Source organism: Doryrhamphus excisus, chromosome 1, assembly GCF_030265055.1.
Source record: "Doryrhamphus excisus isolate RoL2022-K1 chromosome 1, RoL_Dexc_1.0, whole genome shotgun sequence".
Taxonomy (NCBI): domain Eukaryota; kingdom Metazoa; phylum Chordata; class Actinopteri; order Syngnathiformes; family Syngnathidae; genus Doryrhamphus; species Doryrhamphus excisus.
The window spans coordinates 274,859-525,000 of record NC_080466.1 but is presented as its reverse complement, the minus strand read 5'-3'; the positions used below and the strand labels follow the sequence as shown (position 1 = coordinate 525,000).

At 43.2% G+C, this 250,142-nt stretch overlaps 19 protein-coding genes and 1 long non-coding RNA gene across 52 annotated transcripts in view; 10 read left to right on the top strand and 10 right to left on the bottom strand.

The window, feature by feature from the left end:
• LOC131126264 (nocturnin-like) overlaps window positions 1-2,274 on the top strand; it is an 8,964-nt gene extending 6,690 nt beyond the window's left edge. The window contains exons 4-5 of one of the 2 annotated variants that reach the window (XM_058068620.1): window positions 518-849; window positions 920-2,274. In XM_058068620.1, the coding sequence (XP_057924603.1) occupies window positions 518-849; window positions 920-1,426 (839 nt within the window). In that variant the 3' untranslated portion in view covers window positions 1,427-2,274. The remainder of the gene's footprint in view (window positions 1-517; window positions 850-919) is intronic. The other variant, XM_058068613.1, reaches the window with a different exon arrangement.
• Window positions 2,000-16,433, bottom strand: elf2b (E74-like factor 2b (ets domain transcription factor)). 8 transcript variants are annotated; one of them, XM_058068555.1, is made up of 10 exons: window positions 16,087-16,433; window positions 13,104-13,250; window positions 12,731-12,962; window positions 7,357-7,470; window positions 6,968-7,171; window positions 5,892-5,969; window positions 5,620-5,812; window positions 4,400-4,762; window positions 4,170-4,329; window positions 2,000-4,035 (listed from the first exon to the last, which is right to left on the bottom strand). In XM_058068555.1, the coding sequence occupies exons 2-10, from the start codon at window positions 13,176-13,178 to the stop codon at window positions 3,484-3,486; spliced, it is 1,971 nt and encodes a 656-aa protein (XP_057924538.1). In that variant the 5' UTR covers window positions 13,179-13,250; window positions 16,087-16,433; the 3' UTR covers window positions 2,000-3,483. The 8 variants fall into 8 exon arrangements, with proteins under 8 accessions (XP_057924538.1, XP_057924529.1, XP_057924521.1 ...); XM_058068546.1 differs by having other exon boundaries at window positions 12,731-12,965; window positions 16,087-16,431; XM_058068538.1 differs by having other exon boundaries at window positions 5,620-5,815; window positions 16,087-16,429.
• Window positions 16,434-16,723: 290 nt separating this feature from the next.
• Window positions 16,724-26,548, bottom strand: mgarpb (mitochondria localized glutamic acid rich protein b). The gene is made up of 6 exons (XM_058068594.1): window positions 26,438-26,548; window positions 25,787-26,025; window positions 22,970-23,067; window positions 22,770-22,842; window positions 22,040-22,342; window positions 16,724-19,590 (listed from the first exon to the last, which is right to left on the bottom strand). The coding sequence occupies exons 2-6, from the start codon at window positions 25,857-25,859 to the stop codon at window positions 18,503-18,505; spliced, it is 1,635 nt and encodes a 544-aa protein (XP_057924577.1). The 5' UTR covers window positions 25,860-26,025; window positions 26,438-26,548; the 3' UTR covers window positions 16,724-18,502.
• anapc11 (APC11 anaphase promoting complex subunit 11 homolog (yeast)) lies at window positions 26,509-27,952 on the top strand. 2 transcript variants are annotated; one of them, XM_058068645.1, is made up of 3 exons: window positions 26,509-26,612; window positions 26,980-27,098; window positions 27,309-27,952. In XM_058068645.1, exons 2-3 carry the CDS (start codon window positions 26,990-26,992, stop codon window positions 27,452-27,454), a joined length of 255 nt encoding a protein of 84 aa, XP_057924628.1. In that variant the 5' UTR covers window positions 26,509-26,612; window positions 26,980-26,989; the 3' UTR covers window positions 27,455-27,952. The 2 variants fall into 2 exon arrangements, with proteins under 2 accessions (XP_057924628.1, XP_057924636.1); XM_058068653.1 differs by lacking the exon at window positions 26,509-26,612 and adding an exon at window positions 26,619-26,685.
• On the bottom strand, window positions 27,908-30,126 carry LOC131126275 (protein phosphatase 1 regulatory subunit 27-like). Its single transcript, XM_058068633.1, has 3 exons — window positions 28,816-30,126; window positions 28,598-28,748; window positions 27,908-28,484 (listed from the first exon to the last, which is right to left on the bottom strand). The coding sequence occupies exons 1-3, from the start codon at window positions 29,027-29,029 to the stop codon at window positions 28,364-28,366; spliced, it is 486 nt and encodes a 161-aa protein (XP_057924616.1). The 5' UTR covers window positions 29,030-30,126; the 3' UTR covers window positions 27,908-28,363.
• Window positions 30,127-30,249: 123 nt separating this feature from the next.
• On the bottom strand, window positions 30,250-38,003 carry p4hb (prolyl 4-hydroxylase, beta polypeptide). Its single transcript, XM_058068603.1, has 11 exons — window positions 37,654-38,003; window positions 36,464-36,670; window positions 34,989-35,122; window positions 34,738-34,875; window positions 34,015-34,119; window positions 33,797-33,922; window positions 33,506-33,706; window positions 33,283-33,403; window positions 32,580-32,761; window positions 32,061-32,177; window positions 30,250-31,330 (listed from the first exon to the last, which is right to left on the bottom strand). Exons 1-11 carry the CDS (start codon window positions 37,790-37,792, stop codon window positions 31,265-31,267), a joined length of 1,536 nt encoding a protein of 511 aa, XP_057924586.1. The 5' UTR covers window positions 37,793-38,003; the 3' UTR covers window positions 30,250-31,264.
• A 4,922-nt stretch (window positions 38,004-42,925) lies between these two features.
• mtmr7b (myotubularin related protein 7b) lies at window positions 42,926-53,820 on the top strand. 2 transcript variants are annotated; one of them, XM_058091654.1, is made up of 14 exons: window positions 42,926-43,224; window positions 44,435-44,560; window positions 44,928-45,090; window positions 45,241-45,398; window positions 46,407-46,535; window positions 46,904-47,038; window positions 47,128-47,260; window positions 47,365-47,474; window positions 48,108-48,233; window positions 48,943-48,992; window positions 49,217-49,417; window positions 50,260-50,394; window positions 51,252-51,378; window positions 51,948-53,820. In XM_058091654.1, exons 1-14 carry the CDS (start codon window positions 43,201-43,203, stop codon window positions 52,311-52,313), a joined length of 1,983 nt encoding a protein of 660 aa, XP_057947637.1. In that variant the 5' UTR covers window positions 42,926-43,200; the 3' UTR covers window positions 52,314-53,820. The 2 variants fall into 2 exon arrangements, with proteins under 2 accessions (XP_057947637.1, XP_057947638.1); XM_058091655.1 differs by having other exon boundaries at window positions 51,252-51,424; window positions 51,948-52,159.
• Window positions 53,821-54,145: 325 nt separating this feature from the next.
• pmm2 (phosphomannomutase 2) lies at window positions 54,146-58,026 on the bottom strand. 2 transcript variants are annotated; one of them, XM_058091664.1, is made up of 9 exons: window positions 57,298-58,026; window positions 56,960-57,214; window positions 56,695-56,806; window positions 56,219-56,295; window positions 56,046-56,137; window positions 55,860-55,959; window positions 54,990-55,065; window positions 54,777-54,892; window positions 54,177-54,600 (listed from the first exon to the last, which is right to left on the bottom strand). In XM_058091664.1, exons 2-9 carry the CDS (start codon window positions 57,032-57,034, stop codon window positions 54,496-54,498), a joined length of 753 nt encoding a protein of 250 aa, XP_057947647.1. In that variant the 5' UTR covers window positions 57,035-57,214; window positions 57,298-58,026; the 3' UTR covers window positions 54,177-54,495. The 2 variants fall into 2 exon arrangements, with proteins under 2 accessions (XP_057947648.1, XP_057947647.1); XM_058091665.1 differs by lacking the exons at window positions 56,960-57,214; window positions 57,298-58,026 and adding an exon at window positions 56,476-56,590 and having other exon boundaries at window positions 54,146-54,600; window positions 56,695-56,788.
• Window positions 57,350-61,444, top strand: hmgb2a (high mobility group box 2a). Of its 2 annotated transcripts, none has more exons than XM_058091667.1 (5): window positions 57,350-57,505; window positions 59,611-59,770; window positions 60,328-60,476; window positions 60,557-60,731; window positions 60,814-61,444. In XM_058091667.1, the coding sequence occupies exons 2-5, from the start codon at window positions 59,624-59,626 to the stop codon at window positions 60,985-60,987; spliced, it is 645 nt and encodes a 214-aa protein (XP_057947650.1). In that variant the 5' UTR covers window positions 57,350-57,505; window positions 59,611-59,623; the 3' UTR covers window positions 60,988-61,444. The 2 variants fall into 2 exon arrangements, with proteins under 2 accessions (XP_057947650.1, XP_057947649.1); XM_058091666.1 differs by lacking the exon at window positions 57,350-57,505 and adding an exon at window positions 58,726-58,893.
• A 206-nt stretch (window positions 61,445-61,650) lies between these two features.
• wdr17 (WD repeat domain 17) lies at window positions 61,651-88,761 on the top strand. Of its 9 annotated transcripts, none has more exons than XM_058091646.1 (33): window positions 61,791-61,809; window positions 62,596-62,628; window positions 63,645-63,773; window positions 64,260-64,443; window positions 64,511-64,741; window positions 64,864-64,995; window positions 65,684-65,824; window positions 66,876-66,998; window positions 67,274-67,461; window positions 67,555-67,723; window positions 67,807-67,898; window positions 68,987-69,069; window positions 69,147-69,233; window positions 70,010-70,174; window positions 70,350-70,465; window positions 71,039-71,125; window positions 71,472-71,621; window positions 71,692-71,822; window positions 73,113-73,238; window positions 73,447-73,602; window positions 73,727-73,791; window positions 74,513-74,645; window positions 80,898-80,986; window positions 81,761-81,860; window positions 83,349-83,488; window positions 83,683-83,794; window positions 83,869-84,010; window positions 85,057-85,159; window positions 85,279-85,380; window positions 85,844-85,942; window positions 86,756-86,823; window positions 86,903-86,991; window positions 87,853-88,758. In XM_058091646.1, exons 3-33 carry the CDS (start codon window positions 63,651-63,653, stop codon window positions 87,970-87,972), a joined length of 3,846 nt encoding a protein of 1,281 aa, XP_057947629.1. In that variant the 5' UTR covers window positions 61,791-61,809; window positions 62,596-62,628; window positions 63,645-63,650; the 3' UTR covers window positions 87,973-88,758. The 9 variants fall into 9 exon arrangements, with proteins under 9 accessions (XP_057947631.1, XP_057947630.1, XP_057947633.1 ...); XM_058091645.1 differs by lacking the exon at window positions 61,791-61,809 and adding an exon at window positions 61,829-62,404; XM_058091648.1 differs by lacking the exon at window positions 62,596-62,628 and having other exon boundaries at window positions 61,651-61,809; window positions 86,930-86,991; window positions 87,853-88,760.
• A 918-nt stretch (window positions 88,762-89,679) lies between these two features.
• hpgd (15-hydroxyprostaglandin dehydrogenase) lies at window positions 89,680-99,558 on the bottom strand. Of its 2 annotated transcripts, none has more exons than XM_058091662.1 (7): window positions 99,262-99,558; window positions 98,821-98,944; window positions 97,074-97,180; window positions 96,639-96,735; window positions 93,081-93,157; window positions 92,885-92,987; window positions 89,680-90,122 (listed from the first exon to the last, which is right to left on the bottom strand). In XM_058091662.1, the coding sequence occupies exons 1-7, from the start codon at window positions 99,352-99,354 to the stop codon at window positions 90,109-90,111; spliced, it is 615 nt and encodes a 204-aa protein (XP_057947645.1). In that variant the 5' UTR covers window positions 99,355-99,558; the 3' UTR covers window positions 89,680-90,108. The 2 variants fall into 2 exon arrangements, with proteins under 2 accessions (XP_057947645.1, XP_057947644.1); XM_058091661.1 differs by having other exon boundaries at window positions 92,824-92,987; window positions 99,262-99,557.
• On the top strand, window positions 96,018-131,876 carry LOC131142212 (docking protein 3-like). The gene is made up of 10 exons (XM_058091656.1): window positions 96,018-96,090; window positions 97,704-97,765; window positions 97,864-97,971; window positions 126,548-126,670; window positions 128,242-128,320; window positions 128,802-128,938; window positions 129,016-129,126; window positions 129,379-129,439; window positions 129,667-129,839; window positions 130,051-131,876. Exons 2-10 carry the CDS (start codon window positions 97,763-97,765, stop codon window positions 130,981-130,983), a joined length of 1,728 nt encoding a protein of 575 aa, XP_057947639.1. The 5' UTR covers window positions 96,018-96,090; window positions 97,704-97,762; the 3' UTR covers window positions 130,984-131,876.
• Window positions 102,025-123,835, bottom strand: glra3 (glycine receptor, alpha 3). 4 transcript variants are annotated; one of them, XM_058091657.1, is made up of 10 exons: window positions 123,495-123,835; window positions 120,518-120,648; window positions 119,990-120,057; window positions 115,125-115,348; window positions 113,701-113,783; window positions 111,453-111,590; window positions 109,597-109,811; window positions 108,098-108,244; window positions 107,454-107,582; window positions 102,025-105,405 (listed from the first exon to the last, which is right to left on the bottom strand). In XM_058091657.1, exons 1-10 carry the CDS (start codon window positions 123,554-123,556, stop codon window positions 105,076-105,078), a joined length of 1,527 nt encoding a protein of 508 aa, XP_057947640.1. In that variant the 5' UTR covers window positions 123,557-123,835; the 3' UTR covers window positions 102,025-105,075. The 4 variants fall into 4 exon arrangements, with proteins under 4 accessions (XP_057947640.1, XP_057947642.1, XP_057947643.1 ...); XM_058091659.1 differs by having other exon boundaries at window positions 109,597-109,673; XM_058091658.1 differs by lacking the exon at window positions 107,454-107,582 and having other exon boundaries at window positions 102,026-105,405; window positions 123,495-123,834.
• Window positions 131,877-132,381: 505 nt separating the features above from the next.
• dgke (diacylglycerol kinase, epsilon) lies at window positions 132,382-143,464 on the top strand. The gene is made up of 11 exons (XM_058075176.1): window positions 132,382-133,191; window positions 134,479-134,638; window positions 134,715-134,834; window positions 134,920-135,063; window positions 135,888-136,045; window positions 136,495-136,543; window positions 137,510-137,623; window positions 137,696-137,767; window positions 138,678-138,805; window positions 139,932-140,043; window positions 140,764-143,464. The coding sequence occupies exons 1-11, from the start codon at window positions 132,752-132,754 to the stop codon at window positions 140,983-140,985; spliced, it is 1,719 nt and encodes a 572-aa protein (XP_057931159.1). The 5' UTR covers window positions 132,382-132,751; the 3' UTR covers window positions 140,986-143,464.
• Window positions 143,465-143,472: 8 nt separating this feature from the next.
• On the bottom strand, window positions 143,473-152,961 carry trim25 (tripartite motif containing 25). Of its 2 annotated transcripts, XM_058075152.1 has the most exons (8): window positions 152,199-152,961; window positions 151,282-151,377; window positions 149,730-149,963; window positions 148,927-149,095; window positions 148,280-148,372; window positions 148,077-148,211; window positions 147,945-148,004; window positions 143,473-147,861 (listed from the first exon to the last, which is right to left on the bottom strand). In XM_058075152.1, exons 1-8 carry the CDS (start codon window positions 152,787-152,789, stop codon window positions 147,320-147,322), a joined length of 1,920 nt encoding a protein of 639 aa, XP_057931135.1. In that variant the 5' UTR covers window positions 152,790-152,961; the 3' UTR covers window positions 143,473-147,319. The 2 variants fall into 2 exon arrangements, with proteins under 2 accessions (XP_057931135.1, XP_057931145.1); XM_058075162.1 differs by lacking the exon at window positions 148,280-148,372.
• Window positions 152,962-154,970: 2,009 nt separating this feature from the next.
• Window positions 154,971-168,615, bottom strand: rasal3 (RAS protein activator like 3). Of its 2 annotated transcripts, XM_058065403.1 has the most exons (19): window positions 167,978-168,615; window positions 166,120-166,250; window positions 165,944-166,022; window positions 165,414-165,469; window positions 165,237-165,322; window positions 163,511-163,640; window positions 160,342-160,440; window positions 159,607-160,269; window positions 159,356-159,500; window positions 159,143-159,287; window positions 158,845-159,081; window positions 158,552-158,753; window positions 157,975-158,066; window positions 157,800-157,913; window positions 157,302-157,455; window positions 156,663-156,770; window positions 156,393-156,583; window positions 155,804-155,888; window positions 154,971-155,199 (listed from the first exon to the last, which is right to left on the bottom strand). In XM_058065403.1, exons 1-19 carry the CDS (start codon window positions 168,498-168,500, stop codon window positions 155,107-155,109), a joined length of 3,333 nt encoding a protein of 1,110 aa, XP_057921386.1. In that variant the 5' UTR covers window positions 168,501-168,615; the 3' UTR covers window positions 154,971-155,106. The 2 variants fall into 2 exon arrangements, with proteins under 2 accessions (XP_057921386.1, XP_057921387.1); XM_058065404.1 differs by lacking the exons at window positions 165,944-166,022; window positions 166,120-166,250; window positions 167,978-168,615 and adding an exon at window positions 165,593-165,872.
• A 2,799-nt stretch (window positions 168,616-171,414) lies between these two features.
• Window positions 171,415-189,760, top strand: si:dkey-237i9.1 (SEC14-like protein 1). Of its 3 annotated transcripts, XM_058065405.1 has the most exons (18): window positions 171,415-171,795; window positions 172,184-172,209; window positions 174,155-174,244; window positions 177,177-177,326; window positions 177,468-177,599; window positions 178,335-178,463; window positions 178,711-178,981; window positions 179,056-179,165; window positions 179,472-179,661; window positions 180,306-180,394; window positions 180,632-180,702; window positions 181,157-181,328; window positions 181,968-182,102; window positions 182,189-182,323; window positions 183,175-183,426; window positions 183,515-183,693; window positions 183,946-183,972; window positions 185,944-189,760. In XM_058065405.1, the coding sequence occupies exons 2-18, from the start codon at window positions 172,204-172,206 to the stop codon at window positions 186,047-186,049; spliced, it is 2,244 nt and encodes a 747-aa protein (XP_057921388.1). In that variant the 5' UTR covers window positions 171,415-171,795; window positions 172,184-172,203; the 3' UTR covers window positions 186,050-189,760. The 3 variants fall into 3 exon arrangements, with proteins under 3 accessions (XP_057921388.1, XP_057921390.1, XP_057921389.1); XM_058065407.1 differs by lacking the exon at window positions 172,184-172,209; XM_058065406.1 differs by lacking the exon at window positions 183,946-183,972 and having other exon boundaries at window positions 171,416-171,795.
• A 393-nt stretch (window positions 189,761-190,153) lies between these two features.
• LOC131122743 (endonuclease V-like) lies at window positions 190,154-226,182 on the top strand. 4 transcript variants are annotated; one of them, XR_009128651.1, is made up of 10 exons: window positions 190,163-190,287; window positions 192,434-192,605; window positions 193,835-193,969; window positions 194,717-194,756; window positions 195,373-195,485; window positions 196,477-196,545; window positions 196,671-196,799; window positions 205,856-205,925; window positions 206,022-206,115; window positions 221,724-221,733. XR_009128651.1 is itself a non-coding variant. In XM_058065408.1 (9 exons), exons 1-9 carry the CDS (start codon window positions 190,223-190,225, stop codon window positions 221,732-221,734), a joined length of 804 nt encoding a protein of 267 aa, XP_057921391.1. In that variant the 5' UTR covers window positions 190,163-190,222; the 3' UTR covers window positions 221,735-226,182. The 4 variants fall into 4 exon arrangements, 2 of the variants coding, with proteins under 2 accessions (XP_057921391.1, XP_057921392.1); XR_009128653.1 differs by lacking the exon at window positions 195,373-195,485 and having other exon boundaries at window positions 190,154-190,287; window positions 221,724-226,182; XM_058065408.1 differs by lacking the exon at window positions 206,022-206,115 and having other exon boundaries at window positions 221,724-226,182.
• Window positions 226,183-226,321: 139 nt separating this feature from the next.
• On the top strand, window positions 226,322-241,776 carry LOC131135612 (uncharacterized). Of its 2 annotated transcripts, XR_009131635.1 has the most exons (4): window positions 226,322-230,026; window positions 230,578-230,653; window positions 231,116-231,243; window positions 231,692-241,776. It is a non-coding gene; the product is annotated as an uncharacterized LOC131135612 (long non-coding RNA). The 2 variants fall into 2 exon arrangements; XR_009131634.1 differs by having other exon boundaries at window positions 226,322-230,653.
• Window positions 240,234-247,571, bottom strand: LOC131135608 (neuronal pentraxin-1-like). The gene is made up of 5 exons (XM_058081710.1): window positions 246,988-247,571; window positions 246,005-246,212; window positions 243,483-243,721; window positions 241,479-241,658; window positions 240,234-241,378 (listed from the first exon to the last, which is right to left on the bottom strand). The coding sequence occupies exons 1-5, from the start codon at window positions 247,399-247,401 to the stop codon at window positions 241,157-241,159; spliced, it is 1,263 nt and encodes a 420-aa protein (XP_057937693.1). The 5' UTR covers window positions 247,402-247,571; the 3' UTR covers window positions 240,234-241,156.
• Window positions 247,572-250,142: the final 2,571 nt, after the last annotated feature.

Genomic DNA, 250,142 nt, shown 5'->3' with positions numbered 1-250,142 from the left:
CCCTGGACTGGTGGCCAGCCAATCCCAGGGCACATATAGACAAACAACCATTCACACTCACATTCATACCAATGGACAATTTGGAGTGGCTAATTAACCTAGCATGTTTTTGGAATGTGGGAGGAAACCGGAGTACCCGGAGAAAACCCACGCATGCACGGGGAGAACATGCAAACTCCACACAGAGATGGCCGAGGGTGGAATCGAACCCTGGTCTCCTAGCTGTGAGGTCTGCGTGCTAACCACTTGTCCACCGTGCTGCTGTGCGTGTAAAAGTAATTAAAAAACCATTTTAGCAGGTAGGTGCTAAAACAGGCTACCAAAAACTGCAATGTAAAAAATGGAGTACCAAACGGTCCGCAGATGTTTGTCTTCTGTTTTTTTTGTTCTGGAGGAATATGAGCACACAGGAATAATCATTCCCAGTCGTGACTATTCCAAACATGATCAAGCTAGGAACACTAGCACGTCCACTTCTAAGGATGCTAAACTGAGGAATTGATCTCTTTATCATCAGCGCTTGGTGAAGGACTTGACAGTTTTGTGCTGTGTCCCATGGAGGCCCTCAGCTGGTCCCGAAGGAAGCATCTCATCCTGGAGGAGATCCTCACCTACCGACCTCACATCCTGTGTTTACAGGAAGTGGACCACTACTTTGACACATTTCAGCCAGTTCTGGCCGGTTTGGGTTACAGAAGCAAGTTCTACCCTAAGCCCTGGTCTCCGTGTCTGAATGTCAAGGGCAACAACGGCCCCGATGGTTGTGCACTCTTCTTTGACGAGTCCCGCTTGGAGGTTTTGGACTGTGTGAGCTTCCAGCTCTCGGCCATGAAGATTCCGACCAATCAGGTGAGTAGAACCCTTCTGAGCCAGGATTCATGGATTGAAGCCTTGGTCTCATCCTGCCGTGTCTTCCCAGGTTGCTGTGGTGATGATGCTGCGTTGTCAAATCACAAAGAGGCGTCTGTGCGTCGCCGTCACTCACCTGAAGGCCCGCGCCGGCTGGGAGTGGCTTCGCAACGCCCAGGGTGCGGATCTCTTGCGTCAAGTCCAAAACGTGGTCCAGAAACATAGTCCCAGCTCCCCGGTCCCTCTCGTCATATGTGGGGACTTCAATGCTGTCCCGACTGAAGACGTGTACCACCACTTCCTCACATCTCCTCTTGGTTTGGACTCCGCCTATAAGAACCTCAGCAGAGACAATTTGACGGAGCCACGGTACACGACGTGGAAGATTCGCCCCACGGGGGAATGCTGCGCCACTCTGGACTACATTTGGTACACTCAGGACTCACTGAAGGTGGACGCCGTCTTGGACTTACCCTCAGAGGACGACATTGGTCCCAACAGGCTTCCATCCTTCAGCTACCCTTCAGACCACCTCTCACTGGTTTGTGACTTCAGTTTTAAGGAGACGAGGGGATGAATTGGATTCATATTTTTTCTTATGGAAAACCTGGGAAACACCTTACAGTAAGGAACACAAAAATACAGGAGTTCATGAGGAACGAAGCTACCAAACCCTAACCACTACTCATTAGTTCCTCAGTAAATGCTGTATTTTTGTGTACTTTACTGTAAAGTGAGACCAAAAATTGATTTGGTGAATTTCTTTTTTGGTTCCAATCTGACCTTCTGGAACGAACGAACGACGCTAACCAAGGTTCCATTGTATTTACTGACTGAAGTATTCGATTTTTGGTAGTATTTATTTTGCAGCAGATTATGTTTTTATGTATGCAGGTCATATTTGACTGAAACCAAATGCATTGTGGCTGCTGACTAATAAACATTCTGATTTGTATTTGTACTGTTGCTACTATTTTATTGGAGCCACCAGTAGAATATTAAACAGCTGCTACTTGGACGGGAAAACACAATTTACATTCAGCAGGAGAATATCAAGTTATATTAGAATATAAAAATAACAAATGTCTTACTTTGTTATAAAATGTTTTTGCTCCAACTAAACAAATATATTGAAGAAAAAAACAGTGTACAAGTTTCAAATGTTTTATGCTTGAGTAAAATCTACTTTAATACACTTTGAAACAAGAGTACAACAAAATATAATATACTTCAAATGTTGAATATACAAACAGTTCAGTCTGAACACAAACTTCTGTATTTTCCCTCTTTAGATTAAAAAAAATGAAATGTGGGGCGAGCGCCAACATGACAAAAAATGACCTTTTCAAATGACCAGAGACTAAGACTGACATTGCATTCAGTATTTTGATACATTTTGCCAAAAAATAAAATAAAATGATTAGGTTATATACATATTTGTTACATTAGAAAAGAAATCCTATCAACATTCTGCCAAGGACAGCTAACTCAATGAGGCCTGCAGGCTTCCCTACAGATAACATCTGTTAAAAATGTAATTTTGAGAAGTTGAAATTTGTATTCTTGATTATAAAAAAAAAAAAAAGACTTTTTATTCAGGAACTCAAACGCTACAACGCAATACGACTTAACTTTCCTCACAGGTGGCAGCGTAGCTTGTGCATACATGATGGTGGTCTCTGTGGTAGGCGTGCCAAGCCGAGGCAGCACAGAAAGCTCACGTCAATTAGCCCCCCCCACCCCCACCCCCCCATAATACTGTGCTTGGTAAAGTTAGGAAAACGACAAAGTCTAAACTTCAGCTCAGCTTACAGTTGAGACGCCACATGTAAGGCTGCTCTGTAAACCAGTAAATACATATATACACACATACATATTCAGTATATACATACAGTAATCTACACGCAGGCGTGCCTTTTGTAGGGATACACTTTGGAATCTTTCATTTGATCACATTTATTGCAAGTATTAATGATCAATAACACTTTTAAAGCACGTGTGACGAGATGCTGCTGCTGGATGCTGACCACTCGCTATGATACTTCTATTGCAGCGACTGACATTTTTTTTAAATACATGGAGGTTGCCTACAGCCACAGCTGTCAAGACCAATGTTTTTTTTTTTTAATTTGGCACAAATTAAAGAGACCCTGGTGGTTATTTGCTCGACCATGTAATTGTAATAAAATGAAACATTTTTTAAAGTGTATACCCACTTTTAGCACGTCTGTATACATATACATGTATAACATATACTGTATATGTATGTACATGTATGTGTTTGAAACACACCCCCACTCTTTCAGACCCCCATGTAGCACCACACGTTGGAACAGAGACTGAAGTAAAAAAAAAACTGCTGGTTGAACAATCGTCTTACGTGCGTTGGCTGGGTTAGCTTCCGCTGACTTTTCTAATTAGTTGTAGTGTGTCAGTGTTCATTAAAAAATGAGAGTATTGTTCGATCCGGGCAGATCGGTGGCGGATCTGGGCTGGTCCCATTCAAGTCTGTCTTCCTATGTTGAGGCTTCCAGGCTATGTGGAAGAAGTTTTAGACTACAAAAACCAAGTCTGCTGGTATCAAGAATAACAACATGATTTTATGACCCGCTTGATTGGAGAATGATTGGCAGATCAACACTCGGGATCTTCAGTCTTTATTGTGACGGGTGTTTCCAGTTTGCTTCGCGCATCAGGGTCCCTTTGGGGTGGGGCCAGGTTCTGTTGGACCGCCACCGCCATTTGAACAGCTTGTACCTGAACACCGGCGGCCTTGGCCTTGTCGCCTCCCACCACCAGCTCAGAGCCGTTGAAAACGCCCCCGATGATGCGAGGCTGTGATGCCGCGGCCCGATTGGCCGTCGACACGGTGACCGCCCCGCTGCTGGCGCTCCCAGACACCACCAGAGTCTGCGCTTGGGCCTGAGTCGGCACGGACAGTCTCATCACCTGCGCCCCCGAGGCCATGCTGACCGGAGTGAGGGTCTGGACCGTCAGGGGGCTTCCGAGGAGGCCGATTCCCGGTGTTGAACCCCCGACGCCGGACTTGGCGTCTGCGGGGGTCTGAAGCTGACACTGAGCCAACTGATGGGCGGGGATTGTGATGATCTTGGCCAGCTGGACCGTGATCTTCTCTCCGTTCTCTGCTGTGGCCGGGACCATGGTGGGGATGGTCTGGATGACAACCTAGAGCCAAATATGAGGTGAGAGGAATTCATGGCCCTGGCATGCTTACATTTGTTGGTCTGTGGTCCTCTCAAGTCTTAAAACCAATCAAGTGTCATAAAACCATCCTTTTAGGGGTTCTCTGGCAAACACACCTTCTGTTGGGAGTTGGTGCCTCCAGCAGCGGTGCTGGACAGAAGGGCGGCATGACCGGCTGCTCCTGATCTTACCGCTGGCTGCTGCAGAGCAACCGTAGAAATCTTTTGCCCTAACGAAGTCATGACGACCGGCACCTGCATGGCGACCCGCACCGTCCTGTAAACCAGACGACAAATCTCAATCCTCCAGTACCGATGACAAGGGTGACCTTTTCTGAAGTTCTCACCTGGGCCCCGAAGCGCTGGAAACGACCGCCGCCTGCTGATTCCTGCCGTCTCCCGATGCGGTCCGTGAGGCGCTGACCGGCGCCGTCTTGGTGCAGACGGCGGCAGACGACTGAACCAAGCTGCCTCGGTTCCCGCCTCGCAGGATGTTGGGCTTTCTGGGGGACAGGTCGGACGCCTTGAGCAGCACATCCGACGGCTGTGGGATGCGCTCGTAGGACGCGGCGGTCTCCATCGGGTCATCGGCGGTGGACATGTCTGCCTTGTCCTCGTCAATTATGACTATGTTTTTGGGCATTTCTTTGAACTGATAGACCAGCCGTTGGCCCTCAACTTTGGCCAGGATGCCACGTTGGTAGTAATATCTGAAACACACACAAGAAAAACACAAGAAGTATTAGGATAAAAGCAGAAACTCCAACTTCCAATGGCAATTCATTTAAAGTACTGCTCACCTTTGCATCATCATTAGAGGTACAAATGAACAAATGTTGTTAAAATGTCGTCGTCTTGTGTTAATGATGCCAAAGTTTCAGATATTGAGATTTGCGCATTCGGAAGTGAGTTCTAAATAAAGCTTTGTGACGTCAATACCATCCGGACTTCCTTATATGGGCATGCCCAGATACGCTGTATTCGGGTCAAACAAGCATCAGGCAGAAGTGATTGTACTCGCTGATTTCTGGCTAGCAAGAGAAAAATATCTTTCTTATCTGTTCTCTTAACAACAAAAGTGGTTGTCTGTGTAGCATTATAGAGTGTGCATACATGGAGCAGAGTGCGTGTTACTTGCATGCTCAGATATGTGGATTTCCACCTTATTTCAGCGTGTCTAATAGAGTTTTTTTAACACTGGTAGTTCCGCCAAAACGTGTAATGACCACATTCCCACCACATTTATTATCAACTCCTATACCAACAACAAAGAAAGTGGGGTTCGGGCGTCCTGTAGAGCCTATGAGAGTGTGACCAATCACAGCAATGTGGGCGGACTAAATTAAACCGTTTGGTAGGAATCAGGAAATCCAGCTGGAATTGTGGAAGAGCTAGAAAGCTTTCTCTGTGGGTTATTGTGTGTAGCGGCTCTATAGGAGTCCACTACTCAATACAAACTGCCCCATTTAATGTACCAAATGAATTAAGCGCCTCCCCCCAATCCAATTTGTTTGTTTCTCCAAAAGGTACAGAAAAACCTATCAGGGCAGGTATGTGGTCTCCTTACCTCAGAGCCCGTCCCATGGTCTCGTAGTTCATGTCTGGCTTGTTCTTGTGTTTTCCCCACAGCTTTGACACGGCCTTTGAGTCCACCAGCTTAAAGATGCCCTTCTCCCTCTGGGTCCACTTGATGTACCTAGGACAGGTGTTCTTGTCCTGCAGGAGGTCCAACAGGAACTCCCATAAGTAGATGGTGCTCCCTGCTGGAAATCACAAGACAAATATGAGTGTATGTGGTCTACTGTAGACTTGATTGCATGCTCATCAACAGGGGTCTACCTTTCCCCTCTCTGGTTTTCTTCCTGATGCCAATATCGGCTGAGTAAGAGGACTGGTTTGGTTTTAATTTCCGTCCAGCTGGAGAGAAAAAATACATATGAAAGAAGTCAATAATATGCCTTTATGATTCTGATATCTTGTTTCTAGCAGCGTTTTCCTGATTTCAGAGTTGCCACTGAGGATCTTTGATCCGCATATAGAATCTAAAATCATTCAATCCCTCAGTAAATGTTGACCAGCCAATTTTCAGTGTTTCATAATCACAGTAAAAAAGCCAGATCTAACAATCACACATGGTCAGACTTTAAAAAGATATATGCATATTAGGTGCACGCATCACCTCCACTGCCAGAATAAATGTGGAGGAGGTATTGAATTGGTGAAATTACACTCTTTTGACTTTGTGGATTATTTTTAAAATACAGTCGTCCTTCGTTTACAGTGGTTAATTGGTACCAGACCTGACCAGATTAAGTGAACAAAAGAGAATTACAATTTTCCCCCACTCGGGGACATATTATCTTGTGAATTTAATATAAGAATATTCATTGGCTATACCGCATTGCATCTCTTGAGACAGACACAAGTTGGCAAGCTAATCCTAATCGTATTTCTTCTGCTCCCCACCCCCTACCACCATGTCCGACATGCCATGGTTGACTTTGGTGTTAAGGTAAGATAATTAAAATAATGTCTCAATATGTTGTCATTGCTGCCACCTTGTGACCAGAATACACATTTCATTTCAATAAATATTGAGGAAACCATAGTCTACCATGAAACAGCAATCATTTAATGTCTTAAGGGAAATTATATATAAAAAAATGTAAAAATACATAGCAATAGAGCAATAATTTAATGGTGATATTGCGAGGCCGACTGCACTGTAATTGTTTTCTGAAGTAAAAATGTGTGACATGTAGCTATGGAGGTGTGCTTATAATACTGTTGACTAAGCCACGTGCATGCTTGTGTGCAGTGCCACTTGTTTGTGTCCCCCAAAGCTCCCCCCAAAGCTGTTAACACCGGGGTAACAAGAAGAACAAGAAGGGGTAAAAAGATCACTTTTCATCTACCTCTCCTCTTTTTGACAGGCTCATGGCTACGTTCTGGCTCCGGCTCCTCTAACAGGGTTCCTATGTCTTCATCCTCATCTTCGTCATCGTCATCGTCCCCGCAGCAGTCCTCTGTCGAGATCTCCACCTCAGTCTCTGCAATGTCAGGACGCATGGCGGCATGGAGAAAGTCTGGCGTTGCTACGTACGGTGGGACAAAAGCTTCTAGATAGTGGAGGGACAAAGGGATGGAGTTGAATTAGAATTATATCCTAATAAATGTTTGATTGATTTCTGATTTTTTTTGCTCATCTTGTTGCCTGCAAGTAAACTTGATGTAATAAGACATCAAAATCCAGGGTAGGATCCCTATCAAGTCAAAATAAAAGGAACTTTCACTGTAACTGTACCTGGGCTGCAGTCTTCTCTGACACTGGATGGTGAGTCCATGTGGAGGAGAGCCTCTGCAGCCTCAATGGTCTTGTCAGAGCAGTGCACATTGGCGCTTTGGACAGAAGCCTCCACTGCAGAACACAAACAGCAACAAAACTATTAGAAAAAGAAATTTATTCTGCACTATTGAGAAAGTAGGGTACTAAGGATGAATAGCAAAGATGGTTCGCATAGCAGTATTGATACTAGGAATGTGAAATTAACATTTCAGTTCTCCTCTAAATTAAATATTTTCATTTTCCTGTTTTGACACGGTAATGTTGAAATGTGGAGTCTTACAGTGCTATTTTGTACACACTAATAAAATGTCAAATATTACTCATATTTTATCATGATATCTCTGATATACAATGACAAAGCCTTTGCCTTTCTTCTGGTGGCTAATAATAAAATAATTTTGTGTAGAATCCAAGTTAATACTGCCAAGTTGAACAGCACTGAATAGAAAATCACTGTCTACGCAACATTACTACGACCAACAAAAATAACCTCTTTGGTTCTCAAATTTTAAGCGGAGGAAAGCAGCCAACCAGGTATATCAATGTCAACTGTATAAGACCAAAATTTGCAGTATTTCCCATCCTGTCTTGGAACAGCAAGACACTTGATGCAAGGTTTTTTTTAAATAAATGGCATCCTTAAGTGATTCCTACTTTTGGTTTTCTGCAGAAACGTGGTTGTTGGGATTGATGCTTTACCAACAAAGTTGCGGACAGGTGCATGTTTTGAGTTTCACCGCTCATATTAAATCTAGAGGATAAGCAGTATGGAAAATGAATAAACCATGTGTATTTAAAAGATATAAAATAACACTTATACCCTCCCTAACATCCGTAATTACAGCAACAAAATTCAGAAACGCAGTTATTGTTACTATCCATCGGTTAAGAAGGCATGGTGTTAAAAATAACCATTGTTTAAATAAATACAAGGGATTTCTGCAAGGAACATGCATGTTGTAGCTGGGCTCCTGAGAAAAAACTTCCAGCACCTGCTGTTGCCAATCAATGGTGGGAAACACGAGAGCATGTTACAGCCAGCGCTCTCCATGTTTGGGTATTTCAAGGAAGCAATAGGTACTGCATAGGGCTATCTTTAGATTGACACTCATTCGTCCAACTGAAAAACAAATAGGACACTGATAGTTGTGCGTGACATGGTCAAATGCAGTCTAACAACATGCTGCCACATCAAACCAAAGATTTTGAGCTTCCATGTGACCTACTAAATAATTAGTTGCTCTTTGTTTCATTACATGTGGCAAGGTTTGTAGTTTTTAAAAAACTCCCGATGTGTATCAAATGGCATAAAATGTACAAGTAATAGACAAAATAGTATTTTATGAGCAAAGACATAGTTTTAATAAACGTGATTGCTACGTCACGGCGCTCAAAATAGCAGCACTGTGACAAAAAGTAGTGCAGCCTGTGATAACTTCCGTGTTTACACTCCTAAACGTTTCCCTCCAGTTCTCTTCAAATGCGCAAAGAAGTCCCACTGATACCCAACACCCACCACACCCGCTATTGGCTAAAAATTCAGGGGCAGAGCCGCCCCCTAGTGACGTTTTTATTCCAGGCGAATGCCATTTGCCAAAAGGCGTGTCAATCAAATTGCACACTCCTCCCCTTAGACAACGCTTCCGCCATCAAAATAGGAATTAATAAGGTTGACAAATTCGACAAACGACGACGAATTTGACGCCATTCGCGCACACAATAAAACTTTGAACGTAAGTTTCGAGCAGTTTGAACAGCACCAAAACGTACAGTCGCACTTAACACCGAACTAAAAGAAGGAAGGCGACAAGGCCAACCCACGCTGAGACCACACGCTATTCAACACGATAACGGAAACAATAGAAACATTCAAACATCCGCCAAAATAAAAAAAATACATTTCCACCTCCTCGTCAACACAAAATAATGGTATGATTGAACAAATGCAACCACCGTACCACAAAAATGTTTGAAATGTTGGGAACCGATGAGCGCATTAGCGCCACAAACACACTCTTCAAAAGTCACATGTCGCAAAATAAAAAAAATAAACATTATAGAGTCTCGATGTTTCAAAATAAGCAAACATGTGTTCAAACATGCCACGTTTTAAGCATTAAGACTAAAACCACATGTCCTTGCAGTCAGACAGCGTGGCAAAGACGCAGGAAAGACAACACTTGTGCACTTCCTGGTTTTCCTGAGCCGACACCCGTTATTCTACCACACACAGTCACGCTAACCTACAAGTCTCACATGCAAAATCTCCGGCCTTCAGTTAAATGACTAATCGTGCAGATTGCTCTGAGCTGCGTGACGTTTTTCCCTCTAAAGTGCTTGGAGAAGTCGTTAGCAAAGCCGCGCAGGTTGCTAGCAAGGTGATCACTTCCTGATAGTCCTCCATTACTCCTCTGCGGAGTGAGCGACCGCGGTCTACGCGAACAACCCGAGCCTTGCGTTCACCGTAACTCGCGGAACGGGCTAAATGAGTACAAAACGATACATTACCGGCTTTAATGAGTAGATCGAGCTGATTTGCATGTGCCTCATGTTGCGAAGTCGCCATGTTTCCCCTTGCTGAAGATTTCACATTGACTTCTCACTCAATTGTATGGGAAGCAACTATCTCAAATCACTCCGCTGCTCAGAGGAAATTGTCAAATTCAAACGGGGACACGTTACGACGCCAGCGAGGTATTCATCCGCGGCAGACACAGGAAATCCTTCCGTTGCCCTCCCTTTACTTGAGTGGCCAAGACGTCAGCTGAAGCGGTAGTGACGTCATATTTAACCTCATCGTGCAAAAATGCAATTTGAACTTTGACATTACTTTTAAAACGCTGTTTTTTGTTGATAAAAAAATTAGTGCATTTGCAGCCTGTTCCAGGTATTTTTATTGGCCCTACAAATAAAATGAAACAAGAAAACCAAACAATATGCAACTGTTTTACTCTGCATGCTGTGCTGCTATTACCACTGCTTTTAGACTACATATGGTAGTCTAAACCTTCATTTCCCTGAAGGCACATGGCCAAGAGGTCAATAAAGTTCTATCTACTCTAATCTAATCTAAAAAGAAAACAACAACAGCAAAAGGCACAAAGTAATTAGAAAAAGTAGAAATGTTGATAATAATTCACTTTGTCGTTTGTATGTAACTTCTTAGCATCTTTACAGTACATTTGATTTGATTACAAAATATAAAAATGGCCACCAAATCCTTTGATTTGTCAGTATACACCCCTAATTTATAATTTATACATAGAAGCTGAAATACCATTTTACCAAACATATTTCAAGAATACCCGTTGTCCACTAACAAGAATGATGAATGACCAAGAAAGCACGCTGCAGTCCCTTTCAGATTTATGACACCTGCACATAACTTGCAGTCTCTTAAGAGTCATAATTGAATTTAAATAATGGAGTGAAGGTTTAGTTAAAAAAAGAAGCCATTATTGTGCACCTTGTCCACAAGATGGCAGTGCATATCTGCAGTAAATAACCGACTAAATGAATGACTTCAACGTTTCAGACCATCAAACGAATTTTAAAAATTGTCAATTACAGCACAACTGAACAGAAAATGCAGTTTTAAAACAAAACTTTTTATTATTAAGGGGGGAAAATGAAAGAAATTAATTGAGATCTATCAGTCTGGAAAAGGTGATAAAGCCATTTCTAAAGATTTCTGATTAACCACAAATGGTTAACCTTCCCAGGAGTGGGGGGCCAACCAAAATGACCCCAAGAGAGCAGCAACGACACATCCAAGACCCCACAACAACATCCAAAGAACTGCAGGCCTCACTTGCCTCAGTTCAGGTCAGTGTTCATGACTGGGACTAACACTGGGCAAAAATGACGTGAATGGCAGAGTTCCGAAGCAAAAACCACGGCTGAACAAAAAGAACATTAAATCTCATTCCAAATTTACCCCAAAACATCTTGCTGATCCTCAGGACCTTTGGGAAAATACTATTTGGAAGGTGTGTGTAATATTACATCTGACGTAAAAAGCAATGCTGCATTTCATAAAAAGAACATCATACCAACAATAAAATATGGGGGTGCTAGTGTGATGGTCTAGGGCTGTTTTGCTTCAGGACCTGGAAGACTTGCTGTGATAAATGGAACCATGATTTCTGCTCTCTACCAAACAATGCTGAAGGAGAATGTCCGGTCATGACCGTTCGTGACCTCAAGTCAAAGAACCAAGTTGGATTCTGCAGCAGGACAATGATCCAAAACACACCATGAAGTCCAAATCTGAGTGGCTGAAGAAAAACAAAATGAATGACTTGGAGTGGCCTAGTCAGAGTCCTGACTTGAATCCTATTGAGAAGACCAAAATTCCACTACAGCGCTGTAAGAGATTCACTGCAAGTTATCACAAACACTTGATTGCAGTTGTTCCTGCCAAGGGTGGCCAAACCAGTAATTAGGTTTCGGGGGAAATCTCTTTTTCACACTGGGCCATGTAGGTTTGAGTTTTTTTCCTCCCTTAATAAAAAGTCATTCAAACCTGCATTTTGTGTTCAGTTGTGTTGTAATTGACTCATATTTACATTTGTTCGATGATCTGAAACATAAAGTGGCGCCCAAAGACAACTGGGATAGGCTCCAGCACCCCCGCGACCCTCGTGAGGAAAAAATGAATGAAATGAAAATGAATGAATGAATGAATGAAAACATAAAGTGTGACAAACCTTCCAAATCTGGAAGGTGGCAAATTGTGCACCCACTAAAAGTCATTTTAGTCATCAAAATGAAAGGATGCTGGGGTCACTTTTATATTTGCCACCTTGGTGTTTATAAAACACGTTAAAATCAATCCCTTATAGGTCAAGATACGCAAAGCAGTTAAATACACATTGAATGGATAACAATATAGTATTTTTTGAATTTTGGAAAATATTTGAATTCATCAATATATTTTAATTATCCAAAAACTAAGCTAAACACAAATGTACATAAAATTGCATTTAAGTAAGGAAATTTGTGTTTAGTCTTGTTGGCAATAAACCTTATAACCTTATAGTTTATTAAGCTTTTAAAAACGTTGCCACACTTGTAAGAAACATTTGTAAGATATACCAGTTATTAATAGCCTGGGAGGAATTCTTGCTAATTAATAAGTCATTCATAAAACTTTTGCGCCCTCAGTTCAACCATGCAAATTTTTATGACCGTCCCTCTCTTTTAAACCGAGGCACGTACTGAAACGTGATTGTGACGAGGACGGACGCCCCAGTTCCTCTGTGAAGTACCATCACAGGTCACTTTGAACACAACTTGTGTCTAACGTGCTGTTTAAGAAGAAACGTCTCACCTGCCCCCTTTTCTGACTCCACATCCTGCTCATTTCCAACTTCCTGGATGGCGTTGGCTTCGTCATCGTACGACACCGCTTCAGCTAAGCCAGCACCAGGCACCTCCTCCACAATGATGGCTGGGAAGTTTTCATCCTCTCTTCCATGCTCCGCCTCTTCATAGGCGTCCTCAACTTCACCCTCGTCCTCCACTTGTCCCTCTTGTTCTAGGTCCGCATCACACTCACCCTCCTGCTGGGATATGGGATATGGGATATGGGATATGGATGTGAGCACATGGCTTGTGAGCAGAGCAAGAAGCCCCAGGAAGCGACTGAGAAAGTAGATTTGTTTGGCCTCATGTTGATGTTTATATTGTTCTGCACAACCAACCTGGTGGGGGTCTTCCACGGCTGTGACATACTCCACCACAGTCCCACCAGAGTCAACTAGAACCACTGAGGTCATGACTCATATTCCTCGGCGATGAGCAGTCATGTGACTCCCCACTGCTTCCACCGCTGTCGGGAAAGGCGGGCCCTGGAAAGGGAAGACGCAACAAATGACGGACAAACGATGACAAATGAATTGCTGTGTGTAAAACCTGCAATAACAGACAACACGCATCAGTGGTGGTTCAAAGCCAAAGTCTCCTTTTATTGCAGAAGGTGTCTCAGCCTCTGGAAGTTTTGAGTGACATATGTTGCCTTCAAAGAGTAAGTCAATTATGTTTTTAAGTTTGGTTTCTGCTTGTATAGTTGACACGCCATGTTTCATTGCCTGAAACACTTCTGTGAGGACCGCACGAGAAAAGAAAAAAAAAAAGGCTGTGAGGCCTTCCCATTATTTGCTTAGTGAGCTGAACTAACGAGTTGCTAACATCTTGTCTGACGCCACGCGTGACGGTGGGAACTCCAAATTTGTAACTGCCACTGCCGTTCTAAACATGACACTGCAAGCTTTTAGTGACTCGGTCATTTACTACACTCAGCCACTGTTGCAAGACTAACAGTTTGGGAGAAAAAGTACTGTTGATGGGTGCTTTAGTGTATGTACTTGCTTCTTTTCCTTTATATTGACAGCAGTAAATTGATCCATCAATGATACTGTGTTATGTCCTCACACCCCTACTATATAAAATATTCAACATGTACAGGGACACACAAAACAAACACATGGACAGATGGATAAGAGACCAGTCATTCTGGCTGGACTTGCAGGTTGCATTGATTCAAGTATTATAGAACCTGCTTGACAACTGCGAGCACGAGGCTGCTATAGACTGGGGGGGTTCAGTCCAAACAGAAGGAAGGCCATGTTTTCACCATTGGAATTGGACACAATTATTCATCTCCACACTGTATTCTTACTCACTGTTAGAAAAAATGACCGTATGAGTCCAGAAGTAGCCACACTACCCTCAGTTAACTTCTATGTACTTTGCTATATTGTTTGCTTTGTCAGCAAAAAAAAAAAAAAGACAGCTCACCAGTCCAGCCAAGGCATGCTGACACTCAATCAATCTTGATAACAAAAGAACAAAGCTGTACAGAAATTGAACGCAGGCCTTCATATCTACTTACAAACTAGATCAGGACATCCTGCGTATCGTTCTCGCTTGTGTCCTTCCCAGAATGTGTGTGAATCTCCCGACCTTCCTGTGTCTGCCACCCATCCTTCCATCTCCACACATTTCAAGTGCTGAGTCCAGGAGCTGCTCACTACTCCTGGCAGCCCTGTCCCTCGCTCCTCGCAGCCCTGCCCCGCATCACATGACAGGGGTGGAACCAGCACACACGGACACACACACACCGTCACATGATTTTTCAACAACAGTCTTTTTGTCGCAACTTGCTCCGCCATCTGGAAGAGACACAACGCCCTGCCTTGTGCCCTGCCTTGTGCCCTGCCTTGTGCCCTGCCTTGTGCCCCGCCGTGCCCTCGGCTGACGCTCACACAAAGATGACACAGCGAGCAAACACAAATAGTCCATCAAGTCAGGCCATTCGTTTTTGAAGACACTCACTTCATCATCACAAAATATATTGCACTATACTGACCTTCAACAGGGACTAATCCTATTCAACAGCACCCAACATTATGGGACTCAATCATGTCAGCTGAAAGGGATGGTGAAATAAAACCTGTTGGTTATATCAAAGTATTTCTTTAGCCTTGGACTTTAAACTCTAAACAAGTCAAACTTCGTTTTTTGTACACCTTAGTATTTGTGGAAAAATGTTGCCAAAATTCTGTCTTGGTTTTTGCACGCAACAAACTAGTTTGTTTGCCCTGTACTGTACAGTATAATTCCGCAAACTCCAGAGCTCGACCAAAGCACCCTGTACGTTCCACAGCATTTTTTTTATTGAGTGGAGCTGCTAAATAACCCACCATGGGGGCAAAGAAAGTCAGTAAACCGAAAGCAATAGACTGCTAAATAACCCACCATGGGGGCAAAGAAAGTAAGTAAACAAGCAGTAAACTGATAAATAACCCTCCATGGGGCCAAAGAAAGTCAGTAAACTGAAAGCAGTCAACTGCTAAATAACCAACCATGGGGGCAAAGAAAGTAAGTAAACTGAAAGCAGTCAACTGCTAAATAACCCACCATGGGGCCAAAGAAAGTCAGTAAACCGAAAGCAATAGACAGCTAAATAACCCACCACGGGGGCAAAGAAAGTAAGTAAACAAGCAGTAAACTGCTAAATAACCCACCATGGGGGCAAAGAAAGTAGGTAAACTGAAAGCAGTAAACTGATAAATAACCCACCATGGTGGCAAGAAAGTAGGTAAATGACAACAGACTCCGACAATGACAAGAGACAACCGGCATGTTTAAAGGCGAAACTGACACGAACACGGAGGAAGCACCGGGTGAGTTACAAACCATAAGTTGAATGGACTACCCAACGACGAAAGTAGGTAAATGAAAGTAGGTAAATGACAACAGACTCCAACAATAATGAGAGAGAATCGGCATGTTTGATGGCAAAATTCACATGAACATATACTGTAAAGTGCATCAATGAGATATGATATTAGTTGTACTAGTTTAGATTTATCATATGGTTAATTACAATGAAATAAACAATAAACAGCCCCAGCAAAACGCGGAATATGCAAGGAATATGTGAAATATGCAGGTAATATTCAAGTGGAATTTGAAATATGCAAGTAATATGTGAAATGTTCAGGTAATGTGTGCAATATCCAAGTAATATGCGAACTATTTCCAGTAACATATGAAATATGCAACTAATATGTGACATATGAAGAAGACACAGAAACACAATGTTGGCTGGCTAACGATAGCTTGTTCGCTAGCTTAGTGTCAACATCGAGCTGTCATAACTGAGTAATAAAGCTCACCTACCGTCAAATATGTCCACTCTTTGCTTCTCTTCTTGGGATAGTAAACTTTTACAGCAACAACTGGACGTTCACCTGGCAGCCATTAGGCGTTTGCTGAATTTGCGTGTGTAAGTCTATGTGTTTGTTGATGTTTGTGTAGCTAGTAGCTCCAGTCTGCTAACTCCTAGCTTGCCTTGCTAGCCGCGTCACCATCGGCTTCCGTAGCTGTGAAAGAGAACGGTGTGGAAAGTTGAACAGTAACAGGGTGAAAAAAAAACAGTCACCGTGGTGTTTTTCTACTAACGGACACTGTGTTATTGGTTTGATTGATTGAGTGATACACAACGACAAGCGCGTTTGCGTCGTTTGTTTTGATTCGTAGCAAATACTACAAATACGGTGGCCGACAGGAGCCAAATCGCAGTAACAGAAGCGATGCATTTGTTTTGAAACGCTCAAGAAAACATTGCAAACGTCAAACCAAGAATGTTAAATAAAAAATAAAACTGAAAGCCGCACTCTATTATAATAATATATTTGTATTAAGTCATGTTTAAGAACGTTTAAATTATTTAAAAAATAGTTACAGATGTATTATTTATTTTATAAAATGATTAAATTTTATAAAATTAAAATGTAAATTTTATTTTTTTGGATAAGCTATGTATATTATATATCCAGGCTTTAGGGACACAGTGTATGTAGAACTACAGTCGAACAAATATAAAACACATTGTTCATCTCTCACTCTGCCAATTCTTGAGCAATACCATCCAACCATTTTCCATTTTCTATGCGGCTTTATTCTCACAAGGGTATGCTGGAGCCTATCCCACTTGACTTCAGGCAAGAGGCGGGGTACAGCCTGGACTGGTCACGAGTCAATCATACAGCAATATTATTTATTCTTTATTTGAGTACATTTTCATACATCCATAGGGGTATCAAATTCCAAATGAGTCCATAACTAGCGCAGTGTATGCGTGTCCATCACGTGTTCTAGTTCAGTGCAACTTTATTTAGTAAAACAACTACCAGTTCACAGAAAACCACATGGTTTTAAAAACAACTGTTTATAATTACAATGAATTAATTCATCCACAACTCAAGTGGATTTCTGATATTTACATTTAAATTTACACCTAGGCTACACGCAACAATTTTACATTAAAGTACATCACTCTCACATTTAAACCAAGACAAAAACAAATATGTCGTTAAGTAATAGTGACAGTCACATGACTATCCGCGGATATGGCTTCTCCAAAGCATTGGCTGCGTCTCACAAGGGATCCTTCCATCGTGAACTTCAGTATACTGTGTATGTCGTGTACTCAGTTCATGAGTGTGTACATTTTGACAGTGTAGTAAGCCATTATCGGAAAACCAAGATCGCAGTATTTACCTGCATCTTCATCCATCTTTCCACCGCGATGAGTTCTTCCTCCCATTATTTCAAGCAACTGTTGAAGGTGCCAAGTGTCCATCACTGCGTACTCACCATTTTGTGCAAAATGCGGGTACTGACAGTTAACTGTATTCTGCCATATTGTGTGTAAACACACTTATGCACTGAAAAGACTATTAAAGGCGACCTATGATGCTTTTTCCACTTTTCTGACCTATAAATGTTGTTACAACGTTGTATTCCTGTGTTAAACCATGCCAAAGTGTTGGATAATGAGGTTTGCGCATTTGGAGGTGAGACCTGAAAGAAGTTTTGGATGGTTCTGCACACTCAGTTTACATTGACTTCTACTGACGTCAATGTGATCCGGACTTTCTTACATAGGCTGCAGATTGCCTGCACTCACTAAACGCGGACGTATGTGTCCAGAAGTCCTTGGGAGCGCTTGGGAGTGTGACCAATCATAGCGGAGTGGGTGTACCTGGAGAAGGGCTGGGCGTGGAGTAAATGAAGTCGGAGGCAGGAAGTCCATGGAAACACTGCGGAAAGAGGTCCAGAATCTACGTAGAACATCTAGAAAGCTTTCTGTACGGGTTATTGTTTGTAACTACTCTTTAGGAGTCCACAAGTCAATGTAGCATAATAGGTCATCTTTAAGTGCAGTAGTGCACCAACTGAGATACTGCTAAGGGTAAGTATTGGAAGCAGATGGATTAAGTAGAAATAATGACGGTTGAGGAGCAACTGTAGTGGTGGAATGAAGAGAGGTCAATACTGCACTAATAGGGATGGATTTGGGCCAGCATTACACTGTCTGAAGTAGTACACAGTGTACACAGTGTACACAGTTTACTGATGGGAAGTGTTCCGTTTGAGATACAGCCAATGTCTGTACTGCAAAACGTGGTAAGAACACATAAAGGTTGGTTATTTCATAACCAGTTTGATTTCATATACACTTTTTGTCAATATAGTAAAAAATACAAACTAGGATGAAGTACTTCAACACTGACTGTCCAATAGTATCTGCTTACTTTGTGATTCCACAGATTATTTCCTCCCCGCTTTCACTCATCTGATCTTCACCTTCCTCCTTGCTTTCATTGGTTTTTTCTTCAACTTCCTCCTTGCTTCCATTCCTCTGATCTTCACTGTCCTCCTTGCTTTCAATCCTCTGATCTTCACCGTCCTCCTTGCTTTCAATCCTCTCATCTTCACCATCCTCCTTGCTTCCATTCCTCTGATCTTCACTGTCCTCCTTGCTTTCAATCCTCTGATCTTCACCATCCTTCTTGCTTTCATTGTTTTTTTCTTCAACCTCCTCCGTTCTTTCATTCCTCTCATCTTCACCTTCCTCCTTGCTTTCATTGTTTTTTTCTTCAACTTCCTCCTTGCTTTCAATCCTCTGATCTTCACCGTCCTCCTTGCTTTCAATCCTCTCATCTTCACCTTCCTCCTTGCTTTCATTCCTCTCATCTTCACCATCCTCACTGATTTGTGACTGCTGACCAGCAGTGGGCGTCATCCCTTCCAGGGGATGGTGGTGGCAGGTGGACTCGGGAATGGATTCTGGTTCAGAAACCGAGAGCACCTCCATTTCCGACCCACAGTCAACTTCTGGAGATGTACATGTTTCTTGAGCTTCTTCCACAGGCCTTTCAGATTCAGCCACTGCGTCTGCAGGAGTGATAGTTTCCTCTTCATGGGGGAGGGTCTCAGATTCAGGACCTGGGGTCTGATCCCCAGCATGAACCTCTCCCATGTTATCCACTGCTTCCTCAGGAGGTACTTCCTCTTCTTCTTCAGCAGCTGGGGAGAAAGCTTCCTCTGTGGCTTCTTCAGCCACTCTTTCTTCTGTATCCACCTTCTCCTCAGTCAGCACTTCTGCAGGGACCAGCTCTTCTTCATTCATGGCAACAGCTAGCTCCTCAGGGTGTTCTTTAGCTACCGCAAGGGTTTCAGGTTCTACCACTTCCAACACGGAATCCAGGCCTTGTCCATCTTCGTCTATCTGCCGGACAGCTCTCACCAAACTGGACTCCCCGACAGAAGCTGCTGCAATTTCTACCGAAGAGCCAGTGAGAATTTTTACAGCTGTAAGAAGATCTGGCACAGCCTCTGAGGGACACAAAGTGGACAACTTCAAGTTCAAATGCAACTGGTGGTCACCACGAGGTTCTTTAAGACCCTTTTACAAATATATGAGCAGTCCATATGTTTGCGGGGGCAGCGGCCCCAGACACCCCATCTCTTGCCACCCCCTCAAGCTACAGCGGGGGGATACCGGGGTTTTCCCAGGCAAGACACAATCCCTCCAGCGTGTCCTAGGTCTACACTGAGGCCTCCTCCGGTTGTGAGGGTAGGAACATAGACTGACCTGTAAATGGAGAGCTTTGTCTTACGACTCAGCTCTCTGCTCGCCATGACCGCCCATCGGTGCAGCGACTTCCTCATCCATTATCCACCTCTTCAGTCGCGGCGCTCATTCTCCTTTTTGTGAACCTCTTCAAATCTGACCAACTTTTTTCTTCAAGCGGCACCTGGCCAGATGGTACGTTTCAGCTGCTTCACGAGTCCCACACGTCGTCCATGCTCGACTCCTTCTTCAGCTTGACCTTAACCCGTCCGTCACCGGTCTTGGTCTTGGTCTTGGTCTTGGTGGTGGAGAGTTTTGAATGGAAGAGATGGTTTCTGTGTCAGATGTCTTTTATCCACATACGGAGTTGACATCAGTAGGACCTTCTTTTTGTTGTGTTTCATGAAGAAATCATCGGTCTGTGGGGGTCAGCTAGCTTGCTGGTTGATACGTGTTTCCCTCAATCAAATATGTCTCCTGTTATAATAAATGTACATACAAATGGACTGCTCATATCTCCGTAAGGGGAAGAACTTACAAATTGTATTTAGGGGTCTCCAGCTTGTTTTAAGTTTTCACTGGCATGCAAGTAGGGCAGATAAATGGACTGTAATGAACTGCACGTACTATAATACATAGAGAAGTCGCTGAGAGACATAAAACGAGACTACACCACTACCAAAGGAAACACATCCACGCCCACTTTGTCTACTGGAACGACGTGAACCTCGGCACAAGCACAGACTGCTGGCACGGAAGAAAGTATCGTATTTATTGAGCAGAAGGAGATTCAAGTTTGTGGAAAAAAACACAAGAGCGATGGCCCAAATAATGTTCACTACGCTTAACTACGGTTACAAGTTGTTCAACCTACGTAGTACAGGGGTGTCCAAACTTTGTGTGTCAAGTCATGGTAAGCACGGGAGGCGTGGTGGAAGCTATAGAGGGCGGTCAAGGTCAGCATGCTGGTTAGAGCAAGCGTTTGGGGGAAAAAGGGTAGAATAAGAGATTGAGGAAGTGCTGGGGAGTATTCATGCCGTGACGACCATTACAATATCGTTGTGAACATGAACCCCACCCACACTTAACCCCCCACTAAACTCAAATGTACCAAATACCAGCCACAAGCGCATACAATTCTACACCAGTTCACAAGCCTTACTTATGTAACGGTTTAAAGCCAATGTGAACGTTACACTGTCAACAACCCTAACCCTAGCCTTAACCCTAACCCTAACCCTGACCCTGACCCTGACCCTAACCCTAGCCTTAACCCTAACCCTAACCCTAACCCTAGCCTTAACCCTAACCCTAACCCTAGCCTTAACCCTAACCCTAACCCTAACCCTAGCCTTAACCCTAACCCTAACCCTAGCCTTAACCCTAACCCTAACCCTAACCCTAGCCTTAACCCTAACCCTAACCCTGACCCTGACCCTGACCCTGACCCTGACCCTAACCCTAGCCTTAACCCTAACCCTAACCCTAGCCTTAACCCTAACCCTAACCCTAGCCTTAACCCTAACCCTAACCCTAGCCTTAACCCTAACCCTAACCCTAACCCTAACCCTAACCCTAACCCTAACATTTACATTATTGAACCTCCTCCTTAACTCGTGACGGGCAGGCAGAATTTACCAATAAAAATGGACAAATGAAGAAGAAGCGGATGAGTATTGTGATTGTCATTTCCAGTAGCGACAGTCATGGATTGTGGTCAGCACTATTTTATTCGTGGAATAAGCCGGGGCCAATAAAAATCTAACTCTAGTCTGCAAATGGCTCCCGGGCTGCATATTGGACACCCCTGGCATTGATAAGAAAACAGAAACACACTCGAGAAAATGTGGGTAACTACCCAGAAAGCAAACACTAAGCTAGCTATTGCTCTGGTGATGACCATTCCTAAAAAGGTGCTAATTGTAGGTTTAGAGTACGGATCGAAATGGATAGCTTGGAACGGCTGATGGGAAGGAAGCCTTTAAAGAACCAAACTGATGGACCCCAAACTGGTTTTCACAGAAAGACGAATGTTAAATCTTCCCTTTGTTTCCTTTGGGGTCCATGAGCCTTTTTGGGAATGAAGATGCGGAAGTGCGGACATCTAGCTTCTAACCAAGCAAACACCTAAGTTTCACGCAGACATCTCTGCAGGAGCACCAGTCTCAACATGGGGACCAGGGGCTAGGGACTCATCCGCTACTGATGTACCCGCATTCTCAGCTGAAGGGGCCTCTGTTGGGGTCTCGGCCCCGGCTGGGACAAGAGCATCTTCAACTACTTCCTCCAAAGCTACAGGCGGGGCTGCCTCTTCTGCTGCAGTGTCATCCTCGGTGGAGATGACCTCTGACGCCGCATCAGCGTCTGCTTCAGGCGCCGTGCTCTCAGCAAAAGGCTCGACGGCGCTCTCTGCAGGCGCGGCGACAGACTCCGCAACCACTTGGGCATCCAGTGCGGAAGGCTCTTCTACTGGGGTCACTTCAGGTGTAGCCTCGGCTTCATCGGTTGATGAGGCTGAAGGTGGAGTTGGAGAAGAGAATAGAATAGAATAGAATAGAATAGAATAGAATAGAAATGTTGAAGTGTACTGAGGGAAGTATTCCATCCTTGACGCAGCACTAATCTTCATTGACAGTTATTAGCCGTCTTCAAAGGTCTAAATGCTACGTATATGCCGTCGACATGTAGCATGAAGCGTGAAAGGGACAAAGCGTCATCATCTCAGCGTGTCCCCGTCGGATTAGAGAGTGATCACATGACTGAAGCTGCCGATTGCTGGATGTGTGTTTGCCTTGCAGAACACTTCGACACAAACCAGAACAGACACGCTATTGACCATGAGCATTCTAGCATGTTTGGAATGGGCTAGCCACCATCAACAGACTATTGTGTGTGTGTGTGTGTGTGTGTGTGTGTGTGTGTGTGTGTGTGTGTGTCTGACCCTCTGCTGTGGAGGCCATGTTGGCGAGTCTGTCCTCATAGCGCTCAATATCACCATTGACAGTCTTGTAGGCCTGATAAATATAAAGTTGTATTAAATGCAAAAGTGAAAATGTCTGGTATAAGTTATTATTATGATAAATATGATGCTTTGTAGTGCAAGATGTGGGCAAGTGTAGAGTGCAGATAGATCTTACTCACATAGACGACGGCAGCTGTGAGGCCTCCTCCACACAGAAGAAAATATGTCATGTTGGTGGAGCCACCAGGAACCCCTATGGCCATATGCCGCACTGGAGCTGAAGGGAAGACAAGTTATGATATTATAATACGCACTTTTTAAAATGATAATCCTGCACTAGAGAGTGATACACTAAAACATGACAAACGTTTGGGTCATAATTCCACCTGCAGTGATGGACCGAGCAATGATGCAGACCTGCATCACGTCCTGTCCTCCTACCTTGGTATCTATCATACGTATGTAGAGGTATCCATCCCTTCAAACATAATTTTCATGTGTTTTCATGTTGTTTTTGTCCTAGAATAGACAGGGTTAAAGGATTCTCATTTTCTCACAAGCTGCCTCTGCGTCTGTATCCGGGGTGCAACCCAAACCCAATACGTGACAGTCAGTGCATTCCTTAATCCTGTTACACAATGTGGCGCTGCTCGTTTGGAGCAAGGGGGAGCTAAACACCAAACCATCCCATAAATTAAATATCCGGCAGACCACACAAATACTGTGACTCCCTGATCCCTGATTTGTATCAAAGAACAACATTCTCAAGTGGGCTTCGTGTAAGGCTATCACGTAGTCCTGTGAGACATGGTGACCGGGACAGAGAGATACATGAAATATGCTATTGTTATGGCGAAGGGCTGCCGAGTATGGCTTTATGGAGCTTGTGAAGATCTGTTGTGTTTAGAGGATTGCCAGTGGTGCATGCAGAGGAGGCCAGAAAATCCAAACCACTGTAATCCCATCCAGAGCTCGCACACAACCGTCTTCTGCCAGCATATCAACGTGCATTCAGGAAGACATGGGGACTCCAGTCAGACTTGACTTAGACTCGTACCTTAAACGACATCAGACTTCAACATTAAGTTTTGGTACATTGCAATTTCGCTGTGAGCCCTGAAAGAAGTTTTGGATTGGCTCAAAACACTAGGTTTGAAAAGGCGTGGTAAAACCATTCCTTTGTGACATCACAGAGTGCCAGAGATGTGGCCATTCCCGGAGGCGGGCCATGAGTGGAATAAATTAAAACGGACCGTTTTGGCAGGAAGCACAAATCATAGAAAATACAGCTGGAATAGGTGTGAGGGTTATTGTGTGTAGCTGCTCTCTAGGAGACCACAACTCAATACAAAGGGTTGAAAAATGAAGATAACAGATCCCCTGTACTTCTTTTGGTATTTTACCCATCATTTACAATCCTTGTGTGAAACATGAACACATATTTTTTTCCCTTTTCTGTGCATTATAACACAAGAAAACAAGTTCATACGAGCTAGCTAAAATGCAATTCATTGGGACACACCTACTTTGATGCTAACAACTACTTTGTCCTCTCAAAAAAAGGCCAACATGATCCATTTCCTGCATATTAACCAAGCTTGAGTGATAGTTATAGTAGCAGCTAACGTGGAGTACTACATTTGTGGCAGTATCACAACATATCGCTGTAGGCGCTGGTTTATCGTTAACATTCGGGGGTGCAAAAAGTGGTCCCTAGCATCACATCAGTGGACATGCCCTAACCTTCCAAATCACTAGCGAAGGAAACCAAAACAAAGCTTGTCTGGTCCTGTCGAAGGAGTTCAGTCCTCCCCCCTCCAACGTTATCACACCGCAGCACCTTGCAGGGACAAGGCCAAGTACAAGTTATTTATAAAGGTAATCAGTTAATCTCACTTGCCAGGTTCAAGCCTGTTAAAACTGACATGCATGCCAAGATGGCAGAAGGCACGTGTGCGGATGAGCATGTCGGAAGACCACGGGCTCTCCTCGCACGTTGTGTCAGATGTAGCTTGACCTCCAGCAGGTGACCTGTGACCTTGCTGCCTTTGTCATGGCTGCATACTTTCACTACGTCTACGTCAGTACTTGCATGTTAAACTCAAAATGGTGAGTGTGGTGGAAGGGAGGCACGACCCAACACTACCCAACAAAATCAAAAAGGGGGGGGGATGCTGGCTGGCACCTATTTTATTGGGAGATCCAAATGTTGGTGATAATGCTCTGTTAGACTGTGGGGAAATACTGCGATTGCCATTTCCAAGTACACAAGGACTATCAAAATGCGCATACTCAGAAACCAGACGTACTTACTGAAGTGCACTTACAGAAGTATTGCATTTGACATAATATCTGAGTAGCAGTCCATGTCTGCCCCTTACGTGTACCAACTCACTCTCCCATCCACGTGTTTCTTATTTCAAATAATAAAACAAAGCTAAAAGATTCACTCTTCCCAAAGTCAGGATTTTATTCAGGAAATTGCCAATGAGGCGGGGGGGAGCGGTGGAAGCAGTTTTGTCCCTTCGGCTGAATTCCACATGCTCAAACCCCAGAGTAAATGATAATCCGGGCAAGGATGCGTGAAAAGAGAATGTACGAGACCCAAATGGCAAAATTCAGTACGGTAAGAATTTGATGACTGATGTTCATAAATAAACAACATCAACTATCCGAACAAAAGACATTGGCTTCATATTAGGTGACAAACAAATATCCAATATATCTCATTAATTAATAATGAATTGATTTTTATTTTGCATTAAAAAAACTGCTTTGGTACCACACTTAATGTGAACACCCTGGGCTAATTTATTGACATCCATAATTAGGACAAGAAATAGCAAACTTTTAATTATTACGTCACAAATGCTAGGAAGAACGTCTGTTTTCATAATGATCTGTGCAGGGGGGAAATGACAATTTTGACATATCTTAATCGATGTCAACAAAAAGTGACAAGTCAGACATAACATTGAGTAACAAATCAAACTCACCTTTTCTAAATGTTGGTCTGAAGACCCTCTGGGCCAGCGGACCGAGTCTCTGCCAAACCCTCCTGCAGAACATGTTGTTGTTGTTGTTGCAAGCAGCAGCGAGTAAATGCGTGCGTGTGAAATTGCTCCACGGCCTTTTGGAACTTTGAGCTTCTAGTCTTCCCTTAACGTGAATGGAAAAGACACACCATCACAGCCCGTTAGAGGTGGCGGCTCGCTGGTGCGCCCCCTAGTGGCCGCTGGACGAAAAGACACACTCTAATGACTACATGAACACGATTAGTTGATACAATATTAACCGTTAAAATAAGCACAGAAAAAGAGGTTTTGTTTGGATATGATAAAGACACTGAATACGATGCGAAATCTACTTTGAACTTGGTTATTAGCTGTGAAAAATATTGCGTCGGTAATTTCAACGAATTGAACTGATTGAATTGAATAGACTAGACACTAAGACAACTGTTAAACATCACAAATTGTATATATACTGTGCCCCATGAGTTTTATTGACTATTTACGTTTAGTAAGAATCATTTTTCAAAATAAAGCTAAAGAATTTGAAGTAAGTAAATATTTTTAAAGTACGACGCCTGAACTTCATTGTGTAGAAATGTGACTAATAACCGTATTTTAACACCAAAACTTCACCTTTTGTATCCACAATTGAAATGAAATGAAAATAGAGTGAAACTAATACTGTACGTCCAAAATGGTGTGCAATGTTTGCTACGTAGCGGAAGAGGCGGGGCTAACTTGAAGTATGGCGGCGATCAGCAACCCAGTAGCTGTGGAAAACTGATAAATATTGCGAACACAATTTCCGGTAAGTGCTAAACAACAGCCACAGACTTGGCACAACACTACGCTGTCAAAATGAGCTTACCTGGGAACTAAGTGTACGGTGTACTGAGTGTACTGACGGAAGCATTTTAGTTGAGACACAGCCTAGCATTAGCTATTGTGACTACACACAAGAAGTAGTACAGGCATCATATGGCTTTCCGCACCTGAGGAAAATACCGATAAAATGATCATTTCTAGGAAATAGCATACAATCTAGAGTGTGTTTGTATATGTAAAGACCGGTTTAAATGCCGACAGTTTGGTAAAGTAGCTCCTAGCTAGTACGCGCTATGAGCTAGCAAATGTCACTGCCTCCCGAGTGCGTAGGTTAACTATTTGTCTTTTAGGACGGACGGGATGAAGGTGAAGATCAAGAAATGGAACGGAGTGGCATCCTGGTTGTGGGTGGCTAATGACGAGAACTGTGGGATCTGCAGATTGGCCTTCAATGGTTGCTGTCCTGACTGTAAGTACTCGGCGTTTGCTTTCATCCGGCCTTTTTACTATGCAGCTTATCCTTATCCTCACTGGGGTCGAGGTAAGCCGGAGCCTATCCGGCGATAATGTACTATTAGTAAATAAAAATGTGCTAATTGTATTTCTTTTTGCCTAACGTAATCATGTCCAAGCATAAAAACCGCAAAATGAACTAAAATACAAACCATCTGTTTCCCAGGTAAAGTACCCGGAGATGACTGCCCACTGGTCTGGGGTCAGTGTTCCCACTGTTTCCACATGCACTGCATCTTGAAGTGGCTCAACTCCCAGCAGGTCCAGCAGCAGTGTCCTATGTGCAGACAAGAGTGGAAGTTTAAAGAGTGAACATGTGGATTTGTGCCATGATTGTACATGCGAAAAATGAAGCTGAAATTGTATGTACAGTTTATTTGAAAAAAAAAAAACCTGAAAAGTTTGTGAAATCCAACCTGTTTGCTGAATGCTAGAATCGAACCCGGGTCTTCTGTGTGGCCTCTGTTCCACCGTGCAGTCCGGTAACTGAGTCATATTAGTGTTATATATTATAAGGGTCAAATGGGTCGGGAGGTTGTGGTTCATGGGGTGGGAACATGCGTAATAAATATTTTATACTTCCACCTACTCATTTTTTTTAATTCATGCAGAATCAGAACTGGTTTAGACGGGTTCAGACTGTTTCAAACCGGTTCTGATTAGTTTTGACCAGTTCAAACAGGTTTACATTTTCCACCATGGCTCTGCCTCCTGATATTGAGGATGTGTGATGAGAAATGATGCTGAAATGTGAGCAATTGTATGTACAGTTTATTTGTAAAAGTACAAAAATAAATCATAAAAACAAAACTTTACACATCACGTCACATCTGTCCAGTTATTAGTTTGCTGAATGCTAGAATCTATTCAAAAGTTTCATTGAGCTTTTACTTGAATGCTTATGCAGATGCTAGGTGTTTCAACTGGCGCACTTCCATACTTGGTCTTTTTGAGTGCGTTCACGCTGACAAGTAGTACACAGTTTTCCATTTGAGGCCCAAGCTGTGTCTTGTCCTCCTGCCGGTCTCACGTCAAATACGGCCAGTGTTCATTGAAAGGCATCCTGGAGGTCCATGTGAGGAACCAGTCCGCTCTGGGGTCCTTCAGGGGTCCACCGTCACCTCCATAGTTGAGGCAGCTCTCCGCTTCAAGATGCCGAACTCATCCGGCCTTCCTCGTCCTTCTCAGCAGAACAGTCGAGCGATGGAAACCCAGAGGTTGTCAGTCGTCGACTGGGCCGAAGAGGTCCAGCAGTTCCTTGTTGTCTGGATCGATGAGGTCAGCTGGTTTCTCCCCGCTGTCATTTTCCAGATTTGGGTCGGCGCCAATGGAGAGGAGGTAGCTGGAGAAACAAACAGGTCACGTTGCTCCATGTCAGATTCCGGAAGTCAGTGAGGTACGGCAATGCCGGACATCCACATGGTCGAGACCTGTTTGGACTGTGAAGATGCTCACCGTGCAATGTGAGGGAATCCGTCGCTGCAAGCCATGTGAAGTGGCGTCCACCCTTCCTCGTCTCTCTGGTGGATGTCTGCTCCATAGTGGACCAGCAGCTCCACACACTCCAGGTTCCCAGAAAGCACTGCCTCATGGATGGCCGCCATACCTGCACACACCACGAGTGTTACCACCGAGAACGCACCGTCAGCATGTCAGACCAGGTCTAGTCCTACCAGAGTGGTAGATGGTGTCCAGGCTGACTCTTCTGGCGCGGATGAAGCGTCCGATCCGCTCCAACTCGCCGTGCCGTACAAAGTCTTGGAAGACGACGTCGTGGGGGAAGTGGACATTGCGGGGGGGCTTCTGCGATACCGAACTTCTGTACTTGTCCTGGGTGTAAGATCTGAGTCCCAGAGTCTGAGACACGGGGTAGCGGTAGTACTTCATCCTTGTATGTCAGTCCAAATGGAGAAGGTTTGTCACCCTTGATGGTTTCTTCCTCACGCGTTCTCTGTGTGACTCAAAGTGTGGAGCTGCTCCTTTGGAAGCCAGACCTGCCCTTACACCTCTTTATACTCTCAGTCAGGCTATTTTGGGACACCCCACACGAGTGGCCCCCTCATGTCAGGGTGCCTCCCTTCGGTGGTCACGAGCCATGACCGTTTCACCCCCACAAATCTTCACCTCCTCAGCAGGGGGAGGGAGGATCCTAGTGAAGGCAACTTAAGGAGACTCCTGGGTCACATACGTTCAGATGCATGATGTGGCTCTTCTCGCATGAAATCAACAACTCCTCCATGAATGTTGTCTTAGCATTCACAGTTATTGACTAATTAACCCATAAAAAATGGATGACTACCTTCTACTTGAGTAATAGTCTTGTAAAGCAGTGCTTCTGAATTAATGGGGCGGGACCACTACTCACCTTATTCAATCTAATTGACTGGGGTCTGTATGTAATCCTTTTAGAAGAGTTTTTACTGATTGCATTTAAATTGAGAACTAGTACACTGAAAGTACATGGTCTGTAGTATACGAAAGTATACTTTTTATAAACTTAAAATGTTCCAATTAATCCGAAGATGTATTACATTAGTATACTAAAAGTACATGGTCTGTCGTATATTTGTATACTTAGCCCCAAGTATACTTGATAAAAATGAACTTATACTTTACAAGAATATTCGGTGTCCCATCAACGCATTAATGGAATAAATAAGCTTTTGGAAATGAGTTTGCTGACCTGACACGCTGCCATTTTGGGGAAGCCAATCCTGGGACATGACGATCACTCCAAAATGTCTCCTGTATGTCACTTAGGGACTTGACGAGTTCGTCCAAAGCTGTACAGGACACAGTTTAACACACTTGAAGTGCGTTGTGTAGGGGTCAAGATGTCCATAGGTGTTAAAGCGAGTGAATAGTTTAGCTGTGGGCCAGTCAATGGTGGGAACCTCCATTCCTTTGACTGATTCGTTATACTTGATTTGGGGAATTCACTCAAACTGAATTGGGGTAATTAATTCACTGCGCATGCGCAACAAGACCGTACCGAAAACTTGCCATGCGCGAGAAGGTACCGCCTCCACTCGCACTACGGAAGTGAAATACGTTTCAACCAAGACATTACAACAGGATGCATCTTTTTTTTTTTAATCGTTTATTGGCCACCATTTCACATTTTCCCCCAATCTGGATATGATGGAATGCTTTAAGTATCCCTCACCGCTGTACAGATGTCAAATGTCATCTCTTATCTCTACACGGGCCACCACCTATCACAGCATAGCAATGCTCACACACCATGATCCCAACTATCCATTCCCCTTCAGTGGCAAGTGGTGTGGAGATGGAGCCAAGAGTGTACAACATGGGCGAGGAGCAATCAGATTAACAAACACTTCTCTCAAAGCAACATTACATCTGCACTGCTAGAGTAACCATAACAATCTCTTTACTGAGGCATGAACAGTTAGCAGAACCTGCTCAAAACCCCCCAAAACCAAACATCCATGGCCTGAGTGTGTAAGTGCCAACTCTGCCCCAACAAGGCCAACCGGCTACAACTGGGCACGATGGTCAAACATAAAAAACTACTTAGTTAAGCAATTAAATAAAACATGTTTTTTTTCCCCATCAAAAAAGAAAGTTAGCATTCGTTCTTTTAGAAAATGCATCTTACAAGAGTGAGGACAGTAACAAATGAAGATCTTGAGCTACACCGAGGGGGAAGAAAACGAGCAAGTTGCTACACAGCGAGGGAATCATACTGGTGAAAAATACAAACAGGATGGCCACTTGTTCTCTCCAGGTTGATCCTTACAAAAGCATCGGCACTAAACCACTTTAGTGCACGCGACCCTTGAATGGAAGCGTTAACAAAAACAAGGCAAATAACTGGCATGGAAGCCTTGCAGGAGGAGTCACCGTGCAGTTCCGTGTTGCCGCCCTCCCCACCTCAGAAGACCAGTCTGGGCAAAGAGTATGAGGTTGGGGGGGCCGCCTCGCCACTCGTGCTGCCTTGGTCAATTACTGGGCCGGGCTGGTGGACTCAGGCAGTTGAGTGACGTATTCATGTTCTCAGCTCAGAACTTGTGGGGTGTGGGGTTCAATAAAGAGTGAAGGTGGTGTAGTGACTGGAAAGAGGGAACAGGGCGGGACTCCTTTTCTCTCGACCGCCTCTTACAACTCGTCATGACCATCGTCGTCCTCGCCGTCAGAGTCCTCATCCTGACCCTCATCCAAATCCTGGAGATCGGGAACGAAATGACAAATCAAAAACTGACATTGGATCCAGAGTGATACATTTACATCAAGTCTAATTTCCTGCTTATAAAAAGATATGAACGCTGCATAATTTCTACGGTAGGGTAATAGCAACAGACAATGCAAAAACTAAAAAATAAAAACACATGGTTTATTTGCACGGGCATTCCTTCATGTCTAGTCTAGGTCTGAGGGAGATGAGCGTGTGCAGGCCGATGCTAATGTTAGCTCCAATGCTGCACGTGCGCCACTGCCGGCTCCAGGCAATGGCCAGTAAACAGTTAGGACAGCTGTGGAATATATGAGGACAGTAATAGGCTGCGCTAGAATTAGACTGCTGGGAAGGAGAGGAGATAAAAGTAGCATCAACGGTCTCGTTGTGCACGTCAAATTCTTAATTTAAAGCCTGCCAAGATCCTCTGTGGAGATCTGACAAGTTAACACCTTACGTCTCCTTTATAATGCCTAATTAAAAGCAACAGTAAAAGACATTTTATGCCAAATTTCACTTCAACGCTGAGAAAACTGTCCTAGTTGGAGCACAACCAGGGTGGGGCTAGGGATCGGGTGGGCGGGTGTCTGTGCTAATGTTAGAACCTCCAATCCTGACTGAATCCAGGATTTAAGATCTTCAATTACCTCCAAAATCATAAAAAAGATTCCAATAAGTTTCCAGTAAAAGCAGAGTTGATGCCAATAGTGAATTTCTTACATCAGCATCGTAATCCTCGTCATCGTCATCCCCGGCTGGAGCGCCTCCCTCCTTACCGCCACTCTCCAGGAACTTGGTGAAGCCTTCCAGTGTTCTCTCCCCATTGTAATCGATCACCTATGGATAAGATGCAGTTTCTTGCAAATTATTGATTATTATCTCCTGCCTAACTACACTTAAGCCACATGTGCTGTGCAATTTCACCACATTCATCCTGCTATCCTGCACACTGTGCTTTCCATCAGGTGGATCCAGTGTACAAAGTATTTACAGAAATATGAATACCTGTTTAAGCGTAAAGCAGGTGCAGGCTGGGCATACAAGAGTCATTGAGCAGGAATGCAGCAGAGTCGATCAACAACAACAACAACAACCTTATGGAGGTCAAGAGGCTCACATTTCCGTTTGGTTTGCTACATCGAGACACATTCATGACATTACTTTGGATGTGAGGCTCCACCTACATCTTTCATTTGTACGAGCAGCCTGTGGTCACCAAGACAAGAATGAGTGAAATACCGTGTGTTCGTCTCCTGCTGGGAAGAATTTAAGGGTAGGGAAGCTGTGGACTTTGACTGCCTCAATCTCATTGGCTGTAGAGTCCATCTTGGCCACGATGATGTCAGCGCTGTCCTTGTACTTCTCGCCCAGCTTTTCCCAGATGGGATTCAGCTGCTTACAGTGGCCACACCAGGGTGCATCTGCAACACAGCAATGGTATTTCAATCTCTATACAAGACGTCCCCTAAGCGCCGGTTTTTAAAAAAACAAAACCTGTTTGGACCAAAAGGCCAAAAAATGTGTCTTTTGAAAACAACCACGTTCATGTGGACATAGCTTAGGATGAGGTCGCCTGAAGCGGACAAGCCAACCCCTGCTGGTCACAAGTGATTAAAAAACCCTAAAATAGTGCACACCTCTATGTGAACCACCGCAGAATGATCCAGTCGCTATTTTTAAGTGGGTGTTTTTAGCTAAAGTGTCTGGTAACAACTCCCTTAGCAGAAGCCGCCATGAGAGCATACGTGTGAAGCCTGATCACCAACTCTTGGAAATGAAAACTGCTTAGCCGGGAGCGAGTACGAAAATCAAATTTGGGTTTAAGACAAACATGCTTGGAGGTGTTGCCTTTTTAATATGCATGTTGAAAAGAGGCCTTTGGTTAGCTCCATGCTATTTAAAATGCTAATTTTCCCAACTGTACAGTGAAAACAAATCTTACAGAATTCAACGAAGACGTTCTTCTTGGGATCGAAGGCCACCTCCTCAAAGTTCTTGCCGACCAGAACCTTGACTGGGTTTTTGTCCCAGTCTTCGGGGACGTCTTGGCTCATACGATGAGGCTGAGAAGGACGAGACGACGCATCGTTAATGTTTGTGTTGATTGGAATACTCGTTTATTTGAACCCAGGGTGCAATGACGCCGCTGTCAGCCATACTCCTACCTTCAGCTTGCCCTCGAGGAACTGCATGCAGAATTGGACGATGCTTTCGGCAGTGATGGCGTCATTCTCTGGCTTGTACTTTGTCATCTCATCCTCCAAGGTGATGAGACGAATGGCAGGGCACTCCTCTTTCTTCAGGCCAAAGAACTCCAGGATGCGCTGGTTGTCGTCCACGTCGCTGTCGATGAAAATGAACAGGATCTGGACAGAGATGTAATAAGTCAGTTAAAAATGTCTCCATCCTATCAGAAAACGATGGCGGCTAATACGATGACTGACATGCGACCTCACCTGACCCTTGAATGACTCTGCAGCTTTCTTAAACTGGTCCATTTTATCCTGGAAGTCTGAGGCTGCTTTTGGCAGAAACATGAGAATGTGGGACTTGATCTCTCCACCAAATATTTTCGGGGCGGTCTGTGGATGATAGAGACGTTACAGAAATTAAAAGAATCACTTGGAGCTGTTGCACTGCTCGTTACTTGGGAATGCAGGAGCCCACTAATTACCTGCTCTGTGAACTCGATGACCAGAGGCAGTTGGTTGGCCTTGACGAAGGACAGGATGTTGTCTTTGGTGAGATCACCGTCGAAGGTGTTGCGTCCCTCATCGAACTGAAAGCACACACACATTTGATTCCCATCAGTTGTCTTCCCCCCACAAAGTTTACATGTGTTGATCAGAGCCGTAAAAGTCTATCAATCAAAAGTGTTTGACCTGCATTTTAAAACCAAGTTACTACTTTTATTGCAGTCGATCAGAGTGTCACTATTGCAGATGTACCCAACAGGTTTCAAGCGCCAAGTCCCTTACGGTGTAGTCGGTTTTTGCACCTTTTGTTAAAGTGCATTAGCCCCGTCGGCGCAGACAGCTCCGGGGCTGAAATTCAACAACTACTCAATGTCAATTAGCCTTAGAGGGGATCATTTCATGTCATTAGCATCACGTGCGGCTGTCATTCCATGAGCTGGTCCCTCACGACTGGCAGGGACCTGGCAAACTTAGCAGCAGCGGATACCGTGGGGTCGACTGCATCGGATTACCGTGCAAACACGTAGACCAAAAAGCAGACTGATATGTGAGCTCCATTAAAAACTTGCGTGAGGGCACAATGACCCATTTAGCGATCATTAGATGACACATGTTAATTAAGTTAACGCTAATAACATACAATAGAATACATGTCATTTTAAATACCTTCGAGTGATTGTGACCACAGAAAATGCACTCACCTTCTTGAAGAGGACAACACTGTCCTGAGACACCTCAAACTTGGTAAACACTGCTTCTTCTGAAGTTGTGGCAAAGGGAATATCTTCCACGGCTTCAGCTGCTTTTTCAAAAGCCTTGGCACCAGCAGATGCAACATCCTATGGTACACAAAACACAAAATGCATTGGGTTGTTTTTCTTTTTAGTTGAAAGTCACATCTTACACATTTTGTGTTTTTCTTCGACACATCGTACTTGCAAAAGGCTCTCACCTTAAAGAATCCAACGACCACCACTTCATTGTCGGCAATCAGAGACTGTGTGGCAGTGACGTCCACCAGGGTGGTGACAGCAGGGCCTGTGCGCTTCTTCAGCCAGTTCACAATGTCATCTGCCTGCCTTCCAGCTGAAACACAGGCAACAAACATCTCACCTTAAGATTGTGAGCTTCTGAAAACACAAACCTACTTTAACCCCATCTTGTTTTTATTTTAATTAAGACAATGGCTTACTGAAGAAGCAGCAAAGTAGCCACCTCTAGTCTGAAGTTCTACAGTAATTATCTCAACTCCAAGTCCACAGAAATCATACTAGCAGAACCAAGAAACACGTAAGTGTTAGGTTCACGTACTGCTTACACTTAAGTGTTAAGTCCAAGTACAGACAAGCAGGTCTAAGAGTCTGTACACCACATGGCAAAACTTCCACTGGTGACAAAGGAAAATTTGGCAAAATTTGCGCGTATTGTGCAAGATTTGTGCAGATATTAAAGGCAGCGATATCCATATCTGAAATGAACACGTTGTATAAGGACACCCCTAAAATGCACCACGCAGAGATCATGCATACAAGGTTATAAACATGATGGGTAAAAAACCCCACATTTTATTTCATCAAGCCCCTGAAAAAGTTGCGTTCTCTCTCACAGAAGTTTGACAACCCCAAATTTGGTCATGGACTTCCGCCATATATCCAACTGATCATGATGAGAGGCCATTAACCCCAATGTTGGCACTTTGATCAATAATTTAGATTAGATGCTACAACATTTAGGAGGTACAGAGTCCATGGTGGAACTTTGATCAGCAATTACAACACTACAACATTTTGGTACAAGTCCAAAATGTGATCAGCATGTGTCCATAGCAGATGTTTGCCTTGAATCCTTCAATTAAAAGCAGCGCAGTGCTGTGCCCTTGAGTTTTTAGAAAGCTGCTTACAAGAAATTAAATGTAAAGTCTATGCATTTTTTTTACTACCAAATTGTATCATTTTGGCTTCAATAAGTCTTTATATTTTATATTATACAATTATAATTATATTTTTAATTTACTTCTATGCAAACATTTTAGCTTCCTTCACTCTAGCACAATGGTTACAAAAACTTCAAGTCACTGCAGTGGTGGTATACTGACATCTGCTGGCCAAACGTCAGGTTGCAGTCAAGTCAGCCATCAGCAGATTATTTTGCCTTTTTGACAAATGCAACAGCAATGTTAGATTTTTTATGATATGGGATTAGGCAAAACACAGGTTGGTTGTCCTGATGTTTGGGAAGGATTGTGAACACAAAATTGTTACAAAATCTAGCTGGAGGTGCTATTCTTGCAGATAGTCTAATCTTCGTTTAGAAAATATAACATTATCCGAACACAAACTCAAACACGACACACATGTTTACCACCAATCTTGCAACACTGCTTTAAAAAAACATCTGCAAATAAATCTGCTCAGATTAAAGGCTCACCTGAGTAGTCTCTGGCGGATTCCTTATCTCCTCCCTTAAAGAACTTGATGGTGGGATATCCTCGGACGCCAAACTCCTGGGCCAGGTCGCTCTCTTCTGTGGCGTCAACCTTACCCAGGCGGATCTCTGAACCCTCTTCCTTGAGCATGCCAGCGGCCCTGGCATACTCTGGCGCCAGTGCCTTGCAGTGACCACACCATGGAGCGTCTGAAGGATGGAGTACAAGCAAGAAATTACAGCACACACACAAAACCTGGGATAGAACAACAAAGGAAAGCATACTAAGGAAAAAACTTTTGCAAATAATTTTGGGCTGGACAAACACATTTTGCATTGCTGAAGATGACTTTCCTCATGGTTTCTATCATAGCCATCCCACTCAAAGCAGCAGATAATCCACAACTTCATACTACAATGTAGTGATGTTTGAAATGAAAATTAACTAGTTTTGTTTGTCTGCAATGTGATACAAATGACTCATCCAGGTATGACACCTCCAAGATAAATGCCAGTATTGCATAATTTTAATTACTTGGCCAAAAAATCCACCCTGCAGTAGTGTAAACACATTTCAGTGAAGTACACGTCAACTTAGCTCCACATCCACATTAAGGTCACGCCCATCCTTAGCTCATTGGCTTGCCTGACCCAGGATCGGGCTGTGACTGGCCCACCGATAGTCACGTGACTCGAGAGCAGGTCAACAATCTTGACTCTGCACCAGCGGGACAGGCCTGCGTGCTTTCAAGTAGTGACAATTAGTACTGGCTAATTGGTTTTCATTGTCAATGAAAATTACCTTAAGCCCACAAATAAAAACTTACAAGTACATTGAAGTCATCCGCTGAGTGGAACCATAATTGTTTACCCATTCATGTACCGAGTAAACTAAATCGCCTAATCACACTAAGCCTGTATCAAAATGGCAGTTTATACAGTTCATTTTATTGACATTTGTCCGTCCCTGTCGTTGTCATTTTTTTAAACACTACACTTAACAGGAAAATATACCAGCTGGGTGCAATGGGTAACATTGGTAACACTCCAACAATTAGCCACTAGCAGGAGTAACTTGTGGAAGGTGATAAAGTTTAGCCGCACAACAGACAAGTTAGCTAGCAAGCTAGCTGACCCGCCGACCAGCCTGAGAAATACCAAACAAACACTCGGCGAGATTCTTCCGTACTTACAGAATTCTACCAGGAGGTTTGGGTATGCTGTGAGAGCCTCGTCGAAGTTACTGCTTTTCAGCACCAGGACGTCTTCTTCCTCGGCGATCTCAGCCGGAATGGCTACGGCTAGCATGCACAGGAGAAATAACCGGAGCATTTTCGTCGACGAGGAGTCTTCCGCTGACAGATCGGAGAAGTGGAGACGCAGTTGACTCAAAGGTGTTCTTCCTTGCAGGGTTTTTTGAGGAGAGTATGTGCTATTTTGTGTCTGCCGCTACTAACGTGGCAGTGCGCGAAGAAAGCAGAAGGGCTCGCCTGCAGTGCGCATGCGTATTTATCTGGTCCTAAGCAGTTCGTGTTGCAATTTGACTGGACCGCAGCTGCCGGCACCTGGAAGTGAAACACGGCGCCCGTCGCTTGTGCACCACGTCACAGTCAAAGCTGCGGACGTCATAGACGTGGACTTCTTGCGTGTTTTCACTTTATGTGTCACAGTCTGTACTACGAGCTAACGCTAGGGGACAACTCTACACGCTAAAAGAGACAATACATAGAAATATATAGTATAAACGACATAACGTCGTCATTTTAAACTCTTTCTTTGATCTTACTGATTAAAAACACAAACTATAATAGTAATCTATGTTCATACCATCACCTATGGTCATGAGCTTTGGGTAACGTAAACAAAAGGACAAGATCCCTGGTACAAGCAGCCAACATGAGTTTCCTCCATTGAGTTGCCGCACATATAACACACACAAAAGAGAGGGGAGGGGCTTAAGGGGTCTGGTCCAATCAGCTTTAGGGGTTATAGAATAGTCCAAGTCATTCAAATGTGACACCGATAACACTTTAAACCGGGATGTCCAATAATTATCGGCACCAATATCGGACATCCCCACTTAAAACACAACTCAATAGTTCTTGGCTTGAGAACTCAGTCGATACCAAGTAAATACAAGGCAGGGGTATTTTCACTTGAAATTTCTCTGGATCATTGAATGGTTTTGTCCATGTGTTGATCATGATTATAAAACACAGGAGAAGAATGTATTTGTGAACAGTTACAATATATCAATTAGGGATGTCCGATATCATTTGATCATTGATGAAAACTGATATTGTCCAATTTTCAATTTCCGATATCGGTACAGCATTTTTTGAAATATCGTTTTTCATGATCAGGGAAAAAATCAGATGCCGATATAGCATATTTATGCTGATATCGGGCAAATAATTATCATAGCGATAATTGTCGGACATGCCTAATATGAATACAACGAATGAACAATAGTGCGCTACTGGCAACTACTTGATATTTGATCCATCCCTGGCTTTAATTTACCTTCAAAGCACATTCACGTCCAGAAGCGTCTTTTTAAGACGGGCACTCTGCATATTGTTAAAATACCGCTAAGATGTTTTGTTCTTTGAGCTTGCACCGTATTGGTTTTGGCGTCGTCTCCATTGTTAAATGTGACTGATTGATGTGCTGAACTTCTGCCCTTCCAGGCGTCGACACTCTACAAAGATGTACACTGCGCTTGACCCCATCAGGGTCACATGACGGCACAGGAAGGAACAAGCCAGGATGGAACTTTTGGACAAGACATGAACACTGCCTCCGCTTGTTGTCACATGACTTTAGGCCCTCCCTTCATCCAACCATGCCAAGTGATGCAATACAAGGAACATACATGACACTAAGTTGACTTGAACAAAAGTGGTTTCAGTCTGCCTTTTTTTGTCTGGTCAACAAAAGAGTCCATAGTGTAAGCTATGCAGGTAGTTGGGGGGGGTTGGGGCTGTGTTTAAAATGGGCAGAATGCGCCATGCGCCATGCGCCACCTGCGTCTTATACCAATGACTTCACCCTCATTGAGTTCATCGAGGCACGAGGACAGCATCTGAATTCCTGCTTTGACGTCACGTCATTAAAGCTTCATGAGATTTAAGAGCCGGAGTAAGGACGACCACTTTGAATGTTCAGTACTGTTGCCATGCCGACGCTCGCAGTCCTGGCCCCAGCGGTCCTTGGACTTATCGGACAAAGCGCATTCATTTGCAGCGCTGTCTGTGACGCGGGTTTCTAATGTGGACGCTGGTGCTTTTACATGACGCTAATTGCCCTGTGCGTGTTTTCTTCATCATGTTCAGTCCGGAAAAAGGCAGCAAAAACTTAGCAAACACAAAACAACATTCCCAGAAATGTCAACAGACTTACTACACTACAAAATATAGTATCATCATAAGAAATTAACATTAGTATTACAGATTTTACTTATTTTTTGCCTCAACTCCAAATTGTCCATAGGTATGAATGTGAGTGTGAATGGTTGTTTGGGTATATGTGCCCTGTGATTGGCTGGCCACCAGTCCAGGGTGGACCCCGCCTCTCACCCCAAGACAGCTGGGATAGGCTCCAGCACCCCCGTGACCTTCGTGAGGATATGTATTTTCAAGCAAAAACAATGGTTTAATGAACTAAAATGTAAATATAATGCATTCAGAAGTCCTTCAAAGACATTGTGATGATGTGTAGTATTTCACATTGGTCACTAGGTGTCATCAATGTGACGATAATGTTTGGTGCTACACGGGCACCAGGCTGGGGGAAGAAAATGGGCTTTTATTGTAGGTTGAAATTATTTTGCAAAAGGCACAATAATCCTGACCCATTATACTAATTTTTGGGCCTTTGTATTGAGTGGTGGACTCCTATAGAGCAGCTACACACAATAGCATAATACAGTAAACCTCGGATATATCGGATTCAATTGTTCCCACTGGTTTTGTCCGATATAAGCGAAATCCGTTATATGCGTATACCGGAAAATGTCAGTTTTACACATATATCGGATTTATATCCGGTATATGCGTAAATGGGATTTTATCCGTTATAAAAAGGCACTTCCTTGACTATGTTTCCAATGTACCTGGACGCACAGGCAACGCTGCAAACGCTGCAAATGACGTCGTATAGCGGCCTGTCACGATTCGGCGAATCGGAGCGCCACGATGCGGCCATCCGATATATGCCAGGGAAATTTCATGGAAATGCATTGGAACGGGACTGGAGATTTTGTCCGAAATAGGCGAAATCCGTTATAAAAAATCCGATATATGCAATGAATTTTTATTGGAAATGCATTACAGAAAAATTGGTTCTTTTTTATCTGTCCGTTGTGAGCGAATTTCCGATATATCCGAGTCCGATATATCCGAGGTTTACTGTAATAACAGAAAGCTTTCTTGAGCTTTCAGATTCTGCACCTGCACCTTTCCCAGCAGTGTTTCCATGGATTTCATAGCAGCCACCTAAATGTTCTGTGTGATTTACTCCACCCACTCTGCTGTGATTGGTCACACTCCTAAGCGCTCCAGGGGACTCGACATCACGTCACATTGACTCAGCATGCAGGCCCATCCAGAACTGCTTTCAGGGTCACTTCCAAATGCCAAACCTCAGCATTGGCATCGTTTAACATGAGAATAGGTAGTTTCGTTCCTCGTTAACTACTGTCATTTTGCGTACCTTATTAATTTAAAGTTAATAATATATAAAATATAACCACCTTAAAGACAAATCAATGTGTCGGTTGTGCCTCTGGTGCTCCTGTCCTGTGAATGTGGCGCCATCTGGTGGAAGTACAAGGTACAAACAAAAGTGCTCCGCCATTCAAACTTATTATACTGTACTTTCTGGACATAAACATCTTCTTTTAGCTCTGAATTATGTCAAGTCAACTATTGTTGATCTCTGAGGGACTGGATAAAAAAGCAGGATATTTGTTGTTGCCTCTGCTCCGTATATTAAATATTTACTTCAAGAAATGGCCACACTTAATAAGACAAGGGATAGTTAGCAGGCCTTTTAAAGGCATGGTGTTCCTTCACGTTTGTTGTCCACACGGTGGCAGTGTTTACTTAGTTTGCAAGCGGATTCCTCTCATTTAGTCTGATTTTTTAGTCAGACTTGACACTAAGACAAAACCATGGCACATTTTGTTGATGGTACGCCTGGTTTGTGGTATTCAGTTTCAAGTCAAAACCAAGAGTCTTCCTCCATACTTTAATCACAAATATTATTTTCTGGCTGCCTGGTTGAGGAAATTGCCCTTCAGAGGAATATTCATTCATTCATTTTCTACCGCTTATCCTCACGAGGTTAGCGGGGGTGCTGGAGCCTATCCCAGCTGTCTTGGGGCAAGAGGCGGGGTCCACCCTGGACTGGTGGCCAGCCAATCCCAGGGCACATATAGACAAACAACCATTCACACTCACATTCATACCTATGCACAATTTGGAGTGGCTAATTAACCTAGCATGTTTTTGGAATGTGGGAGGAAACCGGAGTACCCGGAGAAAACCCACGCATGCACGGGGAGAACATGCAAACTCCACACAGAGATGGCCGAGGGTGGAATTGAACCCTGGTCTATGTTTAGAGTTAGGTTAGAGTTGAACCTGCTGGAACAGATTAATGATATGAACCAAGGTTCCATTGTATTTGAATTGGCTTGGAAACCAGATCCCCTTTTATGGATAAACATCCATCAGTTTATCAAAGTTATGTCTGAAATGTGCCTACTGTCACTGTATTTAAGTGCACAATATATGTACTTAACATACTTTATGTGTATTTACAGCTCCCAATGAACTAAACATTCAAATGAAGCTAAAAAAAACTACACACCTTCATATAATTTGTCTCTTGTATGTCTCTTTGTTGTTCCTAAAAAAGAAGTCCTATAAAATAAGGGAAGTGTTTCGGAAAAATAAGGCAAAATGAGCGAGAACGAGGGAAATTCTGAAAATCCTAGCTTGCTTCTTTTATTTTGAAGGCCTGACTTTACCGTCTGCGGGATGTGTTGATGCTCATTGTGGCCAAGAGGACCGGAAGCTGTCCTGCTCCGGTAATTGTAAAATTCCGTTATTATACTGGCGTATAACCTTTATTTTGAAGCCGAACTTTACCATCTCAGGATGTGTTGAGTCCCGGTGTTGCCGAGTGGACCGGAAGCTGTCCTGCTCCGGTATCAGGGGCTTTTTTCATTCAAGTTAAAATACTGTAAAAACCTCGAGACTATTAAAACGGTGGTTCACCGTAAATAATGAAAAATACCACACTTTGCCCGTGAAAACGGGAGGGTTGACGAGTATGTCTTGTTGTTGGCGCCACTGCAGAGAATGTCTGTGCTTAGAGTTACATCTTCACCTCGAGAAGAAGACATTTATTTTGAAAGCCATGACCGGATTTGAGTTAAAAGCTGTGGCAGAAATCTAGCGGAGTCATGTTCTGAGTGTTATCATTGCAGCTGCCCATTCAGACAAGTGATAGTGGTTAATGGTTAGCTTGAGTATCGCGAATGCGTGTGCAAGGGCAGGGTTGCTCTTCATTTCGGCATAACCAATCAAATTATTGAAACGAAAGCCATAAAATACATCTCAGGACATTGTCCGAGCAGCAGCCAATGAGAATACACGGCACTTGACCACCGACTGTAAAAGAAGACGCGTTTGGCCACCATTTCTCCATCTCCACCATTTTGGCTGTCAGTGATGGAGCACATCCGGACGCCAAAGGTATTGTTATCTTTACATTTTAACACCCAACAACGTCTTGTCTTAGATACTGGTATGCACGTTATACCATTTGTTTCCCTTGTTTGTTTGTATTTCACCGTCCCAGAACAGACTTGTGACTCATATCTCATACTGCCATGTAAGCTGCCTGTAAAAAAAAGCACAAGCGTCCGACCTCCATCCTTTCGACACCACAGTGCGGACGCTTCTCTGCGCGACGCAAGTGGCTGCCACTAGGGGGCCCCCCAAACACTGACACAATCGCCATTAAAGGCATCGTATCATGCTCATTTCATTTTTATACTGATATTGGATTCAACTGGAGTACCCCAGTACGTTTCTTTGAATAAAACACTCCTAAAACTCCTAAATGTCTTACAGGCAAATCTGAAAAGTTCAGATTCCGCAGCCTTCCCTCTCCGCCTACGCCTACTCTGTTGCGATTGGTCAGGGGTCGTGGGTCGACTCCAGTCTCCCACTCCCAGCCATACCTCAGACCTGCATAGACAGGCAGGCCCTCAACTGTGGTGGTTATTAAGAAACAGAAGAAGAAGTGATATTGCAGATACACTGCTACCTTGGTTTTGGCCTGCCTTTTTAATTCATTCATATACAGTCAATTCATCCATGCCAGGCAACCACAAATATGACATTTTTTATAGAGAATAATGACAGTTTTACATGTAGAAAACATTGTGAAATAATAATGAGGAATAAAATGAATACATGAATATTTACCTTTTATTGATGACTTGTTGAGAAGATGATGAGGAGCATATAGGGAAGAGGGGAGGTGAGAGAGAGGAGGATATCCACACCACAAGCAACTTCTCAACATCTTCCATTATCTGTGATCTCGCTTTTGTTAACACCTTTACCCCTTTCACATCAGCTTCCTTTGTTTCTTATTTCGTGGCCAGGATGGAACTTACTGTTTAACAGAATAGTTTGTGTAACATTCTGATTCGAGTTGCCGAAATAAATGTGCCTTGCAGGATATTGTAGCATTGTGTAGATTAGATTTGGTGATGGGTGTGTGATCCAAGATGGATGAATAACCAAGCAATGCTGAGGGCTTTAGTGATACATGATTCAAACTACGAAAGAGTGAACTATAATATGCAATATTTTGATGATTTTGGAGAAGTGATTAAGGTTTGTGACACTTGACATATGACAATAATACTAATCATTGACTGTGTACTGTAAGGTGGAAAATGTGCATCTCTTGGACCGGTCGATGGGCCAGAGGAAAGCCAGCATTGGGACTCTCTACCTTTCTGCTACACACACCATGTTTATGGAGAAGCACCCTGAGACATGCAAGGAAATCTGGGTAAATGTCTTTTATTTGAATGAGTGTTTTTGCCATGAGCTGCTAGGACTAATCCGTGACCTATTCAAGGTGTAGTGGTTGCTTTGTTGCCAAGCCTATCTTACTCTTAACAGGTTGGACTCCAAAAATGTCCCTCCATCCAAACACAAGTCATGATAGTTGAAAAAAACACTCCAAGACAATTTCAATTTGCATCATAGTAGATATCATCAAAATTAGGAACCACTCCAGCTACTGAGCCATGTCACCCTGTAGAATAAGTGGAATAATAAGCAATGAAAATGACAGAAAATATGAACTGGTGAAGCATTCACACACATAAAATGATGATATTAATAAACAAAACAAATGTGTGTGCATGTTTCAGATATTGCACAGCATGGTGAGTAGTGTGGAGAGGTTGCCCACCACCCCTGCAGGTAGCCACCTTATCCTGCATTGCAAAGACTTCAGGATCTTTCAGCTTCTCATCCCGCAGGAGAAAGACTGTTTCGATATTCATACCTCGTTGTTGAGGTTGTCACGACCAGGTTTGTGCCTATGTGTTGCTTTTACAGAATGTCTTTTACTTACCATATTATTTTATTCAGAATTAAAAGGATGAAATGTTTCTTTGTCATTCACACATGAGACACGTGGAACAAAACAGGAGCAAAATAGGGAATGTGCTCTCGTTTCAGAAAAGTACAGTGAGCTATACTGTCTGTCCTTCAATCCCAATGTGAACAAGGAAGAGAGAGAAGAGTCATGGAACTTCATAGACCTCATGGCCGACTACAAAAGAATGGGTGTTCCAAATAACCTCTGGGTCGCTACAGCAGCCAACAGAGAATACAGGGTTAGTTGCTCTGTGTCTTGGCATTTACACCAACATCTCCGAGAATGTCTAAAGTTATACGCTTAGCCCATTTTCTCAAATGAGCAGCTACAACCAATACCCCCAAAAATAAGCAATTAGCTAAAAATGTCATCCAATACTTCTCTACAAGAGAGGAGAAATATGATCTCAGGGAAGAAGTACATTTGAAACACTTCTATGCTAGGACTACGTTATGCTAGCCATAGCATTTCAGTATGTGGAATCAAACTATGGAATGGATTGAGTAAGGAAATCAAACAATGCACAACGATGAGCCAATTCAAGAAACAATACAAGCAGTTGATGTTTGCTAAATACAAGGATGAAGAGTCTTGAACCAGTCATGATGTGCTATATATATCACTATATTGACACGCACTATGGTACACATTATGGCATTGGATGCTCATATCACCTAGTACTTTGGTACGAGGTGCATTATTAAAAAAAACAAAAAAAAACCTTAAACTGTATTATGGAAAGCAGGAAGTGAACAAATGTAACAGTTACTGATTGTAAAAGTACCAGATGGAGGGGTAGGATTTAATAAGCTTTGCTTCTTCCTACTCCTTTTGGACATGTGGAACTGGGAACTGATTATGGGATGCACTCAATTGGAATCTGATGCACGTTGAAATGAAATAAAACCATTACCATTACCATTACAACTGCCTTGTCTCATGAGCTGAGTGATGCCTCTAGCTGTTGGGATACAGGTGGCACATTCTCTTGTCTGTAATGCTAACAGTGTTATAATGTTTGAAATATTCATTCATTAGATTACCGTAACGGCATTACGCCTTTACTCTCAACACTGAACCAAAATACTTGAAACACAACTCCGTCTGCAGTATTCTATTTATTCTGACCAACCAATTTCCCATTTTGCAAATGCATTATAGTAACATCACAATGAGATCATAAATACTGTACATTTAGTTTTGCATTGTTTATGCCAATACGTGTATACTGTATGTCTCTTCCCAGATATGTGAAACATACCCGTCAGAGCTGTTTGTTCCAAAGTCTGCCACACCGGCCGTCATTGTGGGCAGCTCACGGTTCAGGAGCCGAGGACGATTTCCTGCTCTGACATACTTTCACCAGGACACACTGGTCAGTATTTCACACACACATGGTATGCTTTGTTTGTTTGTTTGTTTCAGACATTATCAGTAAGTTACGTTATATGTTACATGCTTCATTTCGGTCAAAGATATGTAGCATTTGCTTAAATGTGTAAAATTTTTTTTACGATTATTGACGATGAGCGATGATCTCTTCCATAATGGCGTAGATGGCGCATGTTCAATATTTGTCCAGCTCCTTGTTGCCTTTTATAAGGGCTTTGGCTTGCCCCAGTCCTGCATTGAACTTGATGTAGCGCATCGCCTTGAATTTTTCCCTGCTTTCTTAAGTTGTGTGCTTTCTTGCCGATGTCGACGACATATATGGTATTGATGTGAAGTTTTGTTGCCCTTTAGGCAGCGGTGTGCAGGTGTAGTCAGCCGCTGTCAGGCTTCAGTGGACGCTGTCAGGAGGATGAGAGGATGCTGCAGGCTGTGATGAAATCCAATCCTGGATGTGACTACATTTATGTGGTGGATACAAGGCCCAAAGTAACACACCCGTCACTCACACAAGCACTGTTTCAGAGAGGAAGCGCTACACCAATGCAACTGCAATGCAAATCTATAAATGTGTCCAGATAAATGCCATGGCCAATAGAGCTGCTGGTAAAGGATATGAGAACGAGGACCACTACACCAACATCAAGCTGCACTTCATTGGCATAGAAAACATTCATGTGATGAGAAACAGCCAGCAGAAAATTATTGATGGTAAATATGACTATGTGTCCATTTCAATGACAAAGAGGAACTACTGTATTTGCTAATATGTTGCTGTGCTTGTCTGTGTGTACATTTTCCTCTACCTTAATCAGTGACTGAAAAGCGATCTCCATCAATGACTGACTTCCTTTGGGGTCTGGAAAACTCTGGTTGGCTGAAACACATTAAAGCTGTTCTGGATGCAGGCGTCTTCATCGCTAGGGTATATTCAGTCGCTCGAACACATACATACGGTATAGTATATATACAAGGGATGGTACGGTATACAGTACTGTTCGGACCACCCTGCACAGGACAGTCCACCCTGACGGAATGCGTTTTTTGATTTGATGAAAAATCATCACCCTGTTCAAACTCTTGTTGTTGCACTTGCACCCTCCTAAAGAGAAACATTGTAAATAGTTCATAGTACAATACACTGACTTACATTGGGTTGTTTGTACAATATGTAATGTACACATCAAAGTGGCCCCCACGTCCTGCTATGTCGATATTTTTATTTATTTATTGGAGAATGTGAGTATTTATTGGAGAATTCATTTATTGGAGAGAGAGGCCAAAAATGGAGGTACTGACTGTACAATGGGTTACCTGTACCGTTAGACCAGGGGTCGGCAACCTTTCCTTTCAAAAGAGCCATTTTCCCCTCTCGCTCACTAAAATAGACTGGAGCCGCAAAACATAATTCAAAAACAGTATCTTATAAACTTTCAAAAGAGTGAAAATGACAGCATATCATATATGACACTTCCAACCTAAATTAAGGTAGTGCGTCCTATATTGTTACGTGAAGTGCTACTTTGGACATGCTTTTACGACGTCTGTCTGTTTGCAGGCAGTTGCTGATGAAGGGGTCAGTGTGTTGGTGCACTGCTCAGATGGCTGGGACCGCACAGCCCAGGCCTGCTCTGTAGCCAGTCTCCTGCTGGACCCGTTCTACCGTACCATCAAAGGACTGATGGTAACACACCTTGTCACTTCTCTCTTTAGACCTTGGTACTCCCAGGGGTTTAGAGCTAAGGGGTGGCTACTTGCTACCCAGGATGTTTTCCAGGTAGCAGCAAGCTAATGTGCATACAAAAAATGTCCTATCAATATTTACATAGAATATTGTAGAATAATTATGATTATGGTGTTTAAAATTCTACTGGTTATAAATTCACAGTGTAATGTCTAGAACAGTATGTAGTCAAATGCTATTGGGTGTAAATAGCAGTGTAGATAAATATTGAAGTAGTACATATACGTATGTATGTACATACATAAAGGTCAGCCTGTGGGGGCGAGGGTGTGTGTTGAAACTACTTTTGTGTGTTTTGGCGAACACTGCTCTGTACTCTGTATCGCCTCCCCAGTTTGGGGGTGAGTTGTGAGCAGTCCGCAGAGATGTTGCCTACCCTCTTCTTGGCTTTGGACCGTTCCTCTATGGAATGCAGGCTGGTCCTGATGGTTTTCTCTGTGGACCAGTTTGGTAGCTGAGCCAAACCAAGTCAGTTTATGTATAATTGTTTTTGATCCCTTTCTGCAACCCTCCTCCTTCCATTACTGGTGGGACTGTTAGTGGAGCTGGTAACAATGAACTTTGTTCAGTCCCGCCTGCATGATGTACCACATGTGTGCATGATGTATTTTTATATTAACACAATGTATTTTTCTCTCGTGTACTGTAGGTACTAATAGAAAGAGACTGGATTTCCTTTGGTCACAAGTTCTCCCACAGGTCTGTAATTGTTACAAGCTCGAACTGAGTACAAAACGTTGCTGCATTGACGTCAGTATTATAAACGCCAAAGAAGGCAATCTTGACTTTTGCATAATGAATGATGGTATCATGTGCCTTGGAATTGCCTTGAAGTCTTGTTCAGGCTCTGTCTGGATCTATCCTTTCTTTTACTGGGTATACAGAATGTACTTTCTGATTATTGAATCCTTTTGTCTGTGTAGGTATGCCCACCTGGACGGTGATCCTAAAGAGGTGTCCCCGGTCATTGATCAGTTCTTGGAGTGTGTGTGGCAGCTGTCTGAGCAGTTCCCATGTGCCTTTGAGTTTAACGAGTGCTTCCTTATTGCCGTACACACCCACGTCTACTCCTGCCAGTACGGGACCTTCCTCGGCAACTGTCAGAAGGAACGTAAGGATATGAGGTAGAAATACACTGCACACACAGTACCGTGACACTTCTTGAGTAGCTACGATTCAACCTGTAGTTTTACGTGCCTAAGAAGGTCTCTGCTCGTGAGATAGCCCTGTCCAAAAATGCTGGTATTGCTTTGTAAAGGTTTCGGTTGGTTACAACTCATCTGTATGTGATTCTTTTCAAAATGTAGTCTAAGGGAAAACAGCAGTATGGACACTGGGAAGTACGGTAATCCCTCGTTTATGGCAGATCATTGGTTCCAGGCCCGACCGTGATGAGTGAATTTCCACAAAGTAGATTCTTTATACTTACCGTATACTTAAGTATTAATATTTAATACTTAATGTAGGCAAATATACATACAATTTGCTTAAGTATGGATATTTTCTGACTAATAATAGATTGTGTTCAACCACAAAACAGCTGATTTATTCATATATTTCCGAAAAAACGCAATAGAGGGGAAATACCAAATTCAAACCGTAATGGTAGAAATGGACAGCCATGTAATCATCCAATTTCACAGTTATCAGACTTCACGAATGGCTTCACGAATCCTTTGGCTCTCTGAAGGTTTGGTTGTAGTTAAGGCGTGGCACTAGCTTTGATGGGAACTGTAGTAGAAGCACGTAGGATTGTCATTGTTTTACAGTCTCAGAGGATTCATTTTGTGCGATTTTGTGGATTAGTCTTGCTAGTTTAAGTCAAATGGAAGCATATTTTATATGGATAAAACATTTCAACACGAGGAATTCATTTCACACGTCTGTCTCCAATGCAGTCAAATAAATACAGCATCTTTAGATATTACTGTCATTTGCTTAATGATCTGTTTTGTGTTGGAAACAGGCTTGAAGAACGGAGTCACTGTGTGTGGCCTCAGCTGTGGAAGGACAGAGCAGACTTCATGAATCCTTTGTACAAGGCTGACCTCAGTCAATGTCAAGGCGTCTTGAGACCCAACACCACCCCCTACTGCTTCAAGTTAGTCACTGCAGCATCACTCACTGCTGTTGTCTCATTCATTCATTTTCTACCGCTTATCCTCACAAGGGTCGCGGGGTGCTGGAGCCTATCCCAGCTGTCTTCGGGCCAGAGGCGGGGTACACCCTGGACTGGTGGCCAGCCAATCACGGGGCACATATAGACAAACAACCATTCACACTCACATTCATACCTATGGACAATTTGGAGTCATAAATTAACCTAGCATGTGTTTGGAATGTGGGAGTAAGCCGGAGTACCCGGAGAAAACCCACACATGAACATGAACATGCAAACTCCACACAGAGATGGCCGAGGGTGGAATCGAACTACGGTCTCCTAGCTGTGTGATCTGCGCGCTAACAACTCGGCCGCCGAGCAGCCCGCTGTTCTCTCAATGAGAATCATTCTGTCCTCATGGACCTATATTCATTCACATGTATTCATATTTGCCTATATTCATTCACATGTATTCATATTTGCCTATATTCATTCACATGTATTCATATTTGCCTATATTCATTCACATGTATTCATATTTGCCTATATTCATTCACATGTATTCATATTTGCCTATATTCATTCACATGTATTCATATTTGCCAGTGCAGTGGAACCTTAGCATCATTAATGCTTTGCACTTTAACCGAAACGTACGTACGTCTTTTTATGCAATAAGAAATCATGGATAATCATGTTATGAATACGCTGCGTGTTATTAACACACAGTCTATTCATAACATGACATGATGTGTGCCATATTGTATGCTAACCGAAAAATGTACTCAAACCAAGGCAAAATTTAACCGCGGCGCATGCTAACCAAGGTTCCACATTTTTCCTCTACTTTTGTCAAGAATGTGGAAGGAACTCTACAACCATGTGGAGCGGTCCACATCCCCTCGCCAGTCACCTGCTGACTTCCTGACTGCTGTGAGGGCGGAGTCCCAGCAGCTGGAGGAGGAACTGACCAATCACCAGGAGGTACCACCAGGAGGAACCGCTCACCACCACCCGGGCTCCAGACAAGGCATACAAAAACACTTACGGCACCACTATAAAGCTTTCTTTTCATCTTTGGCTTACATCTTCTTTCAACTGAAGGTCCATGGTATGTTTTACGGTTGGTGACCAAATGTCCTGCCATCCCAGGTTTCTTTACTTCTTTAGAAAGTGATGAAAATGTCTCGGTTTTCATCCTTTGTCATGAAATTGTCTGGCCTTAAGGCACTCTTCTGCATGTGATGTAATCCCTGTGAGGCTGCCACTGAGCGGCTTTTTGAATTAGTGTTGCCAAGAAAAAGCAAAATTTACACACCGAGTTCATCCTCTGATTCCTGGGAATGATAAGGCGTCGTAAACCTCCAGTATCATTGGAGTACTGTACCCTGGACCCGAGTGTCCTGGTTTTTGCTCATCAAAATATGGTCACCCTATTTTATGCAGATACTCCTTTCCAAATACACATTGTATGTGATTAGGACGTACTGTTAGATGATCCCAACCACATTGGACCAAATGAAAAGTGAATGTAGGTGTGCTCCCTCTTGCAGAGGATAGCTGCGCTGACAGGGAAGCCAATCATGTGGGTGAAAACCGAGGTTAAAAGGAGGATCCTGCCCGTGCAGCAGAGACACTGTGGGCCGGACCCCCCCACAGCATACAAAGTCCCAGTCCCTACCCCCGCACAGGACCACGGCACCCTTGAAGCAGTAAGTGGGAAAACTAAGAAGAAGTACCCAACTCTGCCTCTAGGTCAGCCCCTCAGCGGCGATGACCTCTCCCACTGGAGCGACACAGAATCGGGTGTGGCTGATCTCAGCTCATCGAGTGCTGGGGATGAATGCCAGGAGACCCAGGTAGACTTCACCGCCACTGGCATAAACCTCTTCAAACACCTCCATCAAAGAAGCTTATGAAATAGTTTCCCCCGAAGAAAAAAAAGATTTTTTATTTACTTCAAACCTTGACTTGACTCACCTGGCAGCTTGGTGGTCCTGGGCTAAGGTCATCAGGGTCTCATCCCTTCAGCCTGGTTGGTCTAGGACAGTCTGGGGTGAGCGACACCAGCCCTGGGGGGGCGGACAAGCACTGGTGAAGAGGACCTCTGTCTCCTGAGGACCACAGGGACTTGGGAGCCTACCTTCATATTTCACACCACAAAGGCTTTTATAAAGTGTTTTTGTGGTGCTCGTCTTTACTGTGGGCCACTACATGTGTCGTGTAAGCTGACAAATAGGGTCAAATACAAACCTTGATTTTTCAAAGATATTTGAAGTGACGGCTGGGATAGGCTCCAGCATCGTCGTGAGGATAAGCGGTACAGAAAATGGATGGAAAACCTAACCTACAAAAAGATCCCCAGTAGCTTCTGTCTTCATGGTGTCATCACAGAGTCGAGTTCATACAAAGCCTGCTTTAGTGGATAAATACATTTCTTACCTAAAAAGTGAAACGTCCAATATCCATGTAGAGTTGACTTTTCTTACCATCCCTGCTGTCATAATGCTATTTGGCCGAGTGGAATCATGCCACTGTACTCTCTTGAATAATGTAAGGCAGGGCCTTACATTATGTTTACGTCAAAGACTTGTTGTGCAATATAATTGACTATTTATTCATTGTGTTCCAAGGAACACTTGACTTTTTGATGCTTTTCAGGCTGGTGGGAAGATTAGTTAGAAGTTTATGCTGCTTCACTGCAGGGGGGGCAGGCGGTAAAAAAACCAAACACTGCAACAAATGAATGGTATTTCCAAGATGCTAGAATCAGCTTTCCAGCATTGTTGTCATGTTTGGAGCAGACAGAAGATTTCATACATCTATTGCTAAACATACACTTGACATTTGAAGTTAGGTAGGACTGAGAGATGAGAGGAACAGCTGATAGCATTTTGTTATAGTTTACACGTCTGTGATGTGAAGTGGTGTGTATTCTGTATCCGTATCTGTTGATGTTAAAATGCTGAATCAATAAATGCCATCATTGAGGTTACAATAAGAGTAAACATTCTTACTTTCACTTTACATTGATGAGTGAAAGCGCCATTATGGGCTTCAATGGATGCTGCTGGTTTGCTCTCAAAACTAAAATACTACTAGAAACTGTAAAAAGCCTTCTTCAGCTGTAAAACTGTTGCTGTGGAGTTTCCCTATTTATGTCCCGAGTGGGTGTGGGTTTCAAATTCATAATGAATGTGATGTACAATCCATTTCACATCTGTACTACTGGCAAAAAATAAATGAAAAAAGGACATGAAGGAAAATGGGAGGCCTGTGGCGCACGCACAGCACACTAGCTAGCTGCTTGTGCTCAATTGGAACACTAACATGAATACATTTTTAACACATTTCAAAATTCTAATTGACATTTTAAGATCATTTAAAGACATTTTAAGGCCTTAAATTCAAAAGATTGTATTTTAGACCCCACAGATACCCTGATTATGTCTTCCAAGCAGCAGTGCGCCAAAGAATCAACATAAAAGCTCAGAAAGGACCAATATTGGTAGGCTGGACTGTGGCGACCATCATTAAGGATAAAAATAATTGAATGTGAGAAGGGCTCCTCGGCGGACGAGTGGTTAGCGCGCAGGCCTCACAGATAGGAGACCCGAGTTCTCCCCGTGCATGCGTGGATTTTCTCCCTCCCACATTCCAAAAATTTGGAGCCGTTAACTGTGCCCTAGGATTGGCTGGCGGCCAGTCTGGGGTGTGCCCCGCCGCTTGCCCGAAGGCAGCTGGGATGGGCTCCAGCACCCCCGCAAACTTCGTGAGGATAAGCAGAAAATGAATGAATGTGAGAGGGGGTCATGTATTCGGTGCGCTGTCACAATGAGATCTGGGGTGGAGAAGAGGAGGTTACCCTTCCAGACTAGCCTGGGACATTATTTCAATATGGTAGAAAGGCCTGCAAGACAGCCACAAGGATAAAAGTAAGGACTTTTTATTTTTTTCCATTCAACTCGTTGATGACCCAAGGACTGCCTGTACTTCAAACGGTGGAATATTTTCATAATCACGTTTTAGGGCATCTTTTCATCAATAACCCTAACCTCAAAGATATAGCCGCCATACATGCCATACGTCACAGCTTCTCCTTTATGAAAGGAAAAGCTGCTGGCAAAGCTGTTGTGTTTCCTCTGGACTGGAGACTGCATGTCCGACGGTGCGAGGGTCACTGTAGATCTCATGGTCATTTCCTCCCTAAGGAGATGATGTGAATGGAAGCACAAGTTAGGAGCTCAGTGTCTTCCTCCTTTAGCAATGTAGTGCCATCACTTGTACACCTCATTTATCTGTGGCGTCTTTGTCAAACCCCTCCCACCCAAAAATAAAGAATCGATGTCTGAAGTAATCCGAAAAAGAGCAAGCGTACTCACGGGTTTAGTCTTGTCACCAAAGAAGTGAATGGTTGAATAGTTGTCACCCTCAAAGAACCCCAGGCAGTATCTTTTATCCCAACCATCAGGGAAGACGTCAAAGCTGATCTGCCCTCCTGTCGAGTCAGCAAAAACATGGCATTGACCTCATTTTAAATTACACAAAAACGGAGCCAGATCTGGAACTTATGGCATCGACCTGTTATGACTCACCGATTGAAAAGGACAATCCTTTTCCTTTGAACTGTTCCTTTAAAGCACACACAAACTTCTCCCGGATTTTTTCTTTCTGATGGCACCACAAAAACACAAAAGATGTACGTTTTGGAGGGTGTTTGGATGTGGGTACTAACATGACTTGAATGTTGCTCACAGAAAAAGTAAGTGCAGTGGAACCTTGGTTAGCATCATGAATCCCTTTCAGAAGGTCCGACACTAACCAAAACCTACTCTAACCAGAAAGAGAAAGTTTCGGTGTATCCTTTACTGCTCTTTGGTAATTATGTGTGTGTGCATGCACAAAAATGTCCTTACAATGCATAACCTTCTGCACGCAACCCTCCTCCATGCTCTCTGCTTTGTCCTTCCTCTGCCAAGCTCTTTTCAAATGCACTTTTGCCACCTTGTGGCCGTTTTTAATGGCTTAGAAATTGCTATGAGGTCAAATACATTAGTGAAGAGTTGAGTCGTCACTTCTTTTTGCCTCACGCACAAAAAACAAATCAATATTAAAGACACAAATATGTTGGGATCGGCCGTTCGAGTTTATAAAAATGTATAACCACGGCTTCCATATTGAATGAGTTAACGTGACAAGACTATATCGTACACTGACCAAAAATGGATGCAAACCAAGGCAGATGTTTTCAATTTGAGTCATTCACTCTGAAATTCCCCACCACCGTCATGTTACCATGAAATACCGGAAGCTACAACTCCATTTTATTCTCCTGGCACTGAAAGTGTCAACTGCTTCTTCTAAACTAGAATCTAGAAAGTCCAAAGGCCAGACACCCGCTTTGCCAATGACGTTTGTGTGGTGTCTTGACAAACTCCTGTGTTTGAGTGCAGGCGGTGCGCTACCTGGTCTAGCTCATAGAACTCTTTTCTTTCTTCCAGGCTGCAACTGCGCCCAACCGGGGAAACGTTCAACATGCCGTTACGAAATTCAATAAATGTGCCCCTGTAAGAATTACACAAGAGAATTCATCTCAAGCAACTCTTTAAGACATCAAGGAACCACACCAAGTGGAGGAGTGAAATACCCACCTCTTTTTGGGCAGTTTAATGTTGGCCATGTATTTGAGACAGAAGTTGATGAAATCTTGTAGCAGTTCTTCTCCCATGTGGGCCTGGATGGACTGGAAACAACACACAAACATGAAGGACCTGTCAGGAAACTTGTAGTGAACATCTGAATGGTGGTGGAGACCATGTCTTACCTGCACGGAAAGCAACTTCCCATCCTTATAGGCTACCAGACCGTTCTCTGCAAACACGTAGTCCACCTTGTGGATGACTGCATGTACACAAAGCAAAGAGTCACCAACTCGTGTACAGCAATGGCCAGTGTAAAATGGCTGGGTTAGCTTAGCTTAGCTTAGCTTAGCAGACTAGCAGGGCTGTATGAGTTGTGTTTCAGGTCATGGAACAACTGACTTTGTGCAAGTTGCGTGTGAAATAAGCAAAATGACATTACTGCTAGATGGATCATATTTCTCCGCAGGTGGTATCGGCAAATTCCGACACATGAATTCCACCCGTATCAGCACTGGCTGTTCATCCTGGATCCGACGGCAGCCATCCCCATTGCACTGCAAGCCGTGAAGCAATGGCTGACTAGTGGACTACTAAAAGACCCTTAGCACCTCCTGCTGACCAAGCAAAGTAGTGAAAATAAAACAAATGCATGTCTTACTATCGTCACCGAGTTGCTCTTTGATTTTACAGAGGTCGGACCCTCCGACCACTCCAACACGAACCCGAGTCTTCAACGTCTCAATAAACGCAGCCATCCCGGCAGTTATAGGCTGGAAAAGTGATAAAGGTCAATAATAAATTTAATTAAAAAACATAAAACAATAAATAAAATGTAAAAAATTATCCAGCTAAAATGAATAACATTTCCATACCCCGGCGACTTCCTGACACCCTTTTCATACAGAACACTGATTCATTCTTACCTGCCTGGGAGCCGTCAGAGTGCCGTCAACATCAAAGAGACAAAGCGTCTTGGAGTCGACGGTTATTTCTCCCATCTTGTCCCGGAGCTCTCACCTCAGCACAGAACACAGACTACACCTAATCTTTGTTTCTTCTGTGGCCAAGGGTCCCGGTTTGTGTCTGGCTTTTCGCTACCAAAATCCCTGTCGTCCAGAGCATTTCTACGGAAGTCTTCTTTGGCTGCCCACTGCCCACACTGCTGTGTGTCACCGCGTCTACGGCAAACCCAATGGGACAAACCATATCACCGAAACCCGATTGCCTCTGAGGCTCCGTCCCAATTCGTGTACTTACATACTTTTAAGTGCACGAGCGTGTTCCACACGGAAGTACAACAAAACGCTGGGCACTGAAAGCGCCCAAACTGTGAGATTGCAGAGTTTGACATCAATCACACTCAGTCATCGCCATTTTGGATACGTAGCGAAAAGGGTTTTTTTTGTTGTTTTTAAAGAAGAGACGGGGACAAAGGAAACGCGGATAAATATTGTAATCGTCATTTCCGGGTAAGTGCTCAACAGGACAGCAATCGACTTGGGACGACACTACACCTCTGGAACACAGTTAGCAGTTTACATATAAGCTTGTTTAAATCCGTTTGGTAATTACTGATAGCTGGTTCTACTCTAAATATATTAATTTGTTCGAGGGATGCCACTTCCTGGAGTGTGATACTTTTGCAATTGTGTATTACATTTGCTCAGGAAATACCCACAGAAAGTGAATTTCCAATACGCGATAAATAGCAAAGACAAAACTAATAGTAAGCGAATTAAGCTTAAACACATTTGACTAACGATCCCGTATAAAGAGAAGAATGCCTCTACGATCAGCATATTGAGTGGTCAAATGTTATACCCTACTTTGAAGTAACCGCATACGCAAATGTGTTTTGTCACAGACGGCGTACCGTCGTTCCCTCCCCCAAAATGGCGGCCGAAGTACGCACGCGCAGTTTGGGTTTGCTGGTAGCATTAGTTCCACGTAAGTCTCATGGCAGGTTGTTGTCGATGCCTAAACACCAAGGACGCCAGATAGATGAGACTGGGTACTACAATTTCACTTCCGTAGCACGATCTGCGCGGAAATCAGTTTGTTTCTCAAACATAAACTTTATGACATACCCACCTAGGAACTAAATCCAATACTCAGCACTTCCAGTGAGCATTCACAACATAAAAAACATTACGAGGGTCCCAAAGGAAGGCCACTCCGATGGACAGTGAAAAAAAATTATTCTTAGGGAAAATAAACAGCTCTATTTCATGTTAAATGAGTTAGGGGCTTATCAGTGCAGCAAATGAATGATCCGAAACATTGTTGACTGAATATGATACCTTAAAAATATAGTACTGGCTCAACAATCACAGATTGAGCACACTATGTTTTTGGTCAATTGGTTGTCACCCCTACTGCAATGAAATACATAGAAAAACTTACATGAGTTACTGTTATGTTATTAATATTATATGTCTGTCTGGTAATCATTTTTAGTAGACTCCCAAGCACTGAAGAACGGTTATCTGGCGCTATTGTATCGGAGTCAAGTCTACAGAACAAACGCTCGAAACAACCTAATTTTAACTTTAAACGACAAACAAACATTTCGCGCCATGTGTTTAAAACCCCTTACCCTGATGAACCAATCAATGCACAGACAAGCCAAAAAAACTTGATGTTTTCGTTTCTTCCGTTGTGACCAATCACAAAGTGTCTTTCTGTCCCTTGCTCTGCTTTCAAATTGAACTAATCGCATTTGACCAATCAGCTCTTGGTAGGCGGAGTTGTGGCCATACTTGTAAGCAAGTTAGTGCGGCGTTGCAGACTTGTGCTAGTAAAACCGCTAAGCGTTGTGCTCGGTTCAGTCCGCCACAGTTTGAGTCCCCGCTTACATGTAAGTTCACTGTTTTGCCGTCTCTTTATATTTATTGTTACGCGTTGTTGTAAAGGGCTTATGGGTCGTCGTTAATCCTCTTTGTTGCTATGGTTTATAGTATAGTATAATATAGTATACCAACCGATATTTCCAAATATAAGTTTTTTTGTCAACATAAATATTTAATGTGTGTACTTTAATACGAATGTTTTCTGAACTTAATATGTATAGTCTGTCACAAACGGCGCTGACTGTGGACTTCTTGGTAAACAACATGAAGCTCAAACGCCATTTGGTTCACCGCGTAGGCCTTTGTACAATGGCAGGGCGCTCAACTTTTAAAATAGAACTAACTAAATGGACGTTGCCCTCACGTTCACGACTATAAGTATTTGCTAGGTTTAAAGCCTTAAATATCGTCGTTTTAGGGGGAAGCCAGGGCTCTTCCGTCACTTTGTTAAACAAGTTTGTACTGGTAGTTTAGGCGGGAAGATACAAAATGGAGTCGCGTCTTTTTGTCCCCCCCAAGGCAGAAAGCCGATTAGAGAGTCATCAAACATCTTTCAGTCTCGCTATGCTCCATCTGTGTTACGGAAAGCTTGTTCAACACTAGTTACGTTTTTAAACACATACATATAATAACCATAGCTTCGTTTTAATAACAGTTTAGAGTTTTTTCACAAGTGGATCGTCTGAACGTTTGTTCTGTGTTTTTGCATTTGGTAACACCTCTAGATAAAACGCAGCAATGACAAAGGATCCAAATAAGCCCAGAGGGAAAACCTCATCGTATGCCTTCTTTGTGGCAACCTGTCGTGAGGAGCACAAGAAGAAACACCCAGGAACCAGTGTGGGCTTTGCAGAGTTTTCAAAGAAGTGCTCAGAAAGATGGAAGGTAATTTACAAAGTCTAACTGTCTCCTGATGCAATATTTCTATAAATGTCACATTTATATCCACCCTTGCCTATTTTCAACTACTTATGCTAAAATTAACACATGTAACGCCAGTGTTACTTAATTCATACTATAATTAGGAATTACAGCCTGAATACACAATTTATATTTAGAGAATGCTCATGTTGTTGTTGCCTTTTGAGTGGTAGTAATCTCCTTTGAGACAATGTGCACATTTTATATTAGTATTAACATTTTACATTTGAACTCATGACATATCAACAAAAGTGGAAACATACAATATGTACCTTCTGCCATCCAGTGGAAGAACTTGTAATGATTCTGCCTTTCACAGTTTATTTCTGGCATAAATGTACGTTTACAGTGAACATCCGGCCAATTAAATGGAATTGGGTTTGATCTTATGGCACGGTGGGTACCACTGCTGTACAACATTCCTTGCCACCCACTGCTGGATGCATGCAAAATGGCAATTTTAAAAATGTTTTGTATATTAACATGCTTGGAGACCAAGCTGATGAGCTGTTCCTGTGCAGACAATGTCTGGCAAAGAGAAGCAGAAGTTTGAGGAGATGGCAAAGAACGACAAGATCCGATATGATCGAGAGATGAAGTCCTACGTCCCTCCTAAAGGTGCTAAAAAAGGAAAGAAGAAGAAGGATCCCAATGCCCCCAAAAGGCCACCGTAAGTGTGTGGGGGGAATATCTTGGTTCTGTTGTAAATTATACTTTTGGGGCACTAAAGCGTCTCCCCCTTCTCTATAGCTCTGCCTTCTTTGTCTTCTGCTCGGACCACCGCCCAAAGATCAAGGAGGACCACCCTGGTATTTCCATTGGTGACATTGCCAAGAAGCTTGGTGAGCTGTGGGCTACACAGAGTGCCAAAGACAAGGCTCCATATGAGGCTAAAGCTGCCAAACTGAAGGAGAAGTATGAGAAGGTGAGTTTTTTTGTTTTCAAGTTGTTGTACCCCATTCTCCCCACTTTATTAACCACCACGTTATTGCTCCACCATGTCTCAGGATGTTGCCGCTTACAGAGCGACAGGTGGCTCAGGGAAGACTGATGCTGGAAAGAAGAGCGGCCCTGGCAGGCCTAAAAAAGCACAGCCAGTTGATGATGACGACGACGACGATGATGAGGAGGATGAAGATGAGGAAGATGATGAAGAGGATGACGACGAAGATGACGATTAAGCGGTTTTGGATGTGATGTTTGTAATGCATTAAGCTAAGTTCTTTTGTTGTGTGCATATTCAAACCGTATAACCTGCTGTCCCTGTTGGTCAGTCTCTATGGGTGAGCAGACCTGTATTCCTCATCAAATTCAGGGATTTAGTTTCTCAAATAGTCCCCGTAATTTCTTAAACTTTTTTTGTCTTTAGATTCTTGTTGCTATATTAAAACAACAACTTTTGATTCAGTGTACCTGATTTCTATTACAGAGGACCTGGTCTGGACAGCAGTATAGCAGCAAGCCTTTAAAGAGATGTTTTGCTTCTCTGAGCACTGCTTAGTTATGTTTAGTGGTGCTGATTGTTCACTGTCATTTGACTAGCAGATGTCTTGTTTGATTGAAAATGCAGCCATTTTAATGTTAAAACTTTCATGTAGAACACTTTTTTTGTAATAAAAAAAATTGTATATTGCTGAATCAGGTGTGGTTGGCGCAGTCCTTCCCATGTATGGAAATGAAGCACATTCTCCCGTTTTGCACTGCATTTACCACGCTCTACTTGAGTGGTTTTACTTGCGTGCTAATATGAAATGTGCATTTGGGGATGGATAGTGTGATGCATCTTATAAAGGGAAGCTGCTAATGGCGGCATAACACGTACTCCTGCATCACGTTTTGATCAGTGCGAGGTGAGTGACAGTCGGCACAGCTAATAACCGATCAAAAGGCGCATTCGCTATGACCAATCACGGGCGTCGCCGAGGCCTCCATGAGGAAGACCGCGAGCACAGCGTCAGACTCGGGGAGCTGTCCGTTGAATCCCAGTCTGGCTCCAACTGACGGTAAGCAGCAGCATCCTGTTAGAGCTGGAATATCAAAACGCGGCGATGGCTCACCAGAGCAAAATGCAGCAAACTGATATTGTGTCAACATTAGCATACACCCGATGGAGACCGAGGCGATCTGCGATACATATCAATGCCTTCCTTGCGGATTAGTTGTTGTTGAAACCTGTTGATGTCATATTCCAACACATGGATAAATACTATCGACCCAAATATAACTTACAACTAATATTATACGCGAGGACACCATTGCGATAAAGGCTGCTAACACCAGGTTAGCGTGTTGATTTAACACCGACTCGGGTGGATGGCCATCGTTCGTCGTTCGTACAATATTGCTACAAATCGTTGCATTTCCGTTTGTGCGTTATCTGTGGTAGCGGCAACCCCCCCCCATCAAGTGGTCACAATACAGTGTTGAAGATGAACTCGCTTTATTTTATAAAGAGTGCCAAAGAGAACACGGTAGACCAAAAACGACACCCAACAAGCAGCCCGCCATGGCTTTTCCAAGTGTCTTAATTGCCTCCCTGGCGGCTCACCGTGGACCAATTCTAGACATTGTGACTATCCTAAATGGTTCATACACAGGGTGAGTCTTTGTGCTTTTCCCTTCTGTAGCCTGAAGCTATGACAATGGGGTCCATTTTAGTGTGAGGGATGAGAAATATCTTGCATGTTTTGAAGAAGTTTTGGATGGCCAAATCAAAAAATGTATATTTTGGTGGACAAAGACAGGAATTGATTCTATCCAACATTTCCTATGCTGTTTGTCCTCATTAGGGCTGGGCTGGAGCCTATCCCGGCTGACTTCTGGTGAGATTCAGGGTTTGGTCGCCAGTCGATGCAGGGCACATGTAAACAAGCAACAATTTACACTCACTTTGACTATTTAGAGTATGCAATGAACCTAATAAGCATATTTTGGGGATGGTGCATAATGTACATTTTTGCCATTTTTCAACTAGTCTTAAAATCTGGATCAGAAAGTGTATAAGGATGCTGTCCAGGGTGCTGAAAAGCCTGAGGCCAGTAAAATGCATGACTCACTCCAGATGTTGCAATACATAACTTCTAAAAACGTTTTAAGTTGAAGGAAACATATCAATATTCAAATAGAATAAAAATACCAATCAACAATAGAAACTATAACACCACAAAAAAACAAAACTATCAGAAGATTTCAGTAGGCCTATATCACAAAAGAGAATACACCCCTCACATTGGTGATAGCTTTTCAAGGGACAACACTAAAGAAACAACACTTGGATACAACGTAAAGTCGACAGTGTACAGCTTGGATAACAATGTACATTTTACATTTTGATAAAATATTTGCAGAAATGTGAGAAGTCGACTCACTTTTGTGGCATTCAGTATATTTCTACTGTGGTTTTGTAAAGTTCTCCATTGTTTAATCAGGAGATAAGCAGGAGTCTTAGCCAATCAGTGGTCAGATTAATGTAATCTCCTCACTGTCATCTCTCCTTGCATGCCCGCATGTGTGTTCTCTGCTTGTCCCTTCACGGATTAGTACAGTATGTGAATGTGAACAGATCCCTAGAATTAACCTTGTTATTTCTGTCATCAATAAACACCAGCGAGTCCATTCCATTTGCACGCGCATGATGTAACACTAGCCATGTTTAACACTTTGGATCATGAAGTATTCCTTCTCCTGATTGTTTCCTAACAATCATTCTGATGCAAGCTGACCGTGGTTTCAATTGTCCAAAGATCATGTACAATACATTTACTTGTCAGTAACTCACAAGAATGCTATGGAAGTGTGAAGCAATAACCATGTAACCATCATGTTTATTGGACTGTAGGCAAATATGACCAAAGTGAAGCAGGTGGGTTTGCTGGCAGCAGGCTGCCAGCCCTGGAATAACGACGTGTGTGCTGCCAGTGGAGACCGCTTTGCCTACTGTGCTACTCTTGCCATATACATTTACCAGGTAAGCCGTGGGAGTGTGTGCACATTTCTTTTTCATTTATGTCATCAGATAAAAGGGAATATGAGTTCATAACAGTTTAAATAGCCAAAAATGTAACATCTGCAGGCAATAAAAATACAAATTAAACAACACAAACCGTATCTGCAAGTTGTAAAAACTGTTTTGATTTGATGTCACAGGATGGTCCTGATAAAGGAGAGACTGTCAGGAACGATGGACATAGACACAGTTAGAGTTGATTGGAGCTAAGTCAAATGCATGCATGATAGTTATCTTACTATTATCGTTATCCTGTTTTCACGCATTAGCTATCTAATGGGATGCTTCCAAGGACGTTTTTGGATAAAAATGCAGTATATGACTTAACACGGCAAGATGCGCACAATAAAGTACACTAAACTAGGGTTTGCTGAAATACACACTAATATGCCAGTCGAGGTTCCACTGTACTGTTAATGCCTGGTTATTTCCGCCTGTTTCTTGTAGTTGGACCAGCAATACAATGAGTTCAAGTTGCGGTCCATAATGTCAGAACACAAGAAGACCATAACAGCCATAAGTTGGTGTCCTGATAACCCTGATCTCTTTGCGTCGGCCTCGGCTGATAACCTACTCATCGTGTGGAACGTAGCTGAGCAAAAGGCGGTAGCACGACTGGACAACACGAAAGGTAGACGACTTATTAAACTGCATTTTACTGTCAGAAAGGTGTACACCGTCACATCATGTCCTTCCAGGAATCCCTGCAGCTGTCAGTTGGTGCTGGAATTCCACTGATGGAGTGGCGTTTGTCTCCCAGCGTGGTCCGCTGTATATTTGGGTTTACGGGAATTCTGACCATGGCGTCACAGTGCATAAAGAGGCCCACTCTTTCTTGTCCGATATATGTCTCTTCAGATGGCACCCCACCAAGAAGGGAAGACTCGTATTTGGACACACTGATGGAAGTTTGTCTATTTTTCAGCCAGGTAATGTTGTTTCCCCCGACAACCATTTTGGCAGCCATTTGACTCTGTCCGTGCAGCAGACACACCAGACTGTGTCTCTGTCAACACACAATGTCATTCCTTCCTCTTTCTCCCATGTGTAGGATGCAAGAGTCAAAAGCATGTGTTGCGCCCCGAGTCTTTAGAGGGGACAGACGAAGAGGACCCAGTCAGTGCTCTGGAATGGGATGCCTTGTCTACAGACTATTTATTAGGTTGGGATCGTTCAAAACCATGTCAGTCACTAATATTTACTGTACCTTTAGAAAAAGGGATGGTTGACTTCCACATCTGTCAAACATACACAGTACAAGCAAATGTATGTTTTTTTGGTCTAAATTCCAAGCATTAAAATGGCTAAATGAAGTCAAATATGAATTTGTCAATAATTTTACTGTAATGTTGGTTGAGACACACAAGCACCAGATTTGATTGCTGAAACAACAGGCCTCTGTTGCGGGTTTGAATGATCTCACAGGCACAATAAATCCTAAATGTAACCCATGGCAAGTTAAAACTCAACTCTGGAGCACCAACGCCACTTCCTGTTCCCCGAGAACCAGAACACATTTACAGCAACACACATGAGCACGAATCTTCTTTGTCTTATTTTACCATATTATGTCTACTGTATTGGCTAATAGAGTAATAAAGGTGAATATAGGGGTGTTATTTAATGGCTGAGGGCTCTAATAATGTTAAAAAGAGTTTTTAGAAAATTGTATTTAGAAGCTCATGAACAGATTTTCTATGCTCTAGCTACAAAAGTATTTCATTTATATATAAGGAAAATAAGAAATACTGCTGAAAATGTACTTAACACAGTCAGGTCTGGAACCAATTAACCACGATGAACAAGGGATTATTGAATATATGCCTGATTGTCAAACGACCAAGAAAAGTAACATGTTGACTCTCTTACAGTGTCCAACCTCAATAATGGCATCAGGCTGGTGGACAGCGAGGCCTTGGCTTGTATCACATCCTTCTGCTTCCCCTCAGCTGCTGCATCAGTTCAGTGTCTTGCTTGGGTACCCTCGGCCCCAGGCATGTTCATTACTGGAGGTAAGCAAAAAATGGTGTGTATGGGATGTGTCTGTGCTTTCCCTTTTCCCAAGGGTGGAGTGGCCATTGGGACTACCAGGAGTTTTTCCCATGTGCCGACAAAAATTGTGCCGATGGACGACTGTATATTTATTTATTTATTATTAGGGCAACATTGAAAAATGTAGCATACAATAATAAAATTAGATTTCAAGAGTAAAGTACGTTACATATTATGTAGTAGGCTGTGGGTAGTATGCGAGTGGTTAGCGCGCAGGCTTCACAGCAAGGAGACCCGAGTTTGAGTCCACCCTCGGCCATCTCTGTGTGGAGTTTGCATGTTCTCCCCGTGCATGCGTGGGTTTTCTCCGGGTACTCCGGTTTCCTCCCACATTCCAAAAACATGCTAGGTTAATTGGCCACTCCAAATTGTCCATAGGTATGAATGTGAGTGTGAATGGTTGTTTGTCTATATGTGCCCTGTGATTGGCTGGCCACCAGTCCAGGGTGGACCCCGCCTCTCGCCCGAAGACAGCTGGGATAGGCTCCAGCACCCCCGTGACCCTCGTGAGGATAAACGGTAGAAAATGAATGAATGAATGAATGAATGAATATATTATGTAGAGCTGTACTGTCCATTGTAAAATCAAAGTTCCGATTGCATGTAAACTTGTTGAATACTATCCATACTATTCCTCTACTTTTCATATCCACATTTGTGATAGGCGTCAGGCCCAGTACACAACCTGTCCTGTGGACACGATCTTACCACAGACCCCAGCATTCATCATGAATGATTTCACTCTCATTTATTGATTGAAGCTCCAGAATATAAAGTATAAGGTTGAGAATAGTAGTGGTATTAAGAATATGCGTGTTTGTATGTACAGTACATCAATGGGCTGCATTGGCACCGTGTATTCGTGCTGTGTAGTGAACCAGTGTGGACCAAATTTTGGTCCCAGTCCACACGTACCTCTGCCTTGGTTTGTGCTTTCCTTTTGATTTGCTTGGCTGATTTCTAACATGCATTCCTGTCTTCAACATGATGGAGCTCATGTGTCTCTGTCAGATTCCCAGGTTGGAGTATTGCGGATATGGAATGTGTCTCGCTCCACTCCTTTGGACAGCATTAAACTCAAGAAGACTGGATTCCATGCTTTACATGTCCTCAACACCCCTCTTGCCAAAAAAGGTGCAGTTTACAAGTTTTGGACCTTGAGAAACAAATCATTATGATCTAAAATGTCTTTGTATTCATTTAGATAAATCTCCATAATCATATTCATAGGTTGGTGTTCTTTTATTGCACATTTTTATGAATGGAGCCACCATTTTTAAATGTCTGTGAAGCTATGAACGTGACAGGCGGATCCAATGTCAGCGTGTTTAATTGTGTTAAAAAGCTGAACTTCCAATAGAATCTAAATGCTCTTGTACCCCCCCCCCCCCCCCCACTTCTGTCTACAGCTCAGAGTTCCTGTTCTCCCAGTAAAAGTCAGCACACGAGCTCGACCAGTGAGGCAGTACCCCCCCCCACCCTTTCACAGAGCCGGTCCTTCTCTTTGCCTCCTGGCCATGCAGTGTGCTGTTTCATGGATGGAGGGGTGGGACTCTATGACATGGGCGCTAAGAAGTGGGACTTCCTCCGTGACTTGGTATCACAATGAAAGAACTTGCATAATACTGTAATACTTTTAGGAGCATAACCTGTGTTTGCCATTGAATGAATGACCCTTGCCCTCTTCCAGGGTCACGTAGAGACCATCTTTGACTGCAAGTTTAAACCTGATGACCCAAACTTGTTGGCCACGGCAAGCTTTGACGGAACCATTAAAATCTGGGACACAAATACTCTTACAGCCGTTTACACCTCCCCTGGCAATGAAGGAGTGGTGTACTCCCTGTCATGGGCCCCAGGTACACCCACGGGCACCCACGGCCATACTGTACATACACATGTACACACACGTTTCAGTGAAAATGCTCTGTGTGTTTTGAAGGGGACTTAAACTGCATCGCAGGGGCAACATCTCGCAATGGAGCTTTCATCTGGGACGTCAGGAAAGGAAAGATCGTCACCCGCTTTAATGAGGTCGTCTGTGGACATTGTCATTCATCCTGGTCGTTGTATTCTCAGGGCATTGAATCGATTGCAACGGGACTATTCAGTCATTTAGCCTCCAAGAAACAAACAAGACACAAGCACCTCGGTTTCAGGTGTGTCCGTGGCCACCGTTACATCTGAATGCTAACTAAATGCTAACTAGGGTTTTCCCACCCAAACGACCGTCGTTGGCTGGTAGAGGCCCGCTCCATTGTATCCTAACGACTATCGTCTTGCGCTACAAGAGCATGTCTGAACATGCCTCTACCTTTTAAAGCATCCTCAGGCTGTCCTACCTAGTCAGACTAGTGTGTGTTCCTCTTAAGCACTCAATATGAACCGAGGAAGCGTTCTCGGATAAGAGACAAAACGTCTTCTAAGACTTGCCATCAACTCAGTGCCCTGAGAGTTTTATTGAGGTTGCCTGATGCGTCATTGCTAGCAAACATGCAGTCAGGTCCGTTTTATTTACCGTCATGTCCGGTCTATAAGCCGCTGCTTTTTTCTTAAAATTTTGAACGCTGCATATTACAATTATGGGGCTGCACGGCGGTCGAGTGGTTAGCGCACAGACCTCACAGCTAGGAGACCAAAGTTCAATCCCACCCTCGGCCATCTCTGTGTGGAGTTTGCATGTTCTCCCCGTGTATGCGTGGGTTTTCTCCGGGTACTCCGGTTTCCTCCCACATTCCAAAAACATGCTAGGTTAATTAGCCACTCCAAATTGTCCATAGGTATGAATGTGAGTGTGAATGGTTGTTTGTCTATGTGTGCCCTGGGATTGGCTGGCCACCAGTCCAGGGTGGACCCCGCCTCTCGCCCGAAGACAGCTGGGATAGGCTCCAGCACCCCCGCAACCCTTGTGACGATAAGCGGTAGAAAATGAATGATTGAAAATATTATAATTATGACCATAGTCTAATCTTGTGACATCTCCTATTCTTCAGAACTACTAATTGTTTAATGTGATGAATACAGTAATGGCGGTAATCACCGGGAGGAGTTGTAACAAATATAGTTGATCATGTGATCAGGGTGACGTAGCAATTTAAGTGACGGTGTATGTCTTCTTCCAGCATGGCAAAAATGGTATATTTTGTATATCGTGGAGTCATAAAGATTCAAAGAGGATTGCAACTTGTAGTGGTGACGGATTCTGGTAAGTTATTGTTTTCAAATGTTTTCAGATACCCTTTTTAAAATGAGTGTTTGTTGATTGTTTTTCTATCTTACCAGCATCATTCGGACCATTGATGGTAAAGTCCTTCATAAGTACAAACACCCGGCGGCAGTTTTTGGCTGTGATTGGAGTCAGAACAACAAGTAAGACCTCAAACTATCAGTTATACGTATTTTCATCGTGATACTGGTTAGTACAGGTAATATTGCACCAATAATGATGATGATGTCATCCTGACAATGGGGGCCTGAAAGCCTATCCAGACTCTCGTGCTGCCACAAGACGGTTACTGCACAGTTACACTACACCAGGGGTGCCCATTACGTCGATCGCGATCGACTGCTCCATTGCAAAGGCATTGTGGGTAGATCGCATGGCATTGAAAAAAAAGTTGACATCTTATTGTAGACTGACAGATGAGGCAAACATAGTTGCGAATGCTTTTTTTTGATTGGCTGGAGAGTCAGTTCACCGTTCCTTTTGCAGGGCGGACTATCTGCGTTCTTGCCCGTCTTATCCTATCATCGCGCCTCGCTCTGTTGGTGGGTGGGGTTAGCTGACCGAAAGACAGACGGAGAGATTGACCGACACCCGTTGGCCATTTGTTCATGACCGACACAGCACGAGTTGTTGCGCTGTTGAGTTGAACGAATGTGACCATGACTGAACGGACTGACTCGAAACGGCTGACCGGGTCTAACGACCAAGTCCCCGAAATGAACGGATCTTTTTACTGAATGAACCGGAATGATCCCGTTCACTGAAGTGAACGGTTTTGCCCACCACTATTTTGCAATACTTAGCGCAGTGACGCGTGCGTCAAAGAAAGGTGTCTTGCATCTTGAGTAGGTGGTAGATCATTTTGACTCGGTTGTGTCCTCTGTCTGTCCTCTGTCTTGTCTGAACTGACTCCCTGCAGAGATATGATTGCCACTGGTTGTGAGGATAAGAATGTTCGTGTGTACTACTTGGCCACCAGTTCAGATCAGCCTCTCAAGGTCTTCACCGGACACCTAGCGAAAGTATTTCACGTGCGCTGGTCTCCACTCAGAGAAGGAATACTCTGTTCTGGATCAGATGATGGGTGAGTTGGAACACAGAAAGGTATCATTTTGGCCACAGTAAAAAAAACCCAAGAACTACCGTGCATGGAATGAAAATATGACAATGTAACATCCAGTATTTTGTACTTCCTGCAATTGTATGAGGTGTTCTATTGTTAAAACAAAAAAAGAAATGTAATGTGTGTTTTTGGACAGTACTGTTCGTATTTGGGATTACACACAAGATGCGTGCATCAATGTGCTGAGTGGTCATACATCTCCAGTCCGAGGCCTCATGTGGAACACAGAGGTTCCATACCTCCTCATTTCCGGTAAACTATGTTTTTATGTATTTTTCTTACTTGGAGCCTTGATGAAAGTGAGATTTGATTGAATGAAATAAGTATTAGTACATTTAAAAATTACAACATTAGATTTAGAACATAACATATTGATGTGAAGTTGTTTTACATTTTTATGATATTTTGTCTTTCTCTTAAAATAAACCAACCACAAATAATCAACTGTACATGTCTTTGTAATGTAAACAATACAACTTCAGTCAAGACTCTAAGATCTAATAATCGGTTGTTGCGGAGGCTCTTGTAACCTCTTGGATGAGTTGTTGCTGCCCTTAGCGGAATTCCGGTTGGCCGGCCACTCCTGGGAAGGTTCACCACTGTACCATGTTTTCGCCATTTGTGGATAATGGCTCTCACAGTGGTTTGCTGGAGTCCCAAAGCTTTAGAAATGGCTTCATGAACTGACCAATGAACTTTCTACTGGGAACAAACAAAACAATTGATGAAATTCCAGTATAGTTGTCGATTCATTGGCTCATGGATTAACCATCGATGAATTGTTGCAGCTCTAATAAATATTTTGTGAATGTCTTTTTTTTCTAGGTTCTTGGGATTATACAATTAGAGTTTGGGACACAAGAGATGGGACTTGCTTGGATACGGTGTATGACCATGGTGCTGATGTCTATGGTAGGACAGTACAGTTGACTGGAGGGTTACTGATTGCATCAGCATGCATGGTTTCGGAAAGGCCTGAAATAGTGATGAGGGTGGCTCGTACTGTCGTTGGTGGTGTGTTGCATTTTTAGCATCCTTAAGCATCATTTGGACTAAAGTGCAGCTTCTTACGTACTTCACTCAACGCTAGGGTCAAAGTTGACACATTATTAAGGTATTAACGCAAATTCAGACTTACATGAGCTACATTTCGCCATCAACTATTTCTCAGTTTAAGTAATTATGCAAAACAATTACCCGCCGGACTGTTTAATGACGGGATAATCATCTCTGTATCCGACTGTGTGTGTGTGTGTAGGTTTAACGTGCCATCAGAGTCGTCCATTCACCATGGCCAGTTGTAGCAGAGACAGTACAGTGAGACTTTGGTCTCTGACTCCCCTCATCTCTCCTCTGCTGCTAAACATCCTCACCAACCAACCCTGGGAGAAGATCATAGGAAACACTGGTATCATTGTCTTTTTCTATTTTTGAAGTGGAACTATTGACGGGGCCACGCTGACAACGTGTCTGTGCAGATACAGCTATGGTTCCTGGCTCTCCACCTCTGCTCTGTGGTAAAGTCTCGAGAGACATCAAACAGGAGCTGGAGAAACTAAACTTTGACACCACAACCAAGAAGCTGCGCTGGTTCTCGGAATGCTTTTCGGTAACTATTTTCTCAATACTATACACAATCTCTGTCCACACAAACATGCGTTCACACGCTGCCATTCACACACGGAAGTAATGGTGGTGCTGCAACCATAGACTTCTTCTTCTTTCCCTTTTGGGCTTTTCCCTTCAGGGGTCGCCACAGCAAACCCAACCCTGCCTTCTGCATCTGTCTCTCTCACAACCACCCTCATGTCCTCCTTGACTACATCCATGAACTTCCTCTTTGGTCTTCCTCTACGCCTCCTACCTGGCAGCATCCTTCTACCAACATATTGACCATCTCTCCTCTGGACATGTCCCAACCATCTCAGTCTGGCCTCATGTTATGTCCATCTCATGTACTCCTTCCTGATCCTATCCATCCTGGTCACTCCCAATGAGAACCTCAGCATCCTCATCTCTGCCACCTCCAGTTCTTCTTTCCTTCCATTTTAGCTGAACTCTTCTATCACACATCACACCTGAAACTATTCTCCATCCGTTCCTCCTGCCTGCCTTCTTCACCTCCGTTTCACAATCTCCATTGTTCTGAACTGTTGACCCCAAGTACTTAAAATTCTCCACCTTCTGTATCTCTTCTCCCTGTAACCTCACTCTTCCACTTGGATCCCTCTCATTCCCACACATATACTCCGTCTTGCTGCGGCTAATCTTCAATCTTCTTCAATCCTCTCCTTTCCAGGGCAAACCTCCACTCTTCTAGCATCTCCTCCACCCGTTCCTTCTTCTCACTACAAATCCCAATGTCGTCTGCAAACATCATAGTCCATGGGGATTCTTGTCTAAGCTCATCTGTCAGCCTGTCATCACCACAAGGCCATCATTTTAGCCAATCAGATGAGTCAATGATGCCATTTTTGTAGGCGGCACAGGAACAAACATGGCAAGAATAGCTACTTTTAAGCACTTTGGCCTTTTTTCTACCTTTGTCAACAAACTGTTTACATGCTTGGATGAAGCTGTTATAACTCAACTATATATTATTATTGAACTATATATTTGTCACTATTTTGATGACCGGGTGGTTATTAATGCACGACCATATCAGCTGTGGTTGCTTTTTCAGGCTTCTGGTTGGACAAAATATACATGAATGTGTTTTTATGTGGACAAAAATCTGCGGAGGGACATTTTTGTCAACACCAAATAAGGGGAAATGTGCATTTTTGGTAATCAATGTTCACATGGACATAGCCATGGAGTTTATACTGTGATGTAACACCTAAACATATATATCTATTTTTCTACGTGAATGCCCATATTTATAGTTTCATTCTAACAGCCCCCAGGGGGCAGCAGCAACCTGTGGGACCTGGTATCTGTCATTATGGGGCAGGACGACTCACTGCTCCCGGGCAGCTACAGCAGGGGTGTGATGCACATGAAGCACCTGCTGAAGTTCAAAACAGTAAGCTACTCTTTCTACCATCAGTCCGTCAAAAGTTGCATTGTTATGTACCAAATGATCGCTATCAGCTAAAGCTAATTCATGTGTGATAAATCAATATACGGCATGAAGTGTTTTGTAGTGTAAACGTGTATGCAATGGAGATGAGTAACACGTGTTTTTATCTTGTCAATGTAGATGTATGCCTTTTTTGTGTGTGCTCCTTCAGTCTGAAGCACAGGAACTGACCATCATCAAGATGTCTAAATTTGGGGGTGGTATCGGTGCGCCCAGTAAAGAAGAGCGCCTCAAAGAAGCAGCAGATATTCATCTGAGGCTGGGACAGATTCAGCGATACTGTGAATTAATGGTGGAGCTTGGGCAGGTGTGCTGCATGTTTGTGTTTTTCGTTTGAGCGCTAGTCACGTGCGTGCTAACATACCACTCTCTTCAATATAGCAAATAATTACTTTGTGGGTATTAAACTACAGTATTTGTCTCTCCGGCAGTGGGAGAAGGCCTTAGCTGTAGCACCAGGAGTATCCATGAAGTATTGGAAGAAACTGATGCAAAGGTAGGTTTTATCAACGATGCAGAAACTGTCAGATTCATGAAGCTAAAGATGAAAATACGATTCAGGAAATGGAGATATTGTAAGGTGGATGCAAGAATAGTAAAGAAACAATGGCAGAATGGAAAACAACAAGTCGTCATATGACATCCTTAGACGGAGAAGTCGAAATGTGTATAATATGCACATATTAAATTAGATTACACAAAACGTCGCACGGTGGGGGAGTGGTTCACATGTAGGCCAAACATTCAGGAGACTTGGGTCCGATAATCCGCTTGGACATCTCTGTAAGGAGTTGTATGTCCCTCCCCCTTGCTTGCGTGGCTTTTCTCCGGGTACTCCGGTTTCCTCCCACATTCCAAAAACATGCTAGGTTAATTAGCCACTCCAAATTGTCCATAGGTATGAATGTGAGTGTGAATGGTTGTTTGTCTATATGTGCCCTGGGATTGGCTGGCCACCAGTCCAGGGTGTACCCCGCCTCTCGCCCCAAGACAGCTGGGATAGGCTCCAGCATACATGTGACCCTAGTGAAGATAGGCGAATAGAAAGTGGTTGGATGGATTAGGTGAAACAGTTTTATAGCGCAGACCAGCGGACATATTTCTTTGGTTTTCATGATGATTTCCTGATCTCCACCTACACCACTGGATGATGTTATGCATTGAAGTAATGCGTATTGCCCAACACCTGACAACATATTGTATCTCCCACTGTGCAGGAGAGCTGACCAGCTGATGGCGGAGGATAACGATGATGCAATCCCATACTGCATTGCCACAGCAGACGTAAAGAAACTTGTGAGCTTCTTCACTGGCAGAGGACAACTGCTTGAGGCCTTACTCATTGCACAGGTACAGTAGGGAATCATGGAGGGAATCATGTAGGGAATCATGTAGGGAATCATGTAGGGAATCATGTAGGGAATCATGTAGGGACTTATGTAGGGAATCATGGAGGGAATCATGTAGGGAATCATGTAGGGAATCATGTAGGGAATCATGGAGGGAATCATGTAGGGAATCATGTAGGGAATCATGTAGGGAATCATGTAGGGACTTATGTAGGGAATCATGGAGGGAATCATGTAGGGAATCATGTAGGGAATCATGTAGGGAATCATGTAGGGAATCATGGAGGGAATCATGTAGGGAATCATGGAGGGAATCATGGAGGGAATCATGTAGGGAATCATGTAGGGAATCATGGAGGGAATCATGGAGGGAATCATGTAGGGAATCATGTAGGGAATCATGGAGGGAATCATGTAGGGAATCATGTAGGGACTTATGTAGGGAATCATGGAGGGAATCATGTAGGGAATCATGTAGGGAATCATGTAGGGAATCATGGAGGGAATCATGTAGGGAATCATGTAGGGAATCATGTAGGGAATCATGTAGGGAATCATGTAGGGAATCATGTAGGGAATCATGTAGGGACTTATGTAGGGAATCATGGAGGGAATCATGTAGGGAATCATGTAGGGAATCATGTAGGGAATCATGTAGGGAATCATGGAGGGAATCATGTAGGGAATCATGTAGGGAATCATGGAGGGAATCATGTAGGGAATCATGTAGGGAATCATGGAGGGAATCATGGAGGGAATCATGTAGGGAATCATGGAGGGAATCATGTAGGGAATCATGTAGGGAATCATGTAGGGAATCATGTAGGGAATCATGGAGGGAATCATGTAGGGAATCATGGAGGGAATCATGTAGGGAATCATGTAGGGAATCATGGAGGGAATCATGTAGGGAATCATGTAGGGAATCATGTAGGGAATCATGTAGGGAATCATGGAGGGAATCATGTAGGGAATCATGGAGGGAATCATGTAGGGAATCATGGAGGGAATCATGGAGGGAATCATGTAGGGAATCATGTAGGGAATCATGTAGGGAATCATGTAGGGAATCATGGAGGGAATCATGTAGGGAATCATGTAGGGAATCATGTAGGGAATCATGTAGGGAATCATGTAGGGAATCATGGAGGGAATCATGGAGGGAATCATGTAGGGAATCATGTAGGGAATCATGGAGGGAATCATGTAGGGAATCATGTAGGGAATCATGGAGGGAATCATGGAGGGACTTATGTAGGGAATCATGGAGGGAATCATGTAGGGAATCATGTAGGGAATCATGGAGGGAATCATGTAGGGAATCATGGAGGGAATCATGGAGGGAATCATGTAGGGAATCATGTAGGGAATCATGTAGGGAATCATGTAGGGAATCATGTAGGGAATCATGTAGGGAATCATGTAGGGAATCATGTAGGGAATCATGTAGGGAATCATGGAGGGAATCATGGAGGGAATCATGTAGGGAATCATGTAGGGAATCATGTAGGGAATCATGGAGGGAATCATGTAGGGAATCATGTAGGGAATCATGGAGGGAATCATGTAGGGAATCATGTAGGGAATCATGTAGGGAATCATGTAGGGAATCATGGAGGGAATCATGTAGGGAATCATGTAGGGAATCATGTAGGGAATCATGGAGGGAATCATGGAGGGAATCATGGAGGGAATCATGTAGGGAATCATGTAGGGAATCATGGAGGGAATCATGTAGGGAATCATGTAGGGAATCATGGAGGGAATCATGGAGGGAATCATGTAGGGAATCATGGAGGGAATCATGTAGGGAATCATGTAGGGAATCATGTAGGGAATCATGGAGGGAATCATGGAGGGAATCATGGAGGGAATCATGGAGGGAATCATGTAGGGAATCATGTAGGGAATCATGTAGGGAATCATGTAGGGAATCATGGAGGGAATCATGTAGGGAATCATGTAGGGAATCATGGAGGGAATCATGTAGGGAATCATGGAGGGAATCATGTAGGGAATCATGTAGGGAATCATGGAGGGAATCATGTAGGGAATCATGTAGGGAATCATGGAGGGAATCATGTAGGGAATCATGTAGGGAATCATGGAGGGAATCATGTAGGGAATCATGTAGGGAATCATGTAGGGAATCATGTAGGGAATCATGGAGGGAATCATGTAGGGAATCATGTAGGGAATCATGTAGGGAATCATGTAGGGACTTATGTAGGGAATCATGGAGGGAATCATGTAGGGAATCATGTAGGGAATCATGTAGGGAATCATGTAGGGAATCATGGAGGGAATCATGTAGGGAATCATGGAGGGAATCATGGAGGGAATCATGTAGGGAATCATGTAGGGAATCATGGAGGGAATCATGGAGGGAATCATGTAGGGAATCATGTAGGGAATCATGGAGGGAATCATGTAGGGAATCATGTAGGGACTTATGTAGGGAATCATGGAGGGAATCATGTAGGGAATCATGTAGGGAATCATGTAGGGAATCATGGAGGGAATCATGTAGGGAATCATGTAGGGAATCATGTAGGGAATCATGTAGGGAATCATGTAGGGAATCATGTAGGGAATCATGTAGGGACTTATGTAGGGAATCATGGAGGGAATCATGTAGGGAATCATGTAGGGAATCATGTAGGGAATCATGTAGGGAATCATGGAGGGAATCATGTAGGGAATCATGTAGGGAATCATGGAGGGAATCATGTAGGGAATCATGTAGGGAATCATGGAGGGAATCATGGAGGGAATCATGTAGGGAATCATGGAGGGAATCATGTAGGGAATCATGTAGGGAATCATGTAGGGAATCATGTAGGGAATCATGGAGGGAATCATGTAGGGAATCATGGAGGGAATCATGTAGGGAATCATGTAGGGAATCATGGAGGGAATCATGTAGGGAATCATGTAGGGAATCATGTAGGGAATCATGTAGGGAATCATGGAGGGAATCATGTAGGGAATCATGGAGGGAATCATGTAGGGAATCATGTAGGGAATCATGGAGGGAATCATGTAGGGAATCATGTAGGGAATCATGTAGGGAATCATGTAGGGAATCATGGAGGGAATCATGTAGGGAATCATGTAGGGAATCATGTAGGGAATCATGTAGGGAATCATGTAGGGAATCATGGAGGGAATCATGGAGGGAATCATGTAGGGAATCATGTAGGGAATCATGGAGGGAATCATGTAGGGAATCATGTAGGGAATCATGGAGGGAATCATGGAGGGACTTATGTAGGGAATCATGGAGGGAATCATGTAGGGAATCATGTAGGGAATCATGGAGGGAATCATGTAGGGAATCATGGAGGGAATCATGGAGGGAATCATGTAGGGAATCATGTAGGGAATCATGTAGGGAATCATGTAGGGAATCATGTAGGGAATCATGTAGGGAATCATGTAGGGAATCATGTAGGGAATCATGTAGGGAATCATGGAGGGAATCATGGAGGGAATCATGTAGGGAATCATGTAGGGAATCATGTAGGGAATCATGGAGGGAATCATGTAGGGAATCATGTAGGGAATCATGGAGGGAATCATGTAGGGAATCATGTAGGGAATCATGTAGGGAATCATGTAGGGAATCATGGAGGGAATCATGTAGGGAATCATGTAGGGAATCATGTAGGGAATCATGGAGGGAATCATGGAGGGAATCATGGAGGGAATCATGTAGGGAATCATGTAGGGAATCATGGAGGGAATCATGTAGGGAATCATGTAGGGAATCATGGAGGGAATCATGGAGGGAATCATGTAGGGAATCATGGAGGGAATCATGTAGGGAATCATGTAGGGAATCATGTAGGGAATCATGGAGGGAATCATGGAGGGAATCATGGAGGGAATCATGGAGGGAATCATGTAGGGAATCATGTAGGGAATCATGTAGGGAATCATGTAGGGAATCATGGAGGGAATCATGTAGGGAATCATGTAGGGAATCATGGAGGGAATCATGTAGGGAATCATGGAGGGAATCATGTAGGGAATCATGTAGGGAATCATGGAGGGAATCATGTAGGGAATCATGTAGGGAATCATGGAGGGAATCATGTAGGGAATCATGTAGGGAATCATGGAGGGAATCATGTAGGGAATCATGTAGGGAATCATGTAGGGAATCATGTAGGGAATCATGGAGGGAATCATGTAGGGAATCATGGAGGGAATCATGTAGGGAATCATGGAGGGAATCATGGAGGGAATCATGGAGGGAATCATGGAGGGAATCATGTAGGGAATCATGTAGGGAATCATGTAGGGAATCATGTAGGGAATCATGTAGGGAATCATGGAGGGAATCATGGAGGGAATCATGGAGGGAATCATGGAGGGAATCATGTAGGGAATCATGGAGGGAATCATGTAGGGAATCATGTAGGGAATCATGTAGGGAATCATGGAGGGAATCATGTAGGGAATCATGTAGGGAATCATGGAGGGAATCATGGAGGGAATCATGTAGGGACTTATGTAGGGAATCATGTAGGGAATCATGTAGGGAATCATGAGTGATTGATTAGTGGATCTCTCTGCATGGAGGAAGGACGACTTTAAAGAGAATGCTTCATTTGAAAAGCATGGGGGTCACTAGAGCTGCACCCATCCACCTTTTTTCACTTACGATCTGATTCTGATTCTGATTCTGATCCCTGTATGTGGTATGCAGATACTATCCCAATGCCAGAGTACAGTTTGCTTTAATAGTATTGTCATTTGTGTCCTCTCTCTTTTGTCAAATATGATTTGTATGAACGTATGTCCCAAAATGTATGTCCCAAAAGTAAAAGCATAAGATCAGAAAAGGAAGTCAGTCAACAGGACATTTCAAATATTTCCACACAAGAACGTCGAGGTGTAATTGGTTGCACAAAGGCCAAGCCAAGATGGGCAGAGAAGGATTCATCAAGCCAGGTGAAACCAATCCTGGATCAGTTCCTTAATTAGGGTCTCTCTATTTTTCAATAGAGGTGTGAATTCGAGTCACCAAACATGGACTCAATTCCGAATCACAATTTGAATGGCTTTAGCCACACCCTGACACCATCATCAAAGACTTGCAACGCAACTTGGACTTGGACATCAATGAATATTTGAGTGTGTCAAAGTATCTAACTAACCACTGACCACTGACCACTGACCAGTTCCAGCACGACAATGAATGTTCCCAAGGAACATCTATTAACGTCCAATCAGGGTGAAGAACAAACAGGGGTGTTACTTTCGTTTCTATGAGATTGTCTTGCCAGAGGAGCGCTAGAAAGTCATTCACGTGCTCACAAAGTTCATTCATTCATTTTCTACCGCTTATCCTCACGAGGGTCGCGGGGGTGCTGGAGCCTATCCCAGCTCTCTCGGGCGAGAGGCGGGGTCCACCCTGGACTGGTGGCCAGCCAATCCCAGGGCACATATAGACAAACAACCATTCACACTCACATTCATACCTATGGACAATTTGGAGTGGCTAATTAACCTAGCATGTTTTTGGAATGTGGGAGGAAACCGGAGTACCCGGAGAAAACATGCAAACTCCACACAGAGATGGTCGAGGGTGGAATTGAACTCAGGTCTCCTCGGTGTGAGGCCTATGTGCTAACCACTTTTCCCCCATGCGGCCTGCTCAGAAAGTTGATGAGGTGAAATGATCTTCACAAGTTTATTTATTGTTGCTATGGTTTAAATCCTGAATGTTTTTCTGTGTCTTAAGTGGCCTTTCTGGAATGATAGTGGAACATCCGTGGTCTAGCAGGTGGAATGACCCATGCAGAGCCTGCAATAACACGCATCTGCAACATGGAAGGGTTAATCACGCAACAGTGCCAAGCCATAGCAAGGGAATGTCAAATAGCACAGGGATGCAATGTGAACACTCCGTCATGTAGTCGCATTTGAATTTGGTCCAGTGTGTGGATGCTTAGGCACACTGTATGAGGTGGAAATAGGAAGGCTTAAAACTCATCTTTATTTGGGCACGCCCACAATAAGCAGATACACAAAGGCACTAAAGAAATACTACATGTAATGACAACTTACATCACATCACATGTCATATGTACAATATTTACAAAGCCACAATGCCATCATTTCTACTAATTTGTTGGTGTGTTCTTGGTTTTGTCCTCCTTAGGATACAATGTATGTTGAATAATTGTGCTTTATTGAAAGAATTGTATCATGGAAAAAAGTCTTGTGGACATTTTTATTACAGGGCGCATGCGAGGGGAACATCCGGCCACCTCAAACTTCAGCAATCAACCACGCAACGAATGATGTGGATAACAGACAACAGTATCAAAGGTAAAGTACAAAACACGCCAACATTTAGGAATGAGATAACTGAGTCTATTCACCGTGATAAACCTCACTGTATTATAGTCATAGCCTGTATAGTTTTATTTACATAGATCTGTCCATACTAATGTACTTATAAAAATTGCACTTCTGGTTGGATGCTAACTGCATTTTGTTGCCCTGTACCAGCGACATGAGCAATAACAATAAAGTTGAATCTAATCTAATCTAATCTAATCTAATCTAATCTAATAAACGAGGGATTCGTGTGCATACACTATGGTAGCTATAGCTGGGTTTTAGAGAGATGGGGGGGGGGGGGGGGGAAATAAGCGTATTTGTAACTAGAGGTCATGTAAAATCAGAGCAAAAGTACTTTTTACACATATAACACCATAAACAATTGACAGTTTTCACGTTTGCAATGGAACTGTGTGTCATGGCGTGTACACTAAAATTTCCCTTCAATGCAACAGGCGAGATGTTTTTTTACTTCCTGGTTGCGGAGGAGCTAGGAAAGATGCCCGTGCTCTTAGAAAATGCACTTCTGCCACCTTGTGGCCGTTTTTTGGCTTAAACCGGCACCAAATGTGTTCTCATCTATTGTCGAGTTGCATCATCACCACTTTGTGCCTCTGAGTGAGCATTTGGGTGGAAAAAACGTACAATTCAGTAATCTTTGGTAGCGAATGAGTTAAGGGGATGGGAACATTTTCTACTTCATACAAATCTGTGGTCTTAATGTTCTGTCTAGAAAAGTAAGGATGTTTTTTTACCCAGCCTTCTTCATAATGTATGTGGACAACTGGCTGAGTGGTATTTCCAAGATGGCTGCTCTGTCCTGGCTGCATGCTGCCACCTCGCAGTGGACAATGTCAAGGTAGAAGCGCGTGGCGTGTGCATGTGACCATCATAATGTATGTATGGATAGTGCATGACCCGCTGTTAAAATGAATGAGTGGATTTGCTGACCTCAGCATAATAAATCTTACCAGCCCACGTGTATCACTTGTACACAGAAGGCAGTACACGTGTTCATATTTCTGCAAATAATGCAATATTTTCATGGGACAACACTAAAGAAATTACACTTTGATACAAAGTAGTCAGTGTACAGCTTAGATACATTACCGTCCCCTCAAAATAATGTTGTGTCATGAAATTGTGTTTAGTGAATATTTAGAGTGGATAGTGGATCATTTTCCACATTTTCTGGAATTGACTAGAACAGGGGTCAGCAACCCGCGGCTCCAGAGCCGCATGTGGCTCTCCAGTCTCTTTGTTGCGGCTCCCTTTGCAATGCTTGAATATTTTTTAAGCACCCGAGTGGTGAAAATGCACGTCTTTGTTATGAGTTTACAAAAATCCAACTTTGTGTGAGACCATGAATGCATCCTGACTGAGTTCTGACTGGTGACTGAATGAGCAGACAGGATGCTATCCAGTTCTCTCTGACAGGTTAACATGAAGGGAAATGAGTAATACTTTGAGTTATTTGAGTTATTAATTATTATTAATGAGTTATTTGACGATTCTAAAAAATAAATTAGAGCTCATTTAAAAAAAAAAGTTTATCTCCAGTACTAGCAAGAGTACTCCAACTCGTCTTTTTTTTTTTCCCTCCAATGTTGTTTTAAACATACAACGTTTTGCGGCTCCAGGCTATTTTTCTTTAGTGGGCAAGTGGGTGAAATGGCTCTTTTCATAGTAAAGGTTGCCGACCCCTGGACTAGAACATGACGGGTTGCCTCTTGAATCCTCTTTCAGGCCTCCATGATGATATCATGCACTGCCTTGCACTCCTCTATCGAGGCTCTATGGTAGTCGGTATGGTATGGTTATTTTGTATATTTACTTCCGAATGCGTAACAAGTTCCAAGAAGGAACACCATTTGTGTAACTGTGGTCAAGCTCTGTGGGCAAGAAAAGGGCCAAAGTAGTCCAAAACTTCGAGATTGGTGCCTGGAGTTCCTTTCATTTCATCCACACAGGAAAACCCCCAAAAAACGTAAAGTTGTGAAACTGTATCAAAGTATAGTTTCTTTAGTGTTGTCCCTTGAAAAAGTATTATCAAATATTAGCAGAATTGAAAGGGGTGTGGTCACTTTATGTATGATACCGTATGTATGAATGATTAACAATAAAAGCTATTTGCACAGTTGTGCATACATAGCAACTAGGAAAATATTTGATTGACTTGAAGTGTCCCAAAATGAGCTTGTGCTGGTTTAAGTCAATATGTCATATGTTCTTAGTGGGGCGTGACGCCTGTGGGGGGGCTGCTGTTCCTGAAGGAAGACTTTCTGTGAGACTTCAAAAGTTTCTGTGTGTGTGTGTGTGTGTGTGTGTGTGTGTGTTATTGTTTTAGCTCGCCATGTCTAGTCTGATCAGAGGTAACGAGCTGGAGCTGGCTGCATGTATGGGTGTAGTTCTTGGAGAGGCAGTGGAGCAGAGCACAGCCTACTGCCTTGAGCTGCTGGCCAGGAAGTACATGACCCCGCCGACATGGTAAGTCTGCTTCCAGGATGAATAAACGTGTATTGATGAGTACTAGTATCTTCCAACTGATGTATGATCTGCCAATGGTGTGATGAATCGCTCCAATGTTGGTTGGTCCCAGCACTTCCTCTCATGATATGAAATATGTGATGAACGTCACGTATGTTTGACATGGCTGACTGATCTTTGCTGTGTCCATATAGGGAGCTCTCAGCTGACATACTTGGAATGATTCCTGAGAACCATGTTTTACTTGCGAAGGTGTGTGCATATTTCACAGGAAGTGCTTCAGAAATCACCCAATTACGTGAAAGGGTGAGTGGCCCAACATTCAATGTCAATAATCACTGAATAAAGCTAACCTTTGCTACCATTGTTTGTCATTTCAGTGCTGCCTTCCCTCGCTAGAGGAGTGTAAAGCTTTGGCAGAGGAAGCCATGTGTGACGGAGATCTGTTTTCCGCTGTTAAATTTCACCTGCTGACCTCTGAACCTGAAAACGCCCTGAAGATAGGGATCGATCATGTCAAAGGTATTGACAGCTGAGTGGATGTATTCCGTATATCATATGCTCCTCCGTCAGCCAACAATATAAACTAAAAAAACAAAAAAAAAAAAGCAAACAAAAAAACCAATATAAACTCAAATCATTGATGAGCTCAAATGTTCCTTGGCCGATACAGTGGAACTTTGGTTAGCGTACGCCCCGGTTAGTGTGTTTATCACTTGATGTTGTAAATTCACTCTCAGCAAAACAGGAAAGGGTTGACCGTGTTTATCTTGCTGATTGAGTAAGTTGATCCAACTTACTTAAGATTTGTATGATCAATACACAATGGCTACATTCATCCACTTCATTACTTCTGAAGCTGCACTCTATGCATCATGGGAACTGTAGTTTTATATATAATGAGTTGTGGTCTCCTATAGAGCAGCTACACACAATAACCCGCACAGAAACATTTAGCAGAATCTATTCTATTCCACTTGTTTTTTTTCATTTGTGCTTCCTGCCAAAACGGTCTGTTTTAATGTATTCCACTCATGCCCGCCTCCGGGCATGTCCACTCCGCTGTGATTGGTCACACGCCCAAAGTGCTTCCTAACTATGAACCACATAAGGAAGTCGGCCCCCTGTGACATCACAAAGGAACGGTTTTCCCACGCCTTCTCAAACTGAGCGTTTTGAGCCATCCCAAACGTCCAAATACACAAACCTCATTATCTGAGAATTTGGCATGGTTTAACGCGTGAATGAACATTCTAACTGCATGCAGAGGTCAGAAAAGAAACACGTTCCCTTTAAGGCAAATATGGATTTGGTTAGAGTACGTTACGGTTAGTTGAACCTTTTTGAACGGATTCTCAATGCTAACCAAGGTTCCACTATATACTGTGGATTTGGATGTCTGTGCCTTTAAATGCCACAAGTGCAAGATAAAAAGATGAAGCTATTTTATTTTTTATTTTGATCGGAGGAGAGAAATTAAATAAGATGCGCATTAAATGCACATTAAAAGTGCATTAAAATACTCCTGCTCACTTGAAGACATTTTTTTCCGGTCTCATTCCCATCAGAGCAGCTGAGTGGATCTGATTGGATCGTGGACAGTGTTCATCCAATCCTTGACTTGCTGAGTTATATTAGAAGTGACCGCCTCCTGATGGCCAAATTCACAGAGTAAGCCTTTTAGTTCTGAATATATTCATTGTTATTTCTATACATGGTTACGTTCCACACATTCTCTATGTCTTCCTGTGTGTGTGTGTGTGTGTGTGTGTGTGTGTGTGTGTGTGTAGAGCTCGCAGTGAGCTGTTGATCCTGTGTGGTTACATCGGAGGTCTGCTGGCCATACGGAGACAGTACACCAGCATCGTACCTGCGCTCTATGAATACACCAGGTAGAAACATCTCCAGGTTCATTGGATTTAGTCACTTTATTAGGACGTAGCAGCAACAGGAATCAGATATGGTATTATATCAAGTATTTCCAAATGAAGCAGGTGGGGCAGACCCTCACTTGTCATGATGAAAAATGACAAAAATAATTCGGGTGTATTCAGGCGTTGGGTGCCTAAAGTACCCTTTATAAGAGTTATCCATATAAGAGAAAGATTTGTATATATTTGATGTTACCATTATTATTATTTTTTAATGATCACAGGGCTGATATAAAAATACAACAAAGCTCGTTGAGATCGAAATAATTGTGTTATTTTAATCCAAATCTAAATAAGCCGTAAAGACAATTACCCCATCCGACAGCAGTAAGATTTCATTCTAATAATATGATGATGATAATAATAATAATCATAATTACAGCATGTCTGGTCTGCACATACTCTGCCACTCTCTGTTACACAGTCAGTTGCTAAAGCGGAGAGAAGTGAGTCTTCCTCTGAAGATTGAGCAGCTGTCGACGGAGCTGGATGCCTGGCAGGCATGCACTCAAAGTAATGGCAAGTAGGTTAACACACTCTCACACACACACACACACACACGCACACACACACACACACACACACACACACGTACACACACTCGTCACGTCATGAGGCGAAGGAGTATATCTTCTGCTGCAAATAAAAAGTCCCATTCATTCCAAAATAAATGACAGGCTGTCAAGGTGTATTGACATCCCACTACACCCTGAGTTGATTATCAACAAGATGGACTTGGGGTCGAGGGTGATGGTTACAGACATGCTACCAACACTGTTGGAAGATAACAAGAGAAACAGAAATGCATTATGGGAAGAAGTTCAAATATATATATTTTTATTTTAAACTCACATTGGTGCTTGTCTCGTATATTTCTTAGCTATCTGTTGAGTGTTAAGCTACTGCGTGAGCATGTTGGCCTTCTATCTAAGATGACACGGTGACTATGACTGTTATATAGAGTAACGACCTCCTGCGTTTTCCCGTAGGTTGATCATTTTGTTGAGTTTTCTCATCGCTCATGATTGGCTCTTGTTAAATAAAGATCTACCTGGTGCTCACAAACTGGTGTACTGCAGAATATGATCACTTATGTCATGGACGTGTGTGGCTTATAGTCTGGTTTCTCTCTAAATTTAGTGTGTGCCGCTTAAACAGCGGTACGTTTTGTGTTTTTTTCATCTTGGTTTGTTGTATTTGTCGTATGTCGTATTTGGATGTTTTTGTCCTCAATCTACCCTTGTTTCTAGTGGTGCACACGAACACAGTACAACAGTACTGCAACAGTACAATGCTGTATTGTTTTACCATCCATGACGGTCTGCCTTCTTCATAGCCCGCCATCAGAGAGTCAAAAAGAAACCTTCCAATGCCTCGGGAGGAGAATCCTGCCTGTCAGCACAGGTAATAACAGTCCCTAAACTAAAGTCTCAAAAGGTCGACTAAAGTCAAACAAGCCTCTTGTCTCTTTGTCCATTATTAGTCTTGTGTGGTGCTGATTATGTAACAGGTTCCAATCTGCCGAGCCACTCCGATGTGCAGCTTTCCTGTTTCACTGGTCACAGAATACAGGTGTGTGTTTGTGTTGGTTCTTATCAACTTATCTCCCAATAGAGTCGTACATTTATGACACAAAATGTCTGAAATGTACAACATAAAAGCCATAATCTTATGACAACAAAGTCACAAATTTCAGACAAAAATAGTCATAATATTACAAGAATAAAGTCGTGAATTTGCATCCATCCATTTTCTATACTGCTTATCCTCACTACAGTCGTGGATGTGCAGGAGCCTATCCTAGATGACTTCGGGCGAGAGGCGGGGTACACCCTGGACTGGTCGCCAGCCAATCGCAGGGCACATATAGACAAACAATTTGGAAAAAAAGGCATACATTTACAAGAAGAAAATTGGAATATTACAAGAATAAAGTTGTAAATTTAGGAGTAAACAGTCATAAATGTACGAGAAAAAATGTTGCCTATTACGACAATAAAGTCATAATATAATAAGAATAAAATTGTAAATGTACAAGGAAAAAAGTTATAAATGTATGACTTTTTTTAGATTTTGTAGTTCGTCCACTAAGTCTTGAAAAGAGAGGTATTATTACAGGACTATTTTTCGTATACGGTATAACAATTTTGGCAATGTGGCAATGGCCACATTCAGAATAACAATAATAATCTGAGATTTTGAAAATAAAGTCACAAATTTACAAGAAAAAAGTCATACATTTATGATAAAATGTTGTAATATTACAAGAATAAGGTAAATTGATGGGTACATTTTTGGTCACTCTGCTAGTTTAGTAGGTGCAATGTTTGTTCGGATAATCAAGACATATTTTTGGCAATATTTTTTCTGGTTATTCCCTGTATTGACGCAGATGTGTTGAAGTGTAACTGTACGGTGCTCTTTTCCATCCAGGGTCCTGTATTTCTACTTGAAGATGGCAAATCAGCCATTTCCCTGAATGATGCTTTAATGTGGGCAAAAGTCAACCCCTTTTCACCGCTCGGAACAGGAGTTCGCATCAACCCCTTCTAACACGCGCTGCACCTACGCAACACGTAAAAGTGTTACCGCTGGCAAAATATGACTGAGCCAACGAATGTGAAACCCTTTCATGTATTTGGGATTCTATAAAGATGACATTTTTTAAGTTCCTGTTTTTTAGTCGCTGTGTCAGAACCATCACTTATTTTTTGAAGGGAATACGCAATATGTTTGTCTCTAAATGACAGTATTCACACGATTTTAAAAGAATGATTTTCGAAAGAATATTGAAATAAATGTATCATTTCATGGTCTGTGTTGTTCAGTCACAGTCGAATGAAAGCAGCACAATAACATTGGTACGAGTTTGCACGGTTGAAAAGAGGGCGCTACCAGACGTCTTTTTGGATGTCAAAATGACAAAACATGTTACATAAATAATGTCATATTTAAGCGGTCTCATGTTACAATAAGGTTGAAGTGCCGAAAAACTGCAATCTGAGGCGGGATGTCGAACACGGGAGCGAACTTTATTCTTTTACAGAACGTCAACTCACACTCTTCACTCTGTAAGACAAAACAACACACCGGAGACAACAGCAGAGCCCCCTTCCCTCAGGCTCCCCCCTCCGGGTGGCAACTGCTCCCCCATCAATAGTGGAGGGTTCAATTATGTACCAGCAGCCGAGCACTAAAAGGTATACAAAAATACAGTAACTAATGAGGACTGGCTCGTAAGTTCGTTCCTCATCAATAAATACATTTGGGCACCTTACTATATAATAATAATAATAATAATAACAACAATAATAATAATAATAATAATAATAATAATAATAATAATAATAATAATAATAATAATAATAATAATAATGCTAGGTTAATTAGCCACTCCAAATTGTCCATAGGTATGAATGTGAGTGTGAATGGTTGTTTGTCTATATGTGCCCCGTGATTGGCTGGCCACCAGTCCAGGGTGTACACCGCCTCTCGCCCAAAGACAGCTGGGATAGGCTCCAGCACCCCCAGCACAACCCTTGTGAGGAAAAGCGGTAGAAAATGAATGAATGAATGAATATATAACACATAAAAACAATAAATGTACTTTTACCTTCAACACCTGATTGTGGCACCAAGATCAACACTTTCTGTTTTATTATGAATAATAAGTTTCGCTTTACTTTTGATCACGGCTGCAAAATAAGCCAAGATGGCGCTAGAGACGACAGAATACGGGCTACTGAGGTTTTACTGTACTTTAAAATTTGTTATAGTTTCTGTTTACTTTCCCCCAACAAGTAATTGATATAGTAACAGAATCGTTGCCAGGATAAGTATTTATGGGGAAAAAAGTTAAATATGTAAAAGATTTGGCATTTAGCTTCTCAGCAGCGTGTGCCATTGACAGATGGTTCATGAGATTCTCTACCAAAACGTTAGGGGGCAGTGTTTCCCCGAGAGTGACAAAGCACAGCTCTGCTTGATGAGTGGTTTGGGTTAGCTTCCTGTCTAGTAGTAGTAGTAGTAGTAGTAGTAGTAGTAGTAGTAGTAGTAGTAGTAGTAGTAGTAGTAGTAGTAGTAGTAGTAGTAGTAGTAGTAGTAGTAGTAGTAGTAGTAGTAGTAGTAGTAGTAGTAGTAGTAGTAGTAGTAGTAGTAGTAGTAGTAGTAGTAGTGGTGAAGGATGCCGACCGCAGCCACAATTGAAACAGATATCGGTGGGAAACGTGGCTCTGGTAAACAGAAATGACACATTCAATCCACCCCATAGGTTTTTTTAATTTATGTAAAAAATTATCCAGCTCTTAAATAATAACTCTGACAGCTCTTAAGAATAACCTTGTTAATTACAGAATCTACACGATGTCAACATTCGGCATCTTTTGTTTGCATGGTTAGCATTTTGTGTTAAAATAGCTGCTATCGTCGCGTCTTAAAGCCTTTATTAGCATAATTACTTGTATTTACACGATTGAGTAATGTTCAGGCAAATTGGTGCAGTAGAATCAAAAGATTGGAGGGATTCTGCATGTTGTCCTGAATCAGCGGCTGCTCCCAGGTGGAGTCCACGAGCCAAGACTCAAGCAGACATGGGTTCGTAGGTGTGGAAGTGGATCCCTTTGGCGCATGTTATCTTCATGACGGCACCATTTAGACTGGTGTCCGTGATCAACCTCATCATGCCTTCAGCTATGGATGACGGCCTGGATGGACAGTTGAGGGACAATTGGAGACGTCAAACACCCATGTGACAAATAAGGGCATCCAACTAGCATGTAACGTGTCTACGGGTTCAGTCACGCTTACATGAAACAACAAAGCAAACAACAAAACATCCTTCTCAAAACTTCACTATTTTTGGAATTTGTATGTGAGACACGAACACGCTTCTTTCTCTTTTCTGTGCTTTCTAACCATAAAAAACAACAGATAAGGTACATTCATCATGACATGTAATATTCACAGTATTTTGCTGTATTTTGGTCGCTTTGGTAATGGTAATGGTAATGGTAATGGTAATGGTAATGGTAATGGTAATGGTAATGGTAATGGTACTGGTAATGGTAATGGTAATGGTAATGGTTTAATTTCATTTGAACATGCATCAGATTCCAATTGAGTGCATCCCATAATCAGTTCCCAGTTCCACATGTCCAAAAGGAGTAGGAAGAAGCAAAGCTTATTAAATCCTACCCCTCCATCTGGTACTTTTACAATCACTAACTGTTACATTTGTTCACTTCCTGCTTTCATAATATGGTTTAAGTTTTTATTTTATTTTATTTTTGTCCCGTATGGAAGTACTGGGTGATATGAGCATCCAATGCCATAATGGGTACCATAGTGCGTGTCAATATAGTGATATATATAGCACATCATGACTGGTTCAAGACTCTTCATCCTTGGATTTAGCAAACATCAACTGCTTGTATTGTTTCTTGAATTGGCTCATCGTTGTGCATTGTTTGATTTCCTTACTCAATCCATTCCATAGTTTGATTCCACATACTGAAATGCTATGGCTAGCATAACGTAGTCCTAGCATAGAAGTGTTTCAAATGTACTTCTTCCCTGAGATCATATTTCTCCTCTCTTGTAGAGAAGTATTGGATGACATTTTTAGCTAATTGCTTATTTTTAGCCTTATGCATTATTTTAGCTGTTTGAAGATGAACTATATCAGCAAGTTGAAGTATTTGTCATTTTACAAATAAGGAGTTAGTATGTTCTCTGTAGGCGGTTTTATGAATTATCCTTACTGACCTTTTTTGCAGTACATGTAGTGAGTGAAGATTGCTTTTATAGTTATTAGCCCATATTTCCACACAATAAGTAAGATATGGTAGAACCAGAGAGCAATAAAGAGCTTTAAGCATTCCCGGAACTTCCTTCCTGATTTCAATTAGCAACATATAAATGAACTCCACCAGCTAGCGTTGATGTTTCCAAACTCAAAAATAAAAATGGAGAAGTAGTGGCGGCAGTTCTACTATGTAGCCTTACCTTTTGATAGTGGTGAAGCTAGTGGTGTGGTGGGACACGGTGTCACTACGCCAGTAACGTAGTTCTTCAGTGTAACAATGCTAATAATGCTAATCATAACAGTTTCGCTGTAACTTGGTTAAGTCATCTTGTATTTGTATATTTTGCACCGCCCACCACTGCTACAAAACTACTAGCCACGCCTTGGCCGGTTAACCGACATACAAGTAAAAGGACATGGAATTCCAAAAAGACAAAACAACATTCCTCAGAAAAGTCAACATAAACAACTTGACTGAAACAGGAATGTAAACAGAATAGCCTGCGTTGCTTCCCCACTCATTTCCTGTTCTCCGTCTTAATTTAGTCCATCATTTAGTTTGTTTGAACACGTCCGTCATGAAACCAAAGGATTTACTTTGGGAGTGTGTTTAGATTTTTGACATTTTTGCAGCACCTCTTAGAAGAAGAATGATGAAGAATGTGAAGATAGACCACAGGTGTATATTCATGGAGCAGAATGTCCGCCATGATGGTAAGCAAGAGAGCTGGGCGAGGTGCAAATAAAATAAAATAAACTTAGCCGCAATGCGCACACTTTGATGAAATGAATGAATGTTATTTGTTATATTGCTACGTGCTACGTGCTACGTGCTACGTGCTACGTGCTATGTGCTACGTCCTACGTGCTACGTCAATGAACCCAGGAAGGAAGTTCCATTAATGCTTAAAATGACTAAAATGCGGCTAAATGCTGTAAGCAGGGCTGTTGACAGCTTTGGCTGGCCCGCGACAAAATAATCTGAGTGCTTATAAAACCATAAAACCTTGTTGGAGGTGTTTTAATAACTGGCTTTCTCAGCTGAATAGGTGTGTCCCACTACGTGCATTAATGGTTAATTAACGTACATTCCGTTGAAATGTATGATAAATATGATTCCAATCACTTTGAACATTTTCTTAAGTAAAAATGACAGAATTTGCACATTTCCTGGTCAAATACAGGGCAGCAATACCCGGGTATGTCCCGTCCACTCCAACGGAAGGTAGTATGAGTGAAAGGTGAGGATCATGGATCATGATCATGATCATTGGATCATGACGCCTGCCAGTTTGGGTTTGTCAGCATGTGGGCAATAATATCATGCTGCTGAAACATTCGTTATATACCATGACTTTCTATAGTCTGTAATTACATCCTTGTTAAAATACACAAAAATGTCGTATGGTAGTTGCTTGACGTTGACGTTCTCTTCCGAGTTGGAACATTTGCCATAGTAGTGACTGTGATTGAAGTATTAAATGAGAATCGGCTCCAGGAGCCCCCCCTTCTCTCTAGTATTGATGTATTTATCTATTTCTATCATTCCTTGGGTCCACACCACACAAGTTAAAACAAGGCTTCAAGATGATGAAACTCACTGTAAAACCCCAAACTTGCTCATGCTGCGTTTGAAATCATCCTTGAACTTGACAAACTTGCCCATATATTCCTCTTGTTCGACCGAATGCAGCAGCGGCGTGTCGACAAAAGCTGGACACAGCACGTTGATTCTCACGCCGTAGTCGCTCTGAGAGGACGCATCCTGCAAAACACGACAGTGACCTCCCACCCCATAAGACACTCAAGTATACGCTTTGGTTTGACGCCAGTTCTTCTGTTGCGTGTCGTGTCTTACAGCCATCACCCTCGTGAAGCCAATTACGCCATGTTTGGTCGCTGTGTAGACCGGCTGGTGAGGCGAGTGCAGGAAGGCTGGGTTGGAAAGAATCAGAGATGGCAACATCACGTCAATCCCAGACTCGTCATAATGAGGTGAGTGTTAAACCGTATGCAATGCAATATGGACAAATTGAAGTATTTAAAGTATATAAATGAGTATTTCCAAGCATAAAAATGTCTAAATTCATAAAAATACAACTACAAGGCATTCAGAAAATGCATTCAAAATGGGATGTTGATCACCAGAACATCAGGCTTTTATTGCAGCTTTGAATAATCTCACGGCTGCACGGTGTTCAAGCGGTTAGCCACACAGCAAGGACACCCGAGTTAGATCCACCCTCGGCCATCTCTGTGTGGAGTTTGCATGTTCTCCCCGTGCATGCGTGGGTTTTCTCCGGGTACTCCGGTTTCCTCCCACATTCCAAAAACATGCTAGGTTAATTAGCCACTCCAAATTGTCCATAGGTATGAATGTGAGTGTGAATGGTTGTTTGTCTATATGTGCCCTGGGATTGGCTGGCCACCAGTCCAGGGTGTACCCCGCCTCTCGCCCCAAGACAGCTGGGATAGGCTCCAGCACCCCTGCGACCCTCGTGAGGATAAGCGGTAGAAATGAATGATCTCATTATCTTCACTTCTACACAGATCCAATAATGTTTAATAAAGTTTTGATAGGACTGGTCCATTTCTTCCCAATGATAAACATAACTGATAATTGTGCCCCTAGTGGTACACAATGAGGGTACAGCGGGTGAGGCTATGGTATACATTAACTTCATCAGAACCCACTCTGAAAACACAGCACCTCACAAACTGGGGGGCTCAGCGTGTCCAATTATCTTAAACATGAATATCATGTTTGAAGATGACAGCGTGTGATGTAATTCATCTTGCTGACAGGACAATAAACTGCAGAGAAAAGTCCTAAGAAGGTTTGCACGTGTAACTCGGACTCTTCATTGCCAACGGCCATAAGGTCTCTTAAGAGAATTATTAACATGCCCTTTGGAACTCCAGCTAAAGGCCATCATAAGAACCAAAACACCCATCTTCCGATATTTCCCTTAAAGCAACAGCAAAGTGTAAGTGGATGTCGCCTGTGACGACACTGATTGCTTCTGAATTCTTTTGGACAAATCTTGGAAATAACATTTATGCAAAGAATGTTTACTATCATTTGCAGCTGAATGATGATCTAACGAGCACCTTGATTGGGTAATTATAGCGTGTCACAACCTCTGTGTCGTATCTGGACTGAAGTAGAAAGCCAAAGAATGAAGTGGATGAACTAACCAATGAGCTAAGTTCACACGTTAACGTTGGAGCAACGTCCTGCTGGTCGTGCACCGGGGAAACGTCACCTTCAAATGACCTCAGCGAGCCTCACATGTATGAACAAAATGCTGGGACTAACCTAACCAGAAAGGGTATTGTATTATTTTAGCCCAAAATACATTTTTACATGTAAAGTGATGTGTTTCTGATGACGGAATATTATTATTTTATTATTGAAAAAACAAATCTGAGAATAAATGAGTAAATAATTGTGTACATTTCTGACAATAAAGTCATACATTTACGAGAAAAAAAGAGCAAATTTACAAGAATAGTAGTACATTAACGACAAAGTCAATATTCTGAAAATAAAGTCGTACATTTACGAGAAAAAGAGTCGTAATATTACGACGATAAAGTCAGAAATTTAGAAGAAAACATTCTTAAATTTACATGAAAATTTACATGAAAAAAGTTGTACTAAATCCCGGCCAGCGTTGCTAGCTGTAAGCTAGGGGCACATTTGAACTGGGCTGCACGGTGTTCGAGTGGTTAGCGCGCAAACCTCACAGCTAGGAGACCCGAGTTCGATTCCACCCTCGGCCATCTCTGTGTGGAGTTTGCATGTTCTCCCCGTGCATGCGTGGCTTTTCTCCGGGTACTCCGGTTTCCTCCCACATTCCAAAAACATGCTAGGTTAATTAGCGACTCCAAATTGTCCATAGGTATGAATGTGAGTGTGAATGGTTGTTTGTCTATATGTGCCCTGGGATTGGCTGGCCACCAGTCCAGGGTGTACCCTCCAAATTGTCCATAGGTATGAATGTGAGGTATGAACGTGAGAATGAATGAATGAATGAAAAGTTGTACTATTATGAGAATAAAGTCGTAACATTGAATTGTTGCCTGAGGTTTTTCTTCTTGTAATCTGTGACATTTTTTCTTGTTTATTTATGACTTCATTCTCGAAATCTCTGATTTATTTATTATTTTCAACTCATAGTTTCTTTTTTTTGTCTCTTTATTTTGAGTGTTTTTTTGGTCCGAGCAAAAGTAGGCCCATTAAGATGGTTATTTATTAGCAATCTGCTGTTTTGCCATTTGTGTCTCGTTAAAGGTCGGTGATGTCATACTCGAAGGCAGCATGATGGCGCTCGGAGCACATCTGCTTCACAGCTGCTCCAGCTTGATGCTACGGCATGCTTGGTTTACATCTTCACTAAGTTATGGTCCGATGGAGATGACTGAGGAAAAGGGAGCCAAGTGGGGTCATAAGGAAAGTGGGCCACATGGAACTTTCATAGACTGAATAAGTCAGCCTCTCGGAGGAAGACCTCCGTTGCTTCTTATGCTTACTGGTGGATCCCACGGATGCCTCGTGCATTTCTACATTTACATTTACTCTTTATCTTCTTACTTACTCTTCATTTACTCCATCCTCTTCCCTTTGATTTGATTCTTAGATGAAGGCAGCAGGTGAGGCCACGACTAAGACCATCCAGGACAACAAACACCAGGATAGAAGATAAGGAATGACACGACAGCGTTGTAGGTCACATGACTCATGCTTGTATAACAAGGCTTTGCGTTCTACTCTACAGGAACAGGAAAGGGAACTAGCAAGATGTTCATATCTGCTCATCTGAGTGTCAGTGCTGGAAAAGACGACTGATGAAAACAAGCTTCAGGTTAATCCACCAAGAAATAAGAAATAAGAAATGTTGCAGCACCAGATGTCACAGAAGATCATTTCTTTCTTCTTCCTGTCACAACATTACTCATAAAGATTTTAAGACCAGTTGACAAATAGCAAGAGTTTACATTTTGCATCGTTGGAGCTTCAAAATGCTTGGAGAAGAAATGCGAGGGAGACATTTTTTTTTCATTGTAAGCAAGCGTTACCCTTCAGGTGCTTAAGACCGAACCCTAAAATACAAATGGACTCTGTAAAGGGTGTCTGCGCCATTCCAAAGTGGGAATGGTTGTTTGTCTATATGTGCCCTGGGATTGGCTGGCTGGCCACTGGGATAGGCTCCAGCACCCTCCGCGACCCTCGTGAGGATAAGCGGTAGAAAATGAATGAATGTTTACGTTGCTGCCGAAGATAAATGAGCAAAGTAGTGTTAATATGTTAATATGTCAATCATTTTAGACGAATGAATGACATTGCATGAGATCCACCAACGTGCCGTAGCAGAGTGGATGGAACGGATGTATCAGAGCGTGTACGCGTTACCTGCCATGGATGACACGTTGATGATGGTACCGCCCTCTTTGCCGTGCTCTTTACTCATGTGTTCCAAGGCCAAGTAGGTCCCGTTTATCACGGATGTCTGCAAAGAAAGGGACAATGTTGTGATGTTGACAGAGTAGACAAACAAAAGGCAAGATGTCTGGCAGCCATTTCCTCCCAGCACACGTCAGGAAAACAAGCTAGAACATCAGATAGAGCATCCAGAAAAGCAGCGCTGATTATGTCTGCTGATGAGGAATTTCCGCCTGGAGATGTTGTCAAGGGCAATGGGAAATGAGCAAACCAGCCGTACCTCACTGCAGTCCATAGACCGGTTGAGGAAGAATCCCCATCTTTGACAAATAGAATGTTATGGCTGTTTGGGCTAAGCTAATTCCACAAATATTGCCATCAAACCTCAAATAATCTTCATCTCACCAGGTTCACTTGTATGGTCTTCTCCCAATTCTTTTCATTGTTGATTCCAGCATTGTTGATGACAATGTCCAGGCGCCCGAACTTGTCCACTGTGCTCTGGAAGGCGTCTAAACCATAGAAACCAAAAGGCATCAGTGAATATAATATTTCATATGGTGGACAAGGACTGTCAACACCAGAATGTACTGAAGGGGTGAAGACCGAAATGACTCATGTGGCCCCTTCCTGGGACCCAAACGTTCTAGTTTACAACGTTCTAGTCAATGTCATGTATTGTGACCTTGACTGAGGACAAAACCATATCAATGAATATTGTTTTATTGGGATTGGGAGAAAATAATAACCCTACAGTTTTGGATCAGTCTTTGATATTTTGTAGAACCTGTTGGAAACGAGTCCTCTGACCATTATTTGTCCTTTCCTGGATTCCTGGATCCAGACAGTGATCCGGATCACAGCCAAAATGTTATCAGTTTTTCCATTTCCAACAATTCCTGAAAATGTCATTCATATTCATTCAGACATTTTCAAGTTATTTTGAAGACAAACAAAGAAACGCCGGCAAAAACATACACCTCGTGCTTGCAGGCGTAATAATTCTAATGTTGTTCCATTGTCTGATCTGAGCAGGTTAGCTCCACGCCCAAGTTACCATGGGGACCTACCCCGCTGGGAAGTGAACCATCTTCATGGTACGGCATATTCAGACTTTACAGTACCGGCCTCTGAGATATGCGTTGTTGGGGTTTCTGTTTACACGTTGGTGTTCAAACCTAATATGTTTTTACAGTATGAGCAGCATGCAAGACTGCGAGCAGACCAGCACTTGGATGCACAACAGCAGCAGAAGAAGAAGAAGAAGGGGAACGAGCGGCGGGGACGACACACAGCAGACAAGGTACTGCAATGGTAGTCGGCAAGCAGCAAGTTGACGTTATGAAATTGTATCTTGGGGTTGTTTAACCTCCTCAAGCTAGGAATATTCAGTGAAGTCTGATTTCCAGAGCGTGTGGCGTTCCCTGCCAACGAGCCACCATCGTGTTGTTTATCTCCACATGAGAACAGACGGATCAGGTTACATCAACTACTAATGAAACCCGAGGTGGTAAAACCTGCATCTGTTCATGCCGGCCGCATTCCACACTGAGACATCGCGCGATTACAACCAAACACACCTGACTTTAAGAATCACATCTGCTCTGCACACGCACACACACACACACACACACACTGATCGACAAACTCTTATGGAAGCAGGAACGGCATTCCGGGATCGTCAGCCTGATTTACTTTTGTCACACAGTGAAATCTTTTCCTCTTGTCTGCGGTCTCATCCATTCCCGAGTCCACATTAGCGTATGTTCAATCTGCAGCTAGCGCCATTGTCCAACTACAGTGAAATGCAGGGAAACAAGCGGTCATGTGACTTCATACAAGACCAGACAAGCTTCCTGTTACCTGAACCCTGATTGTAGCTTGTCAGTGAGATACACGAGTGACCAGATTGTCATAAACTTTCAGCTAATGTCTCCACCCAGGAAAGCTTAGCGTGTCCTTGGTGGTACCGTACTGCTGTATTGCTGTATTACTGCATTACTGCATTACTGCATTACTGCATTACTGCATTACCGTAAATGTACCCTGTTGCTACTGGTGGGAATGTTGTTGTTTCACTGCAGCGACACGAGAAGTGAAGTCTCTTACGAGTGGTTATTATGTCCTTCCACGCGTGGTATGTGAGTGTTACCTCGCAGGGAGTCTCCGTTGGACACGTCACACGGAATGAAGGTGCTGCGGCCTTCTCCAAACTCAGCGTCCAGCTGTGTCTTGCACTCTTCACCACAGATCTTGTTCAGGTCCACCACAGCCACCTTTTTTAGGTTGACATAAAATAATAATACATACTGCAACCTTTTTATCCAACCCTGCCCCAAATTCCCATACAAGGACAACATGGGAATACTTATTCAGTTTACCAGCTCAAACAACAATAACAACAATAGTTCCTTGGTCAGCGCTAGCTGGTGATAGACGATCCAGTACATGTGAGCGGTGGAGAGAAGCCCAAGTGGGCAAAACCAGTCGCACAGCAAATGAAAGCCAATCCAGTTGTGCAAGAGCCGCCCGTGTTCATGCAGACACGGCACGCAGCGGCGGAATCTAACGTGCAAAACAGCAGCGGACTGACCTTTGCTGAGCTTTGCAGGAGGGACTGGACCACAGCTCTCCCGATGCCCTGAGCCCCTCCGGTCACCAGAGCCACCTTCCCATTGAGAGACATGCTCCACGACGCTTTGCCTCCGCTCCGTCGACCTTTGACTCGTGTGTTCCCCGCTCACCTATCTGACACCTTCTTCTTGTCTCCACATCGGGGGCTGGCTCCCTCTTCTGTGTGTTTTGGTTGGGTTGTCCTTCTCCTCCTTCTCCTCCTTCTGTCCCTCCCCCCTCCCACATTGGCTCCCCCTCTCACGCTGCTCGTCAGTCTGTCACAATATTGTGTGTATGGAGAACACGTCGAGTAGGTTAAGTAAACTGTTGGATCGTAATTACAGGTTCAATCCCACAGTCGTACCTGCCCCCCCGTCGCCTCCTATTTCCTTGTCTCCTCCCCTTTCACTTATTTGGGTTGTTGGCACACGGTCCCACTGCACGACAGAGAGTATACAGGCTTTTCCTTTTGTACACATCCCAGAATGCCCGAATGCTTCCAGAATGTCCTTGGGGATCCAGGATCTAACTATACTGGAATGCTTGGTGTGCTTTGGTGTATCGAGTGGACAGTGTGGGACACATACTACACAACTACTACACACTACTACACACTACTACACTACACTACACAATAGACAGGAGGTGTAGGAGTGAACTGCAGTGTTTGCTAAACGTGGTATTACCTCCAGGAACGATAGCTGAGGCATCTGCAGGGTAAACATCTCCAAATCCAAGGAGGACCACAAGTTAATGTCACACTGTTAGTTTAGTGAAGAATGAGGCCAGTCTGATCCAGTATGACCATACTGGACCCCGAGACTGGATGTACTGGTTACTGCAGTTTTTAAATGAAGCAAATTCTAAACTGGTTGGGTCATCCTTAGCAGCAACAACTGCAATCAAACATTTGCGATCAATTCTCTTAAGGTCAGGCCACAGCATCTCAATAGGATCCAGTTCAGGACTTTGACTAGGACACTAGTCTCGGCCAAAGTCTTCATTTGGTTGGTTTTTTTCAGCCATTGAGACTTCCTGTTGTGTTTTGGAAGATTGTCCTGTTCCAGAACCCAAGTTGGTTTCAGCAGAATTCATCTTTCCAGCATGGAAATACCTCCACACCATCACGCTACCACCACCGTATTTTACTGTTGGTATGGTGTTCTTCTTCTGAAATGACTTGTTACTTTTCACACACACCTTCCAAAAAGTTCAACTTTTGTCTCTTCATCAAGAGGATTTGTGCTAAAACTGGGAGCCTTAATGTGGTTTTTGTTCAGCAATGGTTTTTCATCTTGGAACTCCACCATGCAGGCTGCTTCTGCCCAGCGTCTTTCTTACGGTGGAGTCATGGACACCGGCCTTAACCGAGGCAAGTGAGGCTTGCAGTTCTTTGGATGTTGTTGTGGTGTCTTTTGTGACCTCTTGGATGAGTTGTCGTTGTGCTCTTGGGGTCATTCTATTTGGCCAGCCCCTCCCGGGAGGACCACTACTGTTCCAGGTGAGGAGTGCTACATGAGGAGGTCCTCGTTTGTTGTAGCAACACTGAACTGACATTACATTTGAATCTCATCTAATCCAAAAGTGTGGACTCTGACCCCTGTTGTGGTTTACGGCACCAATAGGAGATTGTTGAAGTCTTGTGTAGTCCTGAAGTGGGTTGGACTTGTTAGTCCAGCTCATCCAGTTGCTCAGTTGGCTGAGTTTTGCAGTCAGGCTGGTGAATGAAAGCGGCTTATGGACTGATTCCACCAGGAGTTTCACTTCAGCTGTTTGGTGACATCTCAGACACTTTTGGTCATTCGGTCTGAAACTGAACCAGCTGAAATAAAATGAAATAAAAACCCCTAGCTTGTGTTTGAGGGTTTATTAGAACCTTTGTGGACAGACCAGAGAAAATCCCTCCCAGCGACGACAGAAGGAACAGACCCATATCAGGAAGGCTCCTTCTAACGGTGGGTATTCTAGGTCTAGGTCTTCTAACTGGTCCTTTGTCAAATCTGCCAGGAGAAGACGGACCGTTCCACCCGAACCTGGAATACAAAGAGAAGGCAGAATGTGGTGGTCTCTTTCTTGGCTGGTTTGTCGGAGAGGGATGTCCTCCAAGCAAAGCCACAAAATCCCCAAAAGAAAACCCCCCAAAGTCTGCAGATATGGGAGTGTTTGTGTTGGTCTTCTGCTACTGTAACAATCGATAGATGAAACATCATTTGGGCGATCTTATGTTTTGACAGTGCCCTCGTCTGTGGTGACCCTTTTGTGACTTCCCACACACTTCCTGTTTTACATGTTCTCCTGTTTCCAGTGACCATGGTGGACTCGCTCCCCCAATTAGCGCTGATGGCACAAACCTACATGAGTCCTTTCTGGGTTATGCAACAACTTTTGTTCAATTCTACCCAAATCGTGCGCTCTAAGACGTCACCGTGCAGGTATGAAAGGCTGGGAAAAGCGACTGGGAGCCAGTGATAACATGCATACTTGTTGTGTTAGTGCGTGAGGAATACTAGCATGAAACTCTGCCCTTGTTGACACAGCATTGTCTTGCCTGTTTGCGTATGGCTGTTAGCCTATAGCATGCTTTGTTTTGGCTTAGCCCTTTTCATGCTGGCTAAACAAGCAGAACTTTGGCTTGTTTAGCAGAAAGACCAATAATCATCTCAACATGGAGCCACAGCCGTCCTTATTGGCTGAGGAAGAAGCCATCCATTGTGTTCTGAATCCTGATTGGCTACACCGCTGTCAGTCAATCTTCTTCGTAGCGTTTCCTGTTGTGGTCAGTAGTCAAGAGCAGGCTAGCTGTGTGAGGTGCTTGCTAACTGCCAATCAACAATAGAAGAAGAAGCAGCTACCCGGCTTACCGAATCTTCGCTTTAATGAGTAGGATGACGGCAGGAGCAATCTGTTTGAACAAGGATACAAAAACACTACAGCCCAACAGCATTAGGACGAGTTGTATTATAACTGAAACAACTAGTCGTCCCTCAGTATATTGTGCTTAGAATTAACCATTAAGATTGCTGTTACAGTAGTCCATGTGTGATGTGAATGCATGAATGCATGAATGCATGAATGCATGAATGCATGAATGCATGAATGCATGAATGCAAGAATGCATGAATGCATGAATGCATTTCAGCTGCGGGGAAAGAGAGAAGGGTGAAGGCGGGGGATGTTGAGGTGGTGGGGAAGGTGAGTTTACTGTCCAAGATGACTCCAAGGTTCCGGCAATGGGGTCAGAGGGTAGAGTGGTCAAAGGAGCGGCCGTAGAGGAGAGCGATGCCATATTTGCTACAGTTGAGTTGAAGGATATGTGTTCACCTCCAGAAGCTAATATCAGAAAAAACAGAAGAACGGGTCTGAGGGTTGATGAATTTAGTGGATATGGAAAGTTGGAGACCATGGCGATGGATAATCTGACCGAGGGGAAGGAGGTAGAGGATGAAGGGGAGAGGACCAAGCACTAAACCCTGAGGGATGCCTTTGGAGAGGGGGGCAGTTGAGGAGCTGTTTCCGGTCTGTGATGTGATGTAATGTGATTTTCTGCGTGAATGGGAAGGTTGACTTTGTCAAAAGTAGCAGTGGAGTCCAGGAGGATGAGAATCGACGGCAGGCCGAAGTCAGAAGAGAGGAGGAGGTGGCTTGTGGCCTGAGGAGGGTAGATTCTGTGCTGTTTGTTTGTTGTTAGGTCTTGATTTGCGTGGCAGCAAAGGATAAACCAGTCCATCTAATATACCTAGAAGCCTTTGTTGAATGTAAGAAACTGAACATGTATAAAAAAAAACATCAACCACATGAAGTATGATGGAAAATGATGGACAATTGTCCTTCCTGTAGCAAGCCTTATTCAAACTGCCGACACCTCTCAGCTCGCAGACCTGCCCATCATTTCCTCATACCAAAAAATACTCTCTTCATTTTGTACTGCTATTGTGAAATGCTTTTTAAAATGAATCATGGAAATGCAATTACAATCTAAGTCAGGTAGTAAATGACAGTTAGTGTAATATTTAATAATATATCGCATTAGAAAGAACAACGTGTATTCTGAAGGTGTAAGTGCAACAGGAAGAGCTGGAACAAAGTTTTAGTTTATTTTTAGTCAAGTTCCTTACCCGAAGTGCATTGTTCATATTTAGTGCTAATGGCAGTGAGGTATTCAAAAGCAGGTCACCTGCCAAAAGGGCTGGCGTGCATCTTGAGTTGCCGCCACAAACGGGAGGCAACAAGGGAAGGGCGGGACACCGTCCCTCAGTAGGAATATGTACAGCGTAGGAAATGGGACGCTATATCGTGGGGAGTGCTTTTCACCAGCCTGGACAGGGATGCATGCGTTCATTGAGCAGGTGGGGGGGGGGTCAAAACACCAATGTGGTGTCCACATCCTGTCTTGCTGCCACGTTGTGTCTTTGGCAACAATCATGTCTTCAGTGACGGTAACAGAAGCTTAAATGTTCATTTAACCGTAAAATATATGCAAACATTTTCAAGGTAAACTAAAAAAATGTCAGTAAGCAGGGCGAATACTACACTCTTAAAAATGCTGGGTTAAAAACAACCCAATCTGGGTTGTTTTTCAACCCAACGCTGGTTAAATATAGGACCAACCTCGCGTTGGGTTATTTTAACCCAACAAGTTGGGTTGGTTCTCTTAACCCAACAATTGGGTTGTACATTGGGTTGTTCAAATGACCCAACGCTGGGTTCATATTAACTACACGGCTGGGTTATTTCAACTATAGCAGGTTCCATATAGAGGTTGTATATAAAAGCAATTCAAGTCAGTCCATTCCAAATCATTGAAATACTGTATTTCAACTGATGGTGTACACAGTACATATGCCTCTACACAAATGACAAACTCACGGAAAGTACTAGTAGTAGAGTAAAAAATAAAACACTAGAGGTATGCAAAGACGATGACATAGAAAACATAGAAAATGGCTGATGACAGCCATTACTTCATTTGGCCGCTGTCCGATAGTGTTGTCAATTACGGTCCCAGAATATTAAAATGAGCATTTTTTGAATATGAAATTGATCACACATACCTGATTTGACATCGCTCAGGACCTTCGACTACGCTACTACTGTAAAGCTGCCCCTGCACAACAGTGCCCCCGCATGTGGTGGAATATCAGTCCCATGTGATCATGTATGAAGGCCTGCATCACAAATACCTCATCAGTTAATAACGTCCATTTTGTTGACATTTGGTGTTTCCATGCTACATGGCGCCTTGACTGGCTGCAAAGAGGCACGTGAGACATTGCCCAACATCGGCATCATGTACCCTGTTAGTGTTTGCTAACAGCCATTTATCTGAAAGACGTGCAATTAGCCTCCATTACGGGATTTGTGGAATTTGAGTGTGAAATGATCATACAAATAAAATAATTATTATTCCTGTGGCAACGCTGCTGCCCGATTTCAAGTGTCAGCTGTTGAGCGATCATGATAAAGTTAAGTGATAATAAATAATAAACACAAGGAGGCACTTCATTATAAGTGGGCATTAAGACCATGGATGTGGTCATGATACCAAAATATTATCACTACTGGATCATAAAGAATCTGAAGTGTTGTGCCAACTACTCCAATTCATGGCTACTGTTGTGTCGTCCCGTCTGTGGATCTTAGTGACGAATGTTTGAACGTGAAGTCAAAGGTCACAGGTTATACGGTAGAGGAAGAGTGTGTGAGCTGCAGTACAAACGTGTGTGTGTGTGTGTGTGTGTGTGTGTGTGTGTGCACTCCACATGTATACAATGTACAATATTCTTTCTTTCTTTCTCTACGACTTGTGTACATCCTCATGGCGAAGGATTTTATAAAGAACCCAGTAGAATATATTGAAAAAGAGAAAGGCCAGGGGGAAACCCGCCCTTGATACCGTGTCAATCTTTTTGGCTCGGTCAATAAATAACTTTCTCATTTCCTCGATGCTTTTGCCCCCCCCAATGGCAGCCACTCCCAGGGGATGTTGGGCCATGTTAGCCGTGGCTCCTGGAGCGTTCAGCACGGTGACAGTGTTGTTCATGCTGGCCTTGGAGTCCTTGCTGTTGCTGGGAGTGGAGGTTACAGCGGCTGCGGAGGTCAGCCCGGTCTCGTGCGTTTCCCCTTCCTGTTGGACACACCAGGGGGATCTTGTCAGATTCTTTTCATATTCTGCATTTCTAAATTAGCTGAGCTAAAAGGGATTTTCTTCACCCAAATAATACCATGAACACAACTATTTTACCAGTTGTGGTGTACAATAAAGAAAAGATCTTTTCAATAACAAATTAAGCTGCAAAAAAATGGATTTGCGGCAAGGAACATAACTGGCATTCATGGCTGTCAGTCTCGGAGACGCGTACATGTCCACGGCACTCGCACACACACAATAGCAGTCTCAGAGACATGACTGACAAGTCAGGATGGTGTTATGATACGCTGTGGCGTGATTGACAGCTAATGTTGGTAGCTAACCTTGGTCACATCCCTGATCACGACATTTTAAAACCAAATGTGAAGAAGTGATAGTTGGCTCTGTTGGATCTTAAGGAAGTTCCAAGTAGAGTTTCAAAATGCAGAAACTCTGCTGAAACTGCTTTTTGGACACAATGGAACGATGCCGCTTCAGCTTGTGCAGGGGCGTCAAACGCCTGTCAAAAAAGGATTCCTTCCAAAATCTTTTGGAGCATCCTGTATGTTCCTCTGATCTAAATCCAACTGAGATGGCAAAGGTACATTTTTTAATACTCTTTGTTTATTTTTGAGCTATGTAAAACTTAAACCTTAAACTTTTGCTCAGCATATGAACAGCATATTTCAGTTTATGTTTGTTTGCCACAAATTGCTTAGAATTTTTTTCTTTTGGTCTCACTCCTGTTTCTCCTTTTTGCATTTTGAAGCTCGACTTAGAACCTCCTTACGATCCAACAGAGTAAAACGTGAATTCTTGATTTTGACGTTTTGATCAGGGGTGTAATATCTGCACGTTCCAAAGGTAGGAAATGTTGCAAACACTCCCTTTTAATATACTGGCTCATTTTTAGACCGTATAATTTAACATGATAGCTTATTGAATAAGATCACGAGAATGGATCAGGAAATCATCAGTGGATCTTCTCTCATTTCATTCCTTTTGGATCTTGGAACAAACAAATATATACAGTGGAACCTTGTTTTTTATAAGAATTTACTGTTCATAATGAAGCTGGTGAAAGGTACTGTAATACAGAACGGCAGACGTCGGTCTCCCTGATTAGGTGCTGTGCTATGCTATGCTGTGTTAGCGGAGCCTGTCGGGTTCAAGTCCATGTCGAGTCCTGCCCTCACAGCTCCAGAAGCTTCAGGGCAGCCAGGATCAACTAAGTACTGCAGGCTACTGCATAACAAGGTACACGCTTTCATAACATGCTCTGTATGGCGTGTACTGGCATTTCTGACTGTGGTCGTGTCTACTGTCCCGCCGGATATTCATCTTCAAACATATTTGTACAGTGGAGCCATGATTTGGCCTCCGTTTGCATAAACGCTTATGCTTCATAACTGGCCATGGCATTGGTGTCAAACCATTCTACTTGGGATGATGATGACGACTTTCCATCCCTGTACTACGTTTGCACCAAGGGCATCACTAGGTTCTGAGGACAGGCAGGGGGGGGCTTTTATATATATATATATATATATATATATATATATATATATATATATATGTGTGTGTGTGTGTGTATGTATGTATGTATATATACAACATGTGTACATATATATATGTATATACACACACACACATATATATACACACCCCACACACATATATATATATATATATATTTATGTGTATGTATGTATATTCATGATGTTAACCAAGGTTCCACTGTATTTGTGTGCCAATGGTATTTCTTGTAAATAGAATGTTGATGATTTATTCGGTTTTCATCCCACAACCAAATCCCAACGCCAAAGTGTTTGATTCCAGGAAAAAAAACCCTTTTAGCTGTTAAAATGTGAAGTATGCTAATCTCAGTTGGACTCTTTAGTTTGCTGACTCTAGTTCCTCTCCTGGCGCCCTTCCTTGTGTCCACGTGTCTTTGGTGAAGGCCTTCCAATACACGGCTTGCATCATGCTACATGCACACGCAGACATGCCGAAATGCCCACACACGCTGTGGATTGTGCTATTACCCTGTAGTTGGCGCTGGAGATGTTGGTCACAGATCCATAGAGAGGCTCTGATGACTTGAGGCCGTTGTCGGTATTAACACGATGGAGCGATTCGGCTAGTTGACCTGCATCAACTGCACCTCCACTGTTCTACCAGTTGACAGCATGCACACCCGTCAATGGAGAGAAATCAAAAAGGGGAAACAAAAACCATCTAAAACCAAGAATGGAGTACTCATTCATTCAGTCATCTTTATGGCTTTCAAATTACAGTCATGGAAACACGAGGAAAAGCCCCGGAATGTAAATAAATCCAACATAAGCATGTTTTCGGCTGTAAATATGAACTGTGGGCCTGTGGGTGACTGAATGGTGAGTGGGTCCTCTCAGCACACAATCTCATCATGCACACGTCTTCTTTAGATGGTTGGACAACAACAAAACTACTGCCATGCATTTTCAGCCATGCTGCGTCATGCACACAAATAATAAACTCATGCTTAGTCACATGTTTGCCTGCTCTGGCCAGAAGACTGTAATACTAACATCCCACCACAAGGAGGCAGCCTGGGATTTCCTCAATATGACATTGCAAAGGCATTCATAACGTGGATAGAAAATACACAAATGGAGGAGTAAGATTTTCCATGAGGAGATGAGAGTACCTTGCTCTTCTTGGGATGCCGCCTGAATCGGAGCAGCTCTTTATGTTGCCTTGAAACAAAATTAACGGCAGCGTACTCCAATAGCGCCGAGAAGACAAAGAGAAGACAAACCGCCATCCAGATGTCGATGGCCTTGACATAAGAGACCTGGCAGTGACAAAATAGGACCAACAAGATCCGTTCATTCATCCAAAAGCCCATATGATATCAACACAGACACTTCTTGTCCAGCGGGCCCATGATTTTAGGGTTCTGGCTACTGGTTGCGCAATCTATCCCTACGGTGTCAGATGTTGTGACCTCATTTCTTAAAAATGAAATTATGCCTTATTTAGATATGCTTAACACACTGGAGTGCAAAGCTCTGTTTGTCTGCGGGAACATGATAAACCTCCTTGCTTCTCAACATACACGCATGCCCGAACCTACCCCTAACACACACACACACACGCACACACGCACGCATGCGCATGTTGTGTGAGCTATATGTGTGTGTGAGAGCAGTGGAAGTGCTAATAAGGGTTATGTAACAACGTGCTCCATGTCACATTTTTTCTCATGCATAAAAGATACCAGAACAAGACTGAGGGGCTCTTCCTCACACACACACACTCTCACACACACACACACACACACACACACACTCACACACACACACACACACACACTCCAGCAGATGCACAGTGCACTTAATCCACGCATGCTTGAACTCAAATGATATTCTCTGAATAGACAGTAAGATAATACGCAACAATGACATTCCTAGTTTAAAAATCATAAGTCATATTATAATCACAAACTAGAGTAAAAACGTTGTGAGGACCGGCCTTCCAAAATAGACAAAGCTTATGTGATGTGTAGTGACATTGTCATTAGTGGGCGAGATGCCTACGGGTGAAAGCGTTCTGACTAATGTTTAACACTCCTGCCATTTCTTTTTCATTGTTGGTCTGCTTGTGAATGAGCCTCACTGCAAAATGAGACCTGACAGCTGACGTCCCAGGCTGGCCTTGTTAAAACGGGACCTACGTGTCGCCACATGCACGGCCTCCGCAATTTGGGGAGAAATTTGTTGGCCGGGGCCAGCATGCAGAGGAGGCAGAGGGGTGACAATGCGTCACTCCCACGTAAGGAACTTGTTAGCTTGTGGTGCGTTTGTGGGCATCATACGAGGCTTTGCAGCCTGCCCAAGATGGATGCATGGCTCCCTATGGCTACCGTGACCGTGTTGGTTCTGCTGAGCGTGCATGCAGAAAACCATTTAAACATCCGAGTTCTCTTCCTGTAGTTAAGTGAAGAGTACTCGTTAGTAACACCACACGTCCCTAACGGTGACGGACGCATGCCAAGTCATTATATTGAATAATTAAATCCCATACTTGCACTCATCAGGGCTGGCTACCATGTGCAAATAACAGCGTATGTCCATGCGTGCATGGCATAATACATTTGATGGCCCCTCATGGATGGTAGGACGGGCGCAGAGCTGAAATACTGACCTTGGGCAGTGATGTCCTGGAGCCTGAGCTCTGTGTTGTCATTGTGAGGACAGTAGTGATGCCCAACGCCACTCGAGCTGGGGCCGCGTCCATGTTGATCCAGAAGGAGACCCAAGACAGAATGACAATCAGCAGAGATGGGATGTACATTTGGATAAGGTAGTAACCCATCTGACGCTCCAAGTGGAACCGCACCTCAATACAAGTAAATTTACCTGCAACATAGCACATAAACAACACAGTGTACAGCTTCGGGGTACTGTACGTCAATGCAAATATAGAAAACAGCTCACAGAACACACAGCAGGAAGCAGACACACAGCATGGCGGTCTCTGTGTTGAAGAATCTTCAAGACTGAATTTCTTTTGGTGTTACAATCCTACTTCTACGCAATATGTACCACCATGACTTATCTATTATCTATATCTATATATCTATATATCTATTTATTAGTGCTCGCAATTGAAATCAAATCACTAATTGGTAGCGGCTCATTTCTAGCAGACAATATCGTGTAACTGAACAACAAAGTGTGTCTCACTCACTAATGTGTTCTACTACAGAAGGTGTTCGTTCCTATGCATTATGTACATATAATGTACACGGTTGATTATGTAAAAAATGAAACCAATTGGTCATTCATTTCTCAGGTGTATTCATAGTTGCTCTTTAACCAAGCAAATATGTCAACCATTCATTCATTCATTCATTCATTTTCTACCGCTTTTTCCTCATGAGGGTCACTGGGGGTGCTGGAGCCTATCCCAGCTGTCTTCGGGCGAGAGGCGGGGTCCACCCTGGACTGGTGGCCAGCCAATCACAGGGCACATATAGACAAACAACCATTCACACTCACATTCATACCTATGGACAATTTGGAGTGGCCAATTAACCTAGCATGTTTTTGGAATGTGGGAGGAAACCGGAGTACCCGGAGAAAACCCACGCATGCACGGGGAGAACATGCAAACTCCACACAGAGATGGCCGAGGGTGGAATTGAACCCTGGTCTCCTAGCTGTGAGGGTGGACTATTCAATTGTGAAATGATTCTTTGGTAATGCTCTTTACTTACCAGATACCATCCTGGTATCTTGCTTTAGTCGCCGTGTTTAGCTGTTGCTTCCTGCATCCTAACTGCTTGATTCATTCAACCTTATGTAACACGCTCTGCATTGGAGTCACCATTGCATCATCAACACACTAAGGAAACGTCAACACAAGAGTTTCAGTGAGCTTGAAATACTACAGTACATGTATGAAAAGCCCCTGAAGTTCTTGTGTTGTGCACACACGCAGAAGCCAGACAGTGCTTCCAGTCCCAAGTGTTATATATTTGATATATATTTATGAATTCCCAGTGCTTCTTGCTGAGCGTACACTCCAGCTGAAATCAACCCAACCATATCAGATTTGGCTTGCAAGCCAACCAAGACCACATTTTAAGCAGTTTAGGTCCACTTGTTTGCTCTGCACTAGGGTTGGGATCCTTGCACATTAAAGGACAACTCAGGTTTTGGGGGGAATTTAGCCCATCATCCACAATCCTAACAGGAGACACGAAGACACGTCTTTTCCTTTTCTGCTAGCACGAAGCAGCTATTTTGTATCGTGAGGCTTTGATCTGTTTTTATTTTTCGGACATCCATGTTTAATGTCTGCATCGTGGAGGTTTTACGGCTTCCAGACTGGCATTGCACTGCTGCTGCACAATCGGAGATGGAGATCCCTCACCTGGCTAAGTTGTCCACACGGGTCTCCTACACGTAGGCGCTATCTTAGGAGGGCATTTTTGTATTTTTATCATAAACTTTGCTGAACTCTTTCCTTTTAGTCCTCATGTGTGTATGTGTTACCTGTGTTGTAGTGCTTGGTACAGTATCTGAGGTCTGATTCGTCTTTAAGGATGAACTGTGGAAGTGTCAGTCCTTCAGCCACTTGGACCGGTCCATTCTCCTGCCACTCAAAGATCAGGTCGTTCATGGTGTAACCAACTGTAGGAGGAAGAAAGAGGAGACGTGAAAATGGAGGAGCATGTTAGAGTTGTCGGTTGCATTTCAAAAATTGATAAAGGTAGAGTGATACTTTATGCCTTTTTGTCATTCGTAGCTAGTAGCTAGTAGCCAGGTTTTCCACTCTTTCATCATTCAGCCCAGCACAGGATGCGTTGCCACGGTAACCAAATGGCAATATCATGACATCTTGCGCTAACGTGACCATGCTCTGGGATGAGCCAGCTTGGTTAAAGAACTAAAAACCAAATTCTCCTAAGAAGGAAAAGTGACCACGAAGCTACAAAGAAGCCCACGTGCAGCTGGAGCTCCGTGGGACGTTTTGAAAAAGCAGAAACAGCTGGTGCAAGCTGGTACACGCCTACAGCGATACGCCACCTTGCTTCTTAAGGTTCAGCTGTGTGTTTGCAGGTATGTTACACAAATCCACTTTGTAATTAAAGCATTGAAAAATATAGTTTACGACATTCCAAATATGTTTTTTACGTTATTATAACCCTCTAGACATGAAATAACATCCCTATAGTCATTTTTACACTCCTATTACCCAACATAGTACACATAATTCATTCATTTTCTATCTTCACCAGGGTCGCGGGGGTGCTGGAGCCTATCCCAGCTGGCGAGAGGCGGGGTCCACCCTGGACTGGTGGCCAGCCAATCCCAGGGCACATATAGACAAACAACCATTCACACTCACATTCATACCTATGGACAATTTGGAGTGGCTAATTAACCTAGCATGTTTTTGGAATGTGGGAGGAAACCGGAGTACCCGGAGAAAAGCCACGCATGCACGGGGAGAACATGCAAACTCCACACAGAGATGGCCGAGGGTGGAATTGAACTTGGGTTTCCTAGCTGTGAGGCCTGTGTGCTAACCACGCGGACGCCGTGCATCCCACTACACATGATAATAAGAGAAAATATTTTGTCTGTTTCTTTGGGCTTTTTCCTTACGGAGTCGCCACAGCAGATACTTTTTGATCCGCCTCCTGATTTTTGGCTTAAGCCCTTAATATAAGATCCAATTAAGGCTCGGGTTGTTGCTATACTGTAAATGGGTTCTGGTGCTAGGGGAGCTGAGTGAAGTCAGAAATCAAAAGACAATGATTATATGAAGAATGTAAAATGTTTTTTCATATTTGTACATGTTTGTATATTTACCAGGTATACCTTGTTTGTAAAATGACACCATGAGCGATGCTGAGTAATTGATTGATTAATGACCTTTGACAATCTCCAATGGGTTGTTTTGAGATGATTGCCTTCTGTTAAGTAAAGAGCTGTCTCAATATGCCATTTTATGTGGACACATGCAGCTTAAATATGGACTAATCTGGTTTTTCCTCTACATTTTGTGGGTACATTGGAATTTATAGTGTTGATTTTTCTTTTTCTTTTATGCTGTAATGGTTACGGATAGCTCACCGCTGAAGTAGCACACTGACAAGACATATTTTTAGCGCACGCACTTGGCCCCCTCCCCCTTCCCTTGCTCATCCAATCCGCAGTCATTCACGGACTTGCAATGAGTTGAATATTTCATGCATATTTCCTCCACTTAAGTGTTGAAAAAAATGACAGAGCTCAGTGTGGGAGCAGCAACAAAGACTGTTTGCATGTAGTTCCAGAGCCGTGGGTTGCCGACCCTTGCACTAGATGCAAGGTACAATTGGCCTCGTGTGAGTAGTCCCTCTCCAATTATCCTAACATGCATGCTGTTGCACAAACCCACCATTTTGTTACAATATCTATTTGAAATTAGAATTGATTGTAGTTCTTGCAGTACGGTTTCCGTTTGAACGGGTGGTGCACGTTCAGAGGCGTGGTTAACATCCAATGTCATGCTCAGTTTAAGCCCCCGTGAGGTATGGAATATGCATATGGCACGAAAAGACAAATCCATTACAATGACAATAAATAATACACCAGAGCAGGAGGAGGCAGGATCGAGCCCCTGAACAGTATTTTTGAATTAAAGCATTAAATTATAATAAGGTGTATATGATGTTGTTCGGCTGCTTGGACTACAAGTCACTTTGTCACCCTGAAGAATGATTTCTAAGTGCTATATTTGCACAGTACTTACAGCTTTCTAACTGCATAATACAGGTCTGAACATCCATGGGGAAGTTTTTGAGATCCATGGGACATGACAGAGTTAATGTCAGTCTGAAAGCAGAAATACAGAAGAGCACAAGTGAGAAGAAAGTGAAGCACAGTAACAGGCTTTAAAACCATCCATGTAGAAGTGTACAAGTGTAAACATGACATTTATTGTAACCGTTACCAATGTTCAAAATAAACTACGCAAGGATTTGATGCGTTCTCTTCTCATTTGAATCAAAGTGAAAATGTCTCGCGTGAAAGCGGCTTCGGCAGCAGCGAGCAGCGGCTTCTCATGTCTTCATCGGCACGGGAAAACACTTTGGAATACGTACGCAACGTTTGCATTGTTCTCTTCAACCTCGATGCCACCGAATTACAAAAAAGGTTTTTCAGCGACTGTGGAACGGTTGACCAGAACCCTTTTGTTTCAGATGTGCACTCCTGATCAAAACATTTGAAGAATGTCATGGATTTTTGTGGTTTAGTTAGTTTGTAGATTTCTGAAGTTACATCTTAAGGAGACTCTAAGTAGAGCTTCACAATGCAAAAAGAAGAAATGGGGAAATTGCAGGTATTCACAATCATGATCTCTCGATGGCAAAGGCAAGCTTTCTCTCTTTGAATGCGATTGGATTGTTGAGCGTAAGCCTGGCTTCTCTCAGAGCGCAAACATTGAAAAATGGAAGAAAGTTTTATTCTCTGAAGGCCTGGTCCTTATGGCTTCCAAAGATACTGGCATGACATCATGATCTAGGGTGCTTTTTCCTTCAGTGGAACAATGAAGCTTCAGGTTGTGCAGGGGCGTCAAACGGCAGTTGTCTAAGTGGAGATGTTGCAGGGAGCATCCCTCATGACTGAAGGCCATCATCCATGCGGTCATGACTGTTTTTTTCCACAGGACAACACTGCAGTTCCCAATCCTCACCTCTTCCAGAGAATTGGACCATCCCGCATGTTCCTCTGATCTAAATCCAACTGACAACTGGGATGGATAGCAAGGGAAGTTTACAAATTGGACATCAGTTCCAGACACTGGAAGCCATCTTTACCTTTTGGAGCTTTGGTCTTAAACTTTTGATTGACTGAGGAGCGGCTTTTTCCTTTTTGTCTCACTCCCATTTCTTTTTGCATTTTGAAACTCTCCTTAGAACCTCCTTAAGGTCCAACTGTGCGAAATGTGAACCTGTTCAATGTTTCAAGTGGTCGTGAAATGTTTTCAAGATTATACATATGTAGGTAAAATTGTTGGTAGCCTTCTGTAAAAGAAAGAAAAATGCCCAACGGTCGCTGAAATAACTTGAAACTGACAAAATGAGTCACGGAAAAATACTAGAATTTGCCTACGAGCTTACAAAAGCCAATTTCAACCATGGAGTACATCGTGTCAATGACCTTGAAACTCACCTTATAGAATATAGAACATTTCCATTCTTAAAAATGCGGAGCAACTTGTTGTCTGTGGTAACCTCGTGGAAGTGGGCTCCCTTCTCATTGGCAAAGAAAAGATCCGGCTTCCAAATGGAGTCTAACATTGAGGGGTCCAGGTCCAGAGAGTCATCTGGATACTCAGCGTAGGCAAGCCTGGGATCATTCCACTGCTGGCGAAGGAAGATATTTACCCGATAGTCCTAAAATGCACATGACAATCATTTGTGGCAATTGATTCATATCACTTGGCATATGACTAAAAAAAGATGAAGTGGTAACACTTAAAGTACACTTGGGTTGCACAGGTTTAAATAGAAATACAACAGGGCAACGTATACTACCAATATGCAGAAACATTGGCATACACAGCATGCCCTAACTCAGTGTTTTTCAACCTTTTTTGAGCCACGGCACGTTTTTTAGATTGGAAAAATCTTGTGGCACACCACTAACCAAAAATGCGCCAGTTTTGCCAGTTTTTCGTCTGTCCAGTCTTGAAATTTAGTTTGAATAAAAAACGAACTTGGCTTAGTAGAGTGCCGATTGCTGGCCTCCATTTTTAAAACTGAAGAATGTCTGGATCTGCGTGTTACGTCATATCTGAGCATGCGCTGAAAGAAAGCACCCGGGATCAATTTAAACAGGAAAAGATCAAATTCAATCTTGCTAATATTCTATAATTAAACTCTATTAAACTAGACATGTTTTAAATATAGATATTTTTTAATAAAACTGCACTTGTGAATAAATAGAAGGGTTTAGATTCTGTTCCACAGGTGGCGCTAATGCACACGAAAGCTGCTTGCCAACCGCCAATAAACAACAGAAGAAGAAAAACACCCTGACAACTTTCCGTTTGAACGGGCACAAAATACCTCAATCGGATTGGTTAAAGGAATATTCCATCCCCGTTCAAATCTTTCCGTTTCAGCAAATAAACCAAATGCAATTGGAATATATGGGTCCATGTATACTATTGACTATTAACATAATATCATAATGATGATTAATAAATGCTAATTATAAAAAGTGATATTGGGTAATTCCTCACGGCACACTTGACGGTTTCTCAAGGTACACTAGTGTGCCGCGGCACAGTGGTTGAAAATCACTGCCCTAACTAACGAATCTCAGCCCAGCAGTGGCACATCACAGTAGTACAGTAGTACAGTAGTACAGCAGTACAGTAGTACAGTAGTACAGTAGTACTGTAGTACAGTAGTAGAGGAAACTAACTAACATACATTTGTGTCGTTGTAAAAGCTGCTACTACTAACTGCTGCCGTTAAATGAATGCCTTGTCATGCATGATAGTTTTTCTGGGGGCCCCCCTGGCACCACAAGAAGGAGCTCTAGGCTACGCGTCTCTTAAGACTTCAGTGTTGGGTTTGTTCATTCTAAATTACATTTTCATTTTTCCCCCAAATGAGATCAACCCCCCCCCAGGCAGCGTACCTAACCGAAACAGACATTTCGGCACATTTGATGATAAAAACATGCCTGGGTACTTGAGTCGTTGCTGAAATATTGTACTCTGAGGACAAACCTGGGGCACAATCATTTATCCCTTTGTGCTGCTCTCACATACAGATAGAGGATGGATTAGGAGGGATTGAGCAAGCAAATGGGGAGAAAAAAAGAGTCAAACCGCACTAAATCTGTTTAACATGGATGGCGTGTGCAGACTACAGTGAACAAACCTGGATCTAAGCCCTCCGTGTGCGTGTGTGTGTGCGTGTGTGTGCGTGTGTGTGCGTGTGTGTGCGTGTGTGTGCGTGTGTGTCATGTACACTCGTAGTCTGTGTGAGAAAGAAACAGAGCCAGCAAGAGAGAGAATTACAATAGATATTCAATGTAAACAAATATCACGTCTAATAAAACCACAAGCTGCTGACTGAAGATGGTGTTTTAATGGAGGTATTTGGATTTTCATAAAGTCATTTTGTAGGCACTGAAATGATGATCCCACGGCCTTATTGTTATTTATCAGTCAAACAATGATCTGGTGCAAGCGTGACCCCAATGAGAGCAAGCGGTATAGGAAACGGATGGATGGATCTGGTCGGAACATACCATAACTTATCTTCGTGTCAGTTCACTACTGCGTATTTCAATGTGTCGGTTATGCGATGAGGTTACTGGGACCGCTTGTATGCCAGAGGAAAAAAGTCGAGAATGAATCAAAAGACAGATGGTAAGAGGAGAGCAAGATCGTAATCCTAAAGTAACATATGGCCCCTATACTGTATGGTCCTCTCTCCTTACTACTTTGAGGTATGAACTGTCTGTCAAAACCTCATTGAAGTCTTACTTTGCAGTCTGTATACCTGTTTATTTTCCCTTTTTGGCCATAAAACTTTTAGTTTAGATAATGTTATCATTTTACTGCTTTACACAACTCAATAGCACGCGTAGGCAGCTTTTTCCATGTATATGTATACGTATATGTACATGTTGATGTATTCCAAGTTTGAAGTTACAGTAATCCCTCATTTATTGCTGTTCGTTGCTTCCAGATCCAACTGTGATAAGTGAATTTCTGCAAAGTAGAATTCCTTATATATAAATGGAACGTTAGCATAGAGCATAGAGAATCTGTTCACAACCTTAAATGGGTGTGAACATTATAAGAGCTTCCTCGACATGACATAACACCCCTATAGTCACCTTAACCCAATATTAGCCACCAGTAGACATCGTATAAGTACAAAAGACATAAATAAGACATGTACTTGTGTGTGTGGTGATATACACTCATGATCAAACAGTGTAGGACCGGTTGTAAACTTGTAAAAATTTACATTTTGTATTATTGGATCTTACAGAGGCTCTGATTAGAGCTTTAAAATGCAAAAAGAAGAAATGGGAGCGAGGGAATTTTTTTTTTTGGCATCACAAATTGATCACAAACAACCATTCAACTGAAAGAGGCTATTCAACAGCTGATCAATCAATCAATTTCGTCGACCAGGCACAGGCGCGGCGCACCTGCTTGCACCACACTTACACCACGCTTACACCGCGCTTACACCGCGCTTACACCGCGCTTATACCGCGCCAACGGGGTGTACAGCATCACGCTAATCCAAGCATCTTACTTGTTTTCCAGCAACATTGCCTCGTGATCTTTTTCTGGCTGAGTTTTCACTTCTAAAATGTTGATTTCGGGGGGCAAGCCTTTTATTTATGGGGGAGGGGCGTTATTTCTCTGTCAGGTCTGTCAGGCAGGCGTTGTGTTATGCTGTTGAAAACCCACAGAGGCGAGGGCTTTCAGTCATGAGGGATGACCCCTGTAAGATCTCCCAGTAGTGGCCGTTTGACACCCCTGCACAACCTGAAGCTCTAGTATTCCATTGATGGAAAAAGCATACCAGAAACTACTCAGCATACTCTTTTTATTTTTCTATCACTCCCATTCTTTATTTTTGCTATTTTTCCTCTGGTCTTAAAATTTGAATTAGGAGTGTATATATTCCCCACGGGAATCATGGCAGACAGGAAATGGCATCAGGGATTCCAAGTAGACTTTTAGCTTGGCGTAGGCTACGGTCGCAACAGTACCCCCTGTTAGGGATTGTTGGCCTTTTGTTGGATAGTTGAAATCTGCAATAAAAGCCTGTTGTTCCAATAATATAGCGTGGTGCTTGTGTCTCTCACCGAATATTTCAGTAGCAGTACTGTCGACAAGTGACCAACCTAGAATACTAGCATCTTCTGAATGCGTTATTGTATTTTACTTCATTTAGGCAAAAAAGGGTAAGATTTGCCGAAATATGCGTATGTTTGACAAATAATTGGTCATACTCAACCAAAAAAAGTGCATGATTTACTAAAAACTACGATAGAGTGAAGCTGTGAAATTCAAAGTGTGAAGTGGCGAGGGCCGACTGTTGTATCGGACAGAGGGGAGAAGGCAGCGTACATGAAGAAGAACACGGGTGTGAAGTTTAACACACACATCACATTATGTGATAGCTGGGTTTGTGTTGCTGTGTGACTCTTTTCGCATTTATGCCAGTGTCCTTCTTTTCTGCATTCTGTGTGAAATGCCCAGACGGGATCTATTTACGGGCTCTCTGGGCCCCTTGCGGGGTGGCAGTGGATCAGGAAGTGACAGGTTGTTCAGTAACCAGAGGCTGGTGGTGGTTCAAACCGGATTCCTCCGTCCAAGTCACTGCTGTTGTGTCCTTAGGCTTCACCCACTTTGTCTCCAATGCTGCCCACGCTGGTGGATGAATGTGAAGGGTGTTTGGTGGTAGCTGTAGAGGCCAAGTTGGCAGTCATGTTTCTGTACAGTGCTTTGGGTGTCCACAAAGGCACCAAATACAACCAATCTATTATTATGGAGGATTCAGTGTGAGGCCAGATCAGATGCGTGCAGACCAAATATCTGTAAACATGGTACAGTATGTTGCCATACTTGGAGGTAAACTTACTAATGCCAGTCTAAATCAGTCGCTAAATGTTTTCATTGCACAGCCGCTCTTCCCGTCTGCTTGTCTGTCTCTTCTCATTTCTGTCTTTGTCCGCCTTTTTCTGTGTCATTCTATCTGTGGGCCATTCTTTCTAGTCACAGTTTAGGTCTTCACTTCTTTCGTCTTGAAAATGAAGTGCATATAATTGTCCCTGACCATACCATCCAGGATAACAAGGATTACAGACGTCTACGAATTGTAATAAAACTTCAATAATACCAGCCCCTCTGCTAATCTTCAGGACAATAACAATATTTTTATGTATGCTTTTTAAGGAATTACAAATGCACTCTTTATGCTGCTTAGCTTCTGTATTGTGCCGAGTTCGTATTAAATATTGGTAAATGACATACATTGTGTACATACCATGGTGGTTTCTGCAATGGAACCAAAGCTGTTGATGAAAATGTTACAGGAAACATTGACTGGCGGACCTGTGAAGGTAGAGTCACAGGCATTACGTACGATAGTGGCAAACAAAACGCTACATTTTGAGTATAGGCGATGGTCTGCTCCACTGGTGTGGCATTGGAAGGTAGTTGCAGTATTGAATTGGTGTATCAGAAACAGCTTAGTGCAGCAGTGGAGATTATGGGATATCATATACCACATTATCAAACATGAAACATGCCTGCAGTGTGTAAGCATCCTGTACATAAATCCAATTCTAAAGCCCTACTATGCAGTCATACGGGAGTCTTCCAATTGGGTAGTTCTGTAAATAGGTTTAAATAGGGTCATGCCATTTTCTGTGAAGCGGTGATTCTCACTCTCCTCGTACCGGAATGTTGAAAGGCATACAATACAGCACAAATGCAGATAATTCATAAATACAGTATCAACTTTCCTCGCATATAATTAGTACATTGTTACAAAAAATCAGTTGACAGATACCTTTAAAGTTTGGTCTTATTCTGGCATCATATCCCGATGTTCGTCCCATCAGTTTGTCCAGGAAATCGGAGGGCGACATTGGGGCCTGTCGAGTTCTTGCAGCATTGTCAACCTCCTTACACTGGCCAACACTGTTCGAGACACAAAACGACAAACTAGTCAACATTTTGACAGGTGCTGCACCACCTAATTCAGACGGTATGACTGGCGTCAGAGGTTGGCCCACATTGCCAGCAATAAGTCAGACTCGTTTCCAGTGAGGGTTGGACTCCACCGTGGATGCCCTTTGTCACTGATTCTGTTCATTCTTTTATGGACAGAACTTCTAGCTGTAGCAAGGGTGTTGAGGGGATCGGGTTTGGTGGCTACAGAACTGGGTCTTCACGTTGGACTTTGGATATTCGACTTCATCAGACAGTGATCTTCAACTCTCACTGGATCAGTTCGCAACTGAATGTGAAGTGGTCCTAGTCTATGTTTCTCGCCTGAAAATGGTGGAGTGTCATCTCCAGGTCAGGGAGGAGATCCTGCCCGAAGTGGAGGAATTTAAATACGTCCGGGTCTGTTCACAAGTGAGGGAAGGATGGAACAACCCTCTGTCGTTCCTCCCTCATCCTCATCCTGGGGACTAGGCTGTGGTGAAACGTCTGGTATTCAGGTATCCATTCCTTGGTAGGGTACTGTCATAACCATGCTGGTACTTGCTTCATGTCATGCTTAACATCCTGGGCTCTAATTTCGTAGACCACCTGCCTACGCCACACCAACAGGGTGTGGCTAGCACACTTTGCCATTTTTGTGAGCAGTGTAGTCTGGCGCAGCGCTGCGCACCCATGCCTCCATCCCTCCCACTGCCGCAAATGGCAAAGAGGGAGGACAGAAGGTGTGTTTACCTGCTGCAATCTCTGTTGTTGTACGGGCGGCTTTAAGTGCAGATTGTTTTGTTCTTTTACAGACATTTACTTGGGAATGTACTTGTGATCCACATTGTGATAACGACAATAGCAAAGTTTTTTAAAACTGATATTGTTCTTATTTTGGGGATGTACTGCTTTGTTCAGAGTGCTGTTCTCGTAGAATGACCTAAAAAATACATTGAGTACAAGGCACTAAAACCAAAAATCTGAAAATGCTTCTTGAGGCTTCCAACAGCTTATCACAGACAAAGCAAACAGACACCAGCACTAAAACATTAAAGAGAGAAGGCTGTATATGTAAAAGTGTGTCATGCATTATGCAGTTTTTCAAATCTATCTCTTTTTTACAATAGTAGAGCTTTTCCTGAAACCCGGAATTGGCTCTCAGAGTAATGCTAACTGGAAAGACACTCGTTGGACCTCAAACCTCCACCAAGGACCAAAACAGGAATTGAGACTAGTGCATATTTCAGGTTCAACAAACTCCAAGTCCAAAATCCCAACTATAGTCTCAGAACATGCTTCCTTTTCTGTCACTTAAAGGGGTTTGGATTTTTTGACATGAATTTATATGACATCCCCAGGGGACAAAATATAACATTGAGCAAATGATGAGGTGTGATTTTTTTCGAGTAGGCATTTTTGGGATGCAAATGTATTGCCAGCAACTACATGGAACTATGCTCTTCACTACCGAAATCGGATCAGAACTGGACCAAGTGGGGGGGGGGGGGGGGGGGGGTTGCTGCCGTTGGAGATACATACAAGTCATCCAAGTTCATGTCAAAAAATCGGAACCATCCCTTTAAAAGTATGACATGAAGAACAGTGTTAAAATGCCACAAAGTACCATAATGCCCCTGGCTTGTGGTTAAAAAGGGCAGTCCCTAACCCTAACCCTAACACCCTAACCCTAACACCCTAACCCTAACACCCTAACCCTAACACCCTAACCCTAACCCTAATACCCTAACCCTAACACCCTAACCCTAACACCCTAACCCTAACCCTAATACCCTAACCCTAACACCCTAACCCTAACACCCTAACACCCTAACCCTAACACCCTAACCCTAACACCCTAACCCTAACACCCTAACCCTAACACCCTAACCCTAACACCCTAACCCTAACACCCTAACACCCTAAACCTAACACCCTAACCCTAACACCCTAACACCCTAACCCTAACACCCTAACCCTAACCCTAACACCCTAACCCTAATACCCTAACACCCTAACCCTAACACCCTAACCCTAACACCCTAACACCCTAACCCTAACACCCTAACCCTAACCCTATGGACAATTTGGAGTGGCCAATTAACCTAGCATGTTTTTGGAATGTGGGAGGAAACCGGAGTACCCGGAGAGATCCCAGGCATGCACGGGGAGAACATGCAAACTCCACACAGAGATGGCCGAGGGTGGAATTGAACTCGGGTCTCCTAGCTGTGAGGTCGTTTTTGTTCCATTCACACTCATATTCCTATACTTTGGACTATGATGAATGAATGAATGAATCACACAATAAATAGAAAAAATGAACTGGATCATTTTTCTGGCCTATATATATTATAATATATAATATATGTCATATATATATTATATAATATATAATATTATATGATATTTGTGCATGTAAGTCTGTTTTCCTCGTCTCCCGCCTCCAAAAAGGCAGGAAGAAGGTTGGTTTCAGCACCTCAGTGTGTTTATTGCATTGAACAACGGCATGAAGAGAGTGAGCTCTTTTATCAGTCATGCAGTATCTTGGAGTATCTTGGAGTATTTTGGGTGGAAGATGTGCCAGTAGCATACCAGAGTACAGAAGAGTGTAACATAGTAGAAATTCAATTATTAGATTGTAATATACTGTCATACTTTTTATAGTTTTTACTTATATTTTAAAGTAATGTTAAAATCTAGTGCTTAGCATTTTTCCAAGGCATTTTGCAGCATCTGGACTGACATTTCTAACATTTTATTACTTGGGTGCTGAGTTTATTCGTCGTGGTCCCAACTTTTGGTGTAGACAATAATTCCCTGTAAATAATTCATACCTGAGAAAAAGGGATATTCTACAGCCGAGTAAGAAGACTCCAACAGAGTAGTTCCTCCTCATCGCTCCTAGGGTCCGTTTTGATTCCTGGCGGCTTGGCGAGTCCAGCAAAGAGGGCTCCTGATCCTGGTACGATTAAACGGCGCTCACAAGGACGCTCCGGAGAGACGGGGACTCCCAAAACACATTCTTCCGCCAACCCACATTCAATCATGAAATGAAAACACAGTGTGAACTAAAAACGGGGCCGATCGGCTGTCCGGGATCTGCTCCCAATTCGTGTGGTAACCGGGTGAAATATTGAGAAAGCGAGCACCGCCCCCGTCCCGGGATTGTAAAGATTGACAGACTGAGGACCCAACCATCTGGAAGTTTTCATATCCCGCCCCCGTCCCGCGATTGTAAAGATTGACAGACTGAGGAGCCAACCATCTGGAAGTTTTCATATCCCCGCCCCTCTCCCCGCCCCTCTCCCTCCCTCCCCGCATCTGAAATGACAAGCTCAGTGAGCTGGAGCAAATGGAGCGCTCAGCGGTGCATCCTGTCCCCTGTTCTGTGCCTATATGTCCCTATAGCTGTCCACCCGGCTGTCCTGCATCTTCCTCCTGTTCTTTCCGTTTGTTTCTTCCTCCATCTGGCTCAGACACACTTTGTCATTCTGCACGAATGGGCAGGATCACATTGAGACGCATGTGGTTTGGATCCCCGGTTGGAAAGATGCTGAAGTTGATCACAGTTTACCATATGGGACCCAAGTAAGCGCCGGGAGAGGAAAGAAACTGTCTGCTATTAGAATTAGACCAACAATTCCGCAAATAAATATTGAAGGGAAATTTATTTTGCTAAGTTCTTTTAAAAAAGCTAACTTAAAGAACAATACATTTTTAAACAGAAAAATCCAAGTATTAGTATAAGTAAATATTGCCCTGCAATTGACTGGCAACCAGTCCAGGGTGCACCCAAGTCAGCTGAGGTAGGCTCCAGCATAACTGCTTGTCCTAACACTGTATGTGTTTTAAGTCCAAAAATGACCTAAGGTCATATTTCTCCTCTTTTGTTGAGAGGATTACTGTAAAATGTAAATGTATTACATTTTGTGTTGTAGGCCACTGTTTGCTTCTGCATACATTTAGCTATTTGACATTTTATATATTTTTAATATTGCATCAAAACATTTCAACAGATCTGTGCCCGTGAGACAAAATGCCAGCAATAAATGGCTTTTTAGAAAAAGCCATCCAACATATCGCCTTGCTAGTAGAATGGACAAAGGAGGTGGTAAGGATGCAGGAAGAGTGGCATGTTGGAGATGGCTGTACTTTGCACCCTGACGTTCATCCCTCCACCCTCTCTTCATCCTCTTCATCTTAATGTGGAAGATATGAATTAGACATCAGCTTGTGGATATTACAGAGCAGCATAGTAAAACTTTCAACGTTCTCTGTCAGCTGCTCTCTGCTCTCCGGCTCTTATCTTAAATTGTTCAGGATACAATCCAATCAAATAATACGAGTACACTAAGACTTCATGATAACTTCATTCTATGCATTCTATTCTATAATTCTATGAAAATGTATTAAAGAGACAAGATGCAGACTGCATCTATTTCCACATTTGGATTTGTAATCATAAAGAATAATACATTTTATTTGTATAGCGCTTTTCAGAGTACTCAAAGACGCTTTCCAGTGAAGAAAAAATACATAAAAAATAGAGTTGAGTAAAAACAGTGGAAACGATGCATTCAAATACAACATCCATACATTCATTCAGAGCTAAAAACAAGGCGAAAAGCGGGATGGGGCACATGAATGTACATGAATTTGATTTTGAATTTGAATTTGATGAAAAAAATGGAATCATGTTCCTTATTAGAATTTCTATCACCACAAAAATCTTTTTAATGGTAATATGAGCATATGAGAGAGAAGTTGCCACAGACTTTCTCATCTTCTTCACTGGGGGGGTGGGGGGGGGTAAAGTTATGGCGAGACGGGGCTGCTGCTGTTGTTAAATCTTGTAAAAGGGTTAGGGACAACTGATTTAATAATACATGCTCAACATTTACCTGCCCTGATGAAATGTTGGCTAAAAAAGAGTGAGATGTAGGCTAACATAACATGCTAACAGTATGCTAACTTATTTCATTGTGGACAGGTTGGTCTTTGTGGATATGCAAGTGTTTGTATGAAATACAATAGCTTGTTTATCCATCTAGAAATTTTCTGACTATATTTTTAAAAAATCACAATGACTTGGGAAATGGTGTAAATAAAAATCACCAACAGCAGTTCTGCAACTGCACTGTCATTTTTTTTTGAGCGAAACCGTAACACCAAAATCCTGAATGTAGTTCTTACACTGTGCTCCATTTACGATCTAATTTTCTGTTTCTTCTACAATGATAATGATAATACATATTTCAAGTCAACACAACCAGCCGGTAGGACGCAGCACAGATGGTGGCTATGTGTGGTCTCACCGTGCCTCTATGGTTGTCGTCATCCTACCATCCATACCTTTTGTACCACAGGAAGCTAGTTGTTGCTAACACGTCATGGTTTAACAGCTTCATATGCAGCACCCCTCCCCGTGCGCACAGTGTAGCGTAAGTGGATGTGGAAAAGGTGACCTTGCTCTGAGGTAAGGCTGACCCTCATTCAAGCCATTCGCCAACTGACAGTGAAATGTTGAACATGTTATATACGATGTTGGCCACACGCATGCACAAACACATGCATATTCAAACAGAAGCATAGTTGTGAAGCATAGACACATAGTCGGATTCAATATTAATACATTGAATTAACCAATTAGTCTTCAAGAAAATAGAGTAAACATTTTGGATGCTGTAAAGTACAGACATAGTATGCAAAGCAAAACGTACTGCAAAAATAACATATGTATTTTCAATCCAAAGTACGTCTGAACAAGGTCAATTTTCTCACACAGCCAGGTAGGTCCACAGTCACAGTACAATAAGTGACTGCGAGTATGAGGCTCATATTACAAGCAGCATGAATATGGACACGCCCTACCCTACTTTTCACACAGGAAACCTACTATGCTGCCCATGTCTTCCTGAATCCAAAGGTTAGCAAGAATGCTTGGATTTCCTTGATGGACTCTCAAGCAAAAACCGGGAAGGCTTACCTTCAACCTCGCAAGGCGGGCAAAGTAAGTACGGGGATTTTGACACGGCTTCATCAAGTAACAAGAGCAAATTGTGTTTACTGAGCTTTGGTAATATACTGGTAAAATACTGGTAATAGTAAAATATGCTTACGTATATTTCTTCTATAAAAATGACATTCAGCTTGTACTTCACAGTTTATCATATGAAAGATAATATGATAAATAATAAAGAATTTATCAGCAGTGTATCTCTTCAATGTCATGCATTTTGTCTTCACATTATGAATTCCCACAGTTTGCCGTTGCCATTCCAGGGAATTTATTTCACACAGCATGAATGGCTTCCTTTTTATTTATTTTTTAAAAGGCACTTTTGTGTTGCGCAAGCAGAAGCTGAAACGAGCAAGTTGAGACACAGAGTATCCATGCCGCACATTCCTGTGCAGCACTGACTGCAGCACTCACTGTTGCCAACCTTTCAGGAAGAATAGTACTATTGGCTGTCCAGGAAGTCGCTAAATGATGTAAAACGCCGTAGGAAAAAAGCATAACCTCGTAGGAGAGACAAAAATAGTGAGTCAAAACACTTTCATTATGTTTAGAACTACAACAAAACTTGATTCTCGCTTTGATCATTTAAAATTGTCCATTATTTCATCTAAATAAAAGAATGAATATTTGATGTCTGCCAGTGCCAAGTTCTCCCATCATACGTTGGCTATTGAGAACCTTTTTAAATTAGCACAATTGACCATACAATAACAGATTATGCTGTGTTTACCTGAACGATTGGAAGAGAATCCACTTCATTTGACTAACAAAGAGTAGAAATTAGGCATGTCCCGATAATTATTGGCCGATATCGGCATAAGAATGGGATATCATTTGATATTGGTGTCAAATTTTTTCCAGATTATGAAAACCGATATTAAAAATGCTTTACACAACACACATGTGTTCATTCCACCACAGGAGATGTCATGTTATATGATGCACATATCGGTATCGGTATCAGCTGATATCAGTATCTGATTTTTTCCCGATTATGAAAACCGATATTAAAAATGCTTTACACAACACACATGTGTTCATTCCACCACAGGAGATATTTCATGTTACACATATTGGTATCAATAATGGCTGATATCGGTATCGGAAATTGAGAGTTGCATAACCCCTAATAGAAAAATAGACTAACAAGAAAATAGAAACCCAATAAACCCCCTCCTCTTCTATCCAGGACTACTGAAGATTGTGACATTTGCATTTTAGATCTCCTCGTGTAAAACAGGGAGAGCTCCACCCCTGGGCTCGCGTACGCGTGGTTCATTTGCAGTTTCGATGCGTAGAGCTCATCATCAGGGATTGTGACTGCCGTTGGGCGGGGAGGACGTGAGAACAGGGAGAACACAAAATGCAGAACAACACAGTACATGCTAGGAAGTCCAACACGGCCAGTCACATCCACACCAAATTTAGGGCCGAGTGGTTGTCAAAGGTTGCTCATGTCATGACTCCTGTCTCCTCAACTGGGGACTTTATGACGCACCCTCAGATGTCCCAATCAGGTTGTCTTCTGCCTGGTTCCTAATGTCTTTTCTGCTTTCCTTTAGAAATGGAAGCCAGTGTGGTTGTCACTGGTCGCACCCAGCAGCAATGGGGTGGGTCGACTGGAGATTCAGAATATAGGAGGTAGGGGTGCACACCCATCTGACATACATGTCAATGATATCTGTTGTTATTACACTAACTGCAAATGCTGCGATAATGTGAGTGAAAATTCAGACTCTATCTATCAGTTGCTATAATTAACACACTTAGGGGCGGATCTACTCAAGGTTTCTGTGTAAAAAAAACAAGTAAAAACTGTACAAGTGTGTACAAAGCGCATCTACTAACGGGGTGGAATGAGGATTGTGTCTGCCAAATGAGCAAAATATATATCAATATAACGGTCTGACTTACGGTTTAATCCAACAAACATTAAACTCATCACACAGCAACTTAACACCCAACCGTTATACCTTGGACATATAGAAATATGTATCAATATGAGATGAATATGAAACTAAGTTGATGATGGGCTTTTGACCTGAGGCCACAGTGTCTATGTGAGTGCAGTCCACCATCGTATGGAATTCTGAACATTTTGTCTCCATCATTTGTCATGCAGGTGGTACGACAGGAGGTGAACACGGTACAGGGTTGCGAAGACACCACCAGCCTCAGGAAAGACAAGTCAAAGTGGTCCGGCTCACTGACTTAATCAGTGTCCTGAGACTTCCCCCGAATGCCGAGGCCTGTCCCATGGTACCTTCCAATATCATCCAGCTTTACTGAATGCTGCTCACGAGCATCAGCTGATTAAACTCGCTATCTGACTGTAGGAGAACATGTCAGCTTTTTGTGTGGAGACACAGGAAAGAACCATGGTCTTTGCCGCACACAAAGACGACTGTGTGGAGTGGGTGGAAAAACTTTGTCTTAACTCCTTTCAGGTAGGACCAGAAATTCTAACATTTGTTTGCTCTCTGTGCTTTTACCACAAAACCATCTGAAATATTATCAACAATCAATATTACGATCCTGAAGGGGTCATGAGCTGGAATTTATGCTCTGCTGAATGATTGAATGGCATTGACTTCAATGCCTGTAAGTGCTTGATACATGGCTGCACGGTGGTGGAGTGGTTAGCACGCAGGCCTCACAGCTAGGAGACTTTGAATTCTCTGAATGTTGTGTTTCTCAAGAGCCCAGAGACCAATCAACTTCATATGGAGGACAACCAGATATACGCAACAGCGGGTGACGGTACCTATTTCTTTTTCTTTTATATTCTTGCTTACAGTTGATTCTCTAATTCTCCTTTTGTGAAATGTTCAATTCATGTAAGACATGAAATGAAACATGATGTGGTGAGGGCAAACCGGGAACTTTTGTAAATCCACACTTTGTGTTACATGCCTCCTAATAAAAATGATACAACATAATTCTGTATGATGAAACATTTGTACAAAGATGTTGTTCCCTGTTTCCAGCCTCGGACTTCTGGGTGGTGGTGCAAAAGACGGATGCAGCGGTCCGTTGTGGACTGCAGGGTTCGTATTGGCTGCAGGTTGGACAAAAGACCCTGCTCCTGAAAGATACGCAGAATATCAACATTGTTCAACAATGGCCCTACGAACTGCTGAGGCGATACGGTAACGATAAAGTAAGTGCTTTTAAAATATGTCATGAGTTTGTCCCCATAAGATTTTGCTACGTTGCAATTGCCACAGTTCATGCGCAACATCAAACAAGGATTGAATTCCAATTTATGTTCATTCAAAAAAGAATGAACAATTCATTAGCCATTTTGAATAAGTAAGGGGAGGTGAAGCAGAAGTAGAAATTATGCATTAACATGTTTTTGTTCTCACCAGATGGTCTTAAGAATAGAAGCGGGCAGACGCTGCGACAGTGGTCCCGGAACATTTACTTTTGAAACGCATCAAGCTGAGAAAATATTCAACCTGATTCAGAGCACCATCAAGCAAAAGACTTTGGCTGTTACATCAGGCAACCCTCCCCAGAAAGAGGAGACAGTTTTGGTAACCAACTCACAGACTGACTCCCCTCTGCCCAAAACACCCGATGTGGCCAGTATGGCTTCCATTTTGGGAAGCAAGGGGACACAGGGACATCTATCTGTTGTCTCAGAGGACACTGCGGGTTGTCAAGATGACTCTGCTCATTCCTCGGAAAGTCCATCGTCACAGCCAGCTCCTATCACCCTCATGCCTCTTCCGGTGGTCCCAAAGCTGGACAAATCCTCTCTAGGTCTTCCTTGTGGCCAATCAGAAGCGGAGTATGCCGACCCAAATGACTGCATCCCAACTTTACCAAAACCTAAAACTACCACGCCTCTGTATGTCGACCCGGCAAGTGTTCTTCCCCTTTGTCCTCCGAGTTCGCAACCTTTAAAGCCACCTTCTTTCAGCCCTCATCGCCGTTTCGTCATCAGTGACCCAGACACTGTTTATTCCGAAGTGTATGATAAAGTCACCCCGGGCCAGAATGACCCATACGTCAGTTTGAGCCAAGGTAACATGATGCGTCTCCCACAGGATGAACCAATTTATGCTGAACCTGTGAGCAAGGAAGATGAAATAGCTCGTAAAGATGTAACCAAGCCGGACCCATTCGCCCACCTCTACGCTCAAGTAAATAAAACACCTCTATCGTCTAGTCCCTCTTCAACCACCAGCACGTCCCCTTCCTCCTCTGCATCATCCTTAGCCAGCAGCATGGCCACCACTAAAATAGCCGAAAACGCTCTTGATGATGTCATCTATGAAAACCTAGGCCTCATTTAAATCAGTTGGTATAGCAAGCCTCCAGGCACAGCCAACTTTCATACTGTATCTGTTTTGGTCTGCGATTTCATGTTCAAATGTTAGAACCAATGTGTGTTCAGTATGCATGCAATCCATTTTCAATCTGTGGTTTGTTAAACTGGTAGCTTCAACCATTTTCCAGTACCTACTTTTGCTGGTTTCTAGAGCCCCCGTCAATCATGTGCGCTTAGAAACATCATCACTACAATGAACTCCATGTAAACCAGTCGTCAAACTTGGCTGATTTTATCATTAGTGGAGCTGATCATGTTGGACAAAGTGCTAAGTCTGAAAACTTCAAAGAACCATTGGCTGATTTTCAACACTTATGCAAAATGATCATGCTATGTTGTTTGGTTTATTTTGAAGCATATTTGGTTGTAGGTGCTGAAAGTCGGCCTACCCCAGCTGACTTTCAGAATGAACACCATGAACTATTTAAGATGTTCTCCTTTGGAGCTAAACTGTGTGCGCACGAGCATGTGTGTGTGTGCATTCGGAAGAGTCCCTACGATCCATAGCCTTCTGCACGCGACATTCCTCCATGGTTTTCCACTTCCTCCTTGCTGTTGTGGGTTCCTACATGCAAACTAGCCATGGTGAGCTCCTGTTAAATGCACCTTGTGGCCGTTTTTATGGCTTAAAACTGATCTAACAGTGACCTCTTTCTACTTGTTTAGATGTTTAAATATGTCTGCGGTATTGAATAAGTTAAGGGGGCAGCCAAAAATCCTGAAGGAGACTGTTCGGCCATTTTTTCATGACCTGAATTACAGCAATTCTGCAAAACAATTCCCCCCACAGCTGTTGCTTATCACTTTTCACACAAGCCCATGTAGGGTTTTTTTTTGTCCCTTAATAAAGTTTCATTTAAAAACTGAATTTTGCGTTCAGTTGTTTTGTTTTATGATCTGCAACATTTGACATGTGACAAAAATCAGGAAATGGGGAAAAATACTGACACCACTGTATATGTGTTTAAACAGCGCCCTCTGCTGTGAGCATAGAGTATATAACGGTTACGGCACGTGGTTTTCCCAGGCGGTCTCCCTTCCCATCCAGCAGTCCCGACCCTCAGGCGTACTGCCGGGAATTCTGTGCCACATAAGACTTGATCTCCATATACATGATATGATTGGTATTGGTGTATGTTGTTTTATTGTGATGAAATACTCCATATTTTTAATATAGCTGGTTTAGCTCTGACGAATTTGCCGACGGGGATCCTCTCTTCCCTCTCCTGTAAAACTTCCAATTAAAAGACGGATAACTTTGCTTCTATGACGTCACATTTTGTTTTCGCTCTCATTTTGGAATGAAAGGCGTCCCCAATCAGTCACGGTAAACACGAGACCACGTGACACAACCCGGAAGTGTGAGGAAAGCTAGCTAATCTAATTTCACAAGGCTGGTCTGCGAAGGCAAGAGGAAGAGCGTCGAACGTCCGGCCTTCATCGGTAGGCTACTAGCCTTTCAAGCGAACGGGGCCATTAGTGGATTTGCTGCCTTTAAAGTTGTTCCCCTCGCGAGAATCTGCCACTGTTTGGGGTTTGTCCCGCCTCGTGACCACTACGTCACACGTACTTCCTGTGATTGTGGAAGTGCTGGCCCGAAGCGTTCGTCCGCTCCAACTTCCTCCTGCCGATGCTGATCAACATGAATGCCGCTTTTAAGACTCAGCCTAGTCGTTGTTTGCTAAACTCTCCTCTTCTGTGAGTCATCCGTACTCCGCTCCTCCACAGCCGCCATGTTATACACGGAGGAGGCCGGGTTGCCAGATGAGCGCAGCTTCTGGGAGGAGTGGTCGCTTCTGTTTTGGACCTCTGTGGCCGTGATGGTCCCGGTGGTCATCACCCTGTGGTGTAGCGTCCAACGCTCCAAGCGGAAAAGCCACATGAAGGAGTTCTTTCGCAAGAGCAGACACGGCTGGCACTACACGGACTTGTTCAACAAGCCCACCTACTGCTGCGTGTGCTCCCAGCACATCCTCCGCGGTGCCTTCTGCGACTGCTGCGGCGTGTGCGCCGACGAGCAGTGCCTTCGCCGGGCCGACCGGGAGCTTCCGTGCAAGGAGATCATGGCCCAGGGAACGGAGCACCGGTGGGTTCAGGGCAACGTGCCCCTGGCCAGCTACTGTGCAGCCTGCAAACAACAGTGTGGGACGCAGCCGAAGCTCTGTGACTACAGGTGGGGCATAGCGGGCTTTATGGCGGGTTCTTTCATCGGGTGCTCTTTTTTATTCACGTTGCATAACTACACATTCATTAAATGCACCACCGCGGGAGATTAGTTGACGTATATCGAAGAGATTAGTCGACATCTGCCCTCCAGTGCTCTTTATTTTGCTCGCGTCATCATCATCGTCATCATCATCATCATTGTATGATCATGGTGTTGGTGCCAATGACTTGAGGCATGCTACACGCGTGTTGTGATGACAGCAAACAAAAAGACAATCAACATTCATTCATTTCATTTTCATTACCGCTTATCCTCAATTGGTGGTGCTGGAGCCTAGAGTCTAGACCAGGGGTCGGCAACCATTACTATGAAAAGAGCCATTTCACCCACTTGCCCACTAAAGAAAAATAGCCTGGAGCCGCAAAACGTTGTATGTTTAAAACAACATTGGAGGGAAAAAAAAAGACGAGTTGGAGTACTCTTGCTAGTACTGGAGATAAACTTTTGTTTTTAAATGAGCTCTAATTTATTTTTTAGAATCGTCAAATAACTCATTAATAATAATTAATAATTAATAACTCAAATAACTCAAAGTATTACTCATTTCCCTTCATGTTAACCTGTCAGAGAGAACTGGATAGCATCCTGTCTGCTCATTCAGTCACCAGTCAGAACTCAGTCAGGATGCATTCATGGTCTCACACAAAGTTGGATTTTTGTAAACTTATAACAAAGACGTGCATTTTCACCACACGGGTGCTAAAAAATATTCAAGCATTGCAAAGGGAGCCGCAACAAAGAGGCTGGAGAGCCACATGCGGCTCTGGAGCCGCGGGTTGCTGACCCCTGGTCTAGACTCTAGACTCTAGAGCCTGGAGCCTGGAGCCTGGAGCTTCAGAGCTGTGATAAATGGAACCAAGAATTCTGCTGTCTACCAAAATAATCCTGAAGGAGAACGTCCAGCCATCTGTTGGTGACCTGAAGCTGAAACCAACTTGGGTTCTACAGCAGGACAATGATCCAAAACACAGCAGCAAGTCCACCTCTGAATGGCTGAGGAAAAACTAAATGAAGACTTTGTAGTGGCCTAGTCCAAGTCCTGACCTGAGGCCTATTGAGATGCTGTGGCATGGCCTTAAAAAGGTGCTTCATGCCGTCATGTGAAACCCAGCAATCTTTATTGTGACTTTATTGATCAACTGATAGTATTTCTTTTGCTTTCCATGATGAAATATGGATCAATAGTTATTTTCTGCACTACTTCAAATGCCTGTGTTCCTTCAACATATCCAGATGCGTATGGTGCCAGGCCACAGTGCATGACGACTGCTTGGAAACCCTGGTGGATGCGAGCCAGTGTGACCTGGGTGAATTTCACAACCTCATCATCCCTCCTCATTACCTGCACCTCGTCAACAAGCTCCCCCGCAGACACCCGGACGAGTACACAAAGGTGGCTTGTGGTTTGCGCTCGTGCTGCATTTGTACACACAACGCTTCAAAGTCCCATTTGTGTCACACGCTTGTAGCTGGCATCCTCGTGTGGCTGTGGCTGGACTCCCGTGTTGGTCTTGGCCAACACGCGCAGTGGAAACAACATGGGGGAGGCTCTGCTGGGAGAGTTTCGCAGCCTCCTCAACCCCGTGCAGGTCAGTCAGAAGCTTCTTGTTAGCGCCATTTTTTTAATTGAGTTGTTGTTCTTAAAGTTCACGGGTTTCTTTTCCTTCCCCTCAGGTTTTTGACCTCTCGCAGTTAGCACCGTCCAAGGCCCTCCAGCTATGCACCCTGTTGCCCCCTGGTTGTGTGAGGGTGCTGGTGTGTGGGGGGGACGGCACTGTGGGATGGGTGCTGGATGCGATTGACAATATGAAGCTCAAGGTGAGATGAAACCAAACGACACAATCCTTATTTGAGACAAGAAGACTCGTTTTTCCCTTTTCTGTGCATTCTAAATATTGAAAAACAACATAGTTCACCTGCAAAGCCCTCGAAGAAAAACTCAACAACCTTTTATTGTTTTATACACACACTGTGACCATTTTGTAACAGGCACATTCATGATAATGTGTAATACTTACAGTATTTTGCCATATTTTTGACGTATTTTAAGCATTACAGGAACTTCTTTCCTGGACTTTTGGTTTCACAGAGCCTCATGAACGCTGCAACAACAGCATAGAGAGCACGTTTCCCCACACCTAAATGGTTCAGATCATCAAGCAAATGAAAATATCAGCCAATGACAACACACCTGAACACAACATGTAGTATTTAAATGAAACTGTTTATTATTAAGGGGGAAAACACCCAACATGGCTCTGTGTGAAAAAGCGATTCCATCCAGCCATTGGGACCCCAGCCAAGCACAGTGAGAGCTGTTATCCTCAAATGGTGAAAACATGGAAGAGTGCTGATGCTTTCCAGGAGTGGCCAAAATCGAGTAAAAAAATGTCACCTTTACACTCCTAATATTCTTTGTTGGTTAATGCGTAGATTACGAGATCACTGCAGGAACACAAGAGACGGCCAAAAGCCAAAAATGTACCACTTCCACATGGAATAGGAGGATACCTTTTTCATGATTTTATGTTGGACATGCCATGTCTCATCAGTGTAATGTTACCGCCGCCTAGTGGCAGGAATCCCACATATAACTCATCTTTCTTGTCTTCACCCACGTGTCGCTTCATCTCTTGTGTCAGGGTCAAGACCAGTTCGTGCCAAGGGTGACCATCCTCCCGCTTGGCACAGGAAACGACCTCTCCAATACTTTGGGCTGGGGGTCGGGGTATGCCGGAGAGATCCCGGTGGAACAGGTTCTTCGCAACATCCTGGATGCAGAGGTGGTCAAAATGGACAGGTGGAGTATTTAACGACATCACCAGTACATACTGTAGCTTCTTGGCACTGCATGATGATGATGATGATGATGATGATGATGATGATGTTTAGTCTTAGGGCGGACTCCGACTAGCCAAGTGGTGCCATGCTTGGGCCTGTGATTCACGTGATTGCAACTGTCAACTTGCGGTCGTATTGTCCTTGCAGCCAGCTTCCCAACACCCCCCATACAGTGGTCGGGCAGGTTGACAATTATTATTGAATCGTATGGACCAGCGAAAGCTGTTGCCAACCTGCCAACCCCCTGAAAAACCAAAGGATGCTAGGGCCCACTTCGACATGTTTGGGAATTTAGCCTAAAAAATAAATCTGCATTGTTTAGTTTTTCCCTAAATTTGGACCCCACCTGCTAAAGCTATAACATTGTGCTTATCCATAACTCTGATTATTGACTATAACCATTTTCAGATGGAAAGTGGAGGTATCTTCCAAAGGCCTCACTATTCGAAAACCAAAGGTGAGTTTAGAGCCTTGTTGTAATTCATTGTAAACTTTGGGATGCTTTGTTTGTGGATTCTGCATGGAATGGAATGGAATGGCCTTTATTGTCATTATACAAGATGTACATCTTAGTATGTGTATCTTAGGTTCATAGGAATTGTCAATTGCCCATCAGGACAAATATACATTTGGTTTATGTGATTGTGATTGATTGAGTGGCCAGCCCAAGATTATTACTTATTACTTATTATTACCTTGCTTCTTGCCTCAAAGTCTGTAGCAATGGTACAAATCATATAAATAAGGTCATAAATAGCTTTTCTTTGCTGTGACTGCAATGTTTAGCACCAATTGGTGGGCATGAACATTTCAATAAAAACGTTTGTCCTCCCTTTGCCACAAAACCGTAGGGTCTTAGTAAACATTCAGTCTCATTTAGTACTTTTCAGTGGAAGTAGTAGGAGGTCATTCATTCATTCATTCATTCATTCATTCATTCATTCATTCATTCATTCATTCATTCATTCATTCATTCATTTTCTGCCGCTTATGCTCACAAGAGTCACAGGGGATGCTGGAGCCTATCCTAGCTGTGGGGTGAGAGGCGGGGTCCACCCTGGACTGGTGGCCAGCCAATCCCAGGGCACATATAGACAAACAACCATTCACACTCACATTCATACCTATGGACAATTTGGAGTGGCTAATTAACCTAGCATGTTTTTGGAATGTGGGAGGAAACCGGAGTACCCGGAGAAAAGCCACGCATGCACGGGGAGAACATGCCAACTCCACACAGAGATGGCCGAGGGTGGAATTGAACTGGAGTCTCCTTGCTGTGAGGCCTGTGTTGGGGGAAAGTAAATACATGGACTCCAGCTCCCCTGTTAGTTTGAAGCGTATAAGTACTCCAAAATGAAGGAACGAATGAAGGTACAAATATTATGGAGTGTGTATGGAGTAGACTGCCTGGCCTCTGCAGGTTCTGTCCATGAACAATTACTTCTCGGTGGGGCCCGACGCTCTGATGGCGCTCAACTTCCACACACATCGAGAGAAAACGCCGTCCTTCTTCTCCAGCCGTATCATCAACAAGGTGACGACCAGCTCCCACAAATCATAAACACGTCAGAATTTGAAAAGATGTCTTGCATTCATGTCTCGCCAGGCGGTGTATTTCCTGTACGGCACCAAGGACTGTTTAGTGCAGGAATGCAAAGACCTGGATAAGCGGATTGAGGTACTGCTGCTTTGGTCATATGCTTTGGTCATGCAAGGAAATACCGTGGTTACTGCACCTACTGCACCTACTGCACCTGTGGACTACAGACGTCTACGTGTGATGGATAGATGTTTATAGATGTTTATAGATGGTTTATAGATGTTTATAGATGGTTTATAGATGGTTTATAGATGGTTTATAGATGGTTTATAGATGGTTTATAGATGGTTTATAGATGGTTTATAGATGGTTTATAGATGGTTTATAGATGGTTTATAGATGTTTATAGATGGTTTATAGATGGTTTATAGATGGTTTATAGATGGTTTATAGATGTTTATAGATGTTTATAGATGTTTATAGATGTTTATAGATGGTTTATAGATGGTTTATAGATGGTTTATAGATGTTTATAGATGGTTTATAGAGGTTTATAGATGTTTATAGATGGTTTATAGATGGTTTATAGATGGTTTATAGATGTTTATAGATGGTTTATAGATGGTTTATAGATGGTTTATAGATGGTTTATAGATGGTTTATAGATGGTTTATAGATGTTTATAGATGTTTATAGATGGTTTATAGATGGTTTATAGATGGTTTATAGATGTTTATAGATGTTTATAGATGGTTTATAGATGGTTGAAGCTTACAATTAGTGGCCTCATCATTAATCAAATGACCCTCGTTTATCACCAATTGTTTGGTTAAATGAGTGTTGAGTATGTCTGACAGACTACTACCTTTTATCAGCCCCACAGTCCACACCAGACACCCCGTTCTCCCAGCAAACACAATTTGGATCATTTTAGGAATGACTGGCAGTTTGTGAGCGCTTCATACTGTACCTTTAAAATATTATTTGCCTGGAATATTCCAATTATTTTTACACACATGCTTATGTGGTGTGTATGTTTGTCCCTCAGCTGGAACTCGACGGTGAGAGGGTGCCGCTGCCCAGCCTGGAGGGCATCATAGTTTGCAACATTGGCTACTGGGGGGGTGGCTGCAGACTCTGGGAGGGAGTGGGAGATGAACCCTGCCCCCCCACACGGTAAGACAAGCGTAAACACAGAAGCTGCTGTCAGGGACACAATTAGCAAAGCTACTTTGAGATTGCCATCCATCTTGAACTCAATTCCAGTGGTTGGATGTACTTCACTGTCCATCCATAAACATGTCATTACGCTAATATACTGGAAGGAATTGCATCACAGCAGCTGGAGGACTAGGCTTTCATACAAAGCAGAATGGGGGTTGTTTTGGTCATGGTAATGCTAATGGTTTTATTTCATTTGAACATGCATCAGATTCCAATTGAGTGCATCCCATAATCAGTTCCCAGTTCCACATGTCCAAAAGGAGTAGGAAGAAGCAAAGCTTATTAAATCCTACCCCTCCATCTGGTACTTTTACAATCACTAACTCTTACATTTGTTCACTTCCTGCTTTCCATAATACAGTTTAAGTTTTTTTTTTTAATAATGCACCTCGTACCAAAGTACTGGGTGATATGAGCATCCAATGACATAATGTGTACCATAGTGCGTGTCAATATAGTGATATATATAGCACATCATGACTGGTTCAAGACTCTTCATCCTTGGATTTAGCAAACATCAACTGCTTGTATTGTTTCTTGAATTGGCTCATCCTTGTGCATTGTTTGATTTCCTTACTCAATCCATTCCATAGTTTGATTCCACATACTGAAATGCTATGGCTAGCATAACGTAGTCCTAGCATAGAAGTGTTTCAAATGTACTTCTTCCCTGAGATCATATTTCTCCTCTCTTGTAGAGAAGTATTGGATGACATTTTTAGCTAATTGCTTATTTTTAGCCTTATGCATTATTTTAGCAGTTTGAAGATGAACTATATCAGCAAGTTGAAGTATTTGTCACTTTAGAAATAAGGAGTTAGTATGTTCTCTGTAGGCGGAGACAAAGAAGCAACGTGATCAAGTTCAGCAGAAAAGTGATATTTCAGCACACATTTGGCGGGTTTTCAAATGTGTCCAGGAGTTAGACGCACAGCTGAAGGAGTAAAAGCACCTGAAACCCTTTTCTGCCGTAATATTCACAATAATTCCTCATCCGCTTCTGACCTATGACCTCTCCTCTACTTTAGCCCACATGCAGTAGCTAGCGTGGTAACGGTGATGTTTGTCTCTGCGGCAGGTTGGACGATGGTCTGCTGGAGGTGGTGGGTGTGTTCGGTTCCTTCCACTGTGCTCAGATCCAGGTCAAGCTGGCGAATCCAGTCCGACTGGGACAGGCCCACACAGTCCGGGTACGGCCACAGTACACATCATATTGTACTCGCATATTCCCGCGCGGTGCACGTTAAAAGTGACGGACAGCTTGCGTCATGCGTTTACTTGCTAATCAAATCCAAGCTGCACGAGCACCTCCATAGAGTGCAGGCCAGGGTTTGGCCAGCTAATGAGTTAGCAGTTAGTAGCGCTCCGAGATTGGCTCGACAAGGACAAGATGGGATTTTAACATTACTTTTAACATTAAAAGTCCCATGACAAAATGTAAAGAAAATATTCTACTACGTTACTCTTCTACATTGTGTGTGTATGCTGCTGGCCCCGCCTCCACCCACCAAGACAAGAGACTGTATGACTGACAAAAGGGTTCACTCCGTTCACGCCGTTGCTCTCTGGAGCGTCAAGGTGCTGGAACCAGTGAACTCTCTTCCTTCCTGTTTGGAGGCGGGACACATTCAGGACCCGCTAAATGGAGTCCATTTTCATTTATTTATCATCATCATCATCATCATCATCATCCAGGCTTAGTACCTACGAGACATTTGTTTCCTGAACTAGAAATGTTGTTGCGAGATTTGGTGACACCCCCTGATGTATTTGGTGACACCCCCTGATGTATTTGGCGACACCCCCTGATGTATTTGGCGACACCCCCTGATGTATTTGGTGACACCCCCTGATTGTTTTTGGTGACACCCCCTGATTTGTTCTATTGTCATCAATATTTGCGTCATCAGATGGTCCTCAAGAGCTCCACCATGCCGATGCAAGTGGACGGGGAGCCGTGGGCCCAGGGCCCGTGCACCATCACCATTACCCACAAGACCCAGTCCCTCATGTTGTACCACAGCGCAGAGCAGACGGACGATGACGACGACGAATCCAGCGCCTCCGAGGCGGAGAACCCCACCCCTCACGACTCACCCAGACCTCCTTTGGTAGCGTCCGCTCATGCTTGAATCATCACGTGACCGTACTTCCATTTTTATACAATAATCCTATCTTGTGGGGGCTCTTTCAATGAAATGTTAACCTTTTTAAAGCGCCAACCCCCCAGTAGAGGGGCAGTGTGGTCCCATGTATGTTGCTATGGCAACCACGGCGCTATGCCTTTATCAACATACACTTGTTACACATCGCTGTTACTGGATGAATGTCTAAAGCTAAACCACAAGCCACTTGCTAAGTAATCAAACGTAGTAGTACTAAAACTTTATTCCTGTCTTATACTGCTATGTACTACACATATGTGCTATGTCTCCACTCTACTTTGAACCCAACATCATCCATGGAGAAATGATTGATTTTGCTAGCAAGACTATCAAGCCCAGAGATGAATACTTGTACTTGCCCACGTGCCATAGTACATAATATTGCTGACAATACTATGTTTATTAATACAATTAAACTGCCATTTTAGGTGTGCACATATTCCGTAGACCCCCACCCCCCACTCTCCCCACCCCCCACTGTCCCCACCCCCAAGCCAGCAGGCGGTGTTGTTTTGCAGACACGAAGGTCTGTGATGTTGTGGTGTGGCTGCACATCCCCCGTCACACAATCGCAGTACTAAAAACACGCATGCATACAAGCATTGCAATATTTACATGACCAATGTGTATTTTAAAGCTGAAAACAATCACTGGACGTCCGTTAACTTCTTGACGCACTGAATCACAAAGTTCAACGCTGAATAACTTTACGTTTATCACTGCTGTTTGTCTTACTCACGAGTGGAGCTTTTCTAGGTTAAAGTACTTTGGGTATTTATTTTTAACATACATTCATTTTATACCGCTTTTCCTCACGAGGGTCGCAGGGTGCTGGAGCCTATCCCAGCTGTCTCCGGGCGAGATGCGGGGTACACCCTGGACTGGTGGCCAGCCAATCCCAGGGCACATATAGACAAACAACCATTCACACTCACATTCATACCTATGGACAATTTGGAGTGGCCAATTAACCTAGCATGTTTTTGGAATGTGGGAGGAAACCGGAGTACCCGGAGAAAACCCACGCATGCACGGGGAGAACATGCAAACTCCACACAGAGATGGCCGAGGGTGGAATTGAACCCTGGTCTCCAAGCTGTGAGGTCTGCGTGGTAACCACTCTACCACCATGCCGCCCTTTTTAACATCCAATACTCACAAAAAACCAGGAGGGACTGCACCTCGTCCACCCGGAAGACAGGCCCGGTGTATTGCAATAATCCCCTGTGTATTGCAGTTGTATTGCAGTTCATTGGTTCCTGAGCCGACCACTGCATCGTTCCGTAGATCAGAAAGGAGCACATACAGCTAGCATACAGCTAGCATACATCTAGCCCCCCCATGGTCACCGTTGTGCCTGTAGTACCCAATATTACCCAGTACCCAATATAGGAAGCAATCAGTGCAAATAAGACGGAAATTAAAAACGATGGACTCAGACGTAGCATGGAGTCGCGTTATGACGAGTACTTCCTGCCGTGGATATTGTCACAGTAACATTACTGACACCTCGTGTACAATCTGACTATCGTACACCATTCCAGTAGATGTGCTTACTATATGGTTACTTCGCAAAAACACATACTTATACATTCAAATGACAGACAAGCGTTCACCTGGGAAAATACTGAAACTTGTTCAATGGTTATGCTAAATATATACCAGGCCTTGGTCTATGAATGTGAGTACAGCGAGTACTCTATGAATGTGAGTACAGCGAGTACTCTATGAATGTGAGTACAGCGAGTAGTCTATGAATGTGAGTACAGCGAGTACTCTATGAATGTGAGTACAGCGAGTAGTCTATGAATGTGAGTACAGCGAGTACTCTATGAATGTGAGTACAGCGAGTACTCTATGAATGTGAGTACAGCGAGTAGTCTATGAATGTGAGTACAGCGAGTACTCGATGAATGTGAGTACAGCGAGTACTCTATGAATGTGAGTACAGCGAGTACTCTATGAATGTGAGTACAGCGAGTACTCTATGAATGTGAGTACAGCGAGTAGTCTATGAATGTGAGTACAGCGAGTAGTCTATGAATGTGAGTACAGCGAGTAAACTGTTATTTATTACCGTTTCATTTCACTCTTGGATGTAGTGTTTTTTGACTTTCATGTTCTTGGCGTGTTGTGTGTCCACCGAGTGACTTAGGAGTTCATTTAGCTCTTCTGTAAGCCGAGGACCACCACATGTGAACCCCGAGTACTGACACTGATAACTGCAGTATTTGCCAATTGTGATAGAAAGTCATGATGTCACAGTTAAATGAACATCTAATTATCGTGCTGGAATGTTGCTAAATGACAGCTTCTAGTAAGAATTTCAAGAAACGTCCTGTGAATTTGCTACTTTCGATGTTTGACTGAACTGAATGTAAACAGGAGAGGTTTATGGATTTTAACATATTGCCATAAATATTTTCATACAAGTCATGTCCGAGCGTCCTTATTTCCACCTTTTATTAGTTTTCATTTTGTGATCATTACACATTCAAAATCACAAATATAACATTTTTAAAAATCAATAATCTCATTGCTGGAAAGTTACTACGTATAATACCCATCTTGAATCAAATGATGAAAGAATATGAAAGAGTTGGAATAGTAAATGTAAAGCAGAAATTCAATGTAAAAGAACAAACAATTCAGGATGTTGACGTTTATCTCCGGGGTCATTGAACACAACACAGTAGCATCACATGCTACGCAACGTGTGATGTAGCCACTCCCTGCATCCTTGTACACTTTGGCCCAAATGACAGGAGTTAGGAGTTAGGAGTTAGTAGCTGAAGTAGAACAACACGAACCAGACAACACATTAACAATTCCAATCATTATTTTCATCATTTTTCAGAAAGAATAATGAATCATTTTAAGACTTGTCATGACATAAAAGAAGGCTGCAAAGCTAACCAATAACGTACCCATTAAGTCAACATCCCTTTGATTGGCTGATCACGTTGACATCAGCGGTTGTCGACCTGACCGGAATTAGCCAATGCATGCACATTTACAAGGAAAATGGGCCATGAAGGATTTTCACCCTGAAGTTCGTCAACATGGTTTTCCACTGCGACACATGTGACACACATCTGCTTTTTGCATAAACACACGAGGGATGATGAGGAAGTTGACAACATTACAACACATGTCGACAAAACCGCTACATCTTTCACAGAAATGAATGTTTTGGGTCTCAAACTTTATGATGTGTGATGTCTGATTAAGCAGGCACTTTTCAGAATAAGAACACGGTGGACCAGGACTTGATGAGCCGTCCCAAATGAGTTCCACTCTGCTTGGTCATTAATCAACTTTGGTAAGATGACATCACACGCCTCCTTGGACACTACCCATCCACAACTTGGCGCTATCGAAACCTGAGGGGGGGGGCAGTGTTTTCCTGAGAGTGAGCAACCATAACTCTTGACTAGCTATTTAGCTTCCTGTGTTGTACCCGTGAATCATGGCCACAGAAGCGACATTATGCTCATAGCTATAGCTATCAGTGCATAATGTGGCGCCACCTTTCACAGTTGGTAACGCCATTGTAACGTTTGAAATGGTAATGAATTCAATTACCCGTTACTGGAAACCAATCAGGGCGTTGGTCCAATCATGCGGATCAACAGCTGCTGTTGCCACGGACGGGAGAAGTCGTATGACAAACACACTCCAGTCTTCCCTCGCAATAACGTTCCCACTTACCAGGGGAAGCAATTCTTGCATTCCCTCCCATAACGCCAGGGGGCAACATTTCCTGACCGTCAGCAACCACAACTGTTGTTGACGAGCGATTTAGCTTCCTGTCTTGTAGTTGTGAACAATAGCGACTGAAGCACCGTCCAACATTGCTACAAAATAACAGTGCAAAATAAGCTGCAACGTTTCACCGTTGGTCACGCTAACACCGTTGGAACGTTTCAAATAGTAATCCATTGGATTGACTAACGCCATTGAACGCCATTGAACGCCACTGAACGCCATTGAACGCCACTGAACGCCATTGAACGCCGTTGAACGCCATTGAACGCCGTTGAACGCCATTGACTGCCACTAACTACAGTGGGAGCTGGGTTATCATCATTAAGGACTCTAACCCTTTCCCATAAGAAACCATGTCCATTAAATAAATGCATGTTCATCCCTTGCAATTCATGGGAATGAATATGGGAATAAATATGGGAATAAATATGGGAATAAATGACCATTTGAGGTTGCTTGTACCTTCACTGAAGATGTGATTGTTTCCAAAGACACTTATGTTGTAACCAGATCAACACCTTCCTCTTCAACACCAACTTCCTGTTTTGCCATGTGCTACTTCCTGCTTGTAATAGTGTTTCTCACCTCAATGATGTGATCCATAAAATTAAAGAAGAGGGAAAACTATTGAATTCAACAGGAAAATGGTGTCAGTAAAAGTAGCCTTAAAAGTTGCTTTATTGCTGGATGTACATGCTTTTAACTGTTTTTAACTGTTGGGTACATGAAAAACTATTTTAAAAGTGTTTTGTGACACGGCTGACGTCCCATTCCGGTTGCCATTGTGTTAGCAAGCTAAGGATGCTAACAGGAACATGTATGATAACTCATTCAATCCCAGCTTTTTTGTTTGTTTGTGTCTTTTTCCCGCAGCTATTTTCCAAAAGACAACCCCTCCATTGCCAACCATGTTGGACCTATTCTTTCAAGGGAACATAATGTAACCGTGTCATCAGCAGCAGTCACATGACTTGGTCAGCTGACTGTGGGTCCCCTCCTGATTGGCTGTCTGTCCTGCAAGGCAGCACTAAAGGGCCAGCAGGTGCAGGTAATCACGGCTCCTGCTGTGGGTGGTCAACAAGCGGCGTGCTAACAACCCTCTTTGATAGCAATACCTACAGAAAACAACTTAGCGGTAAGCCTTTTCCATTTCAGCGGCCATGTCTGTGGCCGCTACATGTGTATGTGTACATTTCTACTGCTACATGTGTATGTGTATGTGTATGTGTATATTTCAACTGCTACATGTGTATGTGTATGTGTATATTTCAACTGCTACATGTGTATGTGTATATTTCAACTGCTACACGTGTATGTGTATATTTCAACTGCTACATGTGTATGTGTATATTTCAACTGCTACATGTGTATGTGTATATTTCAACTGCTACATGTGTATGTGTATATTTCAACTGCTACATGTGTATGTGTATGTGTATATTTCAACTGCTACACTTAGCTGGACAGTAAAGTGGGATGAATGCCACGAGTGAACTTCTACTGAGATTATGAAGGATGGCCATCTGGCTTTCTTTTTCATACCAGCAAGTTGAAGTATTTGTCATTTTACAAATAAGGAGTTAGTATGTTCTCTGTAGGCGGCATTATGAATTATCCTTACTGGCCTTTTTTGCAGTACATTTAGCCAGTGAAGATTGCTTTTATAGTTATGATCCCATATTTCCACACAATAAGTAAGATATGGTAGAACCAGAGAGCAATAAAGAGTGTGGAGTGATTTCTGATTGACAACAAATTTAGCTTTGTTCAATACTGAAATATTTCTGTCCACCTTATGTTGTATATTTGTAATATGAGGTTTCCAGCTCATATTTTCATCTATTGTGATCCCCAGAAATGTATTTTCCTTTACACCGTCTATTTGTATTTGCTGGTGCGTGTCCTTTCTGCTGTTAGCAAACAGCATGATTTTAGTTTTATTTAGGTTCAAGTACAATCTATTATTATAAAAGCATCTTTTTAATACGACCATTTCTTCTGACCTTTCTAATGATTCATCATCCGCCAATAATATCACTTTGCAAATGTCATAGATGTACAAGTTGAACAGTTTTATATTAAAATAACAATTTCTCTACAAACTATAATTTTCACTTTTGGAACTGAGCTGTGTGTGTATTTCCCGTGACCTTCTGCACGCTACACTTCTCCACGCTCTCCTGGTTCCTCCTTCATATCATGTTTGCTTTCCACGCGCTAGTTTTTATGGCTGAAAGGTGCTCGGAGGTGAAACGCATCAGTGGAGGGTTGCATCATCTTCTCTTTTTGCTTCTCGCACAAAAAGCGTGTAAATAGGTTGTTGGATTATAAAAACGTACAAATACGTCTCTGGTATTGAATGAGTTACAACACGGTTTAAGAATAGGACAACGTTGATGGAGCCATCCCTGGTATGCTCACGTTAGCTTGCATCTAGACTTGGTTTCAGAACTTTGAAGAAAACAAAAAGTGATCATTGTTTGGTTAAAAGCTGATTTTGCATATTAGTCTTGATTTTCCCAAGAAATGTCAATCATACTTTCTCAAGCTTGCAGAGCGAAATGGAGGAATTACAGGAGAAAATCCAGAAGGCCGGAAAGACGGTGGCAGTGAAGGGGAACACAAAAGAGTAGAAGGGGTACGCCCGGTCTGTCACGTTGTAGAATGTAGCCGAGCCCGCGTCCAAATCCAACAACACACCAACGCGTTTGGGATTGGGATTGTCAAGCACGACCTCCTTGCTGTCGTGCCAAGCCGACAGTTTGATGTTAAACCACTCCACACACCAGGACTGGCCGTTGCGGCCCAGTCGGCTGGTGGGACTTTTGCGGTTGATGCTAGAATAAGCCAAGCCGATGCCGGTGAAGTTGTTGTTGTTAATTCGCACTTCCCAGTAGTGGCGCCCGTTTGTGAAACCTTGACAAGCGAGCACCTGAGAGCACACGGCGAAGCGCTCGGGGCCGTCGGGGTTCTTGGCGGCGTCAGGCTGGCTGGACACGGTTACCTCGGTGAAGTCCTCGGAGAATATCAGGCGCCTGTGTGCCGTCCATCGGTTGAAGGTAAGCTCCCGGCCGTCTAGAAGTCCAGAAGGCAGACGGACAGGACGTTGGCATCGTAGCAACATTTTAGGAAGGTACGGCCATCGTTCCAAAACTTACACTTCAAAAGGTTGTGCCTTTTTTCAGCAGAAGTAATATTGGCAGGAAGGCCCGCAGCTTCTACAACAAAATAAGATGAAGATGGAACTCCAGAATTCAATGCGCCATGGCACCCCAGGTATTTAGGTCTACCTGTTTTTGCTTTGGACTCGGAACCTCTGCCTTTTGCTTTCCCACTATCAGCCTCCAGGAGATTCTCCATGGAACGACACTTGTTTTTCTGATGTTCCTTGTTGTCTTTCTTCAGCCCAAAGGTGTTTTTTGGTTCTAAGGAAACAACAGTTTTGAAAATGTTGCTTTTTGGGCCATTGACAGAAAATGGCATCGTTTCTCACTATGGTGCGTTTTCATGTCGGCTTTGGCGTGAACTGGTTTAGCTGGTGCCGGCGGGGGGGGGTTTCTTGGGGGGACGTTCTCCTCTCTCTTCTCTGTGTGTAGAAAAATGACAACATCGTTTACCGTACACCGAAGATGTCTAATTCAGGGCCTGCAGGCCGTATCCGCTCCGTCATCTTTATTGTTGCATTTCTGTGGTCTAAAAACTAAAGTGGACCCGCACGCCTTTGTGTTAATATTATATTATATTATATTATATGTCAATATGTTTGTTTTTATCCACAAAATTTGACCTCTGTTTGCACACATTTTGTGGTTAGCACACAATATGGCGCTCGTCTTGTGTTATTAATACATGCACGTGCCCACGGAGTTCTTAAAGGATTTTTGACATGAAGTTGAAGGACATCCCCAAAAGCAGTGTAGTGCACCAACAGAACCCCCGATTCAGATTCTGTTTGGCTTCTCAAAACAATACAGTATGTGTTAAACCAGTAATACGACAATAATAATGACAACACATCCCACGCTGTGGAATACGTGCAACAGGAGAGAAACCTTGTTGGCTCATCCCGAGATCTCACGTACTGTATCCCGTCAATAAATAAACAAACCTGGAAGAATGCGGAATGTCATTGACTGCTACCTTGTTTTAGCAGTGGCGTTCTGGCATCGTACGGCTGACTCAGGATCTGTCGCATCTCTTCCTTCAGCTGAACAGAAAACTGTTGGGCTGCTTTCAACTTTGGGGACTCCAGGTTGATTTGTGGGGGAAACGGATCAAAGGTTGCAGCTTTGGGCAGGTTAACTGAAGCCTGTGGGGATTGAGAGAACTGTAAAAAAAAAATAATCAAGAGAAATACTTCCTGTTCTGTCCTGTACTTCCTGCGGTGGCTATTGTCTCATCAATGCGACATTACGAGTGACCAGTGGAGATTACTACGTATCATCCCAGCGTCTGTGAATGCATCTTAGTAGGATTTCTTCTTTATTAGAAACACAAAAAATGAATACAATATTTTCCTATATGTTCAACATTATTAGAGCCCTCTAGACATGACATAACACCCCTATAGTCACATTTACGCTTGTGTTACCCAATATAGTAGATATAATTATTACATTTAATTATTTTGCCCATTGTGAGATAAATCAAACCTGCAATAAATGTCTGTTGTTTCGGCACTCAAGTCTGGTGCTTGTCTCCCGGAAGGAACAATTACTGACACAGTGTGACCAAAATGGAATACCACAGTCAACTTTAATTCAGCTTCTTCATTTGTTGTATTTTAATGAATTTAGCCATTTTTATGTTTGACAAAGCTTACAAAATAAATGTTAGAAAACAGCATGATTCATTCAGTTTCTAAGTTTGAAAACAAGTGAAGCCATAAATTCTAAGCGCAATATGGCGAGGGACGACTATGTAAGAGATTGAAATGGTCTCACCTGCAGAAAGGCCACCGTTTGGGACTTGCACAGCAGACTCTGGATCTCCTCCTTGGATTTGGTCAAGTTACTGATATTGTCTGAAAAGCGCTTGATGAGAACCTTGAGCTTGGTCTGACCAGACGTCAGCTCTTGGTCCAATAAGCCCATAGCATCACGCTCCTCGCTGACCAGCATGTCTTTGATCTGCTGATACTCGAGAGCCATGTTCATCTTCATGAAGACAGCCTTATCCTTGAATATGAAAGGAAGATCACAGACGAGCCGTGAACGTGACAGGCAGCTGACCAAATAGCCAGGCTGCATTAGCATTAGCAATAGCTAATAGCTAAGCTGACATCACATTTAGTGTATAGTCGCCTCTCCTGTATCGCAGTTCATTGGTTTCAGGCCCAACCGTGATGAGTCCATTTCCACGGAGGAGGAGTCAATATTCATGAATTGATATTTTCATAGTTGGATATTATGACTTTCCAAATACATTTTTACCATTATTAGAGCCCCGTATACATGAAATAACACCCCTATAGTCACCTTTACACTCCTGGTATTATTTTGTTGATGCCAAGCAACTGTAACGTGCAGGCTACAGGATCACTGCAGGGACATAAGAGAGGGCCACCACTTTAAATATCATTTATATCAATAGCATGGTGCCGAGCTACTCCAAAATATAATTAGCCTCCAGTTTGTTTATTCCAAACTTAAAGGGTTTCAAACAGAGAAGGGCAGAGTGAGAAGCCAAAAACCACTTCCACACAAACCAGGAGGAGCTTGTTAAAGTCTAATCCAAGCCATGGGTCCTGGCAGTCCAATATGACATTGTGAAAAAGGCTCTCATCCCATTCTGTGTGGAAGTGGTCATTTTTTCATCCTTCTTTCCACTCAGTTTCAAACTTATTCTGAAGTTTAGTACAAATAAAATGGAGGCTAACTGATTAGCTAGCAGTGTGTCATTGTTACAGTGGCGTCCGTCTCGTGTCGTTCAGAGATCCCGTTCCCTGCGCAAAAACGATGCACGATGTGGTGTAAACAAAGCGAGCAGTCATGTTGACGTGTACGTCTATGTGTGGCAGATTGGTTACAGGACAATCAATCAATCAATCAAGTGACAAATGTCATAGTGAGGATGGATGATGGACTGATGTACATTTTTTTTAATGCCATGGGATCCTCCCACATTACGTTTGAAATATTAACACAAGGAACTTTCCTAATGCTACCGATGAGTTATGTTTTATTATTGCTTATCATGTCTACTATATTAGCTATTGTGGAGTATGAAGGTGACTATAGGGGTGCTATTTCATGTCAACAGGGCTCTAACAATGTTATAAAACTGTTTTTCGAAAGTCATAAACGCTTTTCTGGTGGGAACTCGAACCAATGAACCACGACAAACGAGCATGTTGTCCACCTGACGTGTCAACCTTAAACTGCTGGGGTTTTACAGTATTTCCTTTATGGCAATGTGAGTCATGACCTTCTGTCGTAAAACAGTTATGTAAGTACAATCAAGATAAATACAGTTTTATTTAAGATCTGCGGTTACCTTCAAGGTGTTCTGCATGCCTGCCATTTCAGATATGACCGTCTCATTCCTTTGAATCTTCTTTTCCACCAAACCCAACTTTTTTCTCAACTCAGACTGCAAAAAGAAAAAAAACTGGTTTGCACTTTCTTAATGAGCAAAGTTTGCTGTTTAATTTCATTTTTCAACCCTTCCTACATGCTGTCACTCAATGCATCTTATGCAACAGTGTTATTGGTGTGCCAGGAAGTAGAAAACATGTTGATGAAAAAGGCAATCATTGGTATGGATGAGTTGAACGTTTGGGAAGGTGTGTGTCCAATACATGTAAAAGTAACGCCGCATTACCAACTATTACCACCATACCAACAGTAAAATACGGTGGTGGTAGTGTGATGGTCTAGGGCTGTTTTGCTGATTCAGGACCTGGAAGACTTGGAACCATGAATTCTGCTCTCTACCAAACAATTCTTAAGGTCAATGTCCAGCCATCTGTTGGTGACCAACTTGGGTTCTACAGCAGGACAATGATCCAAAACACAGCAGCAAGTCCACCTCTGAATGGCTGAAGAAAAACCAAATGAAGACTAGTCCAAGTCCTGACCTGAGTCCTATTGAGATGCTGTGGCATGACCTTTAAAAGGGCAGTTAAAGCTGGAAAAGCCTCCAATGTGGCTGAATGACAACAATCCTGCAAAGACGAGTGGACCAAACTTCCTCCACAGCTGGAAGAGACTCATTGCAAGTTATCACAAACGCTTGATTGCAGTTGTTGCTGCTAAGGGTGGCCCAACCAGTTATTAGCTTTAGGGGGAAATCACGTTTCCATTGAGTTCAGCGTGTCAAGTCAAAAAGTTGACATTTCCTGAGCCTTGAACTGAACTTGTTCAGTAACTTGTTCATGCTATTGTTGCACTTGAACGCAGCACACCTCATACCTCTTGCATGATCCTCTGCTGGTCAGGAGAGACGAGCGAGCAGGTTTTGTGCGCCGTTTGAAGGCAGAGGATGCAGATGAGGCGGCCGTGCTGAGGGCAGAAGAGGTCCATGGGCCTGCGGTGGTCCCGGCAGATGCGTTCCGACAGGTCGCCGACGGGCTCGGTCAGCTGATGGACGCGGAACACCGGGTTGTGGTGATGCGGTCGCAGGTGCTCGGCGCAGAAAGACGCCATGCAGGTGAGGCAGGTTTTGGTCGCCGGTGACTCCATGCACGTATCGCAGTCCACCCTGTCGGGTTTAGGGGTCGCCGCTTGGCTGCTTTTGTCTTCGGAGGCAAACACCTCGCTAGAACGTCCTTTGAAGGTCTCCACCACGGTGCTGAGGACGGTGTTCTTCTTCAGCTCCGGCTTGACGGCGAAGTGGGTCCGACATTGCGGACAGTCGTACACGTCCGTCCAGGTGGCGAGAAGGCACGCCTGGCAGAAGTTGTGCCCGCAGGGGATGGTGACCGGACAGTCAAAAGGGCTCAGACAGATACAGCACGTCAGCTCGCTTTCCAGACTAAGCAGAGAGAAGTCCACTTCCGCCATGTTTGACGCCACGACTGGGAGGCCGGGAAGGAAACTCACGCCACTTTGACAGAAACGAAAGTTAACGCCCACATTGAATGTGATCGATTATCGAAACCGAGGACGGCAGTGTTGTTGGGTACACATGACATCATGTTGTTCCCAAGTCCGAGAGCCATTTTGTCAGTTTTTACTGTACGTATGTATCAAAGGGACTAAATGTGGCTAGCATGGTGATCACACCGTCAGGAGATCTGGGTTCCATTGGACATCCCTGCGTGGAGCTTGCATGTCATTGGGTGATGGCAGGGGTCAGCAAACGCACGTCTTTGTAATGAGTTTTAAAAAATCCAACTTTGTGTGAGACCATGAATGCGTCCTGGCTGAGTTCTGACTGGTGATTGGATGAGGATGAGCAGACAGGATGCTATTCAGGTCTCCAAAACACAGGTCAACATGGAGGACAAAAGGCATACTTTCCCGGAGCCATTTGACATTTCTAAACAGAAATGAGAGGTCATTAAAAAAAAAAAAAAAACAGCGGCCTGGGAACTTGTTTGGCCAGAGTAAACAAAGTACTAACTAAGTACTAGAAAGAATACTCCATCAACTTGTCTTTTCTTACATGAACTACTTTGATGCCACCCTGCATGCTCTCAATTCAACCAGTGTCATTTTTTAGTTCTAGGTTAGTGCTGTTCATTCATTCATTCATTCATTTTCTACCGCTCATCCTCACGAGGGTCGCAGGGATGCTGGAGCCTATCCCAGCTGTCTTCGGGCGGGAGGCGGGGTCCATGATTGAGGTTTTGGCCTATTGTATAAGCAGCCCCCCAACATGCTCGGAATGATGTATTATGTATTCATTTTAACTGCACAAAACAGCACAAATGCAGCACTAAAAAATGAGTTTTGAGTGGGGGGGGGGGGGGGCAGCTTCTCTCAGGTCAACAATTTCCTTTGTTTGTCTTACGATAGGTCCGCCCCTGCATGCTAGGTTAATTAGCAATTGTAAATAGATATGAATGTGAGTGTGAATGGTTGTTGGTCTATACAGTATCTGCCCTGCCATTGCTGGACTAAAAAGTACGTAGCCAGGCCTGGGGGGGGGGGGGGGGTACATGACAGGGAATCCCATGGTTATTTGTGTCTTCAAATAGGCTGAAATAGGCATTTCATCCATCCATCCACCCACTGATACATATTTAATCCTGTTTACATGACACAGAATATTACCCAAAAGGCTATGACTCACAAGTATGTTTTTTTACCCCCCCCCCCCCCCCCCCCCATCAACGTCATCCTGGAGCTGAATCAGGTGTCAGTCTTAGAAACTGGTTTCTGAACTACTTGCTGAGACAACAAAGAAAACAAAGTTAGATGACACAATAAACATTCTTAATCTAGTATATTATTAGTATATTACTGTACTAAAAGGGGTTTTTGGACTGAAACATTTTTGTTCAGGCCAACTATACTTTTACTGTGATACATACTACTATATCAGTACTACTATATCTATCGACTATATAATACTACTATATCAGTCGAGTGTGTCAAAACAAACACTTAGCAAGTGTGTATCTCTTATTTAGCATGTCACACAAAGGGTGCCAAGTACCAAGGGTACCAAGTACCAAGGGTGCCAAGTACCAAGGGTGCCAAGTACCAAGGGTACCAAGTACCAAGGGTGCCAAGTACCAAGGGTGCCAAGTACCAAGGGTACCAAGTACCAAGGGTGCCAAGTACCAAGGGTACCAAGTACCAAGGGTACCAAGTACCAAGGGTACCAAGTACCAAGGGTACCAAGTACCAAGGGGAAATACTGACTGACTTCCTGTGAGAGGTGGGCTGATCAATTCAAATATCGCTGTTATTGATAACAGGATCTTATCAGTATCGGATTGATACTAAGACTGAGGAGATCAATATCTGTTTGTTTTTTATTGTATTGTTCAAATATATTGTTTGTGGCTGCACGTTTGTTTGTGGCCCCCACCCCCAAAACATGCTAGGTTCATTGGCCACTCCAAATTGTCATAGGTATCCCCACAACCCTGGTGAGGATAAGCGGTAGAAAATGAATGAATGAATATTGTTTGTATTTGTATATTATATTATTTCCAAACTCAGTGAATATGTTTTTGGACACAAGAGGGCTTTGGGGGTAAAAAAACAAACAAAAAACAACAAGGGATTGAAATAGTTTTATTTATTTTGAACATAGAAGTTACATAGTACGATTCCCAAATACAGCATAGCTTTTGGGTACTTTATTCAAGATTGATTAACAATTAAACCGCGGCATAGGAACGATTGTGGGGAATGCATATGAAATCTAAACAGGTTGCTTTTCACCAGCTTGCACGATACTGTGGTAGGCCTCGTTGAGGCGCCGGAGGTCCTTCATCAAGTCTACAAACTGCTCCTCCTTCAAGGACACAGGAGAAAACAAATCAGCTCACTTGAATCCCTGCTGAAGGCAATGATGGTATGCAGAGAGATATTCATGGTACATTCAAATTAAGTGGGTAATATATATATACAGTGTGTATAAAATCATTTCATTGTTACTGTCAATCTTCCCACTGCAATATATGTTAAACAGCCTTAACCCATTTTAGCACTTTACTCAGGGGTGGTACACGGTGGTCGAGTGGTTAGCGTGCAGGCCCTCGGCCATCTCTGTGTGGAGTTTGCATGTTCTCCCCGTGCATGCGTGGGTTTTCTCCGGGTACTCCGGTTTCCTCCCACATTCCAAAAACATGCTAGGTTAATTAGCCACTCCAAATTGTCCATAGGTATGAATGTGAGTGTGAATGGTTGTTTGTCTATATGTGCCCTGGGATTGGCTGGCCACCAGTCCAGGGTGGACCCCGCCTCTCGCCCCAAGACAGCTGGGATAGGCTCCAGCACCCCCGTGACCGGTAGAAAATGAATGAATGAATATTGGTATTTCTCGACTCGCGCTAGCAGGTTCGCACGTGTGGCCTCCGTATTTCATGTTTCTGTTTTCTGAAGTCGCAGCGTCTTACCAACGTGTTCATTCGCTCGGCTGCTGCCGTGGCGACATTCATCTTGCGCTCGTCATTCTCCCTCTCCTCCTCGATCACCCCCAACCTGGGTAAGGTACAGATAGTCAAGGGCTGCGTCTCAAATGGAATACTTCCGTCAGTACACTTCAATGAGTATACCGCGTGCACTGTGCACTTCGTTCCCGAGGGTTCCCAAACCATCACGTCGCCGCACGCTTACTGGAAACGCCAATGCCAATATTTACCTGCTTCTTCTTCTGCTTGCTACTTTCCAACGGGTTCCTCCTAAGCGGTTATTATTTGAAGATGCCACCTATTCGGGTGCTAAATGGCCATCACTGCACGCTCATGGTTTGGGCCAGTTTGGGTTTGGGTACTTAAACTGCACTGCATTTTGCTGTCATAAGTGTGAACACACTCATACTCAAAAGACCAAGTGGTGAACTGGGATCCAGCCAAAGTGCTCTCTAGTGACAAATATTCCATCATGGAATAATGCCAAAGTGATTCAAAGTCTTGTTTTGAACATTTTCCATCAATCTTGTGCATGGAATGCCAGCGCCTGAGTGCTGGATACGCTGGATCATACCTGAAGGTGGCGCTGGCAAGCTGCTCATCACGGACGGCCAGCAGGTCCCGGATCTCGCTGACTTGGGCCTGCAGCATTGCGTGCTGATCCATGCTCTGGATGATGAAGTCCTCCAGCCTCTTTGCCATTTCAAGCTCCCGCTCCGTCACCTGGTCTACGCCCAGGCGGAGCTCAGACAGTTCTTGGGTGTGCTGGTGTGAGGTACGCACAAACGGGTCCTTAATGGTAGCAGCATTGTTATGGAAGCGGCGCCAAGCGGCCTGTACCTACCCGATCCAGTAAGCTGAGTCCTTCGTGTTCTTCTTGCATCTCACTGGGGTCCTTCTTTTGGATGTCTTTAATCCAAGGAACTGGTGCACATGCTTTGCTTGACTCGCTCTTGATGGAGACAAAATATCGTTTTAGAATTGCTCCTATTTATCGTTGTGACTTCGCCCAGATAAGGACAGTTGGTGATCATATTGGCCTGCTTATGTATTGGAGAATAAATACTAATTTATTGACTTGTTAGCTGAATATATGAACAAGATAAAGTGTGTTTACATTATCAGCAGTCTGATATGGTCACGGAATGGACCAACTCGGCCAAAGACAGGGCGTGCTGTGCGTTTATTTAGCAGAGGATTTCATCTCCAACAATTATACATATTTACTGTACATAAATAAGTCCTACTATCTGCCTGAGTATACATAATGACTGAAAAATCCATAAACGGCCAAGCTCCGCCCATTGCCTAACCACAACAGTCATGGCTCCTGGACGGTCTTGGAGTATACGTTCTTTATTTCACTCAAAGTCCACGCATGCAACCCCTACACCAGTAAAGAACGTTCCTTGTTCACGCTGACACGCTTTGACTTATTGTATCACGTGATCCTGTCAATCAAACATACTTTATTTATACTCACAGCTTGTGGGGATGAGATAAGAGGCAGATCTTGCTCATCGTTGGCTATGGGCAGAGCTTCAGAACTTGTGTGTCTCTTGATCCTCTTCTCAGGACGTCTATATGGGGCACTCTGAGTTCGGGTGACAGGCTTCCTCCTCCGGGCTCCGCAATCGCTGACAAATGAAACAAATGTGTGAGTTTGTCAGTAAGATAAGCGCGTGTCTTACACTGGAACCGAGGGTATGTACATATAGCCAGACAGGAAGTATAGACCCCTTGATCCTCTACGGAATGTGTAGGTATGGAGACTTGACACTGCAGCTTCACTTCCATCATGTCATACCTATTCCAAGTACATTAGAATAATTCCTTATTTCAAGTAGTCAGTGTCCAGCTTGTACCATCCTCCAGTTGGTACTGTCCAAATGATACTGTATCAAAAACACATGTACTACAATAGCGTGATGTAGTACAGATGTACACCAAGTATACCAGTGAAAGCTACTGATTAGCCCACCCGTTTATTAGACCCTTGGAGTCCTGGGGAAGCTGCTGGAGAGACGACTGGTGAGGGCTGTACTTGCTCAGGTCTTTAGGAGGAACGTACATTGGTTTCACTTGTCTCCGTGGACTACAAAGAAAAACCATTGTCACTAAAATACAACGAGTGATTGATCCCATCGACCACGTACCTGTTTATTGGGATGTGGGGTACCCCAGGGCCCAGGGACTCTGTTATCTGGTTCAGAATCCAAGGTAGAGGATGCAACTTCTCGATTGTTTCCTGCAAAATGAAGAAATACAGCTATGGTTGATGCTAACAGGCATTTTTGTTAGCCAGGATGAGATCCATACTAAAAGGATGTACAGAAGATAATAGTAACATCCTGTATTGTCTGTCCCTGTCCCTGTCCCTGTCTTTTCATTGTATTTGGTTTCTTCTAGTTCTGGTATAGTAATTCATGATTGCGTTGCCAGTAAATAGTTTGTGCCTTGTGGTCTTTGTTGGGTTTGCCCAATGTAGTCATGCGGTAATCCCTTGTTTATCACGGACAATAGGTTCCAGCCGCGGCCATGATAAGTGAATTAGGATGGACTATTCTGGTCGTTAGAGCATAGAAAACTTCTCAATGTGATCGTTCACATGATTAGATCCTTGTTGACATCAAATAACACTTTACATTCTATGACCCAACATGGTAGACATCAGAGACTGCTGGGCGTGACATTTCTTATAGTGAAAATGACTAAATTACCCCCCCCCCCCACCTGGGCCCTCTGATGGACGATATCAACCAGCAGACCATGCAGCACGGCCAGTCGCAAAGGTAGATCCACATATCCATCAAATGAGCTCATTGGGATCTCGGTGCAAGGATCCGACACGGTGAGTAGAAAGCCCCTCATTCCATCCCAATGCTGCTGTAAGAATTCATTCATGAAGACCATGTACGCCTCCTTCTCTCCAAACCTGCATCAGAACCACAACGTTAGACTCCCCAAAGGTGATTTGGATGTTTGAAGCAGTCCAATGAACCATGAGGGCACGTGAAGCTTCTCACAGGGTGAAGTTCGCCAGGTTCTGGATGACCTTAGCAGTTAAGGTCAGTGTGCGAAGCGTGTTCGAGTCTGGGTAAGACTGCGTCAAACCAAACAGCGATGGACTGAGGATAGCCGGACACAAGAAGCGAAGGAAGAGGGAAGCGGAGATGAGACGTTGACCAATCTCTGGTCTTCCCTGGTCTTCACACATCTCGGTCCAGCTTGAGAAAATCTTGTTCAGCTCTTCGGGAAAGTGTCTGAAAGACGTTATTTGAGTTAAATGCTAACACGACGACCCAAGATGGTTACTTTTCTCACCCGTGCAGGTCAATAATTTTCCGCACTGCCTGGTCGCACACTTCCATCAAGTGCTTCTGATTGTTTGATAGCTCCGAGGCATGACATTTGCGAGGGTCGACTTCGTAGCCGTCCCCCGTCATGTAGAGGCGTGTAATAACGTCCCCTGAAACCAAACAGAAGGTAAACCTCTTTACCTTCAGAAGCCAGCCGTCACTCCTCTACCTCCTTTACCGAGCGTGTCGATGAGATACTTCTGTCCCACCAGCTTCATGTATTCATCTATGGCTTTAGTGGCAAGGCTGTTCTCTCTGAAGATCAACGCCTCCTTCTCTCCCAGACGCTCAACTTCAGCTCTGGCCAAATCAACAAGGAACTCCTAGAACATATGAACACATCACGGGGATTCCATCAGGCTGTCTTTGAGTTAGAATAGAATCTTGGACCCTGAAGTCCACAACATCTTTTGCCTCCGATGTATTCACCTTGGCTTTGCCAATACTCTGCAGCACATGGACGAGAGCTCCTGCCAGCTCCTCCTTCTCTTTGACGTTCACAAGAGGCTCCAAGCTTTTGCACATGTCCACATAGTCCACAGTCACATACTCGGCAAATTCTTTGTATTTCTCCATCGGCAGAACCTGCAGGTTCTGGAACCGGGCCTTGATGCGGAGAGAGGCCTGTGGCCCCAGAAGTTCTTTGCTGCATGCCGAGGCTGAGACCTTGCACGGAATGATGGGGTACCACTTTTCCTGATAGGCCCTGCCTCGAATCTCCGCTAAGCGAATATCCACGCTGCCGAGCAGATGTGGGCCGAACGCTTCCCCGGAATGCCGCTTCTTTTTGGAGTCCTCTTCGCAGAAAAGGTACAACGTGATTTGGGAGATGCAGGGAAGATTGTCCAGCTCAAAGAACTCTCCCCAGAACAACTGAAAGCCCCCGGCTCCTCCTCCATTCCCGCCCAGGTGTCCGGAAGAACCAGCGGAGCTGTCCCCAGCCAGATGAGAGCGGCTGGACACCTTGCTGCTGGAACGGGCGAACAGAGTCCCGTCCAGATGTACCTCACAGTAGTAACGGCGTTTGGGTGGCAGATCCTTTGCTTCGTTGACCCACAGACTGAGGGAGTTCTCTGTGCGCTCAGTGTTATCCTGTGGGGGCAGTAAGGAAGAAACACTTTCACTTTTCATTCTGGACTCGAATTCTTGGATCCCATCGCTCACCTTGTTGGGCTGGGCAGCCCGTCTCAGATCTTCAATCCATCGATCACGTTCTGCAGCTGAGGAGCAGCCAAAGCAGTGCGTGCTCTCTGAGTTGATGACCTATATGGACAATTACAGTCTGACAATTACAATGAAATCCACTCTAAGAAAAAAACAGAAAAACAGTACTATAGTATAGTAATGTATACAGAGATACTGTGTGGATAAAAACAGTACTATAGTATAGTAATGTATACAGAGATACTGTGTGGATAAAAACAGTAATATAGTAATGTATACAGAGATACTGTGTGGATAAAAACAGTAATATAGTAATGTATACAGAGATACTGTGTGGATAAAAACAGTAATATAGTAATGTATACAGAGATACTGTGTGGATAAAAACAGTAATATAGTAATGTATACAGAGATACTGTGTGGATAAAAACAGTAATATAGTAATGTATACAGAGATACTGTGGATAAAAACGGTAATATAGTAATGTATACAGAGATACTGTGTGGATAAAAACGGTAATATAGTAATGTATACAGAGATACTGTGTGGATAAAAACAGTAATATAGTAATGTATACAGAGATACTGTGTGGATAAAAACAGTAATATAGTAATGTATACAGAGATACTGTGTGGATAAAAACAGTAATACTATAGTAATGTATACAGAGATACTGTGTGGATAAAAACAGTAATACTATAGTAATGTATACAGAGATACTGTGTGGATAAAAACAGTAATATAGTAATGTATACAGAGATACTGTGTGGATAAAAACAGTAATATAGTAATGTATACAGAGATACTGTGTGGATAAAAACAGTAATACTATAGTAATGTATACAGAGATACTGTGTGGATAAAAACAGTAATATAGTAATGTATACAGAGATACAGTGTGGATAAAAACAGTAATATAGTAATGTATACAGAGATACAGTGTGGATAAAAACAGTAATATAGTAATGTATACAGAGATACTGTGTGGATAAAAACAGTAATATAGTAATGTATACAGAGATACTGTGTGGATAAAAACAGTAATATAGTAATGTATACAGAGATACTGTGTGGATAAAAACAGTAATATAGTAATGTATACAGAGATACTGTGTGGATAAAAACAGTAATATAGTAATGTATACAGAGATACTGTGTGGATAAAAACAGTAATATAGTAATGTATACAGAGATACTGTGTGGATAAAAACAGTAATACTATAGTAATGTATACAGAGATACTGTGTGGATAAAAACAGTAATATAGTAATGTATACAGAGATACAGTGTGGATAAAAACAGTAATATAGTAATGTATACAGAGATACTGTGTGGATAAAAACAGTAATATAGTAATGTATACAGAGATACTGTGTGGATAAAAACAGTAATATAGTAATGTATACAGAGATACTGTGTGGATAAAAACAGTAATATAGTAATGTATACAGAGATACTGTGTGGATAAAAACAGTAATATAGTAATGTATACAGAGATACTGTGTGGATAAAAACAGTAATATAGTAATGTATACAGAGATACTGTGTGGATAAAAACAGTAATATAGTAATGTATACAGAGATACTGTGTGGATAAAAACAGTAATATAGTAATGTATACAGAGATACTGTGTGGATAAAAACAGTAATATAGTAATGTATACAGAGATACTGTGTGGATAAAAACAGTAATATAGTAATGTATACAGAGATACTGTGTGGATAAAAACAGTAATATAGTAATGTATACAGAGATACTGTGTGGATAAAAACAGTAATATAGTAATGTATACAGAGATACTGTGTGGATAAAAACAGTAATATAGTAATGTATACAGAGATACTGTGTGGATAAAAACAGTAATATAGTAATGTATACAGAGATACTGTGTGGATAAAAACAGTAATATAGTAATGTATACAGAGATACTGTGTGGATAAAAACAGTAATATAGTAATGTATACAGAGATACTGTGGATAAAAACAGTAATATAGTAATGTATACAGAGATACTGTGTGGATAAAAACAGTAATATAGTAATGTATACAGAGATACTGTGTGGATAAAAACAGTAATATAGTAATGTATACAGAGATACTGTGTGGATAAAAACAGTAATATAGTAATGTATACAGAGATACTGTGTGGATAAAAACAGTAATATAGTAATGTATACAGAGATACTGTGTGGATAAAAACGGTAATATAGTATAGTATAGTATATAGTATGTATGTATATATATATATATATAGTATAGTAGTATAGTAGTATAGTACTGTGTGGAGCGAAGAGTGGAGAATTAGAAGTATTTGGGGTCAACAATCCAGAAGAATGGAGATAGTGAAAGGAGGTGAAGAAGCGTGTGCAGGCGGGGTGGAACGGTGGGAAAGTGTCAGGCGTGATGTGATAGAAGAGTTTCAGGAAAATGAAAGGAAAAGTATACAAAACTATGGTGAGAGCAGCCATGTTGTTTGGTCTACAGACAGTTCCACTGAGGAAAAGACAGGAAGCAGAACTGGAGGTAGCAGAGATGAGGATGCTGAGGTTGACATTGGGAGTGACCAGGATGGACAGGATCAGGAAGGAGTACATGACATGGACATAACATGAGGCCAGACTGAGATGGTTGGGACATGTCCAGAGGAGAGATGGTCAATATGTTGGTAGAAGGATGTTGCCAGGTAGGAGGCGTAGAGGAAGACCAAAGAGGAGCTTTATGGATGTAGTGAAGGAGGACATGAGGGTAGTTGGTGTGAGAGCGACATGCAGAAGAGAGGGTTGGATGGAGGAGATTGATTTGCTGTGGCGACCCCTGAAGTAAAAAGCCTAAAGAGAAGGAAGAATACTGTAGTAGTGTATAGTTCATCCTGTGTGTTAATGTGTGTACTAATGATGTGGCAAACTTTAGTACAATATGCAGTATTTACATTCCTCTTAACATCATAGATTGTTCTGGATGCGTGAGGGCGCTGTGTTGCCATTCGTTACTCTGCTGGTAACCCCGCCCCTTTTGGCCAAAGTACTCGGGAGGAGACAGAAGAAAAAAGAAGTTTGTAGTACTACTAGTAGTACTACTATGTCTGTCTTGGTTCAGCCGGAAAACAAAGAGATGTTGGACACCGAGCACAGGCACCTGGACTTGATACACGATAACAAGAAGTGTACCTCAAAACAGTACTTCTCCCCTAAAATAGAGCTGTGGACCGGCCTGACGACAGTGCTGGCATCTGCACTTAGATCCAGACTTCCCACTGGACTCACTGGAATGGACATGGACTCCCTAGAGCCGTAGTGCCTGGAAAAAGGAAGTGAGAGTTTCTGGGTGATTGATCAAAGGAAACAGTGATGCAGACCTCACAGCTAGGAGACCTGAGTTCAATCCCATTTGCATGTTCTCCCCGTGCATGCGTGGCTTTTCTCCGGGTACTCCGGTTTCCTCCCACATTCCAAAAACATGCTAGGTTAATTAGCCACTCCAAATTGTCCATAGGTATGAATGTGAGTGTGAATGGTTGTTTGTCTATATGTGCCCTGGGATTGGCTGGCCACCAGTCCAGGGTGGACCCCGCCTCTCACCCCAAGACAGCTGGGATAGGCTCCAGCACCCCAGCCACCCTCATGAGGATAAGCGATAGAAAATGAATGAATGAATGAATGTGACTGACAGGCGTGTTTGTCCTATTACATTGCTTATTCAATCATGTCTGTGCTGAGTTTCAGAATGGGTAGGTCAGGTAGGACTGCTTTTAGAGGTGAAAACAACATGAAAATCCAAAAGCTGTCTATAGTGAAAAACAAGCATTTCTGAATCTGAAAGATGGAAAAACAATCAGAACCAAAGCACAAACAGCCAGTCATAGCCTGTACAGCCATATTAGCCGTAGCATAACCTGGATATGTCAAATCAACAGACGTCCAAGAGGTAGACTAAGGACAACATCAGCATATGAAGAGCTTGCAACCAAAAGGCGCTAAATCCATTTTGACTGATTTCGAGAAAATGAATGATTTTTAATTACGCACATATCAATCTATTTGGTCATCAAGTCTATATTGCAAATGAAAGAGCTATCAATATAGGTCATAAAAATGCATGCTATAAAAATCCTGCACACACCATGTATTTTATATATTTTTTTTAATTATTTTTTTCTCGGATTTAGCGCCTTTTGGCTGAAATGATGGATTTAGCGCCTTTTGGCTGAAATAAATTTGAAGTCACCTTTAACTTCTTCAATGGCATTGTTGTAAAAGAATGTAAGGTGCTTTAATGTGCTATGCTAATAAAATAATTACAACACAGAAGCCATTCTCAACATACAATACACCCCCCCCCCCCCACACACACATGCACTCGTTCACCTTCACACATTCTGTATGTGCAGTGCCAATTGTATTCTTCTCTCTGATTGGTCAGATTGTCACTAGATGGGAAACTTGGGCCAATCAGAATAAAGAATAAAGAAAGGGATTTAGCTCCTTTTGGTTGAAATCTGAAATGGAAATAGTGCCTTTTGGTTGAAAGCATAAATTTCATATCACTTTTTTTCATATTTTTAAAAATGATTTCAAGACCAAAATATGTGATTTGGATCCACATGACAGAGGTCTATTAAACTCATGAAAAACATGCAACTTAGTGAAGATTTAGCGCCTTTTGGTTGCAAGCTCTTCATATGAGGACAGATGTTAGTGACATCAGAAACATATAGACAAACAACCATTCACACTCACATTCATACCTATGGACAATTTGGAGTGGCTAATTAACCTAGCATGTTTTTGGAATGTGGGAGGAAAGCGGAGTACCCGGAGAAAACCCACGCATGCACGGGGAGAACATGCAAACTGTTTGAAATCCCATCCACACCAAAAGTGAGCAATACTTGACCTGCTTCCTTTGTGGAGTCCCATGGGGTTGACTTGAGTGTTGCTGGTTCTCTTTGCCTTGTTCTCAAGCCGTCGCTTAATCAGCGCCTTCGGGATCGAACATCAGCACAATTCCATTCAGCATAAATTACAAACACGTCTCAAAAGGATCTTTTTGTCTGGCAGGTTGCACACTCACCCTCACGCCACCTTCTTCTTTCTTCGGTCGAGGGCCCAAGTGGTCAGGAGTACATTCTGAAAGGAATGTTGGAGTTCGAGTTCATCCTTTCCATAAAAGCCCAGGTTACCATTGCTCATATCTCAGTTTCCACTTAAAAGTGGATGTTGCAGCTAAAGACGTTCACTACTCTCACTTACCCAGCGCTCCACCACATACAATCCAACGTCTGAATCCCATCATCTTGTAGCCAGGTTGGGTTTCAATCTTTTCCCATTAACATTCCCTCACTGACCCAACCGCTTAGCAAAGAAGCAACCTCTGATCTTCTTGAATGAAAAGCAAACTATCTCCGTGCTTTCACTGGACCGCACGAGCAAATGAGCGATGCTATCTTCCCTAAAAAAAAAACAGGATGCAATTTCACATTCACCCTGGTATTAACATTCTGCCATTTCCTTTGCGCCTGTCTGCAGGATTCAAACATGGGTTCTGACGTCAAACAGAGACTTCTGCTTTTTATGCGTATCAATATTCATTTGTTTATTCACCTGTTTCCATATCCACAAGGTTCTGCATGCTGAGGCTGGACAGGCAGCTGGTCACATGGTTCCGTGTCCACATTGTCGGCTAAAGACGCATCAGGAAAGCAAAGAAAAAAGATAGAAACCGGAAGCAAGATTTTGTGTGTGTGTGTGTGTGTGTGTGTGTGTGTTGATGCTGTTACTTCCTCCTCTGGAGAGATGAGAATCTGTCCATCTTCAAGAACACAGTTGCTGATGTTCCATAGGGGAACCTCCTGGGGTGGCACCCACTGCTGCTTGTGATGTTCAGCTTCATGCTGACCTTCATCCAAACCTGTCCCAGCAACAGACGCAGTCGTGGTCGTGGTGCTATTAATAGTCATACGTTGTGTGATGTGTGATGTGTGAGGTCACGTTTTCACACAGGGCGATGTAGGTTTGGATTATTTCCTCCTTTAATAATGTCCATCCATCCAACCATCTGCAATATGGTATATCCTCACTAGGGTATGCTGGAGCCTACACCAGCTGAGGCGAGTTTCCCTTAGTAAAAAAGTTTCATCTAAAACTGCACAGATGCAAGACATCTATAGAGATAGTAATGGCTTCCTTTCATTTCTGTTCATTGTAGTTGACTTAGGTATACGTTCAGACTTTCATCGCCATCTTAGGAACGGAACTTATGAGTACACACGGGACCTCATGTACAGTACATGGAAGTGGAAGGAAAGCTGACAGGATGTGAGCAGCTCTACGTACGCTACGGAAGGCCAGATAGCATCACTGGCAACTTTTCACATGGGGGTGGTCGGGGTAGGAAAGAGCTGGGAGGAAGTATTTATCCAGGCTTGTATCGTTTCGTTGTAGTGACGTCGCTGATGACGCGTTGGTGTGATGTACGGAGATTCTATGTATTGGTTATCATGCTAAATGTTGTTCTGTTTTGTACCTTTCTGAACTTTAACAGAAATAAAAACACTGAAAATACAATATACTGCAAATAATACACATTGTTGTCATCTACGCATATTGGCAGATGCAGGAGCAGCAGAGACCTTTTTATTCATTCATTCATTCAACCTGTTTTCTAGTTGGACTAAATGACAGGTAACATGAATAGGATCAAGGAAATGAAAGAACAAGTACTATTCATTGAATTGAAAAGGTATTTTCTGCGTTATGAACATGCTTTCAGTTAAATGTGTAGTATGGCAAAAATAGCCCCCAAAAACTTAACAAATTGATACGTCGGTTCCAGGAGCCTCCCCTTCTCTCTTCAATTGTCATTGCCTACTCAATCAACCCTTAATATGTGTCACACACTTTTTAAACGTTTAAATGTGAAACATTTGTAAATGGTTCATTGTGTTAGATATGTCAAAAAATAAAAAGTATTTTCATGTAAAACAACATTTTTGTGTGTTGTTTATGTTGTGGAATACTTGTGTAGACATTTTGGGTAAGTAAATGTGGCTAAATTTGTGTCAAAGTGAACGGAAAAGGTAGAAACACACTTTTCTTCTGTTGGAAGATGAGAGTCTAATGTTTCTTTTGTATGTACCATGCTTCTCATCATGGGCCTTATAGCATGGCCTTGAACAACCAGTCCAAGTCATGAAAACCGGCTGGTACCCAGAGGGACCACTTTAGAAACATGGCTGAGATTGAATGAATGAACTTGATCATATATTAACTTGCTGAAAGGTTTGGGGCCAGATTGACTGTTGAAGCTAGCATTTTGAAGCTAACAGCACACAACTATGGTGTGTTCAAGGATGGCTGAACAAAGTGCGACATCTCGACACTTGATGAAAACATTGTCGGTGAAGCGTAAAGACATAAACTTGTAAAAATTAACAGCAATACCTGTATTAAGACACATTTAGAAATGATTACCAACTTATGGTCAGACCATTTTTTTGAGAATTATTATATATATATAGTTATTTTTTGGTGGGGGGGCTTTAACAAAAAAATCCATATATTTGCAAGTCGGCGAACGTACAGGGACACATCATGTCAAAGTATATGATGTCTAATACGTTTCATGAAGGAACTCACCCGGTAATGAGGGGGTGCTGTTCCTGCTGAGCAGTCTGGGCCTTTTCAGCTTCTGAGACACGGACCTCCAGTACTTTTTCAAGCGGGCCCCTCCGCCGTCTTGTTGGGTTTCTGCGGATGTGTCGCAGTCGGCCTCTGTGGGGGTTGATGCACCGACAGAGACGGAGGACTGTGTCAGGGTAGCAAAAAGCGCGGCAGGAGGCAAAGAAAAGGCCCTTCTGAAGGGATTCTTTCGTGTGGAGTTCATCTTGGTCGCTTTGTCTTCGGTGTCCTCACTCATTGCTTTACGCCAGGTTTGCATTTTGCTCCATTTGATTCCTTTTTGAACCTTCTCAGTTCCATCTTCCATCCCCTCATGAAGGGATCCCTTGGAGCCGGTTTTCCATTTGTATGTGTTGAGAGGGTCCGTGGACTGAGATGCTCGTCCCTCAAGGAGATCTGCAGGAGAGCTCCTATCCTTCTCCGGTGTGTCTTTTTGAGATGGATCATCTGCAGGCTCCACTGGTTTTTCCTCAGAACCCATTTTGGATTTTCAGGGTGTTATAAATCTGTCTTTGCATGAAACAAAAAATAAAGCTCCAAACATGGTGCGTCCAGTACCTTCATCAGAGGTAGCTGTGTCCCTCTGTGCCTTTCCTCTCGTGTGGATGGAAGTGTGTCAAGAGTGAGTTCCATGCGGTCTACTCTCGTCTTTCAGCATTTCCTGTCTTGCAGAAATGTTAGCCGACACAAGCCGAAACCATTTGAAGGGCCTGTCTGTCAAAAAACACAACTTGTCAAAACTCTCAATTTGAAGGCCAATTTATTGACATCAGATTCACTGTATATAATTATATAAAGTGAAGTTGGCCAAACAGCCATCATCCAATCATGAGCCAAAGATGTCGGCTGTCGTGTGATATGTAAGAATCCATGTGCATATTCATGTGCGATAAGGATAGGTCTTCTTTTTGGATCATCCATCATTTTCTATGCCGCTTATCCTCACTATGGTCGCAGGTATGCTGGAGCCTATCCCAGCTGTCCTTGGGCGAGACGCCGGGAGAACCCTGGACTGGTGGCCAGCCAATCCCAGGGCACATATAGACAAACAACCATTCACACTCATTCATACCTATGGACAATTAGAGTCGTCAATGAACCTAGCATGTTTTTGGAATGTGGGAGGAAACCGGAGGACCCGGTTAGGGCTAACCACTCGTCCAGTGCTCATTTTTGGATCAAAATAGGCTATAACAAAACCAAAGACTATGTATTATGTATATTTGTGTAGTTCTTGAGTTGAACTTTGTATTTTCGTGTGGAATTTTTGTGTGTGGAATGTAGCATCAATGGGGTACAAGGAGGCGGTTGATTTGCTGTGGCGACCCCTGAAGGGAAAAGCCGAAAGAGAAAGAAGAAGAAGAAGACTTTGTATTTTTGTGTGGCTTTTAGTGCTCCTTTTGTCCCAAGTAAACCTTTTTGTACTTCACTGTGTCTGCTTTGGGCTTAGAATGGGCCCATTTATTGGGTCTATTGACTGTTGAGATCTGTTTCCTGTCAAAGCGAAGCTGTACTTCCTGCCCATTCATTTGTCAGACTGTGGTAACCACTTCCTGTGTTCAAAACGACATTTTATATGACTTGTTCTCTCCTAGGCGGCTATTAGGGATGGCAGTCAAAACCTTATATTGTGAAAAAAATACATATTTAAAAAAATCATAATAAATGCACAATTATTCTAGAAATAATATCAATAAAATAATTTAAAAATATCAACAGTAATAAAAAGTATATAGTATATAAAATATATTTAATAAATACAATCAATACAAAGTGTTTATATTATCTATTATATTTTAAATTTGAAATGTTATTATGTTATTATATTAATAAATATTATTTATTTCTATAATTGTATTTTAATAATTGCCTGTCAAATCACACAATAAATTTTCCAATTACAGCGCTTGCTACAAGGCTACCAGTGAAATGATACTACGCCATACTTTTTGAATGTCAGTGCCACCCAGAGGAGGAAACATCACCAGATTGTTCCGTCAGGGTTGGCTTTGGTGAGCAAAAGACAACAGTTTACTGACACACTGACACTGAAAAATATGTTTGGTGTTAATATTCTTGGCTTCCTGGAACAGATGAATTGGCCTTCGGACCTTCTGGAATGAATTAATGACACCAACCAAGGTTCCACTATGTGTATATATTTTTCACTTGGTGGATAGCATCAATTATTTGAACTATTGTTGTCCTTGACGGTGGTATTTATTAGTCAGACCCCCTCACACAGCTCACACTTTGACACCTGCTGTCTGCCACTAAGCGGCGTGTTTGCCTGGTACATTCTTGAGAGGCAGTTTGGCACTTTGAAGGACCTTGGAAATCCACTCAGACTGGCCAGCGCTGGTCTGCATTTGGATGACACCAAAACACACGAAATACCCGTGAAATAATACAAACTTGTTCTAACTGCACATGTTATAGAAACATCACTCCTTCCTTCCCAAAATATTATGAGGTGACTATCAATGTTTGTTTTCAACAACCTTCAAGTCAATGCCTCCAGCCTTCTTACATAACTAATTACATAACCTTTGCATATTGTGTGCATGTTAACTTGCTGCCAATAATGTCAATAGTAGGGGATATTCATCTGCTTTCTTGTCTTTTATCTGTATATGAAGTACATGCAACATTTACTTCTCCATGAAAGGTTTTGATACTTTGTTGCAAAAGTCTAATTGGTGAGTACATACAGTCTAATCCTCCATTTTTGCAGTGAGATTAATGAATCTGTGCATGCCTGACCCCTTCAGGATGAAGTGGTACTGCAAGTGCCTCTCGTATGACAGTTCTTGGTGTTTTATTGTCTGATTAGCAGGAATAATGATATCACACTTACATTAAAAACAGTTCACGGCTGGAGAACGTAATGGTGTATAATAAATGTTTCTGTAACATTATATAATTGTCCACATGCTGGAAAGCTGTCAGCCAGGCGCCATGATCCAACTCTGTGCAGTGTGCAAAGATGCACAGGAAAAGGAAATGAGCAAATCCATCATTTGGACGTAAGAAAATGTTCAAAATGATTGGAAAGATTCATTAAAATACATTTAGAATACAGTTAATTGGACAAATATTTTATTTTCACCATGACGTCTGCCTGCACATCAGTGATTAAATTAGTGTTGACGTACGTACATGCATACAAATATTCTTTTATTTGCCTGAAATATTTGACCTGTGTTGTATTTTTATAAATCACAGAGCACGAGCTTGGAAAATGTCCGCTATGGGTTTACTTACATACACATACAGTACATGCACTGTACAGTGTACCTATCATATCGCCCACCTTCATACTTCATACTTAGTTGAAGTTTTGGCTGCAGCAGAGGTTCAACGTGTTGACGTCAATAGGCGGAGTTGTGACGTCACAAACAGGCCTGCGAGGAGGAGGAGCCTGAAACGGCAAGAGGGACGTGGACCTCCCCCGTTCACATTCCACATTTACAGTGGGCTTAAACTGATCCCTGTGTGGTATTCCGCTTGTAATTTACACGGTGTCCGCTGCCACAAGACACCGAGGGGTATTTAATCAGCGGTTAGCCTGCAGCGCTAGCTACTCCCAGCGGCTACATGGCTGGCTAGCACACCGAGGCTAACTGACGTTAGCTTGCGCTCCAGTTCATCCCTCGGACCTTGGAAGTGGAGAACCGTGGACAAGAATGGCCACTTCACTCGGATAGCCTTTTCTCGAGGAAACAACCGATATCCCGACGAGCCACGCCACTAACGAATAGCTTCTGAAACAACCGGTGAGCATCCGTTTTGGTTTAATGTTGACAATTTAACAGCGAGGTGTAAAGTTGTTGTTAGCTTGCGGTGTGCTAAGTAGCCCCGTTGTGTAACGCATGCTAACCGTTACCAAAACGACCCTGAAGCCCCCTTCAGTTATTCACATGTAAGCATTTGACACCGTAGAATCAGTAAAACAGAGCCTTCACCCGTGAAATGTCATGCTCGTGTCATAGTCGCCAAAACACTGGCGATAAAAGCATGTTTTATGTGCTCAACTATTCCGTTTTATAATGAGAACAATCAAAGAGAAACGTCAAAGTGTTTAAGAGCAGACATCTAAGAGCTTTAAGGCAGTTTGGTGCTTTGCTGACGACTGATGCTTGTTGTTTTTACGTGTCTCCAAAGTTTCTACCAGACCCCGAAGCATGACGGTAATTCTACATGACTGTGAGCTTAGCTGTAGTTGTGGTTGGTATTCTGTGTGTTCTATCCTGGTTATTATTAGTCTCCCTTCCTGTCCTGATCCCTCCTAAAGCAGTTAGGGGACATTAGCTCTCAGACCAACCATGCAGTCTTTGCTCAGCACAAACATGTCAGCATGCTGAACAAGCTGAACAGGCAGAACGCAAAGTTCAACACTTCCTTGAAATGATCTCAAGCATGTGGGCTATTGACTTGTAGGCATATCTTGTGGATTGTTTCATCTGAACGACTTGTACAACATGTCTACTGTTCCCCCCACTTCCAAAAACATGCACGTTAGGTTGGCTGGCGACCCCTCCAGGGTGTACCCCGCCTCTCACCCAAAGTCAGCTGGGATAGGCTCCAGCATACCCTGGCCACCTTACTGTGGATAAGCGGGATAGAGGCTGGATGTATGGATGGAACGTGTTTACTGTGTTTGCGCTGCTTTACCAGTATTACCAACTTATTTTTCAGGTGTCCATCGAACATTTCAAAAGCATGAACGAAACCTGTCTTATTGGATTGTGATTTGCTGATATTTTGAAAAGATTTCTGACCACAGATAATGGAAAATTAAAGTAGATTTACACTTCAACCTTCGTGAAACTAATCAACTGTACGGCCAATGTTTTAAGGAACGTTTACTGTCATGTGAGTCTAGATACCAATACCAATCTAGATATCAATAATGCAGAAGTCAGTGTTTGTATGTGGATGGGTAAACAATGCTTTTTGGTTTGTGTGCAACATTATCTCTGGTATGGAACGGCAACCCTTTTGACTTATTTTGTGCAACTTTGGGAATGTGTTCTTTTGTTTTATAACATGCACAGACTTCGGTTGCATATGGAAAAGGCTCTTGTGCAAACTAAAGTGCTTCTGCTGATGCAGGCTTACAAAGCAGTCTACGGAATTGTGTCGTTATGACTACTGGACAGTTTTATAACAATAAGCCGTTGATTATGATGTTGGATGTAAGCGACGGTTAGCACAAAGCGCCACAAAATATAGCTCTAAATCCTCCTGTGGCGGTCCAAATTAACTATGGCAGGCTGCCATAAATCCATGTAGGGTTTCCCATACATTCATTGTACATTCATTTATTTGGAATCAGTTTTTTTTTGGTATGGCACGTTCGTTTGGTGCATATAAAGACACTTGAAGTGAGTGTTACAGGATGTACTACTACTACTACTACTCTATCAAGAAGTACAGTGCAGCCTAGTCTTCGGTTAGCTGGCCTAGCCTAGGCGATGGTTATGCTTAGGGGAAAAAAAACTTAGATGGTCCCTGAGTTCCAGTCTCAGAACATGTACTGAAGTCTCAAGAGGTTTGCTGTGTGATCCAAACTTTTGTTTGACGGAACTTTGCTGCTGTACGACTGTGGAGGTTTTGCTTCGGCATGTAACATCTGTAACCTGTAGTTTGCAGTGACACTCCAATTTCTTCCCTGTAGTTACAGCTTTGTGGTTTAGGGGGCATCAGCACAAACACTTGCACACATGTAGCCAACTATAATTTAATAACTATTTACATTTGGGGGTCCATCAGCGTTACTAACGTAAATTCAAAGCACAGTAACAGCGGTTTTATACTTGCTAGTTTGACATATAAAAGCTCACACTGCATAACCGATGTAGTAACATATTGAAGTGATGTACATGTATGTGTACATTTGTGTACATGCACATGATGTACATGTATGTGTTTGTGTGCCACCCTGGTCCACTGTGGACAGCTCTACCTGATAAAAAGTTTCAGATAGAAAGACCTATTAGCTTAATGACACTTCTGTGGTAAGGCCAGATGAAGCCACAAAGCTGTAATAATGACACACTCTTCGCCTAACAAGAAATTCAGTCTTGCGTCATCACTTGTTCCTCTTATTTACCTTTTGTCATTTCTCCTCAGGTTGTTAACGTCACTGTAGTTTCAAACATGGTGCAGAAGTACCAGTCGCCTGTGCGGGTGTACAAGTACCCCTTTGAGCTGGTGATGGCGGTAAGTTTCTTAACCTTTATTTTCCACCTGTCCACATGAATATTGCATGTTATCGATGCGGCGTTATGTAATACTGGCGAGCACATGTTCTTTCCCACTCAAGGAAGCCTTTCAAAAACACCGTCCACGTGACACAACGACAAAAGAAGCCTCAGACAAGCATCGCTCGTATCAACTTCTTCCATTACAGATCGGAAAAACAATTACTTGAGATGGCCGAGACATCTGTCTTGATCAGACAACAAACAGATACGGTATCAGTGTGATAGAGGGCAAGTATCACATGACATTTTTAAATGGATAACAGAGCAAATGAGAAATTAGAAACATGCAACAAAGACTCCCAATGGTGCACCCTCGCAGGTTTACTTAATTTTTGTATATTTACAACATTCTAGTTCATTTTAATATATATTGTATGGGTAGGGGAAACATTTCCATAGTCATCTAAGCTTTATTAAGCTTTATAACGATACCTCCATGAACAAGGAGTCGGCGGCCATGCTTGGAGCATGTGGTGTGGTGGCAGCACGCTAAGATCCAGACAGGGGCTGCTCTATTTAGATTAAACAAGCTTTCTACACTGACAAGCAGGATGATGCCGGAAGACTAAATCTCTTTAGTGCAGTCAAATTGAGCCCGGGCCAAGCAAGTAGCTATAAATAGAGGGCGAGCACACACCTGGTTGTGCAGCTAAAGGAGGGATGGTAATAATTGTTGGAAAGATTTGAGTTCTAAGCTGAAGGTGACCCACACTGCAGGCTTTTGTGGCTGGACAAAGTGGCCTGTTTTTTTTTTTTATTTAGGGCATTTGTAGATGAGCTCAATGCAAACAGCGTAAACTACTTTGTGTTGTGTAGAGTTCCATGTACTGTATGTACATGCGATGTTGTCAGACTTGATAGGTAAGTGTTAGCATGACACTTTGTGTATGAAACAGGTCTGTTGCAGAGGACAGTTTATAGTGCAACACATTACTTTTTGGGAGCCTTACTTCTATGTCTTTGTTCTCTTGAGCTGTTATTGCACAGTAATGCTTGTGCAATCTTTGTGGTCAACATGATGAAATGTTATCACACAGTCAGCTTCTGTACAGTTAAAAAGGCATGTTTTCCCTAGGATAATAATGTAATGTCGTCCCTCGTTTATCGCCCTTAATTGATTCCAGACCCGACCTTGATGAGTCAATTTTTGGTTCTACTGAAAAAGTGAGAGTTATTCACTACACACAATGAAATATTTCAATATGTTTTCTGAAATGTTTTAATTCTTGTTTCATGATCTCCATGAAGTAAAAAAAATGTCAAAAAGTTGAATATTGTAAGTTACTGGTGCACACACTCTTACACACAATCAGATGAACTGCAAAAATGAGCCTTTAATGCTTCTTTGTGTTTCAATCCAATCCAATCCAATCCACTTTATTTATATAGCACATTTTATAAACAGAGTTTCCAAAGTGCTGCACAGACGAGTAAAAATAAAAAGTAATAATCCAAAACTTTGTAAACAATATTCACATTTGTTTGAGTTGTGCTAGTACATACAGTGTATATTTGTATATAGTACATAGTATACAATGTACATAGTATACATGTTATATACTATGTAAAACTGGCCTGGTGCAGTTGAATGGAAAATCTTATTGCAGTCTGCACTTTGGAATGCAGATCTTGTAAACTGTTTAGTTGATTATTGCACTCATTCATTTGGAGCTTGTTTCTCTTCTGCATGTATATGTGCATATGAAGGTCACCCATAGCATGATCTAAGTATTTGGGCTGCCAACACATTGTCACAGTGTCTGTTGACCAACAAGCCAGTCAGTGTGTTTACATGCTGTAAAAGAAAAGTATTGCATGAATGTTACTACCTAGTGCACGGAAACTAGTGTTTCTAAATCTGTCTCACCTTGCTGTTCCCGGTGTCTGCCAGATCAGCTTCCTGACCCACTTGTGGCTAGGTCTGGTTAAGGCTTCTGTAGCCAAGTGTTCTATGCTTCACCCTATTTGGCGTCATTCGTCTGTGAACCTGTTTGCTTGTTGTTGCTCACAAAACCCTACCATGTCGAACAGCACAAACTGTTTAATGAAGGATTTACAGACAATTACGGCAACTTAAGTTGAATTAGGTACCGTTTTATAGAGGGAATGCACGCTTTGCTCACTCTCCTTTTTAATGAATCACACAGTGCTTGAGTTCTGTTTTATTTGTTTATTTCAACCTATCCGTTGTGTCTCCAGCCCTGCCGTAGTATTCCTTCCTGCTTGTGTTGATTGGAATTTGAACAGGCTCTTGTTGACTAGCATCTGCAATGCACATTTCCAACTCGGATCATTTCCGTCTATTGAATAAATCAACTGAGGACGGTACTGTTTGCAATAACATAGGCAAAAATAAACGTGTGGAGCACTGCTTCTGACTGAATGCAGTTAAGCTGTGCTGCTGTCATGTGACCCACCAAAGCCTGTGGCTGTTCTGCAGCTGATTTCATTCGCTGATCACGTGACACGCATTCACCCGTTGTACTGCCGCAAAGTCAAAATGCTGCCCAGGCAGCTGCCCTTTTCTCTTTCATTGGAAGCAGATGACTCTTATCTGTACAGTCTTGTACAATTTCCTTTTAGCGTATTTTTCACTGCAGTCATGCGGTAGGTCAGATGTGATCAATGATGACAAAACTGAGCTTTGTCATATCGGAGCTGTGCAAAAAGTGCAACAAGAAAGGTGCTGCAGAGCTTTAGACGGAGGAGCGCATGCTTTGTTTTCATACTGCAACATCCCGACAGAGATGCTGCTACTTTTTATGTTTTATGTTTGACAAATGGCACAATGTTTCCCACAGGACTGTATTTGTAGTAGCTGGGAGTTGTGGGAAGGAATGTCTTGCATTGGTGATCACTGTGTGATGACACTCTCCTCTTCCCCCAAGGCCTATGAGCGCCGGTTCCCTACATGTCACCTTATCCCCATGTTTGTGGCGAGTGACGTGGTAGATGAGGAGACCAGCGAGGACCGATCCACCCATAGGATTGAGCGGCGCTGTGCGCTGGATGTTGACGCTCCACGTCTTCTCAAACGGGTAATTTATGTTTCCACCAACGGTCACCTTGAGTTCAATGGAGGGTGGTTAACCTGCTTTTCTCATCTGTCAATCACACTACTTTTGGCATACTTTAGAAAAAATGACCCTTTTCTTTGATTATACTTGGTTTGTTTGCAGATTGCTGGTGTGGACTACGTTTACTTCATCCAGAAAAACACACTTAACCGAAAGGAGCGGACTCTTCACATAGAGTCACATAATGAGACCTTCTCCAACAGGGTCATCATCCATGAGATCTGCTGCTATTCGGTCAGTGGCCACCCCCCTGTATGCTTGTACATATTGAAGTGGAGACAACTAGCATAACATGGCTTTGCTATAGAGCTACATGTTGATTACAATTCTGAATTGGTCATTCCCACTTCAATCTGGCTGAAATCTCATGGAATTGTGATCTAAAGACCGCTTATCCTTAACTTCACATCCACCCATCAACAACTGGCGATGCACAGGTGGATAGGTCAAGCTCATTGAATGATCTTGTCATGATGGCTGTTACTGTGCACATTAACACGTGCTATTAACAACCACTTAAGATAGACAGCTCAGTTAGATACTGATACTGCTAGTGGTCTTGGTTGAAGCTGAGATGTTTTTTGTTGGCTGCGCGGACCGGCGGCATCAATGACCAACCACCCAAGTAGTACTAGAATCTGATTTTGGGTGGATGATAAAATAATTAATTCCGCATAATGATCTGCTCTCAATGCAGCTGTATTTGCCTGCTGTTGTCTACACTTAACAATACCAATAAAGCATGTTTGCCTTTGTACATTCTCCCCACCTCCACACTGTTTTATGTATAAACGTCTACGGACAGGCTGACACAGCCTCACTCCCACTCACAATGCAGCGCAAACATTTCCTTTTGTGCATCATGTTCTAGTGAAGCCCCATGATCTAGTGTAATGTTTCTATAGCAACACAGCCCCCTTTATCGCCGTGTGCACAGCTTGTTTACAGTATGTTCTGGCATTTTTCCAGGTCCACCCTGAGAACGATGACTGGACGTGTTTTGAGCAGTCAGCCAGTCTGGACATCAAGTCTTTCTTTGGCTTTGAGAGCACAGTGGAAAAGATTGCAATGAAGCAGTATGCCAGCAGCATTAAAAAGGTGTTTGTGTGTGTCATCTTCAGTGTTCCACTTGTTTTCCATCACTGCATGCCTCAGCCGTGCCAGTGTGCGGCCCGCAAGAGTAAAAAAAGCATAATCTAACAAGAACAATTTGAAATGCTGATGCTAACGATATTAAGTCATATAAAGTTTCGTCTTGCGGCTCCTCAGACCCCACGTCTATGAATTTCGCACTTGCACTTTTTCTAGCATCCTCACAATGATACCTTTCTTATTCTTCTCGCAGGGGAAAGAAATCATAGAGTACTACCTGAAGGAACTAGAGGATGAGGGCATTACACATGTGCCAAGATGGACTCCTACTGCCCTTCCGCTGCCTCTCACCAGACCAACAAGCCTCCCGACTAACCCATCTGTTGACCCCAAGCTCCCTGTCACACCAGCTGTTGCCGTCCCGCAGCCTGTTGATGCCATGGACAGCGCCTCTCAGAATGCTAAGCAGGACATGGTTCTACAGGCGGACAGTTTAACTGAGATCCTGGCCGGTACACCGGAAGGTTTGTTAAATTGGAAAATGGCTGCCTTGCCATAGTGTAGCCTGTAAATCCTCATCTAATGTGTTGTCTTGCAGATAAACTGGATGCCGACTATATCAAACGGTACCTTGGTGATCTGACGCCCCTGCAGGAGAGCTGTCTTATCAGACTTCGAAAATGGCTACAGGAAACTCACAAGGGAAAGGTGAAATGTTTGCAGGTTTTGGTAGTAGTGTTTGTGTTGTGATGAACCAAGCGCAAGCAGTGTCTACGTGCATGTTTAAAAGCTAGTTTTGCACCAATTCATGTGCAATGTCAATGCTTGTCATGCACCATTCATTTTAGAAATGTACTGACTGAATACAAACAACAAATCTAACATCCGTTGATTGGTACTATACTTTGAGCAATCGAATACTGTTTATGTCAAGTGCATGTCTTTGTCAGAAACACATACAATTTCTACAGTAATTGCTGTGCATTATTCTGTTTTTTTTAAATTGAATTTCAGATCCCCAAGGATGAACATATCCTGCGATTCTTGCGTGCCCGAGATTTCAACATGGACAAGGCACGTGAAATTCTGTGCCAATCGCTGACATGGAGGAAGCAGCACCAAGTGGACTACCTTCTAGAGACCTGGACTTCACCGCAGGTCCTTCAGGATTTTTACACAGGGGGCTGGCACCACCATGATCGAGGTAGGTTTCAATCTCTACCAACTATGTGTTTTGAGCTGACAAATCTTAAAGGGGAAACTGTTCCTTTGTGATGTCACAGAGAAGCAGGTTTCCTTATGGGCGTGGCTGTAAGCGCAATACAAAGTCTTGGGACAGTCCGGTCTCTACTTCCGCATCGGATTTGGGATCCAACACATATGGCTGTATGTTAAAAGCAGACATTTTTAAAAGATAAATCGATGTTTGTTATCAACTCCGACAAAGTTGGGTTTGCAGTTAGCGGCACAACAAGGCCTTCTAAGCACTCGGGAGTGTGACCAACCACAGCAGTGTGGGCATGCCTGGAGGTGGGCTGTCGGTGGAATACATTAAAACAGACGGTTTTCTAGGGAAGCAGGAAATCCAAAGAAATACAGCTGGAATAGGTCCAAATTCTGGAAGAACTTGAAAGCCTTCTGTGCTAGTTATCATGGTTATCGCTGCAGGACCCCACAACTCAATACAAAGGGCCAAAAAAGGAGCATAATAGTAAATAACCTGGAAGGCCCAGTGTTCCCAAACATGAGGCTTTCTTTGCAGAAGAGGGCATCTCCTTGGCACTGTTGCTAGCCAAAATATGGACTGTGCTCTATTTGTTTACTAAGTAGTGCCGTAAATTCTTGCAGATGGCCGTCCTTTGTACATCCTGAGACTTGGCCAGATGGACACCAAAGGACTTGTCCGGGCACTTGGAGAAGAATCTCTACTTCGACACGTATGTGCAGTTGTTACATCACACTTTCCGTTTGCATGACAGTGCATGTTAAGTGCATGGTAATGGAAGACCTTAGGTAAGATTACATTCTTAGGTAACTATTGTTCACTGTCCCATTGGTGGCAAGTGATTTAAATGTAGGACATACTTGTGTACTGTTGCTATTTAGTGTGCTGAATGCGGTTTGTGTCAGTGACCCAGATTTTGGACACAAAGTGTAAGATATGTCATTTTTAGGTGCTGTCTATCAATGAGGAGGGGCTGAGACGCTGCGAAGAGAACACAAAGGTGTTTGGTCGGCCCATCAGGTAAGCTGAGTAAAGAAAGAACAAAAACTTCATTTTACTATGAAATGTACAGTATAGACAAAGCTGAAGCTGAAACATCCAAGTGTGGGTTATAGAATGTGGAATATCCCACGTTACCCCACCATGGCAGGCATGCCATATATCTGAGGGAGACCAAGTATACTGATACAGCCAGTGTCAGGAAGTGGGAGGGGAAGGAATGAGATTGTATCGTTCAGGCATCCCAGCAGGGTCTGAGCCACACAGGATGGTAGGTATGAATAGCGGTCTTGCTATACTGGCCTCTAGCCAAGAGAGAGGATGTATCAGGAGCCAAGAGATGAGTCCAGAATTAGCATGCGTTGCTGTCACCATTTAAAAGTACACTCTTGGGTGACTGGTTCAAAATGGCTGGTTATCAGCTTGTGTTTGTGTGACTACTTGTTCGTGAGAGTAATACTTGTCTCATCTGTAGCTGTTGGACCTGTCTCGTGGACCTGGAGGGCTTAAACATGCGGCACCTGTGGCGACCAGGAGTCAAGGCGCTGCTGAGAATTATCGAGGTTGTGGAAGCCAACTATCCTGAGACGCTGGGACGGCTCCTTATCTTGAGAGCTCCCAGAGTCTTCCCAGTTCTCTGGACTTTGGTAAGCACGGGGGTGACTTGCCCATATAGTCCACCTTATTTGTACCAGTCTATACAGCGTATGTGCAAGGATTTTATGCATTGAGTTGCTCTCAGTTTTCGACACAGTAGTATGGAAGGCCTGATTTCTCATGTCCAATATGGACACTGCAATGATGTATGAATGCGAATATAAAATGAATTCATAATCTTAATTGTGTTGCATCTTTGTGTAGAGTTTGCATGCGTGGGTACTCCTGCTTCCTGCATGCATGTTAGGTTAATTTGAGACTAAATTTTCCATAGGTGTGAGTGTGCGTGTGAATGCCTCTTTTGTCTATATGTGCCTTATGAATGGCTGGTGGCCAGGCAGGCCAGTGTGTACCCTGCCTCCTGCCCAAATTCATCTGGAATAGGCGTCAACTTACCTGTGACTCTACGGAGTGCAAGTGTCATTGAAAATGAATGGCTGTCACTATAGAAGAGAGGACATTCATTAGGATACGTTTCTATGTATAAATCACAATTGTCAGTTGGGCCAATTCCAAAGCACCACGTTCTCTGGAATGATCAATACTGTGGGTGAGGGGGTAGTAATTAACCCGAGAACCAGCCAGTGTGGTCAGTATGTGATCCTAAACACGATGACCTTATCCTTTAGGTGAGTCCATTCATTGATGAAAACACCCGCAAGAAGTTCCTAATCTATGCTGGAAACGACTACCAGGGCCCTGGCGGGCTGGTGGACTATATAGACAAGGAGATTATCCCTGACTTCCTGGGAGGCGAGTGCATGGTGAGTCGACTCGATGGGAATTCATAAGTCTGTTCTACTGACCTAATTCTTCTACATGTGCTTGTACGCGTCTGATCTCCCTATAGTGTGAAGTGCCCGAAGGTGGCCTGGTGCCCAAATCTATGTACCGCACTGCTGAGGAACTCGAGAACGAAGACGTCCGCCTTTGGACGGAGACGATCTACCAAAGCGCCAGCATCTTCAAAGGAGCTCCACATGAGGTGAGGCAAGGATATTACACAGAGCGCGGCGCTTGCAGTGGCAAGTCAATTTCATACAGTGGTGTGTCCCCTTCCTGATTTTTTGGTTTTGTTTTGCATGGTTATCTCCCTGAAATGTTGCAGATCATCAAAGTAAAATATTAGACAATAACAACACAACTGATCACAGAGGGCAGAAAACAAATCTAATGTACGTGGTCCTGGGTGGAAAAAGTGATTGCCCCCTAAACCTAACAACTGGTTCAAGCGCCTTTTTAATGTCATGCCACAGCATTTCAATAGGATTCAGGTCAGGACTTTGACTAGGCCACTCCTTCAGCCATTCAGAGGAGGACTTGCTGGTGTGATTTGGATCATTGTCCTGCTGTAGAACCCAAGCTGGTTTCAGCTTGAGGTCACTAACAGATGACTGGACATTGCTGGACATTGTCCGGCAGGACTCATGGTTCTGTCTTCTAGGTCCAGCAAAACAGCTTGAGAACATCAGACTACCACCATCATATTTTATCTTTGGTATGTTCTTTTTCTGAAATGCGGCGTTGCAATTACGGCAGATGTAATATGCATATGCATTATGCAATATGCATATGAACACACTTGCGGTCACTTGTCCACAGCGGCAGAACATGGTAGGAATTTTTCCGAGGGAGGTGGAAGTGACAGTACTCTGTGGGTCTTGGAGTACAATGGCACTGTTTGTGATGGAGCTTGTTAAGTACTGGAATAGAACAAATCATCATTTGGAAATGTATTTGCATGTTCAAGTGATTGTATTTTTTTTATTCACACAATTCAAAATGCCTTTTTAGCTCAATCTCTCAATTGCAGTTCTCTTTTTGTTTTTGAATCAGCTTCTGGTTGAGATCATTGACGCCTCCTCTGTCATCACCTGGGACTTTGACGTCTGCAAGGGCGACGTGGTCTTCAACATCTACCACTCCAAACGGGCCCCCCAGGCACCACGTAAGGACCCACTTGGCGCTCACGGTATCACCTCCCCTGGAGGCAACAATGTGCAGCTTATCGACAAGTCATGGACGCTGGGACAAGATTACAGCATGGTAGAGTCTCCTCTCACCTGCAAGGAGGGAGAAAGTGTGCAGGTGACGCACAGAGAAAATGTGCCATGATTGTCCCATGTTTGTTTCCCTTGGGGGTTGACACTCATTGAGCCAAACCTTTGCTTTTTAGGGCTCCCATATTACACGCTGGCCAGGGTTTTACATCCTCCAGTGGAAGTTTCACAACATGCCAGCATGCTCTGCCACTAATCTGCCCCGGGTAGATGATGTCCTGGCCACCCTGCAAGTTTCTTCGCACAAGTGTAAAGTCATGTACTACACCGAGGTGCTGGGCTCGGAGGACTTTAGGTTGGTAACTCAGTCAGGTGTCGATGAGAGTATTATTGATGTTTGGACACGTTTTCCTATGCTCTCTCACCCCCCTCTACACCTCACAAGGCAAATCAAACTTGTAATGTTGCCAAATGACACATTTTAGTCCTGTTACAGGATCATTTTATTCAAATGAGGATGCTGCCTTTAATTTTTTCTGTTCAACCCACACTTGTTCTTTCTTGCTTTCTTCCCCCTGCCTCTTCTTCCTGTCTTCTTCTTTTGAAGAACTGCTTGCTGTGACGTACAGAGTTTGTAAGTGGCTCATTGGTTGCCCCTTTTCCTTTAGCATTACCCCCTCTCATTCCTGCTTTTGGCAGTCCTACTGGCTAGCAAGCTTAACAGTGTGCCGTTCTAGACCGAGTCACAGTTGACAGAGCTACTTTGCTTTGAAGTCTGCTTGTCAACTTGTTGATTATTGCTCTGCTTGCATGACTAACATTCCGGGCTGTAACGGGATAATCAGTTTAGGAATACAGAAATCCCTCGTTTGTCACGCTTAATTTGTTGTTTGATAAGTGAATTTTCAAGAAGTAGGATTCAATATTATAATGAACAATTATTTTGTAGCTAGACCATAGAAAACCTGTTTATGACTTTGTAAATACAAATTTGACCACGATTAGAGCACTTATACATGATATATTATCCAATATAGTAGATATAATCATAGAAAATAAGCCACTGAAGATATAAATGAGAATGCTTCAGTGTGTTTCAATTAACGTCTTCCAGACGTGTTGACAGGAAGCAATGACTGGGATTTAGAGCTTGAGACTAAAGTACAGCCACAACAGTAGCCCGTGTTGGTAGTATATATTGTGCCTTTTGTAAAATCATTATAAAACAGTAAAAGCAAGTACCAATATGATTTAAAAATGAAAAAAACAGTTTAAGCTATTTTAAGTTCATCCTATAATGCATTTGTCCCACCACAGCATTTAATTGGTCATTGGCTCCTTTGGGAGCCAGAGTAGCTCAGCCCTGAGGGAGGCTGACATCAATGCAACACGCCAGCAGCAAAAACCAATGAAACGTTTTGTTGGGATGAAGTTAAAATAACATTTTTTTTTCATTTTATTTGCTTGTATATTTCTTGTCTAGCTTTTGAGTGTGAAGTTGCTGTGTGATGATTTTAGTGTTCTTTGTAAGATGACGCCGTAAGTCAGAGTATTATATTGAGTAATGATGTCCTAGGATTTCCAATGGGGTGACAAGGTCATCGTGAGTTTTCTCTTAGCTCATGATTGACTCCTGTCAAAGAGCTACTTGGATGGAGCGATGGTTAAATGGTGATGTAGCGAGGGATGACATTACATTACATTACATTACATTACATTACCATTACACCCCTACTAACAATACTAGCAAACATTGGCCTCAATGAAGCGTTGACTTTCTGCTGACTATTCTTTTTGCCTACTTGTTATACTCATCTAAAATTGCACTGCACTTGTCTTTTGCTCCAGACTTTAAACATCATCTTACACATTATAGCACTACTGGACAAGATGTCCAAATTAATATTTATTTGTCCATTTTTTACCCATGTTTAATGTGAATGTTTCAATAATTACTATTTTGAGATCAACTGATGTGTCGTGATAGAGGTTCAAAACATAATATACTAGGGCTGTGAATCTAAGAGCACCTCACATTATGATATGATACGATTCGTGATTTGACTCACAAGATAAAGTGATAAGGTGCTGCGTAATTTAACCACAGTACAAAAAGCAGTAGTGCAAAAACAATGACACTGCTTTAGTACAACTGCAACATAACTATCAGGTTTTTTTTAGGTATCTGACAAACAGTGACACTATTTTAAGCTTAAAAACAACATGTCATGTCTCCCAAGTACATCAAGTCTTCCAAGTAGAAAGTGTCAATTAATGCCAAATATGGTATTATGATGTCTTGTTGCAAATCAATAACTAGCTAGTGTGCAGTCCGCACGCTTCTGGCCTCCAATTTTCCTTCAGGTCTTCTCTACTGTTTTGCCAGTACAGAACTTCAATTGTATTCTTCGTGTTGTTATGGTCTTCAATTTGACGTGTGAAGCCTGCCCAGAGCCTGACTGTACTACAACATAATAGAGCTGATAATGTGTTGTTGCTAATGACCCTCTAGTTGCATGGTGTTTAATGTGTCACTGGCTCAAGGTGGTAAATGGACAAAGTATGGAGTACAGTACATGACTGGATTGTGTCTCCATTTTCCCAGGGGTTCCATGACCAGCTTGGAGTCGAGCCACAGCGGCTTCTCCCAGCTCAGCGCTGCCACCACTTCATCCAACCAATCACAGTCCAGCTCAATGATCTCCAGGTAGATGCAGCAGATGTGGATAGCACCGTCCTACGCAGTGGTCGCCTTCTACCAACCCCTTAGCCTAGACCCGCACACCCTCCCAACATGGGATAGAAAACAAACTGCGTTAAGTCATTTTAAAGGGCTGAATATTTGCACAAAGGTCATACATTTCAGTACTTTCTGTTGGATCGCCGCCCTTTTAGGGTGGCTGCAAGCGGTTTAAAAAAGCAATATCATCCTGGGAAGTGTGAGGTCTGAAATGATGGAGACGCTGGAGGCGCTGTTACATACCTTGATGCATTTTTACATTCCTAAATACTGTAGGCAATAATCAGATGACGCAGGCCTCATTTGTGAGCGTCACTGTAGCAGATTGGATGTTCTGTTACACATAAACATGCAACCATCTCTACTACTACTACTACTACTACTACCACTACCACTACCACAGTCCATGGATACAATGTGAATGAATTCAGATGGAAAGCATGTCATTAAATCACAATTTATACATACATATAGCATTTTTAAAAAGATGCAGAGCCCCTGAGTGGGTGGGGCTTTGTGAAAGTATACTATTGATGCCTGGTGAGATGCCTGACGTTCCTGCGATTGTCTCTTATGGCAAACCCCAGCATCTCGTGAGGGCGTTATTGTGCCATAAACTGCATATTTAACCAGGGTTCCGCTATCGAGAAGCAATAACATGAGTTTCTACTGTTTCAAATATTTGTATTGATCATGAACCTTTTCGGTCTGCTGGGTTGTGTCTGTTGCTATGGTAGCTTCTCTACATCAGTAAACGCAAGCCCATGCCAGCTACAGATTTTTGGGAAACGGAAGACGATTCAAATCACTGGCACTTAATTGGGGGAAATGTGGAATACAAGTGAACAGTCCGAGACCCCTGCATGTCAGGAATCTTTCATAAAACACATAAAAGTGCAACAAACTTGAAAGCTAACTCTACCAACAGTAATACAGTGGAGAAACCTCCTACCATTGTCCGTATAATCTCCATAATCGGGCTGTTTATTGGTAGAAATCTCATCTCTCTCGTACATTTGGTAAAGCTTGACTTGCAGAGAAAGTACCCAGAGGCCAACTTGAACATGCTGGAGGAGGTGCTGTTCATACGCAATGAATCAGCCTGATATTTACACCCTTTCTCACACATCACAAACCACTCCCTGTGCAACAACCAAAAATAACAAGCACACTTGGAAACACAATGTAACTGTACCACACGACTATGGGGGCATTGGAATAGACGCTTCCACACTCATTTACATGCAAAACAGACAATTTGATACTACAGTGGAACTTGGGTTAGGGTCTAACCCGGTCAGCGTGTTTTTGGGTCAACGTCGCCACAATTTGACCTCAGTTTGTGCACATTCTCTGGTGTTATTGATGTCCTTCCTTGTGAGCGTCCTAGTCGCTAGCTAAACTAAATGAGAACAAAAAGTTTTTTATGATGTCCTCAGTGGTTGACTCTGAAAAATGTCAACACAAAACACAATTTTGTACATTTACGTACATAGAACAATTCTAAATGCATGAAAGGAATAAATGAACATTGAAGGTTACTTGTACCTTCATTGACAACATGACTGTTCAAAGACATGATGTAGCCGCGGGATCAATCACCAGCTTCCCGTTTTCACATAGTAGCATTTTGTCTTCTTATTGAATGGTAAAGGATAACATTTCCATTCAACATACCTTCAAAAGTTTGCTCAATTCACCTTTTGCCGACTCGCTGTTTCACAGATTTTTTTTTCCAACGTGTATTGTGTTCTGCATTCTGATTGGCTAAGGTACCGTAGACCATTGTCAACCAATCTCCTGCCTGCCTTTCTGTGCAGTACAGAATCATTGGGACATAGATTTGGTTAGAGTCCCGTCTCAGTTAGAGTCTGACATTATGGAATGAATGAATGGCACTAACCAAGGTTCCACTGTAATTATGAACTACAAGACATACCTTGTGGGAATGTATCTTAGTGTAAGTGTTTATTTCCATACCCACGTAGTCGTTGTGTTCAGTGACATTGTGTGCTCCACTTGTGTTGCTTATCTTTTTGCACCGTGAGTGAGGGAGGCCTTGGGTTTGATCATCTCCCGTTGCTTTGTGTTGGACTTTGGTTTTTATGGGCGTCTCAACTACTCACTGTATTATATTTGGTGTGCAAGCGGCATTAAACTCACCTAGTAGGCGCGACGCGCTCATTTTCTTCGGTAATCGAGGTCTCCAAGGTAGACTTTGGACATGCACACAAAAGTATTTCTTTAAATGCTTTGTTCTCTGTTTGTTTTTAAGAGGTTCAGATGAATTATCGTCAGCGCTCACTGAGTGGTTTTCAGGAAGAAATAGTCCATCCAGTCCGCCTCACAGCTAGTTTGCAGCAACCTGCACAATTGTTGCACCAACGCTGCCAAGATGGTGCCTTGTTTCGTTCTGGTTTGTGAATGTGCTAGCGATAAGCAGACGAGCTAAATATCTAAAATACCGAGATGGGCAAAGTCATCCCAGCTACTATTGCCAGGTATAAATATATTTTAGTGTGCTTTAGGGGTGAGCGATTATTCTAATGCATATCTTTTGACAGTGCTAGTAGGAAATAGACGGTATTGCTGACCGTGCATGTGCTAGTTGAGGTGTGATTCTGTTGTTAACATACTTACGGGGGTGAAGCAGGCTTGGTGACTGGGTTTACAATGTCGACTATTTATAAAATAAGAGCCATTTGTCAATAAACACCATTTTAGCCTTGTAGGACTTGCATAGACACGTAGCTGCTCCTTTCATGTTAGAGAATGAACCCATGGTGATGTTAAATGTCCTCATAGGTCCTATACAGCTTAAGTTTTTTGGGGAGTAGTTGTCATGTGACTATCCCAAGACATGGTTTTCCCAGAATAGCAGTGTGTCAGGTAAAGCCTCTGGGAAATAGTTATTTCCAAATACAGCACTTCCATGTGAAGAGTTTCCCTCATGTAATGTATTAGAAGCACTGATGACTTTACTGTAAATTGCCAAGAGTCGTCAGATGCTGAGGTGACGGATACTTGTAGTGCTGTGAAAGCAAAAAATATATATATAACACTCCTCCTGCATGCTGTTTTGATACATGAAAATGTTGAACTCCAAATGAAAGGTCAAGAATTTGAGTGGAATATTTGCAATAAGACGAAATGCTTGACCTCACAATGAGGGCTGTGGTGTGGATGTATAGGAATGAATGTTTGAAATACAGCCTGTAAAATGCGTGCAAAAAAACTTCCTGCGGTCCTCTGGGCTGCCGTGTATCTCCTTAACTGTTCTTTGACGAGATGATCTCCAGCGAGTGCTCTGACGAAACATACGGAATCAGCAGCAGACCTAAGTACTGAATTTTGGAATGTTGTTTTTTCCAAATCTAACAGCTGGCTTACATTTGTAAGGCTGACTCACGGCAGTTGAGACTTGAAGCCATGCCGTAACGGAGTTATGAGTTCAGTGTTGGAGATCTCCTGGTCCTGCTTGTCTGACGTCTGTTATGTGGACATTTTCAAAGATCTCATGAGGGCTATGAAATAGTTTTTCTTACTTTTCAACATGTTTGTTTGTCCGCTTCCTGTTCTGGCAATGTTGCAAAGAGTTCTTATCTTCATGTGGAAAAATAATGTAAAAACTACTTGTTTGAATTTCATTTTTGGGAAAACATTAAACTTGAATTCTGACACACACGATGCCTATTCTTGTATCTTACACATTGCAATACATTTCCTTCATATTCCTGGATGGGTAACCCATTCAGTAGATTTTTTATTTTCTTTTAACAATATTTGAAGAACCTCCATCCTATATGGAATTGCAAATTCAAGAGAATGGACTCCACAACGGATTCGCCACTACAGGATAATCCTTAAAGCTGGATATATTACGAAATTAATAATTATTAACTACGAATTTTAAAAGGTCAATAGTCGTCGCCATCTTGGCCAAAGACGAACTCGGCAACTAGCAGGACCGTGTTGTTGTTGTGTTTGCCGTTTTCTCCCACTAGATGGCAGTATTTATTCTCCCACTAGATGTCAGTATTTATTCCCCCACTAGATGGCAGTATTTATCCAATAACAGCCGAAGAGTGAGGCGCCGCTGCCGCTATGACGTCACGACACGGAAGTACAGCCGCACGGCACTTGAATGTTGTCTACTTGTGTTTGTGAACTAATGTCTCCTACGGACGAGTTGGTCAAGCAGTGGGAAAGGTGAGGCTGCTTTTACACGGCCACTGAGGTCAAATGTACGGCTAATAATATGCCGACTTATCACAAAACCATTCTGCTTTTCCATAAATAATGTTAATCTTTGAACACTGTACCGGGCACTCTGAGGGGTATTTGAGATGCCATTCGGGTATTATTAGGATTATTCTATTGACTGTCGTCGTTGTGTAAACAAATGAGAGCATTATTGTTGTCGAAAAGGCACGATACTGTTAATTTTAGTATCGATCAGGTACCATTTAAATACAGGACCGGTATTGCCGATACTGATGAACGTTGAAAGGAAAAAAATGTAAAAGTAAAAATATACAGTGAAGAAAATAAGTATTTGAACACCCTGCTATTTTGCTATTTCTCCCACTTAGAAATCATGGAGGGGTCTGAAATTTTCATCGTAGGTGCATGTCCACTGTGAGAGAGATAAACTAAAAAGAAAAATCCAGAAATCACAATGCATGATTTTTTAACAATTTATTTGTGTGATACAGCTGCAAATAAGTATTTGAACACCTGTGTATCATCTAGAATTCTGACCCTGAAAGACCTGTTAGTCTGCCCATTAGAAGTCCACCTGCACTCCATGTATCATCCTGAATCAGATGCACCTGTTTGAGGTCGTTAGCTGCATAAAGACACCTGTCCACCCCATACAATCAGTAAGACTTTAACTTGTAACATGGCGAAGACCAAAGAGCTGTCCAAAGACACCAGAGACAAAATTGTACACCTCCACAAGGCTGGAAAGGGCTACGGAGCAATTACCAAGCAGCTTGGTGAAAAAAGGTCCACTGTTGGAGCTATCATTAGAAAATGGAAGAAGCTAAACATGACGGTCAATCTCAATCGGAGTGGAGCCCCATGCAAGATATCACCTCGTGGGGTCTCAATGATTCTAAGAAAGGTGAGGAATCAGCCCAGAACTACACGACAGGACTTGGTCAATGACCTGAAAAGAGCTGGGACCACCGTTTCCAAGGTTACTGTAGGTAATACACTAAGACGTCATGATGTGAAATCATGCATGGCACGAAAGGTTCCCCTGCTTAAACCAGCACATGTCAAGGCCCGTCTTAAGTTTGCATATGACCATTTGGATGATACAGAGGAGTCATGGGAGAAAGTTTTATGGTCAGATGAGACCAAAATAGAACTTTTTGGTCATAATTCCAATAAGCGTGTTTGGAGGAAGAAGAATGAAGAGTACAATCCGAAGAACACCATCCCTACTGTGAAGCATGGGGGTGGTAGCATCATGCTTTGGGGGTGTTTTTCTGCACATGGGACAGGACGAGTGCACTGCATTAAAGAGAGGATGACTGGGGCCGTGTATTGTGAGATTTTGGGGAACAACCTCCTTCCCTCTGTCAGAGCATTGAAGATGGGTCGTGGCTGGGTCTTCCAACACGACAACGACCCGAAGCACACAGCCAGGAAAACCAAGGAGTGGCTCCGTAAGAAGCATATCAAGGTTCTAGCATGGCCCAGCCAGTCTCCAGACCTGAACCCAATCGAAAATCTTTGGAGGGAGCTCAAACTCCGTGTTTCTCAGCGACAGCCCAGAAACCTGACTGATCTAGAGAAGATCTGTGTGGAGGAGTGGGCGAAGATCCCTCCTGCAGTGTGTGCAAACCTGGTGAAAAACTACAGGAAACGTTTGACCTCTGTAATAGCAAACAAAGGCTACTGTACCAAATATTAACATTCATTTTCTCAGGTGTTCAAATACTTATTTGCAGCTGTATCACACAAATAAATTGTTAAAAAATCATGCATTGTGATTTCTGGATTTTTCTTTTTAGTTTATCTCTCTCACAGTGGACATGCACCTACGATGAAAATTTCAGACCCCTCCATGATTTCTAAGTGGGAGAAATAGCAAAATAGCAGGGTGTTCAAATACTTATTTTCTTCACTGTAAATGAGAGCAAATAAAACAAGACGAAATAGAATGGATTATATATATATTTTAGTCTTCTGATGTTGTAATGTTATAGTTTATTTTTTGCTAACTTTATTGCATCAGACTGCAACATTCCTTGTGTATTGCAGTGTTGGCCGGAACAACATTGCAAGTAATTTTGACACTGTTGTAGTAATTACTAGGATTACTATTTGAAATACTGTGCAGCGAGCAGGACCGTCTCAGAGAGCAAGTGGTGGAGGAGGACACACAACCCTGGCAGAAGAACCCCGACTTCTCAGGCCTGGAGCGGGTCGGCGGAGTTGACCTGTCCTTCATCAAAGGTGACAATGTCAACGCCTGTGCCCAGCTGGTGGTACTCAGCTACCCGGACCTCCAGGTCAGCTATCTTCTGTGCATCTTCATGATATAAAACAGGGTGGGCTAACTTTTTGGACTCACTGGCCACATTGGGTTAAAAACATTTGGCGGAGGGGGCCGTACTTCCATACTTCCATACTTGCATACTTGCATACTTGCATACTTGTATACTTGCATACTTGCATACTTGCATACATACACATATTCATACATCTCCCAACAGAATGACGTCATTGCTCACTGTGCAGCGAGACAAAAACACAACACATCCACAGCAAGTTAACGCATCACATACTGTAAATGGACAACTAAGCGCTAAACATAGCATGTACCTCAAAACCGTTGATTGCAAATGCCCGCAAGGCATGCTGGGTAGTCCAGTTGTAACAATAATTTGTACAATAAAAAATTGGATACTTTTTTGGAAAATTTGCAATCAAGCAAAAATGCGACAAACACGGCAAAATGTTGGGCGAAAGAGTACCACAAGCTACCCAGCATGCCTTGTGGCACGAAGATGTGGGTATTTCATCAACATGGGTGTTTTGTGTATTGATGTGTTGGTTGGCATAGCACTGCAAGTCATGTTGCCAGCTACATTGTCCATGTTTAAGGTTTAACTAAAGGAACTTGGAAATGGCCAGCCAATCCCAGGGCACATATAGACAAACAACCATTCACACTCACATTCATACCTATGGACAATTTGGAGTGGCTAATTAACCTAGCATGTTTTTGGAATGTGGGAGGAAACCGGAGTACCCGGAGAAAAGCCACGCATGCACGGGGAGAACATGCAAACTCCACACAGAGATGGCTGAGTGTGGAATTGAACTTGTGTCTCCTCTCTGTGAGGCCAACTAATTCATGCATATCCCCAACACTGATCAGCCTCTGTTTTGGTGGCTGAGATCTACTTTGGGTCTCATCCAGGCCTTTAAAAGTTGTTCATGTTCAGTGTTTCAGTAGCCGGGAACTTGGCCCACACACTCTCGGCAGGGGAACATTTTGAATTTGATCTTCTCACCTGTGCAGCTTTTGTCCTCTGGCCATGTTCTGGTGGAAGTTCACTTTTGTCTGGCTCTGTCAGGCTAACAATTCTGCAGAGGCTGCCTGTCACTCCGTGTGCATGGTAAAGCACACTTGGAGGCCCTCATGAGCATCACAATCACTTTGGTCCTGCCTTCAACACGGACACCAGAATTCCATAGTCATGCCGAACCCCTCTGACTGCTCTCGTCCGCTCAGGTGCTGTATGAGGACAATCAGATGGTGACCTTGACAGCGCCATACATAGCAGGCTTCCTAGCCTTCAGAGAAACAGCCTTCCTCTTGGACGCTCTGCAGCGGCTTGGAACGGAGAAGCCTGCTCTTCTGCCTCAGGTCAGCTCACATTGCACGCCGTCTGCACACAGGAAGTCAGCTTTGCCTTTCTAGGGGGCATTTTTACATCGCAACAAAAAGCTATGAAAAAACCCTTTGTACATATACATAATAATACATAATAAAACATCATAAACAGGTCATTACTCAACATAACAGCCTGACTCGCGGTTTCATCCTACAAGCAACATTCAACTTGTCACACAGGAAATGAACACTCAGCGTATACGTCAGAAGTATAGAAACATGGCCATGAATAAAGTATCTATCCATCAATATGAGTTTAATATGAAAACCATTTCATTGGAAAGCATAACAAATGCTGGATGGCACTGCAATGCTGCTTCTGTCCACCAGAGGCAACCAGACGACCTGAAGCCCAGAGAGAGGCTGACGTCATTGCATCACCCAATGAATGCTTAGCTTAGATACAATGTCTGATGAGAAAACTCAAATATTTTTTTAATGCATATTGGGACATGTTTATACATACCTTATGAGTGTTAATTTACTGTGTGATGAATTTAGTGTTATTAGTAACGTGTTCTTTGAAAGTTGACCCTGTGGGTCAGACTGTTATGTTATTACTGTAAAATGTATGTATTTGATTTGTGTATGTTATTACTGGTATACAGTATATCCAATTAGAATGGCGAACTACAGCTGATGCTGTAGTGATGCAACACTGTTTAATGTTCAAATGAATTTGATTATTAATGCTGCGGTTGTGTGTGTGCGTCCCAATAGGTGGTGTTTGTGGATGGCAATGGTCTCTTTCACTACAGAGGTATGGAAAACTCATTTGGCACAACTGCACTGGCATATGCCAACCGGCATATACTGTCATGGCGGCTTTCATTCATTCATTCATTCATTCATTCATTCATTCATTCATTCATTCATTCATTTTCTACCGCTTTCCCTCACTCGATAGTGGATAATAATGAAAGATAATAATGCTCACCTTAAAAGCCCCCAAATTCATTCATTGCCACGATGATGTGTGAACGTAAATGACAGGAAATGTTATTTCCGTGTTCCTGCCTTTTATTATTATGGATGCTGGCAGCCGCGTCCCAATTCCCAGAACCACTTTGCAGCTTCAATTGAGTTCACGCAGCGTGATTGGTGTGGATTGTGTTCCTTGAGGACTGACCAAGTCAACATTTTGGGCAAACAGTCTACAAACTCCCCCTTGTGGGTCCGGTAGTTTCTACATGTTTGCTTTTGGAATGCTTTGCGGAATGCCCCAATTCCCAGCTAATTTTGTGTTGTATTGGGAACAATGTGTTTTTGGTTACAGGGGAGTGATAATACCAACTTCATTCGTTGGTTTTTCTTTCCTGAGATGCTCCGAAAGTGAAGAAGTAATACTTATTTAGTTGCTTTCTGTCACAATGCAGAATTTGGCCTGGCATGTCATGTGGGCGTGCTGTCAGGGCTGCCATGTGTGGGCGTCGCCAAGAACCTTCTCCAGGTCCAGGGCGTGTATAAAAGTGAAGAACACCAGTCTCAGGTGACCCTTCTGCTTTCTCTGCTGATTTATCATCAAGTGACTGCAGACCACGTCAGTCCCATTGGTGGTTATTTTGGATTTGGTCTCTGTAATTCACCTTAACCTTTCCGTCCTCACCAAGGTGTTGTTATCTTTACTTTTTCTACATAAAACATTTCAAGTTAAAGACATTAAACTTGTATTCAAAATGGAGGGTCAGAGACGGCCAAAACAAAGAACAGAATGGTCCATTGCTTTCGAATGTGAAGGCGTGTCAGCTGTTCTCCAGCCCAACTCATTCACGTTGCATACCGATGAAGCGGAACCACTACTAGAACGTGTGGGAACGTTGAAATTGGGTTTCTTGAATATGCTAATGGAGCCTCAATGACCTGTTGAGGACAGCAAGAAACTTCATCAACAGGGCACATATAGACAAACAACCATTCACACTCACATTCATACCTATGGACAATTTGGAGTGGCTAATTAACCTAGCATGTTTTTGGAATGTGGGAGGAAACCGGAGTACCCGGAGAAAAGCCACGCATGCACGGGGAGAACATATACAGAGATGGCCGAGGGTGGCGACCACCAGATAAAACGAGCCAATAACGCAGTAACAGGAAGTGGAAGAATCCCGTAGCCTCTGCTGGGCGTAGATTGGACGTATGCATCTTCCTAATATTTACTGTTATTGTCAATCCCAATACAAAAGGTGTGGTAGCAATTGGTAGAGAAACGATTGTTGGTAAGCATGAAGGTCAGACGTTTTGTTTTGTAGTTGGTACCCGCATCTCAGGAGCAACATCTTTAAAGCAGAATGTTTCCACCTTCATGTTGGATGGAGGGATGGTGTTGTTCATATTCCCCATTCCCAAACACACCATAACCAAAGTGATTATGATAGAGTATCTCATCATTTGCTATTGTAATGTATTGTAAATCCTAGAGAGACTGTGTTTTATGCTTTTGTGTTTCTGATGTAGATGTATGTTCTTTGCTTCTGTAGATAGCAACCCTGCAGAAAGGAGGAGACAGCTTTCCACTCATAGCCACCTCCGGCAAAGTGCTTGGGAAGGTGGGATACGGGATCAATGCACAGACCAATACTAAAACTGTGAAGTTTTTAAGCTCTTTCACGCGCCACCAGCGTGAAAATGTAAAAGGTGGGATTACAGCAAAGTAGCGTTTGTGTTTGTGCAGGCACTGCGGAGTTCGGACAAGAGCACCAAGCCGGTGTATGTGTCAGTTGGTCACATGATCAGCCTGGAGACAGCTGTGCGCCTCACACACTCCTGCTGTTGCTTTCGAGTCCCAGAGCCAATCAGACAGGTAACAAAATGATAATTAATAAAGTTACATACGTACATGTTTGGTCAACATCGGTCTTCAAAGGAGTCACCTTAATGGGACGCATCGCAACATCCGTTCATCCATTTTCTATGCCGCTTATCCTCATGAGGGTCAAAGGGGTATGCTGGAGCCTATCCCAGCTGACTTTGAGCTTATTCATTCCGTTTCATTTCAAAATGTGTTGATTTGGGGAGACAATGTGGCATATTTACATGCCAAAACTCACTCAATGGTTTGATGGTTTTGTCCCGGGCCAACCAAAGCCATCAACGGTCCTGCAAACTCGTTACCTATTTTCTTCATTGACAGTATAGCGCTGTTCCAAATCCATTCCTGCCGATGTGCACTTAGCGGAAGTGACGATTGAAATATTTATCTGCTTCCTCTTCTTTCCTTTGTGAATTGTAATCACTCAAGGTAGCCCCTCCCCTTCCTCTATTTGGCTAAGATGCCGGTGATTGAGGTGGTTACTTCGCTGTACTTCTCAATGTGGGAATTGACACAGCTAGTGTTTTCCCACCCCAAGAATACAATATAACCCCCCCAGCAGCAGCTTAGCATATGTTACCAGTAGTGGTTGAACGGATTGCACTAACGTATGTACTGTCGTATATTCATCCCAATGACGAGGTAAACTGAGAATGACAGAGAAGCTTTTCCTCACATGGGAGTATCATGGGAGTATCACGGGAGTATCGTGGGAGTATCGTGGGAGTATCGTGGGAGTATCGTGGGAGTATCGTGGGAGTATCGTGGGAGTATCGTGGGAGTATCATGGGAGTATGATGGGAGTATGATGGGAGTATCATGGGAGTATCATGGGAGTATGATGGGAGTATCATGGGAGTATCATGGGAGTATTGTGGGAGTATCATGGGAGTATCATGGGAGTATGATGGGAGTATGATGGGAGTATCATGGGAGTATCGTGGGAGTATCGTGGGAGTATGATGGGAGTATGATGGGAGTATGATGGGAGTATCATGGGAGTATCGTGGGAGTATCGTGGGAGTATCGTGGGAGTATCGTGGGAGTATCATGGGAGTATCATGGGAGTATGATGGGAGTATGATGGGAGTATGATGGGAGTATCATGGGAGTATCATGGGAGTATCATGGGAGTATCATGGGAGTATCATGGGAGTATCGTGGGAGTATCATGGGAGTGGGCTGTGGCTTGCATGCTCTGGGCAGGAAGAAGGCAGGATGGAGTACGTTTGAAGTACTAGCATTGCAATACCAAATACCCAACCGTGACAGACACTTTCACGTTGGCTTCCTAGATGGGGAGATGATTGCTTCATGTGATGACATCACCGAAGGCTAGCAAGTAGAACAAAAACATATGCTTTCATTGTTGCCAACATTTTATGTCCATCAGATGCAGATGTTTGATATCACATGGCGGTGGTAGGAGTGTTATTGTTTTGAATTGCCCATTTCTCTCCTGTGTTGCTCATCTCTGCCGTGTATTGCCAGAAATACTCCTCTCCTGATGACCCAACAGGATCTGTTAGTTTTATAGCTCTCATGGGAAGCCCCGAAAGAGATATTGCTTTGACAGCGTAGGGTCTTATTGCAACACCCACGCTTTCAGCTTGGAAGCAGAACATGTTGGGGTTGTGCTGAACTTCTTCTTCCATTTTTCTTTGCATCCACTAGGCTGTGCTGTGTTCCCATCCCGTGTTCCCATACTGTGGACACGCATGCATGCACACACTATTCAAATGGGTTGCAGCAGCAGAGGCACGTATGCGCTTTATTTCATCACAGTGTGGGCATGGTCGTGGGCTTGTGGGAGAGCGGGGGGAGGGGTCTTGGGCAGTGGCAGCAGCGCTTGCATCAAATGTGGACAGTGCCCCACGTTTGGGCTTTCTGTGCAAATATTGTTTATCCCTTTGGATTCAAGGGGTCCTCGGTCTCCATGGAAGTTTAGTTTTAGTGTAAGTTGCAACTTATCCGGAATTGATACTTAAATGAGCACACGATGTACACAGAAAACACACATGACATCAAACAGGATTCAATGTTAGAATTGAATGAAAAAGGCTTTACCCTGTGGGGTCTTGCACACTGGAAGGGGCGTTGCAATGGAGGGAGAGACAGGCTTATTTGGAGGAGCAAGTCTCAATAATGAGACCACTACGCTGCTCAGTTGTCAGGTTATTTCATAGGATTCTTACGCATGTTCAAAGATCTGAAACCATCTTCATCCTTAATGATGGGCGTAGAGCGGCCATGTTGAGCGGCCATGTTGAACGTTGAGCGGCCATGTTGAGCGGCGTTTCTCCCTTTTGCAAAGTCTTTCACGTTTATTTGACTTTTCTTTAACGCATTCCCTTCCGAAGTGCCTTTCACACATGGGAGACCTCATGAAGGGAAAAAGTTAACTGAAAAGAACAAAAGTGATGTTGTTTGTCAGTGTCGTGACTCGCATCAATAACAAGTTTTCTTTCTCTTTTTGGAGCATACAGTAATCACTTGTTCACTGTGGTTAATTGGTTCCTGCAAGCAGGTTACCTTATTTACAAATTTCCCCACTGAGGGACGAATAAAGGCATATCTTAAATCTTAAATCTCATTTAAAATGATATGTTGATGAGCCTTTTAGTCAAATAGTGCAATCATCCGTCCATACATATACAACATACCATGAAGTCAGACAAGGGGGGGCAGGACAGGATGATGGGGCGATGAAGGGGGGGAAGAAGGGGAGGGACATAGCGACGAAGGCGTTGGATTGGTGGGTGGGGGGGGGGGGGGGGGGGGTGAGTGCAATGCGTATGTGTGACTTGGGTGCATGAGTGCTTGGCCTGCGACGTTTCCCCTGCCAGGTGCCCAATCTTGGAGTTTGAGGGTGTCATTGCAATAAACAGCAGTTGCCATGGAGACGTCCGTGGTGGGCCCAGAGAAGAGAAACAACAGGTGTCCGTGAAGAAACAATGGAGGGTCAGAGCATCCCGCTGCAGCAATCTCTTGGAAGAAGTTGTTTTCAAAATGCCGAAATCCAGATTAGGAATATTGTTTGGGTTAGTTTGGGCAGCCACATTCCAGTAGACCGGCCCACCCCCAGAATCTCCCTGGTCACGTGACCTTCCACTTCCCCCAGCTGTCCATCACGTACCCTGCAGTGAATGTTCCGCCAGGGCAGACAGGCTCACCCGAACCTGAGCTTCTCGTCGAGAAGATCGTGTCAAGTGCGTGTAGAGACCAGTCAATCAATTCCATGATTTAGGTTTTTGTGCAGCGAGAGGCTCTTAAAAAAGTACAAGACGGGACTAAACAAGACATACGAAGACATAAGAAGCAAGCAAAGCAGGGAAGATCAGCGATAAGGGAGGAGAAGGGAAAAATGTTGTATGTATCTAGGGCATAGAAAACACATTTACTACCTTCTCTGTATGGATTTTAACACTATTAGAGCCCTCTGGACATGAAATAACACCCCTATAGTCACCTTTACATGATTATTACCCAGTATAGTAGATATAATGTGAGACATATATACATACATATACTATTGTGCGTCTCAATGAACATTACAGTAACATTACTGACACCTAGTGACCAGTGTAGAATACTACAAATCCCAACATCTTTGAATGCATCTTCTTTAAATGGCTTATATTTGTACTTGACTTCATTCAGCCATTTTTGGGCCCAGCATGGTGTAATTATTGTTCTGGACTTTGAAGGCGGACGTCTCGGATTCGGCATTGGGAATATAAAGAGCTCAAGCCAAAAATCAGAATCAGATCAGAAAGATTCACTGTGGCGACTCCGTCATCAGGAAAAAAGCTCAAAGAAACAAAATTCATTCAGCCATTTTTAATTTGAGCTAAAAGTATGTAAATTCTGCTTCAATATGCATATTTTTGAACTAATAGGCTGCATTCAACCACAAAACAGCAGGATTTATGAATTGATATGTTTTTTTTTAAACGTGATCGAGTGAAGCCACGGAAATGGAAGCGTGTAGGCGGGCAAGGGACGACCGTATTAATAATTGATAGGGCTGCGTTTGTAACCACGAAACATGAGAAGACCAGTGGTCATAGCACGTATTGTCAAAATACTCCCTGTCCTGTGTTATGGTCTAACGGTTTGTCACAAGACTCAATGAAGTACAGCAAAATGAGTTCCTAGCAACGCTCCCATTGGTTCCTCAGTTGCACGTAAAACATGACCGGGCTGAGCTGCTTAGATTCAGTAGCTTAGGACTGATAAGTGTTACGTGACAGAAACCTGCATTGTGGTTTTGTCTGGCAATAGTAGAACCCTTATTTATATGCTGGCAAACACTTGGATCAGCAGGAAGCTGAAACCACCAGATGAAAAACCTTGTCATGTACAGTCATTTTACCCCATGACTGGGGTAAATAATTGGACCTAATATATGGTATCCTCTAATAACGAACAAATGAACACATATTAACTTTATCGGCCATGAGTGTGAATGGTTGTCTGGACTCTACGCCCTGAATAAATGAGTGAACAGCACTCAGTCTTTTGATGTGGGAATCAAAACGATGCATCAACATTTATTTTAGGGCACCTGAACACAACCTCATCAAAAGCATTCAGGTTTTGATGCAGGGTCAGGTCTGGGCCATTCCAAAGCATCCATCTTCTGCTGAGGCACAGTATTTTGGGTCATTGGAAGGTGAAATTCCTTTTCATCTTTCAAGAGAAACCTTCGTGGTATGTGCCAGAACGGACTCAAATCCCATTCAGCAGCAGATCAACATGGCCGACTGCAGCAACACAGTAGAAGTGGCGGTCTTTGGGATCCAATTGTTCTTAAGCAAACGTCAAGGAGTTGATTTAAGCTCACAACTTCCAGCCTTCAAATGGTGCCTGTTTTGGGGAGATTTCATGTATGACTTTTGTGTATCCACAGTTTTTGTCTGGTGCAATGGCCAGTGTTCCATAAAAGGATGCAAGTTATGTCTCTGATTATTTCCATGTCCTTAATGTCTGAGCGGGAATGGATCTGCCTGCGCTCTCGTAGACAGGAGTGGAAATAGATAGCATGGTCTCTTTCTCACTTTTGCTTCTGGATAAACTTGGGGGGGGGGGGGGGGGGGGGCTGCAAGAGAGTAAGGATGAAGGACCACATCATGGTACAACCCAGTAGTGAAGGTTGATGGGGGAATCTCTTCTGCTCCTCTATCCTCACACTCTGCCCAATGTTGTTTTAGCCATAAACCCCAGGAGAAAGTCATCGGAAGTAGAGGATAGTCACGCAATATCAATAATCAATAATCAATAATCAATAATCACAAGCCATCTTTTTGAACTTTTATTTTTATTTGAACCTTTGGAAAAAGAGAAGGTATGAACCCGAGTCAGCCCCTTTCCCACGGTGTCCCCCAAAGTCCACATTGTGAAGTGCTGGGCCAGTGTTTCCATGATATTCCACCAAACTGGACAAACTGCGACTCAGGAGGGGTCTCCATGGTCACCGTTCTAAAAAAAAAGGGGGGTGGGACCAACACCTCCAATCTGCCATTCCAGAGGTACCGCTCCCTGCGGATACTGCAATATTGTAGAAACCAGTGACATCCTGAGCCTTAAGGAGTTCAGGGTAAATCTTGTGGTATTTGGCAATTGTTGGCCAACTAAAATGTCCATAAAACTCAACTCCTGCTCTCATAAAGGTTTTGGTGAAAACTGTTACATCACAGCCAGATTCAACATGTTTTACTCCAGCAGGGTCCAATGGACTCTAAGGACCTGCCTCCTTTTGCAAATATGTCGCATTATCCTTTTTGAATCACTTTTGGCTTTTGATCTTCACTAAGTATAATCGGCATGAGGAGAGTTTAGCTCATCCAAACAGCCCACGGTGATGGCTTATAGTATATTATAGTATATTATAGTACATTATAGTATATTATAGTATATTATAGTATATTATACTAGTATATTATAGTATATTATAGTATATTATAGTAGATTATAGTATAGTATATTATAGTATATTATACTATAGTATATTATAGTATATTATAGTATAGTATATTATAGTATATTATGGTATATTATAGTATATTATAGTATATACGGCTTCATTGCACACAGCACCGGTGATGAATACATAAGGGCAGCTTTCCTTCTTCCTACTGCCAATCTTTGTGCCAAGTAGGCCTCTTAGATGATCAAATCCCAGCTCAGTGACTAAGTAGCACGTATACGTACTCAGGTTGTTGCTCCTCGTTAGTCGCTGGTCATTATCTCTTTGTGGAAATCAATGAAACTCCTCACCCCCCCCACAAGCGCACACGCTGATGGGAAGACATCCACTGGTAATGGGACTCTTCCAGCTACCTGAGACAAACAGTAAGAGCGTTTTCCCCTCTCCGGATACATTTTTAATTATAGTTCCTGTCTTCTGACAGCTTTCACTTCCACATTGCTCGGCTGTGTCATCCTTCCCGTGTGCTTTCTCTTTTCGGGGAAGCCAAATTTCACCATAATCTTCCATAATCAATGGTTGGATCTACAAACGACGTCAGCACTCCAATGATCATGTCTGAAACCAGACTGACCTTCTGGAAGGAGACCTTGTTTGGGGTGACAGGAGAGGCGGGTTCAGGAGGATTCTTGTTCCATCAGAGAAATTCTTCTGTGATTATGTGAGGATTGTCATTTGCCTTTTCTTTCCTGGAGATGGATAATGGATGCATCTTTGAATCCCTGTGGGAATTCCTGCTTCCACATTGGATTTTCCCCCAAAACAGGACCAGCAGATGTGATGGTTCTGATGGTAGAACATCAGGCCCAGGGTGCTTTACCATTTCAGTATTGTTCCTCCTGAATGTGGGCGGTTTGGAAAGAGAACTGACCTCCTGGTTGGATGGTGTTGCGTTCAGGACAGAACGGAAGCGCTCAGCCCACCTTTCAAGGATTTGAACTTTGTTTCTCTACCAGCTGGAAGAATCGGTGATGATCCGGTGGAATCTCTTTATTTTCATCAAACCAGTACTGGGGTTCTGCTGGTTTTAAAAGGTTCAATTTACAGGAAATAAAGCCATGAAGAGACATGTACACAGTCATGACTGACAGGTGAAAATACCCATGAAGATTGACAGCATTGCTCAGTTGTTGCCAGATGTTCCATCTGACTAGTGGAACTCTTTGGAACGTACCAAAAGCGAAAGGATTGGTTTAAATCCTAGCCCTCCTTTGGGCCCTCAGACGGTCTAAATGTTAATATATGGCTGGCTGACATTCTCATGCTGCAGCCACTGGACTCTGGACTCTGGACTCTGGACTCTGGACTCTGGACTCTGGACTCTGGACTCTGGACTCTGGACTCTGGGCTTCATGGGGGAGTCGGGAGGAAGCACAACATTTTACTATTCCAATCAAACATGAAAGACAAACTAATGATTAAAGATATTCAAATGTAAAATTGGCCTTGATCCAAAGTTTGGGGCGAGTGAGAGAGAGAGAGAGAGAGAGAGAGAGAGAGAAAGAGAGAGAGAGAGATGGAGTGGTATGCAGGGTTTAAGTTTAAATGATAGAGGTAGGATTATGGATATTGGAACATTAGGGCTGTCGCTTTGTGTGTGATTAACATTCAAATACTCTTACACTTATTACACTTATTATTACACTTATTATTACACTTATTATTACACTTATTATTACACTTATTATTACACTTATTATTACACTTATTATTACACTTATTATTAGACTTATTATTACACTTATTATTACACTTATTATTACACTTATCATTACACTTATTACACTTATTATTACACTTATTATTAGACTTATTATTACACTTATCATTACACGTATTATTACACTTATTATGCCATAGCTTGATTGTGAAGAGGTAAAGCCAGCGCTGTGTACTGTGAAATACACGGGACGGGTGTCTCCGTCTCCGGGTGTCTCCGTCCACGCTTTAGGTCAAATCCATGTCTTTTGTTAATGTGGTTCTGTATCTGATTTTTCACGTCTGATGTTTTTGTCAAACGCAACCAAGGCCTCATTCATAAGCGGATATAAGAGATTAAGATTAAGATATGCCTTTATTCGTCCCTCAGTGGGGAAATTTGTAAAATAAATCCCATATGCACCCGATGTACTGCAGTGTGAACATATATCCGACCTTTACCGCATCAGAAGCCGAGACTTGCATAACCGTGATCACAGATGTTGGCAAAAGCTAAAACGTATCAGTGAAGTGGCTCACATGGATGGCTAACAGTCCTCGGATTGGAGTTGTCCATGAACTGCCGTAGGCAAAATTCCCGTCCCTTTCCTTCTTAATCTTGTACGGTACTTAGCTCAACATAGCATAGCGTCATGGTGAAGCAGTAAAGGTAGCCCAGCTTTATGGACAACTGAAAAAATGTCAGTGATTGAGTGATTGACGAGGGTCGCGGGGGTGCTGGAGCCTATCCCAGCTGTCTTTGGGCGAGAGGCGGGGTCCACCATTCCCACTCACATTCATACCTATGGACAATGAATGGCAACCACCAATTCCAATCATTTTGCTCATATGTGGCCCGTGTGTGTTTTTGTCACGTCAGTGTGAACAGTAAAATTCCGCCAATTCTTTACGACTGTTTCTATGGAATTGTTACTGAAACTGGCAAACGGTGTATTCACGTGGAATGGATGCAAATTCCACAATGTTAAGTACACAGTGTGTGATTGATCAATTAGTCAACATCAAGGAGGTGACCAATATGTTTAACATTGGGCCACAAGTAGGACTTAGCCGTGTTTAGATGAGAAATGCTGAGCCTGGTTGGACTAACCAACATCTGCTGGCGATGGTGTGATTTATGGTTGGCAGGTTTGGCAGCAAAGGCCGCTCTTTGTTTGTTGTGTGTAAAGTCAGCATCATGGCCGCCTCATTTCCATTTCAAACATCCGATACGTGTTCACCATGTCAGGACGTTGCTGCGTACCTCAGATTGCATCTCAACGTATGACTGATGTCTTCCTTTCCTCATCTCCCATTCTAACGTTCTCCCTCCCCACTCTCGTCTTTTCTTCCTTCTCAGGCCGACTGTCGCTCCAGAGAATACCTCCGCGCTCACTTCCCTGCTGCACAGACAGGAAGTACAGGATCAGGTGGGTGACAGTATATATATATATATAGTATGTGTTTTTAACACTTACACGGTTCTTTGGCATACAATCACATCGAGATCATTTCCCTCAAAATAGCTTTAACCTCTTAAACCCTGGACCATTTGGCTTGTGAAAGACGTATCGCCAATACCATGGAATCTCCGTTGGCGTCAGTAATCCGTTCCAGAAGGTCAGAGCTGAAACCTATTATGACAGAATCCATTTTTTCCATCGGAAATAATACAAATCCAGTTCATCCAATGAGATGAACACAGAATATTTGTTGATAGGTGACCTTCAGAAAACAATTGAGTTTTGTGTCTAAATAATGAATGAAAGAAATAAGTAAACATTTGACTTCACATTTACCTTGATTGAAGACTTGATCGTTGATGGCTGATCAATGAGATCAATGAGATCAATGAGATCCAGGACACCACCTTTCTGTGTGGTACTTCCTGTATTCTCACCTCCTCTAACAGCATTTTTGAAGCATTGCAGCATTTGATGAAAAAGAAGAGCAGAGACTAACTCAGTCGACCGCTGATGGCGTCATAAACTGGCGTTTGGGTTCTGGTTTCCATGCAGACCCGATGCTAACAGTGATGCTAACAGTGATGTTTTGTGATACCAATAGGTTATGAATACAATTGGACTCACGTAATTTATTAATAACATGAGCAACCGTCAATGTACCCAAACCGGGGCTACATTTTGACGTACATTAACTGAGGCTCCACTTAAACGACGTATGCTGGACTCGGTTTCAACATTTGTCCATGGAAGTGCTTTGTGGTTTAAATTGTCTCTGCTTTTCCGACTTTAGCGGACATTCTTCAAGTTGCGAGGCTATGTGTACATCGGCATTGAACAATTCCCTGGGCAGCACAGAGAAGGTTAATGCCACATGTGACTGAAATAAATGAGCAAAGTCAGCTTTATTGACCAGCGTAATTATTCTCCTCAAAGTTGGCATTTGCTTTGAAGACCTAAGGTGACAAAAACTCATTTGATATGTTTGAATCATCGACAGAAGTTTATTTAGCTCTTTAAGTGTGTGAACTCCAGAAGAGTTCATTATAAACAGAGTTGCTCAAGTGACCGAGAGCGGGATCTTTGTAAGGGAATCATAGACTTTAAACCCCACGTATACAATGGGGTCAAACCTTTTTGCCCCCTTATTATTATTATTATTATTATTATTATTATTATTATTATTATTATTATTATTATTATTATTATTATTATTATTATTATTATTATTATTATTATTATTATTATTATTATTATTATTTTGCATGTTTGTCACACTTAAATGCTTCAGATCATCTACCAAATTGAAATATTAGTCAATGTCAACACACCTGAACACAAAATGCAGTTTTTAAATGAACCTTAGTGGACTTGCTGGTGTGATGTGGATCATTGTCCTGCTGTAGAACCCAAGCTGGTTTCATCTTGAGGTCACCAAAAGATGGCCGGACGTTCTCCTTCAGGTTTTTTTGTAGACAGCAGGATTCATGGTTCTGTTCATCACAGCAAGTCTTCCAGGTCCTGAAGCAGCAAAACGGCCACAGACCATCACACTACCACCACCATATTTTACTGTTGGTGTGAGGTTCTTTTATGAAATGCGGCGTTACTTCTACTACACCAGTAATAATAATAATTAATAGGACACACACCTTCCAAAAAGTTCAACTTTAGTCTCGTCAGACCACACAGTATTTTCCAAAGGTCTTGGTGATCATCAAGACGTATTTTGGCAAAATTGAAGCAAGCATTAATGTTCTTTTTGTGATTTCGATTATGTTGTGGGGTCTTTTGTGACTTCGTGACTTCGAGTTGTTGCTGCGCTCTCGGGGTAATTTAGGTTGGCGTGGAGCTGGTGATGACTTTCTATAAAAGTGCACGATGCCCCATGCTGAGCTCCTCTTACTGGAAGTGCCTTTTTAGCAGCAGCATGTTGTACAGTCTGGTCTACAGGAGGTGTTTCTTCAGCTGTGAAAGCAAGTGTTTATTCCTTTCCCAAAGAGGAAAGCCCCCGTTGGAGTCACAAGAGCCACAAATGCAAATGTTGGTTGTACAGGAAGTGTTCTAGTGGCTGCTGCACGTTTAAATCAGGTGGCGGCTTGTGTGGAGGACAGAGGGAACGTGAGGGAATAGATGATTCAGGTTTGAGGCTTTGGAGGGAGAATCATCTCCAGAGATGGAGCTGAAATGATGAGAAGAGCCTTTAATTCTTACACATTGCTTCACAGATTGCTGAGGCACGGAGGAGGTCTTGTAGAATGGTACGTGTGTAACTATGTGATGTTCCTCAATGGAGCTTGGTGAAGCATGTTCCAAAGAAATAAAACCGTGACTATGCCATTGTGACCGTACCTTTTGGCACCCCACTGGGACACATGATGGGATGTCCACTCTGGTCCACGCTCATCCTCTCACAAGCTCCCTGACGTGGTGGATCCTCCTGTTGGTTCAGTCCTTCTACAAAGAGGCTGAGAGGCTTTGTGCTGACTTGGCGGGGATGTGGCAGGTTTCTCTCGGCCTTAAAGGAAAACGGCACTTTAGAGAAAAAAAACTGTCCTTCATCCACAATCCTTATGTGAGACATGAACACACGTCTTTGTGTGCATTCTAAAGACCTAAGAACACCCAAAAAAAATACACGTCATGGGAAACGCCTATAAGACCTTTTGGAAAAAAACCCCAAACGATGCCCCGTTTAGGTATAATTTGACGTGCATATGAACCAAGCGACCGCGTATAAATACGTCTTTGGTGTTAAAGCACCCGTCTTTGCATCTTGGGGTCATCACCACACCAAATGGTGTTTGGACAGAAGGTGCATGCTGTTGGAGACACATTTGTTGAAATGTAATAAAAGTCATTTCAACCAATGACTTTAAAATAAAATGTAAATATACAGTATTTCTATAACTCTGTTGTTGGCTATTTGATGTCTGGAACATTTGCTTTTCTTTCTGACTTTGTGTGGAGGGGCCGGGGGGGGGGCAAATGAAAGACATGGTAGCGTGAGAAGAGATGAAGAAATGGAGCAAAACAAATCAATATATCTTCAAGGCAGAAAGCAACATGCAACACAAGCTGACATATTTCCAAGTTTGTTTTGGAAGCTGTGACGTTTGCTCTGCCGTGAGAGTAATTGTGCTAACAACTAAATACGTGACATTTGCTCAACAATTGAAGGGGATGTCAGAGAGCAGCACTCGTCTTTTTTAACAACTGCAGCGTGTGTGTGTGTGTGTGTGTGTGTGTGTGCGTCTCCGAGTGGGAAGATTGTTCCAATCAACTCCACGCTGTTAGACAAATTTCAGTGGCCTTTCCAAAAGCATTTCCAAAATGTCATGGAAGATGTTGTGCGGGCATTCGGTTCAAGGTTGGAACGGTGAGCTCTGTTGGGAGTAGCCGCTTTCATTAAAAAGTTATTATGCTACAAGGGCAGCGCTTGTTGGTCCGCTGCAATCCAATGTCAGTATTCCCCGTAATCCAGCCGGATGACATTTTAATCACTACTGACTTTGACTTGTTTGACTTATGGAAATAGGCCACCGTGGTCAAACGTGTTCTTTATGCTTTTGTATCGCACGCAGTTTTACAAACTTTGGCTACTACTGCATGTATACTTTGGCAACCAAACGTCTCAGTAACCATTGGATCCAAAGCTCTGCATCTTGATGCCTACCGGGTCGGCTGGTTGTGTTTGAGATGGGCAAGGCTGAATCCTCAACGTTACCTCCTGTCCACACGAACCGGAGATATTTTATGAAACGCACACAAGCACAAGTTTTATTCATGCCTTAATGGCTTATTTTCTCTGATTGTATCTACTATATTGGGTAATATGACCGTAAAGGTGACTATAGGGGTGCTAGTTCATGTCTAAAGGGCTCTAATAATGGTAATAATTGTATTTGGAAAGGTTTTCTATGTTTTTTCTTGGTTTATTATTATTGAATCCTAACTCCCTTATCGCAGAACCAATTGTTACGGCGATAAATACCGTATGTTATTCTTCACTCTGAGGTTGCAGAATTAGTGTTTGTGGCATGTACTCACAGCATTTGTACTGTAATCGGTACAAATAAACTGTAATGGGGGTGCCTTCATTTGGATTACGTGAACTCTGGGCCAATATGTGTTTTTTGGAGTCGTCTTTAGAACTTACTGGGATCCAAATGATGTTCCACCTGCTTGAATGAGCTGAGTATCAAACTCCACAACATGTTTGCAATCAGCAACATGGTTAAACACAAACTGCAGTGATGCAGTGTCATGGAAGCACAATATTTCAAACATAATCTTCTTGATTGCCAGCGTATGATCCCGTCAGATACTAAGGGAATGGTTCCATGATTGATGGATGATGAGCTTTGCTTGTCTTCCCTTCATCTGGCGCCATGATTAAAAGCTAGCCTGCTTTAGCAGTACACACCAGTACTCCCACACCAGGATCACACGGGTCCCCAGCACTCCCCCGAGTCGCCAGCAAAGCACTTTGCACTTCATTGTTTTGGTTGTCAGCCTGCAATGGGCCACTTAGACGCTCACAATATATTTCTCAGTAGACCACGGAGCATCGTTCGTTTAAAGGAACACACCTGCCTGCGTACCGTTAAATGAAATATTGGTTTTTTACACATTCTTGAGGACGGAATGGGGTCATTTTGCAGATAAATAACCCAATGAATGAATGCACTTAACTGTCTTTTAGGTGCTTGTATATATGCAATATGCTATGAAACGTACATTTTGTAAAGTCCTCTTTTTAAAAGAGTACATGGTGTTTGGTGCACCGTGTGTGAAATCACGTCTTCCCGGTTAGCTGGCACCACGTTCTCATATTATGTTCACGTAAATGTGCTTCTTCTTCTTTGTTTTTGTTTTTTTATGACTTGTCCATTATTTGGCAGTAACACGTTCACTGGCACATCTTTGTGGAGCAGATGGAGTCATTTGAAATGAGTCAATATAGACCTTGGATGATCATGGCTTTGGAAGCTCATCACTGATGGCCGTTTTGCTGTCATGGTGTAAGTGCTGTAAAGCTCTAGAGTGACGTAATGCACCTGAATGCCTCATGTGAGCAGCCCGGCAAAGTGCATGACGTTCTGTGTGCCTTATATGAACGTATCATTTTATTTCATTGATATGACTTGCTAGATGATTGTTGGTCTTCTTACATGGTTCATTTGTGCATTTCTTCTTGACTAGATACACACAGTATTGCAGTATTAGCTTCAGCTCGTCAGCATTCACACGTGATTTCAACATAAATGATCTTCTCCAGTTTTTAAAGTAGTTTTTGATGACTTTGTCTTCTAACAGGCCTTCTTGGTGTACAGCGTGTCAGAGGTATTTGAAGGCATACTGTATTACTGCAGGTATTACTGTATTACCAGCAAGTTTCCAAGTGTTGGCAATGAAAGAAGGAAGGAAAGACGTGGAAAGAAAGTGTTTCATCTGTGCCCATTTCTGCTTGTATTGTATTCCAGTTTTTGTTATTCCGCCATCTTGTTTCCATGCCAATTGAGATGCAAAATGCAAAGTGAAGGGAGAAGGTTTCAGAGCAACCATTAAGGAGCGTTTGAGAAGGAAGGAGATGATGCACGGAGGGAGAAGAAGCTTGCAGAAGAAACACAGGGTAAAGTCCACCATTGTTTCCTGTCTCTTTTTTCTCCTCCACCTGCTGTTGGAGAAATCCCACCCATTTCATCATGCCTGTCCTCGTACAGAAAAACCCAGCGTTGCGTGTTTTGCCTCGCTGCCCCCTGCCAGAGCGTCGCCACGCGCCACTCAAAGACTGATAAATTGCCACCACTCGCCTCGTTTTTTATCAAGGCCACCTTGTTGTGGAACACCTTTCCCCGTGCGCTCCTCAGCCACAACAAGAGCAATCTCCCGGCGCCAACAATGGCGGCCAGGCGGGAGGAGGAAGTGGTCAAATACAGGCAAGGCCCCGGAGGGCTCGTGAGACATATAGCTTTTTAATCCCAATCCCTCCACCCCCACGTTTTGCAATGCTATTTTGAAACTACAGTAATCCCTCGCCTTGAATTATGTGGCATTAATCTATCATGGTATAATATCTAATATAAGATATGAATTCATAAACATGCTCTTTTGTGGTTGTAAATGGCTATTATTGGTCCAAAATATGCATATTTAAGCTAATTTCATGTCGTTTTTACTTAAATGGAGTAAATGGAGTATCAAGCATCCAAATGACCTAAATGAAGTAAAATACAAATCCAATGCAATCAAAGACTTTGAGATGACACGTAGCATTCAGGAAGTAAAACGACAAGAAGAAGGAACTCTCCATGAGATCATATCACATCTTATTTATGTCTAATATTGTAGGTTTTATTTTCCATTATCATGTACACTACTTTGGGTAATATAGGGGTGTTATCTCGAGGGCTCTAATGTTGAAAAACATATTGGGAAGGTTATAAACAGGGTTTTCTATGCTCTAACTACAAAAAGAATCCATTTATAATAATAGAAATAAATCCAAGTGGCCGTCGGCACTCATCAGAAAAGCAACAACATGGATGGAAAACAACAAACTCATTTGTTGCATTAAAACTCAGTGTCAGGATATTCAATGAAGCTAGCATGACAGCCTCACGTGGTTGTTGTCATGTGATGAGTAAGAAGCTGCTGCCATCGATGTTGACGGCCTTCCAGCATTCAAAGGTTCAGTCAGTCGTGCTGGGCTCACGTCCGTGTTTAGTGATTGGGGAGTTGGACCTGGGGCATATGCAAGTTCCTCAGGTGACACAGATGCGACGGCAATGAGCGCTGAGTCGTAGATCAACTTCACCGCCATATTGGGTGTGGCAGGAGAGAACGGGGAGTATGCCTAATTCATGTACCAGCAGGTTTACAGTCCAAAGAAGATCTCCTTCTTTCGGTTTCTTCAACATATTTCTATAGTTCTATAGTATATAGTTATATATAGTTATATATAGTTATATATAGTTATATATAGTTATATAATATTTCTATAGTTCTATAGTTCTATAGTATATCGTTCTAATATTTCTATAGTTCTATATTTCTATATTTCTATAGTTCTATAGTTCTATAGTTCTATAGTATATCGTTCTAATATTTCTATAGTTCTATAGTTTTATAGTTCTATAGTTCTATAGTTCTATAGTATATAGTTCTAATATTTCTATAGTTCTATAGTTCTATAGTTCTATAGTATATTGTTCTAATATTTCTATAGTTTGATGAAAGTGCAGGATTATGGAGAAGTGAATGAAGAGAAAATAAAGATGCAAAAGCACACGTCAAGGCACTGCTAAATCTTTCATCAGTTGAATATTCATTAAGCAAGATGCCCCAAAGGATATTTTTGGCCTTTTGAAAGAACAGGTCATGTGACTAACAAACACGACCTCACTAAGAAGAACAGGAGAACAAAAAGTGTGACAACTAACCTCCCAATCATTTCTGTGGCTGTCATTTGTGGCCGCTGCGTGACTGTAAAGAACGTATCCAGGCGGCCGCGATGCGAAGGTTGCGTCATCCCATAGATTAGCGCGGCGTGCTGCCGCGTTCGGAGGCTCCTACGCCGGAGAGCAGGGAATCGAAGCAAGTGGAAGGACACTGAGGTGCGGAGATCGATTGAATAGTACTTGTTTGTTTTTTTGCAAAGCCTCTCCGGCCTGACCTTGGATCTCGTCAACTGTGGCCAAACACTCGCTGGACACTTCATTAGGCGCACATGAGAGGTCATCCGAGCGCTTCATCAAAAATATTCTCTCTACAACAATAACAATATTTGCATATTTTTTTCTACAGCTTTTGTCAACGTGTGGAGGTCAGGGTTTTTCAACGATGCCCCCATAGAAAAAAAGGAAGGTTGCCAGGTGCCACATCGATATTCTTCACATTGAATTAATATCATTTAACACGCTAAAACCAATCCAACATAGGTCATGATTTTCTTGTTACGAGGCGCCTGAAGCCTGATAGTTGAACCTCAATGCAGAAACTGGAAGAACAATATTTATTTCATAACAATAAAATGGATAAAAAGAAGAAAGAGAACAAAAGTAGATGACAACAAAATGTTGGTGTGAATCCACACTACCGGAATCTTGCAAAACTTGGAGACGTGTGTTATCATACCTAATCAGGTAGCATCCAAGATAGAAGATAACATAAAAGATAGAAGATAGCATAGAAGATGGACGATAGCATAGAAACATCGAAAGCCTTTCATAGGATACCAACTTACCTTCATAACTTTAGCAATAATGAAGTTAGTTGTTGCGACATAGTATCAGACCAAAGCTGTTAATATCCACGTATACATGGACCCAAATATTCCAATTCCATTCGGTTTATTTGCTCCAACGGAAAGAATGTAACCTTTGTATACACCTCATTCCCAAAGAAAAGTGCCAATCCCAATGAATATATAACGGGATTCCCAAGGGTGGAATATTCCTTTAACCAATCTGATTGATTGAAAGTTGCTCCAGACGTTCTTCACTTTTAAAAATGGAGGCCAGCAATCGGCACTGGACTGCTAAGGAAAGTTTGTTTTTCATCCAAACTAAATTCCAAGACTGGACGAAGGAAAAACTGGCAATACGGAGTTATTCCAACAAGTGGAAGAAAAACTCGGGGAAGTGATGTTGATGTTTACGTTTTACCGGGCATGCCCCATTGACTATTCTGTTGGATTATAGCGGCACATGTAGACAAGATATTGGAATATTGCTTTCCATGGATACCATGGTTTTGGGAAAGGTCATTTGGAAAGATTCCATTGGAAAAGAGAAAAACTCCTGATGTAAACGTGGCTAATGAGAACAATCACCAATTTAGAGTGACTCAACACAGCAATACTTTTCTTCATACTTTTTTCGTATACTACCTAAATGGAATATTTTGTAGTTAAACCTATTAACAACCTTGTAAATACAGTTTTCACATTATTGGAGCCCCCCAGACGTGAACAGCAGGAGGTCGCACACCAGTAGGAAGGACATGATGATGATGACGGAACACATTCAGAAACTTGACATCGCAAAGCAGGATGCAGAACAACTGGCACGGGACCACCGCACCGGTGGGCTTGGTTGGCTCCGCTCACGCTAGCATCCCCTGAGGCCCATCCATGACCCGTACCCACCCAACCAAAAAGTGCCAGCGGTGTTATGCGGGCCTCCTGCAGGGCAACACTGGCACTGACCTCCAGAGTGTAAAAGGCTGGCTTAATATGAAATGCAGGGACTTAACTTAACTTAACTTTGCTTTTGCTCTAGGTCAGCCTTTCTATGCTGAAAAAGATTTTCTACAAAATAGAAGCGTGATGCCCAATGCGCACGGTGTCTTGATGGATGGCCAATGTCAGGCCAGGGTGACATGGCCGCCAAGCTGTGGAAGCTGACAAAGAAACTTGGATGAATCTGCAGTGTCTTGGTCTTTCATAATTGTTGTACTCTTGGACAAATGTACCAGAGTAACGCCCGTATTCCAATACGTACACAGGGAAATGTACTGGATTTCCTTGCAATAATTAGCATAGAAGTTTCTAAATGGAGGAGCTCAGCTGTGTTGTAAAACAGCTTGAGGTGTGTTGCTTATTGTTCGTGTCTTAGTGGATGTGTAGTGGTCTGAAACCCCCACACTTCACTGTGTGCTCCAGAAATACTGAATGCAGCTCACAGTGTCAAGCTCGGAGATGATGGCATGCTAATGTGCAACATCAACCTCTCATCCGCGTGCTGACATCCCATCAGCAGTCCAAGTGCGGCTTATTTACTATTCCAGGCTTCTCCTCCAGACGCTCCGCCGGCATTCCTGTACGCTTGACTCTTGCACTTTCCAGTATTCAGAATTAGTGCTGCTTGATTATTTCCTTTCAATTTGTCATCATGCTCATGCCTTTCTTTGGGAACGTCCTCCTCCTCTCACGCATGCAAACATCTCAGTTGGCCAGGAACCGCAGCCTCCTGGAACGCCTCCACTGCTGCCTTTCATAAGCTGGAATGGGTTGTTGGTGCGGAGTAGATGAGAAGATGAGATGAGTAGTGGAGGCCTGTATTGTCTGCTACGTTCCCAAAGAGGCAGCATCGGCCTCAATGCTTCATACGCCATCGCACTCCAGGCGGGGAAATGTGATTTGTTGATGAGATGAGCAGTCAATCAATGATGTTGATGTGAGACTTCAAACTCTAATGTTGCTCAAATGCCTTTTCAGTCTGTCCAAGCCAGCAGCTGCAGTATTTATGGAGCCATTTGCAGCAGGCTTTGTTGGGGGATCCTGGGATCCTGGGATCCTGGGATCCTGGGATCCTGGGATCCTGGTATCCTGGTATCCTGGGATCCTGGTATCCTGGTATCCTGGGATCCTGGTATCCTGGGATCCTGGTATCCTGGGATCCTGGTATCCTGGTATCCTGGGATCCTGGTATCCTGGGATCCTGGGATCCTGGTATTCTGGTATCCTGGGATCCTGGGATCCTGGTATCCTGGGATCCTGGTATCCTGGTATCCTGGGATCCTGGGATCCTGGGATCCTGGGATCCTGGGATCCTGGGATCCTGGTACCCTGGGATCCTGGTATCCTGGTACCCTGGGATCCTGGTATCCTGGTATCCTGGGATCCTGGTATCCTGGGATCCTGGGATCCTGGGATCCTGGTATCCTGGTATCCTGGTTTTTCTTCATTCAGTCACTGTTGTGTGTTTTGGATGATTCAATACTAAAAGCTTCGTTGCCTGCATATGTTTGTAAAAACCAGAACGCTTGATTTCAACAATGGATTTTTTCCACATTTCTTTTTGTTGACAATATCATATCTACAGGGCTGTAATAGTATAGTCAAATCTTATTTAGAAGGTCATAAGCAGATTTTCTATGCTATAACTATGAAAATATTCCATTTATTGAAGAGAACCTATTATGCTTTTCCACTTTTCTGACCTATAAATGTATTTATAATATTATATTCTCATGTTAAACAAAGCCAAAGCATCAGATAATGAGATTTTTGATTTGGAAATGAGCCATAAAAAGTTTAGGATGGCTCTGCATGATCACGTTTTTTCCTAACATCGCGTTCTACTGACTTCAATGCCATCCAGATTTCCTTGCCTGCACTCGGTAAATACGGACCTATGTATCTGGAAGTCCTCAGGAGCACTTGGCAGTGTGACCAATCATGGAGGTGCAGAATCTGGAAGATCTAGAAAGCTTTCTGTGCTGGTTATCGCCTGTAGCTGTAGTTCGATTCCACCCTCGGCCATCTCTGTGTGGAGTTTGCATGTTCTCCCCGTGCATGCGTGGCTTTTCTCCGGGTACTCCGGTTTCCTCCCACATTCCAAAAACATGCTAGGTTAATTAGCCACTCCAAATTGTCCATAGGTATGAATGTGAGTGTGAATGGTTGTTTGTCTATATGTGCCCTGGGATTGGCTGGCCACCAGTCCAGGGTGTACCCCGCCTCTCGCCCAAAGACAGCTGGGATAGGCTCCAGCACCCCTGTGACCCTTGTGAGGATAAGCGGTAGAAAATGAATGAATGAGTAAATGAGTGAATGAATGAATGAATGAATGAATGAGTGAATGAATGAATGAATGAATGAATGAATGAGTGAATGAATGAATGAGTGAATGAGTGAATGAATGAATGAATGAATGAATGAATGAATGAATGAATGAGTGAATGAGTGAATGAAGTAAAAATTGTCCATTGTCATTGAGGAGAACAGCTTGGTCCCGTCGTGAGTTCTGGTCCTGCAACGCTCCACACAGGACACATTGATGGTGGTGCATAGATTGTACCGCTTGTCGGAGCAGTTCTCTTTTTTCTGACAGGACTCAATGGAGGGATGCCCCCCCCCCCCTCGTATCAGCTGTCCAACGTCAAGTATCACAAAACCGAAAAAGTCTTTCTGTTGTTCAATGTCATGGAGGCATTTCTCTCACGTTGCTTTTTCCCCATCAATTACTCTTACCTGCACAGGATGTTTGCCATCAATCATCCCGTCCAGGGTGTGTGTGTGTGTGGCGGTGGGGGGTTGGGGGGGGGGGGGGGGGGGGGGGGGGGGCGTCGTGCTTGGTTATAGTTGGTGAGCAGCTGCTCTGAAGCGGAAATAAGGAGAGCCAACGAGACAGACTGGCTTTTCACTACTCAGTTTTTAGAATTCCACGCTCGTCGGTGGCCATGTTGGAATCAACCAAGGGGGCCAGTTTAGTGGACAGTGAAGCCCCACAAGAGCTGAGCTCAGCATTTCAAAACAGTGAGTGGAAATGACCCGTATCTTTTCAGCATACACCAACATCTGTGCTTTATACTTTTACTGCATGTCATCGTTGGCAAACTGCAGCCCGCGGGCGGATAGGGGGCATGCCAACAGGCAAACTCTGCCTTTTCCTGGGGCCCCTGAGAGACCAGGTTTTGGGCATTTACGATGTAATCATGAAACAACAATGTAGTAAGCCCCCCATGGGGACTGTCCTATCACGGCCATCTGCAGTCGCTGCTGTCTGCGTCAATCAGTGCGAGACGCGAGGTTTGTTTGTTTATCGGACACCAATTATGAAATTTTCAATGTGCATGGATTGTGTGGGGGCCCCATGAATGCCTTGCTTTGAGCCCCCAAGGACCCTTGCCCCGCCACCGTCTGCGGGCCATATATGTCCCAACTGTTCCTAATTATTTTATTATATAACACAGAAGTTATTTTCAGTTCTATTTTGAAAAACAAAGTCAAAATAATTGCAACATTTTGTGAAACTTTCCAGTGACGTACAGATCGTTATCGTAATCCAAGGGACTCTTGGAAGGATTGTGATGATGGGCAAAATTCCCCCAAATGCAGATTTCTTTCACTTTCAAGAGTGGATGGTTCGAGCTGTAGACTAGAAGTGTTGTTAACTTCAATACCGTCAGACCGTCTGTTTAGAACTTCAACTTGATCCATTTGCAACTTTTGGTAGACCTCAGGACAAACCAAGGGACACACACACTTGGGTTCTCTCACTGACCCCCTCTACCATCATTACCATCATTCATCTCGCTGGCAGAGTGAAGTGTGAGGCAGATGATCGGCAGTGACGCCCCCCCCCCCCCCCCCCCAAGATCTATAGCTCTCCTGTCTGCAGCGGTAGAGAAAATAGGGGAATATTGCTCATGTTTATGGCCGTGTTAGTGTGTGTGTCCTCGTCTTATGGACCTCAGTAATGCCTGACGCCGACCAGCATGGTGAAGCATCTCACAACTTTGTGTACTGTTCCAGAAAATGTGCTGACGTCTGCTTTGTGTACATACGGTGGAACCCGCTTAAGTTGAGTGATGCACACTCGGCTTCAACGTCATAAAAGGCCTTCAAATGTGTGCTTTCTTTGTCCTATCGGTCGTACAATGTTGCACAAATGTGCCAGCTGATTGGGCATGCCGCTGGAGGGTTTGTCATCATGCTGAGCACGTTCATGCCAAGTGTTTAGCATCATTTCCTAAGGACAATAGCTGATTTAACCGAAGCACCACGTTTACCTGAAGTAACCCTGACATTCAAATGTGCATCCCTTGCTCACCTATGTTCTTAACCACAATACTCTACTACTATTACTATTACTACAGTAATACATGCACAAATGGAAAAAATATATATTATTTCTTATGGGAAAAATGTATTTGGTTGGAGTGCTGATTCAGTCAGACCTTCTGGAACAGATGAATGATGCTAACCATCAATTTCTACAAGTCATCGCTCTCCAAACTTATGTGGCTAATAAGACAGGAAGCGCTGTAGTTCCTGTCTCCTGTCCGTGTATTAGACTAATGGCCGCTGTCTCATCGGATAAGAGGCCTAGAAAATGCACGGATGGACGGACGCTGACTAACCTCAGACTGCTGTACTGGATCATAGTTTCACGTGTGTGATGGACTTGGCGTGTCAGGAGCATGAAAGCAGAACAGTGTAGTCCGGCGTTCACTCTCAGGCTCTGACAGCTAAGAGTTAATTGCACACCCGACTTCTGAACGCGGACGCTTTGCTCGTACGTATCGTTACTTTTACACGCCTCCTGAGCAGCTTCGTCAAACGATACGCTAACTTGGACCTCTCATCATGTCATAAAAGTTCTTGGACGGGTTAAGCCGTTTATTACACAGTATGGCAGAGAATCGAGTTTATTGAGTAAAGTAACGTTGGCTTAAGCAGCATGTTGGAGTAATGCTCCAGCTCAAGAGAGTGGGAATTATTTTTGTACTCTCCATTAGAATTAGTGTGTAAACATCCATTGTTTGTAATTACCGCTGTCTTTCGTCCGTGCTTCATCATATTTCATTAAAAACAAAGTATAATTGCCTACTAGCATCCCGAACGCTAATGAGTTGAGTCATGAGCCATGAAGCACCATCGTACCGTGTACTACGTTCAGAAAATACCCGTCACCATTAGTCTTGAAATAATAGCCTTCCTCAAGGAAATCTTGGTCGTCCAAATATGTTAGAGGCTGTCACATGAACGAGGCCACGTTTAATAATCATCTTCTCTGGCTTACGTAGTCTGTATTTTTGGATGGAGCACACCAGGACGCTGGCAAAATAGGAATGGAAATGAGAATAGAGTATATTCATCATGACATGATCATCAGTGCTGTGTTGGAGTACCACATGTTTGTCCGTTGACGTGTTTTACTACATTCCCAACAGTAGACTTTAAAGACAAAAGACGGATGGTCTCCAGGCTTTGGCTTCTCCTTCATACTATGACCAAGACCTTAGCAACCTTTTTTCCATGTTTACATTTGTTGCCAATATCCATGACTTCCTTTTTTGTTGCCTTGGTGATCAACATCTCTACCTGAGGATGACCTACAAAATGGTGTTCATTTCATTCATCATATATTTGGCAATTGCCAGTATTATTCATTTGGATGCTAATCATAACTCTGTATGTTGTAAAGTGCAACTATACGGGACTAATAATGACATAATAATAATAATAATAATGTTTCAAGGTGGTGCCCCCGTCTTTTTATGAAATTGTTGCAATTTGCAATATGTCCCACGCATACTATGTTTGACACAAGTACACGTTCATGAGATGATGTTTGCCAGTGGCCAAAGTGTTTATTTCACAATACGATCATGTCCCACCCTGACTTGCATCAAAGGCCACTGAACAAGGAGACAAACCGTCGCTGCATAATCAGCAGCCGCAGCACAGAGTATCTGCATTTAATAATAATTAATAACTCTTAGCCCCCTGCAGCCATAACGCTTCCTTTCCCCCGTCAGTCATCCAAGGTCTGCCCGTCTTAGATGATGTCCACTGCTGCTATGACAACTTCTATCCTTTTAGTGGCCATTTGACACAGTGACAGCTGATGATGATGATGATGATTACGGCTTCCTTCCTCGAGGCTTTCCTGATCTCCAACTCTGCTTGCCGCTGTTTATTGCCTCTGTAGTGCAAGGAAGTCCTGGGTGGCCGTTGGGTGCCCCAAACTAGCTGGACTGGATGAGACAGCCGCATTGTTGGGAGTGATGACGGGGGCCACTAATGGCCTCTTGTTTGTGACGTGGGGGCACCCACACAAACAACGCCACCGCCACGGTGTCCCGCTTAGCACCTTTTAGAAGATCCCGGGTGTGGTAAACAATGACCCGGCTGGTTTTTGGTGTTTAGTGGAGATACTTTGCGTGTCTGCAGAGGCACTAAATGTGCTCTTGTTTTAGCGATAAAAGCTTTCCATGACTTATGCTTCTCTCTATGCTTTTTTTTTTCAGGAACTGAATGAGACGGCGAAAGAACTGTGAAACTTTGAAGATCAGCAGCTTGTGTGTGTTGGTGAGAAAGTACACTGCAGTTTTCCTGAGCTTTGAAAAGTGCAGGTAATATCTGAGCAAATATGGTCAGATAACTTCTTATGCACTCACCCTACATTTAGCGGGGATGTGGGTCAGACTGACTCTTTTTAGATACTGTTCTCATTACCTTTTTGGGTCACTCAGACTTTTGCACCGGGCGCCTTTTAAATAAATAATAAATGTCTCTGATAAGCTCATCGTCTATAAATACCTGAGGATGTGTTGTCGGCAGGAGCACGGACAGGAATTCTGGGCCCCACAGACCACTGTTGTCGCTACATCTTCATAATCTTTCACAGGGGCCCTTGGAATGGTCCTAACTTATTTCGCCTAGACGGGGGTCCTGGTTGAAGGACCTTTTAAAATACTTGAAGTTGGTGAGGAACCAACGAGTAGAGTAGTTGGTGAGGAACCAACGAGTAGAGTAGTTGGTGAGGAACCAACGAGTAGAGTAGTTGGTGAGGAACCAATGAGTAGAGTAGTTGGTGAGGAACTAAGGTACATTACTTTAGAGTAGTTAGTGAGGAACTAATGAGTAGAGTAGTTGGCGAGGAACCAACGAGTAGAGTAGTTGGTGAGGAACCAACGAGTAGAGTAGTTGGTGAGGAACCAATGAGTAGAGTAGTTGGTGAAGAACCAACGAGTAGAGTAGTTGGTGAGGAACCAATGGGTAGAGTAGTTGGTGAGGAACCAATGAGTAGAGTAGTTGGTGAGGAACCAACGAGTAGAGTAGTTGGTGAGGAACTAATGAGTAGAGTAGTTGGTGAGAAACCAACGAGTAGAGTAGTTGGTGAGGAACCAACGAGTAGAGTAGTTGGCGAGGAACCAACGGGTAGAGTAGTTGGTGAGGAACCAACGAGTAGAGTAGTTGGCGAGGAACCAACGGGTAGAGTAGTTGGTGAGGAACCAACGAGTAGAGTAGTTGGTGAGGAACCAACGAGTAGAGTAGTTGGTGAGGAACCAACGAGTAGAGTAGTTGGCGAGGAACCAATGAGTAGAGTAGTTGGTGAGGAACTAAGGTACATTACTTTAGAGTAGTTAGTGAGGAACTAATGAGTAGAGTAGTTGGTGAGGAACCAATGAGTAGAGTAGTTGGTGAGGAACCAATGGGTAGAGTAGTTGGTGAGGAACCAACGAGTAGAGTAGTTGGTGAGGAACCAATGAGTAGAGTAGTTGGTGAGGAACCAACGAGTAGAGTACTTGGTGAGGAACTAATGAGTAGAGTAGTTGGTGAGGAACCAATGAGTAGAGTAGTTGGTGAGGAACCAACGAGTAGAGTACTTGGTGAGGAACTAATGAGTAGAGTAGTTGGCGAGGAACCAACGGGTAGAGTAGTTGGTGAGGAACTAATGAGTAGAGTAGTTGGTGAGGAACCAACGGGTAGAGTAGTTGGTGAGGAACCAACGGGTAGAGTAGTTGGTGAGGAACCAACGGGTAGAGTAGTTGGTGAGGAACCAACGGGTAGAGTAGTTGGTGAGGAACCAATGAGTAATTAGTGGTAATGATTGGGTACTGTAGGTTCGTTCATCATGAATTACCATAATTTTGTGTACCTTATTGTGAATAATTGTACAGATATGGTCAAAGCCCTTAACTCTCCATTAGCGAAGCCAAGCCAAGAAGATGGTAAAGTGTTCCCTACCATCCCAGAAGGAATTAATTGAAGAGACGATAGTGTAAGACATTTTGGGGGAGGGGGTTATGACCCATTTAATGTTCCGTGTTGAAATGATCAGTGGAATGTGCTGCAGGCCAATAAACAAGCAAGCTGTGGGCAGCAAATGGCCCCCGGGCCGCCCTTTGGACACAGGTGGAATAACTAGTAATGAGACATATTGCGTCTAATGTGTCACCTGCGGGGTACTTTTCAAATGAGTCAGACTTGGCAGCTGGTAGCCCTCTGCCACGCGGGCCCGTTCAGGCGGGCGGAAGCTGAGGACAAGGTGGAAAGTGAGCTGACTCTGCGGGGATGACATCCAGAAATAGACGTGGTCAGATGGGGCAGTATTGATCAGTGGGGGGGGCGGGGATCTGCACACTGGTGCCAATGTCAGAGGCAATAGATTAGTATGTATCAGTCATAGTAAACATAATAATAATAATAAACATAATAATAATAAACATAATAATAATAAACATAATAATGGACATGATGACTGAACACAACAAACCAACCTGACGTACAACTACAACTTATATAGCTCTCTTGATTGGCGTTTAGGAAAATGTGGGCATGCCTTGACGTTCTCATTCCTATGACATGTTACAAGTTGGATTTAATACGCATTGTACAGCAGAGATGAGCAAACTGTGGCCCGTGGGCCACACCAGGCCCACAAAAGGTGACTTAACACTTGGTGGGGAAACCCTTGCTGGCAAGCTCAGAACTTTGTGTTTCTTGTAGTTGGTCACCAGGATTGCCCACGTCCCAGGGGGGATTTTAGTCAGAAAAACACCCCCAAAGAAAAATCTTGCCACCTCCGTGTTTGACAGATGGTGTTGACAGATGGCTCATCTTCACCACTTCTCTGCCTCCTCTTTGCCTCACGACCAAGAGCGACGTGTTTCCTCTCACGTGACCACATCACATTCTCCCGAGCCTTCAAACTTCAAGAGGCAAGATTTGTCACCAATGCTTTTCCTGGCGACTGTGCTGCCAACTCGCTTGATATCAGGAACCCATCGTGTCTTCACCTGGCCCGGTCCCTCATCTTTCTTATCCTTACCTCACCCAATATCTTTATTTGATCTTTATTATTCCATTTCCTACTTATTGGGCCTGAATGGAAGGACTCATTTGTGTCTTTCATGGACACATAACTGGTGTGCAGTCCCTGTTATTGAATAAGATATTATGGTATGTCTTGGATGGGGTCAGTAGCCCTTTGCTGGCTGTCATTTACCCAGTAAAGTGGAAAGGAGATGTCAACAATTCCTTGGGGAGGTGCACATGAAAAAAACAATGTTTTAATGAATCATAAACTACATATATGAGCATGGTGGTGGGTGAGGGGGGGGTTGTCTCCCTGCGAGCCATGAGTGCAGTAATTGGTGAGGGAAACTGACAGAAGGTTAACTTCTGCTATGGATGGATTTGCTTGTCAACTCATTTCCCAATCAATTTGTGGCCTGAGTGATCTCACGCTTTATTATTGTGAACATCGGAAGAAGATGTGGATGTTCAAATGAAGAGTCCAGTTTTCAACTTCATTCATTTTCTACCGCTTATCCTCACGAGGGTCGCTGGGGTGCTGGAGCCTATCCCAGACGTGTTGGGGCGAGAGGCAGGGTCCACCCTGGACTGGTGGCCAGCCAATCCCAGGGCACATATAGACAAACAACCATTCACACTCACATTCATTCACTCTATCAGCCTGAAAAATTCATTTTTAAAGGTTTGGGACCCCAACCAACCACAGTGAGAGCTGTTATCCTCAAATGGTGAAAGCTGGAGTACCCGGAGAAAACCCACGCAGAGATGGCTGAGGGTGGAATCGAACTCCTAGCTGTGTGGCCTGCACGCTAACCACTCACACTTTTTTCTCGAAAATCAAAATGTTCCATACCATAACATAAATTCCCTGGGTTCGTCAGAAATTGGACCCCAGATGTCCTAAGAAGTCAAGGTCAAAGAGGGACGGGCGGGGGCGGACCGGAGGTGAGTGACATTACTGACACCTAGTGACTAGAATACTAGAATACTAGAATACTAGAATACTAGAATACTACGCTGGTGTTTCTTCTGAATGCCTCATATTTGGATTTTGGTTACTTTAGCCATTCTTTTTGTTGACAATGCTGAATATAAGCAAAATATATGCTTAAATGTGCATGTTTTGATTAATGATAGGTCGTATTCAACCATGAAACAGCATGATTTATTCTTTTATATTCATATATATATATTATATATTTATATATCTACATCCGGGATACAGTGAAGCTCCTAGGGATGACAGAATGGCAGAATTTCAGTTCAGCTTCACTTCAGTAGTCACATGCAATTGTCACATTGTGGGGTGCAGAGAAGGGGTGGGGTGCAGAGAAGGGCCCACAGTGGAACATAAAAGATGCAAAAAGGCGTGGCCGAGGGCGGTGGTTGCTGAACGCACATACAAAGGTAGCAAGGTGGTAAGATCTGGCATAATCTGGCATCTAAGTAGACGGGTGGCCAATCAGCATCCGGTAGATCCACCTCCAGCCAGGCCCAGATGATCTGGAACAGAAGGAGAAAGCAGAGGTGAGACATTTCTAGAGAAACTGCCTTCTCCGGTTAGTGTTAACTTTGAATATGTTTCATCTTGCATTACACCCTTTTGCTCTTTTTTCAATTTTGGCTTTCTTTTTATGTTTTTTTTGATAGGCCAATAAAAAAGACTCCAGGGTAAAAGTTAATATATCACACACAAGTTGCTTGTGTGTGATATATTATATATATATATATATATATATATATATATATATATATATATATATGCTAACAGCACGGAGGGAATACAAGGGAAAAAAGCCTCATCTTGATAAGGACGACCTTCTGTGGTCTTAAATCAAGCCATCATAAAGGTGACAGCGTAATAATGTTGTTTAGAGAGTAGCGTACCAATGGAAATGTGAGGAAGACATCCATGTGAATTGTGTTGTCCTTGTTTTCCTCCCACCTTGTTATTGATGCGCCTCTTCATCCTCGCAGCACGATGCTCATGCTGTGTATCTATCGGGTGGGGATCTATTCGTCTTGTCACCGCTTGCATCTCCTGCCTGTCTATATTCATAGCCAGCTTCTTCTTGGCTCGCATTCAGCTGCTGAATCATCACTTTGACTCTCTTCCTGTCCAACACACACGCAGCGCCCAAACATCCGTCATTTCCACACATCCATGCAGCAAAGAGGAAGAATAATTAGTTAATATTGAGCTTCTTAAGGTATCCAATCCAGACACTTGGGTCCACCACAACACTGACTACAGCCGCGCTGCTAACACAAAATAGCAGCACAACATGTACATAGGCGCAACATACATAGGGCCACTATGACTATGAGGAATAATAAACTACTATGTTAGCTCTACACACGTAACCTTTTACAGTACTACTATACACGCTGGGACTCAGCATCACTCCCATTTTAGGGGTGGACAAAACCTCTTTATCTCCAACTATTGTCATATTAAACCTCATGGACCCTATGGATTATGGATACTTGCTGCAGACTATTCCAGCTACATGTTTTGATCTGACAAATCTCAAGTAACTTTGATCAAATGTAGACGGACTACAGCGTCTGCTTGGCGGCAGCAATTCAACTGCAATGGAAAAAAAAAACAGCCATGCATCACTCGCTGGCACTGGGGACAACGAGTTAGGGTGGATTGCAAGGTTTACGTAAAGCACTTGATGTGGGCTTCCAATAGTGCCGCTTCCATATCACGTGGATTGCACTGGTCTACAAGCAAAAGGCTTCCAGGAGAAAAGTAGTGACAATTTTCTTGGTTTGGATCATAAAGGAAAAGTAAGTCAGATAGACTACAGTTTCCAAGGTGCAGTATTGGATCAAAATGGGAAATTTGCGCCAAATAAGGCAAAAAAAGGTAGTTCATCAGAATGTACAGTTTGTCTACAAGCAACCGCTTCTATCTGAACGCCTGTCTGCACATTCCAATACATTCATTTGAAGATGTGTTCAAGTTCTGACCTAAATCTTTTGGTTTTAATTGCAGAAATGTCTCGGAGGTGGACAAAATGCCGTCATGTAGAGACGTTTCATGAACATGTTTCAAGTTTATTGGAAACTACCATGTAGATAATTATAAGCAGCTGGCGGAAAACCTCCAGAAGTGCGATAAAGCCCTCGACTGCAATATGTCACTGAAGATACACTTTTTGCATTCTTATCTTGATCCAGTGGTGTTAGCATTCATAGTAGCGATACCATGGTTCACGGTCTGATTCCTGGCTGCCCCGTTCCCACCAGACAGCTTTTCTCTAAAAACACCCCAAACTTAGATTGTCATGACTGGGACCTTTATCTTTGACAGTCTCTTCAGGTGCACCCATGTTTATATACGCCCCAATACACAGCGTGCAACATGTCATGTGATGAAGGTGTGTGTCCTGTTATGAATATGAATATGAATATGCATTGAAGAACTTGATATTGACCTAATTACACACGTTGCTGGTGTTTCTCGCTGTAGGCAAGGCAGGTGTGTGTGTTAGGGAGAGTATATGAATATTGGAGGAGGAGTAGGAGTTTAATAAGGCATTTATGTTCTTTCTCTCCCAGGGGGCCACATTGAGGGGCAAGAGACTGGCCTCCATGAATGGCAGATTTGGGCCAATTAAGCTCAAATTGAAACATGGACTCTACACAAGTCTTACACACACACACACACACACACACACACAGGCATGGTTTGACAACACCTGGTAGATACACCCTCCCGTTCCGTCATACACCAACATTTGCCTTCTGTTCCACGTCGGAGGCACTAAAGCAGATATGCCTGTTTTGTACACACACACACACACACACACACACACACACACACACACACACACACACACACACACACACACTTTTTAGTGCACACGTTCACTGCAGCCCGTCTCACTGGCAACACTCACACCCACTGCAGCACCGCCTTTTTTCATCCTTCCAGCGTGTTTGTGATCTCACCGGGGAAGCCTGGATTCCGAGCAGCGGAAAGCTTCTATGGAGGAATATTCATGATGGCTACATTACAAACTCAATGCCGCACATTCACCGCTCCCTGGGCTGCACGGTGGTGACGTGGTGGGTTTGTGTGTCTTCAAGGGTCTTCTAACGCTGAAGCAGATGGTGTCGTACATGAGAGATTCTTTTGTTTATTTTGATTGGGCGTTTTGTCACAAACACGCTCGCCTTTCCACATTAGACACGGAAGACAACAACCGCAACACACAAACGTTCAATCCAGATTCAGGCTCGTTCAATTATTCATGGCGCTATTGCAGCGAGAGAGAGCCATGGAGGCGGCAGTGAGGCAAAGGAAGGTGTTTTAAGGAAGGGATCATTAGGCATGGAATATGTTCACGTCCTTGGTGCCCCCGTGGACTGTTTGACTGCTAGTTATGTCCTTATTCCCACAATCATTGGCTCTCCCTTTTCCGACACTAATGTGTAAAGTCCCAGTTTACATGCCGCATGACTCCGTGATGCTCGTGTGATTTTGGTCATTTGGTTCATTTAGCTGTGTGGGTGGAGGAAGATCAATCAATCATCAATCAATCATCAATCAATCATCAATCAATCATCAATCAATCATCAATCAATCATCAATCAATCATCAATCAATCATCAATCAATCATCAATCAATCATCAATCAATCATCAATCAATCATCAATCAATCATCAATCAATCATCAATCAATCATCAATCAATCATCAATCAATCATCAATCAATCATCAATCAATCATCAATCAAACAATCCAAGTGTAAAATGTAGACAGTAAGTAATCACTGCTAATGAATCAGAATGAATGGAGATGCTCCATGTTGGCTTTTTAAGGATGTCTGACAAATACATATTGTCCACCACTTCATTCTCAAATCTAAGATGGCCACCCCGGGATGATTGACGGTAAAATGTTTATTTGAATGAATCAATGCAGTGGCAGGATAAGCACTAAGATCAGTCCAAGGATAAAAGACAAACTAGAGACAGCACACCTGAAGTAACAGAGGCCTGTCAGTCAAACTCAGCAGGTGCGAGTGATGAAAATCAAGCATGTTGGCAAGGTGGGAAATGATTTCAAAATAAGAGTTAGACAGCCAGCAAACTACACAATGCTTACTTTTCTTGCTTCAATTCAGCTTTCTTGTTCATGCTTCTATGAGTGTGTGTAGTCAGTGACTGTAACATACTACAAATGCAAGTACACTCTTAAAAATGCTGGGTTATTTTTTTGACCCAATCGCTGGGTTGAGCCTGTTGGGTCATTTAATTGGGTTATTTTTATTGAGTTGGGTATTCTGAGAACCCAATTCGCTGGGTTATCTCTGTTGGGTGCTGAGTTATTTGCTGCTGGGTTGTGATTTCCATTATATTGTGCTGGGTTATTTTGGACAACCCAGAGCGTTGGGTAGAATTTTGGACACGCGCAACAAAGCCCCGCCCACAAACTTACTTCGTTCGGACCCCACATTTCATCTGAGGAGACCAATTTCAGCACGGAGCAAGGTTTGTTACATGCCCACTATTGTTTTACCGTAGAATTGACTTTATATTATTATATAAAGCTTCATAAACTTGTTAAAATGTAAGTTCGTGAAGCACTGTTGAGTACTAGCTTCAGGAATGGATCAGTAACCTTAGCAAACTTCCATTCCCTCCAAAAGTGGCAAGCGAACACATTCGCTGGCGAGCTATGGAGGAACCAAACTATGTTGTAGAAGTTACAAGAGACGTGCACTATGTTTGATAGTTATGAGGACAACGTCAGTTATCTCGTCAATTTGCCATTTTATGTGATATCAAGTTAATGAATCTCGTGAATTAATACGAGCGTGCTGATGAACCGGTGTTTTTTTTAAGCTAGACTGCTGCATGCTAGCGGGCTTCCGTTAGCCACCGATAGTCCACTGTATACTTACAGTTTGAACTAGTTTGGGCGCAAATTCGACGACAGTTTTGTAAGTCGCATATAAATGTGGAGAATACGTTTGGACTACTGAATCTTATTTCATTTCATGGTATGTTTGTTCTTATGGACCCTCTTTGTGATGTTTCAGTTCGCTGAAAAGCATCTATGGATGAGTTTATCAGTTCCAAATTGACTGAGAGGCAGCTACCAGGGCTGATTGAAAGGTAAGTCATCTTCATGCCTTCATTTTATGGGTATTGTTTTACAGTAGCTACTGTGCCTACTATATGTTCTATACATAAGAAATGGCGTAGTCACTGTAGCTTGTAGCTAGCAGAGTGATCCATCTTGTGATTCCAATATATATTGCTGTTATATCAGCCTGCGAGTCAAAACGTTAGCTCACTACTGCTCTAGACAATGATGACAAACCCTCTATGGTACACATTATGATCCCAATTGGTAAAAAAAATGTTTGGGGTGTGTTTTTGTGTTTTAAAATAGACCAAGTAAACATAATCGAGACATTTTCTTAATATTATGTTAGGGTTGATTGCAATACAACAACACTGCACAGTAGTTGAAAGTAATGAAAACAAGACAGTTTTATCTAAAATTGTAATATTATATTATTTAAAACTCATGTTCTCAACAATCTGGTAATGACACCCATAATTGTCCTACAGATGCCAGGGGAGAAGTCGCCCTGACGCTTCTGCCCATCCTGCTCCCTCCGCCTGTGTTTAAAAAGGGCTGGAAATTGGTCCGGGATAGTATTCAGGAGTCAAAGAGAGCCTTCATCGATGTTAAGCTGGTAAGTAATTTACCTTTCAACAGAAATTAAAATGTAAATGAATTGTGAAATGACTCCAGTTGTTCTCTTACACAGTTTTAAAGCAGGACTCTTTTTATGAGGAGCTACTTGAAAAGATTGTATTTCGTGGAATGTGTGACAACGTAACATTTGGCTGTGTTTCTCATTTCATGAAGCACTATTCTTACAAGTTGTAACTTGGTGTAAGTTGTTACTCCATAGTGATGTGTGACATGTAAACCACAGACCAAACATTAGACTGGCCAAACCCCCTGAATAAATTGTTGAACAACACCATGCCACCATGCCATTGAATTTATGGGTGTCATACTTCTCCCTGTAGAATATACGTATATTGAAATAGCTTCAGTAGAGAGCTGATGACAATTGCTCTGCACTGCTAGAAATACTTACAAAATATTTACCTTTTTTTCTTTTCTCATCGTAGGTCAGAGCTAACATGGTGGAATCACCTACTCGGTTGTGCTGCTGCTCACAGAGCCTCTTGTTCTATGTATATATCACTCTCTCATAGCTGTCCCCCTCACCCGTTCTTAAAATGTTATTTTTTTGTACATAGTTTGTTCATATGTGAAGGAAATGTTGTGAGTTGTTATATTTTTATGTTCTGGAAATGTTGAATTTTAATAAAAATTTTATTGTTACATTGGTGTCATTATTGTAATATATTATTAATAGTATTAGCATACAATAAAAATAAATAAATATATATATATATATATATATATATATGGTATATTGGCAACCCAACTTGCTGGGTTGAAATAACCCAGCCGTGTAGTAAATATGAACCCAGCGTTGGGTCATATGAACAACCCAATGTACAACCCAATTGTTGGGTTAAGAGAACCAACCCAACTTGTTGGGTTAAAATAACCCAACGCGAGGTTGGTCCTATATTTAACCAGCGTTGGGTTGAAAAACAACCCAGATTGGGTTGTTTTTAACCCAGCATTTTTAAGAGTGTACTATATATACATGTACTTTAAATATGCTCAAAACAAGTAGCTAGCCAAAACACGGGATAGCTGAAAGCTACATCACATCATCAAGTTTCCAAACACATTCAAATAATAATTCAGGAAGATTTAAGATTGCTATTTGAAGTACTTTTTACAGATAGATACTCACAAAGACGGACGTTTCCCAAGGCTCAAACATTTGAGAAGAAACGCAGCTCGTTTATGAGCTTTTCACTTTTTGTTTCTGCCTTTGCTAGCTTGTTCTGCACCAAGAGAAGGAAAAACGTCAAAGATTGTCGAATCGTGAGAAGAGAACTCTGTGACAGCTGTCACTCATACGAAGATGTCTCACTCTTAACATATTTATTGGCCAACTATGAACCCAATTACACATTTGAATTCAACTCAGAAACCACAGGAAACCACTGTCTTTGCCCCAAAGACAGGACGGAGGGTACAAGGCTTCAGGTCAGATGTATGAAGGCGTACGGAACAGTGAAAAGTATTGGAACCATTGTTCTAGAATATTCTGCCATTTGTGAAATCATTAAATCTGTAGAGTTTTCTTGTATTCGTACAACATGAATATGTAGCATGAGTTTGGCTGCTGGTTAGTGAAACATGTTCCCTCCAGCGGGCTTGTTTTCTTCTCTAACGACTGTCAGTCGCCCCCCCCCCCCCCCAACCCCCACCCCCCTCCTGGTGTAAGGCTCCTCTTTTCTCCACCTTATTCTCATATTCTCTCTGAGCTTGTGTCGTCACCAATTGACCTCTGACCTTGAACTCTCCATTCCCCCTTGGGAGGTTACATCATCTTGTATGCAGTTCAGTACAGTGGAGGAAGTATATAAGTATAAATATAGTATAAATATACGTATACATTACTAGCATGAGGCCCACCTCCAACCTCGATACCACCCTTGGTATTGATACTGGAAATGTAGTCAGTGGGTTCTTACACTTTCTCCCTTGTGGAAGTTATGTCAATGCAGCCCACCGCTATGTGTAGACAACACCCCACCGCCCACCCCCTGAGGAGCCCCCCCCCCCCACACACACACATTATGTACTGATATGAGATGTAACTTGTTCCCTGAGGAGAGAAGTGAGGGCGACAGAGAGATCTGCATGCAGCAGGCGGTAACACGACAAAGTTAAAATCGTAACAATCTGCAGGGAATGTGGGAATGTGGGATTGTGGGAATGTGGGACGGCGAGCGGCGAGCAGGCGTGCTGTGAGAATAAAAAAGGAGCCCACAGCTGCCCAAGTCCAACTCACACAAAGACAAATAAAGCAGGAGAAGAACAATGTGAGAAGACATGACTAATACTATCTAACAACGCCCCAGTTTCTATTTACTGTGTTCCCTCACACCCTCAGTAGCCAACTTCATTTTTTACAATTCTTATATACACTCGATATATGCTGGTTTCTCACGTTTATTTCTTGTTGGAACACTCAATAAACGTCACACCATCGTTTTTAGGGATCAACCTAAAGGTTGGACACAGGAAACGATCACAGATATTTCACTCCTGTGGCCGTGCCTTTTCCGTTCTGGCGCCGTTCCGCTGCACGTAGCATTTTTGTATCCTTGTTAAAACACATTGCTTTTTCCTCAGTTCTCATACACTGTCTGGTTATCCAATCCAATGCACTTTATTTATAGAGCACATTTTATAAACAAGTGCTGCACAGACTAGTAAAATAAAAAGTAAAAATAAAATACAATAGATTTAAAGGTACAAATGGAATTTAATCCAAAACTAAAAGATCAAATAAAAAATAAAATAGTAAAATAGATATTAAAATATTAAAAACAAGAAGCAAAGCAATAAAAGTACAAAAAAATAAAAGCAATAAAAATAAAGAGCTAAAAGACTCAGGACCATACGACTAACTCCGAGTTAAAAGCCAGAGAATAAAAGTGGGTTTTAAGACGAGACTTAAAGCTTTCGATGTCGGGGGCCTTTTTTACTTGGGAGGGGGGAGAGCTCCATAGCTTGGGGCCAACCCCAGAAAAGGCTCGGTCCCCCCTGGTCTTAAGTCTCGTCTTGGGCACCACAAGTTGGAGCTGGCCCTCGGACCTCAGTGACCGTGCTAGAGAGTAAACTTGGATGAGGTCCGAGATGTATTTGGGGGCCGTTTGGTTACCATCCACCATCGTACATAACAATCTGTTCTACTGTATTTGGACCCCCTGCTGCATTCAATCTTGTGGTAGTCACAAACATCTGGACCCGACTCCCAGCATGGTATCCCTCAGGTGTGTCTGCACGTTCTTGGTGGCTTGTGGGCCAAAGTGGGAACGTTATCAGCTGTTTGCAAGGTTCTGATAGCTCCCACTTTGTGTTCCGGTGGGTGGTGTAAGTCAAAAGTAGGTATTGGTCGGTGTACAGACAACTGCAACAGAGGGGGAACTAATTAGGTTAAAAGTGTCGGCAGCGTGTTCCTGTGCCAAGCCCCCCCCCCCCTTCTAACATCACCCTTGAGGAAAGAAAAGATGAGCAAAGATGAAAACATGGTAATCCTGCCAGCAGACAAGGGGGGTGTTGATTTCACTGGTCTACAAGCTCCCGGGACAAAAGTCGGGACATTTTTTCTTGGTTTCGATCACCAACAAAGACAAAGTATGTCAGAAGTTTGATTGGCTGTACTGTAGTTTCCAAGGTACAGTATTGGGTCCAAGTAGTAGAAGCCAAAAGTGTCATTCAAATACTGAATGATGGGAAAATTCCTCTTCCGGGTCACACATCTTGCAGATTGTACTCTTATTGTGTGGGTAGAAAATACTGTCGCTTTTTTGTTGAGAGGATGACAAGATGTAGGATGAACAGTGAAACAATCAACAAGGTTAAAACAACCATAGTCAAACATCCGCAGCCGGCTCTCCCTACCTTTTCATGGCTCAGCCAATCAGCAGTCAGAAGGAAAATACAACAGACATCAACAGGGATGTTTACAAAAATATCCATCCACTTGGTTGAAGTTTAAAAAATGAAATCAAATCCCATTCAGGGCCCTAACCCCCCCCCCCCCACCCCACCCCCCCCACCCCCACAGCTGGGTGGAGCATTGTATTGCTATGTTCCTTTTGCTAGCTTTCTGTTTATTACCTTTCCAATTCCACAGATGGCCCCGGAGCCGTAGATTTAACACCCATACATGTTTCCCCAGTAAGGAATAAGTAAGTAAGTAAGTAAGTGTTGCCAGGAAATGGAGGAAGTGTGTCTAAACTCTGCTGTCTTGGCTCCGTCGCTGGTCAGGTATCGGTTTGCATTGTGGAGGGCTTTATGCAGCTTTCCCACCGGCATTGAGTTGGAGCTCCACTTCCTGTGGCGCGTTGACTGCTTGCACTTAACGACCAAATAAATGCATGACGTGTGTATGCATTAAAAGGCTACGCTGCTGCACACTAAACCCCTCCCTGCTCTTCCTCGTCCTTTCCAGTATCTGACACCTTTCAAGTGGACGGGCTAACGTGAGGTGTTTGACACAGCTCTTATATCGGATCTCAGTCAATTCTGCACATTGGATCAATCATTTGCAATGCATGACAACATTTTTTATGCAAATTCAGTTGCCGTGCAGATTATACTTTCATATCTGTGACATTATGATATGTTTGCAGCAACCTATCCTCTTCTGAAGGGACTTCCCTGCTTGATGGACACATTCCCATTGCACAGGGGGATGAGAAATGTGATGAGGACTGCAGCTGACCCCCCCCTTCCTCAGAGATCCCCCACATTATTCCCTCATGTCCCATTCCTGGGCGTCAGCCATGCATATTTCAGTGAGGATTCAGCAAGGGAGTGAGTGGCAGTAGGTGAGGGCACGGCATATTAATAAATCAAAGCAAAATGGTGTGGAGGGATTTTATGCTGAGTGGGCACTTATGGAAGTAAGCACATGGAAGGCCCGAGTCACACGTGTCCTTCTTGGGCCAAAACCAAACCAATCCAGGTCATTTTAGCTTTGTTTTGTTTTGGAGCTGACAAAGCAAATGAGTGTCATATCTAATAATATATGTCGTGATAATGAATTACTTATCATATTTACCCTCAACCCTTCTTTAGCAAAATGCTGGCACTTGCAACTTTCTTTGGCTCCTTTGTGGGTTACTTTGTCGCTGTGATCTAAAGATGAATGGGTGTAACTGTGTTAGTTAGCCAAGAACTACACAGTTCAAAAAACACTGGTGATGTCATCAATGAGTGACGGAGGACCATGACTTCCTGTTTTGGTTTTTATGACGACAGTACCAGGCTGACGTAAAAGGATGTTTCCACACCAAAACATTCCCGTGTGGACAGGCCCTAAGGCGAGGAGGAAGTGAGGGGCCGCAGCACCACTCTTGTCGATTCCTGTACTTCTCACAGGTACTTTCCTGTGTAGTACTGACAAACTGAACAACATCCAGGTTGTTCATGTTGATATCAGTACATAATAACCCCCCACTACTCCTCTAGGGGGGGAGTGGACAAGTTGCGGCCAACGTTTAAATGGCTCAATGACAAAATCCCTGAATCAGCATTTATAATGATGGCCAACTAAAACCTTTCTCTAGTTTCTATACTGCTTTTATACCAGGATTCATCTACTGTATTTATGAAGCTATTGTGTGTGAAAATGATGACAGCCCATATATACTGTACTTGGGGGGGGGGGGGGGGGCATTGTGTGACAGACTCTGTGTGATTTGCACGCGGGACAAGATGACAGAAGCCGTCCATCAGCCGCTGGCCTCAGCATGAGCACAAATACATACTCATCTCAAAACAGATAAACAGCATAATTACACAATTCCCTGTGGCGACATAAAGAGCATCTGTCATTCCGTGTTCTTGGAATGTATGTACCAATGCACGGGCAAGTTGAGCTCATTCGGCTTCATCACTTCCATCATTTGCATATCAACATTTGTAGACAGATTTTATTAGATGTTTACCGACCACTCCCGGGTAATAAAGCAAATACAATGAAGACAACGTCTTGGCAAACCAGTTTATGAGGCCGCAGTAGCTCAGTTTGAAAGGATTTGGACTGCTGCTAGTTCTTATTGAGTAACCCTTGAGCAAGTCTCGGATCAGGTACGCGGCCACAAAGAACCGAAGAGGATAAGCAGCAGACCACTAACATCATCCATCCTTGTTCAGCTCATTTATTTTCCTAGCAAGCCCAGGGTTCAAATCCTATTTGCGCTACCTCTATGTGTCCACAAGATCAGTTGTTGTAAGAACACGCAGGTTGCAAAAAAAGGAAGGATGTGTTTTATTCCTCCTCCTAAATCAGCATTTGATTGTCTTTGACGTCCGTCTGCTGTTTGTTGATTTATTGACTTTTCCCACCTCAGCTTGAGGAGGGATCTCTCCCGGGACTTGGACACACCGTCACACTCCAGCTGCTGATGTTTAAGGTCTATGAAGACCACGGAGACCAGTGTAGGATGCATACAGGGACCAGCCTAGACCGTACTTGATAGAGGATCCCTAGGTTAGTCCTGAAAGGAAGGATCAGGGGTTAGGTTTAGGTTTATGTTTCCTGCGGAGTAGCTTCCTGCTGCGACCTATATCCCTTTTGATCCCAGCCGGGTTTTTCCTCTCTATACTCCAGGACTCCGCTGATGGGTCAATGTCGCAAGTTCCACTCCCTGCTGCCTTGCCCCGTTAGAGAACAAAGGGGGGCGGTCTCTATTTCTCACCAGTTGGCTTCTTTGGTTCTCAACACTGCACTTCAGGGGGTGATTGGTCATCGGGAGTACTGGGAGATTTCCCTGGTGGGCCAACCAGAACTGGGCTGAGAGCATTTAATGGACTTGTTTATTATTGCCTCTTCCAATGCTAGGCTACATTAAATGGAACTAGGACAAGCTAAGCACCAGCACCAAGTCCAAAACATCCACTCAACTTCAAAAATGTTTGCTGAGGTGTGACTGGCCGTGCCCATGAGCACCCGGACTTGCACAACAGGGTTTTTACCCGTTGGCTGAAGTTCGAGTTCATCTGTCAGTTGCTAACATGGTCGTGTTTTGCCTGGGACATGTTAGCTACGCAGACTTGAATATCACAGGATTCATTTAAATAACATCTAAATCTGTGCATGTGCATGCATAAGTACTACACAAGGTACCACAAAAGGTACCACAAAAGGTACCACACAAGGTACCACACAAGGTACTGGTGTAGCCCGGTTTTTGTATGATTCGTTTTTTCTATTGCAATTTTTGGTTTGGTACCCTGCTGTGAAGCCTGAAAAGGAATGAATGTTCAGGAGAACAAATAGCCGTCAGACGGAAGGAGAATAACAGAAGGACATAGCTAGCTGGACGGGATGGCACGAGGGAAGGCCAAAAGCAAACTGGCATAATCCAGGGGTGAAGAGCTTGGACGGACCTTGGCGTCTCCAGCATGAAGAATAGCCGGTGTCATCCAGTCGCCAAAATGAGTAAAAATAGCCAGACCACGGAAGGCCTGTGACAGTAGCAGGATGTCAGACATATTGCCTTTTTACGTACAGCTTCTTCTGGGCATTGGTGCTCTTTTGTTTTGTTAGCCTGAATTTAGCTCTATTTTGGCATCTAGTGAACTTGACTCCGGTATTATGTATTCCATCTGGGTCATGCTGGCAACAAACTGTATTTTAAGAAGATACGGATGGTGGTGGTGTGACAGGCAACCTTTGTTTGTGTGTTGTGCAACAAAAACATCAAGTTCTTTAGGACGAGACTTCAAGAAACCAGAAAGAGAATTGGCACTTGGCCAATATGCAAACACGGCTCAGGGACAGAACACGTTGTTTTCCCAGCTGAATGTTGTTTATTCCACTTCCCAAGAAAAGTTGGGAACGCACACCGGGAGCAGAGCACTTTGTCATTCTATTCACAGCAAATTTGACCCAGCTTCTTTTCTGCAGTGCATCATGGAGGATTACGGAGCGGTGATGCATCGCTTTCTCTCAGCTAATGAAAATCCACTTCAAGGACAAGATTAAGAAAATGGAGCAGTCTTGTGTTTCCACAAAAGGTTTAGGTATTCACTGTAAGCACGTCTTGTATAACTAGAGAAGCTATCTCCTCTTTGAATTGCATGTGAAGCTGAAGAACTGAAGCTGAACTAAAACGTGGACTTTTGGAACGTGGAACGTTGTTAGCTTGAATGTTTGGATGCTGGGATGCTCACCGATGAAAGAAAGATCTCATGGATACACGTGGACGTATCCTGGGATCACTGATCATACGTCCTCCCGACTTCCCAGTAGTGGTCCACGGATCAGCCCTCTTAATCCAAAGCCACCTTCTGGCCTTCTCTGTGGCTTCACTCGCAGACTGAATGGCCTTCTATTTATTCTCTTTGGATGCCCCCTGATACCCCAATCATACCCCAGTCTCTACAAACCACATCTTTAGGCTCATAGATACAAGATATATACAATATTTATACAATATCTCCAAGATATAAGCAGGATATACAGTATGTATGTATGTACATATGGACAGACAGTACTTTGCCCCCCCGCTCAACTTGTCCCAGTCGCCCATAAACATGGTCCACACCTCGTGGTGGCGTCACAAGCAAATAGCACGGATGCCAAATGCAAGGGACACGAGGCCATTGCCAGTGTGGAAGTGGTAAGTTCCACACAGAATAAGTTTGGAATAAGTAAATTAAGGAGGGTGTCTAGTTACCTTGGTACTTTGCTATGTTGGTGGCAGCCATCTTTTGTTCCTGCATCGATCCCATAGCCTGAACAATGAGATTTAAAGGAAGAGGACTAGAGTGTAAAAGTGAGTGTAGGGCAGTATTTCATGTCTACAGGCCTCTAGTGTTTAGAAAGTCATAAACAGGTTTTTAATGTTTAACTACAAAAATATTCAGTATACTTTCTGGAAATTGCGTTCGTGTACGGAACAAAGTAACCGCGATAAACGAGGGATGGCGGCATGATCAACTAATACCCTCCATGTTGGAGTCTTCATCAACCCTCGGGTGGTCAGCTGTAGCTTGATGAGCATATGGTGTAACCACACACAAGACCAATGCACGGTGACATTAAGTATCACAATTTTATTAGAAAAATTAAATTGTTCATCTGTCATATTTGCCATGCTTGGAGCATATAACAATGCAGTAAAAAACCCACGCCCAGAAAAGATAGTAAAGCAGATTTCCACAATGCTTTCACAGCACTCTGTCGTTCATGCTGTTACTATACAGATACTGTAACATTCCTAATACAGAGCAGTACAAACACCTGCCAAAACATGTCCGATGACGATCCCAAACAATGAACGTAACCCAGCTGGAGAAGAGGAGAACAAAAAGCCATAAACACGGAATCTGCTGACTATTTGTAGCGGCCCAAGGCACCCAGGCTTTGTGACAAAGTTGGCGAGTTACAGAAAGACTTGAAGCAAACGACAAACAGGAAGCCACTTTTCATGGCCGCTCATGCCCTCCTCTCCTTCCAGTCTCTCCGTCCATCACAGTGCAAGTTCCGGATAAGCCGGACAGCGTAAAGGAGGAGGACGAGGAGGAGGAGGAGGAGGAAGAGGAAGCGTTATCACGCAAGACTTCTCTTCTCAGCATCAACCACTGACAAGACTTGACAACAGTTCCTGTCTAAAGAGAACCGGGTGGGAGTGGTCATGTCATCCTGGCTCGGATGGTGACGTGTCCAGACACGGGGTGCACATTTCCAGCAGAAGAAGAAGAAGAAGAAGAAGAAGCCAAAACCAAAAAAGCTAAGTTGTGCTTTCAATTGAACCGAATGGATTTTTTAACTGTTGTTCAGCACATAAATGGTAGAAATCCCAGATTTAAGCTTTACAACTCAAGTCAAGATCAACTGGCCTCTAAACAAACATCAAATGAAGACAAGAACGACAAAAGCTCAGAAACACGGAGGCCTTTTCTTCTCAAAATGCAGTTCAGTTGCCCGAACGACAAGGCTCAAAAGACCATTTGGTTGCTCCGCCAAATATTTCGATGTTGCTCTCCATCCAAGAAAAGACGTTGCCAGTCGGCGCTTTGCTGTTGCAAGTTGCCAGGTTGTAGATTTCGGTGATGGACAGCTTCCTATTCCAGATGTTTAGGTTTGCTAGCTCGCCCACGAAGGCTTGTGTTGCATCAAAGCCTCCTCCCAGTATGTCCTGTGAAAGGAAGCAGGGCAAACACAAATAGATGAGGAACTTTTAATAACCGAGGATACCGACACATGACCCCCGCAAGCTCGAAACCTAAACACCGCACCTGCTCTTGTCCCAGGACCAGCACCCCCTCTGGTTTGATGGGGTGATACGGTGCCAGATTCTCCCCATTTCCCCTCATCACGCCATCCTGGAAGGCCTCCCACATCCCGTCTCGTGTGGTCCATGTGATGCAGAGATGATGCCATTTGCCGTCATTGATGAGGAACGGCAGCTTTGCAACCTGGAGGAGACACGTTGAAGGTTCTATTAGTCACGGGTCCAACCACAAGACCTTCTCCCAGTGCATGACCTGAGGGGCCGCTAGACGTCAACACTGACATTATCATTGTCTTGCAGCTACCCATAGCAGCTACCCATTGCAGCTACCCGTAGCAGCTACCCGTAGCAGCTACCCGTAGCAGCTACCCATTGCAGCTACCCGTAGCAGCTACCCATTGCAGCTACCCGTAGCAGCTACCCGTAGCAGCTACCCGTAGCAGCTACCCATTGCAGCTACCCGTAGCAGCTACCCATAACAGCTACCCGTAGCAGCTACCCGTAGCAGCTACCCGTAGCAGCTACCCATAACAGCTACCCGTAGCAGCTACCCATTGCAGCTACCCGTAGCAGCTACCCATAACAGCTACCCGTAGCAGCTACCCGTAGCAGCTACCCGTAGCAGCTACCCATTGCAGCTACCCGTAGCAGCTACCCATTGCAGCTACCCGTAGCAGCTACCCGTAGCAGCTACCCGTAGCAGCTACCCATTGCAGCTACCCGTAGCAGCTACCCATAACAGCTACCCGTAGCAGCTACCCGTAGCAGCTACCCGTAGCAGCTACCCATAACAGCTACCCGTAGCAGCTACCCATTGCAGCTACCCGTAGCAGCTACCCATAACAGCTACCCGTAGCAGCTACCCATAGCAGCTACCCGTAGCAGCTACCCGTAGCAGCTACCCGTAGCAGCTACCCATAACAGCTACCCGTAGCAGCTACCCATAACAGCTACCCGTAGCAGCTACCCGTAGCAGCTACCCGTAGCAGCTACCCGTAGCAGCTACCCCTAGCAGCTACCCGTAGCAGCTACCCATAGCAGCTACCCGTAGCAGCTACCCATTGCAGCTACCCGTAGCAGCTACCCATTGCAGCTACCCGTAACAGCTACCCGTAGCAGCTACCCGTAGCAGCTACCCGTAGCAGCTACCCCTAGCAGCTACCCGTAGCAGCTACCCATAACAGCTACCCGTAGCAGCTACCCATAGCAGCTACCCGTAGCAGCTACCCATTGCAGCTACCCGTAGCAGCTACCCATTGCAGCTACCCGTAACAGCTACCCGTAGCAGCTACCCGTAGCAGCTACCCGTAGCAGCTACCCGTAGCAGCTACCCGTAGCAGCTACCCCTAGCAGCTACCCGTAGCAGCTACCCGTAGCAGCTACCCGTAGCAGCTACCCGTAGCAGCTACCCGTAGCAGCTACCCATTGCAGCTACCCATAGCAGCTACCCATAACAGCTACCCGTAGCAGCTACCCGTAGCAGCTACCCGTAGCAGCTACCCATAACAGCTACCCGTAGCAGCTACCCATTGCAGCTACCCGTAGCAGCTACCCATAACAGCTACCCGTAGCAGCTACCCGTAGCAGCTACCCGTAGCAGCTACCCGTAGCAGCTACCCGTAGCAGCTACCCCTAGCAGCTACCCGTAGCAGCTACCCATAACAGCTACCCGTAGCAGCTACCCATAGCAGCTACCCGTGGATCTACCGCTGATCTGCTGGTTCATTTCCCTGAAATCCTGAAAGGGACTTGGTCACAGCAGTTCCGACAAGACCAGGCTTTGAATGGTATGAATGTGAGTGTGAATGGTTGTTTGTCTATATGTGCCCTGGGATTGGCTGGCCACCAGTCCAGGGTGTGCCCCGCCTCTCGCCCCAAGACAGCTGGGATAGGCTCCAGCACCCCCGTAGAAGGAAAAGCGGTAGAAGATGAATGAATGAATGAAACCCTCCATCCATCTGATCCAGCCAAAGGAGCCACGCGAGTCCAAACATTGCAGTTGCCATACCTTGTCATTAATGAGGAACTCCATGGGGTTGTTCCCCCATTCGATCAGCACCAGCTCATTGGCCTGACCGGGGACGGCGTACGAGAAGGGTGTTCCCACCCCTGGCGAGGCATTGGATTTGATCCACAGACACACGGTGAAGGAGTACATCTCAGGCAGGCTCCTCTTGGCTTTGGCGTACATGTAGTTGGTTCTCAGGGGGAATGTCAGCTGAAACCGATCAGATGGTCTGTCTTTGCCTGGAGATGAGACCAATGTCAGTGTGGAACATTCAGCTTCCAAGCACGCTGTGTATTTTCTGTATTTTACTGTATATTAAATGTATATTTTGCATCATTTTAACGTTTTCTTGAGAAAAAAAAGGCGGAATTTGCACATTTGCTGATCAAATATGGGGCAAATGGAGCATCTTTTCTCTTATCTTATCTTAGTGCACAAGCCCCGCCTACCAACAGTAGATGCTGCCTGCCAGTTTCACTTTGTCAGCATGTTGCCTAAAACATGACTTTTTATAGCCTGTGTAATGTCTTTAATATAACTATGACATCATTATTCCTTCTCATTGGACAATAAAATGTCCCACGGGGGGGGGGCGCTTGCACTACCACCACAACCTGTATTGCAAACAAGTCAAAGATATTTTTATGCTCTGCTGAAGGAATGAACAAGTTTGACTGCCAAGAGGGAAGATGATATAGCCATGTTCACCAGGAGGTCATCAGACTTTTACAACAAAGTATCAGACTTTTTCCTGCACAAGGAAAGCCTGCATGTACTTCATACACAGAAAAAAGCTAACAACAATACAAAATAATAAATGGGACATTAACATAAAAAACTCCAAAGGAGTTAAAAAACAGAATTTATCACTTTTTTTTTTTATCTACCGAATTCAGAACACGTTTTAGGATTTGTATTTTGGTCCCCATGATGATGTCAACACCTCGTCCTCCTGGACAAATCATTCATAACAGTACCGGTCTTGTATAAAATATACAGAAGTCATATTGGCAAACTTCAGTAAGAGTATGGCTATGAATAAAATGATATCTATTTATATATTCTTACATTTATTATTGTTACAGATTAAAGGCAATATCTTAGTATCAATATCGGTATTGGTATCAGTAACACCGGCCCTGTTTTTACTTCTATCGGATTAATGTCAACGTTTACAGTATCGGCCAAACCTAAAGTGAACTGCTGCTTACATTGCCACCTCACACAGGTTTGATTCCGGTATCATCGTCAGTTGGTTGCTGAAACAAAACATAAAGCAACCGGATGGACAAACTCAGTTGGAAGCCCTTGAAACAGTGAGAGACAGGAGGACACTGGACTATCCGTCATGGACATGCCCACCCACGCCGTCCATCAGACAATAGAGATCATTCAGACTCAGACAACAGACTCCTCCAGTTCCGTTCCCACAGTCAACACGACCGGACTTCATAAAGAAATAGAAACCTTAAACTTTTTAATGTTCAGCTCTTTACTGTTTCAGGACTTCTTGCACAACTTGTTTCCAAACAATGAGCTCAAACGGTGAACTTTTTTTTTTTAAATGTTCTTTCTATTGCACCCTGCTGATGCAACCTGCCCAGCTACTGTCCCGGTCTCCTGAGTGGCAAGTCATAATGTGAACAGCCTGTTGAATACCACTTCTAATTGAACCAGGCCATTTACTGGTCCACTTATCCATCACGCGCCTGCCAGCTCCTTGATAGAGAACCGCAAGTTGTGCAACAAATATTAAATATTGTACAGCTGGACATTCAACGTTTTAGAGAAGGTTAAACTAAGTTATGATACATTTTAACTTCAGCCTGAAATTTCAGCCAAAAAAAACCTACGTTTGACTGCGTAGGGTATGTTTAAAGAAACAGCAGCTTGCATCACATCTTTGTGTTTTTGGTGCTTGATTATTAGTATCTCATAATATTCTACTGTCTCATTGGTTTTCTTGTCATTTTTAAATATGTTGCAGGCCAATAAAAATGGATATATGGTCCGCAAATGGCCCCAGGCCACACTTTAGCCACCCTTGTGTTCACTACTGCTCCTCAGTAAGGCTCGCCAACAAAAATTGTGGTTGCTGACTTTCCAAAAAAGCACAGCCTGCTCGCGTTTTGTAACCTAATCACAATTCTTGGACATAATATGTAGGTTTTTCCACAAATGAACGCATAAAAGTCATCAAATGAAGTCATTCAGTTGAATTCCATGACTTTAAGGGGGAGATCATTGATATGGATCACTAGTCATGACTGTTTTCAGTATGGTAATGTGCCCAACGCTGGTTAAAGACGGAAATTGAGCCTGTGAGTCTTAAGATATGCAAAGCAATGCAGCTCTGCTCCCTCTCAAGGCTACGGACGATGCAGCAGCAGCACACACGTTTGAGCCCAGGAGAGTCCATCAAGTACAGTATTTTGTTTCTAGAGGACGCGGCGTCCTTGAGCCAAGACGTCAACTTGTTTTCCACAATTGATTGATTGATTGATTGATTGATTGAAACGCACCTTTCTCCAGGTCGGTGATGCGGTGATGCAGGGAGGTGAGCGTGGACTCCACTCGGTTCCGCTGCTCGCTCTCATTCCTGGAGCCGCTCTTGGCTTCCTCCAACGTGTTGACCCGGGACAGAACCTGCTTCTCCATGTCGTCTATCTTGTTCTGAAGCAGATCCTTCAGACTGTTGGCTTGCACGGTGTTATTCCCTCGGCTGTAGTGCTGCAGCGCACAGCGGGAAGGAAGCTCAGGTGAGGCAGAGTGAAGACGTTAGCTGGTGCAAATCCACTTTTCAATCAGGACCTCCGTGGATGTTTATGCTCTGCGTCAAATGACTGCACTGCTTTAACGTATCCGCACTCACCGCCGGCCACATTGACTGCTAGACGCATCCAATATCGTGCTTCTGCAAATACAGTGTGGCTTTTGTTGTGCTTAAACGGCTCGGTGGATCAAGCTCGAGTGTGTTATTTGATATAGTTTGCAACTGCGTTGGACGACATCATGCATCTGCATCACACACAGTTGGAGATGGGCGACGAGTCCAACCAAACGATAGAAACAGCTCTCGTTGTTCTTCATTATACACTACAGTGTGTCTAAACTCGTGTAGGCAAAAATACACATAGAATTAATATTAATACATATTTTCTTAGTTTATTTTTATATATTATTTTAACAATATTTGTTTTATTATAATATATATATTTTGTTGTATTTCTTAATTACGGTGGTTATTATTTTTATAAATAAATAATATACAAACAATGTTATTTATGTTAAATATGACATATTTTAAGTTAGTTTTGATTTTGTTTTCCATAACTATTCCAAGTATTATGATCCGTCCAGACAACCAAATGAATAAACATATTGTCACTTTTGACAATATGCTACATTGCTGTTGTTGTTGTTTTGTTTTAACTTGAACGACGACGTGCGGCTCAGCTTCCACACCACAGTGAAGGACATCAGAGGCGTTCTGCAAGTTGCCTACCTCCAGGTTCTCCAGTCTCTGTTTGAGAGTCTGTAAAGTGTGTCCCAGCTGGGCCAGGGTCTCCGCGGTATTCCGGGATAAATCCCCCATTGTGTTCTTAGCCCCCGGCCGCTTCCCGCCGGGCCCCCCCGCCGCCGGGAAGCTCTGACTCTCGCAGCGACTCAACTTGGAAGTTAGCTCCCGGATTGTCTCCTTCTGGTTCATGATGGTCTCCTTTTGCTGCAGCACCGTCTCTCGCAGCTGCATGACCGTCGTCTTCAGGTCCTCCGCCGGCCCGCTGTTCTGCATGGTGGCCGCGCACAAGTCCACGTCCTTGGGCACCGACGTGCAAATGAACTGCGTCTGTCCCAAGTCTTGCGCCGAGCTCTCCGCCAGGCATAAGAGAAGAAGGACTTTCCACTGGAGTCCCTTCATGATTCCACTCGTGTCTGCGCTGGCGAGGAGAGGTTGCGATGGGAGGTTCAGCACCACGGAGCTGTCCACTGAAGCCGAGGCTCGTGGCGGGCTTTATATACCCCACGTGACGTCACGCCATTCACCGCAGCTCGGAGGAGGCGCCGCTCAGTCCGGCCCCTCATTTCAAGTCGTGCGCGCTGCGTGGAACGCTTCCCCACGCGGACGATGCCTCTGAAACACCCCCTCTTCGGTCCACGGTGGACCGACACACGTTTGGTGAAATGAGCTCATGCACGCGCTCGGCAGTGATTGAGTCATGTGACGTCAACTTGACACGGGACTACAGAAGAATGTGTGGGATGAGTGGGGTGGATGCTTGCAAGTCATTCGAAAGGGAATTCGTCTTTGGAACGCGTGGAATTAAGGGACGAGTGGGAATGTCAGCATGCATGTGTTGATACAGGACTGGTTTCCATGGGCTGGGAAATGTGGGAAATATTCCTTTGTGGGGTTCATGATCGGAATGTTTGGAAAGTGGAAGTAGTTCGCTTTTGAAAAATATGAATTTCAAGGTGTTTTTTTACAATGAATTATATTCATTGTAAATTGTTTTTATTAATTAAATTGAGGGCTGGGGCGGCACGGTGGTCTGGTGGTTAGTGCGCAGACCTCACAGCTAGGAGACCAGGATTCAATTCCAACCTCGGCCATCTCTGTGTGGAGTTTGCATGTTCTCCCCGTGCATGCGTGGCTTTTCTCCGGGTACTCCGGTTTCCTCCCACATTCCAAAAACATGCTAGGTTAATTAGCCACTCCAAATTGTCCATAGGTATGAATGTGAGTGTGCTCATCCTCACGATCCTTAAACTTTTTCTTACTCAAAAAGTCAGGAAACCACAAAGACATTGTGTCGTACTTCCTGTTTTCCTGCCAGATGAAGACCACTACTCAGAGACGCATCAGTTCTCGGTCTAAAACGGTGTCAAATGTTAACTTGGTCACATTTCAAGAGGTGTTTCCCACGTTTGCACATGACGACTCAGCAGCCATCTGCTAAAGTCGGGAGGGAAATTGACCCGTAGGACCACTTCATTAGTTGAATTATTGACCCTGTGTGTAATCAGCATGAGGCCAAGCTTGAGGCAAGCGGTGGCGTGTAAAGGATCGTTAGAGACAGACATGCTCAACACTCGCCTTACGTCAGCTGAATGCCTTCATTGGAGCTCAAAACCTTGCTGAGCACGGTCAGGTAGCTAGGTGTGTTTTTAACACGTGCTTGTGCTTTGTCACGCCAATAAAATCATCTACATCAGTGGTTCCCAAACTGAGCTATGCGTACCCACAGGGGTACATGCAGCCCAAAGTCGGTGATATTTACAAAACCAACCACTTGTTGCTCACACAGCAACGTTACAAAATGTAATGTTGTAAATAATGTAATGGACGCTTACTGGTAAAATGTGCTAAAGTTGGATTAAAAAGCTTACTGGCCGTAGTTTGGCCATGCCGGCTCTCTTATGCCATGGCCTTTTGGTTTTTGGAGAAAAACCCTCTCGTTTTTGTTCCAAACACATATGCAAGAAGGTGCATACTACCGTATGCTACCGTATGCTACCGTATGCTACCGTATGCTACCATGCGGTGTATTCATCTTCGGTGTTGACATTTTGATCAAGTCCACATGCTTGGCTTTCACAAGCTAGCAGTCTTGACTTGGACACCAGAGGGGGGGTGGAAAGGAACTGAAGTCCGTAATGATCCGTCTCTCGGGCCTGTTGAATAATGCAAAGCTTTATAATAGAAGCCACTATCTAATGGCAAAGACAGATAAGAGCCATTTCACACACTGCATGGTTATTTATCCACTATTTGCTTTTGCAGTGAAGAAAAATAAGCAGAGGGACTAAGTGAAGAATTGACAGGCCTGCACTAGCATGGAAAGGGAGAAGGAGAGTGGAAAAAGTGGAAAGATATTCAGCGCAACCTCGGTTAGCATCATGGTTGGAAATTTACGCTGCAATTTTGGCTCCGTTTGCATGCGTTCTCTGGTTTGCGTGTAATATGTCGACTTATTCATACACTGTATGAGTCCATCTCTATTCCTAATGGGGTCGTCAACTTCTATGATGTCATCAGCGGTCACTCTCATGAATGTTAACCCTAACACGTGTTCATAGCTTTATCATTATATCATATGATATATCATATCATTTATCATTATTTACATATGTACATAAAACAATTCTATGTGTACATGAATGAACATTTGAGGTTATTTTTACCTTCTTGAATGATTAACTTCATTCACCATCCCCAAGACACGAGATAAACCACCAACCAGAAACATATGTTGAATTAGCTCACATGGGCCACACGGTGCCTTATTTCAAGCATGAACGGTTTGCTATTGTACAGCTGCACCAACTCCCACCTTCACTAATTCAAACACAGTGACATAAACAAATGCGCTTGGTTCCACTTGGTGGGAGGGGAACCTAATCATAATTCTCCAAAGATTGCACATTAGCACGGTCCCCTGACAGTGCTCTTCATCAATGCACTCGCACTGCCCCCCCCCCCCCCCCCCCCCAAACAGCACTTTCATGTTAGGACTATCAAATCCAGGCAGTCTGTAAAATGTTTGCAAGCGAAAGCGAAAGATGCTCGTTTCAAACTGACCAAAATGATCATCTGTTATGCAGATCAGATGCTAAACCTTTTTTGTTTGAACCCACCCATTTATCATGTCAGCAGAAGTA

Coding starts and splice junctions, on each gene's coding strand:
- elf2b (XM_058068519.1), bottom strand. CDS start 13,178: ATGACCTCAGTGGTTCTAGTTGACTCTGGTGGGACTGTGGTGGAGTAT. Junction 12,966..13,103: donor CCGTGGAAGACCCCCACCAG/GTTGGTTGTGCA, acceptor CCCATATCCCAG/CAGGAGGGTGAGTGTGATGC. Junction 7,172..7,356: donor CAGAGAAGACTGCAGCCCAG/GTACAGTTACAG, acceptor TCCACTATCTAG/AAGCTTTTGTCCCACCGTAC.
- mgarpb (XM_058068594.1), bottom strand. CDS start 25,859: ATGTTCTGCAGGAGGGTTTGGCAGAGACTCGGTCCGCTGGCCCAGAGG. Junction 22,343..22,769: donor CATGGCCTCCACAGCAGAGG/GTCAGACACACA, acceptor CTCCACCTTCAG/CCTCATCAACCGATGAAGCC. Junction 19,591..22,039: donor CCCTTCAGCTGAGAATGCGG/GTACATCAGTAG, acceptor TGTGTCCCTCAG/AGGCTGTGCCAGATCTTCTT.
- anapc11 (XM_058068645.1), top strand. CDS start 26,990: ATGAAGGTGAAGATCAAGAAATGGAACGGAGTGGCATCCTGGTTGTGG. Junction 27,099..27,308: donor CAATGGTTGCTGTCCTGACT/GTAAGTACTCGG, acceptor TCTGTTTCCCAG/GTAAAGTACCCGGAGATGAC.
- LOC131126275 (XM_058068633.1), bottom strand. CDS start 29,029: ATGAAGTACTACCGCTACCCCGTGTCTCAGACTCTGGGACTCAGATCT. Junction 28,749..28,815: donor GGACACCATCTACCACTCTG/GTAGGACTAGAC, acceptor TGGTGTGTGCAG/GTATGGCGGCCATCCATGAG. Junction 28,485..28,597: donor GGATTCCCTCACATTGCACG/GTGAGCATCTTC, acceptor TTGTTTCTCCAG/CTACCTCCTCTCCATTGGCG.
- p4hb (XM_058068603.1), bottom strand. CDS start 37,792: ATGCTCCGGTTATTTCTCCTGTGCATGCTAGCCGTAGCCATTCCGGCT. Junction 34,120..34,737: donor GTGTTGTCCTCTTCAAGAAG/GTGAGTGCATTT, acceptor GTGTGCTTTCAG/TTCGATGAGGGACGCAACAC. Junction 33,404..33,505: donor TCCTCGAGGGCAAGCTGAAG/GTAGGAGTATGG, acceptor CGTCCTTCTCAG/CCTCATCGTATGAGCCAAGA.
- mtmr7b (XM_058091654.1), top strand. CDS start 43,201: ATGGAGCACATCCGGACGCCAAAG. Junction 43,225..44,434: donor AGCACATCCGGACGCCAAAG/GTATTGTTATCT, acceptor GTGTACTGTAAG/GTGGAAAATGTGCATCTCTT. Junction 47,261..47,364: donor CCAGCAGAAAATTATTGATG/GTAAATATGACT, acceptor TACCTTAATCAG/TGACTGAAAAGCGATCTCCA.
- pmm2 (XM_058091664.1), bottom strand. CDS start 57,034: ATGGGAGAAATAACCGTCGACTCCAAGACGCTTTGTCTCTTTGATGTT. Junction 54,893..54,989: donor AGGATTGTCCTTTTCAATCG/GTGAGTCATAAC, acceptor CTGACTCGACAG/GAGGGCAGATCAGCTTTGAC. Junction 54,601..54,776: donor TTGGTGACAAGACTAAACCC/GTGAGTACGCTT, acceptor TCATCTCCTTAG/GGAGGAAATGACCATGAGAT.
- hmgb2a (XM_058091667.1), top strand. CDS start 59,624: ATGACAAAGGATCCAAATAAGCCCAGAGGGAAAACCTCATCGTATGCC. Junction 59,771..60,327: donor AGTGCTCAGAAAGATGGAAG/GTAATTTACAAA, acceptor GTTCCTGTGCAG/ACAATGTCTGGCAAAGAGAA. Junction 60,477..60,556: donor AATGCCCCCAAAAGGCCACC/GTAAGTGTGTGG, acceptor CCTTCTCTATAG/CTCTGCCTTCTTTGTCTTCT.
- wdr17 (XM_058091646.1), top strand. CDS start 63,651: ATGACCAAAGTGAAGCAGGTGGGTTTGCTGGCAGCAGGCTGCCAGCCC. Junction 64,444..64,510: donor ACGACTGGACAACACGAAAG/GTAGACGACTTA, acceptor ATGTCCTTCCAG/GAATCCCTGCAGCTGTCAGT. Junction 80,987..81,760: donor AACAGACAACAGTATCAAAG/GTAAAGTACAAA, acceptor TTTTTTACCCAG/CCTTCTTCATAATGTATGTG.
- LOC131142212 (XM_058091656.1), top strand. Junction 128,321..128,801: donor GGAGATTCAGAATATAGGAG/GTAGGGGTGCAC, acceptor TTTGTCATGCAG/GTGGTACGACAGGAGGTGAA. Junction 129,127..129,378: donor TTTGTCTTAACTCCTTTCAG/GTAGGACCAGAA, acceptor GTGTTTCTCAAG/AGCCCAGAGACCAATCAACT.
- hpgd (XM_058091661.1), bottom strand. CDS start 99,354: ATGTCTCTCAATGGGAAGGTGGCTCTGGTGACCGGAGGGGCTCAGGGC. Junction 93,158..96,638: donor CAACGTGTCATCCATGGCAG/GTAACGCGTACA, acceptor TTTCCAACCCAG/CCTTCCTGCACTCGCCTCAC. Junction 90,123..92,823: donor AGCAAGTTTGGGGTTTTACA/GTGAGTTTCATC, acceptor CTGTCCATCCAG/GCCGTCATCCATAGCTGAAG.
- glra3 (XM_058091657.1), bottom strand. CDS start 123,556: ATGAGGAGGAACTACTCTGTTGGAGTCTTCTTACTCGGCTGTAGAATA. Junction 109,812..111,452: donor TACCAAGCACTACAACACAG/GTAACACATACA, acceptor GCTATGTTGCAG/GTAAATTTACTTGTATTGAG. Junction 105,406..107,453: donor TCTCCAGCGCCAACTACAGG/GTAATAGCACAA, acceptor TGTGTCCAACAG/GAAGGGGAAACGCACGAGAC.
- dgke (XM_058075176.1), top strand. CDS start 132,752: ATGTTATACACGGAGGAGGCCGGGTTGCCAGATGAGCGCAGCTTCTGG. Junction 134,639..134,714: donor ACCCGGACGAGTACACAAAG/GTGGCTTGTGGT, acceptor ACACGCTTGTAG/CTGGCATCCTCGTGTGGCTG. Junction 137,624..137,695: donor CCAGCCGTATCATCAACAAG/GTGACGACCAGC, acceptor ATGTCTCGCCAG/GCGGTGTATTTCCTGTACGG.
- trim25 (XM_058075152.1), bottom strand. CDS start 152,789: ATGGCGGAAGTGGACTTCTCTCTGCTTAGTCTGGAAAGCGAGCTGACG. Junction 151,378..152,198: donor AGCAGAGGATCATGCAAGAG/GTATGAGGTGTG, acceptor TTCTTTTTGCAG/TCTGAGTTGAGAAAAAAGTT. Junction 149,964..151,281: donor GCATGCAGAACACCTTGAAG/GTAACCGCAGAT, acceptor TTCATATTCAAG/GATAAGGCTGTCTTCATGAA.
- rasal3 (XM_058065403.1), bottom strand. CDS start 168,500: ATGGGTTCTGAGGAAAAACCAGTGGAGCCTGCAGATGATCCATCTCAA. Junction 158,754..158,844: donor AACCTGGCGAACTTCACCCT/GTGAGAAGCTTC, acceptor GTTCTGATGCAG/GTTTGGAGAGAAGGAGGCGT. Junction 156,584..156,662: donor GACTCAGCTTACTGGATCGG/GTAGGTACAGGC, acceptor ACCTCACACCAG/CACACCCAAGAACTGTCTGA.
- si:dkey-237i9.1 (XM_058065405.1), top strand. Junction 179,166..179,471: donor AGGAAACTCACAAGGGAAAG/GTGAAATGTTTG, acceptor ATTGAATTTCAG/ATCCCCAAGGATGAACATAT. Junction 180,703..181,156: donor GTGTTTGGTCGGCCCATCAG/GTAAGCTGAGTA, acceptor TCTCATCTGTAG/CTGTTGGACCTGTCTCGTGG.
- LOC131122743 (XM_058065408.1), top strand. CDS start 190,223: ATGTTGTCTACTTGTGTTTGTGAACTAATGTCTCCTACGGACGAGTTG. Junction 193,970..194,716: donor AGCCTGCTCTTCTGCCTCAG/GTCAGCTCACAT, acceptor GCGTCCCAATAG/GTGGTGTTTGTGGATGGCAA. Junction 194,757..195,372: donor TGGTCTCTTTCACTACAGAG/GTATGGAAAACT, acceptor GTCACAATGCAG/AATTTGGCCTGGCATGTCAT.
- LOC131135608 (XM_058081710.1), bottom strand. CDS start 247,401: ATGAAGGGACTCCAGTGGAAAGTCCTTCTTCTCTTATGCCTGGCGGAG. Junction 243,722..246,004: donor CATCACCGACCTGGAGAAAG/GTGCGTTTCAAT, acceptor TCTCATCTCCAG/GCAAAGACAGACCATCTGAT. Junction 241,379..241,478: donor TGGTCCTGGGACAAGAGCAG/GTGCGGTGTTTA, acceptor TTCCTTTCACAG/GACATACTGGGAGGAGGCTT.